The 223,692-nt window shown below is 49.0% G+C and overlaps 3 protein-coding genes and 1 pseudogene across 16 annotated transcripts; all 4 read left to right on the forward strand.

Annotated features, from left to right (window-relative positions):
- Nucleotides 1-1,965: 1,965 nt before the first annotated feature.
- LOC100988940 (leucine-rich repeat-containing protein 37A2-like) lies at nt 1,966-40,867 on the forward strand. The gene is given in 15 exon segments (XM_063598927.1): nt 1,966-4,984; nt 7,029-7,100; nt 9,872-9,943; nt 12,778-12,849; nt 13,500-13,580; nt 33,146-33,354; nt 35,300-36,439; nt 36,442-36,516; nt 36,519-36,811; nt 37,381-37,485; nt 38,978-39,075; nt 40,226-40,280; nt 40,359-40,410; nt 40,413-40,488; nt 40,594-40,867. Coding segments are annotated over 15 exon segments (5,013 nt in total). The 5' UTR covers nt 1,966-2,429; the 3' UTR covers nt 40,652-40,867.
- Nucleotides 40,868-56,685: 15,818 nt separating this feature from the next.
- Nucleotides 56,686-112,168, forward strand: PLEKHM1 (pleckstrin homology and RUN domain containing M1). 5 transcript variants are annotated; one of them, XM_008954908.4, is made up of 13 exons: nt 56,687-58,125; nt 59,444-59,543; nt 65,907-65,995; nt 69,754-70,001; nt 72,238-72,864; nt 79,371-79,770; nt 89,535-89,805; nt 93,725-94,642; nt 97,230-97,375; nt 102,340-102,533; nt 107,846-107,909; nt 108,438-108,595; nt 110,098-112,168. In XM_008954908.4, the coding sequence occupies exons 3-13, from the start codon at nt 65,948-65,950 to the stop codon at nt 110,207-110,209; spliced, it is 3,186 nt and encodes a 1,061-aa protein (XP_008953156.2). In that variant the 5' UTR covers nt 56,687-58,125; nt 59,444-59,543; nt 65,907-65,947; the 3' UTR covers nt 110,210-112,168. The 5 variants fall into 5 exon arrangements, with proteins under 5 accessions (XP_034797512.2, XP_008953156.2, XP_034797511.2 ...); XM_034941621.3 differs by lacking the exon at nt 69,754-70,001 and having other exon boundaries at nt 56,686-58,125; XM_003806538.4 differs by lacking the exon at nt 59,444-59,543 and having other exon boundaries at nt 56,689-58,125.
- Nucleotides 68,818-68,864, forward strand: LOC112437635 (U7 small nuclear RNA; annotated as a pseudogene).
- A 2,837-nt stretch (nt 112,169-115,005) lies between the features above and the next one.
- ARHGAP27 (Rho GTPase activating protein 27) lies at nt 115,006-154,161 on the forward strand. Of its 10 annotated transcripts, none has more exons than XM_055101448.2 (20): nt 115,006-115,214; nt 115,611-115,756; nt 116,222-116,353; nt 117,680-118,354; nt 141,982-142,218; nt 142,960-143,142; nt 143,385-143,465; nt 143,538-143,621; nt 143,732-143,797; nt 143,970-144,037; nt 144,357-144,447; nt 145,248-145,352; nt 150,026-150,124; nt 151,049-151,160; nt 151,286-151,408; nt 151,491-151,589; nt 151,792-151,869; nt 151,959-152,093; nt 152,227-152,332; nt 152,436-154,161. In XM_055101448.2, the coding sequence occupies exons 4-20, from the start codon at nt 117,698-117,700 to the stop codon at nt 152,611-152,613; spliced, it is 2,502 nt and encodes an 833-aa protein (XP_054957423.1). In that variant the 5' UTR covers nt 115,006-115,214; nt 115,611-115,756; nt 116,222-116,353; nt 117,680-117,697; the 3' UTR covers nt 152,614-154,161. The 10 variants fall into 10 exon arrangements, with proteins under 10 accessions (XP_054957423.1, XP_034797515.1, XP_054957422.1 ...); XM_034941624.3 differs by having other exon boundaries at nt 115,009-115,214; nt 141,982-142,389; XM_034941626.3 differs by lacking the exon at nt 115,006-115,214 and adding an exon at nt 115,304-115,411 and having other exon boundaries at nt 141,982-142,389.
- Nucleotides 154,162-223,692: the final 69,531 nt, after the last annotated feature.

The raw sequence follows: 223,692 nt of genomic DNA on the forward strand, positions 1-223,692 counted from the left end.
CAGTACTATATTTGAATAACACTTCATTGTATGGCTATACCACTTTTTTTTTTTTTAAATGGAGACAGGGTCTTGCAATGTTGCCCAGGCTGACCTGAAACTCCTGGGCTCAGGCTTCCTGCCTCAGCCTTCCAGCCTCCAGAGTAGCTAGAGTTACAGGCACACACCTCTGTGCCCAGAGACCATGTTTTGCTTATCCATTTCGTAAGTTCATGGACATTTGAACTGTTTCCACTTTTTGGCTATTATGAATAATGCTGCTGAGCACATTCGTGTACATGTTTTTATCTATACATATATTTTCATTTCTCTTAGGTATATAAATAGGATTATTTGCTGGATTATTGCAAATTCAATTTTAATTTCTTTTCTTTTCTTTTTTTTTGACACAGAGTCTCACTCTGTCACCCAGGCTGGAGTACAGTGGCATGACCTTGGCTCACTGCAACCTCTTCCTCGGTTCAAATGGCCAGGCTGGTCTTGAACTTCTGACCTCAAGTGATCCACCCGCCTTGGCCTCCCAAAGTGCTGGGATTACAGGCATGAGCCACTGCGCCCAGGCCCCATTTTTGTCTTTTACACAGTATTTTAACTATATATTTTCCATGTCTACATACACAAATACCTGCCATTGTGTGACGGTTGCCTTTAGTATTCAGTACAGTAACATACAGTACAGGTTTGTAGCCTAGGAGTCCTAAGCCATACCGTGTACCCTAGGTATGGTGGCTACACCACCTAGGTTTGTGTAAGTATATGCTATGATGTTAGCACAATGGTGAAATCACCTAGTGACACATTTCTGAAGCTCCTCACGTGGCAAGCAATGCATGACTGCATATGAAAGCTCTTTAATAGGGATTGTTTCTAAATTAATCTCAAAACAGTCATTATTTACTATTTATGGAATTTTTTTTAAAAAGAGCAAAAGTATCATTTCAGTGGGAACTTAACTTGGGGCTACAGTGTTTTATTTAACTTTTACCCCAAAGTTGCAAAGTGTTTTGAAATTTTTCCCTGTAAAATAATTATTTTAATTCAATTTAAATAAAACCCACCAAGGAGACTTCAAGCTTTAAGAAGTCTAGCTTCCTGTGAAATGTGAGAGGAAGTCAGCACTGATTTCAGAAATCTGATTATAACAATAGCTCCATCCCTAAATGAGGTGAATCTTGGAATCTCTTCCATTTTATTTTATTTTATTTTTTTGAGATGGAGTTTCTCTCTTGTTGCCCAGGCTGAAGTGCAATGTTGCGATCTCGGCTCGCTGCAACCTCTGCCTCCCAGGTTCAAGCGATTCTCCTGCTTTGGCCTCCTGCGTAGCTGGGATTGCAGGTATGCACCACCACACCTGGCTAATTTTGTATTTTTAGTAGAGACGGAGTTTCACCATGTTGGTCAGGCTGGTCTCGAACTTCTGACCTCAGTGATCCCCCCACCTTGGCCTCCCAAAGTTCTGGGATTATGGGTGTGAGCCACCACACCCGGCCCCCCTTCAATTTTAAAGCCATCGCTATGCACCCTATGCCTATGCCAGACACTGGAAGAAGATGAAGCACCTTCTTGGAGTTTACATGCTGGTAATTATGCCAGACAGTAATAAAATAGGTAAGAACGGCTGTGGGGGAAGTCAGCTGGGTTCTAGTTACAGTCGCATTTCAGGAAATTATTTAACATGCTGACTTTAACAACCTAAGCCTCTTCTCCATGTGTGCACACAGGGTAGATCTCTGAACACAGGTGACCCTAGAAGTGCTGTAACTTCTAGGGTAATGGCTGTGTTGAGTCAAGGCAGGATGACAGTTCAGCCTCCTCCCAGGCTAGTGCAAAGGGCTCTTCACTCGGATTAAAACCTTCTCTCCCAGACTGAATTGCCAACTCCCAACACCCCTCCTACAGAAAATTTGGAGTCCTCGCTTATTCCCTGGCAGCCCGTACCTAATAGGGTGGTGAATTAATTATCAAACATGCGACAGTTTAGCAAAAATGGCAACACTTTGGAATAAATGACTGTAATGTGCATCCTGGCGCCCATTTTGCAGGTCAGTTGCTCTCCCTGGAAGGAAGAGTGTTCTCGGATTTCACCTTAAAGGAGGAAGGCTGCCAGAACTGAACTAGCACTTCTGAATATCCTGAGGCGAGGTCCAGTGACTTCCTTGGGAAGCTCTGCCGCGCCCCCACCCCACCCTACCCCACCACAGCAGGCGCTGGAGTCCTGGGACCACCAGGGTCTGAGGCCCAAATCCTTCCTCACCAAGGGGAGGAGAGGGGGGTTCCGGCAGGGCAGGATGGGAAGGCGTGCTTGGGCGGGATTGTGACATAAGAGTGCCCTGGTGACATGGAGCAGATCTGTGGCATAAATAAAGGTGTCATAAAGACAGGGCGAGGCTCACGCTTATAAGGGGCACGAGCGTCTCGGAGCTGCCAGAATGTCTTCTGCTCAGTGCCCGGCACTAGCATGTGTCATGTCCCGGCTGCGTTTCTGGGGACCATGGCCCCTCCTTATGTGGCAACTATTGTGGCTACTAGTCAAGGAGGCTCAGCCTCTGGAGTGGGTCAGGGACCCGCTCCAGCTCACCTCTAACCCTCTGGGGCCACCTGAGCCCTGGTTTTCCCACTCCTCCCATTTCCCATGGGAATCTCCCCATGCGCCTACTCTCCCGGCAGACCCGTGGGACTTTGATCACCTGGGGCCCTCTGCTTCCTCAGAGATGCCAGCTCCACCCCAGGAATCGACTGAAAATTTGGTTCCATTCCTGGACACCTGGGATTCAGCTGGAGAGCTGCCCCTGGAGCCAGAGCAGTTCTTGGCTTCACAGCTGAAGAAAGATCCAGGTCAGCGTTGGAGCCTTGCTGGGATTATTGGAATTACACGCCAATTATCCACACCTCAGAGTCAGAAACAGACTTTGCAGGATGAATATTCCAGTATGGATACACCGTATCCCGGTAGCCTGCCTCCAGAACTCCGGGTGAAGTCAGATGAGCCTCCAGGGCCCTCTGAGCAAGTTGGACCTTCTCAATTCCATCTAGAGCCCGAAACTCAAAATCCAGAGACCCTTGAAGACATCCAGTCCTCTTCACTCCAGCAAGAAGCCCCAGCACAGCTTCCACAGCTCCCTGAGGAGGAAGAACCTTCTTCAATGCAGCAGGAGGCCCCAGCTCTGCCTCCAGAGTCCTCTATGGAGAGTCTAACTCTACCGAATCATGAGGTGACAGTTCAACCTCCAGGTGAGGATCGAGCTCATTATCACTCGCCCAACATTACAGTTAAACCTGCAGATGTGGAGGTTACCATAACTTCAGAGCCTACCAATGAGACAGAATCTTCCCAAGCCCAGCAGGAGGCCGCAATTCAGTTTCTAGAGGAGGTGGAACCTTCTGCAACCCAACAGGAGGCCCCAATTGAGCCTCCAGTTCCTCCTGTGGAGCATGAACTTTCCATCAGTGAGCAGCAGCAGCCAGTTCAGCCTTCTGAGTCTTCTGGGGAGGTCGAATCTTCTCCGACCCAGCAGGAGACCCCAGGTCAGCCTCCAGAACATCATGAAGTCACAGTTTCACCTCCAGGTCACCATCAAACTCGTCATTTAGATTCACCCAGTGTCTCTGTGAAGCCTCCAGACGTGCAGCTCACCATAGCAGCAGAGCCTAGTGCAGAGGTGGGAACTTCTCTAGTCCACCAGGAGGCTACAGCTCAGCTCTCAGGGTCAGGTAATGATGTAGAACCTCCCGCCATCCAGCACGGGGGCCCACCTCTGCTTCCAGAGTCATCGGAAGAAGCTGGACCTTTAGCAGTTCAAAAGGAGACTTCATTTCAATCTCCGGAACCTATTAATAATGAGAACCCCTCTCCAACCCAGCAGGAGGCTGCAGCTGAGCATCCATAGACCGCTGAGGAGGGTGAGTCTTCCCTAACCCATCAGGAGGCCCCAGCTCAGACTCCAGAGTTCCCTAATGTAGTTGTAGCTCAACCTCCAGAGCATTCACACCTGACTCAAGCCGCAGTTCAACCTTTGGATCTGGAGTTTACCATCACTCCAGAATCCATGACAGAGGTTGAACTTTCTCCAACCATGAAGGAGACCCCAACTCAGCCTCCTAAGAAAGTTGTACTCCAACTTCGAGTATATCAAGGGTTAACAAATCCAACACCAGGTCAGGATCAAGCTCAGCATCCAGTGTCACCCAGCGTTACAGTTCAACTTTTGGACCTGGAACTTACCATCACTCCAGAACCCACTACGGAGGTCGGACATTCTACATCCCCGAAGAGGACTATAGTTTCTCCAAAGCATCCTGAGGTGACACTTCCACATCCAGACCAGGTTCAGACTCAGCATTCACACCTGACTCGAGCCACAGTTCAACCTTTGGACCTGGGGTTTACCATCACTCCAAAATCCATGACAGAGGTTGAACCTTCTACAGCCCTGATGACTACAGCTCCTCCTCCAGAACACCCTGAGGTGACACTTCCACCTTCAGACAAGGGTCAGGCTCAGCATTCACACCTGACTCAAGCCACCGTTCAACCTCTGGACCTGGAGCTTACCATAACTACAAAACCTACTACAGAGATTAAATCGTCTCCAACCACGGAGGAGACCTCAACTCAGCCTCCAGACCTAGGGCTTGCCATAACTCCAGAGCCCACTACAGAGATTGGACATTCTACAGCCCTGGAGAAGACTACAGCTCCTCATCCAGATCAGCTTCAGACCCTGCATCGAAAACTGACTGAAGTTACAGGTCCACCTACTGAGCTAGAACCTAGTCAGGATTCATTGGTGCAGTCTGAAAGTTACATCCAAGATAAGGCTTTAACTGCACCAGAGGAACAGAAGGCCTCCACAAGCACCAACATATGTGAGCTCTGTACCTGCGGAGATGAGATGTTGTCATGTATTGATCTCAACCCAGAGCAGAGGCTCCGCCAAGTGCCTGTGCCAGAGCCCAACACCCACAATGGCACCTTCACCATCTTGTAAGAATCACCTTTCCTCAATTGTCCTCTGTGTCCTGCCTGACATGGCAGCCTTTTCCTGGAGGCCTTCCTGGGCCTTCTTTATCTCCCCAAGCCATATGGACAACTGACTTTCTGCTTTCACCTTTGCTTGTCAACTCTCCCTTCTCCTCATTCTCCTTTAATGTTAGGCCCCTTCTCCAGTCTTTTCCTTTTACTCTAGTCTTTTACTCGTTTTCGTATCCATTTTTATTTAGCCCCATCACATCATTGCTTAACCGCTGCTCTCCTCCCCTTTTTGCTTCACCCTCTTTACAGCAGCCTGTCCCTCTCCCGATCTCAGTGATGATGCTCTAAGTGGTTAAGAGTTGATTCCGGAGCCAGGCTGCCTGGGTTTGAACCCAGATCTATTTATTAGCTTGGTGACCCAGAGCAAGTGATTCTGCCTGTGACTCAATTTCCTCACCTTTAAACTGGGGATTATGCTAGTTAGCATTTCATAGGATTGTTGTGAAATTTAGGTGAGTGAATATATGAAACACTTCATCAGTGCCTAGCATATGTAGGAGAGTTGGCTGTTCACATGATTATTCAGTCCTTTAGTTTTGTCCAGAACTCATCTTTGTCCCTGGCTTTCTATATGTAGAACTAGTTTTATGTCAAACCCAGGGCCAAGTATGCTACTGTCTCCAGAACACAAAAATGATAGGAGGGAAGAGGCTGGGTGTGGTGGCTCACGCCTGTAATCCCAGCACTTTGGGAGGCCGAGGCGGGCGGATCACGAGGTCAGGAGATCAAGACCATCCTGGCTAACATGGTGAAACCCCATCTCTACTAAAAATACAGAAAAAAATTAGCCAGGCATGGTGGTGGGTTCCTGGAGTCCCAGCTACTCGGGAGGCTGAGGCAGGAGAATGGCATGAACCTGGGAGGCAGAGCTTGCAGTGAGCCGAGATTGCACCACTGCACTCCAGCCTGGGTGACAGAGCAAGACTCCATCTCAAAAAAAAAAAAAAAAAAAAGAAGAAAGAGAATAGGCATAAAAAGGGAGGTATATATAATTAAGTACTAAAAGATAATGCAGACCATTGGTGCTAGAATTTGCCAGAATCTGTGATCCTTGAGGTGTGGAGATGCTACATGGGTAAGCTAAAACTTTACTTGGGTCTTAAAGAGTAGCTATAATTTGTTATATAGAAAAAAAATGGGAGTACAGTCTAGGCAAACGCATGGCTACAGGTATGGTTGGAATTTAGTAGACCAACGTGGCTACAAAGAATTAGGTGAGGGAGCAATGAAGATACAATTCTGTAAAACCGTGATTATCAGCTATAGGAGTTTGAAAGTTACACAATGAGGTATGGAAAGCCATTGAAAGTTTCCAAGCAAGAGAGATTAAATGATTAAAACAGGAAGATTATTTTATTTTATTTTGTTTTTTGCATTATGTGCAAGTGTAGACATGCAGAGGATTGTTTTAGAATCCATATGTAAAGTGTCCAAAAGGAAAAGCTTAATTCAGGGAGACAAAATAGAAAGGTCTAGCAAAATCTAGGAGTGAAGTGTGAAGGGGCCAAATCAGATCAGTTGTAATAGGAGTGGAAAGAAAAAGCCTAGGATGTTTCAACAGAGGGCACTGGGCCAAAGCTTTGGTGTTACCTGGCATAGGGTTTCTTTCTTCTCATTTGTTGATAATGATAAGCTTTTGCCCATATTTCTGTGGAATTATTTACCATTTTGGTACTGATTTGTAGAAGTCTGTTTAGACACATAAGTGCTTTTAGATAAAATACTTACATTCAAAGTAATTAACTGGCATCATCTGTCCAAGAGATGGGATGGATAAGAAGTTAAGCTCCCAGGAGATGCCTCATCATTTGTGCCAGTGACCCCGCATAATTTCTTGATGAATTGTGCAAACTGGGAAGCTGATAGCTCTGGAAATGAGAAAGCAGGTGTTATTTTCTGTTTCTGAATATCCCCAACAAGGTTGCAATGATTCTTTTACTTATCGTGTTCATTGTTTTCCTACCTATTCAAGGATATAAACTGTGTTTTTTCACAGAAATTTCCAAGGAAACTATATTTCTTACATTGATGGAAATGTATGGAAAGCATACAGTTGGACCGAGAAACTGTGAGTATATTCTCTCCAAATATGACAAAAAGCTAACTGCATTGTAAGATCCTTCTTGGTCCAGAATTTTGAAGTCGGTACCTCTGAGGAAAGATATTTCTCCTCCATGCCCCAAATCAACCACTGTTGATTGCAATCGTATGGTTATTTTAAAATTAAATTTGGTAGGCTCTCTTTAAAATAAGAGGCAATTTAAATTTATTTTTTATCATACAAATAATACATGGTTATATTCCTTTTTGTTCTCTTTTTTTTTTTTTTTTTTTTTTTTTTTTTTCAGAGACAGGGTCTTACTTTGTCCTCTGGGCTGCAATGCAGTGGCACAATCACAGCTCACTGCAGCCTTCACCTCCCAGGCCCAAGTGATCCTCTCACCTCAGCCTCCCCAGTAGCTGGGACCACAGGTGCATGCCACCACACCCACCTAATTTCGTATTTTTTGTAGAGACAGGGTCTTCCTATGCGGCTTAGGCTGGTCTTGAACTCCTGGGCTCAAGTGATCCTCCCACCTTGGCCTCTTAGAGTGTTCATATTACAGGCATGAGCCACCACCCGCAGCCCATGATTCCATTTTTAATGTATAAAAATGCAATAACAGATATAACAAAAACTCTCCTTGTGCCCTACTCCCTCATCCCTGAAGTAATGCTACTCTGCATTTAGTATACATGCTTCCAGACTTTTCCTCATTTACCTACATACATATTTACATAAAGCAAAATAGATTTGTGGTTTTAAAATTTTTTCTTCACATAAAGGGTAACATCTTGCAACTTGATTCTTTCACTTCATGATATGCCTTAGATTTCTTTCCTTCCCAGTACTTAGAGGGTCACCCCATTCATTTAAACTCCTGCATAATCCATAGTATGGATGCATCATGGTTTATTTAATAATTCCCCCATTGATGAATGTTTAGATTCTGCTTAGTTTTCTTGTTACATGCATTGCTGCAATGAAATCCCTGTACATGCTTCTTTGTGAACATGTGCAAGTATTCCTGTAGCATAGATATCTGGAAATGGAATTGTTGGGGTGAAGACTATGTAGATATAAAATTTTAATTGCCTTCAAAAATTTTGTGCCAACTTACTCTATTGTCAGCAGAATATGACAGCATTCATTTCCCGACACCTTTTCACCGCTGGGTATTCTCCAACTTTTTGCTGAAGTTTTGGATGAATAAAAGGGATTCCATCTAAATGTGAATTTTTCTGATTACTCATGAATTTAATTAAATATCTTTATATGTTGATTGAACATTTGTGTTTCTTCTCTGAGTTTTCTGGCCTTTGTTCATTTTCCTGTTGAATTGTTTTATCATTTTCTTACTGATTTATAGAAGGAATTGGTTTAGACACATAAGTGATTTTGGAAAAAATGCTTACATTCAAAGTAACTGACATTTTTCACAACAGTTTGTGTGTCACATCATTATTTCAATGTATATAGACAAGCCATGATGAGTTCTAAATTAAAAATAAACATATGCTAGGCGCGGTGGCTCACGCCTTTAATCCCAGCACCTTGGGAGGTAGGCGGATCACCTGAGGTCAGGAGTTTGAGACCAGCCTGGCCGATACGGCGGAACCCCGTCTCTACTAAAAATACAAAAAGTAGCCAGGCATGGTGGTGGGTGCCTGTAATCCTATCTACTTGGGAAGCTGAGGCAGGAGAATTGCTTTATTTTTTCAGATGGAATTTTGTTCTTGTTGCCCAGGCTGGAGTGCAGTGGTGCAATCTTGGCTCACTGCAACCTCCACCTCCCGGGTTCAAGCGATTCTCCTGCCTCAGCCTCCTGGGTAGCTGGAATTACAGGTGCCCTCCATCACACCCAGCTAATTTATATATTTTTAGTAGAGACAGGGTTTCACCATGTTGGCCAGGCTGGTCTGAAACTCATGACCGTGGGTGATTCACCCACCTTGGCTTTCCGGAGTGCTGGGATTACAGGCATGAGCCACCACGCCAGGCCAGAACTACATTTTAAAAACAAGAAAATTATTACAAAGGTCAGGATAGTGGTTACCTATTAGGGTTAGAGAGAGGGATATGATTGGAAAGGGGCACACTGGGGCTTCTGGCATGCTAGCAAAGATCTTTTGTAATGATGTTTACATGGGTATCTGCTTTATAATTATTAAACTGAATATTTGGCCAGGTGAGGTGGCTCATGTCTGCAGTCACAGCACTTTGGGAAGCAGAGACAAGAGGATCACTCGAGCCAGGAGTTTGAGACCAGTCTGGGAACAGAGTGAGACCCTGTCTCAAAAATTAAATTAAATATAAACAACATTTATGTTATGTGCACTTTATGCACATTATAGTTCTCCAATTTTTTTGATGGGGGGGAAAAGGTTGAATGGCTTCACTTGCAGCCCTGACATGGTTCCATGTGGGGCTTTCATAATAAGGTTTGGGAAAAGAGAGGAGGAAATGGAGGTTCTGCTGATCTTGGTGCCACCCAGAGTTGGATTCTAAAAGGGATTTTGTGATCTAGAGAGGAGGCATGAAATAATACAATTTGGTGGGAAGAGTGGGTAGGGGTGTGCTTGAGTGTGTGTGTGTGTGTGTGTGTGTGTTTGTGGTGGTGGTGGAGAGAGATGGACAGAAAAAGGAAAATGTAAGAAAAGGTTTGAATGAAAGCAGAGCAGATCCTACCATCTTGAAGTGACCATGACCCAGCTTTCCTCCACATGCAGGAGACAGTCCTGTGTAGCAAATAGTTGTAGTTTGCATTTTAATCTAGAAATAACTTCTTCATTTTCCAGAATTCTCAGAGAAAATAACTTGACTGAATTACACAAGGATTCATTTGAAGGCCTGCTATCCCTCCAGTATTTGTAAGTTAGTTAATTATATTTATGAGTTTTTAGTCATATTATCTGTAAAATGAATAAGGGGTTCAAATTAGATAATCTCTCAGATTTCTTTGAGCAATAAAATTCTGCAATTCTGTAAGTTTGTATAGGGTCTCAGCCCATCTCTAGCACTAGCTACCTCCTGTGCATTTTCAGTTTTTAAGTTATATAGACAAAATACAGACAAAAACATTTCACATGGTAAGAAAATCTGAGCAGTGACTGACACCCATATGAACCTTGTTTTATAAGGGTTCACATATCATTCTTCTTCTATTCAGTCTACAACCAATAGATCCAATCTAATCTATGGTCTATTTTTAAATAGCCCATTAAGTTAAGAATGGTTTTTGCATTTTTAAAGGACTGTGAAAGAAAAAGAAAAGAAACAAAGAAAAATATGCGAGAGAGATCATATGTGGCCCACAAAGCCTAAAATATTTACTGTCTGACCTTCACAAAAAAAATTTCAAAAAGTTGGTTTAGTAGGATGAAAGGAACTAAAGTTAACTTCAGATTGTTGCCTAAAGGAGAAGAAAATGGAGACCACCTGCATTCATTTGAACATCATTATTCCAGAATTTTTGGTAATTTAATCGGAATTAAATTAACATTTAAATATTAAAAACCAGCTGAATTATATCAATAATATTATCGAGAATATTAAGCTACCAAGAGAATAGACTGGTATTAAGGATTTCATTTCAGGAATTGTTGTATTAAAACAGATGTTTAAAATGATGGTTAAGTGGTAGAGCTAGAAATGTTTACACTAAGAAGCATATCAGAAATGCCCCTAACTCTTCACTAATTACAAAATAACGATCGCCCCAGCCCTGTTACCAAGAAAGGGATCCCTGTATTTCTGTCTGTTTAGAGACAAGAAGATACTATGTTCATTGCTATGAATGCTTGATTCTTACCCTTTGTCCATAGAGGTGTGTATGTCATTAATCCTTATTAAGCTCATTAGTGATGCTCTTTTGCAAACAGATTCTCTCAAATATAGAAGGCTTAAGGAAAGTGGGTGTAAAGACCCTCAGGTGGATGCCAAAGTGCTACAGAGACCATGAAATAATAAAACTACATTTCCTTTAAAATAGTTATTTTCCTTCTACTCACTCCCCCAGCTATTCATTTATTTTACAAATATTTGAGTTTGCTTTATTTCCATGTGTCAGTTTTAAACATGGTGGGCAATGCAGATGAGCAAGACCTAGTCCATGCTTTCAGGGACCTGTTTATGCTGAGAAGAAATGGGATAAAAAATAACTACATTAAGAAGAAGAAATGGATGTGGGCACTAGGAGGGATAAATTGTTTCTGGAACATAGAAGAGGAAAAAATGCCTTCAATTTGGACCCAGGAGGATGTTACTAGAACAATGCCATTTGAATAGGACTTTGAAGGGCCATTGTGTAACATCAGACAGACATCTTGGGGAAAATACTCTAAACTTGCAAAAGGAAAATGGGAGGGCAAAACACAGGAAAGTATTCAAGGAATGCCATGAGTACCCGTAGAGTACAAGAAGGGAGAGTAGGAAAATGGAGCCAGATCTTCTAGGGCTTTGAATGCCAAGCTGAGGAGCCAACATGGCTCCTCATGGTAACCATGGTAACCATGTTACCACAGCAGTGCTGTAAGGTAGATCTGCATCACAGTCGTTGAGAGGGCACGTTAGAACTCAGTTCTGGACTCCACCCTCGTAGTTACTGATTCAGTTGGTCTAGAGTGGGACCAAGAATTTGCATCTTCAGTAACTTCCCAGGAGATGCTGGTCTTTGCAAGCCACTTCTGGAGAGTTTATATGATGACTGTGTGCAGGATAGTTTAGGAAGGGAGAGACTAGAGATGGAGACATCAGCCAGACAACGTTACACCATCCAGGTAAAGAGGGAGGGACAAACTCCATCACTGTATAACTGAAGAAATTTCTTTTATGAAATATTAAAGCAATATAAAACCAAAAATGAATTTCTATTAATATGATAGAAATTAATTCTATTAATATGATTTGAATTAGTTCAAAGTTATGTATTAGGTAAAGGGGTAGCTTCCTTTCAAATGATGTGAAAGGATGTCTTTTATTTCTTCTGATATTGAACTGGCTTAGGAAAACAGACCTAAACTAAGAAGGTGTAGAAATGTGAGACTTTGTTTGTTTGTTTGTTTGTTGGTTTGTTTGAGATGGAGTCTCGCTCTGTCGCCCAGGCTGGAGTGCAGTGGTGCAGTCTCGGCTCACTGCAAGGTCCGCTTCCTGGGTTCATGCCATTCTCCTGCCTCAGCCTCCTGAGCGGCTAGGACTACAGGCAGGTGCCACCAGGCCTGGCTAATTGTTCCTATTTTTTTTGTAGAGACGGGGTTTCACCGTGTTAGCCAGGATGGTCTCGATATCCTGACCTCAGGATCTGCCAGCCTCGGCCTCCGAAAGTGCTGGATTACAGGCCTGAGCCACCGCACCCGGCCCGACTATTTTTTTTAATATTAGAAATTGTATATATAGAGATAAAATCTTTGAGCTCATAATCTAAGATTTGATGACACTACAAAAGGGCATCTAATCAAGTCTACTGCTCTCAGGAGAAATTAATTCCAAAGTCTATTATGTTGTATATTTATTAAAACCATGAAGGTGAGACTCTAGGAGAGGTATGGGTAGGGTTAGGGGCTCTGGAAAGTTCAAATACAAGTCCAAACGTTTAGAGTTGAGATAAAAAATGTGTATTCAATATTATTCTAAACTCTTGCTATTATTCATACCAATCAACATTTAATAACTAATCAAGGCAATATTTTCCTTTTCCTTTTCCTAGAGATTTATCCTGCAATAAAATACAGTCTATTGAAAGACATACATTTGAACCACTACCATTTTTGAAGTTTATGTAAGTTACAAATATAACTTGATTACATTTGGAATTTTTATAAAACTTAATTATAAACCTCTTTGCTATTCTTGAAATATAATTAAAATTTTACCAGTAGAAAGCTACTAAAATTATACAGCAAATCCTTTTTGTCTCTAGCAAGGATTATTGTGAGAATTATTACACAAATCTTAGTGAATCATCAGAGAGCAGTGGTTCTCAGCTGTGTGATTTTGCACTCAGGTGGCATTTGGTAATGTCCGGAGACAGTTTTGGTTGACAAAACTGTGGGTGTTCTCCTGGCATCTGGTGGGCAAAGGCCAGAGATGCTGCTAAACATCCTTCAAGGTATAAGACAAACGCCCATGGCAAAGAGTTATATAGTCCAAAATGTTGATGGCACTGAAGTTGTGAAATCCTGTTCTAGAGAAATAAAGATCACTTAACACAGGTATTTACTGAGCATTCACTGTTTTGTATCTAATGCACCACGTGTGCAGTGTTAAAAGTATAAATCATAAGCCAGTGTCTTCCACAGTGAGATTTCCTTAGTGCATAGAGAAAGGATTGAGGTTATGTTCCATCCTATATAAATTAGAATCATGGCAAATGATAAATGTTCTGAAATAATTATTTTTTTCCTTTGGCTTGTGTCTTTTTTTGTTTAGAAATCTTAGTTGCAATGTAATTACAGAACTCAGCTTTGGAACATTTCAGGCCTGGCACGAAATGCAGTTTTTACATAAGTTGTAAGTGAAATAGAAGATGAATACATGTAAACAACTATTTATCTACAAAAACTCATACAATTATTGGGTAGCTGGGTATAAGCCCATTATCAACTCTGAAAAGCGTGTCTTAAGATCCATTCATTTTTCTCAAATGGGGAAGCTAAGGTACAAAGAGGCCAAGAGACTTACGCAGCTTATATATGACCTCTGCTTGTCCTAGTTCTGACCTATAGCATGGGCAAGAAAAGGCATCAAAGAAGTGACCCTCAAATTAGCCTTGTTGCTGGGCGGGGTGGCTCAGACCTGTAATCCCAGAACTTTGGGAGTCGAGGTGGGTGGATCACCCGAGGTCAGGAATTCAACACCAGCCTGGCCAACATAGTGAAACCCTGTCCCTACTATAAATACAAAAAAATTAGCTGGGCGTGGTGGTGCAGTTTTTTGCTCCCTGGAGGACTTTGTGTTAAGCTTCCTTCCTTGCAGCTAAATGTTGCAGACATTTAAGCAGTTAGAAACTCTGCATATGAGCAGGAATCAAATCCAAAGTTGTAGGGCCAGAGTGGTGGCTCATGCCTGTAATCCCAGCACCTTGGGAGGCCAAGGTGGGAGGATCACTGGAGGTCAGGAGTTTGAGACCAGCCTGGCCAACATGGCGAAACCTCATCTCTACTAAAAATACAAAAATTAGCAGGTCATGGTGGCGGGCGCCTGTGATCCTAGCTATCGGGAGGCTGAGGCACGAGAATGGCTTGAACCCGGGAGGTGGAAGTTGCAGTGAGCCGAGATTGTGCCACTACACTCCAACCTCCCCTCCAGGCTGGTCTCGAACTCCTGTGACCTCAGGTGATCCGCCCACCTCAGCCTCCCAAAGTGCTGGGGTTACAGGTGTGAGCCACCATGCCTGGCCAAGATGGTGTTTATGTTAAGCTATTGTGCAAAAAAAAACTTTTGTAAAGAAAATATATCGCTGTATCTTAATTCCATATACTTTCCTGACTACTCTTCTACCATAATTGCAAAAATTCTGTGATTTCTCTGTATAACATACCCATCAAATCAGAGTGGGTATATTCAATGGCCTGAAGAGGACTCAAGGTGAAGATTCTCCTCTACATCTGACTTTAGAAAAGACTTTCCACCTGCCTTGTGGTTCAGAAATCTAGTTTCACACAGTTCATTTCGAGATAGAGGGAGGCATTCAGGATGTGTCTGGACTAGAGCAGCAGTTTCTGCACATGCTCCCCTCTGTCCTCATTAATTTGCTGATGCATAACTTAGGAAAAGCACACTAAAGGTCTGTTTTTCTTTTGCCCTCACACCAGAGAACAGGCTCATTAGGTCCCTCCATGAAGAGGTTTAGGTAGCATCAATACAAATGTTTTAAACTCACCATCTTTACTAAGCACTTTATACCACTGGGAGTCCCTCATAAAAATCTGGTGGCCGGGAGTGGTGGCTCATGCCTGTAATTCCAGCACTTTGCTCAGGTGGGTGGATCACCTGAGGTCAGGAGTTCAAGACCAGCCTGACCAACATGGTGAAACCTGTCTCTACTAAAAATACAAAAATTAGCTGGGCATGGTGGCAGGCAACTGTAATCCTAAGTACTCAGGAGGCTGAGGCAGGAGAATCACTTGAAACCAGGAGGCGGAGGTTGCAGTGAGCCGAGATGGCACCATTGCACTCCAGCATGAGGGACAGAGTGAGACTCTGTCTCAAATAATAATAATAATCATCATCATCATCATCATCTAGCCAGCTTCACTACAATTATGTAGGCAACACCAGGAAAACACTGGAATCACAGTTGATAAAAATTAATGAATTCACTCAAAAACGTTCAGAGTGCCATGTCCATTTGTGCCAGGTACTGTACTAAGTGCTGGGGCTACAAAATCCATCTCAAAGACACACCAAGATGAGGACTTTGTCCCCAGGGGACTTTCATTCCTCAAGGAGGAAGCGGATGCTGGTGGGAAAACATGAGAGCCATGTGGGGATCTGTACGGCAGGGTGACAAGGAGAGGACAAAGCAGGAATGGGGGCTGGGTTAAGAAAGACTTGAGAGACACTAACTTTCTTATCTTGAGTTTCTGTGTTCATCTTAAACAGAAAAAGGCATTTGCTTCATGGTGATGAAAAAATCAGAGCTAGTTGATATTGGAAACTAGCACTCATTTCATATAAACAGAATAGAGCTGTACCCTTCAAAGTAAGTCACAGTTACTTTCAAAGATTGGCACAAGGGTCTCAACACACCAAGTGTATGTTAGGGGCTGGGCTCCGTTGGAGTCAAATCTTCCTGGTAAACAAAGCTACACTGCAGTCATATTTGGCATATGTGACATATAGGCCCACTGCATTTCCTTCCAAAGGCAAGATGCCAAGGGAAGGTGCCAGTAATTTTATGACCAATATGACACCATTTTGTGGTGGTTGTAAGTTGAAACAGTATATTTCCCTGCATTACACAAGTTTGTAAAAAACAAAAAAAGAGGCCCCAGCTGTGGTTGATCGATGATGAATTGAATAGAGCCTAACCTTCCAGGCTTCTCACTTGCACAGGCCCTTCCAAGGTCCTCGGAGGGCCCCTGGAACTTTTTGTAGTCATAATTTTTTTAATGTTTTTACTAGATAAGGCTCAGGCCCCACAAAATCCTGAAATCATCCCTGGGTTCCAATAGTTACAACCCAGTAAATCTCTTGAATGAAGCCTCTATGTTATTGACAAATACTGACTCGCCAAATTAGCAGGGTGATAGGGTCAGTCTATTTTGAATCTGAAATCCATCTCAAAGACAGGCCAAGAGCTTATTAGTGGACTTAACTGGATTCTGCTGGCCCAAGCGCAGTAAAGTCAAACAACCATATCGAGGTTTTGCATTGGGGAAAGGAGGACATTTATTTGCAGGGCATCCAAGCAAGAAGGACCAGGCGGCTAACTATCAAAGTCCCTCACTGAATGGGGGCAATAATCATATCTCTTACAGATGAAATCATGAATGAAATGGTTTATGGAAAAGCAGCAATGGTTGATAATCCTAAATGTTAAGTATGTTTATATTTTTTCCCTGACTTTAAAGTGCTTCTCCTTCATTCCTATACACAGGTCCAGACTGATGGCTTATGTTTTAAAATTCTCTTAGTCACTTCATTGGTTCTAACAATAATTTTAGAAACTGGATGACTTAGCAATGTAGAAAGGCTATACTTTATTCAGATAGAGTACACTCACATATTGGCTTGTCTGTGGCACATCGATATCATGCCAAGAATGTAAGCACTAAGAGAGAATAAGAGGAAAATCCAGGCTTTATCCCTATTGAATTATTTATCCCACTATTAGAATATTAGTGAGGTAGGTGTGGCCACACTGTGATGGCAAATTGAGCTTCGGTCACAAACATGCCTTACTGTTCCCCCCAGTCTACTGACATCAGCTTCCTTTACATAGCGGTAGATGCACAAAAGTTTGCACAGTTGAGGGTATTGTCATCATGTTTTGGTATGTACTGGAATCCTGGCAGCTTCTTCTCTGATTCGGAGAGGCGCAAACATTAAAGACAAAAAGAACAACTCGAGTCTGTCCTTTAGGGTGATTTAGGGTGGCTTTTTAAATTTGTAGTGGTTGAAAAGTCTTGAGATTGTCACACCTAGCAACTCTTATACTTCTCTCAGCTGCAGCTTGTTCTTTTCACCTGTGTAACAAGCTGTCTTCTCTTCTCACAGAAGCTTAGCATTTCTTCCTCTGCCCCATAGCATTTTTTCAATACTTAATTTACCAGGTGCTGTTTATGTTGTAGGCACCTAAGTACTTATACAAGTGAGATAACATGTCCGAAGTTCTTAGAACAGTGCTTGGCCTATGGTAAATGCTCCATACATGTTACCTCCTATGATACCTCATTTTCATTTTTCCAACAACTCTTGCGATGCGGTTATTATTATCATTTCTATTTTGCAGATGAGGAAGTTGAAACTCAGAGACGCTAGGTAATTTGCTAAGGTTCACACGGCTAATAAGTGGCAGAACCACTTACAAGCTTTGCAAGTAATTTTCAATGCAGCTCTTAGTTCCCCTGTAATAGGAGCTGAATGATGACAATTTGGCTTTGTGTGCATTGTATCTTACTTTCTAACTTGAACAGGACCTGTAGAGCAGTGAGCTCCACTTCCCTCTGAGAATCCCACGCTTCTGGAGCTCCTGGCTGCACCAGCTCTGGGCATCCCCAGGGTTTATGCTCACCGGTCAGTGCTGGTGTGACATGATGTCTGAGCACCGGCACTGTGTCCAGCGCATTGCTAGGCACTAGACACGTGCTCTTTCATTTATTCCTCAAATTGTTTTGTGCTGTAAACGCTACCCAGAAAGGCTCATGTTCATTACTCAAGTCACTTCACCAGAAAGTGACAGAGCCAGAATTCAAACCCAGGTCTGCCAGATTCCAGGTCCCTTGCTTCTTCTGTTGTTCCTCATTGCAAGGGAGTCTTCTTCAAGGTTATTCTCAGGACTTTGATTAAGATACAGGCTCACAGCTGGGCATGGTGGCTCATGCTGTAATCCCAGCACTTTGGGAGGCCAAGGTGGGTGGATCACTTGAGCTCAGAAGTTCGAGACCAGCCTGGCCAACATGGTGAAACCCTGTCTCTACTAAAAATACAAAAATTAACCAGGCATGGGGACGGGTACCTATGATCCCAGCTACTCTGAAGGCTGAGGCAGGAGAATCACTTGACTCCAGGAGGTGGAGTTTGCAGTGAGCCAAGATCACACCACTGCACTGCACTCCAGCCTGGGCAACAGAGTGAGACTTCATCTCAAAAAAAAAAAAAAAAAAGAAAGAAAAGAAAAAAGGCTCACCGTTTCAGATTCTCTAGATTTTGCCCCTGAAAAAGCATTTACGTGATGCATTCTGAGGTCTTGTATGGAGGAGCTTGGTGTGGGGAGATGTGTGGCTCACGAACCTATGTAGATGAATAAAGGAAAGAGGTTATTTTCTCCCCAAGTACATCGCGCATATTGGGTGAGGATCTAGGTCATCTGCTTATTTCTTTAACTACCTTCTTCCCTGGAACCAGTTTTCCCTGACAGCCTTGGGATTCTTGCATAGATCATTTTGGAGTTTGTCATTTAAATTTATTTTCATGGCCTGCTTTGGACATTTTTTCAGCTAGAGCTGTTAGAATTTCAGTACGTTTAAGACAGTGATGACATGCTCCAGTCCTTTCATCTCTGTCTCCTCAGTTAATAGAAAGGAAACATAGCCCATCTATCTGGACCTGTACAGAAGAATTTGGAGGGAAAAAAAAAAAACAGGCAAGAAATGTTCCCTTATTTTGTGAGCTACCTTTATTCTGTCCCATTGTTCTACAGCAAAAGGCTTGTATAAAAATATTTCAGTTTTCCTCATCTAATAAGGCATATTTAATAAAATGATTTAGAGCAGTACTTCTTAAACTTTTACTCTGAGACAGTCTTTGAGGCTGAAAAAAAGCTTGCCACATTTTACTCCCATAAAGATACCAAAAAGGCGATGGACTGGGAGTCAGTGCACCTTAGTTTAATGTATAAAATGAAGGACTTGAACCAGAAATGGAAATGATCATCCACTGTGAATCTAAAAACACTCGAGGGTGGGCGCGCTGGCTCATGCCTGTAATCCCAGCACTTTAGGAGGCCAAGACAGGCAGATCGCTTGAGCCCCTGGAGTTCAAGATCAGCCTGGGCAACAAAGTGAGACCCCAATCTCTACAAAAAGACTTTTAAAAAGTGGAAACATAAATATAAATAAATAAAAACATTCATATCATTTGGTTTGTGAAAAAGAGTTGCTGTAGAGTCCTCAAACTTGAGCCGTTGAGCCAGTTCCCACTCAGTCTCTCCATGGCCCAGGCACAACCTTAGTCAAGAAAAGAATGCCTTAGAACAGGAGGAAAATAGGATAATATCGAATGGCCCTATATTTTGATTTCATTAGGGACAAATGCAAAGATCCTAATGTCAGCTGGAGAAAAGCTTCCTAGTTCAGAGGTAATGCTGAGCTCAAGGCTATGGATGAGCTATCAGGAAAGAGGGAAGGTTGGAGAGTGAGAGAATTTTGGAGGAAAGATAACAAACTTTGCTAAGTTGTTTGGCTACATATTGCCTTACAGTCATTATTTTTGGTGTTTAAGAAAAATAGAAACAGGGTCTCACTTTGTTACCCAGGCTGGTCTCAAACTCCTGGGCTCAAGCTCTCCTTCTGCTTTGGCCTCCCAAAGTGCTGAGATTACAGGCTTGAGATGCTGTGCCCAGCCTACATTCATTTTTAATAGCTGGGAGGAAAGTGGGCAGAGGAAGATACACAACGAGGGGGTAGCCGACTTTGTACAGAGCCCACCAGTGGTCTTACAAGTTTTCATGCCAAAAAAAATCACGAAGGATATTTAAAGCCCTAGTTTGAGAATCCATACTTAACCAGTCATGTGGCACTCACATTCTTTCTCTTTGTAACATCATCTTATTGCATATTAGTGTTACAAAACAAGTTAATGGCACTGAAAAACCATCTGGAATAGGAAGAGGAGGGGGATCACAAGGCAGGACAAGCTGTGTGGCTCCCAGCCTCGCCACTGACTCACTCTGATCTTGGTCAAGGGAGAGTGAATCTTCACTCCTCTTTTTTCCATCTGCCAGCATGTTTGGTCTTCTGGCACCTGGTGTTCTATATAGTACAACATGCTTCTTTGTGTTAAATTGAGACTTGATCCACATACCATCAACGCAGTATTATAAAGTGTACAATTCAGTGGTGGTTAGTATATTCTCAAGGTTGTATAGCAAACAATCACCATTGTCTAACCCCAGAACATTTTCATCATCCCAAAAAGAAACCTGGTACCCATTAGCCATCACTCCCCAGTGCTGTCTTCCCTCAGGCCCAGGTAACTACTAATCTACTTTGAGTCCCTATGGATTTGCCTATTCTAGATCTTTCATATAAACGAATCATACAGTATGTGGCCTTTTGTGTCTAGTTTCTTTTCACGAAGCATGTTGTTTCTAAGGTCCTCCCATGCTGCAGCATGGATCATTCCTTTGCAAGGCTGAGTGATATTCCATTGTATGGAGCAATCACTATATCAGTTCATCCATTCATCACTTAGTGGACATGTGGTTGTTTCTACTTTATTTTGGCTTTTATGAATAATGCTGCTATGGACATGCATGTACTACTTTTTGTGTGGACATGTTTTTAATTCTAGGGTGCATCCCTAGCAGAATTGCTAGATCATATGGCAACTCTTACGTTTAACTTTTTGAGGACCTGTCAGGCTGATTTCCACAGTGGCTGCTCCATTTTACACTTCCATCTGCAATGTTTGAGGGTTTCAATTTCTCCAGGTCTTTGTCAACACTGTCGTTGTCTGTCTCTTCTCGTAGCCATCCCAGTGAGTGTAAAGTAGTATCTCGCTGCAGTTTTTGATGGACATTTCCCTAATGATTTAAGACATTCAACATTTTTATGTGTATATGAGCCATTTATATATCTTCTTTGAAGAAATATTTATTCAAATCCTCTGCCGATTTAAAAAATTGATTTGTCTTTTTATTGAATTATAGGAATTCTCTATATCTTCTGGATACTCTGGATATTAGACCTTAACAGATAATTTGCCAGTATTTTCTCTCATCCTGTGAGTTCTGTGACTTTCTTGCCAGTGTCCTTTGATGCACAAAAGTTTTTAATTTTGATAAAATCTAATGTATCTATTTTTCCTTTGGTGGTTTGTGCTTTTGGTGTCATGTGTGTGTATAAAATGTCTTATTCTTCTTTGAAAAGGTTCAGTGTTTGGTTTTAAATCAGGCTGTGTCCCTTTCATCTGTCTGACATTCTTTTCACCATGTCAGGCTGCCTTCAGCTAGTAATACTTCATTAAATTCAAAAGACAAAATTGTTTTAAAAGAAAAAAAATCCAGTTTGGAGAAGAAAAAACTGTTGTCTAATTTAAGGTCATGAGATTTACTCCCATGTGTTTGTCTAAGAGTCTTATCGTTTTGGCTCTTACATTTAGGTATTTGACATATTTTGCATCAATTCTTATAATCGTGTGAGATGTAGGGGGTCCACCTTCATTATTTTGCACATAGATGTTCAGTTGTTCCAGCACCATTTAAAAAAAAAAACATTATTTCCACGTAGAATTGTTTTAGCACCCTTGTCAAAAATAAATTTTCCATAAATGTGAGGGTTTATTTCTGGGTTGTCAATTCTATTCTATTGATATATTTGTCTGTCCACATTCCAGTATCACACTGTGATTGCTGTAGATTTGATTTGGGTTTTGAAATTGGGACATTTGAGTCTTCCCACTTTGTTATTTTACAAGATTATTTTGCTATTTAGGGTGCCTTAAATTGCATTATAATTTTAGAACTAGCTTGTCACTTTCTGGAAAGAAGCCAGCTGGGATTTTGATAAGAATCGTACTGATAATAGCACAGATATGTAATCAACCCAAATGCCCAACCTAACTGCTATGTTATTCCTATTCCAATACTTTGCAATATATGTAGCTTTTTAGAAAGAGGATATGTTAGCAGGGCGCAGTGGCTCACGCCTGTAATCCCAGCACTTTGGGAGGCTGAGGCAGGCGGATCGCCTGAGGTCAGGAGTTAGAGACCAGCCTGGACAACATGGTGAAACCCCGTGTCTACTAAAAGTACAAAAATTAGCAGGGCGTGGTGGCAGGCGCCTGTAATCCCAACTACTCAGGAGGCTGAGGTAGGAGAATCACTTGAACCCGGGAGGTGGAGGTTGCAGTAAGCCGAGGTCACGCCATTGCACTCAAGCCTGGGCAACAGAGTGAGACTCCAATGGAGACGGGGTTTCAGCACGTTTATCAGGCCGCTCTTGAACTCCTAACCTCAGATGATCCACCTGCTTTAGCCTCCCAAAATGCTGGGATTACAGGCATGAGCTACCGTGCCCGGCCAATAAATGAAAACTTTTTCACTCAAAAAAACAATTGTAGTGAAACCATAGATCAGTTTGGAGAATCGTGCTATTATTATCTGCTTCATGTTTACAGAATACTCTGTTGAATTTGGTTTGCCAGATTTTGTCAAGCATTTTTCCATCTACATTCATAAGAAATACTGGTCTGTAATTTTTTGTGTGTGATGTCTTTAGTTTGGATACCAGGTTAATATCAGCCTCATAGAATAAGTTAGGAAATGTTCTTTCCTCATCTGTATTTTGAAAGACTTTATGAAGGATTGGTGTTAATTCTTCTGTAAGTATTTGGTAGATTCATCAGTGGGGCTGCCTGCTGGTCTTCAGCTTTTCTTAGTGGAAAGTTTTTTGATTACTACCTCAATCTCTTTACTTGACATAGGTCTGTCTATTCAGATTTTCTGTTTTTTTCTCAAGTCAGATTCAGTAGTTCATATCTTTCTGGTAATGTGTCTTTCATCCAGCTTATCCAGTTATTAGCATATATTGTTTATATGTATAATCCTTTTTATTCATATTATAATCCTTTTTATGTCTCTAAGAACAATAGTAATGTCCCCTCTCATTTCGAATTTTAATAATTTGGTCTTCTGTATTTGTGCAGTGCAGTGGCTCACACCTGTCATCCTAGCACTTTGGGAGGCTGCGGTGGGAGGATTGCTTGACCCCAGGAGTTCAAGGCCAGCCAGGGCAACATACTGAGACCTTATCTCTACAAAAAAAAAATTTAAAATTTAGCTGAACGTGGCGGCACACGCCTGTAGTCATAGCTACTCAGGTGGCTAAGGCAGGAGGATCACTTGAGCCCGGGAGATCGGGGCTGCAGTGAGCCATGATTGTGCCACTGCACTCCAGCCTGGGAAACAGAGTGAAAACCTGTCTTGAAAAATGAACAGTAAAAAAACAAAATGTTTGTGGCCAGATGCAGTGGTGCATACCTATAATCCCTGTACTTTGGGAGGCCAAGGAAGGAGGATTGCTTGAGACCAGCCTGGGCAACATAGTGAGACCCTATCTCTAAAAATTTTTTTTAGTTAGCCGAGTGTGGTGGTGCGCACCTGTCCTCTCAGCTACATCTTAATTTTATAACGTTGTAGTTCAGATTAATTCCAACTTTGTTTCAATGGTATACAAAAACTTTGCTTCTCTAAAGCTCCACTCTCACCCCCTCCTTTATACTGTTATTGTCACACATTACATCTTTATATACTTTATGTTCATCAACTAGATTTATAATTATTGCATTAGGTAAGTATCTTTTTCTTATTTTTTTTTCTTTATTTTGGGACAGAGTCTCACTCTGTTGCCCAGGCTAGAGTGCAGTGGCACAATCTTTACTCGCCGCAACCTCTGCCTCCCAGGTTCAAGCGATTCTAGTGCCTCAGCCTCCTGAGTAGCTGGGATTGCAGGCACATAACACCACACCCAGCTAATTTTTGTATTTTTAGTAGAGACAGGGTTTCACCATGTTTGCCAGGCTGGTCTCAACCTCTTGACCTCAAGTGATCCTCCAGCCTCAGCCTCCCAAAGTGCTGGGATTACAGGCCTGAGCCACTGCGCCCAGCCAGTGCTTTTTATTTCTTTGTGCAGATTCACGTTAGTACTCCTTATAGGGCAGGTCTTGTAGCAACAAAGTCTCTCAGTTTTTATTTATCTAGAATATCTTAATTTCTCTTCAATTTCAAAGGTAGTTTTGCCAGGTATAGAATTATTGGCTGACAGTTTCTTTAGCACTTTGAATATGCCATTTCATTGCCTTTTATCCTCCACTGTTGTGTGTGGTTGCTTTGTTTTTAGATAGGGTCTTGCTCTGTTACCCAGGCTGGAGTGCAGTGGTGCAACCACTCACATCGTTGCAGCCTCCACCTCCCAGGCTTAAGCAATGCTGTCACCTCAGCCTCCTGGGTAGCTGAGACTACAGGCATGCACCACCATGCCCAGTTATTTTTTTTTTTAATTTTTTTTTTATTGATCATTCTTGGGTGTTTCTCGCAGAGAGGGATTTGGCAGGGTCATAGGACAATAGTGGAGGGAAGGTCAGCAGATAAACAAGTGAACAAAGGTCTCTGGTTTTCCTAGGCAGAGGACCCTGCGGCCTTCCGCAGTGTTTGTGTCCCTGGGTACTTGAGATTAGGGAGTGGTGATGACTCTTAACGAGCATGCTGCCTTCAAGCATCTGTTTAACAAAGCACATATTGCACCGCCCTTAATCCATTCAACCCTGAGTGGACACAGCACATGTTTCAGAGAGCACTGGGTTGGGGGTAAGGTCATAGATCAACAGCATCCCAAGGCAGAAGAATTTTTCTTAGTACAGAACAAAATGGAGTCTCCTATGTCTACTTCTTTCTACACAGACACAGCAACAATCTGATTTCTGTATCTTTTCCCCACATTTCCCCCTTTTCTATTCGACAAAACCGCCATCGTCATCATGGCCCGTTCTCAATGAGCTGTTGGGTACACCTCCCAGACGGGGTGGCGGCCGGGCAGAGGGGCTCCTCACTTCCCAGAAGGGGCGGCCGGGCAGAGGCGCCCCCCACCTCCCAGACGGGGCGGCTGGCCGGGCAGGGGCTGCCCCCCACCTCCCTCCCGGACGGGGCAGCTGCCGGGCGGAGACGCTCCTCACCTCCCAGACGGGGCGGCTGCTGGGCGGAGGGGCTCCTCACTTCTCAGACGGGGCGGCTGCCGGACGGAGAGGCTCCTCACCTCTCAGACGGGGCGGCTACCGGGCAGAGGGGCTCCTCACTTCTCAGACGGGGCGGCTGCCGGGCTGAGGGGCTCCTCACTTCTGAGACAGGGCAGCCAGGCAGAGACGCTCCTCACCTCCCAGACGGGGTCGCGGCCGGGCAGAGGCGTTCCTCACATCCCAGACGGGCATGCCCAGTTATGTTTAAATTTTTTGTAGAGACAGGGTTTTACTCTATTGCCAGTGCTGGTATCCAACTCCTGGCTTCAAGCAATTCTTGAGCCTCAAGCCTCCCAAGGTACTGGGAGTACAGGTGTGAGCAACCATGCCCAGCATCTCCATTGTTTTTGAAGAGAAATCAGCTATTAATCTTATTGAGGATCCCTTGTATGTGATGAGTTGCTTTTCTCTTGCTGCTTTCAAGATATTCTGTCTTTGGCTTCTGTCAGTTTGATTACAGTATGTTTAGATGTGGATCCCTCAGTTTTTCCTACTTGTAGTTCCTTGAGCTTCTTGAATATGCAGTTTGTTTTTCATCATGTTTGGGAAGTTTGGGGCCATTATTTCTTCAAATATTCTTTCTCCTTTTTTCTGTTTTTCTTCTCCTGGGACGCTCATTATGTGTATGTTAGTAAGCTTGATGATGTGTTCCACAAACAGGTCTCTGAGATTCCATTCACTTTCATTCATTTTTATTTCTGTTCCTCAGAGTCAACAATCTCAATTAACCTTTAAGTTCCCCATTCTTTCTTCGGCCTGCTGTAATGTGCCATTGAGAACCTCTAATAATTTTTCCATTTCAGTTACCATACTTTTCAACTCTGGAATTTCTATTTGGCTCCTTTTTATGGTTTCTATCTCTTTATTGATATTCTCTATTTGATGAGACATTGCTTTCATACTTTCCTTTAGTTCTCTAGTCTACAGAACTGAATCATTTCTCTTATCTCTTTGAACATATTTTAAATAGCTGAATTAAATCCTTCTCTAGGCCAGGCATGGTGGCTCGTGCCTATAATCCCAGCACTTTGGGAGGCTGAGGCTGAGGTTGAGGCTGAGGCCAGGAGTTCAAGACCACCCTGGGTAACTTCGCAAGACCCCAACTATAAAAAATAAAAAAATCTTTGTCTAGTAAGTCTAACATCTGGTCTTTCTCAGGGACAATTTCTGCTTATTTCTCCCCCCACCACGTGTTTGGGCCATACTTTGTTTCCTTGCATCTTTCATAAATGTTTGTTAAAAATTGAATATTTTAAATAATATAATGTAGCAATTCTGAAAATCAGATCCATGCTGCCAGGGTTTGGTGTTACTGCTGCTTGTGTTAGTAGTTGCTATTTATTTAGTGACTTTTCTGAACTTCTTCTGTAAAGTCTTGCATTATATGTCATGTGTTGCCACTAAAGTATCTCCTTGGTTAGCTTACCGATCAGCTAATGATTAAATGAAGATTTACTTAAATTCTTGGAACTGATAAGTCTCCTAGTTTTTGCCAAGGGGCTCTGTGTACATGTTGGGGCATACCTTCAGCACTCAGCTAGACAATTTACAGCCATGCCTTAGCTTTCACTTCTTGCTTGTGCAGAACCTCAAGATCAGCCAGGGGTGAGAGTTTATGAACTTAGTAGGTCTTTCCTGACCATGCTGGCAGCCTGCCCTATGCACGCGCATGACATTGCAAATTGCCAGGAATATGTCTTATGGACTTCTAGTTTCCCAAGCATATATCAGAGTGTTTCAAAATTCCTGTGGACATCTTATTACTCAGCTTTTCCTATTAAGCTTTTTGATTAGGCTTTTTTTCCCCAAACCGTTATTCATTGCCGAATACAGTTGCCATGTTAAAACACTTGTCTGTAATTGTTTTCCAAAAACACCCTCTTTGGAGAGGCTTTCGCACCAGACAGCTTTCATTCTGGTCAAATAAAGACAAACCTTTCAAATGAGGTCTTCCAGGGTACCACCAGACAGATGACATCATGACAGTTAACTGAGCATAAGGCTTTGAAGGAGCTCCAGCTCCATTCTGCTCCCTCTGCTTGGGGATGTGGGCTGTTTTTCAAGGTGACTACTGAGCTAGAGAGTGAGGAATGGTCTAAGGCAAGTTAACACAAATCTCACTGTTCTTACAGAAATTTTTCTTGAATAAATGCTCCTCGGGTTGCTGCAAGACTTTGGTTACATTTCTAGAGTTCTGAAAAAGTTTATTCTGGTCATTTTTTTTTTTTTGCACTTTTTTTGGTGTTTGTTGCTTTTATGAAGGGATGAATTTTTGGATGTCTCTTTTTTTTTTTTTTTTTTTTTTTTTGAGACAGAGTCTCACTCTGTTGCCCAGGCTGGAGTGTGCAGTGGCGCAATCTCGTCTCACTGCAAGCTCCACCTCCCGGGTTCACACAATTCTCCTGCCTCAGCCTCCCGAGTGGCTGGGACTACAGGCGCCTGCCACCACGCCCAGCTAATTTTTGTATATTTAGTACAGACGGGGTTTCGCCTTGTTAGCCAGGATGGTCTCGATCCCCTGACCTCGTGATCCACCTGCCTCGTCCTCCCAAAGTGCTAGGATTACAGGCGTGAGCCACTGCGCCCAGCCTCGATGTCTTTATTCCACCATTTTCACTGATGTCACTTACAACATGGTTTTAAATCTCTGAAGGCTCACTGGGCACATGCCTGTAGTCCCAGATACTCGGGAGGCAAAGGAAGAGGGATCCTTTGAGTCCAGGAATTCTGGGCTGTAGCATGCTATGCTGATTGGGTGTCCGCACTAAGTTCAGCATCAGTATGGTGACCTCCCAGGAAAAGGAGACCACCAGGTTGCCTAAAAAGGGGTGTACCAGCCCAGTTCAGGAGTAGAGCAGGTCAAAACTCCCATGCTGATCACTAGTGGGATCATGGCTGTGAATAGCCACTGCTCTCCAGCCTGGGCAACACAGTGAGTGAGAATGTGTCTCTTAAAAATAAAAAGTCTCATCGACCATAGACTAATTAACTATTTAATCCTGGGAAATGATTAGGGGAAAGACATAAAAAGAGAAACTGTAATCCACTTTTTTTTGCTCTATCGCCCAGGCTGGAGTACAGTGGCTTGATCTTGGCTCACTGCAACCTCCACCTCCCGGGTTCAAGCAATTCTCCTGCCTCAGCCTCTGAAACAGCTGGAATTACAGGCAAGCGCTGCCATGCCCTGCTAATGAGAAATTGTAATTCTCATAGAGGTCCTCCCAGAGGAGTAGAAGAAGGTTGAAAGGCACTTCTGTATTTAGTCTTCTCACAATTAAGGCTGGGCCCAGTGGCTCACACCAGCACTTTGGGAGGCCAAGGCAGGCGGATCACTTGAGATCAGGAGGTCAAGACCAGCCTGGCAAACATGGTGAAACTCCCATCTCTACTGAAAACACAAAAAATAGCCAGGCGTGGTGGTGCGTGCCTATAGTCCCAGCTATTTGGGAGACTGAGGAAGGAGGATTACCTGAGCTTGGGAAGAGGAGGTTGCAGTGAGCCAAGATCATGCCACTGCACTCCAGCCTGGTCAATGGAGCAAGACCCTGTTTGGGTGGGGAGGGGAGGGGAGTGGAGGGGAGAGGAGAAAGGAAAGAAAGGAAAGGAAAGAAAATAGAAGGAAGGGGGAGGGAAGGAAGGAAGGAAAAAGAGAGAGAAAAAGAATGAAGAACGAAAATAAAAATTTTTTTAAAACCTAAGGTTAAAATAAACCCTTTTTCTTCATACAGATTAAACACATGAGTTCAAATTACAGCTTTGCTGCTTAATAGCTTGGTGACCTAGGACAAGTTATATAACCTCTCTGTGTCTCAGTTTCCTCATTTAAAAATAGGGCAATAATAATATCTACCACATAAGGTATTTGCTGATCACAAATACCTGGCAACCCAGTAGATACTCACTGTAATAATTATTATTTTTATAATTTCTGCCTAAGTACAAAGATGATTCTTGGGTTAACCTAAAGGTAGATTTTCTTTTATTTATTCCTGTTTCTTTTATTTTTCTTGTTCACCTTAAAGAATTAAAAAGAAAATCGATTCCAGCATTTTGGAATAAAAATTTGCATCAAAATCAATTTATTCATTTTATTGACATATAAACAAAATGTCATTTGTTTATTCAATAAACATTTGTTAAATGCCTAATACATTTCAGACATCATGCCAGGCACGGGGATGACAGGGCATGGTGGCGGGCACCTGTAATCCCAGCTACTTGGGAGGCTAAGGCAGGAGAATTGCTTGAACCTGGGAGGCGGAGATTGCAGTGAGCCAAGATTGCGCCACTGCACTCCAGCCTGGGCGACAGAGTGAGACTCCGTCTCAGGAAAAAAAAAAAAAAATATATGGTCTCTGCCCTCAAAGCGCTCATAGTCCAGGAGCCTGACAAGCGGACAGGTGATTACATGCAATGTAAGAAAGGCTGTGATGTCATACAAGAAGACAAGTGGGAGTATGGTTTTGACTAGTTCCTCCTCTTAGATTTATTCCTTCTTCTTTGGCTATAAAGCAAAAGAATTGGTCCTATTTTTTTCTAACTATGCAAATTAAACCATAAAATTTAAAAACTTTATAAAGATAAAAGACAAGCAGCCAGCCGCAGTGGCTTATGCCAGTAATCCTATCAGTTTGGGAGGCTGAGGCAGGTAGATCACCTGAGGTCAGGAGTTCAAAACCAGCCTGGCCAACCTGGTAAAACCCCGTCTCTACTAAAAATACAAAAATTAGCTGGGCATGGTGGTGGGTGCCTGTAATCCCAGCTACTCGGAAGGCTGAGGCAGAACAGGAGAATCACTTGAACCTGGGAGGCGGAGGTTGCAGTGAGCCAAGATCGAGGCATTGCACTCCAGCCTGGGCAACAAGAGCGAGACTCCATCTCAAAAAAAAAAAAAAAAAAAAAAAAGATGAACAACTTGAATTATGAAGAGCAACTTGAATTATGGAGGATGCTAGAAATACTGTTTCCTCCGCAGTCAGGGCTTCCTACCAACATACTCACTTTTAGGGTTTTTGACCTGAAAAGTTCTGTGGCATATTTTTTCTTTGCTATCCACTTTTTTTTTCCTTGTAGTCTCAAAGGTTTGTCAGTATACTTTAAAACAATCCTGGTAACAGTTCTAGATTGAAGGAGACTAAAGAATCATGTACTAAGTGTAATGTCTGATGTTTGATTGGATTCTGAATTTTTTAACCCATGTTATGATTGGGACAATTGTGAAAATGTGTATATGGACCGCATAGTAGACAATGATAATATGAAGTTCCATTGGGTGATGATAGTCCTCTGGTTATGTCGGAGAATGCCTTGGTTCTTAGGGGCTGCAGGCTGAAGTCTTCAATGGTGAAGGGTCATTATGTCTGCAACTGACTCTCAAATGGTTTTGTCCAGAAAATGTATAGACATACATACACGGAAAGCAAATGTGGCAAAGTATTAGCAACTACTGATTCCAGATTAAAGTTATACAGGTGTTCATTATACCATTTGAAAATGTTTCCCAGCCATTCTAAGGCTTAAAGGAAAAAAAGAAAATGTTTAAAATAAAAAGTTGGGGGCAGAAAAAGAATACCAAAAATTTTGGGCTCATGCCTGTAATCCCAGCACTTTGGGAGGCCAAAGAGAGAGGGTGGCTTGAGCCCAGGAGTTCGAGACCAGCCTGGACAACATGGTGAAACCCCATTTCTACAAAATATACAAAAATTAGCCAGGCGTGGTGGCACACACCTGTAGTTCTAGCTACTCAGGAGGCTGAGGTGGGAGGATCACTTGAGCACAGGAGGCAGAGGCTGCCGTGAGCCAAGATTGCACCACTGCACTCAGCCTGTGTAACAGAGCGAGACCCGGCCTCAAAATAAACAAAAGAAACGCCTTTGTGGCAGAGGTAAGGTTGCTGTATAACAAAATGCTGGGTTACGGTTCCGGGTCCATTCCATATGAAGATCAGAGGCTTCCACTGGACCCAAAGGAATAATACTAGTCACTTGTGATTGTTCCTCTATAGGTTTGAAAGATGTGTCAGGCCAACTCATTGGATGCAGTTTTAATCTAAAACTCTATACATTATACCCCCAACTCATAGACTTCTTCTATCCATGAAACTCTCTTCTGTTTTCACAGTCTCAATGTGGCCCCAATAAAGCCATCCTTTTGGAGGACTCAGAAAAGGCCCCCCACAACCTCTGCAACATAATAATTATAGTTAACTCTTATTGAGCACTCACTGTGCACTAGGCATTTTTCAGGTATTGATTCATTTGATCCTCAAAATTCATTAGAGGTAGGTACTATTATAATGACAAGGCCAAGGAACAGAGATTTAACAATTTGCCCAAATTCACATTATTAGCAGACCTGAGATTGAAGCATAGTCTGGCTATGGAATCTGTATTCTTAATGGCCATGCTATACTGCCTAAGATTAACCTTTTACTTCAGTTACAGGGATTGTTTTTATCTCTCTGAAAGTGCCCCCAATAAGCCACAACAATAAATTAATCAATTGTCTCGGTTACCTCTTTTGCCCAAATTTACGTATTGAAAAAAATTCAAACAAGCCAGAAAGATGAAAGAATAGTACAGAATCTAATCAAAGATCAGGCACTGCATGTCATGTCTTCATTTCCTTTAATCTAAAACATGCTTCTACTTTCTTTGATCTTTCATGACATTGGCATTTTTTAAGAGTCAAAGATAGTTGTCTTGTAAATTGTCCCACAATCCGGATATGTCTGTTTCCTCATGATGAAATTCAAGTTAAGCATTTTTGGGAAAAATACTGCATAGGTGAAGTATCCTTCCTGCCTCGTAACTGCAGATGGCCTGTAATACTAAGTTTGATCACTTGACTAAGGTGATCTTCCAGATCTCTCCATTGTAATTATTTTGCTGGGTACAGGGGCTCCCACTTGTAATCCCAGCACTTTGGAAGGCTGAGGTGGGAGGATTGCTTGAGCCCAGGAGTTCTACACCAGCCTGAGCAACATGGGGAAACCCTGTCACTACTGAAAATACAAAAGTACAAAAAAAAAAAAAAAATTAGCTGGGCATGGTGGTGCAAGCCTATACTCCCAGCTACTCGGGGGACTGAATTTGGAGGATCCCTTGAGCCCAGGGGGGTTGAGGCTGCAATGAGGTATAATTTTGCCACTGTATTTCAGCCTGGGTGACAAAATAAAAATAAAAAATAATAATTTTCCGCTTGGTAATTAATAAATAATCTGTGGGTTGTTACTTTGAGTTCAGTGAAGATCCTGTTCTCAAATGTCTTTTCACCCAAATGTGCATCAATGATAATCCTTGTCTGAATGAATTTGTATTACACTGATGGTTGCAAAGTGACACTTTTTAAAATTCTGTCATTCCTTCTACATTTACTAGCTGGCATTATTTCATTGAAGAAGAACTCCCCCTCTTTCTTTTTCTATATCACTCTTCGTGGATTCTTCTTTATATTAAATATGTTGTAACTTATTGTTGTTATTCTTTTGAATGCTCAAATTGTCCAGATTTGACCAATGCAATCTTTATTATTTTTTAACTCCACAATCCAGGTTAAACTAAGCTATTTTTAATGCCCAGAGTAATTTATAATATTTCCCACTCCCAACAGGAATTGAGAAAGGGACTCCAGAAGTTGGGGGCTTATTCAGACTTCTTAAAAGTCTACCTTCTTCCTCTGTACTTTCAGCCCAAAGTGAGACTTTTGAGTTGGGAAGAGATACTTCTGAATTAAACTACTAATCACTGTCACCCAATTGTAATCCCAACCATCTTTATTCTAGGCATACCATACTCACTGCCATGCTTACCCTTCAGTTGGGCACCTTTGCCCTCCTTCCTATTGGCCTTCTGGTTCCTACCCAACTGTCCAGTCCATAGGCTTCAATGACACCTTTTTCCCACCCCTGTGGTAGCGTTGGCTGCCTCCTTTACCTACTCAAGTAACCGCTTTACCGCTAATTTATTGCTCTCTGTTTTCATCTATAGGATCTTACCTAGCCATATGGCCTGCTGCCTCTGCCAATTTAAAAACAGCATTGAGGCTGTCTGCAAGACAGTCAAGCTGCATTGCAACAGTGCATGTCTGACAAACACCATACATTGTCGTGAGTCCAAATTGCATGGTGATAAATTGTTACATTAAGTATTTGTTTTTAAACTTTTTATTTTTAATGATGATAAAATTTTAAGCTAATGACATAATTGCTTTATTTTTATTTACTCATTCAGAGTTAAACTCCCTCAATTTCTGAACTACTCCCTTGCTGAGAGTCAGGTTCTCAGTTACTATTACAAAATTTAATAATAGAACTGTTCCATATGCACAAAGGACCAAGACAAAGGAATGGGAAGGCTAGGGAATAACATTAACTTCCACACACTGTGTACTGTGCTCTCTGCTTGATGCTTTGCCCACAGTGATAATTTCTTCATATAGTGCAATGTAGTTTGTAAGGTGGTTTTAAATTCATGTGGTCTCAAGTATTCTCTGCCTTATAGGACAGATGTAGATACGGTTTTGGTTTTTCTGTTTTTACAGTTTTATAAGAGTACAAGTGATGCTGTTTTATTTGAAGCCTGAGAGCTTCTGGTTCCATAACCAGAAATTGCTACCTGGCTCTTCTAATGGAATGGAGGGCTTTTCCATTCTTAGACCATCCAACTCTGAACTTGCTCTGAATCTCAAACCTTTCTGTTCACAGAACAAACGCTCAAGGGCTTTCAAGAGTGTTTCTGTAGATTAGGTTTATTAGCATCAACTTCATGACTTCTAAAATGTGACTGCTTTCATGTCCAGATAGCTGGAATACAGGTATCTACCAGTGATATGGGGTGGATAATTAATAATGCTTGGTTACATAAAGTCAGTGTTGCTTATTTTTCAAAACTTTTTTTTTTTTTTTTTTTTTTTTTACCAATTATATTATTCCCTTCTCCCCAAGAAGTGGGCAGAAAAGCTTTGTTAACCTCCTTTTACAGATGAGGAAAAACAAGATCAGAGGTGCTAAGTGCTGTAGCCTAGTGCCAGGTCTTCTGGCCCCAATTCTGGGTTCTCCCCAAGCCCATGCTTCTTCCACTTTCTCACAATCTTTACTTCTTCCTCTGACCCTCACCACCACCCAAAATACTTTTAATTCTGGAAAAGAAACCCAGCTGCACACTGGCATGCTTGACCTTCATGCAGTCAGAAGCTTTGGCTGATTCCCCATCCAAAATATTAGAGATGAAATGAAAGCAAAGTAGGCATCTGACAAAAGTTGCTTTTTCCCTTCTGCATTTTAGGACCTCAAGTAATGTTTATCCAGAAACTGCTATCATACCAGAGATTCATTGTGTATTTAACAACATAGGCATACAATCTGGCAAATTTGAAAAACTCTTAACATACACACCAAATCCCTGCCCAAATTTAAGAACTAGGGTGGACACAGTGCTTTTTTCCATGTCGCATCTTCTGTGATGGGGCTACGATATGTGGGAGCAGAGAATGGGGAGGGTGGAGCGCATGCCAGATGAGGATCTATCAGCAATGGGAGGGGGCCTCCACTTTAGCATCTCCACCCTGCTCCTCTCAGAGGACCGCCTTTCATTGCATTCAGCTGTGATGGTAGCAAGAACACAGGCGAACCAAGGACGAGGAGAGCGGGAGCCTTGTGCTCTCTCTGCATCTGAGGCAGGACAGCACAGGGTATGGAGCAGTCTGCAGAGAGGCCAGCTCATCAGCTCATCAGGGAAGCACTTTTCTTCCACCTTGGGCTTTGACTGAGCACTGGGCAATTGGCCCCTGGGGATCAATGAAATAATCCTAAGCAGAGTTACTGTATGTCACACTATGAAATGTTCCAAGTAGATGGCCGTGTTTTCAAAAGATATATTTTCTCCTTTTGTTGTTGCCATTTCATAGGTTTAGGATTGGGTGTGTGTTTCTTCTCTCTGAATGGCACTCAAATGTTTGCTGACTCCTACTCTGTGTGACTGGGGTGTACAGCTATGGACTGATGCATCCCATCCCATCATCTTTCATGAGCAAAGCAGTCTCTTTTTTGACAGCTGAAGAAGAATCTGTAGGGAATCCAGAAGGAGCGTTCATGAAGGTGTTACAAGCCCGGAAGAATTACACAAGCACTGAGCTGACTGTTGAGCCGGAGGAGCCCTCAGACAGCAGTGGCATCAACTTGTCAGGCTTTGGGAGTGAGCAGCTAGACACCAATGACGAGAGTGATGTTATCAGTGCACTAAGTTACATCTTGCCGTATTTCTCAGCAGTAAACCTAGATGTGAAATCAATGTTACTACCGTTCATTTAACTGCCAACCACAGGAAACAGCCTGGCAAAGATTCAAACTATACGCAAAAACTGGTAGAGAGTGAGTAGAGTCCTCATGGGCCCAAGGAGCATCCCGAAAAGGCACTTCAAAGAGGTGGGAAGGCAGAGCATCAGGAGGGAACAGGGTGCCCAGGCATCTATGGAGAACGCTGCCGAAGAAAAAAGGCTCGGGAGTCCAGCCCTAAAGGAGCTGGAACAGCCTCACACACAGCAGGGGCCTGAGAAGTTAGCGGGAAACGCCATCTACACCAAGCCTTCATTCACCCAAGAGCATAAGGCAGCAGTCTCTGTGCTGACACCCTTCTCCAAGGGCGCGCCTTCTACCTCCAGCCCTGCAAAAGCCCTACCACAGGTGAGAGACAGATCAAAAGACTTAACCCACGCTATTTCCATTTTAGAAAGTGCAAAGGCTAAAGTTACAAATATGAAGGCTTCTAAACCAATTGTACATTCCAGAAAAAAATACCGCTTTCACAAAACTCGCTCCCGCATGACCCACAGAACACCCAAGGTCAAAAAGAGTCCAAAGTTCAGAAAGAAATGTTATCTGAATAGACTGATGCTCGCAAACAGGCCTCCGTTCTCTGCAGCGAAGAGCCTCATAAATTCCCCTTCACAAGGGGCTTTTTCATCCTTAGGAGACCTGAGTCCTCAAGAAAACCCTTTTCTGGAAGTATCTGCTCCTTCAGAACATTTTATAGAAACCACTAATATAAAAGACACAACTGCAAGAAATGCCTTGGAAGAAAATGTTTTTATGGAAAACACTAACATGCCAGAAGTCACTATCTCTGAAAACACAAACTACAATCATCCTCCTGAGGCAGATTCCGCTGGGACTGCATTCAACTTAGGGCCAACTGTTAAACTGAGACAAAATGGGAATACAACAACGTGGGCACTGACCTGTCCCCCGAGCCCAAAAGCTTCAATTACCCATTGCTCAGTTTGAAATTCAGCTAACCCAGCAGCTACAGTCCCTTATCCCCACCAACAATGTGAGAAGGCTCATTTCTCATGTTATCCGGACCTTGAAGATGGACTGCTCTGGGGCCCATGTGCAAGTGACCTGTGCCAAGCTGATCTCCAGGACAGGCCACCTGATGAAGCTTCTCAGTGGGCAGCAGGAAGTAAAGGCATCTGAGATAGAATGGGATACGGACCAATGGAAGACTGAGAACTACATTAATGAGAGCACGGAAGCCCAGAGTGAACAGAAAGAGAAGTCGCTTGAGGTGAGGACCACACAGAAACATGAGACCCAGAATTCCCATCATTTAGCATATCCCAGGAAAGTGCCCACACAGAAGAATCTGGGACTCCCAGGCCATAGCTTATCTTGGCCATGTAACTTTGGTCATGACAGTGATCTCCCACTTTGCTCATGTAGAGAGTGAAATATAAATTAGGACACAAGATGAACTGTAGGCCGGGGGTGGTAGCTCACGCCTGTAATCTCAGCACTTTGGGAGGCCAAGGTGGGTGGATTACTTGAAGTCAGGAGTTTGAGACCAGCTTGGCCAACATAGTGAAAGCCTGTCTCCACAAAAAATAAAAAAATTATCTGGGTTGGTGACACGTGCCTGTAGTCCCAGCTACTTGGGAGGCTGAGGTGGGAGGATCACCTGAGCCCAGGGAGGTCGAGTCTAGTGAACGGTGTTTGCACCACTGTACCCCAGCCTCGGTGACAGAGTGAGACCCTCTTTCAAAAAAATAAAAAAGAACCTGTAAGCTACTCACCTGGAATACTGGGATTTTGAATAATTAGCTCTCATTGTGGTGTTTTGTTTTGTTTTGTTTTTAGCTCACAAAAGAAGTTCCAGGATATGGCTATACTGAAAAACTCATCTTTGCATTAATTGTGACTGAAATAGTAATGATTTCGACTATACTTTTCTGCCTCATTGTGGTAAGGACAAAAATTAATTCAGGTTTTCAGAATGCAGTCCTGTCTTTGTGTGGATTCAGAGCTCACAAACTGAAAACCAAAGCCACTTTCCCACCTGCTGCTACTTGACATACTTCTTCAGTCATTTAAGGCTGAGGTGTATGCTTTGTTCTTTTACTGCAGTGTATATTTCAGGATTTTTAAAAGATCCTCGCGTCCAGATCTCTGTGAATTGACACCAAGTTAATCCCACTAGACTATTTTAAGAAGTCGATATAATAGCAAAATTTCTCCACCCAAAACTATGTCAACAATTGGATGTACTCATCAAGTCACCCTTACTCTGCCACTAATTTATTTCCTTGTTGCTGAAATGATGAGAGAGGTATAATCTCCACCCTCACGGAGTTGTCATCACCCTGGAGAGGAAGGAGAGAGCCAAAAGACAGAAGTATTGTCTTGTAGACTTATTAGATTTACACAGTATGGTCCTCCAGTGTGTAAGGCATTGTCTAAATAGGTCCAGTTAAAGCACTACAGAGTAGCCATCTTTTAAAAAAATTGTTGGCCACATTTTTAAGTTCACAGGCGAGGGGGAACGTCTCATACTCTAGCCCTCCTGAGCCTAGACCCTCTGTGAGTTGTGTCACCATTTCTTGGACACCATGTGAGACATTCCCCCTCAGATTAGAGATGCTCAGCCTGCATCAACTTATCTAAAGCCTACATCTGGCTACTCTGGGGCAAGTCCTGTTTACAGTGCCCATTCCTGGAGCTTGCCTCTGTTTGTCTTTTGTTCGATTACATGATGTATTACTTTTCCCAACAGGCCAGTGCTAGCATATTGGAAGAGTGATTTAATAAAGCTGGCAACCTGGACACTATGCCACCAGTCCAACCTTATTTGCCTCATTTACCATTTCCATTATTGTGGCAGCCCTCCATTCCAGCCACAGCAGCCCCTCACCATACCCCAGTCACACCACCTGCATTTCTGCTTTTGTCTGTGTGTTTGTCCATCTAAAATGCCCTTATTTCACTCTGCCTGTGGGAGTCCTATGCATCTCTCAAAAGCCAACTCAAGTTCATCTTTCTTCTTGACACCTTCCCTGAATATTCCAGCCCTGCTGAGCCTAGTCCCTTTGTGAGATTTGTCACCATTTCTTGGACACCATATGAGAGACTTCAGAGGCTGAAGTGGGAGGATCGCTTGAGCCTGGGAAGTCGAGGATGCAGTGAGCTGTGGTCGTACCACTGCACTCTAGCCTGGGCAACACAGCGAGGCCCTGTCTTAAAAACAGCCACCACCAAAAACTATCTTGGGATTTGAATAGGATTACGTTAAATTTGTAGATTAATTTGAGAATTTACATCTGTACGACATTCTAGGAATGTGCTATCTCATGATGGAACTAACAAGGATACACCTGCTGTCCCCAGCCCTTTCGGGAGGTGGGGAGGGATAGGAAGGAGAAAGGTTTTGGTGCTTATTGCTGCTGATGGTGGGCATCAGGCCAGGCCAGGGGCCTTCTTGGAGGCTCTGGGAAAGGGGAAGGGAAGGCCACCGGGTGTGAGAGAGAGGGCACTTGTCTCCTTCAAGGCTGATGGAAGGTAGGATATGTGAGTCCTTCCTCTTAAGTGGCAGGAAACAGTATTTTCTCTTTTATTTCTTTTTTTCCCCTGGATACTAGAACTGAGGAAACACTATTTTCTCATCTTACTGGTTTTTGCGCCCCCACTCTATTCCTTTTACGCAAACCTCACAGAATTTTAACCAGAAAGGCCAGGCAGGATGGCTCACGCCTGTAATCACAGCACTTTGGGATCACTTGAGGTTAGGAGCTCGTGACCAACCTGACCAACATGGTGAAACCCCATCTCTACTAAAAATACTAAATTAGCTGGTTGTGGTTGCGCAGGCGTGTAATCCCAGCTACTTGGGAGGCTGAGGCAGGAGAACTGCTTGAAGCCAGGAGGCGCAGGTTGCAGGGAGCCAAGATAGCACCATTGCACTCCAGCCTGGGGAACGAGCCAAACTGTCTCAAATTAAAAAAACAACAAAAAAGAATTTTAACTACGGAGAACTTAGTAGTTTGTCCTTTTATGACAGGAAAACTGAGAAGGAGAAAGGGAGAGTGTCTTACCCCATGGTCACACAATGCACTCTGCCTTTTCCTATTTTATTCAAATTCAAAAATAACATGTTGTGCTTTAAGCTGATTTCACAGCTCACTCACTCATCAGCGACAGCCAGCCGTATGAAGACTGTGAGATAGAGAACTTGGCTAGCTGCACTCAGGCATTTGCTTGAGGTGATCCAACTTATAGAATAAAGTATCTAGAAAAGGAAGAACCACTTCATCTCCCACCCCCCATCAAATGATGCCTGTGAGACTAAGTCTGAAGGGGACTGATATAAAATGCTTCTGCCCAGCATGGTTGTGCAGTTTGTTCACTGCACAAGGGCACTTGGCCAAGGGGATGAGTGGGAATGAACATCCTGCCCCTGCTCCATGCTGAGCCACATACAAAGTCCCCCCAGTATATTGTGGGGCCCTTCTGGACAGACATGGAGAGCTTCTGAAAGTCCCACATGCATGGAATTATTTTCAAGACCCCAGGTATGTGGTCTGTGGTGGTTCTTCTCCCTGTGATTATGGACTGAGATACTCATTTAGTCCTAGTAAGACCAGAGAAGTACATTGTGAGATACGTGGGAAATGGCTGCATCACTCACTGTCTTGTGCATGTGTCTCCCCAGGGGCATTTTCAGATTTCTGCCAGGGAGGAGATGCTCTTCACGAAGGGAGAGTCAGGTACATTGGAGGATTCATTGCTGTGGCCAGGGAAAGCAGAGGACATGCAAAATTAATATTTCCCTTTCTATCTTCTAGGATGGACTTTTTTCATTCAGACAGCCGCTCTGGCTTAAAGATATGTACAAACCACAAGAGTAAATAATCACGCATGGAAGCTGCACAAGAAGTCATCTAATGAGGACAAGATCCTCAACAGGGACCCCGGGTAAATGACGGACCCTCACATTTCCCATCTAAAATGAGGAGGGGGTGAGAAGCTTAATTGCTCCTTTCAAGAATGAAAACCTTGGCATTGTTATTCTTATCCCAGGGACAGCGAAGCCCCAACAGAGAAGGAGGAGGAGAGTGAAGCCGAAGCCCTGCCATAGGAGGAGAACCCAGCCCACCTCAGGCCTCCTGAAAAGAAAACATAGCATAAACAATACCCATCAGAAAGAAAAGCAGGACTGAAGCCAGCGGCCCACACATCCACAGAGGCAGTGGGCAGAGCAAGCACAGGGCCATCGTTCCTGCCCCTGTTTCCCAGTCTAATTAGTCACCCAGACCTGAAAACAATTAAATACCATTGTTTTTGGTGCCCTCTCCCTTGGTTCATCAAGCACCAGTCATATAATACCACATACTTGAACTCCTGCCCACAGGGGACCTCCCGTCTCCTGGCCCCTATCATAGGATCACTGGGCCTACCTGCACTGTGGGGCCAAGCCCTGTCTTTTTCCCAAGCCCTCAAGCACACGCATGAATGTTCATCCAGACTTGGTAAGGGGCTTTTCACCCTTACAAGGTGGCAAAAGATTCACATTGCTTTTTTTAAAATTTGTTTTTCTTTTTAAAAATCCCAACCCTTGGATAGCAGGGAGGTGCCGGAGGGGTAGGGTCAAGAAGAGTGTGTGAGAACAGTAATTTCCCAAGACTGCCCTCTGCGGGACTGTATTTCAGAAAACACACTGGTGGGGCTACCTCTCCATTCACATGTACTGCCCTAGCCTCTCCCCATCCCCGGCTGATGCACTTCCATATCTGCACTGTTCGATAACAGCAGTAGCATGTTGCAGAAAGCGCTAGGATTCCTCCACTCCATCTTCAAAGAAAAAGTCGCTAATCACATTTGGTAGGTTAGTGAACGTTAAACACATTAGTGAGCAAAAGAAAATAGGAATGAACAAGAATTGGTCATCTACCTAACTGAACACAAATGAACTCTGGCAGTTCGGTAATAGGAGGTAAAGAACCGCGCTAATTGCAGAACAGCAGCCCCCCTACCTTCCCAGGAGCAGTGTGACTGGGAAGCAGCCCCGTGTGTGTGCTGGTGTGGGTTCTAAGCAAAGTGAGCTGCCCATCAGTTCTGATGAGTTTGCTGATGCTAGACATATGACATCTGTTCTCTTGCTGCCTGCCCCAGTTATCTCCCAAAGTTCTTTACTGAGAATGAAAAGCATCTTTCTCTGTGTGGTGACTTCAGTAGGCCAACAAATATTTGAGTTTAAAGCACAAGACTAAATAGTCATAGGCAGAGCAGTGCTACCATTTACAATTTGCTTACTTGATGCTAAACCATGGGTTTGGCATTTTACAGTCATATCATCTAGCCCAGCAAGTCATGGAAGCATAGTTGTTAAAATCATCTGACACTTTGGGAGGCTGAGGCGGGCGGATCACGAGGTCAGGAGATTGAGACCATCCTGGCTAACATGGTGAAACCCTGTCTCCACTAAAAATACAAAAAAATTAGCCGGGCGTGGTGGCAGGAGCCTGTAGTCCCAGCTACTCGGGAAGCTGAGGCAGGAGAATGGTGTGAACCTGGAAGGTGGAGCTTACAGTGAGCTGAGATCATGCCACTGCACTCCAGCCTGGGCAAGAGAATGGGACTCCATCTCAAAAAAAAAAAAAAAAAAAAAAAAAGTCGTCATCTGACAGATAAGGATACAGGGCTCGAAGAACGTAGGTGACCTGCCCAAAGTGTCCAAAGCCACACATACAAAGCGACAAATTAGGGTTTTAAGCTAGCACTGTTAGACTTCAAAGCCTCTTAACCATTCTACTGCCCTGCTGTAGGGCATGGGGAGATGGGGGGATAAGCCATGGTTGCCATCAAAGAGTTAATATAACAATAACATGCAGATGGTGAGGATGATGGCAGCTGCTGTTTATTGGCACCAGCTGTGGTCCAGGTACAGCGCTAAGCACTTTAATTACACTGTTAAGTCATCAGGACAGAAGCTCCCCACACCAGCTCTAATAGGGGTGAGTGTTGGACATAAGCAGGGAGCTGACAAGAAGCCAAGACAAGGCCGGGTGCAGTGACTCATGCTTGTAATCCCAGCACTTTGGGAGGCTGAGGTAGGTGGACCTCCTGAGGCAGGAGTTCAAGACCACCCCGGCCAACATGGCAAAACCCTGTCTCTACTAAAAATTACAAAAATTAGCTGGGGGTGGTGATGCACGCCTGTAATCCCAGTTACTCAGGAAGCTGAGGGAGGGAGAATTGCTTGAACCTGGGAGGCGGAGCTTGCAGTGAGCTTATAATGGGCCACTGCACACTAGCCTGGGCAACAGAGCGAGATTCCATCTCAAAAAAAAAAAAAAAAAGCCAACACTAGAGATCCTTGCACTGCTGGGCTCTCAAAGTCTGGATTCCAAGCACCTCCAGGTTTCTATTTTGGCATATTTACATAATTTCACATTTCGATGCTTATAATTTTTTTATATAACAAAATTTTATGCATCTCAAATGTGTACATTTTTTTTTCAGACAGGGTCTTGATCTGTCACCCAGGCTGGAGTGCAGTGGTGCCTTCATAGCTCACTGCTGCCTCAAGCTCTTGGGCTCCAAAGATCCTCCTACCTCAGCCTCCAGAGCTGGGGGTCTACAGGCGCGTACCACCATGCCCAGCTACAATTCTTATTATTCCCAAATGCCACCCCACCATATTTCTAAAAACTCCCAAAGGAAGATTCTACTTTGCCCAGTTTGTCCTCAATTGAGCAGTTTTGTCTAAGCCCAGAGTTTCTGCTGGGCCAGAGTATGGATGAGCTGTCTCTCCCTGGCTGGTGCCCATACCTACCTGTAGCCTGGGAGGGGGAGTGGCGCCCAGGGTCAGGTGGAACAAAACATGACTGCCTAGGGCTGCCTCTGTCTCCATCTCACTGATCGCAAATCACAGCTCAGACAGCCAGCTCTTAAGTGAGACCTGAGTGCCAGAGAGAGGTGGATACAAGGCCAACAGTTACTAAATGAATGAAAATTGTGATTCCGATGAAGCCTGCCAGAGAAATAAAGCATTTTTTAAAAGATGGAAATAAGGCGATATCTGATTAGGGCAAACATGATGCAGACAAGAAATGCACCGGTTCAGAGGAGGGAAGGTCAGGCCGCCTGGGGAGAGTCCACGAAAAAGATGGAACGTGCCAGATGCTGTGCCTGGTGCTGGGAAAGAGTTGACTAGGCCAGCATCCCTTTCCTCAAAGGGGGGGCTCCTAGACTGGGGGGAGGGCTGGACATCTGAATACATCCTGAGGAGACAGTGTGGGACAGCATGGTGGCAGTGGAGCCAGCTGTGGTTCTGCTCTTGGTCGACTGGAAAGGAGTAGATGTAAGGGATGGTTTAGAAGAAGGGAAGGGGAAGAAAAGTTTTCTGAGCTGACAAGAGGAAGGAAAGGCCTTCTAGAAGGACACTAAAAAGGCAGAGAAGCCCTAAGCAGAGTGAGCACCAGACTCCACAGGTTAAGGGCTCAGTCACACAGGACCATCCCCATGTCAGACCCCAGGTGCAAGGCCAAGCATCACCTATGCATCTGACCAACTGGCTAAATTGGAGGTCCCCACAACTCCCTCCTCAGGTTTGAACATTTGCTAGAACAGCTCATGGAACCCAAGAAAACAGTTTTCTTACTAGTGCTGATTTATTACAAAGGATATTTTAAAGGACACAAATGATGAAGCCAGATGAAGAGATACACAGGGTGAGGTCTGGAAGGGTCCTTGTGGAGTTGGGGTGCACCACTCTCCTGGAACATGGATGTGTTCGCCAACCCGGAAGCTCTCCAAGTCCTGTCTTTTAAGGAGTTTTCTGGAGGCTTTATCACGTAGGCATGATTGAGCTCCAGCTCCACTCCCCACGCCAGAGGATGGGGAATGGAGCTGACAGCACAACGCTTCCAACCATAGGTCTTTTTGGTGACCAGTCCCCAAATAAGGAGCCCACCAAGAGTCACCTCATGAGAACAAAGGACGCTTCTATCACCCAGAAAATTCCAAGGGATTTAGGAGCTCTGTATCAGGAACCAAGTTTAAGGACCAAATGTTAGAACAAAAGATGTGCAACCATAAAAAACAGCGAGATCATGTCTTTTGCAGGAACACAGATGGAGCTAGAGGCCATTATCCTCAGCAAACTAAGACAGGAACAGAAAACCAAATACTGCATGTTCTTGTAAGTGGGAGCAAAATGATGAGAACTCATAAACAATAGACACTGGGCCCTACCTGAGGGTGGAGGGTGGGAGGAGGCAGAGGAGCAGAAAAAACTATTGGGTACTAGGCTTGGTACCTGGGTGATGAAATAATCTGTACAACAAACCCCCATGACACAAGTTTAGCTATATAACGAACGTGCATATGTACCCCCTAACCTAAAAGAAAAGTTTAAAAAGGAAAAAACACCTAGGAGAAAAGAAAAATGATAAACTAACAAAGGACAATGCTCTTAGCACCGCCATCATTCAGGAATTTCCAAGGGTTTTAGAAGCTTTGTGTTAGGAACTGGGGGCAGAGACCAAATATATATTTCTTCTTATGTTACACTACCCCAGATAGGAAAACAGAAATTAGATATTTCAAACAAAAAAGGGTTGTATATAGGCAATTAGTGCTTATCACTGGAGGGGCTAGAGGTGGTGAAGGTTGTGGGGATGGGGTTGCACCACTGGCTTTCAGGCTACTTTACCACAGCTGATTTCCAGAGGATGGAAGAAGTCAGGAAACTTGGGAAACCGCTGCTGAGGTCCTTGCAGCCCCACGGTCTCCAGGCTGGTGACTGGTGGGGGAGTATGGAGTCCAGCTGACCACCAGAGCCTGCACACCTGCTGCTATGGGGGAGGAAAGGATGACTTCTACCTCCTTTCCACATTCCAAATTCCACGTGACTACATTTTATTGGCAGCACCCCGCTGGCAAGCGAGCCTTGATGTGTGCTTCCTGGGCTTCTGGCACCTGCACAGAAAGGGGTGAAATGAGTGTCACGAGCAGCCACCACTCTGCATCACACCTCCACATCCAGGTGTGCTGGAGAGCCCCACTTACACTTGGAGGTGTCCTGGCACCCTACCCACTTTTGGTAGGTGTTTGGGTGTCCGAGGCTTTGCAAAAGAAGAAGGCGGGGAGTCTACGGTGGAGTGACATGGTGGAGACCTAGCTAAGTCAGAGGCCTGGAGAGGTGTCACTAGCTGGGCAGCAGCAGGTAACACACAATCATCCTGAGCTGATTGGAGAAACACCTGGGATTGATTCAGAGTTTTTTCTGGAATGTTTTCACTGGAATGAAAGCTGAGCGGTCTGCAGGCCATATAGTATTGGAGAAAACTTAGCCCTCATTGAAAAAGGCTACCAGAGAAAAGATATCCACAGGGAAATTCAGGAGTTTTGTTTGTTTTTTCTTTTTTTTTTCTTTTAAGGTGGAGTTTTGCTCTTGTTGCTCAGTCTGGAATGCAATGGCACGATCTCAGCTCACTGCATCCTCTGCCTCCTGGGTTCAAGCAAGTCTCCTGCCTCAGCCTCCCTAGTAGCTGGGGTTACAGGCATGCACCACCATGCCCGGCTAATTTTTGTATTTTTAGTAGAGACGGGGTTTCACCATGTTGGTCAGGCTGGTCTCGAACTCCTGACCTCAGGTAATCCACCCGCCCTGGCCTCCCAAACGGCTGAGATTACAGGTGCGAGCTACCACGCCTGGCTTGTTTTGGGTTTTGGGGTTTTTTTGTGTTTTGTTTGTTTGTTTGTTTTTGGAGACAGTCTCTGTCACCCAGGCTGGAGTGCAGTAGCGTGATCTCGGTTGACTGCAACCTCTGCCTTCCGGGTTCCAGTGATTCTCCTGCCTCAGCCTCCCAAATAGCTGGGATTACAGGCGCCCACCACCATGCCCGGCCAATTTTTTTTTTTTCTCTAAAAACAGTTTCACCATGTTGGCCAGGCTAGTCTTGAACTCCTGACCTCAAGCGATCCGCTCACCTTGGCCTCCCAAAGTGCTGGGATTACAGGCATGAGTCACTGTGCCCCGCCAGGAAATTCAGTTTCTGAAAATACACCTGTGGATCTCTAGCCTTGAACATCCTTGGATGCTGCTTTAAATGACTGATCCTCAATGCCTCCCTTCTAACTCACACTCCCCTATATCAATCTCCCAGAAAAAGGGACCTCTTTTATTCTTTTTTTTTTTTTTTTTTTTTTCACAGACAGGCCTCACTTTGTTGCCCAGGCTGGTTTTGAACTCCTGGCCTCAAGTGATCCTCCCGCCTTGGTCTCTCAAGGTACTGGGATTACAGGTGGGAGTCCCCGCACCCGGCAAAGCCTACATTAAACCCTTTTATGCACACTCGGCGGTACTGCAGAGAGGGCAGGGAGGAAGCAGAGGTGCCCTGGCATCTTCAGTTGGAGGTGAGCAGGGCGCTGAGGGTGGGAGAGGCCCGGCGCCTGGGGATGGGAGGCAGGACCGCACCTTCACAGGGACACTTCCACCCTACCCCGGAGGTCAGGGCCTCTCGCCCAGCTCTGGCTCTGAGGTCCTGGAGGGAGGGAGATGCTTTTGCGACTCAGAAGATTGGGGGAGGGCCACCCCCATTCGAGAAGAGTGAAAATCCTGAGCCTGAAGAAGTGGAACCGGTTGGAGCCGAGGCTTTAGAGGATGGCGTTCGAAAGAGGGTCTGGCGCCGCCCTGTGGACCGTTCGGGCTCGCAGGGCCGAAGGCTCCGAAGACTGAGACCTGTGAACCATGGGGAGGCTCCATGCGGATGGGGGCCACAGCCCCCGCCAGAGCCCCCACACTAGCCCTGGACTTCTCCACTGGCTTACGACATGAGAGCTCAATAAGCTCCTTATTTAACGCACTGTTGTATCAGGTCCCTGTGGGAGCCACTGGTTCTTTAGCCTAATAAAGGAGCAGGTGCACGCACTGGATTGGTGAGCTACCGCCACTGCAACGCGTCCTAATCAACCATCCTAAACGGCGGCTGGAACAAGGTTCTCGCAGGCCTGTGCTTGGGCTTGAACGCTGGTCCAGCCGCTGCGCTCTGTGGCTCCCTGTAGGCCTGCGGATCGGCCAGGGGGCTCCGTTCCTTTTGGGCGGAGGCTGAAGAAGCAGCGGCTGCACCAGAGAAGGCCCTCTGGGTGAAGGTGGGAGCGCACGGGGGCCCGCGGAACCACCTAAGGCGACTTCAGACGTGGGCTCGGAACTGGCAGCCTTTCGTTTCTGCTTCATTCCAAGGTCAGAGCAAGCCACGTGGGCAAACCCAAAGCCAGGGGGCAGGAAAGTATCCTCCACCCACAACGAAACCATGGCAAGCGGTGGATGCAGGTACGGCCAATAGTCTATCTATCCCGGTGAGTGAGGAGACCTGCTTTGAGGGTTGCACAACCTGGATCTGATTTTACACTGGTGTCTGTCACTATGAAGACTCCACCATGGGTCGCCATCAGGTCAGGGACCCTGACAAGGCAAGAACTGCATCTTCCTCTGCACACAGCTCTGCTCCCTCCCCCGCCATGCCTAACACCAAGCCCAGCCCTGAGGGATGACTCAGGAATATTACTGAGAGCATTTTAGGCCATTCCTTCATTATCCCCATGTGACTTGTTATGAAATATAGACTGACTTCCTGAAGATCAGCACATAGTGCTAAGTATCTGGCTTGTAATCTGTAGAGACTCTGCCATTTGGAGCTGGGATCTGTCCCCAGAGCTGTCAGACACCAAATCCCGTATCTACTGCCACCCAAAGGGACCTCAAGAAGAAAGGGGTTATACAGGGTCAAACACCAAGGCAGGTTAGTGAAATTTCTGTGGAGGCCATTTAAAGCTGGAGTCTCACCACCTGAACTGCCCTCAGAGGAAGGCTGTCTAGGGCACAAACCTAGTCAGGGGTCCACATGGACTTAAGGACATTTTTTTTTTTTTTTTTTTTTGAGACAGTCTCATTCTGTCATCAAGGCTCGAGTGCAGTGGTGTGAACTCAGCTCACTGCAAATCTCAACCTCCTGGGCTCAGGTGATCCTCCCACCTCAGCCTCCCGAGCAGCGGGAACCACAGGCTCGTGCCACGATGCCCAATTAATTTTCTTTTAAATTTTTTGTAGAGATGAGGTCTCCCCGTGTTGCTCAGTCTAATCTTGAACTCCTGGACTCAAACGATCCTCCTGCCTCTGCTCCTCAAAGTCCTGGGACTACAGGTGTGAGCCAACGCACCTGGCCTCTTAAGAATAATTTTAAAAACAATGAGGTTCACCGTCAGAGCCCCTGCTGCTCTACCAAGTCCCTTGGCCCCTCTCAACAGGGCAAAAGCAAGATGAGCCCCAGATGTTCTGCTTAATGACCACCTTTCCCAGGAGACTTTGCTCTTTAAAGGAGAACCACTTAGAGATATGAGCAACCTTAAAGAATGCCACCAGCACTAGTGAATGCCAGGCACGGGCCACGTGGGTGGAGAGTATATTTTAGGGCAGTCACTCATGGTAAATTATTTCCACCAGCCCCCAGAAGTGACTATTCAATGTCCAACTATGTCAGGCCCAGGCTAATAAAAGTAGAGGCATGAGAAACCTAGGGTTGTTCTGAAGTGCCTTGATTATGGTATATGTGGAAGATTTTAGAGCTTGTTGTAAAAAGTGATGACCCATGGCCCCCCAGGCTGGGTCTGGGATTGCCTTTGTGGATTACAAGAGGATATTATGCAGCAGTTTTTAAAAATGAGGCAGATTGGGACAATCTATCTCCAAGATGCATAGGTGCTGTTAAGGGAACAAAGCAAGATTTAATAGGGCGTGTATAGTATGCTACTGTGCGCTGTGCATTATCTGTACAGAACTGTGAGGTCTGATACAGTAGCCACTAGCCACATATGGCTATTTACATATAAATTTAGGTTGGCCACAGTGGCTCATGCCTGTAATCCTAGCACTTTGGGAGGCCAAGTGGGAGGATAGCTTGAGGCCAATAGTTCAAGAACACCCTGGGCAACATAGTGAAGCCCCTTTTCTACAAAAAATTTATTTTTTTATTTTTATTTTTTTTGAGACGGGTCTCACTCTGTCACCCAGGCTGGAGTGCAGTGGCGCAGTCTCAGCTTATTACAACATCTGCCTCCTGGGTTCAAGCGATTATCGTGCCTCAGCCTCCAAGTAGCTGGGACTACAGGCACGCACCACCATACCCAGCAAATTTTTGTATTTTTGGTAGAGACAAGGTTTCACCATGTTGGCCAGGCTGGTCTCGAACTCCTGACCTCAGGTGATCTGCCCGCCTCAGCCTCCCAAAGTGCTGAGATTACAGGCATGAGCCACTGCGCCCAGGCAAAAAATTTAAAATTGTAAAAATCAGCCAAACATGGTGGCATTCATCTGTAGTCCCAGCAACTTAGGAGGCTGAGGTGGGAGGATTTCTTGAGCCCAGGAGGTCAAGGGTGCAGTGACCTATGACTGCACCACTGCACTCCAGCCTGGACAACAGAGTGAGGCCCTGTCTCAAAAAATAAATAAATAGGAGTTTGAGGCCATGTTCACACATCACTGCAGTCCAGTCTGGTAAACAGAGCAAGACGCTGAGTCTTTAAAAAAAAAAAATTTTTTTTTTTAAGTCAGCTCCTAAGACACACTAGCCACATATCAAGTGCTCAACTGCCCCGTGTGGCTAATGGCTTCCAAACTGGCAGCACAGGCAACTGTTTTCATCACTGAAGTTCTGTTGGACAAGAATACCTCTGGAAGCACACACGAGAAACTGGTAATGGTGGTTGCCTTCGGGGAGGGAAACTGGGAGAGTGCAGGACTGTATGCCCTTTTGTACCTCTTGAATTTCATATCATGCGTTTGTACTAGGTGTTTACAAATTATTTTAAAAACATACTGGGAATTAGGAATCCCCATATGGAATCACTGCAGTGGGACACTGATTCCCAAAAAATTACTTTGCAATTTGCCTAAAACAAATTAAGCTAATAGCTGTCATGATTTCATATTAATATTTTTTCACAGCTTAGAGTTTTTTTAGCTCCTGTTGCTATCTCTCTGCTCTTATGAGCTCACAGGGTGACAAAGTGAATTAGTAAGTAGCAGGAGAACATTAAAGGAAAAACTCCTGGGCAACAGGGCAAAACGCCGGCTCTACAGAAAATACAAAACATTAGCCAGGCATGGTGGCATGCACCTGTGGTCTTAGCGACTTGGGAGGCTGAGGTGGGAGGATCGCTTGAGCCCGGAAGGCGGTAACTCAATCCCAGCAGAATCCCAGGGAGCGAAGGTGGCTCATCCCGAAGGAAAAACAAGAAGGAAATTCTATTACCAGAAGACAAGGGGATGAAATGAGGGATGGAGAATCAAAGACTGAAGCTACTAGGGTTTGTTTTTATTAATATTTAATTTTTTCAGAGGCAAGGGTCTCACTATGTTGCCCAGGCTGGTCTTGAACTCCTGGCCTCAAGCAATCCTCCTGCCTGAGCCTTCCGAGTTGTTGGGATTACAGATATGAGCCACTGCATCCAACTTTGGTTCTTGTTTGTTTGGTTGGTTTTGTTTTGTTTTTTTGACAGAGTTTTGCTGTGCCACCCAGGCTGGAGTGCAGTGACTCAGCCTCGGCTCACTGCAGCCTTGACCTTCTGGCCTCAAGTGATCCTCCCGCCTCAGCGCCACCCCCCACTGCCCTCCAATATCTGGGACTACAGGTGCGCGTGACTGCGCACAGCTAATTCTTAAATTTTTTGTAGAGATAGGGTTTCGCTATGTGGCTCAGGCTGGTCTCCAACTCCTGGACTAAGCGATCTGCCTGCCTTGGCCACCTCCCAAAGTGTGAGCCACCGCGCCCACCCATTGAACATTGAAGCTAGACTGGGCAAACCCTTAAGCCTAAACCAGTAACAGTTTTTCACAAGTTCATAGATGTTACTGTGGTGAATAACACACAAATTCATTTAAAAGCATGTGTGTCCGCATAGTAATTTTTGGTCCTTATTTTTATTTTTATTTTTCAGTTAATGGATATTAAAGATACAACTTTATTTTCTTTTTTTTTGAGACAGGGTCTCACTCTGTCGCCCAGGCTGGAGTGCAGTGGCATGATCAGAGCTCACTGCAACCTCCACCTCCTGGGTTCAAGAGATTCTCCTCCCTCAGCTTCCTGAGTAGCTGGGATTGCAGGTACATGCAACCATACCTGGCTAATTTTTGTACTTTTTGTAGAGATAGGGTTTTACCATGTTGCTCAGGCTGGTTTTGAACTCCTGAGCTCAAGTGATCCACCTGCCTCGGCCTCCCAAACTGCTGGGATTACACACGTGAGCCACCACACCCGGCCTAAAGATATAATTTCTATCATGAGGAGGTCCAAGAACTATTCTCTTTTTCTTTTTTTAATGTTAGAAAGGGATTCTTAACTGAGTATGTGCTGCAGCAGAGGGAGGGGAAATTAAGCAAGAAGAGAAGGGAGCCAGGAAATAAAGGCCCCAACCCAGGAAGCAGTTAAGCAAAGTTCCAGGATGACCCATGTGACAAGTTTAGGGGATAACTTGAGCACATGGAGGACAGAACTTGGAGAGGGCACTGTGGGCCTGGGCGCCACCTGCTCCGCCAGAGCACTGGAAGAGAATGAGGGCACGATAATGGCAGATGGCACTGAAAGAAAAGGAGAGAGCTTGAGGCACCCTTGGGGGAAGCAGCCATCATCAGAGTGTATTTTATTTTTATTTTATTATATTTTGAGATAGAGTCTCACTCTGTTGCCCAGGCTGGAGTGCAGTGGCATGATCTCGGCTCACTGCAACCTCCACCTCCCAGGTTCAAGTGATTCTCTGCCTCAGCCTCCCAAGTAGCTGAGACTACAGGGGGCACCACCACACCTGGCTAATTTTTGTATTTTTAGTAGAGATGGGGTTTCTCCATGTTGGCCAGGTTGGTCTTGAACTCCCGACCTCAGGTGATCCGCCCACCTTGGCCTCCCGAAGTGCTGGGATTACAGGCGTGAGCCACCATGCCTGACCTCACAGCACATTATTAAGCTCTGTGGTGAATAATATTTATATAGTCACAATTCTGTAAACACTGTTAATTTTCTACAAATTGTGGCATACCCAAACCTCAAGAATGGACAGGGCTGGGGTGTAAAAGAGCTAAGTCCTTGCCAGGTTTACCAGGAAGGCAACAGACAGTGTCTAAAACTATGAGACAGCTGGGCGCGGTGGCTCACGCCTGTAATCCCAGCACTTTGGGAGGCCAAGGCGTGTGGATCACGTGAGGTCAGGAGTTTGAGATCAGCCTTGACAACATGGTGAAACCCCGCGTCTACTAAAAATATCAAATTAGCTGGGCATGGTGGCAGGTGCCTGTAATCCCAGCTGGTAGGGAGGCTGAGGCAGGAGCATTGCTTGAACCCAGGAGGCGGAGGTTGCAGTGAGCCAAGATGGCACCACTGCACTCCAGCCTGGGTGACAGAGTGAGACTGTGTCTCAAAAAAATAATAAAATACAAACAATGAGACGTGCAGGAGATGTGGGGAGAAGCACCAGAAGATTCTGCTGAAAGCCTGCTCCCCAGAAGGGTGGGAACAATGGGGACAATGAACTGCTGTTGTTCGTTATGTTTCATCCCCATTCCGTTTCATTTTATTGAATTGTAAACCGTGTGTATAACAACACTTTTTAATCAATTTTTTAAAAAAGAGAGAGTGGAAAGAAACCGCTTCCTACAACAGAACTGAAGAGCACACCAGTGATTCCAGTGTCCAGAGAGGAGGGTGCATTAACACTAGTTTTATTATTTCAATCAGATGCCAAGCAAGAATATATCTGGGGTTCAGACAAGAAAGGCTCTCATTCAAGTGCTTACAAGAGCAATGGAAGGCAAGGACCTGCCTAATTGGCAGGGTGAAAATTAGCCACAACTAGAATAGTAACAACTGTTCATCTTTGAGCACTTACTACAGCCCAGAACTTGCATTAAGGATATCATCTTTTTCTTTTCTTTTTTTCTTTTCCTTTTTTTTTTTTTGTTGTTGTTGTTTTGGAACAGAGTCTCACTCTGTCATGTAGGCTGCAGTGCAGTGGCGCAATCTCAGCTCACTGCAACCTCAGCCTCCCAGGTTCAAGCGATTCTTGTGCCTCAGCCTCACAAGTACCTGGGACTACAGGCATGAACCACCATGCCTGGCTAATTTTTGTATCTTTGGTAGAGATGGGGTTTCACCACGTTGGCCAGGCTGGTTTCGAACTCCTGGCCTCAAGTAATCCACCCACCTCAGCCTCCCAAAGTTATGGGATTACAGGCGTGAGCCACTGTGCCCAGCCAGGATATCATGATATTTACTCCTCACATCAACTGACATTAGCCCTTATTTACAATGAGGAACTGAGGCTCAGAGAGGTTTTGGCACTTGCCTGAGGTCACACACTCTGGGCTCTCTGCTTGGGGCTGAGGGCCAAGGGGCATTGTGACTTACTTCTCTTTCCTGAACATCAATAAAATTCAATTTAGAAATTTCTGTCTTCAGTGCTATCTCAACGGGCCTGTGAAAAATGCTGACTCGGTGGCAGCTGTCAGCTATCTTAGCCCCATACTCATTGGGTTGCCCTGGGCCCCACACTGTTTTAAGGAAGTCCCAGCAAACAATATGGGATAGAGATGAGATTCAAACCTAAACAGCCCTGGCTCTAAAATCCACTGAACAAAGCTGAAACTAGAATCAGAAAGAACTAGGTAAGAATCCTACTTCTAGCACTTACTACTTCTGTGGCTGTGGCCCCCCCACAAGTTACTTAACCTCTTTTTTTTTTTTTTTTTTAAGAGATGAAGTCTCGCTCTGTCACCAGGCTGGAGTGCAGTGGCGTGATCTCGGTTCACTGCAACCTCTGCCTCCTGGGTTCAAGCGATTCTCCTGCTTCAGCCTCCCAAGTAGCTGGGACTACAGATGCGTGCTACCACGCCCAGCTAATTCTTTGTATTTTAGTAGAGACAGGGTTTCACCATGTTGGCCAGGATGGTCTGGATCTCTTGATCTCATGATCCACCCACCTCGACCTCCCAAAGTGCTGAGATTACAGGCGTGAGCCACGGCACCTGGCCACTTAACCTCTTTTAAGCCTATTTTCTCATCCATACAATAGAGATAATGGCAGCACCCACCTTTCAGGTGGCTGGTAAGGAATATTAGGTGAACACAGGTGCCTATGTATGTTCTTCCATTTTCCATAAATGTTAATTCCCTTATCCCTCATCTCCTAGGTTAGTCCCGGAGGACAGACTTGAACTTTGAAAACAGAAAGTAACTGCCAAAAGGGATTATTTAGAGCACAGATTTCCCCCTTTCATTATCCTTTAGGTCCTCAGTGGTGAGGGCAGGGGACAGGAGAGGTGGGGTCAAGCCCAAATTCTTGGACCTCATCCTAGAGTGACTCTTTAGGGTTAGTGTGGGGCTTAGGAATCTGCATTTTGGACCTGTCCCCAGGGCATTCTGATGCCTACAATTCTCCTGTGTGGCTTTGAATAACGCTGGGTAGTGCTTTAAATCCAAGCTGACAGATCAGTGGGATGTGAACCATCCTTGCAAATGGTTTGAGCCCTTTCTGCACTGGCCTTCCAACTTTGCCTTGCTCAGTCTTCAGCTCCCCTTCCATTCTGGCCCTCTCCCCTTACCCTTTCCTTTTTCACTTCCTTTTATTTTTATTTATTTTTATTATTATTAAAAAAAATTTTTTTTGAGACAGGATCTCACTCTGTCGCCCAGGCTGTAGTGCAGTGGCATTATCTTGGCTCACTGCAATCTCCACCTCCCGGGTTCAAGCAATTCTCATACCTCAGCCTCCTTAGTAGTTGGGACTACAGACGCACACCACCACACCTGGCTAATTTTTGTATTTTTAGTAGAGATGGGCTTTCACCATGTTGGCCAGGCAGGTCTCGAACTCCTGACCTCAAGTGATCCACCAGCTTCGGCCACCCAAAGTGCTGGGATTACAGGCATGACCCACCGTGCCCAGCCTCCTTTTTCACTTCCCACCTTCCTCCCCACCTCTGGGTGCACCCTTCCCTGAGCTCAGCCTGTATTCCTATGTGCTGGCCACTTACCAGCCAGTCCCTTCAGCTGCAATACCCTTTACTCACCTAGAAAGCTCATATCAAAAGTCGCCTCCTCCAGAATACCTCTCAAGTTCTCCTCTCTGGTCCCTTGGCCCTTTGCAGGTACCTTTTTTCTTGCGCAAGTCACATGATAATGGAAGGGTTTTTTTCTCCCCCCATCTGGAGCCTGCCTGGTGGGCTCAGGGTCCATTTGTGCAAACATGCATTTCCCTCTCCTCCGCGCCCCCTCCTTCATGATCCATGATTTATGCAGCTTCCCCAAGACATGCAGAGCAAGCTGAGAAAAGGTAGACAAGCCTGCAGACTTTTCAAAGAAGCAGGGTAGCTTGGGAAGTAAGAGAAGACCAGGAGATAGGGACTCCTAAAAAGCAGACAAGAGATTACCGAGGGGTTCCGCACAGCTCCAGCACACAGCCGCTGCACAAAAATGCAGTGGAATTACTGAGGGACATTATGTGCTTGATGGGGGACAGGGAATGCTTGTGCCAAGCCACCAAGGATTATGCTGTGCCAGTTGTATACTATTGTTTTGCCAAGGTGAAAGGATTTCCCTACTAAATCCCTTACTTTCCACTTTGTTTAAAATGAGTTTAACACTGAGAGAATAGTTTGTCTCTATGTCCTTATTTCTAATCTTCCTGCTCAACCATTAACTGCACTAAACACACTCAGACCCATCTAGTCTAAAATTGAGAAGGGGAGGTTCTCACTCCTGGAGAGAGAATTACTGAAAGGGCGGCCCTCATACAGTCCAGGGTCATACCCCCAAGTGCTGGTTTTATACTTGAAAGCAGACAGTGAGACTCTGACCTTTGCAGAGATAAGAGGGACACCTTCCTACCCAGAGAAGCCAAAAGAGCACAGGACGCCCAGGCCGAGGGCAGTGAAGCTTGCTTCCAAGAACTGGCCCGTTCCCCAGCCAACCCCTGTGCCCACTTAGGACTGGCATGTAGCAGTACCTCTCCTCATCCACACTCAGGCCCTAGGCTCCCAATTGACCAAAGCCTGCAAGTATAAAGTGTCCAGAGCATGGGTCCCTGCCAACACTCCCTGCCCTGCTCTTCACTACCTGTGGCCACCACTTATGACATTTTGTTCCGAGTTCATCTGAAAGAGAAATGTCACTTTTGCGTTAGAAAGAAGATATACAGGCCAGGTGTGGTGGTTCATGCCTGTAATCCCAGCACTTTGGCAGGCCGAGTCAGGAGGATCGCCTGAGGCCAGGAGTTGGAGACCAGGTTAGGTAACACAGTGAGACCCCTGTCTCTACAAAATAAATAAATTTTTTTAAAAATGAAAAGATTGGCCGGGTGCGGTGGCTCACGCCTGTAATCCCAGCACTTCGGGAGGCAGAGGCGGGTGGATCACCAGGTCAGGAGATCGAGACCATCCTGGCTAACACGGTGAAACCCCATCTCTACTAAAAACATAAAAAAATTAGCCGGGCGTGGTGGCGGGCTCCTGTAGTCCCAGCTACTCGGGAGGCTGAGGCAGGAGAATGGCGTCAACCCAGGAGGCGGAGCTTGCAGTGAGCCGAGATCGCGCCATTGCACTCCAGCCTGGGCGACAGAGCCAGACTCCGTCGCAAAAAAAAAAAAAAAAAAAAAAGAAAAAAGAAAAAATTAGCTGGGCGTGGTGGTGCACGCCTGTAGTCCCAGCTACTTGGAGGCTGAGGTGGGAGAACCACTTAGTCCGTGAGGTCAAAGCTGTGGTGAGCCGTGATCGTGCCACAGCACTCCAGTCTGGGCCACAGAGTGAGACCCTGTCTCAAAAAAAAAGCAGAAAGGAAGAAAGAAATCCTCTACACGGGCTAGAAGAGAATAACCAGACCCCTAAGCTTCAAGCCAGGCGGTGCTAATGGGCGAGTTACACACGGGAGAGTGCCCAAGGGGACCTCAAGGCGTTCCCTTGGGATAAAGTGTGGTCAAAACAGCTATGTTTATCCTGAAAGCGCAAGGCGGAGGCTCCAATTTGGGCCCGGGCTCCGCCCCACGGGCTGCACTGCTGCCCTCGGAGAGGCAAAGATAGGGCAGGCGTTATTAGTCCCACTCACAAGTGGGAACTCTTCAGCTGAGGGAGGCGAAGTGACAGCCCCAATGTTGCACAGATGGTTCTGAGGCCAGACGAGGTCAGGAACCCAGAAGCCAGGATCTAGTTTGACGCAGACCTGCGGGAGGCGGGCGGTAACGGATGCGTTCTCCCTGACACCGGTGCCTTCGCCTCTCTGCGCCCTGCAGGCGCCCCCAGTTCCCCAGCCTCCCAGACCTCGCGTCTGCCCCGGGGCTCAGCTCCCAGGGACTTCCGGGAGCAGCTGGCCCCGCCCCAAGGCTCCTTCGGGCTGCGCGATTGGCACCGCGGGCCGGGGGCAGGGCCGGAGCGCCGAGCCAACGTGATGGCGTCAGGGGCCGGGGCGCCGCTTCCTGTTGTCAGTGGCCGAGGGGACCGCATCGTCGGCTCGGAGGCTGAGGGGCTGCCGCGGCCGGGAGCGCCCCTCGCCTCGCTCCTCGCTCCGCTTGGTGAGTTAGGAGGGGGTCAAGATGCGAGGAGGGCGGCAGAGGGGTGGGAGGGCCGAGGCGCGAACGGGCGGTGGGCCTCCCGCTCCCTCCGCGATTCCCAGCCCCTGGTTACCCTGAGACTGCCCGGCTTCAGAGCCCTCAGCCCTGTCCAGCCCGCGCCCGCCCCGCTCCGACCCAGCCTTCCCCCTGCACCGCCGCTGTGGCCCCGTCCCCTCCATCTGTCCAGCCCCCAGCCTGCGGCCGCATCCCCTCACCAGCGGTCTTGCTTAAATGCAGCTTCACTCGTGACCCCACTTTACCCCAGTTCCAACCCCGATCTCGGCCACGTCCCTTCGCCCCGCCCTGACACACCTCATCCTCTCTCCCCACCCCTCTGGTAATCCCGATGCTCCGCGCTCACCTCCCCGAGACCCACCATTCAGGTTTCCCCTTTTCTGGCTCAGCTTTCTTATCCCAGTCACCCCCATCCCCTGTCCAGCTCCCCAAGATCTGCTCATCCCTAACATTCTACCTCCGCCCTCTCATCTAAGACCCACCCCCAAAGTAGGTGCCCTGTTGAGCTCACCGCTTTCTTCTGGATAACTCCGATCTCAGCCTTATTCCAAGTCTTAACTGTGTCTTCTCGTCCTTAGTCTCCTAGCCCACTGTATACCTTCCTTTGCGTCTCCTGCCGTACTGAGGACACCCCATGCCTAAGTCTTTGCCAAACTGTCCCGAACTCTTGCTGCCTCCTTTCCTACCACCCTCACCCAATCTCGTTAAAAATGACATCTCCATGTCCTTTCACCCCCGCTGACCCACCGCAACTCTTCACCCCAACTCTGCGTCCATTCCTTCCCTCGACCCAACTCCCATTCAACCTGAGAACTTAGTGCAGAGTAGCCTGCCAACTCCACCAGCTGCCCCTCGACAGCCAAATGTAGGTGCTCACTCAGACCCGCAGTTAGAGACTGAGCAGCATGATTGGCAGGTGCAGGGGCTCAGGTGGTAAATAAGGGTGGAGGAGCAGTGGGCTCTCCCCAACTCTTGGGTCAGCCGGGGTTTTTCCTGGCATCTGGTCTCCTGCACCTGTCCTCAGGGATTGTGTTTCTGGCATTCATATTAAATGACTTGTGCTGGCTGCTGGAATGGTAGGTATCATTCAAATATCTGGAAGGTGAGAGATGGCCACTCACTCAGCTCACTTAGCACAGAATGATGGAAGCTGTCACTTCCTTCTGGTTGGTGTTCTTGCCCTGGAGAGCCTCTGGGAAGTTCTGTGTGGTGTTGGCTGTGGTCACAGAATATTGTTCATGTTTCTTTTCTTGGCACTTGTAAGGGCTTCTCCCTGCCAGAGCTGATGGCAGATCAGTCCTGATGCTGAATTCAGGGGATATGATGGGTGCCAGAGGCAACGTTACCTGTTGTGAAGAGTATAGGTGAGTAGGTCCTGGGGAGGCTGAGGCCTAGGTGGGTACAGAGGCTCTTGAATCGCTTTCTTTTCTTATAAGTGCTGGATCATTGACTTTTGGCCATCTGGGTTCCATGAACACAGGGAACCATGTTATCTCAGAGTAGCTGAGGCAGAAGGACATTCCAGAGGCACCCAAGTCCCATGCTCAGCATTTATAGTTTCCTGGGGGCTTTTTGGTACATATTTTCTCTGAATCCTGAGGACCCGGCATCAGATGGGTGGGCCATTTGATTGCAGCTTTTTTCTTTCTTTCTTTCTTTTTTTCGATGGAGTTTACTCTTGTTCCCCAGGCTGGAGTGCAGTGGCATGATTTCGGCTCACCGCAACCTCTGCCTCCCAGGTTCAAGCGATTCTCCTGCCTCAGCCTCCCGAGTAGCTGGGATTACAGGCATACACCACCATGCCCGGCTAGTTTTGTATTTTTAGTAGAAATGGGGGTTTCTCTGTGTTGATCAGGCTGGTCTCCAACTCCTGACCTCAGGTGATCCACCCACCTCGGCCTCCCAAAGTGCTGGGATTACAGGCGTGAGCCACCGCGCCCGGCTGATTGCAGTTTTAAAGGGCCCCAAAGAACATTGTCTCTGCTTGCCACTTATAGTCGTATTCCTTTGAAAAGTGAATGCTGTTTACCTTCAATGTCCTCCCATTAATATGCAGTATATTTAAGTTGTTTTCAGCCTTATTGGCAGCTTGGCTTAATGACAGGAGCTCCACAGTTGCCCCAGCACTTAAGAGTTATATACCCCAACTTCCCACAGTGTGTGAAGTGGAGGTACTTGCCCCGTGCCTTGTTTTTATTTTATTAATCAATTCATTCAACAGCTTATTTTTTGAGCACCAGTGTGTGCCAAACACTGTTCCAGGTACTAGAAATACAATGGTGAATGGGTCAGGCAACGGTCCTGTTTTCATTCATTCAGAGTTTGGTCCTTGTTAGAATCCTCTGGGATATGGGACAAGAATACAGGGAAGCTGGGTGATACTGGATGGAAGGAAGGAGGGAAGAAAGAAAGATAGCTAGTGTTCACTGACTCCACAGTTCTGCCCTCATCCACTAGCCCTGAGTCTGGGAATCACAAGCTAAAAGTTTCTCACCCTTCATCTGGTATTTAATTGCTTCAAAGCTCCAACCCCCACCACTCCACCCATCACAGAAATCCAGCTTTCCTCAGGTGGACAGAGGTGCGGTTTCCTCAGTCAGCACTCACATGCCTGAAAGATCAGCTGCCTTTCTGAATCAGAGGGTAACTTTGTCATTCTTTTCCAATTGAAAAAACGTGACTCATCAATTGGTACAGCAGTTGGATGGCTTAAAGCCAGGCTGTGGCTCTGAACAGCCAGGTACACAATTCGGGCAGTGGAGAGAAGGCCGTGGGGAGTGGCTGAGGAGTCCCTCAAGAGGAGAGGTTGCTGTTCACTGATGGTGGAGTGTTTTGAGAGTGGTGAAACCAGGTTATCCCTTTCTTCTTTTAACATAAGTCTCATCCAAGTCATTCTCTTTTTTTGCTTCCTTGATCTCTGGAGGAAGTGAAATTGGACATATAGAGAAGGCCAGGCAGTATAATGCAGGAAACCAACCGGAACTGTTCCTTCCTAACTATGTTGGAACATTTAAGAAAGTATAGCTCTGAGACTTCAGGAGCATTGGTAGGACCTGGGCTCAGCTGGTTGGGGCTATAAACCTGATTGGCAGAACTGTTTCTTGTTGGTTTCAGACCTTCTGTGATGAAATGGAGCTTCCGAGTACCTCTAAAGAAGAAGTAATAGTTTGTCTGAATTTGAGCCAAAGACCTGAGGCCTTTTGGTCCAGGGAAAGATGCAGGAGTTGGGATGAAGAAACCAGAGAGTTCTGTCCCTTACCCGAGACCCATTGCTACTGAGCCTCAGTTTTGTCCTCTGTAAAACAGGAATAATCACTCTCTCACGGGATTGCTGTGAGAATTAAATGAGGTTAGAGAGGGACATCAGAGAAGCTTGCTTTCTGCACTCTGGAGAGCTATGTGAAGGTGAATGAATACATAGGGTGGCAGTAGACTTGGTGTGGTTTGGGGCTTCCTAAATGGCACCAGTCACCTTTCCGCTGCTAAGCTTTCACCCGTCATGTTCAAGAGCCCTTTGGTACTGTTGCCCAGCTTTGCCTCACTCCCTTCAGGTAGGTCTCCTTGAAGCCACACCTCTCTTCACTTTGGTTCTTTGTGTCAATGAAGAGCGTTTTGAGGACAGAAAGTGGAACCAGTTCCATAGGATGGTAGATTCAGAATCTGGGCCACCAGGGTGGGTGACGCAGTGCTGTCCCCACAGTCAAGAGACACAAAGCCTCCTTCCGATTCCCACCGTGAGTTCTTATGTCACTGACCATCTGAGCCCTGCCTCCCTGAGCATGATGGAACAGATACAGATAGGTGGGGTGCTATGGCTGCCTACAAACAGAGGTGTCCTGCATTGTGGCTGGAACCCCAGAGGCTCAGTCCTGTCTTGTGAATTTTCAAGTGGCTCTTCTGCTGGATTTCTCTGAGCTCTTGTCAGTCATTTTGTGGCATTTCTGACTCCGTTTTAGGCCAAGTGACCCTTCTCTTGTCTGGCCCTGTCTCTCTTAGCTTCAGTTTATTATTATTAATTTTTTTTTTTTTTTGAGATGGAGCCTTGCTCTGTTGCCCAAGCTGGGGTGCAGTGGCACAATCTTGGCTCACTGCAAGCTCCACCTCCTGGGTCCACGCCATTCTCCTGCCTCAGCCTCCTGAGTAGCTGGGACTACAGGCGCCCGCCCGGCTAATTTTTTGTATTTTTAGTAGAGATGGGGTTTCACCGTGTTAGCCAGGATGGTCTCGATCTCCTGACCTCGTGATCCACCCACCTCGGCCTCCCAAAGTGCTGGGATTACAGGCGTGAGCCACTGCGCCCAGCCAGCTTCAGTTTATTATTTATTTATTTATTTGAGACATAAATTATTTATTTATTTATTCTTGCTTTGCTGCCCCGGCTGGAGTGCAGTGGCACGATCTCGACTCACTGCAACCTCCGCCTCCTGGGTTCAAGTGGTTCTCCTGCCTCAGCCGGTATGGTAGCTGGTAATACCAGTAGCTGGTATTACAGGCATGGGCCACCATGCCTGGCTAATTTTTGTTTTTTTTAAATTAGAGACAGGGTTTCACCATGTTGGCCAGGCTGGTCTCAAACTCCTGACCTCAAGTGATCCTCCTGCCTCGGCCTCCCAAAGTGCTGGGATTACAGGTGTGGGCCACGGCACCTGGCCTATTTTGTTTTCTTAGCATACTGTTACTTGGCCAGAGCACTCACTTACCAATGGCCTGCTCCTCCCAGTGAATACTCTGTGAATACTCTATCACTCTCAGCTAATTAGTTAATGAGGTCTTAATGGGCCTGGGCTATAATTCAAATTATTGGGTCTAAGTCCTTAGGGTCCCGGCCCTGTAGCTGGTTAAGGGAAGGGCAACTTTGGGGCTTCGGGCTCTCTCTAGAAGGGTGGGCCTGAGGGCCTCAGGCCACTGGAAATTGTGGATTGGGATTGGAGCCCAGGGTTTCGGAGCCAGAGAAGCTGGACGTGGCCTGCTGAGCTGCAAAAGGGTAGCCTTGATGGAGCCTGACCTCAAGACCAGGCCTGTTTCTGGAAGTGACCCTAGATGCAGAGTCACTGCAGCATACAACCCCCTTTTCCTGTCACCCCGTGGCCAGAATGTGGAACTGGTCTCCAGAGGAGGGCTCTGAGAATCCCTGGGTAGCTGGGAGCAGACTAAGGTGAAGGGTGAGGCAGTCAGATGGGGCTGTAGTCAGGACTGAGGGATATTCTGGCCATCTGCAGCACCCGGCCTGTTAATGGGTCTGCAGGAACCATCCTCCATACATGCCTGCTTCCTCCTGAGGGACCTAACTTAGGGAGGTTGGCTCTGGGTCCTGACTCCCTGTGTCCTGTTTGCCCTCTGCTATCCCCAGAAGCCAGAGATCCAATCAGAGCACCTTCCACCATTTAGGGCCAGCCTGCCTGTCTGCTTTCCAAACCTCATGCTGCTCCAGGGCTGTCCAGGAAACCTTTCCTGCCACACTGGCCTTAATGTTCCCCTGCACCCCCTGTTCCCGGCCCCCAGCGAAAGGGTCTTCCCAGACCACCCCTGGAATCCTAGCTCTGAGGTGATGGCACTGTTGATGAAAAAGCCAAACTCTGTTAAATATTCGAAGAGGTTTATTCTGAGCCAAATGTGAGGGCCATGACCTGTGACATAGTCCTGGGAGGTCCTGAGAACATGTGCCCAAGGTGATTGGGGTACAGCTTGATTTTTATCCAAGTTACAGGCAGAAGTTACAGGCAAAGACATAAATTAATATATGTAAGGTATACATTGGTGGGGACAGGGTAAGGTGGATTAAAAGATTTCCTGATTGGCAATTGGCTGAAAAAGTTAAACTTTGCCTAAAGAGTTAAAAGTCAGCAGAAGAAAAGCTTGGGGTTAAGATAAGGTGGGTTGTGAAAGCCAAGGTTCATGTTACGTAGATGAAGCCTTCAAGAGAATAGATGGTAAATGTCTCTAAGGTGTCAGACTCTTAGTTAAATCTCCTCTAAATCAGGAAAAGGCCTAGAAAGGGAAGGGAATCTCTGCAGGACATAAATTTTCCCAACAAGAGATGGCTTTGCAGGGCCATTCCAAACTATGTCAAAAATATACTTGGGGGTAAGATACTTTGATTTCCTTAGGGCCTGTTATCTCCCATGTGATATTAGACCAGTCAGGTTGGAGTTGGTATCTTAATTGCTGAGAGTCTGTTCTGTCAGTCTTAGGAGTCTGTTTTAATGTTAATGCTGGTCAGTTGTGTCTAAGCTCCAAAAGGGAGAGGCTAGGATGAGGCATGGCCCACGCCCCACTTCCTGTCATGGCCTGAACTCAGTTTTCAGTTTTTTTGAAATCCCTTTGGCCAAGGGGGGCCCATTCGGGCAGTTGGGGAGCTTAGAATTTTATTTTTGGTTTACAGCACTCACTCAGGAATCGGGTTTTCCTAGGGCTGGGGTTGGCTTCCTCCTGGGGGCTGATGGTGGAGTCAGGCCGCTTATCAGCCCTGGGACCTCAGGAACTTCCTTGACCTGGGTCAGCTGCCATTTCCTTATCTGTCAGGTGGAGACAATAAAACAGCACTCCTAGGGTCCTTAGGAGGAACATAAATTAGGCAATATATGTAAAGAGAACTGAGCCCATTTAACTTTTCTTGGTTTTGTTAACTTCTTTGTGCGGTGATTGTTTGAGAGCTGAGACAGACATCACCTTTCCCGGCGTTCCCCTGATGCTCAGCCAGGAGTTGGCTAGAGATTTGTTTACATGTGAATGTGCCTGCCTGGCCCAGGTCTGTCCAAGTTGCTGTGGTGGGGCCAAGCCAGTCAGCAGCCCCCTCAGGCTCAGGCTAAAGTCCCCACCCCACCCACCCCACCCCACCCACTCCCAGGAGGAAGCTGGCAGCCCTGAGGGATTTAACCACTCACTGACTTCAACTCTTCCTGCATACTCATTTAGGCGATGACATTCTTGGTCTGTAGGTTTAGGTGGCCACATCCACTGGGATGACAGATGCCAGGTACAACATATCAGGTACAGGTACATATCAGGCCCCGTGACAGGCATTTTACACATTCTCCATCTGAGAGGTCTGTGCATGCCTCCCTGGTTAGTGGCAAACTGCGATGAGACCTCATGGTCATCCCGGTTAGACACGTCCCTGTCTGCTGCTCAAGCCAGACCCTCGAAGCCCAAATGAGAAGCAGAAGTGTAGCAAGGGAGCCCTCCCCTTTTGAAGCCGTTCCAGTGGTACTTTTTACTGCTGAGCTGGCAGATGTTGGACTGGGACAGTAGTGAGGGGTGGGGGCAGGGTGTTGCAGGACCCAGCCCCTGAATGTGATGTGTGAGCCTGTGAGCCCCTGCTTCCTGGTCCCAGTGGGTTCCTGCCACCTTCAGCTGCAGCCTCCCCCCTCGAACCTGCAGCTCCGTATCTGAATCAGCCTGTCATTCCCTGCCTACAGGTTTCGATCCTACAGGGCCTTGGCTTTCTGGGCAGCATTTGATGTGAAGCGCACTTACCACCTACTCCTTGGGGTGGACCCACCCATGGCACCCAGGACTCCTTGCCTCCCAACGACTGAGCCCCCTGGGCTTTCCTTCCTTGTTTCTTTCCTTCAAATCTATTATCAGTTTTTACTTTTGTGTTCTTCAAAGGCCTTTTTGGTTGCAGTTTGAGTAAGAGAGGCTGACCTCCTGCTGCTTGCTGGGAATGGACTCTGGCTGGGGGGAAGTTCCCTGCCCATTCATCTGGCTGCCATCTGTCTCTTCAGGTGTCATGTGATTCTCTGAGGGAGCAGCTGCGTGAGTGGAGATGCTTTCAGTGGTGGAGAATGGACTGGACCCCCAGGCTGCCATCCCGGTAGGTGGGTGAGGGAGGATCAAGGGCGGGGAAGGGCTGCAGGGGACAGTTGTATCATCAGCTTGGCTCACTTCGAAATGAATGGGCACTGTCCTGCAAGAGAGACCAGGTTGAGAAAAAGTTACAGCACAAGCAGGCTCTGAGGAGACCCTGTCCTTTCTAGATCACCTTATTGGTGATAAGAAGGAGATTTATGAAAAGCAGTGGGAATTTAAGATCAGTAACCTGAAGACCAAGGATTTCCATTCAGCCCTTCAGCCCTCTGCCCTTAGGCCATGATTTGGTCACAGTTTGGCCAAAGCACTGAATGGGTGGGAAACAGATATTCCCAGGCACTGGTTTGTTGTTTCAGTAATGGGGGTAAACTGGTAACTTACATGTATCTGAACACTTACCATTTTCTAGGATATTCTAAATGTAATTATTTGTGAGCAGTTCACTGGAGCCCCCTAGGACCTTTTCTTGGACAGCCCTTTGCACCCTCCTGGGCTATCTTGGGTACTCCGGATAGAGTTCTCTGTTCTCTTGGAGAGGCAGGAAGTCAGGTAGCTTTGGGGCTGGTCCCTTAGCAGCATCCTGAGACGGCTTTCGGGGAGAAGCCAGGATTTCCTTTCCTCCCCACTGCTGCTTCCCAGCTCAGAGAACTCTCTGCTTGAAAGAAACTGTAGCTCTCAGAGACGTGCCTTTCCCCGTCCTGGCCACAGGAGAGTCCAGCTCCACCTGTTTCCCAGCTGGCTTTCATGCAGAGGCTCTTCCCTCCCCTCTGCACCCCCACTCTCCCACCCCCAGTGCCTGCCGAATCCCACCCCAGGACCCTCCAGAGCTAGGGCAGAAGCCTGGCCAACCCAGCCTTCTAACAACAGCTGCACAAACTGACTCCATGAGGGTATGCCTTTCTTGAGTGTATGCCTTATTTCTCCCTGTATACCCTAACCCAACACCTAGTAGGTGCTCAATTGAATGAAGTATGTATGTACTTTTTAAATATAATATACAAATAACATCTTGCTTTTAAAAGAACATTTAAAATTAGACTATTTCAAGATTAAAAACTTTTGAGCTTCAAAGGATACTATCAAGAAAACGAAAAGACAACCCACAGAATGGGAGAAAATATTTGCAAATCAAATATCTGATAAGGGTCTAGTATCCAGAATGTATAAAGAACACTTATAACTCAACAATAAAAAGACAAATAATCCATTTATAAAATGGGTAAAGGATTTGAATAGACCCTTCTCCAAAGAAGATACACACATGGCCAATAAAGATGCTCATTATCATTAGACATCAGGAAAATGCACATCGAAACCACAGTGAGATACTACTTCACACCCCCTAGGATGGCTGTAATAAAAAAGGCAATAACTAGTGCTGGCAAAAATGTGGAGAGATTGGAACTCATATATTGCTGGTGGGAATGTGAAATAGTGCAGCCACTTTGGCACACAGTTTGGCAGTTCCTTGATAAGTTAAACATAGGGTTATGTGTACAATTCCACTCCTAGATATATACCGAAGAGAACTAGAAATATGAGTCCACTCAAAAACTTGTACATGGATGTTCATAGCAGCATTATTGATAATAGCAAAAGAGTAGAAACAACCCAAATGTCTATTAACTGATGAATGGATGAATAAAATGTGGTATATCTAGGCAGCGGAATATTTTCTGGCAATAAAAAGGGATGAAGTCCTGATACATGCTACAACATGATGGAAAATATGCTAAGTAAAATAAGTCAGATTCAAAGGGTCATATGCTGTATTGATATCTATTCATGTGAGATGTACAAAATATGCAAAGCCACAGAAACAGAAAATAGATTAGTGACTGCATTCACTTCGTATTCCCCTTTCTCCCAGCCCCTGGCAATCACTAATATACAGTATTTCTTTTTGGGGTGATGAAAATCGTTTTTTTTGTTTGTTTGTTTTTTTGTTTTTTTTTTTTTTGAGATGGAGTCTCCCTCTGCTGCCCAGGCTGGAGTGCAGTGGCACGATCTTGACTCACTACAAACTCCACCTCCCAGGTTCAAGTGATTCTCATGCCTCTGCCTCCCAAGTAGCTGGGATTATGGGTGTGCACCACCATGCCCGGCTAATTTTTGTATTTTTAGTAGAGATGGGGGTTTCACCATGTTGGCCAGGCTGGTCTCGAACTCCTGACCTCAGGTGATCCACTCGTCTTGGCCTCCCGAAGTGCTGGGATTATAGGCGTGAGCCACCGTGCCCGGCCAGAAAATCTTCTAAAATTAGGTAGTGGTGATGGTTGCACAATTGTGTGAATATACTAGAAACAATTGAACTGTATACTTTAAATGGGTGTATTTTATGGTATATGAATTATATCTCATTAAAACCGTTATTTTTTTATTTTTATTTTTTTTTTTGAGACGGAGTCTCGCTCTGTCGCCCAGGCTGGAGTGCAGTGGTGCGATCTTGGCTCACTGGAAACTCCGCCTCCTGGGTTCACGCCATTCTGCTGCCTCAGCCTCCTGAGTAGCTGGGACTACAGGCGCTGCCACCACGCCCAGCTATTTTTTTGCATTTTTAGTAGAGATGGAGTTTCAGCCTGTTATCCAGGATGGTCTCGATCTTCTGACCTCGTGATCTGCCCACCTCGGCCTCCCAAAGTGCTGGGGTTACAGGCGTGAGCCACCGTGCCCGGCCCACACCTGGCTAATTTTTGCATTTTTAGTAGAGACAGGGTTTCATCATGTTTGCCAGGCTGATCTCAAACTCCTGACCTCAAGTGATCCGCCTGCCTTGGCCTCCCAAAGTGTTGGGATTACAGGTGTGAGCCACCACACCCAGCCTCTTTTTAGAATTTATCTAGTAGGTTTTCTGGTTTTCACCAGAAACCACTTCCCAAAAAAAAAAGAAAAAAAAAGGTAGTCCTGTCTTCAGGAGAATCCTCATAGTACTATAAATCAGAAAGTATTATTTCCACTTTAACAGATAAGGAAATTGAGGCTCAAAGCGGTTAAGTGGAATGTCTGAGGAGGCCCATCTGGTTACTGACAGCTAGGACTGAGCCTAGTCCTCTGGCTTCCAGGCCTAGGATCTTTCTTTTTTTGAGACAAGGTCTTGCTATGTTGCCCAGGCTGGAGTACAGTGGTGTGATCACAGCTCACTGCAGCCTTGAACTCCTGGACTCAAGCAGTCCTCCTGCCTCTGACCTCCCAAAGTTCTGGGATTACAGGTTTGAGCCACCATGCCCAGCCTAGGATCTTTCTTAAAGTAAACCATGCTCCTGTTCTCCTCATGTTTTTATTGTTCTAAAGCAGTGTGGGTGTTTATTGTTTGTTTTTGCCTCTTGGCTTATTGATTCTCTACAGAAGCTTGTCCATGTAAAAAAGGTGGGAAGCCCCACCCTTGTCCTAGATGGATTTACCCAAGCTCCCATCACTGCAGCTATGATGGGGCCAATATTTAAACACAAGATTATATGGCTCTAAGTTCACTTAAGTTTCGTCTAAAAAACGAAAAGTATCTACACTAAAGGACATATGAAACAAACAATAACAGTAATTATCTCTGGGTAGTGTGTGTGATTTTCCTTTTCTTCTCTATGCTTTATCTTTCTTTGCTGTAGTTAACAATGTGCTAATTTTGCAGAAGGAATCTACAGACACACACACAGATGTGTGTGCATGTGGTTGCACATGTATTTGGCACCAGCTAAAGGATTACACTCTAGGGACTCTCCATAGGATTTTCCGCTAAAGGCCTGTGTTCTGTGTGGTGCTGCCTAGGTCATCAAGAAGAAGCTGGTGGGATCCGTGAAGGCCTTGCAGAAGCAGTACGTGTCCCTGGACACGGTGGTCACTAGTGAAGACGGAGATGCCAACACCATGTGCAGCGCCCTGGAGGCCGTATTTATCCATGGCCTGCATGCCAAGCACATCCGAGCTGAGGCCGGAGGAAAAAGGAAGAAAAGTGCCCACCAGAAGCCTCTGCCCCAGCCTGTCTTCTGGCCCCTCCTGAAAGCTGTCACCCACAAGTGAGATTTAGCTGGAGAGGTTTTGCTTTGCGGAGGAGCAGCAGACTATGGGACACTTGGCTTTTCCTCCCCAGCTGTTTAGGAAGCCAACAGAGGTGCCCTGTGTTCTAGCATAGAGAGAGGGTGAGGTAGGGGTTGAAAGTGTCTTCTAGAAAGGCTTATCTCTAGACCAAGCTTCCCAGCCAGTGTGCCAGCAGATCTTGAGACCCTCAGCACTCAGGCAAGAGCCTGTGGCTGCTTTGAGACTGGTCACAAAAAGCAGGTGAGACTGGCCACCTTTAGCAGGAACAGCCTTTTTTGCCACACTGGGGCAGAGTTACATAGTTACAACAGAGGTTGTGTGGCCTGCAAAGCCTGAAGAATTTACTATCTGGCCCTTTACAGAAGGGCTGACCCTGCCTTAGATTTGCTGACCCTGCCTTAGATTATTCAAACATCCGAATTGTAAATCTTTTTTTTTTTTTTGGGGGACGGAGTTTCGCTCTGTCACCCAGGCTGGAGTGCAATGGCGCGATCTCGGTTCACTGGCACCTCTGCCTCCCAGGTTCAAGCAATTCTCCTGCCTCAGCCTCCTGAGTAACTGGGACAACAGGCGCGCACCATCACGCCCAGCTAATTTTTGTATTTTTAGTAGAGAGGGGTTTTGCTATGTTGGTCAGGCTGCTCTCAAACTTCTGACCTTGTGATCCGCCTACCTCCGCCTCCCAAAGTGCTGGGATTATAGGCATGAGCCACCGCGCCCAGCCATTAATGTTATCTCTTAAGGAGGTATGGGGTTATTTTTATTAAAGAGTGGAATCAGGAAAAGCATATGAATATTCACCCTGAGACACTTATCTCTTTGGCCCCTAACTGTCTGGGCTTTTGAGCAAGTAGCTGGCACTGTGCCTCTGAGGACTACTAAATGCCACCTTCAGCCCAAAAGAAGCCTTGTCAGTCTCTAATCTTCCTTTCCATGCAGATTGCCACTGCCTTGTCTCACGTTCTTCTTTCCTGGGTGACACTGGCTTTCTATTTGTCCCCCTTATCTCACTCTGTCTTTCCTTGAGTCCATCATCTGGTCAACATTTACTGAGCTGAAGCTCCCTGGAGCTTACTCACTGAGCCTAGTAGAGTGCGGTCTACATTCCCATGGAGGAGATAAACCTGCGCTAGGGACTGTGGTAGCTCAGAGGGGCATGTACATCAGATGGAGGCATTCTGGGACTGAGTTTGGTACACCTGGGGTCTGATCTCCTTATGCAGAACATCTACCCTGCAGTCTGCATGACTGTGGTCAAGTCACTTTTCTAAACAAAAATCTGTAGCCTACAGGCTCCCAGATGCTAGCCTGGAGACTGATTCACTAGGTTGGGGTCCCAGAACTTGTATCCTGCTCAAGTTCCCCAGGGGATTCTGGTGCACAGCTGGGTGGTGTGGGGCCATTACCCCGTGTTGCCTTGTTGATTTGATATTTAAGACCCTCTCTTTCCTGGCCTTGCAACCAAACCACCCACTTTTCCGCCACATGCTGTAATTGGAGCGCTCCCTAATCCTCTTACAGGGTTGTTGATTTTCTACCCTTTATGCCTTTTTTCATCAGTCCCTTGTGCCTGAGGGCAGGGACCATGTCTTTACCCTGCATCTTCATTGCTCCAAGGACTTTGCACTTAAGGAGCTCTGACAGCATGCCTTGGATGAGCAGATGTGTCAGGGGCCCCGTGGTAGTTGGAATGAACATGGAAATTATCTTTCACAATTCCAATCTCAAAAAATATATATATAATGTATAAATATATATAATTTATATTTATATATTTATTATATATAAATATAAATATATATATATATATTGCCTAGGCTGGAGTGCAGTGGTCCAATCTCCGCTCACTGTGACCTTTGCTTCCCAGGCTCAAGCTATCCTTCCACCTCAACCTCCCGAGTAGCTGGGTAGCTGGGACTACATGTGCAAGCCACCACATCTGGCTATGTTGTTGTTGTAGAGACAGAGTTTCGTCCTGTTGCCCAGGCTGGTCACGAATTCCTGAGCTCAAGTGATCCACCTGCCTTGGCCTCCCAAAGTGCTGGGATTACAGGTGTGAGCCACCACATCTGGCCTAAAACACTATTACCCAATATTTTTTCATGCCTGTATCTATTTGCAGTAGTTATTCCTGGTTCCTGCTAACTAGTGGATAAAAGCACATCTCTGTGATTTGGGGTAGTTTCTTGAAACACGTCTGTTCTCCCTTCCCAGACACATCATCTCAGAGTTGGAGCACCTGACGTTTGTCAACACGGATGTGGGCCGCTGCCGGGCATGGCTGCGGCTGGCCCTGAACGATGGCCTGATGGAGTGCTACCTGAAGCTGCTGCTGCAGGAGCAGGCCCGCTTGCATGAGTACTACCAGCCCACCGCCCTGCTCCGGGATGCTGAGGAGGGCGAGTTCCTCCTTAGCTTCCTGCAGGGCCTCACGTCCTTGTCCTTCGAACTCTCCTACAAGTCTGCCATCTTAAATGAGTGGACGCTCACCCCACTGGCCCTGTCTGGGCTTTGCCCGCTTTCTGAGCTGGACCCTCTCTCTACCTCTGGTGCAGAACTACAGCGGAAGGAATCTCTGGATTCCATTTCCCATTCTTCAGGCTCTGAAGACATTGAAGTCCATCACTCGGGCCATAAGATACGGAGGAACCAGAAGCTGACTGCCTCCTCCCTCAGCCTGGACACGGCCAGTTCATCCCAGCTGTCCTGCAGCCTAAACTCTGATAGCTGCTTACTCCAAGAGAATGGCTCCAAGAGTCCAGACCATTGTGAGGAGCCCATGTCCTGTGACTCAGACCTGGGCACAGCAAATGCTGAGGACTCAGACCGGTCTCTGCAAGAGTGAGTACGCTGCCCCCACTCCTTCCCATCTTCTCTCTTCCCTCCTTTCTTTCCTCTCCTCCTCCCTTTCTTCCCATAGCATGTGATTGTCTGTTACTGAACTCTATTAGTAATTAAAGAAAGCCAAGGGAGTCATCGACTTCTCCAGGGACTGGAGTAGCTGGGAACTGTAGCAGGCAATACAGGCATAGTGGAGAAAGTGGACTTAGAACAGCTTAGAGCTGGTTTGGGCTCCAGCTCTACCCCGGTGACTTTTAGCAAGTTACTTGGCCGGGTGCGGTGGCTCATGCCTGAAATCCCAGCACTTGGGAGGCTGATACAGGAGGATTGCTTGAGCCCAGCAGTTCGAGGCCAGCCTGGGCAATGTAGCAAGATCCTGCCTCTAAATTAAAAATAAATAAATAAATAAAACAAAAACTGAAAACAAACAATAACAACAAAAAAACAAGATACTTAGTCTCTACAAGGCACAGTGTAAAATATTGTTGTCTTCATCTAGAAGGAAGGAAGCTAATAGGTCAGAGTACATTTAAAACTTCCAACAAATAGATGAAACATAACGCATAAGAGTGTGACTTCACAGAATACCTCCTGGGGGACACAGGACCTGAGTGCTGCATGCAGGAGGTGGTGGACAGGTGGGGACAGACAGATGTGTAGAAGAGTATGTGGGGCAGATGAACTAGGCTGAAGAGAGAACTGGGCAGAGCCTTCTTCACACAGCCTTTTAAACATTTTTTTGCAGCTGGGCACGGTGGCTCACGCCTGTAATCCCAGCATCTTGGGAGGCCAAGGCAGGTGGATCATGAGGTCAGGAGATTGAGACCATCCTGACTAACATGGTGAAACCCCGTCTCTACTAAAAATACAAAAAATTAGCTGGGCATGGTGGCGGGCGCCTGTAGTCCCAGCTACATGGGCAGCTGAGGCAGGAGAATGGCGTGAACCCGGGAGGTGGAGCTTGCAGTGAGCTGAGACCGCACCACTGCACTCCAGCCTGGGTGACAGAGTAAGACTCTGTCTCAAAAAATAAATAAATAAATAAATAAAATAAAAAATTTGCATAGATAATCTTTTTATGGTTAAAAAAAATCTAAAACATATACAGTGAAAGCCTTTCCCATTCCTGTTCTCCCTCTACCCTGTTCTTTCCTCCCACCCCTAAAACCATAATAATCAATTTCCTGTATATTCTTCCAAATTTCTAAATGCATCTACAACAAATACCAGTATAAAGATTTTCAGCTGGGTGCAGTGGCTCACGCCTGTAATCCCAGCACTTTGGGAGGCCGAGGCGGGCGGATCACAAAGTCAAGAGATCGAGACCTTTCTGGCTAACACGGTGAAACCCCATCTCTACTAAAAATACAAAAAATTAGCCAGGCGTGGTGGCGGGCGCCTGAAGTCCCAGCTACTCAGGAGGCTGAGGCAGGAGAATGGTGTGGACCCGGGAGGCGGAGCTTGCAGTGAGCCGAGATCGTGCCACTGCACTCCAGCCTGGGTGACAGAGTGAGACTCTGTCCCAAAAAAAAAAAATAAAAGATTTTTTAAATTTCTTCCTTATTTATTACTTTCTCTCCTACAAAGGCAGTATATACACACTGTTCTATATCTTGTTTTGGAGAAGATCTTTTCATATCAGAGCTTCTTCATTCTTTTATTTTTATTTTTTATAGAGACGGGGGTCTCACTGTGTTGCCCAGGCTGGTCTTGAACTCCTGGGCTCAAGAGATCTTCCTGCCTCAGGCTCCCAAATTGCTGGGGATTACAGGCGTGAGCCACTGCGCCCAGCCTCATTCTTTTTTTTTCTATTGCATATTGTTCTAATGTATGAATGTACCTTAGTTTACTTAATCAGCCCAGTATTTAATGGGTGCTGGGGCCTGTGTTTTCATAAATAACCTTGTGTATGTGGTCTTTTAGTTCTGCATAGCTATCTCTGTTCCATAAACTCCCAGAAGCAAAATTGCCGAGCAAAAGGATAGATTAATATGGAATGTTCACAGATTATTGCCCATTTACACTCCACCAGGAATGTCCTTGTTTCTTAGCCTTGCCAACTGATGGTATTAGTGAACTTTTGGATATTTGCTCATCTGATAGGTGGAAGATGGGAACTTCTTATTAAACGCCTCCTTCAGCTGGATCCATGTTACATCAGCGGAAAAGAAGGTCCCACGTGTTTGGGACCTTCTTTCCACTCGCCCTGTGCCCTCGCCTTGGTTCAGGTCCCTCCAGGGTTCTCACCCAGCATGGAAAGAGCACCAGCATTGGGTGGTGTTATGGACTGGGCTTGGAGCAGACCTAGTTTCGAGTCCTGTTCCACCACTTACAAGCCCAGGAAGGTCAGGCACATTGCTTGTTAGTCAAACAATATAGGAGATTGTCTCGTAGGCCCAGAAATGGCTTCTGAGCACATTAGGTGGAGTTTTCAAATGTTAAATGGAGGAATTTAGATAGAATACATTGGGGAGGAACAGTCTCTGCCTCCTGTGACCACTGGGACCATGGCATGACAGGCCTGCAGTGTGACCCGGGCACAGGGCATGACCTAGGTTCACTCACCTGTCTTAGCCCTTCCTGTGTGTCTGCCTCCTCTGCAGACCAGCCAGTCATCCCCTTGTCATATGTCTCGCCTTTATCTCATGTGTCTTGTGATGGAAAATTCCAGCTTAAGGTCACTGAATCAGTGACCATCCTCTCTGTGCAGGAAGTGTTGTCCCGGCTATTATGGGGAAACTGGAGGGGCAAGGGTCAGGATGTATAGGCAAATGCCGGACAGTGGTGTGAGTAACTGGCAAATGTAAGACATACAGATGCACAAACACACAGCCAGCACCAGCATTCGTAGAGCTGGGCCTTGAAGTTAGTCCTTGAGCATCCACAGAGACCAGCATTTCTTGAAGTGTATATTTCAAGGGTAAAATGTTCTCACCGACACTTAGAGTTCATCAAAGTTATTACATTATTTAAATATTTGTAACTTTAAATTAGACATAAATTCCTTGTGCTTATCATTACACATATAAAATCAAAACATCCACAAATCAAACATAAAGAAAAGCATAAAAGACACAACATTCAAAATGAAATTTATTAATATAAAGCGGTTCTGTTTGGCAGAAACCAAATTGCAGTTGGCCTAGTGAATTGACTGTCCTAAATAGCTTCTTCCGTGTAGATTGGATCTGTATTATAATCATCACTGAGTGGCATAGGTATAGTCTGGAGGGTTTAAGTACTTAGATTTAAGTACTTAGAATGGTCCCTGGCACAGAGGCATCAATAGTGCTCAATTGATGGTATTGTTGTATTTTATTTTATTCAATATCTTATTTATTTTTTGAAACGGAGTCTCGCTCTGTCCCCCAGGCTGGAGTGCAGTGGCACGATCTCGGCTCACTGCAACCTCCGCCTCCTGGGTTCAAGCGATTCTCCTGCCTCAGCCTCCCGAGTAGCTGGGATTATAGGGGCCTGCCACCACACCCAGCTAATTTTTGTACTTGTTGTAGAGAAAGGGTTTCACTATGTTGGCCAGGTGAACTCCTGACCTCAGGTGATCCGCCTGGCTCAGCCTCTCAAAGTGCTGGGATTACAGGCATGAGCCACCATGCCCAGCCTGGGTAGACATGTTTTTAATTCTCTTAGTTACATACCTAGGGGTGGAATTGCTGGGTCATATGTAACTCTATGTTTAACTTCTTGAGGAACTACCAAATTGTTTTCTGCAGTAGTTGCATCATTTTACATCCCCACCACTAATATATACAAGCTTTAATTTCTCTACATCTTTGCCCACCCTTATTATTTTCTGTCTTTTTTATTACAATCAACCCAGTGGGTATAAAGTGGTATTTCATTGTAGTTTTGATTTGCATTTCTCTGATGACTGATGCTGTTGAGTGTCTTTTCATGTGCTTATCAAACATTTGGATATCTTCTTTGGAGAAATGTCTGTTCAGATCGTTTGCCCATTTAAACATTTAGTTATTTGTCTTTTTATTGTTGATTTGTAAGTGTTCTGTATATATTCTGGATAATAGGCCCTTCTGTATAATTTAAAAATATTTCCCCCCATTCTTTGAATTGTCTTTTTACTGTCTTGATATTATCCTTTAAAACACAAACGTTTTGGCCAGGCACGGTGGCTCACTCCTGTAATCCCATCACTTTGTGAGGCCAAAGCAGGCGGATCACGAGGTCAGATCGAGACCATCCTGGTTAATACGGTGAAACTCCATCTCTACTAAAAAAAAAAAAATACAAAAAATTAGCTGGGCGTTGTGGCGGGCGTCTGTAGTCCTAGCTAATCGGGAGTCTGAGGCAGGAGAATGGCATGAACCCGGGAGGCGGAGCTTGCAGTGAGCCGAGATGGCGCCACTGCACTCCAGCCTGGGCGACAGAGTGAGACTCAGTCTCAAAAAAAAAAAAAAAAAAAAAACACACAAACGTTTTTTATTTTTGTTTTTTGAAACAGAGTTTCACTTTGTTGCCCAGGCTGGAGTGCAGTGGTGTGATCTCGGCTCACTGCAGCCTCCCCCTCCCGGGTTCAAGTGATTCTCCTGCCTTAGCCCCCCAAGTAGCTGGGATTACAGGTGCGCACCACCATGCCCAACTAATTTTTGTATTTTTATTAGAAACAGGGTTTCACTATGTTGGCCAGGCTGATCTCGAACTCCTGGCCTCAGGTGATCCACCCGCCTTGGCCTCCAAAGTGCTGGGATTACAATTTATTTTTTATTGCTTTCTTATGCTGTAGATCTCACATCTAAGAAACCATTGCCTAATCCAAAGACATGAAGTTTATACCTCTCTTTCCTTCTAAGAGTTTTACAGTTTTAGCTCTTACCTTTAGGTCTTTAATCCACTTTGAGTTAATTTTTGTATACAATGTGAGATAGCAGTCCAGCTTTTTTCTTTTGCTTGTGATTATCCACTTATCTCAGCACAATTGTTGAAAAGACTATTCCCTCCCCATTAAAATGTGTTGGTGTCTATGTTGAAAATCAGTTACTTTTTTTTTTTTGAGATGGAGTCTCGCTCTTTCACCCAGGCTGGATTGCAGTGGCACAATCTCGGCTCACTGCAACCTCCACCTTCCGGGTTCAAGCAATTCTCTGCCTCAGCCTCCCGAGTAGCTGGGATTACAGGCGCCTGCCACCAAGCCTGGCTAATTTTTGTATTTTTAGTAGAGACGGGGTTTTACCATCTTGGCCATGCTAGTCTTGAACTCCTGATCTTGTGGTTCTACCCACCTCAGCCTCCCAAAGTGCTGGGATTGCAGATGTGAGCCACCACACCCGGCCAAAATCAGTTACTTATACATGTATGGATTGGCCACCTATTCTTGACAATAATGTCTTGAAATGTTGTTTGGGGTTAAGATGGTGCAGAGCTCACTGGAAAGACAATCAGGTAAGCAACTTGAATTCTAAAATCCTCATTTCCATAAGCCCAAATTAAGCAGAGCTTCATGTATCTTCTGGACCCAGTCCAAGCCATCAGGGCAGATGCAGAGAGGCTTTGGGGCCTTAGACAGCCTGTGGCCACCTGAACCAGGCTTTGCCCATGACATGCTCCACTGGTTTTATAAGCAGAAGAGATAGCAAACGGGTTTATTTTCAAAATGGAGCTTGAATCCTCAGAAGAAGCCTCAGGAGAGGGAGGAGCAGTTGCTAGTCAGTGCACATTCCAGAGGGCTCAGGGCATGTTTCTGTGCAGTGTGTATGTGTGAGTGCGGTGTGCATGCACGTGTACCAAGGCAGTAACATTTGCTCCCTGTGGCCCCAGGAAGCAGCACGGAGGAGACAGGGAGTGGCAGTCCCACCATGGAGAGTGAGCAGGGGCACATCTCGTGTGTACTCATATCCACCCTCACACACCTGGTATACATTGAGCTCCAGCAGCAGTTTCTGGGGATGTGAAGCTTCTCTGTCTCCACATCCAGTCCAGCTCTGAGGGGACCAGCCCTTGCACCTCCCCTTGCTGTCCCAGTGCCTGCACAGGAACAAAGTATGACCTCGCTTAGGAAACCTGCCTAGCCCTCGCTTCTCCTAGTCCCTGCCCCAGGGCACAGAGTCCTGGCATCTCTACTCCCTGTGCTGTGGAGGAGGAGGCTCTGCTGCATACCATGTTTGGGGAAACGATTGCCCACACAACCATGTGTTTGGCTGAGCAAGCTCTCCAGGCCCACAGCTAGCCTGCTCAGAATGCCAGTAAGTCCTCATTCATACCAAGTCCTCTTCCTCTGCTGGGGAGCTTTTTCGCCTGAGATCCCAGGCTCCGCAAATCACCTGTCCACGCAGTCTGCCTAAATCCTGGCCAGGAAAAACGTGGTGGGAGTGTCAGAGGAGGACTGTGTGAGGGGGAGTGCAGTGGATCATTTAGAGGGTGTGGGTTGTTTTAAATCATAAAACAGCAGTTTTGCATTCTTCCCTCTGCCCCAGTTGCCTTGGGCATTATCGCAGACAACCTGTCACACAGGTTTCTTTGTTTAAAACTTCTAGGGTATTGTTGGAATTCAGCAAAGCCCAGGTAAACTCTGTGCCAACCAACGGACTGAGCCAAGAAACGGAGATCCCCACACCACAGGCCTCGCTCTCCCTCCATGGCCTCAACACCAGCACACACCTGCACTGTGAGGCACCTGCAGAGCCCCTTCCTGCCCAGGCAGCCTCTGGAACTCAAGATGGTGTCCACGTGCAGGAGCCGTGTCCCCAGGCACCGCGTCCCCAGGCGCCCAGCCCCCTGGACTTACAGCAGCCTGTAGAGAGCACCTCAGGCCAGCAGCCTTCTAGTACTGTCAGCGAGACAGCCAGAGAAGTGGGCCAACGGAATGGCCTGCAGAAGGCCCAGGCTCATGACGAAGCTGGTCTGAAGCTGGTAGTTTCCTCACCCACCAGTCCGGTGAGTGGTGCAAGCCGTTCAGGGGGCAGTCTTGGGAAATGTCAGCTGACACAGGGTTTCCCCAGCTAGTGACCCTGAGTGGTCTCTGCCTTCTCCCTGTTAGCCTTCCTCTCCCTGCATAGTGATAGTGTTAATAGCATCATGATGATAGGGCTCATGTTTCTTGGCATGTGAGCTGTAGATATAAGCCCGGCTGTTTCTTGGCATGTGAGCTGTAGATATAAGCCCGGCACTGTGCTGATCACTTCCCGTGTGTATCTCCTGTCATTTTCACGTCACTTTGTGAAGGTTGTTCTCGTCTGACCGCAGTCTCAGCTCTTTAACCACTACCACTCACCAGCATAAGGCCTTGGGCAAGTCACTTCAGCTCTCTGAACCTTCATTTCCTCCTTAGTACTTGTTATTATTAAATTAATATTTTTTGATTTTTGGTTTTTGGTATTTTTTTCAGATGGAGTCTTGCTCTGTTGCCCAGGCTGGAGTGCAGTGGCACAATCTCTGCTCACTGCCACCTTCGCCTCCTGGGTTCAAGCAATTCTCCTGCCTCAGCCTCCTGAGTAGCTGGGATTACAGGTGCCCACCTCCATGTCTGGCTAAGTTTTGTATTTTTAGTAGAGATGGGGTTTCATCATGTTGGCCAGGCTGGTCTCGATCTTCTTGCCTGGGCCTCCTGAAGTGCTGGGATTACAGGCATGAGCCGGTGCACTCAGCCTATTAAATTAATATTTTTAGAAAACACTAGGCCTTGAGCATACTCACTTTGCAACATGACCCAGGTTTTAGAGCCGTGCTGTCCAATATGGCAGCTACAAGCCACGTGTGGCTGTTGAACACTTAAAATGTGGCAAGTCCAAATGGAGATGTGCCATGTGAAATAAGCGCTGGATTTCAATAACTTAGTATGATAAAAGAATAGAAAATCTCATTTTTATGGATTACAAGTTAAAATGAAAATATTTGGGGGCTGGGCATGGTGGCTCACACCTGTAACCCCAGCGCTTTGGGAGACCAAGAGGGAGGACTGCTTGAGCCCAGGAGTTGGAGACCAACCTGGGTAACAAAGTGAGACCCCATCTGTACAAAAAATACAAAAATTAGCTGGGCATGGTGGTGTGTGGCTGTACATATAGCATGAGGCTGTAGTTAATTCTTTTCCATTGTTCTGCAGTATTCCATTGTAAAAATATATCGCAACCTATTACCCATTCTCCTGTTAATGGACATTTGGGTTGTTTCCAGGTTTTGACTATTATGAAGAAAGCTGTAGTGAACATTCTCATACATGCTTTTGGAGAACCTCGGTGCTTATTTCTGTGGGTATATATACCTGGGAATGGAATTGCTAGGTCCTTGGGTGGCTTATGTTTAGCTTTAATAGATACCACCACCAAACAGTTTTCTAAAGTGTTTGTGCTAATTTATACTCATATTGGCAACAAATGAGCATTCTAGTTGCTCTTTATCCTGGCCAATGGTGTTACCAATCTTTTTAATTTTAGCCACTCTGGTAGATGTGTAGTGGTTTTAATTTTCATATCCTTGATGACTAAATGATGATACCTTTTCATTTGCTTATTGGCCAGTCAATCCTCTTTTATAGAATGTCTGTCCAAGTTGTCATTCCGGTCTTAAATTGAGTTGTATGTGTATGTGTTGATTTGTAGGAACTCTTTATATATTACAGATATAAGTCTTTTATTGGACAAAAATAGTATATTTATCAAGTATCTTTTTCTAGTCTATAGGGCTTGACTTTTAAACCTCCTAATGGTATTTTTATTGAACAGAGGTTCTTTTAATGATGTGCAGTTTATCAGTCTTTTTGTTTATGGTTTGCTTGGTTTTTGTCCCATTTAAGAGATATTCATCTCCCCCAAGGATCTGAAGGTATTTGCCTATATTATCTTCTAGAAGCTTTAGTGATTTATCTTTCGCAATTAGGTTTATGATCTTTCTGGGATTAATTTTTGTGTGTGGTGTTAGAAGTCAAACTTCATATTTTTCCATATGGATATCTGATTGGCCTCACTCTGTTTGAATATGACCATGTAAATCACAAAACTGTCAGTGTGGGTCAGAGTCTTCGAATTTGCTATCCTGAAGATGCTTCAGTACATCCTGAAGATTTACTTCCTGAAAATGAATGCTCTAGGACCCTGAAGGTTGTGACTGTGCACCTGCCAACTCAAGCTGAAGGCTGAAGAGGAAAGCTCTGCAGCCCCTTCCTCAAGCTGGAGGCAGACTGACGTCTGCTGGGGATGCAGGCTGTGCGCCCCACAGGACTCCAGAGTGGCACTAAGCATGTTGAGTTCACTCCTGCCCATGGTCTAGCTTCTGCTTTGCAGGCTCAGGCATCTTATCTTGCCAGGGCCTCAAAGCTGGTGGGACAGAATAGCATCTTTGCTCACTAAGCTCTGACCCACCGGCCTCCTTGCAGCTCTGTAGTCCAAGTGAACTCCTTCCAACATCAGGCTTCTTTAAAAAAAAATTTTTTTTTTGAGGCAGAGTCTCACTCTGTCACCCAGGCTGAAGTACAGTGGTGCAATCTCAGCTCACTGAAACCTCCGCCTCCTAAGTTCAACTGATTCTCATGCCTCAGCCTCCCAAGTAGCTGGGATTGCAGATGCCTACCACCATGCCCAGCTAATTTTTGTATTTTTACAAAATTATGGGGTTTCACCATGTTGACCAGGCTGGTCTCAAACTCCTGGCCTCAAGTGATCTGCCCACTTTGGCCTCCCAAAGTGCTGGGATTACAGGCATGAGCCACCGTGCCCGGCCCAGCCTCAGGGTTTTACATTTGCTGTTCCTTCTTTCCCGACTCACTTCATTGTTGTCTCAGCCTTCCCTGACCGGACCCCCGTAGCTCAAAAGCACCATCCCCAGTGACTCTCTGTCCCATTCATCTGCTTGACTTCGCTTATAACACTCATCACTATGTGCAATTACAGTATATTATCTCTTTGTCTCCTTGTTTATTTTTCTGTCTTCCTTACTAGAATATTAGCTCTATGATACAGAGCACCAGGCCTGTTCACTTCTGTATTATCAGCACCAAGCACTGTACCTGGGAGAAAGTAGGCATCGATGAATAGTTCTTGAACTCCCAAGAGACTCTTGAGATGCCAATTCCTAAGTTTATTTTGTTCCCCCATCCTAGCTATAAGGCTGTTTGGAATGGTTCTTTTTCTTGGTATCTCCAGCAAGTACCTGGCCCAGAATCATACAAGATGTGTGAATAAATCATGACCATCCCAATGTCTTTAATATAAAATAACAAAGATAAGTCAAGGGGACTGGAAGGAAGGAGACAAATGTGAAACTTAAGATTATGGACGTTCAGGCGAGGCGTGATAGCTCACGCCTCTAATCCTAGCAATTTGGGAGGCCAAAGTGGGTCATCGAAGTGTACCATCGAGTGGACAGGGTGGTCAGGTTGGTGTGATCATGGCAGGCTCTGCCTCTGTGCCAGCTACAGGGGACTCTGATTGCTGTAAGGTTGCTTAGGGAATGTGACATCTAAGCGCTTGGTGCTGAGTCCGATGTGAGAATCTCGGATCCTGCCCCCGTCCTGTGTCTGTCTCACAGGGAAGTTGTGGATTCATTCACTGCTTATTCAGTAGGTAGTCACCAGGTGCCACTGAATAGCCTGCCAGCTCATGTGGGCCTGCTGGGCTCCTGGCCTGTGGACAGTGCCAGGCTGTGCCCTGCATGTCTGCCCCTGTGGTCCTCATCTTTCTATACTTCTATCAGTTAGCCACGTGTTTTTTATTTGATGTTATTTTGGGGGAGATATTGGGGTCACTGTGAAGTTTTATAGTGTAGAAACCCATTCAGTCTTTCTTTTAAAAACATTTATTTTTAATTCATTGAACCCAAAGCACCTACTATAAGCCAAGCACCATGTTAGGTCCTAGGGGTAGAGTGATACAACAGGACAGACAAAGGCCCTTTGGGGACAGACATTAAATTAGACAAATGATTATCCACATCATAATTACACTTGTGCTAAGCACTGGGAAGGAGAGGTGCAGGGAGTAGGGGCCTCTCAAGGGTGACGCATGTCTGGGATCTGGGGGTTGTGAGTTGGTTTCAGTTTAACTCCCAAAAGGCAGTGTGAGTTCTAGGACTTGCTCTTAATCACTGCCCCCATGGACCACCTGCCCATGGTATGTGGTTCCCCTTCCACAGTTATGAGTACAGGCAGTTCCTTTGCCTGGCATATGAGGACTGGCTGGACAAAGTCTCATCCTTCTGAAAGTGTCCCAGAGACCTTCGTCTCACTCCTCAGCCACACTCCTCTTGGGGATTCAGCTGTTGTATATGGTGTCATGAGCCCTTTAGTAACGCAAGGTGGCATTTCTCTGTCTTGGGTCGCTGGTGGCAGTTGCAGCTCTGGTATAGATCCTTCATCGATGATGGTTTCTCTCCACTGTTAAAGGGCAGGGTGCTGGCCAGACATGGACCCTGAGTGAGCAGGTTGTCGGAAGGTGGTGGGAAAAAAGGAGAGAAGGGGGCCGGGTGCAGTGGCTCACGCCTGTAATCCCAGCACTTTGGGAGGCTGAGGCAGGTGGATCACCTGAAGTCGGGAGTTTGAGACCAGCCTGACCAATATGGTGAAACCCCGTCTGTACTAAAAATACAAAAATTAGCCGGGCATGATGGCGTGAGCCTGTTATCCCAGCTACTCAGGAGGCTGAGGTAGGAGAATCACTTGAAACTGGGAGGCAAATGTTGCAGTGAGCCGAGATCACACCACTGTGATCCAGCCTGGGCAACAGAGTAAGACTCCATCTCTAAAAGAAAAAAAGGAGAGAAGAGAGAAACAGTGGTGTTCATGCGTGCACTCTCTCTCACACCCTCTCTCTGCTCCCCACCTGCCTGGGGCCAGGGGCACACAGCCTCAGAGCTCTGTCCAGGCCCATGTGCAGAAGCTCCGAGGAACCTGCATTTCCACTGTTTTTTCCCTGTTGCTTAAGAGAGTAAAAGATGTTCCCTAGTTTCATTTCCTGGCAGCTGTGCTCAATGGACTGTGTCTGAACATTTCCTAGTAGTCTTTTTCCTCAAAGGAGAGAGAAGTCCTCCCCAGTGAATATCCATAAACTTTTTTTTTTTTTTTTTGAGACAGACTCTTGCGCTGTTGCCCAGGTGGGAGTGCAATAGCTCCATCCATCTCGGCTCACTGCAACCTCTGCCTCCAAGGCTCAAGCAATTCTTATGCCTCAGCCTCCCGAGTAGCTGAGATTACAGGCATGCACCACCATGCCCAGCTAATTTTTGTACTTTTAGTAGAGATGGGGTTTCTCCATGTTGGCCAGGCTGGTCTCAAACTTCTGGCCTCAAGCAATTTTCCTGCCTCGGCCTCCCAAAGTGCTGGGATTACAGGCATGATCCATCACGCCCATTCTGAATGTCCATAATCTTAAAATTTACATTTGTCTCCTTCCTTCCAGTCCACTTGACCCACCTTTGTTATTTTATGTTAAAGACATTGGGATGGTCATGATTTATTCCCTCATCTTGTATGACTCGGGCAGGCACTTGCTGGAGATATCAAGAAAACCATTCCAAACAGCCTTATAGATGCTAGAATGAGGGTAAGCACAGAATATTGTGGGATCCCAGTAGGGGCCCTAACCCAGCTAGGGGGTGGGAAGGGGTGGAGGCTGGGGAAGGGTGAGAGAAGCTTCCAGGCAGAGGCAATGGATGTCTCCTGAGCTGAGTCTTCAGGGACAGTGCCCTCTCCCACCAGGTGCTGGAGATCACACAACTTCCCAGGTATATGTGAGGCTGCCAGGACAGCCACATGGTTGCCAGGGAGCTGTTTCTCCCACCCATTTTCCTCAGGGAGGTCCCCCAGTTCTTGATGACCTAGGCAGGCTTTGCTCAGAATCTAGTGTTGTGGATGGTCCCCAGTGGCTGCCCTGACTGACACATCATCTGTCACTGGCAGGGGGGAAGGACCTGCCAATTCTGAAGGCCCCGTGGAGGAGTCTCTGGGGACCTAGTTCTGTGAGCTACCCCTCAAGTTGCCTGAGTCAGAACTTGCCACCCTTGGCTTGAGGAGTCGTGTAGCATCTGAATGGATCCAACTGTCCAAACCAACCCTTCCCTGTTTACAAAGCAGGGAGTGCAGTCTTGATTCAGGGACTGGAAATAGTGATGTCAGGGTGAGGTTAGTGGCACTTAACAAAACAGTGGGGCTGGTCCCACTGCTTGTGTGACTCATTTCCTCTGTGTACACAGCCACTTAGAGTGGCCCAGCCAGCTTCCTTGCCTCTGCCCTTCCATGTTGAGGCACAGAATGCCAGGGAGGACTTGAAATACTGGAGAAAAGGAACCAGAATCCACTCCCACAAGCCCACTCACCCCAGATGCTCCCCGCAACCCCATCTTCCCCAGCCAGTGAGCAGCTTCAGATTCAAAAGAGAACAACGAAGGGAAGGGGCAGGGCCTGGCTGCCTGGGGTTGCAGGGGCCTGCACAGAAGTGGGCGGCAGAGACAGAGGCGGCCAATGAGGACCCTGAGGCCTGCTCGCCAGGACTCCCTCATCTCAAACCCAAAAGCAGGACTGAGAAACCCTACATGCTGGGACAGCTGAATACCCACATGCAAAATAATAACACCCCTTCCTTACACCTTACACAAAAACTAACTCAAAATGGACCAGAAACCTAAATGTAAGAGCTAAAACTATACAGCTCTTGGCAGAAAACACAGAAGTAAATCTTTGTGATACTGACTTAGGCAATGGTTTTTTAAGATGCAACACCAGAAGCACAAAAACAACAACAAAAATAGATAAACTAGACTTTATCAAAACTAACAACTTATGTGCTCCAGAGGGCACACCATCCGGAAAATGAAAAGACACCTCACAGAATGGGAGAAATTATTTGCAAATCGTAAATCTGATAAGGGTCTCGTATTCAGAATATATAAAGCACCTTACAACTTGAATTAGTCCCTAGGGCCACCATAACAAAGTACCATACACAGGGTGGTTTAAAACAACAGACATTGGCTGGGCACGGTCGCTCATGCCTGCAATCCCAGCACTTTGGGAGGCCGAGGCGGGCGGATCATGAGGTCAGGAGATCGAGACCATCTTGGCTAACATGGTGAAACACCGTCTCTACTAAAAATACAAAACAAAATTAGCCGGGCGTGGTGGCAGGCACCTGTAGTCCCAGCTACTCAGGAGGCTGAGGCAGGAGAATGGCGTGAACCCGGGAAGCGGAGCTTGCAGTGAGCCAGGATTGTGCCACTGCACTCCAGCCTGGGCGACAGAGCAAGACTCTGTCTCAACAACAATAACAACAACAACAAAACAAAAAACAAAAACAGACATTGCTGGGCAGGTGGCTCATGCCTGTGACCTCAGCACTTTGGGAGGCAAGGGTGGGCGGATCACTTGAGTCCAGGAGTTCAAGACCAGCCTGGCCAACATGGTGAAACCCCATCTCTACTAAAAATATAAAAAATTTGCTGGGCATGCTGGTGCATGCCTGTAGTCTCAGCTATTCAGTGGGGCTAAAGCAGGAGGATTGCTTGAGCCTGGGCAGTCAAGGCTGCAATGAGCCCTGATTGCGCCACTGTACTCCAGTCTGGGCAAAGAGCGAGACCCTGCCTCAAAACAAAACAAAATAGGCCAGGCACAGTGGCTCACGCCTGTAATCCCAGCACTTTGGAAGGCTGAGGCAAGTGGGTCACCTGAGGTCAGGAGTTCAAGAACAGCCTGGCCGACAAGGTTTTGTCTCTACTAGAAATACAAAAATTAGCCGGGCATGGTGGCAAGCATCTGTAACCCCAGCTACTCGGGAGGCCGAGGCAGCAGAATTGCTTGAACCTGGGAGGCGGGGGTTGCAGTGAGCTGAGATTGCACCATTGCACTCCAGCCTGGGTGACAGAGTGAGGTTCTGTCTCAAAAACAAAACAAAACTGGTATTTATTCTCTGATCGTTCTGGAGGCTCCTTCTGGAGAATCTAAGGAAGAATCTGTTCCCGCCTTTCTCCTGGGTGTTGGCGTTGCAGGTGCTCGTTTGCATTCCTTGGCTTGTAGACATGTCACTCCGGTCTCCCCTCTGCTGTCACACATGTTCTGCTGTCATACAAGTTCTTCCTCTGTATCTCTGTCTTCACTTGGTGTTCTCCTCTCTTTGTGTATCTTTTCTCCTACTCTTATAAGGACATCAGTCATACTGGATGAACAGCCCATTCTACTCCAACATGACCTCATCTTAACTAATTACTTCTGCAAAGACTCTTTCCAAAAAAGGTCACATTCTGAGGTACTGGGGGGTAGGGTTTCAACATGTCCTTTTGTGGGGGGGTCACAATTCAACCCACAACACAACTCAGCAACAAAAAGACAGCCCCATTTTAAGACAGACAATGGATTTGAGTAGATTCCAATGGATTTGGATAGATTTCCCAAGGAGAGAAATTGGAACCCTCGTACATTGCTGGTGGGAATATAAAATGGTGCGGCCACTTTGGAAAACAGCTTGGTAGTTCCTCAAGAAGGGAAACATAGAGTTACACATGACCCAGCAAGTCTACTCCTAAGTATATACCCAAGACAATGAAACATGTCTACACAAAAACTTGTGTATAAGTGATCATAGCAGCACTATTCATAATTGACAAAAAGTAGAAACAACCCAAATGTCCATCAGCCGAGGAGTGGATAAGCCAAATGTGGTGGATCGAGACAATGGAATATTATTTGGCAATAAAAAGGAATGAACACTTAAACATGCTTATATAACATGGATGCACCTGGAAAACCTTCCACTAAGAGAAAGCAGCAGGCACAAAAGGTCACGTGTCGTATGGTTCCATCTATATGAGATGTCCAGAACAGGCAGGTGTGTAGGGACTGAAAGTAGGTAAGTAGGTGCCTAGAGCTGAGAGTGGCCAGGGGAAATGGGGATGACGGCTAATGGGTACGGGGTTTCCTTTTTGGGTGAGGAAAATTTGCTAAACTTAGATGGTGGTGACGATTGCCCAACTCTGACTAAGCCAAAATGTTTGAATTGGACACTTTATTTATTTATTTTTTTAGAGATGGGGTCTCATTCTGTTGCCTAGGCTGCAACCAGGCTGGAGGGCAGTGGCGTGATCATGGCTCACTGCAGCCTTGACCTCCCTGGCTCAAGCGATTCTCCCGCTTCAGCCTCCTCAGTAGCTGAGACTACAGGTGTGTGCCATCACACCCAGCTAGTTATTTTTTGTAGAGATGGGTTCTCACTGTGTTGCCCAGGTTGGTCTCAAACTCCTGGGCTCAGGTGATCCTCTCACCTCAGCCTCCCAAAGTGCTGGGATTACAGGTGTGAGCCACCATGGCTGGCCGAATTACATACTTTAAGTGGGTTAATTTTATGATATAAGAGCCATATCTAGATAAAGACTTAAAAAAAAAAAAACTTCAGGCTGGGCACAGTGACTCACACCTGTAATCCCAACACTTTGGGAGGCCGAGGTGGGTGGCTCACCTGAAGTCAGGAGTTCTAGACCAGCCTGGCCTACATGGTGAAACCCCGCCTCTACTAAAAATACAAAAATTAGCTGGGCATGGTGGTGGGCGCCTGTAATCCCAGCTACTCAGGAGACCGAGGCAGGAGAATCACTTGAACCCAGGAGTCAGAGGTTGCAGTGAGCCGAGGTTGCGCGATTGCACTCCAGCCTGGGCAACAGAGCGAGACTCCATCTCAAAACAAAAAAACTTTAAAACAAACAACTGTTGTCTTCTTTCCCAACAGAAAAACAAGAGCTGGATCTCAGAGGATGACTTCTACCGGCCTTCCCGGGAGCAACCCCTGGAGAGTGCTTCAGACCACCCAATAGCTTCTTACAGGGGGACTCCAGAGTCAAGGCCTGGTCTCCACAGGCATTTTTCTCAAGAACCAAGAAAAAACTGCTCCCTGGGGGTGTTAGACCAAGCGTGTGTACCTTCCCCAGGAAGAAGGCAAGCCCAGGCAGCCCCATCCCAGGGGCATAAGAGCTTCCGGGTGGTACACCGGAGGCAGATGGGTAGGTGACCAGGAGGGTCCCGGGTGGGTCCCATCTGCAGGGACCAGGCCTTTCAGAAGGCAGCTGTGAAGTTCTGTTTTCCATTGCTAAAGGGGTAGTGTGTTCCCACAAGTGTTATAAAACCTCATTCCAGAATGCCATCATAATCATGTTCATTCAGGGAAGCATTTCAGGAAAAGTAGTATATTGTCTCAAAACTCCCTACAGAGGACAAAAATACTGTTTCACCAGTCAAATAGGAAAATATTTTCCCTGAAAACTATGCAATTTATGATTATAGAAAACTCTTGATTCCACCTGTAGCTCAGAGCACATCCGGCCCCATGAAGCCCCAGGTGTTTTAAATGGTCCTTCCAAACGTGTTTACCCTCAGTAGTTGGTTTATGTAACAGCTCTGGGTGGCTTGATCAAATCTGCTATTTGTTTTGTTTGTTTGTTTGTTTGTTTGTTTTGAGATGGAGTCTCCCTTTGTTGCCCAGGCTGGAGTGCAGTGGCATGATCTCTGCTCACTGCAACCTCAGCCTCCTGGGTTCAAGCAATTCTCCTGTCTCAGCCTCCCAAATAGCTGGGATTACAGGTACCTGCCACCACACCTGGCTAATTTTTTTTGTTGTTGTTTTTTGTTTTTTTTTTTTGAGGTGGAGTTTCCCTTTTGTTGCCCAGGCTGGAGTGAAATCATGTGATCTCAGCTCACCACAACATCCGCCTCCCATGTTCAAGCAATTCTTCTGCTTTAGCCACCCGAGTAGTTGGGATTACAGGCATGAGCCACCATGCCTGGCTCATTTTGTATTTTTAGTAGAGACGGGGTTTCTCGAAATTGGTTAGGCTGGTCTCCAACTCCCGACCTCCGGTGATCCACCCGCCTCGGCCTCCTAAAGTGCTGGGATTACAGGCATGAGCCACTGCGCCCGGCCAATTTTTGCATTTTTAATAAAGATGGTGTTTTGCTATGTTGGCCAGGCTGGAGGATCTGCTATTTGTTTAATGTCCTCCAGTGCTTCTTTTTTTTTTTTTTCTGAGGCAGAGTCTTGCTCTGTCACCCAGGCTGGAGTACAGTGGTATAATCTCAGCTCACTGCAGCCTTTGCCTCCCAGCTCAAGTGCCTCAGTCTCCCCAGGAGCTGGGATTACAGACATGCACTGCCACACCCAGGTGATTCTTGTATTTCCAGTGGACATAGGATTTTGCCATGTTGGCCACGCTGGTCTGAACTCTTGGCCTCATGTGATCCACCCACCTTGGCCTCCTAAAGTGCTGGGATTAGAGGTGTGAGCCACCATGCCCGACCTCCCCAGTGCTTTTTACAGCAAGGTCAGCTTGATCTCCACACACTGAAATTCCAGAAAGCCTTAAATAACCATAACCAAATTTTTCAGTAACCCTCATGATGGGTTTCCTCTTCAAAACAAACAAAAAAAGTACGCTCTAGAATTGGTCTCTTTCTCTCCTCATTTTCTGTTTGCAGTGACCCAGCAGAGAATCCTGCCCAGCTCAGGGGGCCTTGCTGTGGGTAGCCCTGGCATGGGTTGTGTGGGTAGAGCCCGGTCTCCGGGCTGGCTTCTGTTAGGTTTGTCTGTCGGCCCGTGTGATGGCTGTGGTCTCTAACCTGCCAGCGAAGCTGTGCTTGAGGTCTAGGCCATCAGGTTTCTTGAGGGGCAGGGAACCCCTATAGAATAGTGTGAAATCTCCAAGGCTATTCCAGGCTGGCGGAGAGAGAATTGTGTGTCCTTTGGACACCCTGGTTGTTGTCACACCCCAGGCAGCAGGGAGCTTTGGGCAACATGTGATACATAGGCACTCACCTGCTCATTCATTCAGCAAATATTATTGAGGCTCTGTGATGTGCCAGGCACTGTTCTAAGTGCTGGGGACATAGCAGGCAGCAAAGCAGTGTCCCTGTCTTCATGGGATTTAGATTCTAGTAGAGGAGACGGGAAATAAAATTAACAAGTAGGCATAGTGTGTGGTCAGGTGGTCATAAGTGCTATGGAGGACAGTAAATCTCTACCTGTCTACAGAGGTAGAGAGTGGACCACTGCATATAGGATGGCCAGAAAAGCCCTCACCAATAAGGGGATGTTTGAGGAGATGCGAGGGGAGAGAGGGAAGGAGTCATGAGGCAATGTACATGTTTCAAGCAAGGAGAACAAATGCAAAGACCCTGCGCTGGGGCTGCGCTTGACACATCCAGGGACAGTGGAGACCAGAGTGGCAGGAGAGAGGAGATGGGGGCGTGGCAGTGAGCGATGAGGTCAATCTGACGAGGCCTGTGGGCCACTGGAAGCACTTTGGCTTCAGCTAAGGGAGATGGCAGCCACTGTGGAGTTTTGGGGCAGAGGGACATGCTCTGACTTCCCTTTAAATGGGTCATCATGGCTCCTACGCTGAGGGACTACAGGGGAGAAGGGGAGAAAGACCAGTTAGGAGGTTGTCATCACAAGCCAGGCCAGAGATGACAGTGGGTGGGGTGCAGCTGGGGAGAGGCGGGGATTCCGGATGTGTGGAAAGCAGAGCCAATGGGATTTGCTGATGTAGGCTGCGAAAGAAAGAAAACCTGGGGTAACACCAAAATTTTTAGCCCAGGCATCTGGAAGGATGAATTTTGCTATTTGGTGAGATGAGGACCATTCAGGAGGAAGCAGGCTGGCAGCAGGAATTCATCCTGGACATGTCAGCTGAGATCCTAGTGGACATGTATGGCACAGGTGGATATATGAATGTGGATTTCAAGAACAAGGTCCAGGCTGGCGATAAAAATTGGGAGCTAAAGCCTGAGAGCAGGTAGAGTGGTGAGAAAGTGGCATCTACAGAGAGGAGACAAGGACCCAGGACTGACATCTGGGCACTCTAACGTGAGAGGCCACAGGGAGGACCGAGCCAGAGAGATAGAAGGGTGGGGGCGAGGGCTGAGGAGTGGCCTTGGGGGTTGGCAACGAGGAGGGCATTGACCATCTCAGAAGCAGTGTCAGTAGAATGAGGGGAGAGAAGCCTACTTGGAGCAGGTTCGAGAAGGAATGGGAGCAGGGAAACTAGAGACCAAGAGGTTTTTTGTTTTGTTTGAGACGGAGTCTCACTCCTCTGTCACCCAGGCTGAAGTGCAGTGGAGTGACCTCAGCTCACTGCAATCCCCTGCCTCCCCGGTTCAAGCCATTCTCCTGCCTCAGCCTCCCTAGTAGCTGGGATTACAGGTGCTCACCACACCTGGCTAATTTTTGTATTTTTAGTAGAGACGGGGTTTCACCGTGTTCACCAAGCTGGTCTCAAACTCCTGACCTCAAGTGATCCACCCACCTCAGCCTCCCGAAGTGCTGGGATTACAGGCGTGAGCCACCGCTTCCGGCCAAGATGAACAGTTTTGATGCCTCTTCAAACAGGTTTTCTGTAAAGGGGCCTGAGAAACATGGTGGTCATTAGGGAAGTGCATGGAGACGAGAGGTGTTTCTAAAGATGGGAGAAATGACAGCGTGCATGTGTGCCGATGGGAGTCACCCCATAGAGAAGGAAGAAAGCAGTGACAGAGGAGAGGACTGCTCCTTGTCCTTGAGTAGTTGGCCAAGGGAGAGACCTCCTGCACAAATGGAGGGTTTGGCCTCACGCAGAAAGAAGCACACTTGGTTCATCCCTGGCAACAGGAGGGAAGGCGTGGGTGTAGGGAACAGGGCGTGTGGAGGGGATCTTTTGGGCGCTCTTATTTTCTCAGTGAAATACAGGACGCAAGAGCAGCAGTGGACGGTGAGAATGGGGATGTTCCCATCCAGCTTTCAGGGTCCCATGTGATAGTGCCCCGTGGCTGGCCTGTGTTATGGGGACAGTCACTGGCCACACGCACTGCAGGGCATCAGGCAGCAGAGGCTGCCTTGGGCAGGACAGAGACAGGCCCGCCAACTAATGTGCCCCTTTTTGCCTCTGCCTCCAGGACTGTCCAACCCATTCCGGGGTCTCATGAAGCTGGGCACCGTGGAGCGGCGGGGGGCAATGGGCATCTGGAAGGAGCTCTTCTGCGAGCTTTCCCCGCTGGAGTTCCGCCTCTACCTGAGCAACGAGGAGCACACCTGTGTGGAGAACTGCTCCCTGCTTCGCTGTGAGTCTGTGGGGCCAGCCCATAGTGACGGGCGCTTTGAGCTGGTCTTCTCTGGCAAGAAGCTGGCCCTGCGCGCCTCCTCCCAGGACGAAGCTGAGGACTGGCTGGACCGGGTGCGGGAGGCCCTGCAGAAGGTCCGGCCTCAGCAGGAGGATGAGTGGGTGAACGTGCAGTACCCAGACCAGCCTGAGGAACCCCCAGAGGCGCCCCAGGGCTGCCTCTCTCCCTCAGACCTGGTCTCGGAGCCCGCGGCCCTCCAGGGCACACAGTTTGACTGGTCGTCCGCCCAGGTTCCAGAGCCAGATGCCATCAAGGAGTCCCTGCTGTACTTGTACATGGACAGGACCTGGATGCCCTATATATTTTCTCTGTCCTTGGAGGCTCTGAAATGTTTCCGCATCAGGAACAATGAGAAGATGCTGAGTGACAGCCACGGCGTGGAGACCATCCGGGACATCCTGCCAGACACCAGCCTTGGGGGCCCATCCTTCTTCAAAATCATCACTGCCAAGGCTGTCCTGAAGCTGCAGGCCGGAAATGCCGAGGAAGCCGCCCTGTGGAGGGATCTGGTCCGCAAAGTCCTGGCATCCTACTTGGAGACAGCCGAGGAGGCGGTGACCCTGGGCGGGAGCCTGGATGAAAACTGTCAGGAGGTGCTGAAATTTGCCACCCGGGAGAATGGCTTCCTGCTGCAGTACCTGGTGGCTATCCCCATGGAGAAAGGCCTTGACTCCCAAGGCTGCTTCTGCGCAGGTGCCGACTTGCTCTGCTGCCACCCGCAGCCTGCCAGCCTCACTCCGCCTCCTGCTGGTTCCTGATTTAGGCTCCCCACCCTTCTGCCTCCCGGCAAATGCCCCCATCCTTCCCCTAGGGATGAGGCCACAGATCAGGCTTGCCCTACAGCTTCTGCTCCTCCCCAGCCCCGGCTGGGGCCAGTGCCCTGCTCATAGGCAGTGGGCCCTGCTCACCCGTCCCTCTCCTGCCACCTCCCACTGATGGGCGGCAGGCTGGCTACTCACTGCGCTGCTCAGGGAGTCCCAGCCTGCTTCATTTTCTTCTTGCTCTACTGTCCTGTTCTTTCAGAGCAGGGGCATGGTTTCCTTCCAAATATTTCTGCTGCTTTTATAAGTGTACAACCTTTTTTTTAATTACAAAAATGGGCTCGTGCTATTCAGTGCTGTCCAATAGAACTTTCTGTGATGATGAAAATGTCCTAGATCTGTGTGTCCAGTGCCACAGCTGCGAGCCATGTAGTGCTACCAGGTGCTTAAAGTATGGCTAGTGTGGTTAAGCAACTGAATTTTCCATTTAAATTCATTTACATTTAAAGGGGACACACGGGGCTCTTGGCTGCTGTGTTGAATGCTGGATATATTGTTCCACAACTTGGTTTTTTCCTACACTGTGGATGTTATTCCAAGTCAGTACATCTGCTATGTCTTCCTCATCATCAAATCTAATACTTCTGTGCTGGGCACTGGGCCAGCTGCTTTATTTGGATTATCTCATTTAAGTCTCATAACAACCCTGTAGAGATAGGCACTACTATTATCATCTCTGTTGATAGGGGAGGAAACTGAAGCACAGAGCTGGTGAGTACCTGGTTGGTGTCTGCTACTGAGCTCACACAGCTAGTAAGTGGCAGAGGCAGAATTTTCCTTTTTTGTTTGTTTGTTTGTTTTAGTAGAGATGGGGTCTCCCCCTGTTGCTCAAGCTAGTCTTGAACTCCTAGGCTCAAGTGATCCTCCTGCTTCAGCCTCCCAAAGTGCTGGGATTACAGATATCAGCAACCATGCCTGGCCAGAGGCAGAAATGGGACCCTGACGGTCAGGCCCCAGAGCCTTTGCTCATAGGCAGGACCCTAGAGGGCATCCCTCTAGGGTCTTATTCAAGGTTGAGTGACATCCCCCTGCCCATGTTCCATTGTTAGCTCCTCCCACTCCCCCCACCATCCAGGGGCAGATGGCATCCCATCACCATGGGACCCTTAGGTGACCTGTGAGGGGGTTGTCCTGCTGCAGAAGGCCAGAGCAAGAAGCTGAGCCTTGGTTTGGGAGCTGTCCTGTTGGCACAGACTGGAGGGAAGCCTGTTTCAAGCGTCTGAAAGGAAGCGGTCTGCGGTTGGCCCCGCGAGGATGGGAGAAGCTAGGCAGAACAGAGCTTCCTGCAGAAAACACCTGCAAGCCTCGCTTGACCTCTCCCCCGCCTGCCCCAGCACTCACACTTTGCTCTTCAGCCTGTGAAGGCCAGGCTCTGAGGGGGCCAGGACTCCAGGGCTTGCAAGAAAGGGTTCCTCGCCTGTGGGTGTGAATGCTGCGGGGGCATCTCTCACCATGGCTGCCACCCACCAGCGGGTGGGACTGTGCCACCGGGGAGTTTGGGTTTCCTTTCTACCCAGCAGGCATGGCTCAGTGGCAGACACCAACCACTGGCATCTGGGTTGTATTTCATAATTTGCAGGGTACTTGCAGAACCTTGTCTCATTTAAGCTTTGTAATAACCCCACAAAATAGCTGGTAGTAGCTGAATTTTACAGTCACTGAAATGGAACCTTGAAGAAATCAGGTGAAGGTCAGGGTGAGGCAGCTGGTGAGGAGCAGAGCCCGCCCTCTGGTCCCAAGGCCTGGGGACCCTTCTGCCTGCCCTTGGAGGAGTTAGGGCACATGTTCAGGGTTTGAGTCAGGGCCTCTGCTTTTTGCCCAGGGCACATCCCACTCCCATTCCCACTGGCTCCGGCTGTGGAGACACCTCCAACCAAGGGGGCTGAAGCCAGCCCTGCCCCACAGTCCCGAGGCATCAGACACTGTGCACACTCCCCTGCCCCCTGCTGGCTGCCCATCCGCTCCCTGTTGCCAGCCCCGACCCTGGTCCCTGTCCCCCAGCTACTTCGCTGCTTGCCACAGCCCCTACTCTGCTGCTTCCATTCTGGGGCCCGAGTGGAGGTGTGGACCTAGAGGAGGCTGGCATTGCCAAGCCAGCAGTGGGGACACCGGACACAGGCAGCAAGGGGTGGTGGAGCAGAACTCAGGCTCTGGAACCAGCCAAACCCAGATCTGAATGCCAGCCATGCCACTTCATCACTTTGTGACCAGACAGATTTCCTAACCTCTCTGAGCATCCGTTTCTTCAGCTGTAAAATAATGATAGTTCTTACAGTGTGTTGTTGTAAAGATTAATTAGTAGGGGAGTTCTGAGTGGTGGAAATACGAGTGGTGGTTATTCTTGTGTTTGTGCCTACCTTAAAAAAAAATCAACCAGCAGATCCTTTCCACCACAGCAGCTCCCAAGTTACTAGGAGCTGACTCTGGCCACACCACTCACTCTCCACCCATCTCCCCAGGCTGCTCCCGGCAGATCGGCTTCTCCTTTGTACGACCCAAGCTCTGTGCCTTCTCTGGCCTCTATTACTGTGACATCTGCCACCAAGACGATGCCTCAGTGATTCCGGCCAGGATCATCCACAACTGGGACCTCACCAAGCGCCCGGTAAGTCTCGAGCCCAGCAGCCCAGCTGCTGAGGGACAGAGGGGTGTTCACTCCTCTTTGCTGCTGCTGTTCATCTGTTTAGAGGAGTTTGGCTCCTCTAAACAAGGGAAGCCAGGGTCACTGGTTCAGGCACTGTGACGTTGGGGAGCTAACCAAGAGAAAAGCTTGGTGCCTGTCCACAGACCTGGGCAGAGCTCTATCGGTGGCTGTCTTGGTCCCCAGGAGGAAAGAGTTTGAGGGTGGTTTCCTGCAGCTACAAACATAACTGCTTAAGGCACCAGCAGATAAATGATAGATAGATAGATAAAATAGATTTGATAGATTAGATAGATAGATGGATGGTGGATGGTCAGGTAGGTAGGTGGATGAGCAGGTGGCTAGGTGGATGGTTAGGGGGCTGTGCAGGTAGGTAGGTGGATGAGCAGGTGGCTAGGTGGATGGTTAGGTGGATGGATAGGTAGGTAGGTGAATGAGCAGGTGGCTAGGTGGATGGTTAGGTGGATGAACAGGCGGCTAGGTGGATGGTTAGGTGGATGGGTAGGTAGGTAGGTGAATGAGCAGGTGGTGGCTAGGTGGATGGTTAGGTGGATGGATAGGTAGGTAGGTGAATGAGCAGGTGGCTAGGTGGATGGTTAGGTGGATGAGCAGATGGTTAGGTGGATGGGTAGGTAGGTAGGTGGATGAGCAGATGGTTAGGTGGATGGGTAGGTAGGTAGGTGAATGAGCAGGTGGTGGCTAGGTGGATGGGTGGATGGGTAGGTGGATGGGTGGATGGGCAGGTAGTTAGGTGGATGAACAGGTGGCTAGGTGGATGGTTAGGTGGATGGATAGGTAGGTAGGTGAATGAGCAGGTGGCTAGATGGATGGGCAGGTAGGTAGGTGGCTGAGCAGGTGGCTAGGTGGATGGTTAGGTGGATGGGTAGGTAGGTAGGTGAATGAGCAGGTGGCTAGGTGGATGGGCAGGTAGGTAGGTGGATGGGTAGGTAGGTAGGTGAATGAGCAGGTGGCTAGGTGGATGGGTTGGTGGATGGATGGATGGGTAGGTGGTTGGGTAGATTGGTGAATGGGTGGATAGGTAGGTAGATGGGTGGCTAGATAGGCAGATGGGTAAATGGTTAGGTGGATGAGTGGATGGCTTGGTGGGTAGGTGGATGGGTAGGTAGATGGGTAGATGAGTGGGTGAATGGGCAGATGGCTAGATGGGTAGATGGTTAGGTGAATGGGTAGATGGGTAGGTAGATGGGTAGATGGGTGGGTGAATGGGCAGATGGCTAGATGGGTAGATGGTTAGGTGAATGGGTAGATGGGTAGGTAGATGGGTAGATGGGTGGACGGTGGGTAGATGGCTGGGTGGATGGGTGAATAGGTAGGTGGATGGGTAGATGGGCTGGCCAGCAAGCTGGCTATACCTTGGAGCAGTCATCCTTGCCTTTGCCAACCCTATGAGGCCCAGGTGACTGCACTCCCCTGTAGGCCCTACATGGGCTTATTTATTTCATGTTTTTGAAAAGCACTTTTTCTGTGACTTTCCCCATTATTAAGATAATACACGGTTATTGTTTAACATTTTAAAGTTACAGAAAAACCCAAAGACCAATCAAAATTCTGTGTCATAACCAAGAGATCACCATTATTAACATTTCGGGGTATACCCTTTTCTGTGCATTTATTGACATATGCATCTATTTTTTATAAAGTTGGGATCACACAGGACTCATACTGCTTTATAAGAAGCTTGGTTCACTTAATATTATGCCTTGGGTACTTTTTTATGTTCACCAAATGCTTTTGAATAAGATGTATCTTAAAGTCTTTCAGAATTTTCCTTCTCCAGCTGAACTTAGCCACTTTCCTACCTGTGTTACCATGAGCAAATTAGCTTCAGTTTCCTCATCTGTAAAAGGAGGGTTAACAACAGTGTCTGTGTCGGGGTTGTTGGGAGGGCAGGTGTGGCAGTGTGTGCCTGTCAGTAAGAACAGTGTCCTTTCCCTCCCTGGGGCCTGTCACACCTCCTGCCTATATTCACCCACCCATCCACCCATCTACCTAATTCACTTGGTTAGTGTCTGCCTCAAGGGGTGCAAATTTGGTTTTCTTCCAAGAGCACAGATTTCTACTAAGACAGACACAGAAACACAAGGAAGAAGCTGTTTGCTCCTCTGGAGAGCCAGGGCCTGACAGCTATGTAGTCCTGCTGTGTGGATGTGTCTTCATCATAGTGCAGGGTGATTCTCTCAGTCAGTTCTACCTCAACCTCCACCTCCCTGGGGCGGGGAAACCCCGTAGAAGTTGGCTTCATTTTGATTTTTTTGTTGTTTGCCTTGTCCCCGCCCTCGCTCTCAGTGTTAAATATTTAACTAACTACATAGAGGAAATTAAGCCTCAAAATCACCAAAAATGAATAGAACCCTTTGATCATAAAACACGTTAACTATTTACAGGACCCTGATACTTCCGTTGAGCCATCTCCTTATTCACTGCCCTCATCCTTGTGCCACTTCCTTTTCTAACTAGAAAAGTACAATCCTAGCTGGGCACAGCGGCTCATGCCTGTAATCCCAGCACTTTGGGAGGCTGAGGTGGGCGGATCACCTGAGGTCGGGAGTTGAGACCAGCCTGACCAACGTGGAGAAACCCTGTCTCTACTAAAAAATACAAAAATTAGCTGGGCGTGGTGGCGCATGTTTGTAATCCAGCTAATCCGGAGGCTGAGGTAGGAGGATCTCTTGAACCTGGGAGGCGGATGTTGTGGTGAGCTGAGATTGCGCCATTGCACTCCAGCCTGGGCAACAAGAGCGAAACCCCACCTCAAAAAAAAAAAAAGAAAGAAAAGTACAATCGTTTTCTAGGCATATCTGAGATCAGGAAATCCTCAGCTCGCTCTCCCTCTCAAAGATTGCTGGCCTAGGAAAGACAGGGAAACTCAAGATAGAAAGTAGGGGGCCCACGGGTTTGGGGCCTTACTGTTCGCCGTTGCTGTTCTGGCTGACCCACTGGTGCTGAGGCCTGGCTGACCCACTGGTGCTGAGGCCTGGCTGGCACTGGCAGGATGTCAGCCCAGGAGTGGGGCTTCTTTCTGTCTCCTCCATTCCCGCAGGATAGGAACAGTCGCTGGGGAGCACAAAGCCCCTGCCCATCTGCAGTGGTTGGCAGTGTTCAGCGCACATTCCTGTGTGTTATTTCACTGGAGCCTCACCCGAGGCCTGGGGCCAAGTCATGGGAAGAGCTGAGTTAGGACTGGAGAACTGCAGCTTGACCCAAGTCACGAGGAGTTTGCCATTGGGCTGTCCCTGGGCTGGGGGGCTGGTACCTCAGGGCCCCAGGCTCTGGGAAAAGAAGAGGTTGTCCATTGCTGGGGGAGGTGAGAGATGCTGGTGGAGCTGGGAGACAAGAGGTCAGAGGCCCCCTCAGCCCCCAAATACAGGGGCAGGTCTCCTGAGGGCCAGTTTAGTCCCCCAACCCTCAAGGGGACAACAGGGCCACACCAGGCACTCACACAGCAGCTGATAGCAGCTCACATTTACTGGGGATGTGCCACCTGCCAGGCCCTATGCCAGGAGCTCTCCTGGAATACCTCTTTTAATCTGAATTCAAAATAATCCCATGAAAAAGAAGCTCCAGTCCTGGGCTGACATCCTACCGAGTGCCGGGCCTCAGCACTAAAGCAGCAGCAGCGAATGAAAAGGCCCCAAACCCGTGAGCCTTAATTGCTCTCATTTTCCCCATTTTACAGATGAGGAAACTGAGTCACAGAGAGGGATAAGTTTCACCAATTCATACAGGTATAAAGTGGTGGAGGCAGGATTCAATTCCATTCTGACTCCGAAGCCAGACTTTTTTTCCCCTACACAATTTATCAGAATTTGAAAAGGTTGCTGGATACGACAGTCAAATAAATCAATTTCATTTCTATATATCAGCAAACAAATTACTATTTTAAAAGATAATCACTTATAATAGTATCAAAAACAAAGCCACCAGAAATAAAATATGTAACGAGAGGACTAGTTAAGATGTTAAAGATCTGAGCCAGGCCAAAGCCAGACTTCTAATCACTGTGCACTTGTCGGCTGTGGAGACAACAGCTCCTCCGTCCTTACGATGCAGCGAGGCCACTGCAGGGGAGGGGGCTTCTGATTAGTGCAGCAGCCTGGTGTTCAGAGATGACACCTCAGCTCAAACCTGGCAGGTTCTGCAGGCAGGTTGTATAAGCTACGTTAGCCCCTCTAAGCCTCCGTTTCCTCATCTAGAAAACGGGGACAGGGACACCCTCCCTAACGTGTTGTTCTGAGAATGACGGGAGGATGTGGTCAAGTTCCTGACCCAGTGTTTTGCAAATAGCAGGCGCTTGATTATTGGCATTGGTATTAGGATCAGGGCCAAGGGTAGAACCTTCAACACCCTGTCAGCCAGGAGAGACTGAGATGGATCACTCAGCTGCACACGGAGTCCCGGTGTTGCTACTGGTGTGAGCCGAGGGAGCTCAGGGAAGCCTGTTGGTGAGCTGTGTCTGATCTGTAGCTTCCTGTGGCTGGAGCCTGACTCAGCCCGTCACCTGGTTCCTGAGTCAGGGCACAGAAGGGAGTGCCTGTTTCCTTTAGTGGGGGGAAATAGGGGCTGGGAGGACAGGAAAGAGTGGGAAGGATCTGTGAGGCCCAGAGGGAGGGGGCGTTATCAGAGCAGTCCCTCCCTCATCTCAGCATGATTGGGGAGGGGGCAGTGACCCTTGCCATTAGAGGGAGAGCGGGTTTGGGAGTCAGATAAACTGGGTTCAGAGCTTGACTGTACCATTTACAAGCTGGGTGACCCTAGCCAAATCTCTTCATCTCCTTGAGCCTCAGTTTCCCCATCTGTAAAATGAAGATAGCCCCTCAGGTAAGTGAGCAGGTCATGTGGCACCTGGCCAGGCAGTGCTCACTGAACAGCCATTCCTTCCCATCCCCAATGCCTGGTGGTACCCCCAGATCTGCAGGCAGGCCCTGAAGTTTCTGACACAGATCCGGGCCCAGCCCCTCATCAACCTGCAGATGGTGAACGCGTCTCTGTACGAGCATGTGGAGCGGATGCACCTCATTGGGAGGAGCCGGGAGCAGCTGAAGCTCCTGGGGGATTACCTGGGCCTGTGCCGGAGTGGCGCCCTGAAGGAGCTCAGCAAGAGGTGAGCAACCTCTACGTGTATGCGTGTGAGTGCACGTACACATGCACATGCATGCACACAAACACATACTTATATGCACATGTACACACAGACACACATACACATGTGCACACATACCCACACACATAAATTTATACACAAATGCATAGACATCCACACCCATGCACATGTGCACAAATGTACACACATGCAGGCACTCGTGCACACGCACACACACACAGGGGCAGTGCCCAGGGCAAGGCGTCCACCTGGAGGAAACCTGGGCAGAGATCTTCCCACTGGGCCTGGGAAATGATCACATCTTTTGGGGGTGATTTTGGGGTTTTGTTCATGTATCTATTTGTTCACTCAAAAACATGGACTGAGAACATACTAAGCACTGCACACCTGGCGAGGCATGTGGGCTCCAACAATGAGCAGGACAGAGCCAGGGCCGACCCACCGGAAGTCTCTGGCCTGGCAGGGAAGACAAGTGGGAAAGCCAGCAACTCCATCCGGGGGTGAGGGTGAGAGGGAGACAGGTGGGAAAGCCAGCAACTCCATCCGGGGCTGAGGGTGAGAGGGAGACAGGTGGGAAAGCCAGCAACTCCATCCGGGGCTGAGGGTGAGAGGGAGACAGGTGGGAAAGCCAGCAACTCCATCCGGGGCTGAGGGTGAGAGGGAGACAGGTGGGAAAGCCAGCAACTCCATCCGGGGCTGAGGGTGAGAGGCAGGACGTCCTGGAAGCACAGAGGCTTGACATCCAGCCCAGATCAGAGGAGGACAAAGCAGGAAGGACTTCCTGGAGGAAGTGACTTCTAAGGTGAGACCTGAAAAATTAGGAAGAATCAGAAAGGAGAAGCACAGGGGGAAAGAGCATTCTAGACAGAAGGAATGGCACGCACAGGCCATGAACGAAGGCACCGTTGGTGGAAAGCCCAGGGAGAACTTTGGCTACAGTGAGGAGGGAAGTGGGGAGTGTGGCGAGAGGCAGGCGAGGGCCAGATGTTCCCGTCTCTTCCCTGTCTGGCCCATGCCAGCCTCCCTCCTGAAATTCTCCAAAGAAGATGTGATCCGGGCGGGGCCCTCAGGATGCCCTTCAGGAAGCTTCTCTTACCCAGGGCCTGGGGCCTTTGGTGCTCAGGAATGGGATGTGATGCTGGGCTTCAGCAGGGACTTAGGCCTCTCCATGCCTGTCATAAACGCTTCCTAGTCCTCAGGTCACGCCCAGGCTGCAGTCTTCCCAGGGCTGTACTCTCCCAGCACCCTCAGGAGGGCAGACCTCAGGCGGAGAAGCCTGCCGGTGCCTACTGCCCAGAATGGGCTTCAAATCCACCTCTGCTGGGTTTCTGGGGGCAGGGACCAGTTCACAAGCCCCTCCAGGTTCCCCCGTCTGGCCTTCCCTCCCCACAGGGCTGGCCCAGAGAGCGCCTCTCTGAAGACTGCCTCCTCCATCCTGGCTGCAGTGCTCCCAGAGCCGGGCCTCCTCAGGGCCAGGGTGTGCCTCGAGCAGGTCCCCAGGGGCTCTCAAGGGGTACTGCAGGGGGCTCTCCCCTAGGCAGAGAGGAGAATTTGGCCCCACAGCTGCCAGCTGAGCCTTGGTCTCCTCTGTAGGGCCTGGAAGAACAGAAAGCCTTCCAGGGACCACCATGTGGGACCCTAGACCCTAGAAGACTTCACCCCAGGAGGCTCTGCCCATCCCAAGCATCATGGGTGACTGGGTCTCCACCTCTTGGCAAGCGCTGACTCACTCCCTACCTCTGAGAGTCCATGACCCAGGGCTCCAGAGAGACTATCCTCCTGCCCACCTAACCAGGTGGCGAAATCTCTGGGGTCAGGTGGGGCCTTATCACCCTCCTTGGTCAAGGAGCCAGGTACCTGCACAGGCATGCAGACCTGTGTAGACCAGATGCCTGTGGGGTGGGTTGTGGACCCCAGCCCCATTCACCCATCCCCGCCCTGCTGAGAGTTTGTTCATCGGCTTTACAGACCTGTCTCTGTGGGCACCAGGGGCAGCCCTGTCTCTCTCTCCCTGACCCTCCTGCTCCATCCCTGGGCAGCAGCGCTGTACTCCTGCTATGCGCTCAGCCTGCTTCCCATGCCTGTGGAAGTCCCATGGAAACAGCATGGGGCAGGGGAAAGAGTGTGGGAGGCCCTCACCCACTGTGAGTCAGGAAAGTTGCTTCACTTCTCCGGGTCCAGCTTTCCCGTCTATAAAATGGGCCAGTGATTCCTCTGTTCCTGTGGCCTCCTGAGCAGTGGTGAGGGCTGCATGAGGGACCCAGAGTCTGGGCCACAGATGGCCCTGGGTCAGCATCGTGTGTGCCCTGAGGGCACCTGATCCAGCCTTGGCAGGGGCCAGAGGAGCTCCCAGAGGAGATGGCATCTGAGCTGAGAGCGTGCAGAGATATTTTCCTTTTTCCTTCTAAAATGTTTTTCTTCTTTACAAAGGTCAATCTTCCAAGCGAGGAAAATTTATGAAAGGGAATAAAGCAGACCATTCAATCAGCCCTTCTCAGAGCCCACCACCACCTGCTTCTGCACCTCACTCCATCCACACACACATGTTGCCACACCAGTGGCATTGTGTGTCTGTTGAACTGGGGCTTAGAAAAATGAGAAAAGAGTAGAAAGGGCAGGGGAGAACCTGGCTTTCCTGGCTAAGAGACCGGTAGCAAGAGGCTGGCAGGAGCACAGCTCACTGACACCCTTGAGGGGCTCTGGGCAGCTGGGCTTCAGGTGCAGGGCCCTCGAGGCCTTTGGATTTGATCTGCCACCTGTGGGGAACCATTGAAGGGTTTTGAGCACAGGGCTGTCACTTCCGGTCAGCGGCTTAGAAAAGACCACTCTGAAAAGACCAGGTGCGGTGGCTCATGCCCGTAATCCCAGCACTTTGGGAGGCCAAGGCGGTTGGATCACCTACGGTCAGGATTTTGAGACCAGCCTGGCCAACATAGTGAAACCCCGTCTCTACTAAAAGTACAAAATTAGCCGGGCGTGGTGGCAGGCACCTGTAATCCCAGCTACTAGGGAGGCTGAGGCAGGAGAATCACTTGAACCCAGGAGGCAGAGGTTGCAGTGAGCCAAGATCACGCCACTGCACTCCAGGCTGGGAGACAGAGTGAGACTCTGTCTCAAAAACACAAAACAAACACACAAAAAGACCATTCTGGCCCCAGTGGAGTGCAGTTGGTGAAGGGGAGAGCCCTGGGTGGCAGCTGGTGTTAGTAATTAGCCCAGGGAGCTGGGCCTGGACCGAGTCAGCCAGAGGGAAGGTTGAGAGGAGAGGGCTGAGACATGGGAAGGTCTTGGATGTCAGGGAGTCAGGGAGGAGCTGTCCTGCACTAGTGGCAGCTGCCTGGCCGGGTTCTCTCCGGCAGACCTGGGACATGTCTCCAAGGGCCAGAGAAGCCCCTGACAGTGTCCTCTCCAGCCCTTGGGAGGAAGCCATCACAGAAATGCCCCACACCCTGTCCACCCACCAGACCTCATTGTCCCTCCCGACAGCCGGGAAGGGGTGGGCAGAGGAGGAGCCAGGGCTCAGGAGACAGGTGGCACCCAGGCCCCCCACCCATGTCCCCTGGATCTTCCAGCCCTTGCCTGGCCCTTTCCTTCCCCATCACTTCATCGGTTCCAGGAGCTAAGATTCGACCTTTCCCCTCATCTTCTTCTCTCCCGGAGAGCTGTCCAGATTCCTCTGGTCTCTTTCCCAGGTAGCCAGCCTCACACCAGAGGACAAAGAGGGTTCTCCTCATTATGTGGGTGGAGAAACTGAGGCCCCAAGTAGGCCTGACTGTGCCCCAGTGCATGAGAGTTTCTCTCCTGGAGGCCAGGAGGAGAAGTGGCCTCTCACCCCTGGGTCAGCGCCCTCTCCCCTCTGGCCTTGACTGAGCACTGCGGAGAAGCCACTTCCAAGTCCTTGCTGAGAGGGTGACAGGCCCAGGGCACAGGGGCTCCCAGGGCTTCCACGACTGTGGTCAGAGGACAGATGGCAAAGCTAATTCTCCATCCAGATCAGCCCACCCTCCTGCCAGCTGAAGGCCAACCTGTGTCCCCCCAGCCCGCTGTGTCCCATGTTTTCTTGGTGACAAATGGCAGCTTCCCTTCCTAGAGTGCAGGAAGTTTACTGGGGACACCAGCATGGTAAACTGAGGGGCCAGTTGGCATCTTGGCCTGTGTGGCTGCTTGGTGAGACTCACCCTCTCCACCCCGGATTGGGCTCCCCTGGACCACAGCTGAGCCACCAGCTGGGACAAGGCCAAGCCCCCATTCCAGATGCTCCACAGTTTGCACCCCGGAGGCCCAGACCCTGGGCTGGCACCATCCTGTCCCCAGATGTCTGGGGCATCCTGGAGCAGGTTCCCAAGCATCCTCTGACTTGGAGTAACCTCCCACCCCCAGTACCCATGTAAACACACACAGCCAGGCCAGGCAGGTTTTGCACTAAGGGACTTTCTGCAGGTGTTTCCTCCCCATCAGGATGGGGCCCGCTGGATCCCTCCCATTGGTGTGGTAGAAACTAGAGCTGCGTTGGCGGCTGAGCCATTGTTCTCTGCTCCCCCGGCCACCTCCGAAATGGGATCTGCTGTGCTTAGGACACGTCTCAGTTGCTTTCGTGTAGCACTGAAACCAGACACTTGAATGTCTGTCCCTCGGCCAAACCAGGGGCCACAGGAGGGCAGAGGCCATATCCTGTGCATTGCTGTCCCCAGCACTGTCCCTGGTATGTAATGGTGGCAATAATGACAACAGCCTGCATCTCTAGGCATTTGCCAGGTAGACAGGGGTGCAGGCTCTGGAGCCAGGCCCCTGTGTTCAAACTCCAGCTCTCCCACCTATTAGCTGTGTGACCTCAGGCAAGTGATTTAACCTCTCTGTTTCCTCTTCTCAGAGTTGGGATTGTGATAGTACCAGCCTCACAGAATTATTGTGAGGATCAAATGAATGAATGTGTATGAAGCTCTTAGCCCAGTTCCTGGTCCCAGGTGTCTGCACCCATCCTCCTTCTCATGATTAATTACGTGTTTACTGTGAGCTTGGCACCAAGCCAAATGCTTTAAATAAGTTACTTAATCCAGACAACTCCATTTCCCAGAGAGGGAAACCCAGGGTTCAGAGAGGTTAAGTAACATGCCCAAGGTCCCACCAGCTAGTTAGTTACGTTGAAGACCAGGCCCCAAGCCCAGGCAGGCCGAATTACACTCCTAGCCCCTGCCCCGCCCAGGCGGGGGGTGTCTGCCTGGTGAGCAGCGCCAGGGGAGTGTAAACAAACAACACAGGCTAGCCTGGGTTCTGGAAACCTTTCTAAAGAATCGCTTGTGTTTTGTTTGAAGGCTCAACCACAGGAATTATCTCTTGGAATCTCCGCATAGGTTCAGTGTTGCTGACCTCCAGCAGGTGAGAGTGTCATGCTTCCCCTGCCCAGACCTCTAGAGAGACTTCATTCCCAGAGAAGTCAGCAAGGAAGATGGGACAGGGGGTGTCTGTAGTTTACTGAAGAAGACAGCAGTCTGTAGCTTTTCTGCAGCTCAGGGTGGGTTGCCCTGCTTCCCCAGCTTCCTGGGCAGGGACGGATACCCCCAGCACCCCTGGAATAAACAAGCACTCCAGCAACCCCAGGATCACAGGGAAGAGAGTTTGGAATACTCCTTTCCCCAAGGGGAGGGTACAGTGAATTTGGGTCTCATCTATAAATCCCATTAGCCCCCAGTGACCTCAGTGCCCACGGGCTGGACGCTGGCATTGCTCAGCCTGATTCAGGGAGGTTTTCTTTTCTTGCCCGTGTGGAAACGGGGGGTAGAAGTTCTCCAGGCAGGGTGCTATGGCACCTCAGTGCAGCTGCTTGAAAGGCCTGGGGCCTCAGTTTACCAGCCCTCCGCAGATCGCAGACGGGGTGTATGAAGGATTCCTACTTGCCCTCCGCAGATCGCAGACGGGGTGTATGAAGGATTCCTCAAGGCCCTGATTGAATTTGCCTCCCAGCATGTCTACCACTGCGACCTGTGCACCCAGCGCGGCTTCATCTGCCAGATCTGCCAGCACCACGACATCATCTTCCCCTTTGAGTTTGACACCACAGTCAGGTATGCGGGACACCCAGCCAGCCGCCTTCCAGCCCCACCCTTCCCCACACCCACAGCCTGGCCCAAGCACGCAGGGCAGCAGGCTTCGCTCTGTGGGCAGGAACGTATTGAACATCCACTTTGTGCTGTGCCAAGGGGTGGTGCAGTTGTTGGGGCAGCCCATGCTCTGGGCAGTCATGGCCAGCTCCAGTCCAGCTCAGGGGATAAGACAAGCTTTCCCAGGACTCGTCTGCCTCTACAGAACCATCTGTCTTCCTAAAGAAGAGGTGGCTGCCGGCTCTCTGAGTGGAGCCTCCTGGCGCCTCAGTGTGTGCATGGGTTGAGGAGGGTTGTATGAGTTACCACCCTGCACTGTTGGCATGAGACCAGGCACAAAGTGGCACCTGGTGGGTGGTACCTGCCACTGCCACTGTGTCTGTTGCTGAAATGATCACTCTTGTTCCCAGTTATTGCTCATTATCTGCAACCTCTCAATGGAAAAATTTGTCCAGACCTTCCTGCAACCCATGTGGGTGCAGAAAACTGAACTGGGAACATTAGTTCTTTTTCTGTCGGTGTCCACTGGCCGGGATTCAGCCCTGAATGGGCCTGGGGCTGAGTTTTTAAAATTATACCATCTTGGCCGGGAGTGGTGGCTCACGCCTGTAATCCCAGAACTTTGGGAGGCCAAGGCAGGTGGATCACTTGAGGTCAGGAGTTCAAGACCAGCCTGGCCAACATGGTGAAACCCCGTCTCCACTAAAAACACAAAAGTAAGCCAGGTGTGGTGGTGGGCACCTGTAATCCCAGCTACTTGGGAGGCTGAGGCAGGGGAATCACTTGAATTCGGGAGGCAGAGGTTGCAGTGAGCCGAGATCGTGCCACTGCACTCCAGCCTGGGCAACAGAGCAAGACTCTGAAAAATAAATAAATAAAATAAGTAAAAAAAATTTTTTTTTTTCTTTTTGAGATGGAGTCTCGCTCTGTCGCCCAGGCTGGAGTGCAATGGCGCAGTCTCGGCTCACTGCAAGCTCTGCCTCCCGGGTTCATGCCATTCTCCTGCCTCAGCCTCCCCAGCAGCTGGGGCTACAGGCGCACACCGCCACGCCCGGCTAATTTTTGTATTTTTAGTAGAGACGGGGTTTCACTGTGTTAGCCAGGATGGTCTCGATCTCCTGACCTTGTGACCCGCCCACCTCGGCCTCCCAAAGTGCTGGGATTAAAGGCGTGAGCCACTGCACCTGGCCGTAAATATTTTTTAAATATAGGCAAGAGATCTTTAATGAATCTCAAGCAGCATTTATAAAAAATGTAATAGGACAGAGAATATCAGTGTGCATTGTGTGACGTATGGGTAAGCACTGTTTCGAGACTCTCCTGTTCCAGAACGGAGAGTGTGCGTGCATGGGTTACACAGTACATCACAGCCGTATCGTGGGTTCTGGTCAAAAGGGCTGGCCAGCGTGGCCACAGGGCAACCTCCAGCCCAGCCGGCACCAGCAGGCCTACTGCTCTCTCCCCAGGTGTGCCGAGTGCAAGACCGTCTTCCACCAGAGCTGCCAGGCTGTGGTGAAGAAGGGCTGCCCCCGCTGTGCCCGCCGGCGCAAGTACCAGGAACAGAACATTTTCGCCTGATGCCCATCTGCTGACCCCGCTCTGAAAGCCGGGGGTGAGTGTGGCTCAGCCATCCCGGCTGGGTTTGCCATCAGCCCAGGATACTCACCGTGTCACAGCTGTGTCCCCTTGTCAGGAAGACCCTCAGATGTGACCAGAGCACCGGCCTCCCAGAGAAAGCCCAGGAAGTCCCCGTGGTGTCCCCTGGCCCTCCCCCCACCCCTCTGCTGCAGGAGGCGTGGCCACCACCAGATGCTCCCTGTCTTGGGGTAGACAGGGCCTTTTACTCACCAGGCCCTGGCTCACCAGCGTCCCGGCACCTCCGTTAGGGCTGCCCAAACACTGTGGAAAGGGTACTTGGGGAGCATTTTCAATTCCACATTCCTGATTAAAAGGTCTAGTTTTTTAAGGTGGGTTTTTCCCATTCATATTTCAACAGAAAGTATTTTTTTATTCTTGACCCTACGTGAGTCACCCATGAAATCCAGACATTCTCACCCCCAGCGGATGCACAGGAGCCACTCAGGCCTGGCTTAGAGGCAGCGGGTGGCTGGTGGGCAGGCCACTGCTGGGACAGGGTCTATGGGCCCACCCAGTGCCTTTCCTTGGCCCTCACTGCCAGTGCCAAACCGCCCCTCAGCAGGGCAGGGCCAGTCCTGGCGACCCCGGTTCCTCTGCGTCCTCTTTACTCCCCACCCCAGTGCGTCTCGCCTGCTGAGCCCACCGCTTTCTCAGCGTCAGAGCCCCTAGCTCTTCTCTAGCCTGGGGCCTTGGCCCCATTAGGAGAAGGAGAAATGACTGGAAACCAGCACTGTCAGCACTTTGAGCCCTCCTCGGTTTATGGAGGGTCGCCGTCTTGCCCACCCCCGATCCCCGTGCGCTCCTCACCCCTCTACAGACAGGGGCGCTGCTGCAGATGCTCCAGGCCCACCTTGGTGGGTGCCCAGGGTCACACTCTCTGCCTGACTGACCCCTGCCAGGGCACAGATAGGCAGGACCCCAGAGAGGGCAGGCAGCCACGCCCTGCACTGTGGAGAAGTGACCTGGTCCTAAGCTGTGCAGGGCGTGCGGGGGAACTGCCCTGTGGATGCAGCCACCACCTCACAAAGCCATGAATTCCCAAAGCATCACTGAACTTGCCCAGCTGGGACACTGGAGACTGAAGAACTTCCCCGGAGCAGGACTGCCTTTGAAGGGGCCTTGGGGCTGGGGTGGGAGCCTGGAATTGTTTTCAAAGTGGTGGTCAGACCCTCCAGGCTTCCGGGAAATGTGGGTTTGCTGGTCTCTCTGTCGCCTTCCCCCACCTCTCCTGGACCTAGCAGGCCCTCAGTCCTAGCTGTCTTACCTGCGCTCAGCTTGGAGTCAGGCCTCAGGTGGAGAGCCGCATGTCACTGTCAGAGATGAGCCCACCCCCACCCTTCCCTGGGGGCGATTAGCTGCTGAGTCACCCACCCAGCCTTGGAGCTGGATGCCTGTGCAGCAGAACAGAGGCAACGGTGGCAGGCAGGTGGAGGCTGCGCACAGCTTCTCCCGGTCATGGCACACACCTGTGCCCAGACGCCATTGCCTCCTAAGCCAGGAGCTGGATTATGCACCACCATGGCCCACATTAACGGTCCACCACAAGCCCAGCCTAGTCAGAGCCCTCATTGCCCCATCCCTGAGTGGGCAGGAGCCTGGCCTGGGGAGGGCTTGGGCCTGTAAGGATTCTCCCCGAAGGTGCCCTCGGAGGCAGCAGGTTTGAGGCCCTGGGGGGCCCGTTCCCCAGAAGCTGCCAGTGCTTTCAGATGCATTGACTCTTCCCGCCTCCCCTCCCTCAGAAAGGTAGTGCCCACACTATTTTTAAAATGTTATTTTATGCAATACACTGTTCCTAGTGAGCAGGGCTCTGGCCCTGAGGAGTCTTTGCAATGTATTGAAGGAATTGCTGCCGTGTGAGTTTTGAATGATTTTGCAGTAAAGACTTGATCTTTCTCATCACTGGTCTGGCTTCTGAATTCTAACACTGCCACTGCCAGGGGGGAGACCACCAGCCATCCGTTACCATCTGTCAGGGTCCCCTACCCTCATGTTAGTCCCTGGCAGGGGGGAAGGCTTGGGAGGTCCGTGGCAAACACTTGTAGGCAGAGGGCATGCATGCCAGGAGTGGGCAGGGAGAAGAGAGTAAGAAAACCACCTTGCCAAGCCCAGCAGTCAGGCTCTTCCTGGGGTAGGATCTCAGGGTCTCTGGGGAGGTGTACCCACACTTGTATAACAACTCAAGCTGATCCCACGCCGGTAGCTTCTTTTCCTGTGACTTAAATGTCAAAACACAGACCCTTGACACTGGATCATGTGAAACCTCAGGATACAGGGGACATTTCTCAGAGGAGAAATAAAGGAGAGATGGGGCTCAGGAAAGAAGGGTTATTTAAGTGGATCCCCCGATTCAGGGCTCATGGTTTTAGGGTTCAAAATGACTTTTACTTGGCTGCTGACCTTCCTCAGAAGTTCCAGGAGAAGCCCAGGGGACCCCTCCAAGGGGAGGCCCACACCACTGTCTATTTTAAGAACAGGAGCAGGAAACAGACTTAATTCTCAGGGAAATCAGGTTGCAGTAAAATGGGATGGAAACAGACAACATTCAGGTCTGAGATTTCCTGTCCTTAAAGGCCCCTTTCAGATTACAAGGTGGCACCCTCTGCCAATCTAGGTGCCCCAGCTTCCCCCAAGGGCTTCACCTCCCTCCAGGACAGTAGATGGTAGGCCCGGAGAAGAGAAGAGAAACTGGGAGAGGGAGGCCCAGAGGAGGGCCACAGCACGTGACCTGGTGCTGCCCTGCCGGTGGGTTCAGGCCCTCTCCAGCCTCAGCAAAGCGCCCCTGAGGCCACTTGTTTCCCCTTCTCCCCTCCTTTTTTTTTTTTTTTTTTTTTTTTTTTGGATACAGTCTCACTCCAATGCCCAGGCTGGAGTGCAGTGGCGTGATCTTGGCTCACTGCAACCTCCACTTCCCGGGTTCAAGCAATTCTCCTGCCTCAGCCTCCTGAGTAGCTGAGACTTCCCCTTCTCCTCTTCTCTCTGAAGGAGGACAGGTGGTTTGGAGATTCCAATCCAACCCCCAAGAGCTTATCATATAATATAAGTAGTCATAATAGCTGATGTAGCCCGGCATGGTGGCTCACACCTGTAATCCCAGCATTTTGGGAGGCCGAGGAGGTTGGATCATCTGAGGTCAGAAGTTCAAGACCAGCCTGGCCAACATGGTGAAACCCTGTCTCTACAAAAATACAAAAATTAACTGGGCATGATGGCGGGTGCCTGTAATCCCAGCTACTCAGGAAGCTGAGGCAGGAGAACCACTTGAACCCGGAGGCGGAGGTTGCAGTGAGCCAAGATCGTGCCGCTGCACTTCGGCCTGGGAGACAGAGTGAGACTCTGTCTTAAAAAAAATAGCTGATATATTGTGTGCGCTGGGCATGTGGTAAGCACTGCTTAGTGGACCTCATTTAATCTTCCCAATAATCCAGTGAAGTGGGTGTTACTATCCCATTGACAGGAAAGAAATCTGAGCTGCAGAGATAAGGCAGAACTCCCAAGGCCTACCAGCCACCAAGCAGCAGAGTGGGGCATCATACCTGCCTGACCCCACGCAAAGACCATCACCACTGCCAGCCGCTGCCTGGCTGTGCTGCAGGTGGAGAGGGACCTAAAAGGTAGGGAGGGAGAGAAGATTCCTCCAGCCACGATTTTTTTTTTCTTTTTTGGTTGTTGTTTTTCGAGACGGAGTCTTGCTCTGTCACCCAGGCTGAAGTGCAGTGGCACGATCATGGCTCACTGCAGTCTCCGCCTCCCGGGTTCACACCATTCTCCTGCCTCAGCCTCCGGAGTAGCTGGGACTACAGGCTCCCGCCACCACGCCCAGCTAATGTTTTATATTTTTAGTAGAGACAGGGTTTCACCCTGTTAGCCAGGGTTTCTCGATCTCCTGACCTCATGATCCGCCCGCCTCGGCCTCCCAAAGTGCTGGGATTATAGGCATGAGCCACCGTGCCCGGCACCAGCCACTATTTTCTAAGCATGTCGGGCACCAAAGACCAATGCTGAGTTCTGCTGTGTGCCCACCCTGGAGGGTCCCAAGGTGCCACCAAGGCTCAGACACACAGATTCTCAGAGGAAGTGTGGACTCACAGGTGGGCAATGCCTAGCAGAGGCAAAGATATAGAGGTAAGGGAGTTCCTCTGAATCTGGGTGGCCAGATTCAGCTTCCCACCCAACCCTGGGTCCCCAGGAGGTGGTGTCAAGAGAGGCCATGGCCTGGGATGTGGGCCCTTCTTCCTCCCAGAACACTGGCCTGAATCAGCCAGCTCTTGGCACACACAGCCAGGTCCACAGGCACAACTGTTCCTTGGGGCCCCTGAGGGCAGGGGGTGTGCTGGGGCTGTGGCTTGTAATGTCTGGAGTGAGTGCAGGCTCAGATCAGGGCGAGGCTGCTTGTCCAGAGAGGCAGAAAAGTCCCAAACAGAAGACCCCCAAGGCGGAGGGCCCTGGGGCTGGACTCCTGGAGGTTGTTCTGAGCTTACCCTGTGGACGGATTGGAGGGTGGCCCTCCTTCCCCACAAGGATCAAGAGGGGGTGGGGGATGGTGGGAGGGCAATCTGGCCAGGCGAAGCTGCGGGGGAGGCTCCCGCCCTCCCCAGTCCCACCATCTCAGCCCCGCAGCCTCTTTCTCCCTGGAGACAGCCAGGTGTGGCCCAGGATCCCGGGAAGTGCAGGGGAGGGGGTGGCGTCTTCGCTCCTCAGGCGCTGGCCCGGCCCAGAGGGGACAGGAAGCCAGGACACCGGGGATTGTCTCTCGCAACCGCAGCCCAGCCCCAGTCCGGGAGGAAGTTCTGCCCGGCGCTCTCCGCCGGTGCCTCCCTGGTTATATTGTTGAACAGGAAACCCGGCAGCGCGGGAGCCGCACAGTCGAGGAGGGAGCGCGGGACGCTGAGCCCACGCGCGCCTGCCGGGGCAAGTGGAGGCGAAGCCGGCGAGCGGACGCCCCGAGGTGCCCGGGCAGGCAGGGTCGGGAGTGGGGCGCCGAGCGGGGGTTGGGGGTGGGAAGTGGGGTGGGGAAAGGGCAGGGTTGGGGAGGGAAGGGTGCGGCAGGTGGCGGGTCCGCACCCGGGAGCTCCGCGCGCCTGCTCCCCTTGTCTCCGCGCTGGGGCGGGAGCTGCGCGGGCCGCATCCCACGGGGAGGAGAAGGTAGGCGAAGGGCTGCCCTCCATCTGGGGGCTGGAGGGGAGCAGGCCCAGGCCCCCAGCGCCGACCCAGGCGTTGACGCCGCTGTAGCTTGAGTCGCCTGGGCAGTGGACGCAGGGGACCTCCTGGCGACTGGTGCGCTGTCGCGCTCCAGGGATCCTCCCGGCTTCCCCAATCCCTCCCCTTCTCTGCGTTTCCCCAGGGTCGGGGAAGGAACCGAGGCCCGGTCCCCTTCTTATCCAGCCCGAGACATCGAGCTCCGGTGGGCGTCCCTGCGCTGGGAATCCCGCTCGGAGTTTTTCCAGGCCCGGCCGGGCTGCTCCAGGAAAGGCCCTGGTGGGGGAAGAGGTGGGCCCGGAGCGGGTGGATTTGCAATCCGGTTGGAAGGGCTCGCAGTGGGTGATTCAGGGTGCAAATGACCTCCCCGGGAACAGGAACGCCCGCACGAGACAACCAGCCCCAGCCCGGCATTCCCAGAGCCGCGCACAGGAGGGACGCAGGGACTCCCGGACAGCAAATCCCGGGGGGTGGGGGGTGAAGGGTGGGGGGTGGGAGGGCGGGGAATAGAGGGGGAAGGCGGAGCGGGGGCGGTCCCATCCTCCTTGGGCTCTGCTCGCGACCCGCCAGTGCCCCTTCAGACGCAGCAGTCCCGGCTCCAGGTGCCGGCCTTCTGCTCTGGACCTCGTCCCAATGCCCCCCAAGGTCCCCAGCCGAGGCATTCAGGCTCCTCCTCGCCCCACCCAGACACGGCTGCTTTGGGTATCGGTGACAGCACTCCTGAGCGTCCCTGTCCCTCTTCGCTCTGCTTGCCAGCTCCTGTTCCGCGCAGCCTCTCCGGCCTCGCCCCTGGAAACCCCGCCCAGGGCGATGGTAGGGGCCTAACCTGCAGCCACCGCCGGCTCCGCCCACCCAGCCCATGGGCTCCCTGAGGCCCGCCCAGCCGACGTGAGTGCGCTGCGGGGTCCAAGGGGAGGGGGCGCCGGGGGAGTGTCCTGCTTGGGGTTTGTTGGTTCAGCACCGGGCAGCTCGATGACCCCGCCTCCGGGGCCCAACGTGCTTAGTGACTCAGTTTACACCCTCTCCTCGTCAAGGAACGCTTGACAAAGTGGCTGAGGAGCCCTGCTGGGGCCCCCGTTGGAACCTGCTCCTCTGCCTCGGCAAGCGGCGGTCTCCTGGCCCCGGGTCCGGGCCACCTTAGGGGGCAGGAAGAGGTGTGGTCAGTGTGGGAGTTTGGAGGGGCCATGCACTTCCGGAGAAAACCACCGACTCATGGCTTTGGTGGAGGGGCGCAGACAGATTTAGTAAGGCTCTCCCCCATCCCTGACACCCCGAAGCCCGGGCGGGAGCGGGGCTTATGACCACCACTCCGGAGAGCTTTGGGTGGCCCTGCTCTGGGACTCCGCACTTATAGTCACTGTCTCAGAGTGCATTCTCCAGGAGCCACTCGTGGGGACACTGTAGGGGTCACAGGGCAGGTGGGCAGGCCACAGGGGCAGGGCCTTTCTCGGGGGGCGGCGTGAGAGCTGGAGAGCAGGGGGCGGTGCGGGCCGGGCTGGGCGGGCCGGGCTCGGGCTCACGTCTGCGGTGATGCAGCTGGGGAAGGAAAGAGAAACCGAGAGAACCGGTTCCCCCGCATTGGCAGCGGAGGCCTCTACATCAAGGCCCTCGGACTAAGGGGGGCAGGGACAGCCCCCAGGTAGAGCTGTTAGCTGGGCCCCCTACAGAGCCCACATTCCAACTCTGACCAGGGGGTCGGGGCGCAAGCTCCTGGAGGGAGGCAGTGCTACGAGACCCTCTGCGGATTCTCTGCGGGCGGGAGGCTTCCAGGCGGGACAGAGCCGGGGAGCGGCAGTAAATGGGGTGTTCTTCCTACTTGACTGACGGAAAACTAAGGCGCAGTCAACTATTAAGCAAGCGTGGTGTCGACCTTAGAGCGGGCAATCACCCCTCGTTTTAAAGCCAAGGCTTCCCTCGCAGTCGATTTGGACCAAGACTACCCACAATCTCCCCACCGCAGGACTGAAGCAAGGGTCAAATCTTAGAATCAACCCCACAGAACGAAGGGCTGTCCTAATTCCAGCACTGAGTGTAAGAATGGAAGCCTTACATGTGATTTTATGCAAGTTCCCATTTTAGAGATGGGAAAACTGAGGCCCGAAGGCGAACGGCGAGTGCAGGATCGGGACTCGAACCCAAGTCTGTCCCCGAGTGCGGGGCTATTCCAGGCTCGGTGGTCTTGACCTCCGCGGCCCTCCTTCTTGTTGCCCGCAGGAAAACGCCGCGGCCGCGATGGCGGCGGACGTGGTGGGGGACGTGTACGTGCTGGTGGAGCACCCCTTCGAGTACACCGGCAAGGACGGGCGCCGCGTGGCCATCCGGCCGAATGAGCGCTACCGGCTGCTGCGGCGCAGCACCGAGCACTGGTGGCACGTGCGGCGTGAGCCCGGCGGCCGCCCCTTCTACCTGCCTGCGCAGTACGTGCGCGAGCTGCCCGCGCTGGGCAACCCTGCCGCCGCCGCGCCGCCAGGTCCCCACCCGAGCCCCGCGGCCCCTGAGCCGCTCGCCTACGACTACCGGTTTGTGAGCGCGTCTGCGACCGCGGGCCCCGACGGCGCCCCCGAGGAGTCCGGAGGCCGAGCCAGCTCCCTGTGCGGCCCTGCGCAACGCGGCGCCGCGACCCAGCGCAGCAGCCTGGCGCCCGGCCTGCCAGCCTGCCTGTACCTGCGGCCCGCGGCGCCCGTGCGGCCCGCGCAGTCCCTGAACGACCTGGCCTGCGCCGCCGTCTCGCCTCCCGCCGGCCTCCTAGGAAGCAGCGGCAGCTTCAAGGCCTGCAGCGTGGCGGGCTCCTGGGTGTGCCCGCGGCCTCTGGCGCGCAGCGACTCAGAGAACGTCTACGAGGTCATCCAGGACTTGCACGTCCCGCCGCGGGAGGAGAGCGCAGAGCAGGTACCTCCCCGGGCGCTGGGGCGCGGAGGCGGGTGGCGCGCTAGGGACCGCGCCCGCACGGAGCCGGGGCGCAAGGAGACCCGCTCCGCTCAGCGTCGGGCACGACGCCCACCTCTGTCCGAAGACTTCGGATGAGCTCCCTCTCCCCAACCGCGAAACGTGAGGGGTGCACGCCCGCAGTCCCTCATCAGCAATTCCCAAGCTCCAAAGCTCCCTGGAAGCCCAGAGGCTTTTCGTAATCCAATTGGTGGCAAAATTGCGCTTGAACTGATGTGAGGCTGCTGATGGTCTTTATTTATCGCACTTGTGTGAATATTCATGTTTCGCTGCAGAAATGCAAATGAGCTCGATGGTCGGCTGCTGCCCCAAGCCCTGCTGGGAGGTTATATAACCTACTGCAGGTGTGTGCCCCATATTATCTTTCCAAGTCCCAGCTGTTCTGTATTCCGAAGCGCATCTGGGCACGGAACGGGGGATTGCGGGCCTGCCCCGGCCCAACCGACTTGCCCGTCTCCCAGGAGTCTGGGGTCAGATGAGAGGGTGGATGTGAAAGTCAGGCGTCTGCTTCCCTTTGAGGGTGCTTCCAGCATTTCAGTTCCTTTTTTTAAAGAACTCTTGATGGGTTTGTTTCAGAAAGACGTCCGGTTAAGTGAGGTTGTTTTTCCCCCCTCTTCAGAGTCCAGTTGTGTTCATCTGGGAAATCGAAAATAGAGCACGTTTTAAAAACAGGTCTTACATCCTCAGAACACTCTGGGCGACCCTGACATTTTGAACTTTAGGAACTTTTCAGAGAGGGGCAGCCCGAGGGGAAAAAAAGATGCTCAGAACCGTTCTGCCATCTGCCACCGGCCGTGTGATGATCTAGGGGCAGTTCTTTTCCTCTCTTAGGGTCTCGGTTTGTTCTTTAGCCCAAAGGGAGGGGTTGGACAGATGACCTCTGATCCTCGGGAGCCTCTGATTTCTTTCGCTGTACCTGATGTCATTACCATGAACACTGATGCCCACTATGTGCCAGGACTGAGTCCGGGATGCCCAGACGAAGGAGACACGCCTCCGTAGGCCCGCTGCTGGGTGTTCCCTCCGCCCGACTCGTTACAATGCAGAGCTCAGGTTTTGAGACTAGGGAAAGGGGAACTGGATTCTGCTGGGTCACCTGCCAGCTGCTGACAGCCACTTAACTTACACGCGAGGACGCTCCCCCAGGCCCAGCGTCCTCTGGTGTAAGCACAATACTTAAGGATTAGGGTTGTGAGCCTTAAACGAGGTAAGGCTTCGAAGCGCTTGACAGCAGCAGGGGGTCCACCCAGGCTGTCTGGGTAGTCCTGGTTTGGCTTCCCTGGGTCTCCGCCGCCTTCACTCAGGCTTCTGCAGCGGTAGCCCGCCGCCTTGTGGCCAGGGTGGGGAACGGCACCCGGCGGGCGGGGCTGGGCACTGCCACTCTGTCCTAGTGACGGTGGGAGGGTGCCTGCCCATCTGAGCGGAGCCCCTGGAGGTGGGGGAATGGCCTTGCTCTTTGAACCTCGCATCTGGCCCAGGGTCTGGCTCAAACAGAGTGCACAGAGAGTGTGTGTTGAGAAGCGCAGAGGTGCGGCAGCCCTTTACCTATGAGCCAGGGCTCTGTAGGTCTGCAAGGGCCAACACCCCAGGCCCCAGGACCAAAGAGGAAGGAGACTGCCCAGGTCCTGACATCTCCTGAGAAGACAGATCACCCCGGCTGCCAGGGCGCCTGCCAGGTGGCCCCTCTGCCCATCCTTCCTCCAGCTCCCAGCAGGTTCCCAGTTGCAGTGGCATATGGAGGGAGGGGCACCGATGATAGGGGTAGGGGACTTACCCAGGGGGGGGAATCTAGGACATTGGCCAGAGACAGGCAGCTCCCTGGCCCCACTTGTGGCCCTAATTCACTATGTGACCTCCACAAGTCGCTTTGCATCTCTGGTCCTGTTTCCTCCCCTGTGCGATGTGTGCAATAATACCACGTTCCCTGCCACAGAGCTTTATTCAAGAGGCAGCTGTGGGTCTCCCTGGTGCTCCACCGCCAACAAAGTCCAGGGTAGGGAGTTGGCCCTGCCCCTGCAAGGGAACCCCATCCCTGCTCTTAGTTGTCCCAGGCAGAGTTTCCCCACCATGATCCTCCAGGCCCATTCACTCCTTCATTAGGCATCAACTAGCTGAATACCTGCCAAGCCCTGGTGAGCCTTCGGATCTGGAGAGGACTGAGGCACAGCCACGATCCTGGGGGACTCACCCTCTTGGATAGGAGGCCAGCAAGAGAAGACATGGGGCCGGGGCTCAGAGTGGAGCATAGGGTTGAGAGTGGGTGCCCACCCGGGCAGGGCCTCGTGGGCCCTTGCCAGGAATGTGCACATTATCCTGCAGCCGCTGTGAGGCTTTTAGCAGAGAAAGGAATGGGATTGAGAAAAAAATCCCTGTGGCCAGGGCTTCAAGAATGGCTGAAGCTCTTGGTGGTCTCGTGGGCATGTGGTGGAAACAGAGGTTTGGGAGATGGATGGGCAGGGTCTGGGGGCCGAGGGAGGTGGGAGGGAAATCAGGTTGAGTTCTAGATTCCCAGCTGGCACTCGTGGGCAGACAGTGGTGCTGCTTCCTGAGGGGGGGATGACTTGGGGAGGAGCAGGGTGGAAAAAAGATGGGGCCCACCTGGATTTAGGTGCCAAAGGGAAGAGAAGCATGAGAGTGCTGGCTCAGAGGCCAAGAAGTGTCCAGAAGAAGGACGCACAGGAAGGTCATGTGAGAGAAAGGCCGTATAACACTTACCCTAAGTGACCACTAGACGCTCAGCTGGTCAGGGGGCTGCTGAAGGCAGAGGGCGGTGGTCAGTAGTGAAGTGAGGGTGCGAATTGAGCGTGTGGACAATGGGCAGAAGGAGAGAGACACAGTGTGGCCAGAGAGGGTGTAGGGTCATGGATGGAACCGTCCCCAGGCTCAGGTGGGTGGGCAGGAGATGGGGAGGCTAAAGATGGGGAGAAGGTTGTTGCTGAGAAGGGATCTCAGAAGAAAGTGGGTGCAGAACAGAGGGGCAGGATGTGGGGATGGCATGGCACGGGGGCACTGGGGAGTGTGTGGGGATGCCCTTCTGTCAGGCAGTAGCTCAGGGCTTAGGGCAGGCTACCAGGCAGGGCCAGGGACCCCCAGAACAGAGGAGCTCCTGCCATGGATGGTGTTTTACAGCCTTGTCACTCCCCATGCACTCTAATCGCGCATATTGAGCACTTGGGGTGGGCTGGTCACTGTGCTGGACACTGGGGACAAAGTGTGGTAAGATGCAGTCCCAAAGGGGCTAACAGTCCTGTGGGCTCTTGCTCAAAGGCTTGTAACCCAGGGTTAAGCTCCCAGCAGCTTGGAAGGCAGGCGTAGGCACCTCCATTTGCCCTGAGTACAAACAGAGGTTCAGAGAGGTTTAGTGACAGGACGAAGCTCACACGGCCAGGAAGTGGCTGTGTTCAGGACAGTTCCAGGCCCCCTGACCCCAAGCCCCACCCTGGCCAGCAGGTTCAGTTTCAGCCTGGTGGCCTTTAGAGTTGGCCACCCTGTTCCCTTCAACAAGAACAGTACAAGCTGAAGGCAGGCACGTGCTCCTTCTTCTGAGCGTCCTGCGTGCCCAGCCCTGTTGTGGAAGAGTTGATGTCCCAGGAGAGGGACATCTCCTGTTCCTTTGCTGCCCAGGAGAGGGCAGAAGCAAACCCTTCTGAGAGGGGAGAGAGGGAGACACGGGCGGTAAGCAGGGATGACTCCTCCTCTCCCACAAAGAGGCCACTCATGGAGCTCTGGGAAGCCAGGTCAAAGCCAGTGCAATAAAGGGGCCTCTGAGACTCTTCCCTTGGTCCTGACTCTGGGATTTCAGGGTGCGGTCACCATCCCCGCCCAGAGGTGGGAAGGCCCAGGCAGGTGGAGCTGGCCTGGAGCCCGCCCCTGCTGCTGGGGCATTGGCCACTGGGAGGGAAGTTCCAGCCGGGCTGCTGCACCTTCTTATACAAGCAGCCCCGGAGGCGCCGCACCTGAGCAGGCAGCCCCGACTGGAAGGAGCCCAGGGCCCTCATTCCTTCTCCTCCACTGGGAACTGAGTGAGTCCTCGCCCCTGGGGGACTAGGGGGTGGCCACAGCAGTTTCCCCAATCTCTCCCCTCCCTTTCCCGAATCCTAAAACCCATCTGGGGGCCCCTCCCCTCTGGATCCAGGCCCAGCACCCACTTCCTAGGACAAACTCCAAGGGCAGCCCGAGGCCACTGTGACTGAGAGAAAGGAACTGGCCTTGGGACAGACCCTCCTGTCCCCCTTCGGGGCCAGCTAGGGGGACTTTGGCAAGGGGTGTTGGTAACAGCAGGAAGCTGAGGCCAAGTTGAAGGGACTCTAGCTAGCCCCTTGCTCGTACTCCCTCCTCCGGCACCCCCCACCCCCAACCCCCAGGTGGGGCAGCCACCCTGGGGTGGCCCTGCTGGTTTCTTTACACCTGACCCAGTTCCCTCCCGGTGACTCACCTGCAGCCCCAGGCTGTCCCAGGAGCCCCTCTGCCTGCCTAGGACCTGACTTAGGAGAGAGCAGCTTCTTGGATCTCCCTCCCACCCTCACCCCACATTGCTGTCCACCCAGAGATCTCCCTGCCCACCCCCCGCACCCCCTGGCTCTCCTGCAGGCCCCATGATCTCTTCAGGTCTCGCTGGAGCCTGTGCCTGGCTCTCACCTCTTAGTCCTTGGCTCCCTTCAGCGCCCAGGGGCCTGCGATGGGCCCCAGGACAAGCCCACCTGCCCCCTCACTTTCTTCCCAGGCCTCAGCAGTTGACCTCACTCTAGACCTGTTTTTTGTAATGTTTATTTCAATGGTTTTGCGGAGCAGGTGGTGTTTGGTTACGTGAATAAGTTCTTTAGTGGCTATTTCTGAGATTTTGGTGCACCCGTCACCTGACTGGTGTGCACTGTACCCAATGTGTAGTCTTTTATCCGTCACCCCCCTCCCACCCTTCCCCCACTCCCAAGTCCCCAAAGTCCATTATATCATTCTTAGGCCTTTGCATCCTCATAGCTTAGCTCCCATAGACCTGTTTTCTCTGCCCTTCTTAGAGCTGACTGCGTCCAGTACAGGGAGGGGTGGGCATCAGTACTGAATGCCAGCCTGGATGGGTGGTCAGTGCCAGGCCCTGGGGAATGGGAAAGTCCATGATCGTGACCAGGGCGTAGCTGATGATCAGGGATGTGGTCGAGTCTCCATGCCTGAATGTTAAGGAGATTGGGAGCTGGATCTGTGCTGGGGAGTGAGAGGTCAGTGGCTGTTGGTTCATATTGAAGGGGAAACAGGGCTGCCAGGACTAGGGCTCTGGGGCACAGGGGCAGAGGTGCTCTTGCTAAAATTTGGGAAGCTCTGTTTCCAGATTGCAGAAGGATTCTGGTGTTGAGGGAACTTCCAGAGCTGTTGCCTGAGCAGGGTGAGGCCTGCAGGACCCTTCTGTCCAGCTGAGGCTGCTGTGGGTGCCCACCCTGCCTCCTTGCCCTCTCCTGGCTGGGGGTCCCCTGTGAGGCATGAAAGGAGGGGGGCAGGGGCCCCTGCCCGGGCCTCCGTGTCTGTCTAGGGACTAGGCCAGAGAGAGGAAGCAGAGGTAGCAGAAGGGCCTGCCTGCAGAATCATCCCAGCCTCCCCCTTCCTTTCTCCTCCTTGGCCCAGTTAAATGTGTAAATTACTATTCCCTCCCTATAAAAATAGCTTAACTCCATTACAAATATTTGAATAATAGGAGGAAATCTCAATCGAATGACTGTGAGCATGTTGGTTTCTTCCCATTTATTCTGCCTTCTTATGCGTATGTCTTGGGCAGTTCCCGTAGAGACATCACAGTGTAATGACGATTGTGCCTTCTGCTTTTTCATTTACCATATTCACCTAGTCAGTGAATGTCAGCCGCTGTACTGGGGGCTAGGGAGCAATGAAAAATAAAGGATGGTTCCTGCCCTCAGGTAGCTTACTGTCCAGGAGAAATTGAACAGCAGATCCAGTTATGATATTGTATGGCATGGCAGTTATGGTATGGAAGATATGATATGATATGATATGTCTGCAGAGAGCTGTGGGGGGCATGTTGGAGGAGCTGCCCTCCCAGAATCTTGTTGGCAAGAGGGAAATCCAGGAGTGCTTCCTGGAGGAGGAAGGTGTTGGCAGAGTTGAATTCGAAAGGTTTCTACAGTTCCCGCTCATGAAACCCTCTGGACCGGGTGCCTTTTTCAGTGGCAGATTTTTTTTCTCATCAATGGTAATTAGTTTATTTAAGTTTCTACTCACCTTCTAGTTAATTTTGGCCATTTTATATTTTACTAGGAAAGCATTCATTTTCTCCAGATGTGTAAACTCTCCACTTTTAAAATTTATTATGAATTTCTTTGTGACCAAGTAAATGATTTTGCTAAGTTTTTCACAGACATATAAGAAAAATGCGTATTTTCTTTTTTTATTTTAATTTTAATTTTATTTTTTTGAGATGTCGCCCAGGCTGGAGTGCAGTGGTGTGGTCTCGGTTCACCGCAACCTCCACCTCCTGGGTTCAAGTGATTCTCCTGCCTCAGCCTCCTGAGTAGCTGGGATTACAGGTGTGCGCCACCACACCGGGCTAATTTTTGTATTTTTAGTACAGAGGTGATTTTGCCATGTTGGCCAGGCTGGTCTGGAACTCCTGACCTCAAGTGATCCACCCACCTCAGCCTCCCAAAGTGCTGGGATTACAGGTGTGAGCCACCATGCCTGGCCAGAAAAATGCATATTTTCTATTTAAGGGATATAAGGTACTATCTGCATCAAATCATGTTTATTGATTGTATTATTCAAACTTTCATTTCCTTTGTACCCTTTGCTTGGGGGCAGGGGTCTTTTACTCTAATTCTGATAGAGATGTGTTATGTTAAACCTTCCTCTCACATTTTCTCTATAAAGCTCTTCTGGGGCTTTTCCTAGTTTTTGCTTTTTATATTTAACTACGATGCTGTCAGGAGGATGCAGATTTCGAGTGTTCTTTCGTTACAAATTATGCTTTTCTATCATTACGTGGTGTCCCTCTTTATCCTATTCTAGTGCTTAACCTTAAATTTCACCCTTCTATTGTTTATATGACCACTCCTTATTTTACTTTATCTTTTTTTGTACTTGCTTAGCATTCTTTTATTTCCTACTATTATCATTTTTTGAAACTACTAATTTCTTGTATATGTCACATCACTGTTTTGTTTTGTTTGAGATAGCGTCTCCCTCTGTTGCCCAGGTTGGAGTGCAGTGGTGTGATCATGGCTCTCTGCAGCCTCAGCCTCCCTGGCTGAGGCAATTCTCCTGCCTCAGCACCTTGAGAACCTGGGACCACAGGCCCGCGTGCCACCATGCGCAGCTAATTTTTTTTTTTTTTTTTTTTTTTGCTATTTTTTGTAGTGATGGGGTTTCTTTGTGTTGCCCGCCACCACTGTATTTTTATTATTTTCATGGATTTTTGTTTGTTTTTTGAGATGGAGTCTTGCTGTGTCACTCAGGCTGGTGTGCAGTGGTGCGATCTTGGCTCACTGCAACCTCCGCCTGCCAGGTTCAACTGATTCTCCTGCCCCAACCTCCTGATTAACTGGGATTACAGGCACATGCCACCACATCCAACTAATTTTTGTATTTTTAGTAGAGACAGGGTTTCACCACATTGGTCAGGCTGGTCTCAAACTCCTGACCTCAAGTGATCCACCTGCCTCACCCTCCCAAAGTGCTGGGATTACAGGTATGAGGCACTGCACCCAGCCTATCACTGTATTTTTAAACCCAAGCTGACTCTTTGTCTTTTAGTGGGAGAATTCAATCTGTTCACATTTCATTTAACAATTGATCTACTGTACTTGATTTGATTACCTTTGGCTTATTTTACATTTATTGGTTTATCTTGCAGTTTTTTTCCCTCTGATCTGGTTATCGATTTCCTTTTTCTTCCCCTGTTGCACTTTCCATTTCATTATTGGCAGCTGTCCCTTCTCTGGGGTTCCTAATCAAACACATATTCTGTAGCACATGCCTCGATGGGGATTCTTTTCTCAGCACCCTCATCTGGAGCTTACAGAACCTGTCACTCTGTAGACTCCGGTCTTTTCTCAGCTTAGGAACATCTATTTGTTGCTTGATTTGATTATTGTTTCTTTATTTTTTATTTTTTTGAGACAGGGTCTACTGTGCCACCCAGGCTGGAGTGCTATGGCACGATCACGGCTCACTGCAGCCTCGACCTCCTGGGTTCAAGTGATCCTCCCACCTCAGTCTCCTGAGAAGCTGGGAATACAGGCGCACGCCACCATGCCCAGCTAATTTTGTTTATATTTTATGGAGAGACAAGGTTTCACCTTGTTGCCCAGGCTGGTCTTAAATTTCTGGGCTCAAGCAATCTGCCTGCCTTGGCCTCCCAAAGTTCTGGGATTACAGGCATGAGCCACTGCGCCCGGACTGTTGCTCGATTATTGTTTCTTTTACCTTTTCTTTCCTTTGCATGTGAGCGCTCCCAACTGGGTCCCCCACAGTTTATCTTTGGTCTCTTTATTTCATTCTTGTTGTACTTTTGCTCTGAGGTTTGATGTTTCTTCTTGACCTTCCAGGCTGCAAATTTGAATCTCAAGAGTGAATTTCTTCTCCTTCAACTAGTACAATGACATATTTTAAGTTCTAAAAATCAGTCTTTTTTCTTTTTTTTTTTTTTGAGATGGAGTCTCCCTCTGTCGCCCAGGCTGGAGTGCAGTGGCATGATCTCGGCTCACTGCAAGCTCCGCTTCCCGGGTTCACGCCATTCTGCCTCAGCCTCCTGAGTAGCTGGGACTACAGGCGCCCCCCAACACGCCCGGCTAATTTTTTGTATTTTTAGTAGAGACGGGGTTTCACCGTGTTAGCCAGGATGGTCTCAATCTCCTGACCTCATGATCCGCCCGCCTCGTCCTCCCAAAGTGCTGGGATTACAGGCGTGAGCCACCGCGCCCTGCCAAAATCAGTCCTTTTTTAAAACTCTGCTTGATTTGAGTCTCCTTAAGAGTTTGTATTCAAGTTGTAATTACATTCTCCAGCCCCTCTATTTTGCCAATAGCCTTGAATTTATTTTACTAGATAGTATTTTTACAGGTTTTTTTTTAAATCAAAGCAATATTTTAAAGTCTATAGTAAAAATGTCACATGTACACTGTTTCCCTGCTCTGTTCTCCATCAACTCAAAAGTCACCACTTTCATTCATTCTTTCTTCATTCTTCCAAAGTTTCTGAGTACAAACTAGTATAATTATGTATCTGATTACTTAATTTTCTCTCTCAAGCAACACCGTCCTATGTGTAAAACAAGGTAAAAAACAAAACAAAACAAAACAAAAACCTTGTTTACTTTTTATTTCTTTGACAATGTATCTTGGAGATTGTACCTAGAGAGGTTCTGTCTCCTTCCCTACAACTACAAATAATCCATTTTACCAGTCTCCTGTTGACAGGCATTTGGAATATTTCCCATTTTTTGCTGTTACAACAATGTCATAATGAATACTCTTATATATGTACAGGTAGAAGTAGGAAAAATTCCAGAAGTGGGATTTTGGGGTCAAAAGATAAATATTAGATATTTGATGAGTATGTCCCATGAGGCGTATACCAATGTGCCCTCACCAACACAAATTAGTGTCTGGTCCCCAAAGCCTTGCCAACTGACTGTTGTCAAACTTTTGTTTTCTGCCAACCTGACCATAAAATGTATTATCTTAAGGTACTTTAAATTTGCATTTCTCTTTCCAGTAAGATTATCTTTTCATATATTTAAGGGCTGTTTGTTCCCCCCCTTTTTTTTCTGTGAATGGTCTATTTATATCCTTTGCCTGTTTCTGTATTGGGTTGTTGGGCTTTTTTCTTATTGAGTTCTAGTAGCTTTTTCTATACTAGGGAAAATAATCCTTTGTCTATTATTACATGAATTGTAATTCCCTCCCCCACCCTGAGTTGTCTTTTGACTCTGCTAATAGCATTATTTTGCCACACAAGTTTTCTTAAAATATACTTATGTAGTCCAATGTATCACTCATTTATTTTATGGCTTTTATATTTTGCATCTTTGTTACAAAGTCATATATATATATATACACACACATACAGCATAAGTCTTTTATATATATACACACACAGCATAGTATATATTGTATATATTTATATGTACATACAGCATATTAAAGTCTTTTATCTATATAAAGAGACACATATATAAAATATATAGGCTTATATATATGTATATACATACAGCATATTAGATTTTGTTTTCTTCTTTGATTGTATTTATGGCTTCGTTTTTAAAAACTTAAATCTTTAATCCTTTGAGGGTTATTGTGCATGGACAGAGTTAGACGTGGACCCTCCCTTACTTATATACTTGTTTATTTATGTTTATCTCTGGATGGGCAGCCAGTTGTCCTGTGACCTTTCACTGACAAGTTTGTCTTTCCCCATGACCTGTGATGGCATCTTTAGTGCGTCCTGGGTCCCGGCTGTGCTGGGGTCTGGTAGCGGCAGCTGGTTTAGTGTGTCCTGGGTCCCAGCTGTGCTGGGGTCTGGTAACGGCGGCTGGTTTAGTGTGTCCTGGGTCCCAGCTGTGCTGAGGTCTGGTGGCGGCAGCTGGTTTGGTGGTTCTCTCTGTTCCCCCTGCTGAGCTGTCACAGAGTGAGTTTATATGACTTTGCTCCCCAGAGCTGGGGTCGAGCTGCAGGAGTACCCACTTGGTGGGGGGGCCCTAGAGTGGAGAAGAGATGGTGGTCTCTGCCAGTGGGCCTGTGGGCATGGGGCATCTGTGATGTCAAAACACCAGCAGGAATTCTCCCTGTCTCCTTGGTGCCCTGGCCTTACGGGTAGAGACTACCTGGCCCACCTGTTTGGCCCTCCTCAGCTCCTGGGCGCAAGGGTACAAAAGCCACCCTGCCTTCTCCCCAGGGTCCCATGATGGGCCAGCCTGCCCCAAGGTTCCCCTGGGAGCCTCTACCTCAGACACAGCCTCTCACCTGTGCCAGCCAGGTCCCACCCGCTGTCCCAGCCTCTGCTTGACTCAGGCAGTAGCAGGTCGCAGTTGGCAGCAGAGGGGAAACAGGGCGTGTTTAAGTGGCCTTATTCCCAGAATCCTGGCTCCAGAGCTGTGTCTGAAAGGGAGAGGAACTACTTTGTAACACTTCAGGGGTGGGGGGAGCTGGAAGGGCAAGTCTGTTTCCAGGTGAGAAATAATGAACAACTTTTTTTTCTTTTCTTTTTTGAGACAGGGTCTCGCTCTGTCACCCAGGCTGGAGTGCAGTGGTGCGATCACGGCTCACTGCAGCCTCAACCTCCTGGGCTCAAGCAGTCCTCCCGCTTGGTCCTCCCAAATAGCTGAGACCACACGCTTATATGGTAGTGACAGTGAGGATGGAGAATAGTAAAAAAGTTTAAGGGATTTTTTTTTTTTTTTTTTTTACTTTTTATTATGAAAATGTCCAAATAGGCTGGGCCTGGTGGCTCACACCTATAATCTTAGCACTTCGGGAGGCCGAAGCGGGAGGACTGCTTGAACTCAGGAGTTCAAGACCAGCCTGAAAAACGCAGTGAGACCTCGCCTCTATATTAAAAATAAGTAAATAAATTTAAAACTGAAAAAAAAAAGAAAATGTCCAACTTGAAGAAAAGTAAAAAAAAATTTTTTTTTTTTTTTTTTGAGACAGAGTCTCGCTTTGTCGCCCAGGCTGGAGTGCAGTGGCACGATCTCCGCTCCCGAGTTCACGCCATTCTCCTGCCTCAGCTTCCCAAGTAGCTGGGACTATAGGCGCCTGCCACTGTGCCCGGCTAATTTTTTATATTTTTAGTAGAGACGGGGTTTCACCATGTTAGCCATGATGGTCTCGATCTCCTGACCTTGTGATCCACCCGCCTCGGCCTCCCAAAGTGCTGGGATTACAGGCGTGAGCCACCGCACCCGGCCAAAATTTTTTTTTTTTTTTGAGACAGAATCTTGCTCTGTCACCCAGGCTGGAGGGCTGTGGCACAATCTCAGCTCACTGCAATCTCTACCTTCCAGGTTCAAGCGATTCTCATGTCTCAGCCTCCCGAGTAGCAAGTGCCACCACACCTGGCTAATTTTTGTATTTTTAGTAGAGACGGAGTTTCACCATGTTGGCCAGGCTGGTCTCAAACTCCTGATCTCAAATGATCCACCTACCTCTGCCTCCCAAGGTGCTGGGATTACAGGTGTGAGCCACCATGCCCAGACAAAAAGAATTTTTTTTTTTTTTTTTGATACTGAGTCTTGCTCTGTCGCCCAGCCTGGAGTGCAATGGCACAATCTTGTCTTATTGCAACCTCTGCCTCCCGGGTTCAAGTGATACTCCTGCCTTACCCTCCCAAGTAGCTGGGATTACAGGCATATGCCACCATGCCCCACTAATTTTTGTATTTTTAGTAGAGGAGGGGTTTCGCCATGTTGGTCAGGCTGGTCTTGAAAGTCTGACCTCAGGTGATCTGCCTGCCTCGGCCTCCCAAAGTGCTGGGATTACAGGCATAAGCCACCACGCCCAGCCAAAAATAATTTTTGTTTGTTTTTTTTGAGACAGAGTTTAGCTTTTGTTGCCCAGGCTGGAGTGCAATGGCTCGATCTCGGCTCACCACAACCTCCGCCTCCTGGGTTCAAGTGATTCTCTGCCTCAGCCTCCCAAGTAGCTGGGATTACAAGCATGGGCCACCATGCCCAGCTAATTTTCTTGTATTTTTAGTAGAGATGGGGTTTCTCCATGTTGGTCAGGCTGGTCTCAAACTCTCGACCTCAGGTGATCCGCCTGCCCCAGCCTCCCAAAATACTGGGATTACAGGCATGAGCCACCGCGCCCGGCCAGTAATATTTTTAAGAAATGAATACAGGCCGGGCGCAGTGGCTCACGCCTGTAATCCCAGGACTTTGAGAGGCTGAGGCAGGTGAATCACAAGGTCAGGAGTTTGAGACCAGCCTGGCCAAGATTGTGAAACCCTGTCTCTACTAAAAATACAAAAAATTAGCTGAGTGTGGTGGTGGGCGCCTGTAATCCCAGCTACTCAGGAGGCAGAGGCAGAGAATTGCTTGAACCTGGGAGGCAGAGGTTGCAGTGAGTCAAGATTGTGCCACTGTACTCCAGCCTGGGCGACAGAGCTAGACTCCATCTCAAAAAAAAATTTAAAAAAGAATACAGTTACTTATTGCCTAGATTTAACAATAGCAAGGAGCCAACTCCTTGCTGGCTGCTCTACCAGAAAAAAAAAAAGAGAGAAAAGAGAAAAAACAATATTTGCCATGTTTATTTTTATTTATTTATTGCTGATGAATTATAAATTCTAGACATCATATTTCACCCCTAAAAACTTCAGCATGAGGCTGGGCGCGGTGGCTCACGCCTGTAATCCCAGCACTTTGGGAGGCTGAGGTGGGCAGATCACGAGGTCAGGAGATTGAGACCATCCTGGCTAACACGGTGAAACCCCGTCTCTACTAAAAAAAAAAAAAATACAAAAAAATTAGCTGGGCGTGGTGGCTTGCGCCTGTAGTCCCCGCTACTCGGGAAGCTGAGGCAGGAGAATGGCGTGAACCCGGGAAGCGGAGCCTGCAGTGAGCCGAGATCATGCCACTGCACTCCAGCCTGGGCGACAGAGCCAGACTCCGTCTCAAAAAAAACAAAAAACAAAAAAAACAAAAACTTCAGCATGCATCTCTGAAAAGTAAACACCCTACCATTATTATATCTGAGAAAATTAACAATAATTCCTTAGTGTCATCTATGACCTAAGCCATCGTCAGATTTCTGCCTTATCCTAAAACATCTCTCTCACAGCTGGTTTGTTTGGTTCAGGATCCCGTCCAAGTCCATGCCTTGTATCTGGCTGTCTCTTCAATCTCCCTTGAAGAGCCCTACCCTTTCTTTCTGCCTGGACATTGACTCATTGCCCTGCCTGCAAGGTGTCTGTTTGCTTCCTTGCAGCAGTGTTTCCGTCTTCCTCTAACCTTGGTGTTACCTGAGAACTGGTAGGCAGGTCTGCAAGGCTTAGGCTGGTCGGATCAACGGGGCTCAGCGTCAGATGAGGCAAAGCCAGCAGGAGGCAAGGATGATTCTACCTTGAGTGACAGAGGTAGATGTCACTCAGATGCTAAGATCGGGGAAGGAGGAGGGAGAGGACAAATTTGATTTGGGGCACACGGTTTTCGACATGTACAAAGGACATCCAGATGGCAATGGGCTACGTGAGCCTGGAGACTGTGCTGCGAGTTGTTGATCTACAGCCGGTGGGGCTGGGCTCTCCCAAGGCGGTGGAGTGAGAAGCCAGGTGAGACACCAAGCATGAGGCCATGGCAGAGGAGGTGGAGCCTGGGGCCCAATTGCTGAGCAGTAGCAAAGAAAAAGAAGGAAAACTAGGAGGCCTGGCCTGAGGAAGCCCAAGAAGGAGAGGATTTTAAAGAGCAAACACTGGAGAGAAGTCAGGCCAGAGGAGGACCAGATCTATCATCAAGGAAGTGGTAGAAGGCCTCTAAGCAGTGGGCTGATTGTCTAAGTGAGGGAACAGAGAAGTTGGCTCAAAAAGGAGGAAGGGAAAAAGGAATTAGTTGTTAAAAGGAGATGCAGAGCTGGGTCCAGGGAACAAAACTTTTTTTTTTTTTTTTTTTTGAGATGGACTCTCTCTCTGTCACCCAGGCTAGAGAGCAATGGTGTGATCTCTACTCACTGCAACCTCTGGGGTTCAAGTGGTTCTCCTGCTTCAGCCTTCCAAGCAGCTGGGACTACAGGCAACCGCCACCACGCCTGACTATTTTTTTTTTTTTTTGGTATTTTTAGTAGAGATGGGGTTTCACCATGTTGGCCAGGCTGGTCTTGAACTCCTGACCTCAAGCGATCCACCTGCCTCAGCCTCCTAAAGTGCTGGGATTTCAGGCGTGAGCCACTGTGCCCAGTCAACATTTTCTTTTTAAGATGGAGAGACCAACTGGGTGCAGTGGCTCAGGCCTGTAATCCCAGCACTTTGGGAGGCTGAGGTGGGAGGATTTCTTGAGCTCAGGAGATCAAGACCAGCCTGGGCAACATAGTCAGACCCTGTCTCTAAAAAAAAAAAAAAAAAAAAAAAAAAAATTAGCCGGGCGTGGTGGTGTGGGCCTGTACTACCAGCTAGCCAGCTACCTGGGAGGCTGAGGCAGAAGGATTGCTTGAGTCCAAGAAGTCAAAGCTGCAGTGAACCATGATCATGCCACTGCCCTCCAGCCTGGGTGACAGAGCAAGACGCTGTCTAAAAAAAAAAAAAAAAAAAACCAACATGGAGAGGCCTTGAGTTTGTTGAAATGAGAAAGGGACAAAGGTAGTCAGAAGGGAAGGATTGGAAATTTGAGGTGAGGCCACTTCCGAGCAAGCGGGAGGCTATGGGGTCCTTCAGGACCGGGCTGAGGAGGTTGCCTTGGACGGCAGGCCCCTGTGCCTTCCACTGGGGGAGGGGGAAGGAATGGTGGGTGCAAACACAGATACGTTTGAGGGGGAGGGCAGAAGGTGATCATTCCTTGGTCTCATTTTCCCACCTCCCTAGTCTGGCTCATCCCTACAGCCTTCGCTGGCTGGGGGGTTCCCTCATGGACCATTTCTTTTTTTTTTTTGAGATGGAGTCTCGCTCTGTCACCCAGGCTGGAGTGCAGTGGTGCGATCTTGGTTCACTGTAACCTCTGCCTCCCAGGTTCAAGCAATTCTCTTGCCTCAGCCTCCCGAGTAGCTGGAATTACAGGCGCACGCCACCACGCCCAGCTAATTTTTGTATTTTTAGTAGAGACAAGGTTTCGCTATGTTGGCCAGGCTGGTCTGAAACTCCTGACCTCAAGTAATCCTCCTGCCTCGGCCTTCCAAAGTGCTGGGATTACAGGCCTGAGCCACCGCACCCAGCCCCTCATGGACCATTTCTGATCCCTCCTGGCCCCAGCAGCCCTGCTGGGTGTCTGCCAGCCTTACTTAGAGCACAAGCGTTGTGAGCCCTGAGGATGCCCCACCCCAGCTCCCACCCCGCCCTGGAGGAGCAGGCCAGGCAAGCAGCCCCATGAGGTCACCCAGAGGCTGGGGACAGAGTCCAGAGCCGAGGGCACCCAATCGAAACCCGAAGTCAGAAAAGCAGAAGTGCAGGCCTGCTTTCCCCCAATCCCCATGGGTGTGGGAACCCAAGGCCCGCTTGGTTCTTTCATAGAGCCAGCCCTGTGACGGGGTAGGGTTGACAGCTCTGTTCTACACATGAAGAAACTGAGGCCCAGAAATTCAAGCAGCTGCTCAGCGAGAAGCTGAAGTAGAGTCTAGACAAGAGTCCAAGTCTCTGGTCTCCGGCTCCACTCTTTTTCCCTCTGAATCAATGGAAGCTTCTGCCCCAAACCCAAGAAAAGGGTCTCACCTGAAACCGTTACATTTGGAATCTCACCCCACATCCATGCAATAAGATTACACTGAGTCAGCCGGGCTGCTCATGCCTGTAATCCCAGCATTTTGGGAGACCAAGGCGGCGGATCACTTGAGGTCAGGAGTTTGAGACCAGCCTGGCCAACACGATGAAACCCCATCTCTACTAAAAGTACAAAAATTAGCTGGGCATGGTGGCAGGCACCTGTAATCCTAGCTACTCAGGAAGCTGAGGCAGGAGAATCACTTGAGCCTGGGAGGCAGAGGTTGCAGAGAGCTGAGATCGAGCCACTGCACCCCAGCCTGGGTGACAGAGTGAGACTCCATTAAAAAAAAAAAAAAAAAAAAAAGATTATACTGAGCTGTGGTGCCACACCTGGGAGGCACAGTCAAATCACCCAAGGAGGCTTAAAATTAAACACTTTCCCCAGGTCCCGGCCCAAACCACTTCCATCAGAATCTCAGAGGGCTGAGCTAGGCACAGTTCCCCAAAGCCTTTTGAGGCCTGAGGCCCAGGATCCTGTGGGGTCACCCCCAGCTCCTCCGATCCTGCCCCTGGACATGTAGCTCTGGGCCAGGCCGGGATGGTTAAAGGGAAACCCAGTTTCTGTCCTGGAGAACATGTGTTTGGGGGAGGGACCTGTCGTGTGGACATGACTGAGCTCCTTGAGGCAAAGATCACCATTCCTTCTGGCTCTCCCTCCACCTGGCTTGGATGGCACAGAGCAGACTCACTGAGTCAACAAAGGACACCATGTCCCCTCGCCAGCCCCTGAGCCAGTTCCTGGGCCAAGTCCTGGTTTGGAGGCGTTCATTTTGCCTCTAGCCCCAGAGGACTGGGTCTTCCTAGTGCACCTGCTCCTGCCCCAGCACTTCCTATGAGGGTTTGGGAGGGAACAGTGAGGTCAGAGTGGGGAAAGGAGGGGTGTTGTGCAGCTGGTTTGTTCTAGAACCTCTCCTGACCCTCCCCCTTGTGCCTCTCAGAGGCATGAGGGTGTGGTGGAGGGAGGTAGACCCCTCTGGGGAGCCACTGTGGTCATCACCTCCTCTCACTGGGGGGAGGGAATCCGAGACAGGGCCTGAGAGCCAACTTCTGTGGCCAAGAGCAGGCAGGAACTGTGTGAGTTTGTTCACTCCCTATAGTTTGGGGCTGGAGCCCCCTGGGAGACCCCCATCATGGGGGCCCAGCTTCCTACTGGGGAAGAGAAGCAGGTGAGATGCCAGGTGAGTTGCTGGCTGCCCATTCTGCAGTCCCAGCCCTGACACTGACACTCCTGGCTCTGCCATAGGGAGTCCCTGCCCCCCATTCTACCTGCAGGGCAATGCTGAGGGCCTGAGTTCCACACCTGTCCTCTTCTCTCCCCTCTCCACCCAGCTCCTCCCTGGTGGCTCAGAGTTTCTGGCCTCTCTGGAATTTACAGAGGCTATTCCTGTCTCTGAGGCCTGGTTGCATATCCCTTGGTGACCTGTCATATGCACGCACACGTGTGTAGTGTGTGTGTGTGTGTGTGTGTGTGTGTGTGAGTCCTCATCCCTGGCCTCAGGGTGGGGACAGAGAGATGCGTCAGGTGTGTGATAAGCATGAGGCCTCCAGCCTTCTGTGATTCCTGCTGTCCTCCACCCTGATAGCGAGGAGGGGATTAGTCTACCCCTGGGGTCTGGGCTTCTGAGTCGGGTACAGGGGATGGGACACTGGTATGAGAGCTTTTGTGGGCAGAGCAGGGCATGGGGCCCAGTCTTGCTCCTAGTGTGATCTCTACAAGTGTCTCGTGCCCCACATTCACACTGTGCCTGGCTCTGCTTGGGGTCCTTGTCCCCAGCCCACAGTGGGTACAGGAGAAGAGGGGCTGAGAGACATGGCAGGGGAGAAAAAGAGATCCAGGGTGGGGGCCGGAGGAGGAAGAATGGGCCTAGAGTGGAAGGGTGGGGGTCAGAGCCTGACCAGGAAAGGAGGTGGCTTTCAGCAGGGGTGGGCTGGTGGGCTTAGTGCTGCCTGGCCCTTAAGCCTGGGGAGGAAGCACTTCTAAGGCAGGAGGGAAGACAAGATGGACCCATGGGCTCAGAGGAGGGGCTGTAACTTCTTACTCAGGGCATGTGTCCACTGTGCGTGGCTGGGGTCTGTCACCCCCACATGAGGGGGTGAAGGGAAGAGAGGCCAGGAAGAAGATTTAACCTTCCTCCTGGAAGAAGCTGGTGCCTGGCCCTCTTCTCTGGGTCCTTAGAGAGGAGGGGACAGGCACGGGCATACTTGTACACGCATGTGGACACGCAAGTGGGAGTGGGCGCATGTGGGCATGCAGGCGTGGGAGGGCATATGCATCTTGGTGACCGAGTCTGGAGGAGACAGACCCAGGTGGTCAGGCGGGCAGATAGTGATGTGGTCAGAATCCTTCCTGTCCTCCTCGGGGCTGGCACAGTCCAGATGCCAGCTCCCTGTGATGTCACATCTGCCCAGACCCCTTCCTCTTTGGGAACTCTTCCCCTCCCCCCCACAAGCTTCCTCTTTCCCATCACACCCTCCCTGGGCCTAGAGGGAGTGGACAACCACTCATTGTCCTGTTTCCGCCCCAGGAGCCACTCCAGGCCAGCCCAGGCCCCCAGCACTCAGCGCCCCCTCTGCCCGCCCTGTCTGTGCAAGCGCGCCCCTCCCCCACAGGCTCAGCCGTGATTCTCTCTGTGCAGTTCATGCTGTGGCTGGGTCTGGCCGTGATCTTCCCCTGCGCAGCCCACACCATGGCTATGTCTGGGCCTCGGATGCGGCTCACTGGTCATTAGAGCACTGAGTGGGGCAGCCAGCAGTGTTTCTAGAAGCATAAAAATACCCTCAACCTGAGGCCCCTCCACCCCACCCGCCCCAACTTAGGCAGCACTTCCGCAGCCCTGACAGGAAATGGGCTGGAGTCTCAGCCTCCCGCCATCTCGGCAACTTCTTGTTTCCCTGTTGCCCTGTGCCAGCACTGGGGTAGTGCCCCTGGGCTCCACCCCCAAAACCTTCCCAGGGCTCTGTCCCGGCAGTTCAGAGGGGCCAGGATGGTGGACATAATCGCCAAAGTGACCAGGAGGCAGAGTCGAGCCTTGCCGGCACAGGTAGGGGATGCTGGGGTCAAGGGGTGCCCGGTGGGCCTCTACCACAAGCCCTGTTAGGAGCTGGGTGAGCTGGGGCTTAGAGCAGGGAGCCTCTTGGAAGTTGGGGCTCATACTTCCTTTTCTCTTTCCTTCTCGGAGGCCCTGCCCATCCAAGAGGTGGTCAGCTTGGGGCAAGAGTGGCAGGGCTGCCACCTGCTTGTGGACAGGGGAGGGAACTGGAGATAAGGGGTGAACCACTGTAAGGCAGTACCAGGGGACTGGGCAGCCTGGAGCCTGAGAGCCAGGTCCCTCTTGGCTCCTCCTCTGGCCTGAGGTGGGAAGGCCACTTCTTGTCTCTAGGATGCGACCCAAGAGCCATTGATCCCGTAGTCAGGCCCCTGCTTATGAGCTGCATCTGGGTCTTGTCTGGGCCTCCATGAACAGGAGCAAGGAGGAGGGTAGGGGTGGCAGGCGCTGCTGTAACTCTTTGAAGGCCAGAGGATGTGGAGGGCGTGACTGCACCTGGCCCCAGGAGCTGGTTAGAACCCAGCTGAGGCTCTGCCAGGAGAGGAGAGCATCTCTATCTCAGCACTGTGCAGGGTCTGCCGAGAGTTCTAGAGTTTGAAGGGGCCTGAAGGACACTGCAGTTCAACACCCACCACAGGGCTATGGCTTCCCTAACAGGGAGTAGACTCTGCTCAGTCACCTCCAGTGAGGGCCCCTCACTACCTCCAGAAGCAGCCTGTGTCTCTGGCAGCCCTAGTCCTCAGAATGCTTCCTTCAGAGGAATGCTGCTGTGCCCCTGCAGCATGATACCCCATCTTCTCTTCCTTGTGACAGCCCTGTCATGCTGGGGACCTAAACTTCTACCTCCGAAATCTCCTCTGTACCTGCTGGGGACATTCCTTCGTGTAAGGACCCCATCAGCCTCACTGGCCTAGGACTCCTCGTGGACCCAGAGCCATGGCCCACAGCCTGCCAAGTAGAAATTCCTGCTCCAAAGAGCCTGCTCCTTATCAGCTCATCCACCCCTGGTGGAGCCTTTCAACTCCTGCCCCAGTGCGTTCAGCTGGGAGGATGGGAGGTGTGTCTGGTTCCTCTGCCTTCCTCTCCCCGCTGCTTCCATCCTGCCCTCCCCAGGAATCTCCTGGTTTCTGTGGCTCCAACCCTCCTCCTCAGAAAGCTCAAGCTCATTCCAGGCTCTTCTGTCATGTCAGGCATGTTTGTTGCTGAAACTGGGCATGGGTTAGACTTGTGTACACAAGCAGTTTGTGGCAGACCTGCTATGTGCTTCAGGGCATTGGCCCAGCTGCTGGGGGGCAAATGGAATCAGCTACATTATCCTTAGTCTTGCTCTCAAGAAAATCCTGCCTTTTGGGGCAGAGGAGGTGGGCAGATGGTTAGACAACTGGCTGCCCACCAAGGCAGAACGCCATTGGGCCTCAACAGAGCAGTGAGCAGAGTGCCAGCAGGTTTGACCTCTCCCTGGAGAGGCTTGTCAGCTGAGCACCGTGAGAGAGCAGGATTTGGGTAGGCAGAGAACCAGAGAAGGGAATTCCAGGCTGAGGGAATGGCTGGAGCAAATGCATCGAGGTGGGAGGATGCCTTTTCTGTTGGGGGCCAGTGAGAGGCCTGTTGTGGTTGGACTACAGGATGCCACATCAGAGCTATGGTGGGGGTAGAGAAAGGACAAGTGGGGTGGAGGGTCCCCTCTCAGCCATACAGCAGCCTGGAGGAAGGGGAGAGGAGAGAAGAACTGATGGGCTGGGATCCCCAGCTCTCCCTGTCCCCCAGGCGCCTGGGGACTGGCACCCTGTCTAAAACTGTAACATCCTCTTCTTTGACAGTGTTTTCATTTCTTGCTTAGCAGTGATCAGCACTGACATGCTGTCCATTTACTCATCACCCCCACCATTTACACACAGGTGCACTTGAGTGCCAGCTCTGCCAGGGAGGGATTTGTTTCCCTTTCTTCCCTGCTGTATTCCCCGTGCCTCAAACAGTGCCTGGCACAGAGCAGGTGAATCTTTGTTGGGTAAACAAATGTTCTTCTTTTCCTTCTTCTTTTCATTGTTTTGGTTTGGTTTGCTTTTTTGGCATCAGTTTGGTGAAAAATGAATTTTTTTTTTTTTTGGCATCTGCCTAAGGCTCAGGGAGAGACCACCCTGAACAGGTGCTTCCTCTTTCGAGGAGTTTACAGCTTAGTGACGGTGTCACAGTCACCAGAGGAACTTCTGTGAATTTTTAAAAGTTTTGTAGTACAAAATTTTGAGGCTGCAGGAAAGTTCAAAGAAAACAAAACAAAAACAAACCCCTATAATCACAGTGCTCAGAAGGGACCTCTGTTAGCATTTTGGAAAGTTTCCGAAAACACAAAATTGAAATGTGGAAATCTGCTTTCCCCTGAAGTATTGTGTATGCTTAGAAAATAGTAGTAATTGGCCAGGTGCGGTGGCTCACGCCTGTAATCCCAGCACTTTGGGAGGCCCTGGTGGGCGGATCACCTGAGGTCAGGAGTTCAAGACCAGCCTGGCCAACAGGGCAAAACCCCATCTCTACTAAAATACAAAAATTAGCCAGGCGTGGTGGTGCGTGCCTGCAGTGCCAGCTACTTGGGAGGCTGAGGCATGAGAATCGCTTGAACCCAGGAGGCGGAGGTTGCAGTAAGCCGAGATCACACCATTCCACTCCAGTCTGGACGACAGAGCGAGACTCCGTCTCAAAAAAAAAAGAAAAAAGAAAAAGAAAATAGTAGTAATCTCCGTATGCCATGCTGCTGCCTGGGGTTTGAGAATGTAGTCATCTGTCCCTCTGTGGGGCCGAGGGTGCTGGGCTGAATGTGGGGGCACGGGGATGGGGGGAATCTCAGGAAAAGGCTGGAACCTGGCACCTCAGCTGAATCCTGAAGAAGGAATTGGAGTCAGCCAGGCAAAAAAAGGGGTGGAGATGGGCCTGGGCAGGCTGCAGATGAGCCTAGGCCTGGAGGAAACACAGCAGGGAAGGTGGGGACCTCTAGCAACTGGTGCTACTGGAGCTTAAAGTTCAAGGCAAGGGGCAAGGAGTGGCAGGAAATAATAGTGGAAGCACAGGCCGGTGAGGGACGGTCTCTTGTGCCTGGTTAAGGGCTTAGACTTTGCCCTGCAGCCAGCAGGGAGCTCTGAGGTGTGAATCAGGAGAGCCTCTGTTCCGGGAGGCTTACGCATGGCTAGGTTTATGTTCTATGTGATTGAACCCCCAGCTGCCCTCACTCTCCTTTGGGGTGGAGTAAAACAATTCACCTCTCTTTGCCCCTCCATTCTCCAGCCCATCTGGCTGTCCTGTCTCCCTCTCTTGTCTGGAATTGGTTCTGACACCTGCAAACTTCACCTTGGAAAGTTCAGTCCCCAAATCCAGACAGGGTACTGATTCCAATCCCACAGCTTTCTGGGCTGGGAGTGGGGTGGGGTGGGAGCTCTCAGTGGAGCTGTAAGAATGCAGCTTGAATCCAGGAGGTGGTGGTTGCAGTGAGCCAAGATTGCGCCACTGCACTCCAGCCTGGGTGACAGAGCTAGACCCCATCTCAAAAAAAAGAATGCAGCAGGGCCCTGAATGGGCACCATAAACAGGGGCACGCCCCAGACCACTTCTCAGTTCCTGCCCAACCTCTGACTTGCCTCTGTGAGTGCACAGTTGTGAGAACTGGGTTATCGATGTTTTATTATTATTGATAAATATAATTAATGTAAGTGACCCACCCGTCTGGGGCACTAAATACTTTACAAAGTACTTTCAAGAGCATTTCCTCATTCACTCTTCACTACAATTTCCGGAATGGACAGAGCAGACATTTTACACCCAGGAAACTGAGGCAGAGAGGTAGTGTGACTTTCTGAAGGTCGCCCAAGGGGCTAAAGCTCAAGAAGAGGCCACTTCTAACAGGCACTTCCCCTTTCAAGGAGTTTACGGCTTAGTGATGGTGTCACAGTGAGCAGAAGAACTTACGTGATTTTTAAAATGCTTTGTTGTACAAAATTTTGAGGCTGCAGAAAAGTTTAAAGAAAATAAAGCAAAAACAAATAAACCCCTATAATCGCACTGCCCAGAGGGGACCTCTGTTACCATTTTGGAAGGTTTCTGAAAACACAAAATTCCTCCTTTCTCCTCCCGCAGGTGGACGACCCACCGGAGCCCGTGTACGCGAACATAGAGAGGCAGCCCCGGGCCACTTCACCAGGCGCCGCTGCAGCCCCCCTTCCCAGCCCGGTGTGGGAGACGCACACGGACGCGGGCACCGGGCGCCCCTACTACTACAACCCAGACACGGGAGTTACCACCTGGGAGTCGCCCTTTGAGGCTGCCGAGGGTGCCGCCAGCCCAGCCACCTCCCCTGCCTCGGTGGACAGCCACGTGAGCCTTGAGACCGAGTGGGGCCAGTACTGGGATGAGGAGAGCCGCAGGGTGTTCTTCTACAACCCGCTGACGGGCGAGACGGCCTGGGAGGACGAGGCCGAGAACGAGCCCGAGGAGGAGTTGGAGATGCAGCCGGGCCTGAGCCCTGGCAGCCCAGGGGACCCGCGGGTGAGGGGCAGGGCCAGAGTGGGCGGTTCTACCTCTGAGCGCCTCTGATCCCGCCTCCTGCTCCCAGAGGCCCAGGGACACACGGGTGAGGGGGGTGGTGATAGGTGGGCGGGGCTACCTCTGAGAGCCTTTGACCCCTTCTCCTGCTCCCACAGACCCAGGGACCCCAGGGTGAAGGGCGGGGCTGGAGTGGGCGGGACTACCTCTGAGCGCCTTTGACCCCACCTCCTGCTCCCACAGACCTAAGGACCAGAGGGTGAGGGGTGGGGCAGGATGGGTGGGGCTACCTCTAAGCGCTTCTGACACCGCCTCCTGTTTCTGCAGACCCAGGGACCAGAAGGTGAGGGGCAGGGCTGGAGTGGGCGGGGCTACCTCTGACGCCTTCTGCTCCCACAGCCCCAGGGACCAGAGGGTGAGGTGCGGAGCTACCTCTGAGCGCTTCTGACCCCGCCTCCTGCTCCCACAGCCTCAGGGACCAGAAGGCAAGGGGGTGGGCCTGGTCCAAAACGGCAGGGCCAGCAGGCAGTACTGGCACTCAGAGCCTCTGACTCCACCTTCTGTTCCCCGCAGCCCCCCACTCCCGAGACGGACTACCCCGAGTCGCTGACCAGTTACCCCGAGGAGGACTATTCTCCCGTGGGCTCTTTCGGTGAGCCCGGCCCTACCTCTCCCTTGACCACACCCCCCGGCTGGTCTTGTCATGTCAGCCAGGACAAGCAGATGCTCTACACCAACCACTTCACCCAGGAGCAGGTAGGGGCAGGGGGCAGATGGACCCGGACAGCCTCAGAGTCCTCCCCACAACCTTCCTCACTAATAGGTCGCCTCAGTGCTCTAAACCGCAGCTCCCACACAGAGCCTAAACCAGCCAAACACAGTCACCTGCACCTGCCCCTCCAGACTCCCTGGTGCTGTCTTGGAACCTGGTTAGAGGGAAACTTTTCCTCCCCTCTCATAAGCTGGGCTGGAGGCCCTGACCATTCCTCTCCCCACAGTGGGTGAGGCTGGAGGACCCCCACGGGAAGCCATACTTCTACAATCCAGAGGACTCCTCTGTTCGATGGGAGCTGCCCCAGGTAACAACCTGGGGAAAGAGGGGTGTTGGGGAGAGAGGAAGAGATCACATACGACTGTGTCTTTCTCCCCAGGTCCCTATCCCTGCCCCTCGAAGCATCCATAAATCCAGCCAGGATGGTGACACCCCAGCCCAGGCCAGCCCTCCAGAGGAGAAGGTAGGGGAGGAGCAATTGAGGTCCTGGCAGGACCACCACAGAAGCAGTGGGGGGCTTCTGGAGTTCCTGGGAGGAGGGACTTGGTGGGATCTATCTGTCTTCCCCCATAGGTCCCAGCAGAGCTGGATGAGGTTGGGAGCTGGGAGGAAGTCTCTCCTGCCACAGCTGCTGTGAGGGTAGGCATCACCCCCTACCCCCAGCCAGGTGGTGGCGCTGGCGAGGAGGGTTCAGTGGAGACATGGGCCCAGACCATAGAGAGTGGCAGCTGAGCAGGTGACCAGCCTCTACTCCCCATAGCTCACCCCTTAACTACACACTCTTGCGCCTGCTCTCTCTTCTCTCTCTTAGACCAAGACCTTGGACAAGGCAGGGGTGCTCCATCGCACCAAGACGGCAGACAAGGGAAAGCGGCTCCGGTGAGAGCCCATCTACACTCAGGCCGGGGCAGGGTGGGCCTTGGTGACGATGTTCACTGAGCACGTCCTGTATGCCAGGCTCTTATTAATCCTCACAACAACTTCGTGAGTGGTCCTCTGTGGACCCTGAGACACTGTGAGATAAAGTGACTTGCTCAAGGTCCCTCGGCTGCTAGGTGTTAGAGTCGGGATTCCAGCCCTCATAATGGGGTGCCCTAGCCTGTGTTCCTAAGCTCTGACTTGTTCCTGGGGTAGGAGGGGCCCTCAGCCCAGGACCAAATCTAAGTCCTGCCACCCCCACTTCCCCACCCCCACCTAGGAAGAAGCACTGGAGTGCCTCCTGGACTGTGCTGGAGGGTGGCGTCCTGACATTCTTCAAGGACTCAAAGACCTCGGCTGCAGGCGGCCTGGTAAGGCCAGGCCCTCAGGGCAGGGACCATCCCATCTGCTTTTTTTTATTTTTATTTTTATTTTTTTTGAGACGGAGTCTCGCTCCGTCACCCAGGCTGGAGTGTAGTGGTGTAATCTCGGCTCACTGCAACCTCTGCCTCCTGAGTGCTCCTGCCTCAGCCTCTCGAGTAGCTAGGACTACAGGCATGTGCCACCATGTGCGGCTAATTTTTGTGTTTTTAGTAGAGATAGGGTTTTACTATGTTGGCCAGACCGGTCTTGGACTCTTGACCTCAGGTGATCTGCCCACCTCGACCTCCTCAAGTGCTGAGATTACAGGCGTGAGCCACTGTGCCCAGCCCCCATCTGCTCTATCTAATCTGGCTTGGAGATGACCAGGTCTGAGAGAGTGGTCCATGAGTGTCAGAGGAGCTGGGCCTTGGCAGGAAGGGGGTGATACTGGCAGATTCACTCCAAGACAAGTAGTTTTAGCCCACTGGAGATGGGGAACAGTCTTGAGGGTGGCCAGCTCCAGCCTGGAGGGCAGGGAGGCTGGGGGTGGGCACACCTGCTTGCAGGGATGCAGACTGCACTCCTTTCCTGTCCTCCCCTGGGTGGGTGGGCAGCAGTGGACATGCCAGCCAGCAGGCTCCATGGTTAAGAAGCATCAGGGTCTCTGGGTTCAGGAACACTTGGGGCTCTTTTCCCCAGAGTTGTTTCCTGGCCATGCCAGTGACCCCATCCTATTCCTAGGGTCAGAGTGCCACAGCAGACACGTCTGAACTGAGGGCTCCCTGTGACCTTCCTCCCTCTCCCACAGAGGCAGCCTTCCAAGTTTTCCACCCCTGAGTACACAGTGGAGCTGAGGGGGGCCACTCTCTCCTGGGCCCCCAAAGACAAATCCAGTAGGAAGAATGTGCTGGAGGTGAGTGGCGGGGTCGGGGAGAAGGAGGGAAGGGGCTTAGTGATGCCTGCCAGCCCTCTGACAACTATTGACCTGGAAATGACCTGGGGGTTTTTGACCCTTAATTCCCTATGAGCCAACACTGAGTGCAGCTTTTGGCTGTATTAATAGAGGTAGGAACCCAGAGCCAGAGAGGTGATATTGGTGCAGTTGTTGGCAGTGCTGTGGGACCCTTACTGTAGGCAAGCCCCAAGAAGGAGGACCTGGGAAGAATTGGGGCTACCATTCTCAGGTCTCAAGGCCAACGCTGCACCCCCGCCCCAGGGGACCTGTCCTTTGTTTCTAACATCACATATTCTGCAGTTCCCTCTCCAGGAGCTGAGTTAATAATAATCCTTGCCCTGGAGGGTGGTGAGGAGTAGGGCCTCCGGGAGAGGAAATTCTCATGACTAGAATGGCAGCCCTCGTCCCAGCCTGAGAGAGACAGGAGGCTCCCTGTCCCTGGCTGCTCACTGTGACAGGCCTGGTTGGGAAACCTCTTTCTCCCCAGGTCCCTTTCCCTGCCCCTGAGCCAGAGCCCCATTTCTGACTGGACCGCATCCCCAGTGAATAAACTGGGGCAGTGGAGAAGACTACCATGCTACCCCCGCAGGAAGGGAGAGAAGACCCAGAAAGGGTACTCCCAATGCCACACCCTTCACTGTCCATGTGTTGTCTTGTTTTTAAACTACTCTTACCCTGACCTCAGTCCCTAGAAGGTTTGAGGCAGATCACAACAGAAACACACGTGGTGAACTGTCAAATTAACTGAAAAGCCAGGACCATGAAAAACAAGTAAGAGATGGGACTCAAGATGGAGAGGAATTAGGGGGCAGATGATGTATGGGTGCTAAGGTGGTGGTTACTGAAGAAAATTTAGCTCCAACTTTCCTGCTAGGTGAGGTGAAAAGAGAAGGGCTATCAGGTGCATGTCTCTTTGTTGTTGAACAAATAATAAAACCCACCCAGATGTTGAGGGAATCAAAGCTTTTTCCTAACCCTTCACTCTTAAATTTCTTGTATGTAGCTCCATGAACATGGGATCTAGAAGCACATGCCAGGTACCCTGCAAAACAGCTCCAGGAAGGTTTAATTCAGGATCCGGGACTGCTTCAGGTAGCATCATTATGATGAAGGCCAAGAGCATGACCTCATGTCTAAGCTCAGAAAAAACAGTTCTGCAAGGAACCTGAGAGTGTAGTTTCCTGATTATTCACCAAGCTCCATTCAGTTCTAGAGCCAGGATATCTACAAAGCAAAGTTGGAAAACTGGTTTCATCTCATGAGCTACTCTGATGAGTAGGTCTGGAGTCTTGTGGGGTTTTGTTTTTGTTTTTATTTTTTTGTTTTTGTTTTTAGAGACAAGGTCTTGCTCTGTTGCCCAGGCTGAAGTGCAGTGGCACGGTCAGAGCTCACTGAAACCACAAGCCCCTGGGCTCAAGCGATCTTCCCACCTAAGGCTTCCGAGTAGCTAGGACTACAGGCGCGTTCCATCACATCTGGCTAATTTTAGTTTTTATAGAGATGGGGGCTCACTATGTTGCCCAGGCAGGTCCCAAACTCATGGCCTCAAGTGATCCTCCAGCCTTGGCCTCCCAAAGGGTTGAGATTACAGGTGTGAGCCACTGTGCCTAGCCTGGAGCCTTCTTGAGAAGAATTCTGAAGGCTTCTCTGGGCTTGGCAGGATAGAGTTCTGTGATCAACTAACAATATCTGCTATGGTGTTAAATTGAGGAGAGACATCACTATTATTATTATTATTATTATTATTATTATTATCCAGAGTCTCACTCTGTTGCCCAGGCTGAAGTGCAGTGGTGCAATCTTGGCTCACTGCAACCTCTGCCTCTCGGATTCAAGTGATTCTCCTGCCTCAGCGTCCCGAGTAGCTGGGACTACAGGCGCCTGCCACCATACTCGGCTAATTTTTTTGTATTTAGTAAAGACAGGGTTTTACCATGTTGGCCAGGATGGTCTCAATCTACTGGCCTCAGGTGATTTACCTGCCTTGGCCTCCCAAAGTGCTGGGATTACAGGTGTGAGCCACCATGCCCGGTCTGAGACATCACCTGTGCTAGTCATGTTTCTCCCCTGACTTTGAGGGATAGGTATGTCCTTCAAACAGTTCTCAATGAAGATCATCACTGATGGACTTTTGATGAAAGTTTCAGAATAGGGCTTTTTGAGTTGTCTTTGCTGGCAAGGACTGGAAGGCAGGTGCTGCTCAGGCCAGTGGGAAGGTGGGCAGGCCTGAATGGAAATCACAAGCCCCTGCCTCCTGGTTGACTGCTGGCCATCCTCCCTCCATGCAGGGCGGCCTGTAGGCAGCTCCAGGGTTTTCCTCAAGAGACAGCCCCAAATTTTATATCATTGAGGATGGATGGCTTTGTTGGGCCCAGGAAATTTTCACAGCAGGTCTTTCTAGTCACCCCGAGTTACAGAAAACTTCAGCAACAGTCCGCCAAAAGCTGCTAGCATTTGCCTGTGCAGTCAGCAGGATAAATGTTTTGTTTATTTGTTTGTTCTTAGAGATAGGGTCTTACTGTGTTGCCCAGGCTGGAGTGCAGTGGCTTGATCGTAGCTCACTGCAGCTTCCAACTCCTGGACTGAAGTGATGCTGTCACTTCAGCCTCCCGAGTAGCTGGAAGTACAGGTGCACACTAGCATGTCTGGCTAATTTTTAAAAATTTTTCTAGATATAGGGTCTCACTATATTGCCCAGGATTGAACTCCTGGTCTCAAGGACTCCTCCCACCTTGCCCTTCCAAAGCACTAGGATTATGGGCATGAGCCGTTGTGCCTGGCTGGGGGTGAATATTTTGTGAAATACATTGCTATGTAATGATACAGCTTTGCCCTCTATATGAAACTTGCAAATATGAACTGATTATGTTTTGAGAGAGCTGCCAAAAATCATGGCTGTTGTTTTAGAAGTGTTGTCAAGCCATTCTCTGGGATAATCTTGAGCAGGGCTCTTGTCTGCTTTGATTAGAGTGAGGCTGTGTTATCTGCCTCTTGAAGGTTCTCTGTCCTTTGCAGGGGAGGGCTAGGGGATGGGATATGCCATTTTCTTTTCTTTTCTTTTCTTTTCTTTTCTTTTCTTTTCTTTGAGACAGAGTGTTGCTCTGTTGCCCTGGCTGGAGTGCAGTGGCGCGATCTCGGCTCACTGCAATCTCTGCCTCCCGGGTTCAAGCGATTCTCCTGCCTCAGCCTCCCAAGTAGCTGGGACTACAGGTGCGTGCCACCAGGCCCAGCTAATTTTTTGCATTTTTAGTAGTGGCAGGGTTTCACTGTGTTAGCCAGAATGGTCTCCATCTCCTGACCTCATGATCCACCCGCCTCAGCCTCCCAAAGTGCTGGGATTACAGGCATGAGCCACTGCGCCCAGCCTCATTTCATTTTAAAAAGCGGTTTAAATAGTCTTCAAGTATAAGTTTAAAAGGACAGCAAAGATAGTCCATTCCAATTCTAGAAGTTGTGTCCTGGGGTCTGAGACAGTTTCTGTTGTCTCTGACTCTCGCTGAACCAAAAGGGCAGGGTTGGTGTGAGCTGTTGCCGCCAAACATTCACATTAACCTGGAACACTGGGTCCTCAGAGCCAGAGGCTGATAAGGAATCCAACTAAGATGCCATCCAACTCAGAAAGGGCTTTGAGCGTCAGTCCTATGGTGGCAAGTTTCCCTCTGGTGTTCTGTTTAATTTATGCTTCATGATGAAGCGGGCTAACGGAAGATGTGTTGCCCAGGCTGGAGTGTGGGAGGTGGTGGGGACTCCTGGCTGCAGAAGGTGGGACAACGTTTCTGAGTCCTCAGTGTGTGTATGGGGAGGGGCAAGGGGAGACCTTTCTTTCCCTGGGATCAGCCATGATCAGCTTTCAAATCCTCTCTCCCTATATTCACTGTTGCTTCTAGTAGACAGGGGTCTCAACACAGGAAGTTTCTGGGTTTTTGTTTTGTTTTGTTTTGTTTTGAGACGGAGTCTTGCTCTGTCGCCCAGGCTAAAGTGCAGTGGCATGATCTCGGCTCACGGTAACCTCCGCCTCCTGGGTTCAAGCAATTCTTCTGCCTCAGCCTCCCAAGTAGCTGGGATTACAGGAGCCCGCCACCATGCCTGGCTAATTTTTGTATTTTTAGTAGAGACGGGGTTTCACCATGTTGGCCAGGCTGGTCTCGAACTCCTGACCTCATGATCTGCCCGCCTCAGCCTCCCAAAGTGCTGGGATTACAGGTATGAGCCATCGTGCCTGGCCTCACATAGGAAGTTTCTTTCACTTAGTTTGCAGGCCAGTGCTCTGCATGAGGCCTGCCGTGTTCTGTGGCTTGCAGGGAGGCAGGATGGGGGAGGGAAAGTGTACCAGACAATTGAGCCATGCAGCTCTGTGCTCATCACTCACTAGCTGTGTGCCCATGAGGAAGCAGCTAAAACTTGCTGAGCCTCAGTTTGCTCATCTGTAACACAGAGATGCTGTCAGCCACTGCTTTACGTGAGGCAGAGATCCAAGACTTGACCTGGGGTGAGACCCTTGCTCCATTAAGCTCTGAGTGCCTGGGGTCAGGGACAGGTCACCTCTATCTCTGTACCTACCCCCAACTAGGGCCAACCCCCAGGGCAGACCCAGGGTACCAGAGATGACCCACTGACTTGTGTCCCTCCAGCTACGGAGCCGAGATGGCTCCGAGTACCTGATCCAGCACGACTCGGAGGCCATCATCAGCACCTGGCATAAGGCCATTGCTCAGGGCATCCAGGAGCTGGTAAGCAGAGCCCAGGGCCTCTAGGGGCAGTGGGGAGGGGGTGGCCATTATGAGTGGGGCCCTCTGCTCAGGCTCAGGGAGCTCTAAGGTACCAGTGGGTAATGCAAATGCAGTCCCCACTAATGGCTAGGATGGCAGGGTAGGCGGCTGAAGAAACTGCCTTCTGTAAGTCTGTGAATCCAGCCCTGGGGTTGGCCCTGCAGGAAGACTCTCCAGGTGAGGGTAGGGCACATTCTAAAGGAAGTTCCCATTTCACGGGAGGCAGAAGGCCAAATAAATACTCTGCAAGCCAACCAATGGCAGGCTGAAACTAGCAGATAAAATTTTAAAGGATTGATTTCAATAGTCGACTATTTTTTTAAGGCTCAAAACACCAATTGCATAAGTAGAGCTAGGACAGGGGCCCTCTGACAACTACTGACCTGGAAATGACCTGGGGCTTTTTGACCCTTAATTCCCTATGAGCCAACATTGAGTGAAGCTTTTGGCTGTATTAATAGAGGTAGGAATCCAGAGCCAGAGAGGTGATATTGGTGCAGTTGTTGGCAGTGCTCCGGCCACAGCTGGAGGTGCAGGCTCAGAACTGGGAGCCACGTATTGAGGAATGCTGACCCAGTTAGAGGAGCTGAGGAAAATAGAGAAAGAAGGCACCAGGTGGGTAGGAGTCCCCAGGATAGGAAGGGGTGTGGGAGAACAGGATGACTGTCTCTGCACCTTAAGGGCTCCATGCAGCTAAGGGAGGTGAATGTTCTCAGGCTCACTGGTGGAGCTAAGGAGAGTTAACCTGGTTAAGGGAAGAGAGGACTCTTCGCTGAGGGTCTCCAGGCCATGCCTGTTGGGAGTGCATTTCGGGTCCCTTGCCCCATCCTGGAAGGACCCGCAGCTGGCTCAAGGCCCCGCCTCTCTGAGGCTATGGGAATCCAGTCCGCAGAGCTGCCCCCAGAGGAGGAGAGCGAGAGCAGCAGAGTGGACTTCGGGTCGAGTGAGCGCTTGGGAAGCTGGCAGGAGAAAGAGGAGGACGCGCGACCGAATGCAGGTGTGCGCAAGGCAGGATGGGGTGGGGGCTCCAGGAGGCCTCTCCTGGAGAGTGACGGTTGCTGGGGCCTGCCTGGCCTGCCCTGGCGCTGCCTCCTGACTCAGTCCTGCCTTTCCCCGCGGCAGCCGCGCCCGCCCTGGGCCCCGTGGGCCTGGAGAGCGACTTGAGCAAGGTCCGGCACAAGCTCCGCAAGTTCCTCCAGAGGCGGCCCACACTGCAGTCGCTGCGGGAGAAGGGCTACATCAAAGGTACCCGAGGCCTGCGGGGGGCGGGGACCCGGGACCGGGACGGGGCGCAGGCTGGGCAGGAGCTGATGAGCCTCTGCCCTAGACCAGGTGTTCGGCTGCGCGCTGGCCGCGCTGTGTGAGCGCGAGAGGAGCCGGGTGCCACGCTTCGTGCAGCAGTGCATCCGCGCCGTCGAGGCCCGCGGTACGTGCGCTGCGGGGGTGAGGGCGGCAGGCATTGGGGTGCCCGCAGGCCTCCTGCCAGGACCGCAGGCTGGAGACCCCTGGATGGACGCAGGGTCCAGGGGGAAAGTACGGGAGGCCCCGAGTGGGAGTCATAGCAGGGACCCGTAGCCCCACCCTATCCCCATCCCTGAACCCGGGATCAGCGCCTCCCTCTGGCCCAGGGCTGGACATCGACGGGCTGTACCGCATCAGTGGAAACCTGGCCACCATCCAGAAGCTACGCTATAAGGTGGACCACGGTGAGGCCCGTCCCCAACCCCTGCCCCAGGGCCTGAAGGCGCAAGGGGTACTGATTTCCCTTCCGTCCTCCTCCCTTCCTCCGCCACAGATGAGCGCCTTGACCTGGATGACGGGCGCTGGGAGGACGTCCACGTTATCACCGGAGCCCTGAAGCTCTTCTTTCGGGAGCTGCCCGAGCCCCTCTTCCCCTTCTCGCACTTCCGCCAGTTCATTGCGGCCATCAGTGAGCACCTGGGGCAGGTGGGGCGGATGGGGTAGGGGCGTGGCGGGGCACCCCTTTAGCAGGCTCCCCTCGCCCAGCCGATACCCCCTACCTCCCGTTCCGACTCCCTCCCTCTAAACCTTCCCTCACCCAGAGTTGCAGGACCAGGCCCGGCGCAGCCGCTGTGTGCGTGACTTGGTGCGCTCGCTGCCCGCCCCCAACCACGACACTCTGCGGATGCTCTTCCAGCACCTCTGCCGGTGAGCCGGGCGGCCCGCGCGGGAAGGGGGAGGCAGGTCCCGGCTGAAGCCCCCAGCGCCTCCCCGCAGTTCGGAGCCCTGAACCCACCCACCCCTGCCACAGGGTGATCGAGCACGGCGAGCAGAACCGCATGTCGGTGCAGAGCGTGGCCATTGTGTTCGGGCCCACGCTGCTGCGGCCCGAGGTGGAAGAGACCAGCATGCCCATGACCATGGTGTTCCAGAACCAGGTGGTGGAGCTCATCCTGCAGCAGTGCGCGGACATCTTCCCGCCGCACTGACTGCTGGCCTGTGATTGGGGCGGCGGCCGCGGTCCTGCCACACAAGCTGGGCGGCGGAGGCCACGCAGCCGGGCCTTCTTCTCTCTGGGACCCTCCGCCAGCGCATAGCTGCAGGCCGGTGTGACTTCTGCACCCTCGGTTCTGAGGGTACGGTGACCCCTAGTGGGCAGTTTGCAAAATGTGATTCCTTCCTCCCAACTCCCCATCCCCCGTTCCCTTCCCGTCACGTCCTGTTTGGGGGTTAATTAGGTTTTTTCTCTGTTGCATCGCGCCTACTGTGCGTGTGCGATAGCGTGTGTGGGGGTGAGAGTTTGTTTTCTGGAATGGTAGGTGCTGGGAGGAGGAGTTTGATGGAGGGCTTCCTGGCTGCTTCTGGCCCTCACCTCGTGGAGGCCTTCACAGAGACCCTGTGGGCCCTGGCCCTGTGCTGGCACTGTGCCAGTCATGAAGCAGCTGTGATCACTTCCCCACTGTGGAAACAGGACTGACCCAGCCTTCAGCGTGGGCTGCTGAAGCTATCCTCCTCAGGCCTCAGGGATGACCTCCTGCCTGAGCCTCTCACAGGCTGGCTGTGGGCCAGTTTCATCTGCTTTCCTGTTGGGGGTCCCGGGCCTCTGCTGTCCCTGACCCACTGGTGTTCTGTGCAAGGCTTCTTCCCATTCACCAAGTGCACACCTTGCATCTGCCGCTCGGCATGCACCAGTTCCACACACCATCCCATTTTACAGACAAGGACGCTGAGGCCTGCAGCAGCAGTGTGACTTGCTCAAGGTCCAGTGAGTGACCTCATTCCCCAGAAAAGGCTCCTCCCACACCAGAGTACAGCCTGGGTAGGGGGAAAATCAGTTCTTTCAGCTACCACCCATCCAACCTTTGGGCCTATGCGAAAAGAAAGGAACTAAGCTGGGTGTGTTCTGTCTGGACCTGGGGAGGCCCCTGAAGGCAAAGAGGGAAACTGTCCCAGCTGTTCTGTCCTAGGGGAGGGGGACATAGCCCTAGCAGGAGCTCCCAGCCCCTCTTGGCACTCTGACACACAAGTACGCCCATCTGGGGCCCGCTTTGCCATGAAGAGCTGGGCAGGCCTGCAGGGTGTGGGGAAGGAGGACACAACCTCAAGAAAGGAAGCGTGAACCCCAGGGAACAGCGGGTCCCTTCCCTCCTCAGACACAAGCCACCTCAGCCTGTGGCTCTTGGCCCCCAGCCCCACCAACCCACCTGTTCATTTATTCAACAGACAATGACAGCTGATATTTATTGGACATTTGCACCATGCCAAGCATTCGGCTTGGATTATCCCATTTGTTTCTCACAGCCGGTATTTATTGTCTGCTCTTCTGTGCCAGGTGCTGTGCTCTGGGCAGGGGCACTGCATGGGCTGCCTGCCCTGGTGGAGCTTGTGGTCTGATGGGTGAGGCTGACCCAAGCCCACCCCATTGCCAACAGGGCCAGGGCAAGAGTACACACAGGGGCCTCATACCATATGTCTAAATATTTAAAAGTTATCAATCAAGCTAACAACTGTTAAATAAAATATGTTCTATTCTCCTACTTTGACAAATGTGTCTTGATAATGATCTGGAAGGCCAGGTTCTAATTTAAACTTCTTTGACTTTTCCAAGTTCCATGCTCAAATGTGGTGGCCGGAGAAGGGCAGGCCCTGGGCTCAGCCTTCCCTCTCATCTTCCCTCCCCACAGAGCCCTCCTCCCCCAAGCAGAGGCTCACGGGCACATATGTGGACATCGTAGTCCATGTGTGCAAACTGCCCATACCCCCTGCAGCCAGCTGCCACTTGGCTACCCCACTGGTGACGTAGTCCACCCTTGAGGGAATGGGCTTGGAGCTATTTGGGCAGGGCATGCTGGGGCCCCATGTATCAGAAGCATGTTCTAAAGGGCAGGTCCAGGCTTCAAGAGGGCTCCCCAGATTCCTCATCCTGTGGGGAGAGCCACAGACACAGGAGCCTTCTCCTGCAAGAGGACCCATGGCAGGGACCCCTCTCATTTGAGTCCAAGGGTGAAACTAGATAGACAGTAAGCAGATAATTACTTGGTTATCACATTTGTACAAGAGCTAGCAGAAGTGTAGAGTGCTCGGAAGGTGTGTCATGGGGTGTGAATGTTGCCCAGGGACCTGAGATGCTTCTGCAGAAGCCACATTTGAGAAGCAGTAAAGAATGAAGAGGAGTCGAGCAGGGGAGGGGTTAAGGGAAGGGTGCTAGTCAGTGGGAGTGGCATGTGTAAAGGCTCTGGGGCAGGAACGCTTGTGGGGAGACCAAAATCTGAGAGAAGACCATTGTAACTGGAGCCCAGAAAACCAGGGAGCATGGGTATGAGGTGAGGCTGGAGAGCTGTAAGGGACAGAGCATGTGGGGCCTTAAGGCCAAGGACATTGGGTCCCCAAGACAAGGAGCTGAAAGGCAGGGAGATCTTGGAAAGGTGTCTGCTCACCATCTCCTTCACCACCCCAGGCTTCTGACCCTGCCAAGGCCTCAGTGGGCAAATAATACAGCAGCAGGCAGAGAGGTCCTAGAATTATCACATTTTTGTCATGAAGGGGAGCTTCAGAAATCACCTACCACCAATGAGGAAACCTCTAGAGAGAACATCGTAAGTCACCTGCAGCCACATGGCAGGTTGGTGGCAGAACCTGGCCCAGAGCTTCATTTGCACAGTCTAGGGACCTACCGTGCCCCTCACCAGAAGTCCGAGGCTCAGTCATACGTCCCCAGCCCTGAGCACATGCATGGTGAGCACTGTAGGTGTGCGTCGAATAGGTTTGGAACGAATTGGATTGTTCTGAAACACAAAGAATGTAGAAGTGGTGTCTTCCCTCTTGAAGCTCCGTCTGGATGGGGAGAGCTATAAAAAGGAGCGACAGTGGCACAGCTGATAAGGGCTGCCACGGGGATCTCTCCCCAAGCCCACTGCCTCTCAGCAGATGCCCTTAAGTCCTCCTGCAGCCTATAGTCTGCCCCTGAAGCTACTCTCAGAAAGGCCATGGTGCCCACTTGGTTGCTAAGTCTGGGGACGTGCCCAATCCTGTGCAAGTAAACACATGGACTGTCTTGTCCTTCTTGAGACATGGACTGTCTGTTCCTTTGCCTGCAGCAACATGGGGTTTCCTTTTTCTTTTTCTTTTTTTTTTTTGTTTGAGACAAGGTCTCACTCTGTTGCCCAGGCTGGAGTGCAGTGGTGCGATCATAGCTCACTGCAGCCTCAACCTCCCAGGCTCAAACCATCCTCTTGCCTCAGCCTCTCAAGCAGCTGAAACCACAGGCACACACCACCATGCCTGACTTTTTGTAGAGATGGGATCTCACTGTGTTACTCAGGCTGGTCTCAAACTCCTGGCCTCCAGTGATCCTCCTGCCTCAGCCTCCCAAAGCACTGAGATTACAGTATGAGTCACTGTGCCTGGCTTACATGAGTCTTCTCTACCACTCCACCCCTCCCTTCTCAGCTCCCTGTGTGCTCTGCTTGCCCTATACATGGTGATGCCCCCACTCCCAGATTGTGCCCTTGGCCCGCTGCTCTCTCCCTTCCACCATCCGTCATCCATTCCACCCTGCAGACTCAGCCACCAAGCCTGCACTGGTGTCACCCAAATCTCTAGCACCAGCTTGGAGTGCTCTCTCGCGAGTCATGTGCAGAATCTACCTGCTCAGGAGACACTTCCATGTGGATAGCTGCCAGACACCCAAAGTGCAACCCATCTGCAACAAAGCTCAAACCACCCCTGCTCCCTGTCTCTGAGCATGGCAGCCGCAGTCCCCAGAGTCCCAATCTTCTACTCCTAAATATGTCCCATCCTCCATCAGTCTCCCTCATCTGGGTGATCACAGCAGCCTCTGAATGGGTGCTCTCCTCCCCATTTAATCCTCCACCCAGCAGCCACCCCTCCCACCTATGCATACCAGCTGTGCCCACGCTGCCCCGGGACACTCCAGGCTGCTTCTTGCCTCGATACTTTTGGGCCAACAGTCTTCCTGCCTCCTTCCCTTTCCCCTGGCCAGTTCCTCCTCCTCCTCCACCAAGCCTCAGCTCACACCTGCCCCCTACACCCTCCTCAGATCTCACGCGTGTGTCTCTCTCATCACACTTAGCTCACTGGATATGACTGTGCTTCCGTGGCCAGGCCTTCCCACTGGGCTGTGGGCTCACAGAAGTTTGCAAGTTTCATCCAGGTCATAGCCTGCATCATTACCTCATTCCTTTTTATTGTATTTATTGTATTTATTTATTTATTTATTTTTGAGACAGAGTCTCACTCTGTCACCCAGGCTGGAGTGCAGTGGTGCAATCTTAGTTCACTGCAACCTCCACCTCCCAAGCTCAAGCAATCTTTCCATCTCAGCCTCCCAAGTAGCTGGGACTATAGGCGTGTACCACCACACTTAACTTTTGTATTGTTTGTAGAGACAAGGTCTTACCATGTTGCCCAGGCTGGTCCCGTACTGCTGAGCGCAAACAATCCTCCGGCCTCTGCCTCTCAAAGTGCTGAGATTAGAGGCGTGAGCCACCACACCTGGCCCTCATTCTTTTTTATTGTCAAATAACGTTCCATTGTATGGATATATCACATTTTGTTTATCCATGTGTCAATTGATGGACATTTGGGTTGTTTCCACTTTTTTTTTTTTTTTTTCCTGAGACAGAGTCTCACTCTGTCTCCCAGGCTGAAGTGCAGTGGCATGATCTTGGCTCACTGCAACCTCCACCTACCAGGTTCAAGCAATTATCTGCCTCAGCCTCCCGAGTAGCTGGGATTACAGGTGCCCACCACCACGCCCGACTAATTTTTTTTTTTTTTTTTTTGTATTTTTAGTATTGACGGGGTTTCACCATCTTGGCCAGGCTGGTCTTGAACTCCTGACTCCGTGATCCACCTGCCTTGGCCTTCCAAAGTGCTGGGATTACAGATGTGAGCCACTGCACCCAGCTGGGTTTTTTCCACTTTTTGGCTAATATGAATAATGCTGCCATGAACACTCACGTACAAGTTTTTCTGTGGACATATCATTTCGGTCAGCTAGGGCTACCATAACAAAATACCATAGACTGGGTGGCTAAAACAACAGAAGATTTATTTCTCACATTTTTGGAGGCTGGAAGTTCGAGTAAGGGGCCGGTACAGTCAGGTTCTGATAAGGGCTCTCTTCCCGGCTTGCAGACAGCCACCTTCTCACTATGTCCTTATGTGGCACAAAGAGAGCGAGCTCCAGTCACTTCCATTTATTACAAGGACACTAATCTCACCTTTATGGTCTCACATGAACCTAATCACCTGCCAAAGGCCCCACCTCGATACTATCACATTGAGGGTTAGGGCTTCAACATATTAATGGGGTGGGAGGCACAAACACTCAGTCTATGACTCATGTTTTATTAATTATTTTCCAGGAGTTTGCTGGATTAAATTGCTGGAATAAAAGGTAACTCTACCTTTAACCTTTTGAAGAACCATCAAATTGTTTTCTATAGCTGCACAATCTCCCACCAGCTGTGTTTGAGGGTTTCTGTTCCTTCTCGCCTTCTGCAACAATTGTTTTGGGTCTTCATTCCCTCCAACCCCTGGCCCTCCCGGCCTTCCCTCTCTCAACAGGTGACCCACCTCCACCTCCCGGAATGGTGGACACACTTAACATCCCACCACAAAGCTCAGCCCTCCCTCACCACGGCCTCGCTGGCCTCCTTTCCTCGGTACCTCAGAGCAGACATTTCTCCCGGGTACAGCTCATCTGTTTTTTCAGGAAATATCCATGATCACTGGCCCCTCTTCTTGCTATTTAGCTGCTGTCTCAGGTTGAATGTCCCAGGAAACAGAGACGTTGGCAGGGGGCTTGCTCGGCGTGATCTCGGGACCAATGCCTGAGGGGTGGAGCCAGCAGGAGTGGCTGAGGGAGAAGCTGAGCTGGGGCGCAGCCCCATCTAAGGCCTCAGCCACCCCATGGGAAGCCCTGGAGCTGGGACAGCCTCAGTCTTGTGTCCCATTATGGCCAGGGGGCCAGGCCACTGGATATGGGCTGCCTTGTAAGGTGGGAGAAGGGAGGGCATGGATTTGGGCAGAGCAGCTCTCTTCAGTCCAGGACACATCCTGGAGAGAGGCTCAGATGAGTGCTATTGGCTGCTGACCCTCCCTGTCCTTTGGGAAATCCTCGCTCAGTCCTGGAGGAGGGCATCTGAGCAGCACCCATGGTATCCACTGCATCTACTGGCCACTTCCCCTTGCCACGGGAACATGCTGAAGTGCCTCTCTCTGAAACCCCCCACAACCCCACGTCTCTCTGCAGCTGCCACCATCCTCCTCCTCCTCCTCCCCTTTGCAGCCAAACTTCTCAGAAGTCATCTACACTCACGGTATCCATCCGCTTCTCTTGTTCGCTTCTCAACCCCACCCCCCGCCCACATCGCACCACTGAGTTTCTTCCCCTAAACTCACTGATGATTTCCCATTGATAGCTGCTGGATATTTGGGGATCTGTGTATTAATTGCCTTTTTAGTGGCACCCTATCCTCTGCTGACCACCCCATTCTTGGAAATGTTCCCTTTCTCTTGGCTTGCACATTCCCCTCATTTTCCTCCCACCTTGGGCCATGTGTCTCATTCTCGGCTGCACAGCCAGTACAAGCAGAGTCCTTGGGGTCCACCCCTCCTCTACTGTCCTCCCTCCCTGGATGAGACTGTCTACACCCACAGCATCAGCGACTCACTGATCCATAGTACCTGGCCTGACTGCTCTCTAAGCTCCCAATCCTGGTGTCCTCTGACAACCTGACATCTGCTCTGGGACGGTCCTCAGCCCAAGACTGGATTTGTGATTTTCCCCAGACCTTGTACTCCTCCAGGGTTTTACCTGTCCCAGGCAAAGGCTCCATCATCCCCCGAGTCAGGTGAGCCAGAAACCTGGGAATGTGGCCTGCTCCCTCCATCTCATCTGTCTCTCCTCCCTCCATGCCCAATCTGTGTCTGTTAGTCCTTCCTGTCTGATCCACCCCTCTCCATCACTAGGGCACCTTCCTGGTCTAAGGGGTTAATATCTCCGGCCTGGACCCTGCAGCAGCTCCCAGCCCCCTTCCCCATCCCGCGTCCTCATTGCCCCCACTGCATCCAGCCTCATTTCAAAATACATGTCTGATTAAATTATCACCCTGCCTAAAAACCTTTCCTCTCATCTAAGGAAAAGACCAAGCTTCAGCATGGCCTGCCTTCTCTCGTGAACCAGTGTGAGGCAGTGGCTCAGAGCATGGGCTCTGGAGTCAGGCTCCCTGGATTCAAATGTGAGCTCCACATTGCCCTTGCCAGATGGTTCTGGATAACTGACTCATTCCTTTGTGCCCCAGTTTTTTCACCTGGAGAATGGGGATGCAATAGCAGCAGGTGGTTGTGAAGATGCCATGAGACGATACTCACAAGGCTCTGAGAACACAGTCTGGCTGCAGTGAACACTTGCTGGGTCCTGTGCCTTACATGCTCTTTGGTTTCTGGACTGCAGCTACACTGGCCTCCCATCGATTTCACAAATGTTTCACACTCCCTTCTGCCCCAGGACCTTTGCATGTGCTGTGTTCTCTTTGTAGTTCTCTTCTCCCTTTACTTAGTCATCTTTTAGCACTGTGCTCAGGTAACTTCCTTGGGCAGCTCCTTCCAATGCCCAGCTAGGTCAGCGTTGTTTGTTACACACCATCAAAGACCCATATGCTTCTCTTATCTAAATTTGTCATTTTACACTCATATATCATGATTGTTTATTGCTGTCTGGATCTCCCCACCATGATACTATAAGCCCAGAATGGTGGGGACTCTGTCGTTGCTCACCATCGTATGCACAGTGCCTGGCACATAAAAGGTGTTTAAGAGGCCAGGTGCAGTGGCTCAGGCCTATAATCCCAGCACTTTGGGAGGCCGAGGCAGGCGGATCACGAGGTCAGGAGATCGAGACCATCCTGGCTAACACGGTGAAACCCTGTCTCTACTAAAAATACAAAAAATTAGCTGGGCATGGTGGCAGGCGCCTGTAGTTCTAGCTACTCGGGAGGCTGAGGCAGGAGAATGGCGTGAACCCAGGAGGTGGAGCTTGCAGTGAGCCGAGATCGCACCACTGCACTCCAGCCTGGGTGGCAGAGCAAGACTCCGTCAAAAAAAAAAAAAAAAGGTGTTTAAAAGATACCCATTAATGAGCTGATACATGAAAAGGAAGACAGCTGGAGTTCAATCCCTAGCTCTGCCATTTCCTATAAAGTGATCTTGGGCAAGTGGTTCACTTCAGTGTGCTCATCTGTAAAGTTAGGAATTCACGCCTACCTCAGAAACTTCTCACCATTATAAAATGACATGTGCAACACGTACGGCCCAGCACCTGGTGGTGGAACATTTGCACCTAAGTCTTGATAGTCTTTGTTCCTCAGGCCCAAGGATAGTCCTGGGTCCTGGGGTGAGACAGCCTCTGTGGTGGGACAAGACGTGGAAGGGCTGTAGAGGAGCCCCTGGGGTGCAGCCAGATCGCCTGGTGGACAGTAGAGCACATTGAGCCGGTGACTCTTTGGTTTTCAGAGCACTGGAGCCGTCCTTTTTCAAGTCTTCAGTCCAGCAGTGTTGTAGGGAAAGGTACTTTTGTCTGGCTTGGGCAAGAGCATCAGAAGCAGATGACTGTCTCCTCAGGCCAGTACAGGAGGGGACCCACTGGTATCAACAAGAGAGGCCCTGCCGGGTAGAACTGGAGCTGTGAGTGAGGTACAGCCCCCTGTGTCCTCCAAGAGTGGATATTCTTGTTTCATTGCCAGTCTCAGAGCAGGGCTTGGTATATTAAGAGAGATGGCAAATGTCATTCCAGAAGAAAGGGCCAGCCCATGAAGGGCTCTGTGCCCTGCTGGGAGAATGGACTTCATCCTTTATGGCCCAATGGGTGCCACTAGGTGATGACCAGGTGGACAATATGGCCAGGGATGCTTTTCCCTTTTTATAAACTTTTTATTTTGAAAGAATTATTGACTTACAAGAAGTTACATAAATAGTACAGACAGGCCTGGTGCAGCCAGCACCTGGCTTCCCCTGGTGGTGCCGTCTTACGTAACCATTGTGCCTTATCAAAACCAGGAAAGCGATGTAACTAACTATAGACCTTGCTTGATTTCACCATTCTTTGCATGCACTCATTTTTGTTTGTCTTTGTGTATAATTCCATGACATCTTATCACATGCATAGATTCATGTATAGCCAGCACTGCAGCAACCAAGATACAGAATGTTCCATCATCTCAAAAGAAACTCCTTATGCTTCCCTTTCCACTGACATCCTCCCGCTCCTTCCCTAATCCCTGGCAACCTTGTCTTTATCCATCTCTATAATTTGCTTCTTTTGAGAATGTTAATGGATGGAAATATACAGTATGCAACCTTGCAAGGCTGGCTTTTTGCACTCTGCATAATGCCCTTAGGATCCATTCAAGTCATTGTTGGGTATCAATAGTTCATTACTTGTTACTCCTGAGTGGTATCCTACAAATATGCTTTTAAAGAGATTTTCCCAGCTGTGGCTGAAGGAGGGAGGGAGGGGACCAATTAGGAAGCTGCTGGTGTTCAAGGAAATATGACAAGACTTCCATCCTGGCCCAGGCCCCACACCACCTCTCTGCAGCCTGAAATTGGCCCTAGAAGTGTTCAGGCTGGACCTCACTTCAGACAGGGTTGAAGCATGAGGGCTTGGAAGTCTTGAAGCTGAACTGCCAGTAGGGGGCGCCAGAGGCCTTTTGCCCAAGGGGCGATTCCGAGGCGGGAACAGCAGGGAGTGTTAGAGGGAGTTTTGGGCTGCTATGCGTGGGGCCAAGAGAATCCTGAAGGCTTCGCCCTCTCTTGACCCCAGCCCCCATGTTTCCGGCCAATCCTGAGCTTCGAGGCTGGGGGATGAGGCTGATGACATGTAGTCGAGGAGAAGGTGAGGCGAGGCTTGGACCAGGAAGAGGCGGTCTGGGGTCAGGCAGAGGGAGGTCCCTGTGGGCCTGGGGTTCCCCATCAGGGGGCGGATCTGGGCTCAGGCCACCGGGCCGGGCATTGGCACCTCTGCCTCGCCCATCCTTCCCATCCTCAGCAACCAAGGATTCTCCCAAGAGAATCCCTCTCCTAAGAGAAGTCTCCCCAGACCCTGGAGCGTGTGCTAGCCCCTCTTTGCTCCCACGCTCTATACCTGGCTCTTGCCTCCCTGCAAGATGCCTTTCCAGATGCCCCACCGCCCCCCACTCAGTGCCTTACCCAGCATGCTGTGGGCTGCGTGGATCCTGCACTTGTGCAGGGCGCAGAGTGGGTGCTTACTGAGCTCTGGCACCTGCTAAGTGCTGAGGAGCCAGGAAGAGGTGCCCTGTCCCCAGTATCCCAGGGGCCTTGGCATTCAGCCGCCTCTGACTCGTGTCTGCTTGGTGGAACATTCCTGAGCAGCAGGTACTCTCCTCAAAACCCGCACGGGTCCTCCATGCCCTTCAGAGCTCAGCTCGCTCTCCCTGTGCGATCTTTGCCCCATCCTCGGCTCCTTGTCCTCTGGCTGACTCTCTCCGCTCTCACGCCAATGCCCAGCCTCCCGGGATGTCTCTGCTGTCCGTGCAAGCCCTGTGGGTCTCGCCGCCACGCCCTCGCCCCCATTCTCTGCCTCCGGCCCCACCACCACGAAGCCTTCCCCAGGGCCTTGCACATATCAGGCTTAAAAAATGTGAGCCCCCATCCTCTGTGCCCCCACAATGCATGGGCATGTGGACTTCATAATAGAATCTCCTTCATGTGGCCTGGTCTCGTCACTGGCACACAACACACCTGTCACCTCCAGAGGCTTCTCATTCATTTCTGATCACCCAGAGCCTGGCACACAGAAGGGGTCAAGTGAAGTTAGATTGAATAAATGCATGAATGTGCCAGTTGTCATATCTTTGAAGCCTCCTCCTGTGACTGATTGCCCCTCTGATTGCTCCTTGGTGGTTTTCCTTGTGGGCACTCGTTCCCCTGTGGCCTGTAGATGCTGGCAGGCCGCCCTCTCCTCTGCTCAGCTCACTCTGCCCTAGGCAAGCTCACCCATCCAGCCAGCTGTAACTGCTGCCCTTCTGCTGCCAGGCCCCAAATCCATTCCACAGCCTGGAGCCCTGAGCCCCAGGCATATCTCCCACCACGTCCTCTTTATTTGCTTGTCTTTATCTGTCCTTCCCCCTGTCTGTCTTTCCCACAAACGTTAAGCTCCATTACAGCAGGAATTTTGTCTGTCTGATGGACAGCTGCATGCCTGGTGCCAGCACATGTTCGGTAAATATGAATGAATGAATGAACGAATGAATGAATGAATGAATCTCCCTCTGAGGTCCTGTAAACACTTCCAATTCAACGTATCCCAGATTGATTTTGTCATCTCCTCTCTCCCCATAATTTCCTTCTCCTGTCTTTGCTACCTCTCTCCTCCCAGTCCCCCAGTTTAGAAATCCCAGTGTTGGCTGGGCACGGTGGCTCACGCCTGTAATCCCAGCACTTTGGGAGGCCGAGGCAGGTGGATCATGAGGTCAGGAGATCGAGACCATCCTGGCTAACACGATGAAACCCCGTCTCTACTAAAAATACAAAAAATTAGCCGGGAGTGGTGGCGGGCGCCTGTAGTCCCAGCTACTCAGGAGGTTGAGGCAGGAGAATGGTGTGAACCTGGGAGGTGGAGCTTGCAGTGAGCGGAGATCGTGCCACTGCACTCCAGCCTGGGTGACAGAGTGAGACTCCAACTCAAAAAAAAAAAAAAAAAAGAAATCCCAGTGTCACTTAACACATCAACCCATCAACCAGTCACTGCTTTCCCAGATTCTACCTCCAATCTTTCCCACCCCACCCCACCCCAGCCCCTGGCTCACTCCTGGCTTAGACCCTCCCCGTTTGCCACCTGGATCTCCTCAACTGCTCCTCCCTCGGGCTCCCCTCCTCCGCCTTTGCTTCTGTGCTCATTGCCACTTGATTTCTCTAAAACACCACTCTTATTATGTCAACCCCTGCTTAACAACCTCATTGCATCCATGTCCCATACAGTTGTGTTTCCCTAAGTGGAAGACTCACAAAGTGAGTGGCATATGGCATGATTCTAGGAGGTTCAAGGACCCCCATACCATGTACCAAAGGTGCACTGCAGTGATCTTTAGTAGTTGCAAAATGAGGAACTTGTTTCTTCTCTAACTCTGTCCAGCCTTTTGAGTACACCAAGGAGAGTCTCCCTGTTATCCTTCACATCTGTTTTTCTCTTGCTAATCTCTCGTTTTTGCAGGGAACAGGATCCCAGCCACAGCCACCAGCAGCAAGATATCAAGCTAGAATGGAAAGATAACATGGTCTTTATTTATTTTACAGTTACCTACTATATGTGACATGTGATATTGGGTCTTTAGTTATGGTAGTAATGTTCCATAAAATAAATTTATTTGGGAGACAATATTGCAAATTGCATATCTATCAAAGAAATAACATCCCAAATATATCAAGAACTCTTGGCGGGGTGCGGTGGCTCAGCACTTTGGGAGGCTGAGGCTGATGGATCACTTGAGGCCAGGAGTTCGAGACTAGGCTGGCCAACATGGCAAAACCTGTCTCTACTAAAAATGCAAAAATTAGCTGGGCATGGTGGTGTATGCCTGTAATTCCAGCTACTCAGGAAGCTGAGGCACGAGAATCACTTGAGCCCAGGAGGCGAAGGTTGCAGTGAGCCAAGATTGCACCACCGTACTCCAGCCTGGGTGACAGAGTGAAACCCTGTCTCAAAAAAAAAAAAAAAAAAAAAACTCTTACTTATCAATTTAAAAAATCAATAGAAATAAAAATGGGCAAAGGCCTTAAAACTTAACAAAAGAGGATATGTGAGTGGCCAATAAACATGAAAAGTGATCAATTTCATTAGTCTCAGAGATATGCAAAACCACAGCATAATATCACTATACACCCACAGGGCTAAAGCGAAAGAGACAGTATCAAATGTTGGCAGGGGTGTGGAACAATTGGAAGTCTGATTTACTTCTAGTGAAGATATAAACTGTAACAACTACTTTGGAAACTGGCCATATCTACTGAAGCTAAACATATCTACACTACCCTATGACCCAGGAATTCAATGCCTAGGTATAATTCCAGCAGAAATGAGTACATGGCATTTACCAAAGTCATGCACAAGCATGTTCATAGCAGCTTTATTCATCACAGCCAAAAATGAAAAATAACCTGTATGTTCATCAGTAGAATGGGTAACGTGGTATATTCACATAATAGAATTCTGTATCAAGTGAAAATGAATTAAGCCACACAAATGCTGAGCAAAATAAGCCAGGCACAAAAAAGAGCAGTTGTTATGGTTCCATTTATATAAAACTCAAAAGCAGGCAAAATTAATCTATGCTGTTAAAGCTTGGAGAGTGGTTACCCTGTGGAGTTGTTCATTGGAGGGGGCTGCTGAAGACTCATAATATTTTGTTTTTGACCTGGGTGAAAAATTATTGTGTTCTTACACAAATGAAAAGTGATTGATTTGTGTACTCTTTCATGTGTACATTATGCATCAATAAAAAATTATTTAAAATTTTTTTTGAGACAGAGTCTTTCTCTGTGGCCCAGGCTGGAGTGCAGTGGTGCTATCACAGCTCACTGCAGCCTTGACCTCCTGAGCTCAGGTGATCCTCCTGGCTCAGCCTCCTATGTAGCTGGGACCAGAGGTGCACATCACCACACCCGGCAAATTATTTGATTCTGTGTAGAGACAGGAGTCTCACTTTGTTGTCCAGGCTGGTCTTGAACTCCTGGCCTCAAGTGATCCTCCCGCCTCGGCCTCCCAAATTTCTGGGTTTGCCACGGTGGTAAGCCACTGTGATCAACCAAAATTACTTAAATTTTGGGTTTTTGTTTGTTTGCTTTTTGTTTTTTAACTTGAAACATTTAAAGACAAACGTTAAGAAAATGATGCCGGGTGCGGTGGCTCACGCCTGTAATCTCAGCACTCTGGAAGGCCAAGGCAGGCGGATCATCCGAGGTCAGGAGTTCAAGACCAGGCTGCCCAACATGGAGAAACCCTGTCTCTATTAAAAATACAAAAAAAATAGCCAGGCGTGGTGGCAGGTGCCTATAATCCCAGCTACTTGGGAGGTTGAGGCAGGAGAATCGCTTGAAACAGCAAGGCGGAGGTTGCAGTGAGCCGAGATTGCGTCACTGCACTCCAGCCTGGAGCAACAAGAATGAAACTCCGTCTCAAAACAAAAAAAAAGAAAGAAAGAAAAAAATGAAAGTTCTAGGCTCTGACAGCTTTAACTTGAAGGTACAGTGCAAATAGCAGGTATTTGGAGGAACTCTGCCTTGGATCAAGTCCAAATTGCCATGCCTGGCTTAGAGGTCCTGCATCATATTATAAAGGCAGTTCCGCATGGTAGTTCAGAGCACAGATTTGGGAAAGGGGAGCTTAAAAAAAAAGAACACAGATTTGTGAAGTTGACAAACTTGACTTTGAATCTGAGCTGTGCCACTGGCTGTGGCACTCTAAGCAAGTTACCCAGCCTCTCTGAGCATCAGCTTCCTTACCTATAAATCACCTTAGAGAATGATGGACTTGCTAAGTAGGGGGATGAAGAGACCCAGCACTAAACACACTGGGTGAGTGGGATAGCTGCCTGCTGCTCCCTGAACCAGCCCTGCTGTTTCACACACACCTCCTTGCACCCCCAGGTGTTTGCACATGCCGTTCCTCTGTAATGCCTTTCCACCTGGCGATCACACTGCTCATCCTTCCATGTCTAGCTCAAGCGCCTCGTCCCATGTGATGCCAGCCCCAGATGGGGGCTGCATCACTCTTTCTGCATCATTCCACCCATGACATGTGCACGTCCGATGCTAATTATATCCTATTTGGGCTATTTATATGGTTTGCTATTCCTGTAGCTGTTGGCACCATACTCGGCTCCTAGGAGGAGGCTTTCAGTACCTCCTTACTAGACAAATGAAAGAATGGACAACTCGTCAAATGATTCTAATTTCCCTGCAGCTTCCTGGCAGGGAGGGCCTGGTTCCTTTTGCGTGCTCATAAGAACATCAGACGTGCAGCCCTGTGTTAGGGACCTTATCCATCTTATGGAGAACTGGCACCACAAGATGTGTTGTGGGTGAGTGGTTATCACCATGACGTCAGCCTCAAAGGTTAGGGATGTCCCCAAGTCATTCCAGTTCCCTTTAGCACCCTATATGGATAGGTCACCCATAAGAGCACCTCCAACTTCTACTTCATTGCAGAAGGGTAACAGGTTCCCTAAGCCAGGCACTTGCTGCATGAGAAAGGGATGCTTTTATTTTTTTTGAGATGGAGTCTTGTTCTGTCACCATGGCTGGAGTGTAGTTGTGCCATCTCGGCTCACTGAAACCTCCAGTTTCCAGGTTCAAGCCGTTCTCCTGCCTCAGCCTCCCGAACAGTTGGGAACCACAGGTGCGCACCACCACACCCAGCAATTTTTGTATTTTTAGTAGAGATGGGGTTTCATCATATTGGCCAGGCTGGTCTTGAACTCCTGACCTCAAGTGATTCGCCCGCCTTGGCCTCCCAAAGTGCTGGGATTACAGGCTTGAGCCACCACACTCAGCTCTTTATTTTAAACTTTTATAAGTAATCAGCAGGTGCAGGGGGAAGAAAGGGGCATCTTGTTTTGATATGACTTTGCGTGTGACTGAGTTCACAGTTCCCTTTGTGGTTTGATAAATTGGGCCATATTCCTTTAACAAGAAAATTGCCATAGAACCCCTTTGAAACCTGTGCTGCCCTCCAAGATCTGGCGAGACAATGAGCATCTCACTTCACCCCACTCCCCTGCACTCTTTGCTCTCCCCACATATGCAGGCACTTACACAGCCCCTGGCTGTGGCCCTGCCCGTCCCTCAGCCCCACCTTTTCCACCGGTGGAAGTCAACCCACAGGTACAGTTACCACCAAGTGCTGGCCTTGTGCTGGTCAGAATAAGATGGAAACGGCAAGAACCCTGTCTTCTTATCTCCCACGCGGAGTCAGATAGAGAGAAATTCACAGTACAGGATGGTGCGTGTCGTGGGGGAGGGGCATGGGGCCTGAGGGAGACCAGAGATTTGGGGACAGGGGTAGGGAAGGCTTCCTGGAGGAGGTTGACGTTTTGATTTCTGGTGAGTTTGCTCTGTCCCACTAGAATGTGAGCTGCATGAGGGCAGGGCCCTCCATCTTGTCCTCAGCTGTTTCCCCAATTATGAATGCTCAGGACCATGGTGAACATACAGTAGCTGTTTAATCAACAACTGCAAAGGAATCGGGCAATTGCTGAGCTAGCTTGGGAGGGCTCCGTGAAAGCTGGCCCTTCTGAAGGCATTCTAGGATGGAGGTCCTTGGTGAGCAGAGGCCTGGCACGGGGAACCAGCAGGATGTGTGAGGGGGATGGGATGCAGTTGGAGTAGACAGGCAGAGGATGGAGTGCCCAGCAGGCAGGGCAGGGCCGGGCAGTGGGAGCCCTCACCCTCCCTCACCCCCTTCCTATTCTGAGACCCCACTGCCCCTGGCTCTTTGTGTACACTTCCTACACACCCTAAATCCCGCCTCGTGTGACACAAGTTCATTTATCAGCACTTATTTATCACTTACTGTGTGTCAGGTGTGGTGTCAGGGCAAAACACCTACCATGTGCAGCATGAGGCAGTTTCCAGAGTGATTTTCCATCCAGTACCAGCATCCCTAGAGAAAAGGATCCATCCATCCACACATCCCTTTATTCGTGCAATCATTGACAGGCAGGGAACACAGCAGGTACAAAGGTCCTGGGTGGGACAGTGCTCAGGCACTGGAGGAGGAGAGGAAGGTGGTCGGTGTCTACGGAGAATGGGAATGTTTGATGGGGGTGAAGTGGGAAAGTGGAAGGTTTGAGGTAGGAGCCAGCAGCCAGACTGGGAAAGGCTTGTAGACATCTGGATTAATTCTGCAGTGAGATGCAAATCCACAGAAAGCCTCTGCAAAGGTGAGGGATGCATTCTGGTTGACATTTTAACAAGATCATGGGGCCAAGCTAGAGTTAGAGGATGCAGAAAGACTGGCATTAGCTTAGGGTCTATGTAGGAGGTAAAACTGTGGAACCAACTGCGGAAGCCATTGTTTCTCTTCCAAACCGCTTTCTCCCCATCATTTCAGAAAATGGTACTACTAGAACCCTATTGCCCCAGCCGGAAATTTCTAATTTCTGCATCCCTTCTCTCTTTCACCTCTTACATTCGATCAGCTCTGACAGTGTCCGGCAAGAAAGTGGAACAGCTTCCAGGCAGTGCCATGCGTGCATTTCAGGTTAATGTGCACCATCAAGCAGCCTGGCTATGAGATCGGCTCAGCAACTTCGGCTTCCCTGGTGCAGCCGGGGGAAAAGTGCACAGTTGGCTTTGCCACAGTGAGGTTCTGCCAGCTGAAGACGACAAGGGGAGCAAGAAACAAGAGCTGGGGCTGTTGCAAGACAATAATCAACATGGTAGACCAGGGACCCCAAGGTGGAAAAGGAGGGAAAGAAGGCGGAGGGGATGGCCAGAGAGAAAGTAGAACTTTAGAAGGAACCTGCCCCAGAGAAAGAGAACTGGAAGGATAAGAGGTGTGGTCAGGGTAAAAATTCAGGGATGGTGCTGTGAGAAAAGAGGACAAGGTATAAGATGTGACGGTGGGAGTGGACAGCTGGGTGCAGTGGAGAAAGTAATGTCTGGAGGCGAGGAGGTCAGGATGCAGACGAGGCACCGTGTGGATGTTAGAGTCATTTTGAATGAGGCTGGGTGGACCACAGGCAGTGAGCCAGGAGCTAAAGGTGCCCCAGTGAGGGGGAGTGGCTGGGAGGTGGTGGGCACCAGCACTGGCAGGGGCATGGGTGGTTGGTGTGTTCAGAGGAACCGAGGGGCTGGGCGAGGTGGCTTACACCTGTAATCCAGGCACTTTGAGAGGCGGAGGTGGAAAGATCACTTGAGGCAGAAGTTCAAGACCAGCCTTAGCAACATAGTAAGACCCCCGTCTCTACACATAGTTTAAAAATTAGCTGTAGGCCGGGCGTGGTGGCTCCCACCTGTAATCCCAGCACTTTGGGAGGCTGAGGCGGGCGGATCACGAGATTAGGAGATCGGGACCATCCTGGCTAACACGGTGAAACCCTGTCTCTACTAAGAATACAAAAATTAGCCAGGCATAGTGACACACGCCTGTAGTCCCAGCTACTCGGGAGGCTGAGGCAGGAGAATCGCTTGAACCCGGGAGGTGGAGGTTGCAGTGAGCCAAGATTGTACCATTGCACGCCAGCCTGGGCGACACGGCGAGACTCCACCTCAAGAAAAAAATTAGGTGAGTCTGGTGGCATGTGCCTGTAGTCCTAGCTATGCAGGAGGCTGAGGTAGGAGGATTGCTTGAGCCCAGGAGTTCAAGGCTGCAGTGAGCTTTGATCACCCCACTGCACTCCAGCCTGGGTGACAGAACAAGACCCTGCCTCTAAAAAAAAAAAAAAAAAAAAGCCGCAGCAGCCAAGGGTTGAAGGAAGAAGGGTTTGGAATTGGCCTACCTCCACGTCCTGGCAACGAGGTGCTTCCTCTGAACAGGGCTGCTGGGACGCTTCCCCCCAGGGCCAGGAGTGAGAGGTGGGGGTAAGATAAGGATGTGGGGATGGTGGGAGGATAACACTGGAGGGAGGGAGGGTCCCAAGGAGGGTGCAAAGTTAACTAGCTGTTAGCAGAGGCTAGCTTTTCTAGGACGGCCTTTAACCCCTAAACTGCTCAAATTGAGTTTTGCCTAGGTCTTTCCAGGCCAACACTAGTCTCCCCCAGTTCACTCCCTTCCTCTACACTCTGGGGCAGAGCCAGGTGTAAACAGCTGAAAGGCACAGGGGGCAGGCCCCATCCCTTCAGCCCTGCTCCTTTGTAGATAATCTCTGCAGGCACCAGAGAGGTGCCACCTAACAGCACAGAAACTGCTCTTCGACCGTCAGGAGGGTTGGGGGAGCCTGGGGCTCTGTATTAGCCACCAGGACCCCCTCATTCTCTGCTCTGTTTGAAGAGAAAGCAGGTGCCTCCCAGAGGGCCACCGCTACCTTGTCTGTGTGTGCAGGTGGGGCCTGTTTAACGTCAGCATTTCCTTTGCCCTGATAGGCTCAGCATGAGATTCCTACCTTCTGGGCAGGAAATGGGAAGACATTGGCCGTGTGATCCATCGTCTTGGCTTTTTCTTTTTTTCTTTTCCTTTCCTGTCCTTTCTTTCCTTCCTTCCTTTCTTTCTTTCATCAGGTGATCTCAATGGACGCTCTGAACAACTCATTGTCCATTCTCCAGCGCTGGGCAGGAGTGGGGATAGACCCTGGGATAAAGGGGATGAGGCCTGGTCCTGAAACTCCAGGATTTCAACAAGTGATCAGTCGGCCAGAGCTGGAATTGGAGTACAAACAGGGAGGGAGTATGGGATCTCTAAGGAAGCTCACAGGTTTGGTGTCTTCATGGAGTCTGGGCCAGGGGCAACAGGAAGCCTGGATTTGTCTTTCCAGATGGAGGGACTCGCCTAGTGGCCCTGTGACAACTGAGAAAGGCAACACTCCCAGCAATCCCCATCTGAGCATTAGCAACGTATTAGGTCACCCTTTCCAGTGACCTCACCACACCCCTGATGGGTAGGCAGTGCCACAGCTTCCATTTCACAGAGGAGAGAGCAGTGCCCAGTCTACAGCTGGTTTTGGCCCCACAGTAGTGGGCACGTTATGCATCCATTTGCCTATGCATTCAGGGAATGTTTATTAAGCACCTATTATGTGCTAGGCACTGTTGTAGGCATTGAGGATGCAGCAGATTACAATGCAAAGAAAACTCCCTGCCTTCATGGAGCTCACACTCTAATGGGGGGGGATGGGGGAGAGAGCTAAATAGTAAAAAGAGCTGACGTGGTTTAACATCACAGACCACCAGGCGCAGTGGCTCTCGCCTGTAATCCCAGCACTTTGGGAGGCTGAGGCAAGAGGATCACTTGAGCTCAGAAGTTCAAGACCAGCCTGGGTAACATAGTGAGACACCCCCCAATCTCTACAATAAAAATTTAAAAAATTAGCTGGATATGGTTACATACACCTGTAGTCCCAGCAACTCCAGAGGCTGAGATGGGAGGATCGCTTGAGCCCAGGAGTTCCAGGCTGCAGTGAGCTGTGATCCTGCTACTGCACTCTAGCCTGGGTAACAGAACAAGACCCTGTCTCAAAATAAATATAAATAGGCCAGGCACAGTGGCTCACCCCTATAACCCCAGCACTTTGGGAGGCCAAGGTGGGCAGATCACTTGAAGTCAGGAGTTCAAGACCAGCCTGGCCAACGTAGCAAAACCCCATCTCTCAAAAGTACAAAAATTAGCCAGTCGTGGTGGTGCACACCTGTAATCCCAGCTACTCAGGAGGCTGAGGCAGGAGAATTGCTTGAACCCAGGAGGCAGGGGTTGCAGTGAGCCGAGATCGTACCACTGCACTCCAGCCTGGGCAACAGAGCGAGACTGTCTCAAAAAACAAAAACGAAAACAACAACAAAAAGAAAAATCAATCAATAAATAATATAAATAAATAAATGTCTTCCTAAAATGAAATATCTAAAGATACTGACTAAAATAGAAATACAACTCCCATGTAACTGCCAAACCCACAAAATAAATAAATAAGATGACTCCACAAATGCTGACCGCCCTGAGGGAGTCTGAGGGCTTATAAAAAGCAAAGGGTTTGGGATTGAAGAGCCAGAGAGACCCAGGAGAAAAGGTCTTGTGCCGGCTTTGAGGAGAAAAGACACAGACTTCAGTTTCTTTTTTTTTTTTTTTTTTGAGACGAAGTCTCACTGTTACCCAGGCTGGAGTAGAATGGCGTGATCTTGGCTCACTGCAATCTCCGCCTCCCAGGTTCAAGTGATTCTCCTACCTCAGCCTCCCAAGTAGCTGGGATTACAGGCACACGCTACCACACCCAGCTGGTTTTTGTATTTTTAGTTGAGATGGGGTTTCGACATGTTGGCCAGGCTGGTCTCAAACTCCTGACCTCAAGTGATCTGCCCGCCTCGGCCTCCCAAAGTGCTGGGATTACAGGAGTGAGCACTGTGCCTGGCCAGACTTCAGTTCTTGATGGGAGGAGTGCCAGATAATTTGCAGACATTTAGAACTGCCAAACAGCTAGGAGTGGTGGCATCAGAAGGTGAACGTGGGGTGTCTGATGACAAAGTCTACACACTAGGACTCCACACGCTGCCAGGCTGCAGGGAAAGAGAGGAGAGGGTCTCTGCTAAGGCGATGGATGTGTGGATGGGGATGGAACAGAGAGGAGACATGCTAGGAAGGTCAAAGTGTTGTCCTATCTGGCGTGGACACCCCAGCTTGCGCAGGCAGAGGCTGGGGAACTGCTGGGTTGGAAGGGGGGCTCTGTGGGCTGGAGAGGTACATGCTCAGGAGGCCCCTTCTCCCCTGCTGGGGGCCTGGATCAGTCCCTGGGGCCGGGGAGAAGGGAGAAGGAGGGTCCTGCATTCAGTGAGCCGGGCGGGGTTTTGCAAGGAGCTGGCAAGAGAGCACTGGGGATGCCGCTGCCCAGATTGTAGCCACCACAGCCCTTGGGAAGTGAAACTTGTTCAAGGCCAGCTTTCTCATTTGTTTGAGGTTGACGTTCAGTGGCTCTCCTGTTCAGGGAGGCAGACAGAGGCCTGGTGGCCCCAGCCCAGGGCCTGAAACACACTGAAACTTGCGTGGGGGATGTGGGAGAAAGGAGGCCTCCCAGATGACCCCCGCTCCCAGTGGGGATTCCCAGTTGGGTAAGGGGGAGGGCTGTGAACTCCCAGGGCCTGAATTCACTGGGTCCTTCTCCTTTAACACCATACCCAGGGGGTAGGGGTGGGGGTGGGGCAGGGACTCTGGACTGGCTTTTGGTAGCCGCTCCACCAGGAAAGATTTTTGTGACTTTCATAGGTCACTTCCCTCCTGAGTACTCAGTTTTCTCATCCACCAAACGTCAGGTCAGGCGATCTTGAAGGTCCTCTGCTCTCCCAGCATCACCAGAAAGATTATTCACCTCAAGCTCTTTCTCTTAGCTCCCAAAAACGGTCGGCTGGCTGGACGAATGCCCAGGAGATGTTCTTAAAGATGAGGGTAGGGTCAGCCCGGATCCACCATGACCTCAGTCTGGGCCTCACCGCAGCTAGACCTACCACCTCCCAACTTGCTCCATTCACTAGAGAAATGGGGAGAGAATGTGGGTGGCTTGGGGTGGGCTGGGGCCGCCTTCATTTTTTTTTTTTTTTTGAGACGGAGTCTCACTCTGTCGCCCAGGCTGGAGTGCAATGTCACAATCTTGGCTCACTGGAACCTCTGCCTCCCAGGTTCAAGTGATTCTCCTGTCTCAGCCTCCAGAGTAGCTGGGATTACAGGCACGCGCCACCATACCCGGCTAATTTTTGTATTTTTAGTAGAGACGGAGTTTCACCATGTTGGCCAGGCTGGTCTCAAACTCCTGACCTCAAGTGATCCTCCCGCCTTGGCCTCCCAAAATGTTGGGATTACAAGCGTGAGCCACCACGCCTGGCTGGGGGTATCATTATTATGCCCCTTTATGGATGCGGGAACTGAGGCACAGAAAGGCTAGGTAACCTACCCAAGGTCACACAGCTGAAAAGTGGCCAAACCAAGGCTAGGGCCTGGGGAGCTGGAGCCCTGAGTCTGGGCTTAGTCACTTGAGATTTCTTGTCTCCCAACAACTGCCTGTAAGTGGTAGGCATTGGTTCTGTGACCCAGGAGCGGAAAGGTCGTTTGCCAAGAATGATGATGTCTTTGGCTGTAGTGGACAAGGAGAGCTTCCCAGAGGAAGGACAGGAGAGGGAGTGGGACAGACAGGGTAGGCAGAGCCTTGTGTGCAGCCCCGTGAGGAAGACAGGAACTCGGGCTTAGACCCACTGGCTTGTTTCCGGCTGTGACTTGACCTCTCTGAGCCCGGGCTGCTCTGTAAAATGGGTATAACACAGACCCGCAGTTTCTTACTTAAAACCTTGGGGCCAGATGTGCTTTGGAATTCAGAATTCTTCAATTTTAGAAACAATTTGGTGCGTGTATAGAATGGCACCCTCAGGGTACCTGGGACCGCATTCTTGTAATCAAACATGTACTTTCTTTTTCTTTTTCTTTTTTTTTTCCATCAGCAAACATGTAAGTATTCACGTGCAGCCGGATAAGTGAAACTGCAACTTAATCTCAGGTTGGTTCAGGTCAGATTTCGCCATCCCGTAAGCTCGGTTTTCAGGCATTTGGGGATTCTGGAATTGAGGAGAGGAGAACGTGGTTCCTTAGGAGATCGGGCCTGAGAATCCCCGCACAGAGAGAGAGGGCGCTTCCTCCGCAGGCTTCCCTGCCTGCTGGGGGCCAGGGAGGAGACCAGCTTGTTGGAAGCGGAGACGTCTAAGGAGTTTCCAAATAGGAAAACCAGCGGCTGCAGGCCTCAGGACGTGGCCGGGCGAGCCGCAGCCTCATCCCGCGAGCGGGCGTTCCTGAGCTGCCTGCACCGTGAGTCACCCGGACGGCCGCGGGCAGCGCGCAGGAATGCGGCCTGGCCAATCGGCGGGGAGCGGGTGGGCGGCGGGCAGGCGAGGGCACCTCCGGGCTGAGCCGCTGCGCGTGACTCAGCAGGGACCCCCTGCGCGGGCGAGCCGGCTGCTGCCCTGCGGGGGACCCACCCGCTGGGACCTTGGTAGGGGATATGGGAAGAAACTGTACACCTTCCATTTGTATTTATTTGTATTTCTTCCTTTTAGGTTTAAATTTATTTTCAAATAGGTAGTACCTTCATATGCTTTAAAAATGTAAAGCGGCCGGGAGCGGTGCCTCACACGCCTGTAACCCCGGCACGCTGGGAGGCTGAGGCAGGAGGATTGCCTGAGACCAGGAGTTGGAGGGCAGTCTGGGCAACAGAGGGAGACCCCCCGTCTCGACAAATAAAATAAAATAAAGATATAAAGATCTGGAAGAGATATTTGTACACCCATGTTCATAGCAGCATTATTCACATTGGCCAAAAGGTGGAAGCAACCCAAATATCTATGGAGAGATGAATGGATAAACAAAATGTGGCCCACACATATATTATTCAGCCTTAAAAGGGAAGGCGCTTCTGTCACATGCTACAACATGGGTGAACCTTGAGGACATTGTGCTCCGTGAAATCAGCTTGTCACAGAAATACGAATACTGTGTGATTCCACTATATGAGGTGTCTGGAGCAGGCTTCTTCACAGAGAAACCGGGGTGCCAGGAACCTAGGGAGAGGGGAAGTGGAGTTCTTTTACGGGTACAGAGTTTCAGTTTCGCAAGATGAAAAGAGCTCTGGAAATGGATGGTGGTGATGGTTGTACCAAAAGGCGAATGTACTTAGCACCACTCAACTGTACACTTAAAAAATAGCTAAGATGGTAAACTTTGTTATGTGTGTTTTACCAAAATTAAAAAGAAAAAATTTAAAGGTACAAAAGTCACTCTCCCAGTCCTGGCCTGCAAGCCATCCACTTCCTTCACCCAAAACACCTAGTCTCACCAGTTTTCGTGTATCCTTCCAGAGCGTCTGTGCAAATCCATATAGGCATGTGTAAGTATAAACATATAAATATAAATCTGCATAATAGTCTATATATACACACCTGTTCCTCTTTAAAAAAAAACAGTGGGGCTGGGCACGGTGGCTCACACCTGTAATCCCAGCACTTTGGGAGGCCGAGGCAGGCGGATCACTTGAGGTCAGGAGTTCGAGACCAGCCTGGCCAACATGGCGAAACCCTGTCTCTACTAAAAAATACAAAAAAATTAGCCGGGCATGGTGGCAGGTGCCTGTAGTCCCAGCTATTCAGGAGGCTGAGGCAGGAGAATGGCATGAACCCGGGAGGCGGAGCTTGCAGTGAGCAGATCCCGCCACTGCACTCCAGCATGGGTGACAGAGTAAGACTTTGTCTCACAAAAAAAAAAAAAAGAAAAGAAAAATTAGCCGGGCGTGGTGGCAGGCACCGATAATCCCAGCTACTCCGGAGGCTGAGGCAGGACAATCGCTTGAACTGGGAGGTGGAGGTTGCAGTGAGCCGAGATTGTGCCACTTCACTCCAGCCTGGGCAGAAGAGCGAAACTCCATCACAAAAAAAACAAAAACAAACAAACGAAAAAAAACACCAAAAAAAAAAAAAAAAAAAAAAAACCAATGGTAGCGTATTCGGTGCTTTGTTTTTCCATTTAAAAATACACCTTGGAGGCCAGGCGTGGTGGCTCACACCTGTAATCCTAACACTTTGGAAGGCCGAAACAGGTGGATCACCTGAGGTCAGGAGTTCGAGACCAGCCTGACAAACATGTTGAAACCCCGTCTCTACTAAAAATACAAAAGTTAGCTGGGCATAGTGGCAGATGCCTGTAATCCCAGCTACTGGGGAGGCTAAGGCAGGATAATCGCTGCTTGAACCTGGGAGGCAGAGGTTGCAGTAAGCAGAGTTCATGCCACTGCACTCCAGCCTGGGTGACAGAGCAACACTCTGTCTCAAAAAAAAAAAAAAAAAAAAATCTTGGAGACCTTTCTAAACCAGTACCTAACAAGCTTCCTCATTTTTTTTTTAACAACTTCATTGAGATATGATATAATTTACATAAAACACATCCATTGTAAATGTACTATTCAACAGTTTTTTTTTTAAATGTATAGAGTTGGGCAGCTATCACCACAAGCCAGTTTTATAACATTGCCATCATCCCCCAAAGTCCTGTTGGATCCATCTGCAGTGAATCCTCACAGCCATCCCAGCTCCAGCAATGACAGATTTGCTTTCTCTACAGATTTGTGTTTTCTGGAAATTTCATATAAATGGAAGCACACAATATGTGGTCTTCTGTGTCTAGCTTCTTTCACTGAGCATAATATTTCTGAAGTTCATCTATGTCATAGCTCATTTAAGAAGTTTGTTCCTTTTTTGCTTTTTGTTTTTTGTTTTTTTGATACCGAGTCTCTCTCTGTCGCCAAGGCTGGAGTGCAGTGGTGCGATCTCGGCTCACTGTAACCTCCACCTCCCAGGTTCAATTGATTCTTGTGCCTCAGCCTCCTGAGTAGTTGGGACGACAGGCGTGCGCCACCACTCCCGGCTAATTTTTGTATTTTTAGTAGAGATGGTGTTTCACCATGTTGGCCAGGCTAGTCTCAAACTCCTGGCCTCAGGTGATTCACCTGCCTCGACCTCCCGAAGTGCTGAGATTACGAATGTGAGCCACTGCGCTTGGCCAGTTTGTTCCTTTTTATTGCTGAGTAGTATTACACTGAATGGATATTTCACATTTTGTTTATCCAGTTACCAGCTTTTGCATATTTGGATGATTTACAGGGTTTTTAAAATGTACAATGCTGCTATGAGCATTCAGGTCTTTGTGTGGCCACATTTTTACTTCTCTTGGGTAGTTTCTGTTTAACTTTTTAAGCAACTGCCAAGCTGTTTTCCAAAGTGGCTGCATCATGTTACATTCCCAACAGCAATGTATGAGGCTTCCACTTTCTCCACATTCTCCACCACACTTATTATTATCTGTCTTTTTGATTATAGCCATCCTGGTGGGTTTGAAATGGTATCTCATTGTGGTTTTAATTTGCATTTTTCAAATAGCAAATTGAAATTGAACATTTTTGTGTGCTTATTAACCATTCTTTTTTATTTTTATTATTGTTAGGAGAGAGAGGGTTTTCCTCTGTCACCCAGGCTGGAGTGCAGTGGCACAATCATAGCTCACTGCAGCCTTGAGCTCCTGAGCCCAAAAGATCCTCCTGCCTCAGCCTCCTGAGTAGCTGGGACTATAGATACACACCACTATATCGGCTAATTTTTTTTTTTTTTGTAGAGATGGGGTTTTGCTATGTTGACCAGGCTGGTCTCGAACTCCTGGCCTCAAGCAATCCTCCTGCCTCGGCTCCTGAAGTGCTGGGATTACAGGCATGTGCCACAATATCCTGAGCCATGCCAGCCCATATATTTTCTTTGAAAAAAATGTCTATTAGAGTCTTTCATCTTTTTTTTTTTTTTTTTTTGCAGCGGGAGTTTTGTGGTGACGGCGGGGGGAATCTTGCTCTGTTGCCCAGGCTGGAGGGTAGTGGCACAACCTTGACTCACCGCAACCTCTGCCACCTGGGTTCAAGCGATTCTCCTGCATCAGCCTCCTAAGTAGCTGGGATTACAGGCGCCTGCCAGCACACCTGGCTAGTTTTTGTAATTTTAGTAGAGACGGGGTTTCACCATGTTGCCCAGGCTGGTCTCGAACTCCTAGCCTCAAGCAATCCACTTGTCTCGGCCTCCCAAAGTGCTGGGATTACAGACATGAGCCACCACGCCTGGCTTGTTTTGTCCATCTTTACATTTAGTTGTTTGTCTTCTTATTATCGAGTTATAAGACATCATTTTAAAAAATAGGTCAGTCATAGTTGATTGTATGCATGGGACGTCATTTGTTTAACTTGTTTCCTATTGATATCTCTTAAAATTTTCGTTTTATACATATTTTTATAATGGGCATAATATATTAATGCAATAGTTTATGTTCCTGACATAAATAAGCAAATACATTTGGAATACATCCTCAAGTTAGTTTGCTGAGAGGGGATCATTAAGGCCTGGTGACCCCTGACCTGAGCCTTCCTCCCCCTCCCCCCTCTCCCTGCCTGCCCCACCCCGTCCATCAGGCCCTTTCTAGCAATCTCAAGGTTTGTAGAAACCTTGTTAAAAGCCCTCTTCCTGGCAGCCTCTGACCTCCAAAAAGTCTGATTGGGATCCCCTAACTGATGAGGGAGGCTGAGGCTGAGGGAGTCCACCCAGGGTAACATCGGCACGGTCTGAATCACAGGGCTTTCTGGAATGACCCAGAGGCCACCCCTTCCTTAATTTAGGAAGCTCCAGGCTAGAGGACATGATGAGTGTTCATGCTGAGGTTCTCCAGAGTCCAGCAGCGTGAGGCGAGCTCAGAGCCCAGGAGTGTGGTTCGGGATGGTGCTGCCCTCAGCCCCCGTGCTGCGTCCTGACCCCCCGCCCATCCATCTGCCCAGCCTGTCAATGTGGACTCACACACACCTGGTGTCACCTCAGAGCAATCCAAAGTAAAAGACCCTGCTGGTCCATGTCTCCCCTCCTGGTGGTTCCTTCATCTCCATTATCTTCTTCATCATCCTCATTGTCACCACGTACTGCAGACATGTCCCATGCCTGTAAGTGACATCTGGGATACTGTTTAATCCTCCAACAAATCCTACGAGCTGGAGCTTATTAGTTCTCTATTGCAGAAGAGAAAACTGAGGCTCCGGGAGGCTATGGGACTTCTCTGTCCCATCTTAGCAACAGAGGTGGAATCCACAGTCCACACCTTTGACTGGGACATGGCCCTACCCACCCTTCAGGGGCTGAGAACTGGCGCAGACTCAGCCTTCAGCTGATTTTCACCTGATTCTTAGCAGACGTCTTGGAAAAACCTCCTGGTGACATAATAAGAGCAGTGTGGCTCCAGGGTCGGGGAGGAATTTAGGGGGTGAGAATTGGGGGTGCCCCCCCTTGCCCTGAGCCAGGGCAGCTGCAGAGAAAGTACTATTCAGGGCAGGGCAGGAATGGACCCTGGAGAGCCTGAGGGTCCCACAGGGAGAGCACGCTGTCTACCCCCAGCACAGCCCCCGCCTCTCCTGGGGCTCAGCAGGCAGAGGGGAGAGGGCAGGTTCAGCCCAGAGAAGAGGGACTGTTACAGGTACCAAGCTTGTCTACTTTGGCAGGAGAAAGCTAAGGTCTGTAATCACACTTTCTGTTTTCACTTTTCTTCCATTTCTGAGTAAGCATTTCTATTGGAAAACTCCAGACTTGTCTGAGCTCAACGAAAGGAAAAGGGATCTGTGGGCACCCAGAGCAGGCCAGGGGTGGGGGTAGGGAGCCAGGCCCCTGAGTGGGTAGTATGCGTTTCCAGGGGCTCAGATCTGATGATCCCATCCTTGGCTCCACAAATTCAATCCATGCCCCTTAGCTTGGCATTCGAGGCCTTTCCTTCATCTGGCTTCAGCCCCTGCTTCTCTCTGGCTTACATCCAGGTTTCTGCTCACATTGTTCCCTATGCCCACAATGCCCTTTCCTCCCATCCTAAGAGATCCAATGCCCAGACTCTGGTCATCCTTCAAGGCCCAGCCCAGATGCCTCCTCCTCCATGAAGCCTTCCTTGACCCCTCAGCTGGACATGACATCTCCCTCTTCTGAATTCCCACAGCCCTTGGTTCATACTTCTCTGAGGGCGGATTCCATTCTCCCACCAGCAGCAGGCCTTGGTTGTGACCCTACCCAGCATCCTTCCTCCTTCTGATCAAAACACTCCAATATTCCATGAGAAATATCTGTCGCCCACCTTCAGACATGTGGTCCAGAAGAAGCTGATTCCACTCCCAGGATCCAGAGAGGCTCATGAGGCCCAGGCCTCGAAGTCGGAGTAGCCCATCTTTTCTCCCACCCCCTCCACTCCTGAACCCTGTGCTTGCTATGGGATCAGTTCAGGTATGGGGCTGTGACTCAGTCACAGCCAGAGCTATATCAGGGCTTTTTTTCTCTTTCTTTCTTTCTCTTTTCTCTTTCTTTCTTTCTTTCTTTCTTTCTTTCTTTCTTTCTTTCTTTCTTTCTTTCTTTTTCTTTCTCTTTCTTTCTTCTTTCTTTCTCTTTCTTTCTTTCTTTCTGTCTTTCTTTCTTTCTTTTTTAAATTTATTTATTATTATTATACTTTAAGTTTTAGGGTACATGTGCACAATGTGCAGGTTAGTTACATATGTATACATGTGCCATGCTGGTTCATTCGTTCTTTCTTTCTTTCCTTCTTTCTTTCCCTTTTTTTTTTTTTTTTTGTTTTGTTGTTGTTTTTTGAGACAGAGTCACCCTCTGTCGCCTGGGCTGGAGTACAGTGGTGTGATCCACTGCAACCTCCACCTCCCAGGTTCAGGTGATTTTCCTGCCTCAGCGTCCTGGGTAGCTGGGATTACAGGCGCATGCCACCACACCCAGCTAATTTTTGTATTTTTAATAGAGACAGGGTTTCACCATGTTGGCCAGGCTGGTCTCAAACTCCTGACCTCAAGTGATCTGCCCACCTCAGCCTCTCAAAGTGCTGGGATTACAGACGTGAGCCACCGCGCCCAGACTCTCTATAGATCTTACTTACTCTGGCCCTGGGTTCACGTCACTTGCAAGTGAAAAATCCCTGACTGCTATTTGTTCCTTTGCTCTGTTTCTCTGCAGCTAATGTCCTACTTGGGCCTGCAGGATGGAGGCTCCTGGAAGTCAGGTGCCATGATCTCTTGCCTTTGTGCTCCCACAGCACCAAGCACAGGGCCAGCCGCACAGAAAGTTTCCACGAGGGTTTGCAGAACCGTCTGTGGGAGGAGTGAACATGCTGGCTGTCCTGGCCCTCCCCACCCCAACCAGGAGCCCATCTCGGGCCTGGGACTCTCCACCTTCTCCCCAGACCTGACCTGGCAGTGGACAGCCCAGACTGGAGCTTCCTGCCTGCCACACTGGCTCTGCAGTCAGCAGAGGCCAGAAAGTGGTGATTTCCTGTATTGCAGGATCAGATGGCAGAATCGCAAGAGCTCCGCATCCCCAGGGACTCATCTGAAAGACAATGTGAAGCAAAGACAATGTGAGGCGTGGGGAGACTTCCAGGCACTTGGTTGCATCTGGGGAGGGGCCAGTGGTGTCTGAGCTTTAGCTTCTGGAAGCCGGCTGCTGGGGGGTGGAGACAGAGGGGCTGTGCCAGAGAGGGAACAGCTCTAGAAACCAGCAACAGGGAGAAGTTTGATGCAGGGCAGAGGGGAACCTGGGATGGGAGGCTGGGCAAGGGGCTCCTGCTCCCCAGGGGGCTGATGAAGACCCTTGGTGTTCTCCCACCTGCCTCTGGGAGCTTGTGGCGTTTTTGTTGTTGTGTTTTGGTGTTTTGTTTTGTTTTGAGACTGGACTGAGTCTCACTTTGTCGCCCAGGCTGGAATGCAGTGGTGCAATCTTGGCTCACTAAAACCTCCACCTCCCAGGTTCAAGTGATTCTCCTGCCTCAGCCTCCTGAGTAGCTGGGATTATAGCGCCCGCCACCACACCCAGCTAATTTTTATATTTTTAGTAGAGATGGGGTTTCACCATATTGGCCAGGCTGGTCTTGAACTCCTGACCTCAAGTGATCCGCCCACCTTGGCCTCCCAAAGTGCTGGGATTACAGACGTGAGCCACTGCGCCCAGCTGGGAACTTGTGTTTTAGAACGTCCTTCAGTTCCATCCTTACTCTAGAGCACTGTAAAGTTTATAAAACAAAATGTCTGAGAGCACCACCTTGTCAGTAACCAACTGAGTGGAACCCTACTCTATCTAGTGTCCTGTTCTGGTGTATTGGTCAGGAGAGGCTATAGTGTGCTGAGGTAAACATTGACCTCCAAATCTTAGCGGCTTCTTGATGCAACAAAGGTGTATTTTTCTCGTTCACACAAAACTGCTGCAGGTTGGGTAACTGTCCAGGTTAGCTGTCCCTTGTACAGGCTACTTCCTTCTAGTGGCTCTACCATTTCAAACCATGGCCTCTGTGGTTGCCACTAAAGGCCAAGAGAGAACAGGAGGGTTGGACAGCAGCACTTCAGTGTTTCGGTCCAGAAATGACACCTGTCACTTCCATTCACAGCCTGTTGGTCAGAGTTTGTCTCATGACCCCACCCTGACTGCACGGAAGGCTGGGAAGTGTGGAGGAGGACATGAGTAGTCAATGAGCATTGAGTGCCTCTGCCATGCTGGGTATCCCAGGGGAAGAGGAGACAGAGGCACAGAGGACTGGAGGACTTTGAGGCTGGATATCTAGGTTCAAACCCAAGCTCTTCTAGAATGACTAGAAGCTATGTGACCTTGGGAAAATTACTAAATGTCTCTGAGTCTTGCTTTTCTCCTGTGCCAAATGGGGATAAAATAAGAGTTCCTACCTCACGAGGTTGTTGGGAAGATAAATCAGACCATGCTTATAAAAAGAGCTAGTGGTGCCCAGCACAAGGTTGGCATTTGTATTAGTCTGCTTTCACGCTGCTAATAAAGACATATCCAAGACTGGGTAATTTATAAAGAAAAAGAGGTTTAATGGACTCACAATTCTACGTGGCTGGGGAGGCCTCACAATCATGATGGAAGGCAAAAGGCATGTCTTACATGGTGGCAGGCAAAAAGAGAATGAGGGAAGCAAGTGAAAGGGGTTTCCCCTTGTACAACCATCAGATCTCATGAGACTTATTCACTGTCATTTGAACAGTATGGGAGAAACCGTCCCCGTGATTCAATGATCTCCCACCGGGTCCCTCCCGAAACACGTGGGAATTATGGAAGCTACAAATCAAAATGAGATTTGGTTGGGGACACAGCCAAACCATATCAGCATTTAATAAGTGGACACTATTTGATTAGTCTGTTTAGAAAAAGTTGAAGATGCTCAACATATGACTGAAAAATAGAGCTAATTGAAAAATATAGCCAAAGCCTCCCTTTCAATAGCTGGCTCCCTTGTCTGCCCCTGCCCAGGGTCCCCTTGCTCTCCTTCCCTCCCCTCTGCAAGGACTTATAAGGATCCCCCAGTCAACCACTCCCCTGTGTGCGAGAAGATCTGCCCTCTCCCCCAGGGTGCATGTATCTGAAGTCTTAGTGTTGGGTACACGCATCTGAAGTCTTGGTGTTGATCGTGGGGAGAAAACCTTGGTGCTCTGTTGAAGAATACCAAACATTAGCAAGCAGATGAGAGAGGGGCACATATGTTCTCCAAACAGTGCTCCTACTTGTGTTTATGGCAAACAGGGTGCCCAGAGAATGGAAGATGCTGAGATCCTTGAAAAGTGTCTTGGAGGAGGTCAGGTTTAGGCAAGCGACTAGAAGGAGGGGGACCCCGGGTGGCTGAGGGACGAGGGAGGGGCTGGAAAAGAGCCTGTAACAACCTCAGCAATGGAGGAGACAGTAAGAAACCATGCTGGTGATGGAGTGGGAGATAACTCTTCACATCCAGAGAGCTCTGCACAGTTTAAAAGTAAGGCCACCTGACTGGTGAAAACTCAACAGAGCTCAGTGGCAGGGACAGCAACATCTGAACTCTCCTTTCCAGTGTTGCTGTCACTGGGAAGCAGTTGCCGAGCCAGGGATCACATTTCCCAGGCCCCCTTGGCCCCATGCCACGTTCTTGCCAATGGAATGGGAGCAGAAGTAACGTGTGTCACTTCCAGGCCAAGGCTTTTGAGGAGTGGTTATGCCTTTCATGGGGTCTCTTTCCCCTCCTATTAAATGAGTGTAGAAGATGATAGTTAGACCAGGCGGTGGTAGGGCCTCAAAATGGAAAAGCCTGGTCTCTAAATCACTGCATGGGGGAAGGTCACCTGCAAACCAAGAACATCTGCAATGAACTGGTAAATAAGTGGGAAATAAACAAAATATATTTGGGGGTTTATTTGTTGTAGCAACTAGCATTGTCTTGAAGCATGGTGAGTACGTCTTTCTTTGAAGGGGCTTCTGGGGCACTGTGAGGGGTACGGAGGGATGAAAGCCCCCTTTGGCACTGCCATGCTCCTCCCCCAATGGTCCTCTTGCTTCACAAGGGGGAAGCTCTCTTGCTCTCCTTCCTTCCTTCTCCACCCACATTCTTCCCAACAAGACAGGGACAGGACCCAGCATGGGTGGAGTTTTGGACATCCAGTTTTCTATTTCTTAAGAATCCTTCCTCAGAGCATGAGTTGGAAGTTTTGGCACTTTTGAGAGATGTGACCAGCTGACTCTATAACTGGGTGGGGCAACATGGGAAAACGGGATGGAGAGACCACCAATGGAGGCAGTCAATGGAAGGGAGCGGAAAGGAAAGCCAGGCCAGGAGCTTGGATGTGATTTTTTTTTTTTTTTTTTTTTTTGAGACGGAGTCTCGCACTGTTGCCCAGGCGGGAATCCAGTGGTACAATCTCCACTCACTGCAATATCCGCCTCCCCAGTTTAAGCGATTCTCCTGCCTCAGCCTCCCAAGTAGCTGGGATTACAGGCACCTGCCACCACGACCAGCTAATTTTTGTATTTTTAGTAGAGACAGGGTTTCGCCAGGGTTGGCCAGGCTGGTCTCGAACTACCGACCTCAAGTGATCCACCCATCTTGGCCTTCCAAATTGCTGGGATTACAGGTGTGAGCTACTGCGTCTGTCCTGGCTATGATATTTTGAGTAAAGGGAAGTCCAGGTGTTTCAGACCCCATCTCCTCCCTGCAGGCTGAGCCAGCTAAGCAAGGATCAGGGGCCATTGTGGCTTCTCCTGGAGAGGGGAGAGTATACCACCTGTACCACTGAGGCCAGCTCATCTGTCCCCAGAGGACCATGCTCATCTCAGGCCATGGTGGCAACAGCCCCCACAGAGGGGTGGCTGCATGATGCAGCTCAGAAGGCTTGGGGGAACAGGAACACCTTCCCAAGGCTCCTTGGCATTGTCCTGCCTTCATCTCCCAGGACAGTGTTGAGGAAGAACATTCCTTCTTAGTAACAGGGCAGAGAAAGGAAGACAGTCTTCCCCAAAGTGCTATGCATCCGACTTCCCCCCATCACATGGCCACCTTTCTTTTCCACCCTCCCAGATCTTGCACAGCCATCTGCAAATAAGTGGTGTTCCTCCACCCCACTTCCCCACACCTAGGATAACCTGATGGACTGTCTTTTCTGGTGCTCACCTCTGCTGCTGTCAACAGAAAATGAAATTTTAAAAATTTCCTGGCCGGGCGCGGTGGCTCATGCCTGCAATCACAGCACTTTGGAAGGCAGAGACAGGGGGATCACCTGAGGTCCAACCTGCCCAACATGGCGAAACCCTGTCTCTAATAAAAATTAAAAAAATTAGCCGGGTGTGGTGGTGGGCACCTGTAATCCTAGCTACTCGGGAGGCTGAGGCAGGAGAATCGCTTGAACCTGGGAGGTGGAGATTGCAGTGAGCCGTGAGCCGAGATCGTGCCACTGCACTCCAACCCGGGCGACGAGCAAAACTCCATATCAAAAAAAAAAAACAAAATTCCTGCTGGGCACAGTGGCTCATGCCTATAATCCCAGCACTTTGGGAGGTGGAGGCAGGAGGATCGCTTGGACCCAGGAGTTTGAGACCAGCCTAGGCAACATAGCAAGACCTCATCTTTACAAATAATTTAATTTTTTTTTTTTTTTTTTTTTTTCTGAGACGGAGTCTCGCTCTTTCGCCCAGGCTCTTTCGCCCAGGCCGGAGTGCAGTGGCGCTATCTCGGCTCACTGCAAGCTCTGCCTCCCGGGTTCACGCCATTCGCCTGCCTCAGCCTCCAGAGTAGCTGGGACTACAGGCGTCCGCCACCACGCCCGGCTAATTTTTTGTATTTTTAGAAGAGACGGGGTTTCACCATGTTAGCCAGGATGGTCTCGATCTTCTGACCTCATGATCCGCCCACCTTGGCCTCCCAAAGTGCTGGGATTACAGGCGTGAGCCACTGCACCCGGCCAAAAATAATGTTTTTAAAATTCCATCTTTAATAGCTCTTTTTAAAACCATGAAATACTTAGGAATACATTTCACAAAAGATATGTAAGACCTCTACATTGAAGATTACAAAATATTATTGAGAGAAATTCAAGACCTAAATAAATGTTCATGGATTGGAAGACTCAATATTACTGGGATGACTATTCTTTCCAAAATGATCTCTAGATTCAACTCAATTTCAGTCATAATTGTAGTAGACTCTTGTCAAAATTGAATGTGTTAATTCTGTGGACACATGAAGGGGAACACCACATTTTGGGGACTGTTGTGGGGAGGGGGGAGGGGGGAGGGATAGCATTAGGAGATATACCTAATGCTAAATGACGAGTTAATGGGTGCAGCACACCAGCATGGCACATGTATACATATGTAACTAACCTGCACATTATGCACATGTACCCTAAAACTTTAATAATAATAAAATTTAAAAAACATTGAATGTGTTGATTCTAAAATTTTTATGGAAATGCAAAGGACCTAGAATATCCAAACCGCCTTGAAAACAAACAAAATTAGAGGATTTATCCCGTCTGACTTCATGACTTTTATGACTTTTTTTTTTTTTGAGATAGGGTCTTGCTCTGTCACCCAAACAGGAGTGCAGTGGTGCAACGATAGCTCACGGCAGCCTGGACCTCCCAGACTCAAGCAATCCTCCTGCCTGAGCCTCCTGAGTAGCTAGGATTACAGGTTCACACGACACCTAGCTAATTGTTAAAATTTTTGTAGAGATGGGATCTCCCTATGTTGCATAGGCTGGTCTTGAACTCTTAGCCTCAAGCCATCCTCCCACCTCAGTCTCCCAAAACACTAGGATTACAGGTGTGAGCCACTGTGCCCAGCCTTCATGACTTATTAATTATAAAGCTATAGTAATCAGAACATCGTGGTAGTAACATACGGTTAAACAAATAGATAAATGGAATGAAGACCTCAGAAACAGACCCACAATTAAACAGTCATTTGATTATTGTATAAAGTCATCGAAGCAGTCCAATGTAAAGTCTATTTCACAAATGGTGCCAGAACAATTGAATATCCATATGGAAAAAAAAAAACTTTTTTTTTTTTTTGAGACAGGGTCTCACTCTGTCACCCAGGTTGGAGTGCAGTGGCGTGATCTCAGCTCACTGCAGCCTCTACCTCCCAGACTCAAGCAATTCTCCCACCTAAGACTTTTGAGTAGATGGGACCACAGGTGCTCACCAGCACACCTGGCTAATTTTTGTATTTTTTGAAGAGACAGGGTTTTGCCATGTTGCTCAGGCTTGTCTCGAACTCCTGGGATCAAGCTGCTGCAGCCTCCCAAAGTGCTAGGATTACAGGTGTGAGCCACTGTGCCCAGCCTAGAAAAAAATAAACTTCAACCCCTCCTCCCTCACACTATTCATAAAAATTGATTTTAAATAGATCATAGAAATCAATCAAAAGCTAAAATTATTTTTTGGGTTAAAATGTTAAAATTTCTAGAAGCAAACAGGAGAATATCTTTGGGACTGGGGAATAGGTAAGGTATCTTAAAATAGATCACAGAAAGCAATTTTTTTAAGATTGATAAATTGACTTAATCAAAATTAAAAATTTCTGTTCATCAAAAGACACTATTAACAAAATTATATGCAAGCCTCAGGGAGAAAATATTTGCAAAACATATCTGACAATGGATTTATATGCAGAATATATAAAGGATACCTACAACTCAATAATAGAAAGATAAATACCTCAATTTTTAAAATAGGCAAAATATTTGAATAGACACTTCACAAAAGAAGACACAGATGGCCAAGAAACACATGAAAAAGTGCTCAACATCATTAGTCATCAAGACAATATAAAATAAAACCATAATGAGACACCAACATACACCTACCAGGAAAGCTAAAATTAAAGATTGACAACATCAAATGTTGGCAAGGATGTAGAACAACTGGAACTCTCATACGTTATTAGTGAGAATGTAAAATGATGCAACCACCTTGGGTAAAAAGCTGGTAGTTTCTTATAAAATGAAACCTATCTATGACCCAGCAATTTCATGTTTAGGTATTTACCTAAGAGAACTGAAAGCATATGTCACAGAAAGACTCATAAAAGAATTTTCACAGCCGCTTTATTCATAATTGCTAAAAACTAGAAACAGCTCCAGTGACTATCAACAGACGAACAAATAATTCTTCTGTTATAATCGCCTAATACAATATCACTGAGCAACAAAGGATATTAACTACCGATATGTGCAATAACAACATGGATGAATCTCCCACTGCTAGCTGTGAAACTAGCTAGATCCAAAAGAGTATTTACAACTGGGATTCATATTGTAAATCCTAAAATAGGTGAAAACTAATCTATGGTGACAAAAATAAGAATGACTGAGAAGTTGCATGCAGGGACTTCCTCAGCTGATGATAATGTTCTTGATATCTTTTTTTTTTTTTTTTGAGACAGAGTTTCGTTCTTGTTGCCCAGGCTGGAGTGCAATGGCGCGATCTCGGCTCACTGCAACCTCTGCCTCCCAGGTTCAAGCAATTATCCTACCTCAGCCTCCCGAGTAGCTGGGATTACAGGCATGTGCCACCACACCCGGCTAATTTTGTATTTTTAGTAGAGAAGGGGTTTCTCCATGTTGGTCAGGCTGGTCTTGAACTTCCGACCTCAAGTGATCCACCCACCTCGGGTGGCTCATGCCTGTAATCCCTGCTGTTGATATCTTGATAGGGGTTTGAGTGACACAGGTACAGGCATTTGTCAAAACTCACCTTAAACTCACTCATATTTAAGATCTGTGCATTTCCTGTATGTAAATTTTACCTAAAAAAGGCAAACAAATATTGAACTCTAGTTAATTATATTCATCCTGAAGTGTTTAGGGGTAAAATATACTGATGTCTGCAACTTTCTTTGAAATGATTCAAAAAATAAATAAAAAGGCGGAAGGATGGGTGGATGGGTGGATAGACGGATGGGTGGATGGAATGATGGACGGACAGATGGACAGATGGACGGATGGACAGATGGAGAGAGAGATGTACAGATATGTGATTAAGCAAATAGAGTAAAACGTTAATTGTAGAATCTATGTGGTAGTTATATGAATGCCCACTGTATAATTCTTTCCAGTTTTCTGTCTGTTTGAAATTTTTCATAATAAAATGTTTTGGAAAAAAGGCAAATCAATTCTTGGGCAGCACAGTCTGGACCATTTTTTCTCCTCTTAAGAGACCACTGGGTTGGGCGCAGTGGCTCACGCCTGTAATCCCAGCACTTTGGGAGTCCAAGGCGGGCAGATCATGAGGTCAGGAGTTTGAGACAAGCCTGACCAATATGGTGAAACCCCGTCTCTACTAAAAATACAAAAAAAAAAAAAAAAAAAATTAGCTGGGCAAGGTGGCGCGCACCTGTAATCCCAGCTACTCGGGAGGCTGAGGCAGGAGAATCACTTGAACCTGGGAGGCAGAGGTTGCAGTGAGCCAAGATCGTGCCACTGCACTCCAGCCTGGGCAACACAGCGAGACTCTGTCTCACACACACACACAAAAACAGCAAAACAAAACAAAAAAACAACAAACGAACAACAACAAAAAAAACAAAACACTGAAACTACCCCATCAGGCCTGCATCCTTGTTCACCGGAAGAAGCCACCATTGATCCACCATTACCAGACACTCATCCCAGGCTGCCCAAGCCTTCTTCTCATCTTCCCAAGCCCTCCCGCTGAGCTCTCTGGAACTCCCACTCTACCCTACTCTCAGCCTCTTCTGGAACTCCCACTCTACCCTACTCTCAACCTCTTCTGGAAGTTTCCCCCTACTTCCTGGCCCTAATGGAAACCAAGCAAGTCCCTGAGATATACTTCCTCCTGGCTCAGAGGAAGCTATTGTTTCTCTCCTATTCCAAGATCCTCAGAGCCAGGAGGTGAGAGGGACACGTGTTTTTCTTACTCCCCACTACTCTTTCCAAGTCCTTTCTCTTCCTTCCTCCTTCAAAAACCCTAGTTCTGGCCAGGCGCAGTGACTCACACCTGTAATCCCAACACTTTGGGAGGCACAGGCGGGTGGATCACTTGAGGTCAGGAGTTTGAGACTGCCGGCCAACATGGTGAAACCCCCATCTCTGCTAAAAATACAAAAATTAGCCGGGCAGGGTGGCGCACACCTGTAATCTTAGCTACTCGGGAGGTTGAGGCACAAGAATTGCTTGAACCCGGGAGTCGGAGGTTTCAGTGAGCCGAGATCATGCCACAGCTCACCAGGCAGCCTGGGTGACAGAGCGGGACTCTGTCTCAAAAAAACAAAAACAAAAACAAAAAAACCCTAGTTCCTTTGAAGTGCACACTAACTGGCTAAACCACTCTGTACCTCTCCCCAGTGCATCCATCTGTCTCCTGCCCAACCTCCTTGTTCATTGTGGACTTTAGCTCCAGGCACTGTCTCCACTCCAGCCCTGTCAACATTCTTGTGACCTCACCATCCACATGTGTGAACTTCAATACCCTGGCTTCTCAGTCACTTGAACTCCTCACCTCCAAAGACCTTTTGCTCCACTCCAACTCTGCCACCCGTTTGCATAGCGCACTCTAGACCTTGTCCCACCTCCAACATCCTGATTTCAGGATCCCACACTTAGACACCATCACCCACCCCTCTGGCCCTCCGGCTCTCATTCCCCACTGCACCAGTGTTCTGAGTGTGAGGAGAGCTGCAATCCCGCCACCCCATCACTTTCCCTCCACAATCCTTCTCTTGTTCTCTTCTTCCCATCAAAATGCCCTACCTTCTTGCTTGCTTTACTTTTCTCTGTAGCGTTGGCCACCTTCTAACATCGATAAAACTGACTTATTCATTTTATTAGTTGACACTCTCCACCCAATAGAATGTGTGCTCCAGGAAGACAGCAGATTTTGTCTGTTTATTTGCTGCTATAGTCTCAGTGTCTAGAGCAGTGCCGTGGCATGCAGTAGGTGCTTAATAAATGCTTGTTGAAGGAAAGAGTGAGAGAGGGAAGGCAGGAAGGCAGGCAGGCAGGAAAGCAGGAAGGCAGGCAGGAAGGAAGGCAGGAAGGCAGGAAGGCAGGTAGGCAGGAGGGAAAGCAGGAAGGCCACCTTTATTTAAAAAACAGAACCTGTCCCTCCTCAGGAATGTCCTTTCCTTCCCACCTCTCCATCAGTGCCATGCTCTCCTCCTTGTGACAATTGGAAGCGTATCCCTGCTCCTCTCCAAGGCCATTTGCTCCACAAGTGCAGTAGACGCTGTCTCCTCTCACCTCCTTAAGAACTGATTGGACTCGTAAGACATTCTCCCTCCTCTGCCATCACCAGCCTCTGTCTCTGAATTAGATCCTTTCAGCTGGGCGTGGTGGATCATGCCTGTAATCCCAGCACTTTGGGAGGCCGAGGCAGGTGGATTATTTCAGCTCAGGAGTTCCAGACCAGCTTGGCCAACATGGTGAAACCTTGTCTCTACTAAACAATACAAAAAAATAAAAAATAAAAATAAAATAAAAATGAGCCGGGCATGGCGAAGCACGCCTGTAATCCCAGTTACCTGGGAAGCTGAGGCAGGAGAATTGCTTGAGCCTGGGAGGCAGAGGTTTCAGTGAGCTGAGATTGCACCACTGCACTCCAGCCTGGGTGATTGAGTGAAACCCCGTCAAAAAAAAAAAAGAGATTTCATTTGCCTCTACTATCTTCCATCTTTTAAAATTCCTCTCCTGACGCATGTGCACATGCAACTACTGTGCCATTGCTTTGCTCCCTCTGCCTCAATTTCCATTCATTATTATCATTATTTATTTATTTATTTATTACTCTGTCTCCCAGGCTGCAGTGCAGTGGCATGATCTCAGTTCACTGCAACCTCTGCCTCCCAGGTTCAAGCAGTTCTCCTGCCTCAGCCTCCTGAGTAGCTGGGACTACAGGTGCGCGCCACCACCCCTGGCTAATTTTTGTTTGTTTGTTTGTTTTGTTTTGTTTTTTTAGTAGAGATGGGGTTTCACCATGTTGGCCAGGCTGGTGTCAAACTCCTGACCTCGTGATCTGCCCACCTTGGCCTCCCAAAGTGCTGGGATTACAGGCGTGAGCCACCATGCCCAGCCCCCATTCATTCTTCGACCCACTTCAACAGCCAACTCAGCCCAGGAAAATCACGTGCTAGGACGACACAGAGAGACATAAAGAGCCTGAATACCCAGTGATGCCAAGGAAATACAGAACCAGCCCAGGACTACCTACTTCCAGGCTTCTATTTTGTGTAAGTGAAGTAAGTTCTATCTCATTTAAGCCATTGCTATATGGGGTTTGCTCTTACGTCAACTGAATCTTCAGTGGTAGATCTTATCGCTCCTACTAGGCTGAAAGCAATTGAGGGCAATGGCTGTACTTATTTTCTTCAAGTGCTTTTAAGAACATAGGTTCTAAGTAAATGCTTGTTGGGGTGAATGAGATCTTGAAAATTAGCCAGACGCATCACCCTAGAAGACGGAGGACCCACGCTGAGCACCAGCCTAAGGTTAGTGGCCAGGATTCCTTTGTTCTGTGGATAAGTGTGGTCACGTGTGGGATGGGGAAGCCAAGGGGAAACACACTGAGGAGGGAAGAGGAAGCAAGAGGTGGAGGTAATGAGTCATGCTTGGTCTCCTCCTGGGTGTGAGGAGGCTGATGAGCCTTATTGGTCAGGGGGTGCAACTGGAGTTCCATCCCTAGGTTTCTTTTCATACAGTTTTATTGAGATTATAATTCACATACCATACAATTCACCCATCTACAGTGTACAATTCGGCTGGGCATGGTGGCTCATGCCTGTAATCACAGCACTTTGGGAGGCCGAGGTGGGTGGATCACTTGAGCTCAGGAGTTCAAGACCAGCCTGGCCAATATGGTGAAACCCCATCTCTACTAAAAATACAAAAATTAGCTGGGCGTGGTGGGGGGCACCTGTAGTCCCAGCTACTCGGGAAGGTGAGGCAGGAGAATCGCTTGAACCCAGGAGGCGGAGGTTGCAGTGAGCCGAGATTGTGCCACTGCACTCCAGCCTGGGTGACAGAGCGAGACTCTATCTCAAAAAAAAAAACCATTTAAAACATTAGCCTGCTGTGGTGGCACATGCCTGTAGTCCCAGCTACTTGGGAGACTGAGGTGGGAGAATTGCTTGAGCCTAGGAGGTTGAAGCTGCAGTGAGTCATGATCACCCCACTGCACTCCAACCTGGGCAATAGAACAAGATCTCCCCCACAAAAAATTAAAATTAAATCAAAAATAAAATAATAAGGTGTACAATTTAATGATTTTTAGTATATTCACAGAGTTGGGCAACCATTGCTACAATCAGTTTTAGAACATTTTTATCACCTGAAAATGAAACCCCATGCCGGTTAGCAGTCATCCCCCACTTCCCCAACCCTCATTTTAATCCTAAGCTATCATTAATCTACTTTACATCTCTATGGATTTTTACTCCTTCTGAACATTTCAAATAAATGGGATTATACAGTACATGGCCTTTTGTGCCTGACTTCTTTCACTCAGCATGCTGTTTTCAAGGTTAACCCAGGTCATAGCATGCATCAAAACTTCATTCCTTTGCAAGACTAAAATAATAGCCTTGTATAGATATATCACATTATTCATCCATTCATCAGTTGATGGGCATTTGGGTTGTTTCCACCTTCTTTGGCTATTATGAATAATACTGCTATGAACATTCACATGCAAGCGTTCTTGTGTCTGTATATTTGTAGTTATCTTGGGTAGGTACATAACTTGGAGCGGAATTGCTGGATCATACAACTCTGTGCTTAACCTTTTGAGGAGCTGCCAGTCTGTTTCCCAAAGCAGTTGCACTGTTCTATATTCCTATCATCATGTTTTCTCCTCCACATCCTTGCCAACAATTGTTATTGCCTGTTTTGGTCTTTTTAATCTCAGCCATCCTAGTAGGTGTGAAATGATATTTCATTATGGTTTTAATTTACATTTCCTTGATGGCTAATAATAGTGAGCATCTTTTCACGTGTTTATTGGCCCTTTGCACGTCTTCTTTGGGGAAATGTCTATTTAGATCCTTTACTCATTTTTAAATCAGGTTATTTTTTATTTAGTTGTAAGAGTTCTTTATATATCAGACCCTTATCAGATACATGATTTGTAAATATTTTCTCCTATTCTGTGGATTGCCTTTCACTTTCTTGATGGTGTCCTTTGAAGCACTTAAGTTTTCAATTTTGATGAAGTCTGTCTTATCTATTTGTTGTCACTGTTGCTTGTGCTTTTATTATCATATCTAACAAACCATTGCCTAATCCAAGGTCATAAAGTTTAACCCCATGTTTTCTTCTAAAGAGTTTTATAGTTTTAGGTCTTTCATCCACTTGTAACTTTTTTTAATATAATGTGAGGTAGAGAGGCAACTTAATTTTTTTGTGTTTATGGCTATTCAGTTATCCCAACACCATTTCTTGAAATTCTTTCCCCATTGAATTGTTTTGGCATCCATGCCAAAAATTAGCTGATCATAAAGTGAGAGTATTTCCGAATTCTTGATTCTATTTCACTGATCAATATGTCTATCCTTATGCCAGTACCATACTGTCTCGATTACTGTAGCTTTGTAGTAAGTTTTGAAATTGGCAAGTGTGAGTTCTTCAATTTTGTTCTTCTTTTTCAAAATTGTTTTGCCTATTCTGGATCCCTTGAATCTTCATATGAATTTCATAATCAGTTTATTGATTCCTGGAAAGAGGCGAGCTGAGATTTTGATATGGACTACATTGAATGTATAGATACATTTTGGAAGTATTGTCATCTTAACAACATTAAGTCTTCCAATCCACAAATACGGGATGTCTTTGCATTTATTTAGATCTTCTTTAACTTCTATCAACAACATTTTGTATTTTTCAAAAGTATAAGGTTTGTACCTTTCTATTAAATTTATTCCTAAGTACTTTATTATTTTTGATGTTCCTACAAATAGGATCATTTTTAAATTTCATTTTCAGATTATTCAATGCAAGCGTATAGATATACAACTGATTTTTTTATCCTACAACTTTGCTGAACTTGCTTATTAGTTCTAATAGTTTTTTTAAAATGGATTTTCTACATAAAAGACCATGTCATTTGAGAATATTGACAGTTTTACTTATTCCTTTCCAATCTGGATGCCTTTTATTGCATTTTCTTCCCTAATTGCCCTGGCTAGAACCTTCAGTACAATGGTGAATAGAAGCAGCAAGAGCGAATATCCTTGTTTTGTTCCTGATCTTAGGGGAAAAGCATCCAGTCTTTCACTATTAAATATGATGCTAACTGTGAGTTTTTTGTCTATGCCCTTTATCAAACTGAGTTCTTTACTAGTCTTAGTTTGTTGATTATTTTTATCATAAAGGGGTGTTGGATTTTGTTAAATGCTTTTTCTGTGTGGATTGATATATGATGTTTGTCTTTTATTCTATTGACACAATGTATTACATTCATTTTTTTTATTCAACCAACTTTGCATTCCTAAAATAAATCCCACTCTGTCATGGCGTATAATCCTTTGATATGCTGTTGGAATTGGTGGTTGGCATTTTGTTTTTATTTTTATATTTTAAGTTTTTCTTATTTTTAAAAAAATTTCAATAGCTTTTACAGTACAAGTGTTTCAATAGCTTTTATGGTACAAGTGGTTACATGGATGACTTCTATAGTAGTGAATTCTGAGATTTTAGTGTACCCATCACTAAGTGTACACTAGTGTACAGCCAGGTAGTGTACGCTAGTGTACAGCCAGGTAGTGTACGCTAGTGTACAGCCAGGTAGTGTATGCTAGTGTACAGCCAGGTAGTGTACACTGTACCCAATATGTAGTCTTTTATCCCTCACCCTCCTCCCAATCTCTGCCTCCCGAGTTCCCAAGGTCCATTATATCATTTTGTACGTCTTTGCATCCTCATAGCTTAGCTCCCACTTATAAATGAGAACCTGAATTACTGAATTACTTCCTGAATTACTTCACTTAGAATAATGGCCTCCAGCTCCATCCAAATTACTGCAAAACATATTATTTTGTTCCTTTTTATGGAGCAAAAAATATTAGTACTTTTTAGTAGTAGTATTCCATTGTGTATATATACCACATTTTCTTTATGCACTCATTGGTCGATAAGCACTTAGGCTGGTTCCATATGTTTGCAACTGTGAATCGTGCTGCTATAAACAGGCATATGTATGTGTCTTTTTCATACAATGATTTCTTTTCCTTTGGGTAGATAACCAGTAGTGGGATTGCTGGATCAAAAGGTAGATCTACTTTTAGTTCTTTAAGGAATCTCCATACTGTTCTCTATAGAAGTTGTACTAATTACATTCCCACCAGCAATGTAAAAGTGTTTCCTTTTCATCACATCCACACCAATATCTTTTGTTTTGTTTTTTGATTTTTTAATTATGACCATTCTTGCTGGAGTAAAGTGGTACCTTATTGTGGTTTTAATTTGCATTTCCCACTGATGTTGAGCATTTTTTCACATGTTCGTTGGCCGTTTGTATATCTTCTTTTGAGAAATGTCTATTCATGTCCATTGCCCAATTTTTGATGGAATTATTTGATTTTTTTTCTTGCTGATTTGAGTTCCTTGTTGATTCTGGATATTAGTCTTTTGTTGGATGCACAGTTTGCAAATATTTCCCCCATTCTGTGGGTTGTCTGTTCACTCTGCTGATTATTTCCTTTGCTGTGTAGAAGCTTTTTAGTTTAATTAGGTTCCATTTATTTATTTTTGTTTTTGTTGCATTTGCTTTTGGAGTCTTAGTCACGAATTCTTTGCCTAGTCCAACGTCTAGCAGAGTTTTTCCAATGTTATCTTCTAAAATTTTTATAATTTTAGGTCTCAGATTTAAGTCTTTGATCCATCTTGAGTTGATTTTTGTATAAGGTGAGAGATGAGGATCCAGTTTCATTATTCTACATGTGGCTTGCCAGTTTTCCCAGCACTATTTATTGAATAGGGTGTCCTTTCCCCAGTTTATGTTTTTGTATGCTTTGTTGAAGATCAGTTGGCTGTATTTAGTTTTATGTCTGGGTTCTCTATCTGTTCCATTGGTCTAAGTGCCTATTTTTATACCAGTACTATGCTGTTTTGGTAACTATAACCTTGTAGTATAATTTGAAGTCCAGTAATGTGATGCTTCCAGATTGTTTTTGCTTAGCATTGCTTTAGCTATTTGGGCTCTTTTTTTGGTTCCATATAAATTTTAGGATTGTTTTTTCTAGTTCTGTGAAAAATGATGATGATGTTTTGATGGGAATTACATTGAATCTGTAGATTGCTTTGGGTAGTATGGACATTTTCACAATACTGATTCTTCCCATCCATGAGCATAAGATGTGTTTCCATTTGTTTGTGTCATCTGTGATTTCTTTCAGCAATGTTCTGTAGTTTTCCTTGTAGAGATCTTTCACCTCCTTGGTTAAGTCTGTTCCTAGGTATTGTATTTTATTTATTTATTTATTTATTTATTGCAGCTGTTGAAAAACGGATTGATTTCTTGATTTGATTCTCAGCTTGGTCGTTGTTAGTGTATAGCAGTGCTACTAATTTGTGCACATTGATTCTGTAACCTGAGACTTTACTGAATTCATTTATCAGATCTAAGAGCCTTTTCGATGAGTCTTTAGGGTTTTCTAGGTATACGATCATATCACCAGAAAACAGGGATAGTTTGACTTTCTCTTTTCCAGTTTGGACGCCCTTTGTTTCTCTTGCCTGATCGCTCTGGCTAGGACTTCCAGTATAAATTTTTCTTATTTTTAATTTGACAAAGCCTCATTCTGTACCAGAGAATGCATCTATATTCATAATATGTATTGGTCTGTAGTTTTCTCTTTTTTGTGTTATCTTTGCCTGGTTTTGGTATCAGGCCTCAAAGAATGAGTTGGGAAGTGCCTAAGTTTCTTTTTGACTAAACTGTTGGTCAAACTTATATCTTGATATTTACAACACTCAGGAAAAGCCAAGGCCCTGCAAAGTTTATCTGGTATTCTCAAGTGGAACATACATCACCATCAACTGGGCACTGTTCAAAGCAAATTCCTGGTTCCTGGGCTCCGGAGACTCTGATTTGGAAAGTCTGCAGCAGGGCTGGGTACTCTCTATTTCCCTTTTTTTTTTTTTTTTTTTTTTTTGAGACGGAGCCTCACTCTGTCGTCCAGGCTGGAGTGCAATGGCACAATCTTGGCTCACCGCAATCTCCGCCTCCCAGGTTCAAGCAATTCTCTTGCCTCAGCCTCCTGAGTATCACCATGCCCAGCTAATTTTTGTATTTTTAATAGAGATGGGGTTTTGCTGTGTTGGCTGGGCTGGTCTCAAACTCCTGACCTCAGATGATCCACCCACCTCAGCCTCCCAAAGTGCTGGGATTATAGGCGTGAGCCACCATGACCGGCCAGTACTCTCTAACAAGCACCCCTAAGAGATTCTCAGATGAGCACCCTCTCATTTCCCTTTAAGAAACATTGATAGAGCTGCCCAAGCTGACCCAGCTAAGCAGCCAAAGAGGATGGGCTAGAAAAGTGATGTTTCTTCACCCAGGAGTCTGAGCTTTTAGCGTGTTCATGTCCATAATGAATATCTAAGGCGGAAGTTAGAGTATGCATTATTTCCCAAAATTATTTGTCCACAAAAATCTCTTATCTTTTGGATAAGCACCTCATAGGATTGATGTTTCACAGCATATACTTTGGGAAGCACTGACCCAGAATTATGCAAATGTCCCTTTGGAATCTCATGGGGCTTTTTTTCTAAGCACTAACGCACTGTGGCTTGAAGCTGCTTTTGTATGTGTCGCCATCAGTCAGATGTTTGCCGGGGCCTCCATTAGGATTAGCTGATTTAGGCACTTGCCTCGAGAGCAAAATTTCAGGAGGTGCCAAAACTCCATAATCAAGAAAAATTATTATTTGGAGGCTGGGTCAACAAGACAGCGCATTGGCAGCCAGTGGAATAAGGAAGGGATACAATGGTGTAGTGTAGGGGGTGCTTAATACTCACCATGAGTGGAACCGAGAGCCGGGGTCTATCTCGGTGGGGCAGCAGGGCAGTCAGGCCAGGCATCTGGTCTGTCTCTCCTGTAGAAACTGCTCCAAAGGAGGGGCAGCCCTCTCTCACCTCTTGACTCCCATCCCAGGCACAATACATGGAACACAGGATTATTCAACTCCCTTAGAGCCAGAGATGATGCCAAGTTGACTTACCTCCCAGCTCCTGCTCAAGTATCTAACCCACTGAGCACAAGGAGACTCAGTCAATGCCTGTGGGCAGACAAGGGGCTGGATCTCATCTGGAAAGCGTCCCTGGTCTTTGTGTGGGTGCCTTGCTTTGGATGTGCTCCCAAATCTGACTCGGGGGGAGGGAGGCTGGGTGCCAAAGAGTTTCTGGAAAAAGTCTGTCCTTTTCCGAATACCCTTCCTCTCTGTGCCCAACAAAACTTGACCTCAAATGTGCAAGTTCTAACATTCAAAAGAGTTGGGTTTGGGCCTGATTGGGCTAGTGCTAGATGTTTGTGATTTATGCAATCACTGGGGTCTGATTAAGCTCCACAGCTGGGAGGCCTTCAGCCATGACTTTGGGGAAAAAAAAAGAAAAGAAAAAAACATAAAACTCTGAAAGCCAAGAGTAGGAACAGCTTCCTGGGCCCACCCTTCAGGCTGGTTCCAGGACACTCCCTTACTCCACCACTACCCACTCATGTATCTCATTAAAAGGGCTTTATATGTCTGTCTCTTCTTTGGAATTTCCATTTCTTCTTTATTCCAAGAACTATAAAAGCCTCGTCAATTAATTGCTAACCACAGGAATCAGAACAGGGTTCCCTTTAACTAAGTGTGCAAAAGAGTTATTACAGAGGCTCCACGCTGATCTGCTCAAAAGAGGAAATGTTTTCTCTTAGACGACATCTAACTGAAGATAAGCCTCCAGCTGACTATAGAAGATTACTCTCTATGCAACAAAAAGCTGGTTCCCCACGGCCTCTACTTGTCAACACCTCATAAATTTACTTTGAGTTGCTTCATAAGCTCAAAAGTACAGTGATATCTTCTGGGAATTAAGCTTTGTAATAATTTGATTGTGTTAAACAAATAAACTTCAGAAGGCAGGGCAAGCTAGACCCCAGGGAAGCTACCCGGATGTGTGGCCTTGAGGGTTGCTGGAAGGCAGGTTCTTAGGGACTGTGTCCCTAGCTCTAGGATGCTGGCCCTCAAACAAATGTCATTTCACAGAGCAGGACCTGAGACCTAGGGTGAGAGAGGGGGTGATTGGTCCATGTTCACACAGTGGCAAAGCTGGGGTTAGGATCTGGGTGTTGTTGCCAGATCCTCTCTCTTTCCCTACCGACCCCCAGGATCCAGCACCTCCACTCTGCTCCCCACCCTCCTAGGAGGGCAGGAAAGAATCTGACAAGACTGGGCGCAGTGGCTCACACCTATAATCCCAGCACTTTGAGGGGCCAAGATGGGAGGATCACTTGAGGCCAGGAGTTCAAGACCAGCCTTGTCAACATAGCGAGACCCCATCTCTATTAAAAAAAAATAGAAAAAAAAGGAAAGACTCTTACAGCTGCCCAATGGAACATGTGTAGGAATAAGAGTCAGCCATTTTCTCTCCTCAATCAGTTTCTGCATTTTAAGTCATTTATCTTTATTGTGCTATGAAAGTCTTTGGGTTGTGTCTAATGGATTTCAGGCAGGGAGGGAGCAACTGGTGAGAAGTTAGGAGGCTGCTGAAGTCATACCTGGAGTAAAACAGAAGTTCTCACCCCAGACTGCACAGTAGAATCACTGGGGGTCATTTTTTCCCGTGTGTGTGTGTGTGTGTGTGTGTGTGTGTGTGTGTGTGTGTGTGTGAAGCACCTGTCTGCTTTTGAAAGGGGGGTCTTTTTTTTTTTTTTTTTTGAGATGGAGTCTCACTCTGTCGCCCAGGCTGGAGTGCAGTGGCACGATCTCGGCTGACTGCAAGCTCCGCTTCCTGGGTTCACGCCATTCTCCCGCCTCAGCCTCCCGAGTAGCTGGGACTACAGGCGCCCGCCACCACACCTGGCTAATTTTTTTGTATTTTTAGTAGAGATGGGATTTCACCGTGTTCGCCAGGATGGTCTCAATCTCCTGACCTCGTGATCCACCCACTTCGGCCTCCCAAAGTGCTGAGATTACAGGCATGAGCCACCACGCCCGGCCGAAAGGGGGGTCATTTTTAAAATCCCAAATGTGCAGACCACATCCCAGACCAATTACATATAAATCTCTGAGGGGGAGTCCCAGACTTCAGGCTGGAGGGCAGTGGCACTATCATAGCTCACTGCAGCCTTGACTTCCTGGGCTTAAGAGATCCTCCCATCTTAGCCTCCCGAGTAGCTAGGACTACAGGCACAAGCCACCACACCTGGCTAATTTGTTGTTGCCTTTTTTTTTTTTTTGAGATGGGGTCTCACTATCTTGCCCAGTCTCAGGATTTCTTAAAGCTCCCTAGTGATTCCAACAAGCAGCCAAGTTCCAGAACCATGGAGTAAAACCATTCTAGATCAGGCACGGTGGCTCTTGCCTGTAATTCCAGCACTTTGGGAGGCCAAGGTGGGCAGATCAGGAGGTCAGGAGATCAAGACCAGCCTAGCCAACATGCTGAAACCCCCTTCTCTACTAAAAACACAAAAATTAGCCGGGTGTGGTGGCGTGTGCCTGTAGTCCTAGCTACTTGGGAGGCTGAGGCAGGAGAATCGCTTGAACCCGGGAGGCAGAGGTTGCAGTGAGCCAAGATCACTCCACTGCACTCCAGCCTGGGCAACAGAGTGAGACTCTGTCTCAAACAAACAAACAAACAAACAAAAAATTTCTAAACCAGATGAAGCCAAAAAGGGGTGGGACAGTTGCGGTTGTGGTGATGAATGCCCAACATTTATGTGGACAAAGCTGTGTGATCTTGGGCAAATCACTTAATGTCTTGGGGTCTCTGTTTCCTTATCTGTAAAGTGAAGATGATTCTATAACCTTCCTCATAGGGTTATTATAGGGTTGAATGGGACAATGCTTGTAAGTCCTTGGCACAGTGCCTGGCACACAGAAAACACCCAGGAACTTTAGGTTTTGCCTATTATTTTAGAGTTTACAGTGATGTTTTCTATGCAGTATCTCGAAATTATACCTTACCTCCTCAATTATAGGGGTGCACATTTTTGCATTTTAACATCTTTAAAAGTGTAATGCATAGACAGTGTCTTATATTCAGCGACATGACCCTCACCTGCGCTAAGCACTGTTCTAAGGGTTTTATGTTAATTACCTCCTTTAACTCTCACAATATCCCTAGAGAAGGGGATGATTATATCCATCCCCATTTAAGAGATTGGTAAACTGAGGCCCAGAGTGAAGTGCCTTGTCTGTGTTCCCATAGTCAGTGGCAGAACAGGGATTAACCTTGGGTCGGGCTCTAGAGTCTGTGCTCCTGACCACTCTGCTATATAGCAGCTCATGGAAACTGAAAGGCAGGTGAGGTGAGCAGAGTCATCCAGCTGGGATTTGAATCCATGACACCAAAACCACCATGCTTGTTCCCTGTCCTGCTTCTGACTGGAGGCCGATTCCCAGCTGCAGCTGGGGGAGAAGTCCACATGTGGCTGTCAGTGTGTCTGCACAGAGGGGCAGCTGAGACCTAGGGTGAGAAAGAGGGTGATTTGTCCATATTCACACAGTGGCAAAGCTGGGGTTAGGATCTGGGTGTAGATGCCAGAGCCTGTCTCTCTTTCCCTACCCACCCCCAGGGCCTAGCCCCTCTGCTCTGCTCCCCACCCTCCTAGGAAGGCAGGAAAGAATCTGAGAAGGCTGGGCACAGTGGCTTACAACTATAATCCCAGCACTTTGAGAGACCAAGATGGGAGGATTGCTTGATTTACCTACCCTGCCTGGTCTGCCTGGCTGGTGCCCCCTTTCCTTCTCTCCCCTCTTCCTGTGCTAGCCGCGTCTCCTCTCTCGCCGACCTCCATAGGCAACCACTAGGGTATATTCTCTGGCCCATCTGACACGACATTAGCCAGTGTCAACAGCAGGGATGAATTCTTTCCTACCATCCCAAGGCACATCGGGCCCCCAGCCTTACACGTGTTCTGCTCACCATGCATCCGCCTGTACGATGGATCCTGGGCCCTCGCCCTCACCATCCCAGCACAAGAGGGAGTCTCATCATAGCGGCTCCTATCCCTTCAGTGTGTACTCTGCCCCACCCGGCATTCTGCTAATTGTTGCATGTGCACGCCTCAGTTTCCCCACAGCTGCCCCATGAGCCCGGTGGAATGATTACCCCCACTTTGAAGGTAACAAGCCTGAGGGACTCAGGCTGAGCAGCTTGCTGAGATGGAACATGAACCCAGGTCCGTGTGACTTCCACACCCGTCTTCCAGGAAATATTTGTGGAATCCATCATTTTATTACATTACGATATTAATCCATACAATAATGGGTTCAACAAATATTTCCTGGGTTCCTCTCGTGGGCTGGCTGAGCTGGGCATAGCATGGTGAGCAGAGCAGGGTGAGTCTCAGCCTTCAGGGAACTTAGAACCCACTGGGCCAATGGACTCGATTTGAAGACTCACACCCGGATGCGGTGCATCTTCAGATGCAGAGGGCCGTGGAAGAGGCCAGCGGGAGGCTGGAGCCAGCAGGAACCGTGGAGCCTGTTTCAGCAGAGTGGCAGGAAGTGAGGAAGGGAGGCCTGGAGAAGGAGCCAGCCTACCTTCAGGAGTCAAGGGGGCAGGACTTTGCTGGTATGGGGAGGGCCTCGAGCAAGCGTCCAGCCACGCCCCCTCCACCCCTACTGGGAGAGCCACAGGATGCCCCAAGAGCAAGAGAGCAGGCAGAGCCCTGACAGGATCCAAGTCGAGTCATTAAGAGACTCTCCGCCTGGGTGGATCCACTGTCAGTCTCAGCACCCACCAGCTCCTATCCTCCTCTGGCAAAGGAGAGGTCATCCCCCAGGTCCATGGCTGACGGGGCAGAGGACCGTATTTGTCATCCAGCTCCAGCTCAGATTCTTAGGAAATAACAAAGTAACAAGAGATCAGAGAGGTCTAACTCAGTCAGAAGCGCTGGAAGATTTTAATCAAAAACAGCACAGAAGTTAAAACCTTAACCCAAACCCTCCCTGCCAGATAAATTCAGTCTCTCCTGGAAGTTCTTTATAAAGGGTTCTCCGTGCACTGCACAGTACACAGTCATCAGTTTCTGTGCTTAAATAATACTCATGGGCTGCGAATCCTTCTTCACCCTAAGCCTAAATCTTCTTTACTGGAATCTAACATGAATACCAGCTTCTCACTATATTTCTATTTGTGAGATAATATATATTTGAAGATGGTAAATTGTTTTCCAATACAAACTTAAAAATTACACCAGTCGCAGTGGCTCACGTCTGTAATCCCAGCACTTTGGGAGGCTGAGGCAGGAGGATGGCTTGAGGCCAGGAGTTTGAGACCAGCCTGGGCAACATGGCAAAACCCCTTCTCTACTAAAAGTTTTAAAAATTAAAAAATCCGGGCATGGTGGCACACACCTGTAGTCCCATCTACTTAGGAGACTGAGGTGGGAGGATCGCTTGAGCCCAAGAGGTCAAGGCTGCAGTGAGCTATGATCGGGCCATTACACTCCAGCCTGGAAAACAGAAGGAGACCCTGTCTCAAACAAACAAACAAACAACTTAACAATTTTGTGGCTCACACCTACAATCCAGCACTTTGGGGGGCCAAGGCAGGTGGATCATTTGAGGTCAGGAGTTCCAGACCAGCCTGGCCAACATGGTAAAACCCTGTCTCTACTAAAAATACAAAAAAATTACCTGGGCATGGTGGTGTGCGCCTGTAATCACAGCTAATGGGTAGACTGAGGCAGAAGAATCGCTTGAACCCAGGAGGCCGAGGTTACAGTGAGCCGAGATCACACTACTCCACTCCAGCCGGGGTGACAGAGTGAGACTCTTGTCTCAAAAAAAAAAAAAAAAAAGTAAAAATTAAAGATGACCCTAGAGCTTTGATGTAAAATGGCAGGGTTATCTTAAGCCACTTTGCTCCTTTGGTTCTGTTGGCACTGAGACAGCCAGTGAGGAGGAGCAGGGGCACAGGAAGGAGGGTGCAACTGCAGCAGAGCCAAGGAGACAGGGACCAGGTCCCACCCCAGCCTTAAGCAGGGCAAAGACAGGAGCCCAGATGCCCAGGGACCCCTGTGAACCACCCATCAGCACATCCCAGAAAGGTCCTGAGGACTCCAGAGTCACTCCAGTCCTTCTCACCTACCTTGTCACAAGAACCATCACACACACACACACATACATACTGACTGGCATGAACATTTTGGGGTGTCAGATGTAACAGTGCCAACTGAGGGTAGGCTTGACAGATCTAAATGCTTGTCCCAACTTTGCCCTTTCTAGCTGTGTGACCTTGGACAGGTACCTAACCTCTCTGATGGTTGGTATCCTCTCTGGGAGAATGGGGTGAAGAATCACACAAGACAACCCTCATGGGGCAGTTGTGAGGACCGATGGAGTCATGGAGCCAAAGTGGCTTGTGAACTGGACTAACACGATGTATTAGATTCATGGTTGCCTTAGGTCTGACCCTGAGCAGGAGTCCAAGAGGGACAGGCAGGAGAGGAGAAAGAAGTGAAAGGTGTGGCAGCCCTGGAAATGTCCCTAAGCCCCAAAGCTAGGCACCTTGCTGCTGTTGGGGTCTCTGCCAGGGTCTGAGGTGAACATACATGGTGAAAACAGTAGGGGGTTATCTGGGTCAGGTCCTGGACCTGACACTTTTCATGGGATCATCTCAAAAGAGCACGAGGGCTGGACATGGTGGCTCATGTCTGTAATCCCAGCACTTCGGGAGGCCAAGCAGCAGGAGCCTCACTTGGGGTCAGGAGTTCAAGACCAGCCTGGCCAACATGGTAAAACCCCATCTCTACTAAAAATACAAAATTTAGCCGGGCATGGTGGCATGTCCCTGTAGTCTCAGCTACTCGGGAGCCTGAGGCAGGGGAATCGCTTAAACTTGGGAGGTGGAGGTTGCAGTGAGCCAAGATCATGCCATGCACTCCAGCCTGGAGCGACAGAGGGAGACTACGTCTCAAAACAAAACAAAAAAAAGCACCAGGAGGCAAGCATTTTGGTTTTCCCATTCTACAGAAGAGGAAACTGGGGCTTGGGGAGGTTCAGTTTTTAGGCTGGGCTGGCATTCCCCTGGGTGCTAATGGCTATGCTGTATGGCTGTGTAGGGGGTACATGGCTTCTGCAGGACAGGAAAGCGTTAGAAGCTTCCCCCACGGGGCCAAATTCTCCATTAGACACAGGAGGCACACTGACACTTTTGGGGCCCCGTGAAAATGGTGGTGGTGGTGGTTTTTTTTGAGACAGGATCTCATTTTGTCACCCAGGCTGGAGTGGAGCAGTGCAACTGCATCTCGGTGCACCCTCCAACACCCCGGGCTCCGGTGATCCTCCCACCTCAGGCTCCCGAGTCTGGGACTACAGGAGTGTGCCACCACACCTGGCTAAGTTTTGCATTTTCTTATAGAGATGGGGTTTTGCCATGTTGCCCAGGCTGGTCTTGAATTCCTGGGCTCAAGCAATCCACCCGCCTCGGCCTCCCAAAGTGCTGGAATTACAGGCCTGGCTGAAAATGTTTTAATTTTATTTTATAATCAGAAGAAATGTTGAACAAAATAATAATCAATAGATAATCATGAATCCAGCTTGGGTTATATTCATCTTTATACTAACACAGTTGTATAATATACTTTGTAATATTTTTCTGTGGAGGAAGGGACCCATGAACGCAAAAGGCAGATGTGGCCCGGTGCCCCAGGGCTCTGTCTCGACATGGGAGAGAAAAGTCAGGAGCTCCTTCTCCCTCTCCCCACCTCACTGCTTCCTCCCAGCCCCTGGTCTGGCTCAGCAATGCCAGGCCAGACCAAGTCCGGCTGACTGAGCCAAAGCCAAAGCCCCAAGGGCAGCCCAGGTCACCCCGGCTTAGCCTGTGGAGCCCCCACCCCACACTCTGTCCCAGGTTCTTCTCCCAGAGCCCCCTGCCATCCCAGCATCCTTGCAGCCCAGAGCTGAGGAAGCGAGTGTTCCGATTCCTGGCAATGCCCAGCTTCCTGTTTTTCTCCAAGTGGATGAGGTCAGGCTGCTGGAAAGGGACATGGGGGCCATTTGTGGGTCAATAGATCCCAGCCGTGTGGATGGACTCAGTGGCTGGGGGAGGAGTGGGGGAGCTGCACTGGGCCCCTGGGCCCCCTACTATCCACCCAAAGGGCCCTATCTTCCTGATACCCCCGCAGACTCTGGCAGATCCCCACACACCTCTGCAAGGTCTCCTTGTTCTCTCTGACCTCCTGAGCTTCAATTTGCTCATCTGTGACACAGTGAGGGGGCTTCTGCAAGTGCCTGCCTACCTGCTCCGGGGACCTAGGCCAGACTGAGAGTGGGGTGGGAAGGGCTCTGCCAGCCACCGAGCAGTGAGGCTGGTGACGGGAGCTGCAGGAATCACAACTGCGCCCGTTTACCGCACCCCCGCCCTGTGCCAGGCCCTCCCCCTGTGCAGTTTCAGCTTCACATGGCCTTATGAGGATGGACTTCTTATTTCTATTTTGTGACTGAGGAAAATGAGGCTAAATGCCTCACCTATGATCACAGGGATAGGAAATGACCGATATCAGGCCTGTGCCCACACCACAGCCACCTCCCTCCTCACACTGCTGCTGTGGACAGTGCTGTCTCAGAACCTGGTGAATATACGTTTCCCTCTGGTGGGAGGATCATAGGATCCTGACCCGAGTACACGAGATGTTACTACATGGGGAAGATAAGACGCTTCACCAGACAGGGCCAAAAGACACCAGGGATTACATCTGTAATCCCAGCGACTGGGGAGGCTGAGGTGGGAGGATCACTTGAGGCCAGGAGTTCAAGGCTGCAGTGAGCTATGATCACACCACTACACTCCCGCCTGGGTGACAGAGCGAGACCCTGACTCTTTTTTATTTTATTTTATTTTATTTTATTTTTTTTAAACAGAGTCTCACTCTGTCGCCCAGGCTGCTGGAGTGCAGTGGTACAATCTCGGCTCACTGCAACCTCTGCCTCCCAGGTTCAAGTGATTCTCCTGCCTCAGCCTCCCGAGTAGCTGGGACTACAGGCCTGCGCTACCACACCCGGCTAATTTTTTTATTTTAGTAGAGACGGGGTTTCACCATGTTGGCCAGGCTGGTTTCAAACTCCTGACCTGAAGTGATCTGCCCGCCTTGGCTTCTCAAAGTGCTGGGATTACAGGCGTGAGCCACCATGCCCAGCCATGACACTGACTCTTAAGAAAAAAAAAGAGCCAACTCACAGCCTTCAGCCTCCCCCCGCCCCCCTGCAACACACACACACACACACACACACACACACAACCCACCATCCATTCAACACGATTCATTGCACACCTTGGGATGTCTTTTGAGAATTCTGCACCCTTCTGGGGTGGCGGAGTCAAACTATTCAAGTTCAAATTCTAGCTCTGCCAGTTACCAGCTCCAAGGCTTTGGGCAAGTTTCATAACCCACTTTGCCTCAGCCTCCACCGTAGAGTGGGGATAATAACAGCTCTGACCTCCTAGGAATTAAGGCATGCATTAATCAATCATGTCAGATGTCATCATCAGCATCCTCTCCTCCTCCTCCCTCTCAACCTCTCTTGCCTGACTTGGCCTCTCTCTTTTCTTCCACTTGCCTCTGCCCTCTTCTCTCTCCTGTGAACTCCTCCCTCATCCCTTCCAGGCCCTCTCCTGAGATGGAGAGCGGCCACCCAGAAAAAGGAGACTCAGGCCAGGAGTACACGAGGCCATGGCCAAGGGAGGATCCATGTGGAGGAGGCACCCACGAGAGGGGGCAGGGCCCCACCCTGCAAAGGGCCCAAGTAAACCGCTCAGCCTCCTTTCCCGCTGAGCCCTCTGGGGTCTGAAAGCAGGGCCTAAGGGTCATTCTCATGCTCACTCTAAGCCCAAGGACTCAGACCCAGCAGACAGAGATCCAAAGGGGAGAACAATAGGCAGCTGAGCCACACAGAAGCTGGCTTTTCATCTGGATGACCTTGAGCATGAACAAGAAATGATGGGGAATGGAGCCTCCCCTGTGCAGCAGAAAGCAAGCCTAGGTCAGCCTGCCCTTAAGCTCAGTGACTTTTGGGATATAGGAAAATAACACAAGAGTTCAATGCCTGATACGTGAGTAGGCGCTCAAGAAATACTTGTTGAATGAATAAATGACTCCACATGGGGGTAAGGTGTTGGAGATGGGAGCAGACAAGGAGTGCTAACAGCCACATTGGCCACACTGAATGTGGACCAAGATGGTAGCTCCCAGGGTAATACCTGCAGCTAACCCTGGCAGAGCACTGCTCTAAATACCTTACCCATGGTGACTGATTACTTCACCTAAAACCCCTTATGATGGTTCTATTATCATCACCCCTGTTTTACAGACAAGGAAACTGAGGCATAGAGACATCAAGAAGCTGGTCCAAGGTTACAGAAACCCAGGTGCTCTGGCCCAGAAGCCATGCTGTTAACCCCTGTGCTCCCCTGCTCTCAATTTTGTTCTGAAGAGGAAATATCCTGAACTTTCAGCTCATGTGCTTATCTCTCGGTTCAGATACCATGCTTTTGGCTTTCCTGGAGTTTTCTCAGTGTACGTGCTCTACCTGGGCCTCTGTCCGTGGTCTGTTTCTGCTGTTGTTTTACTGCTGTCATCTGCCTTCTCAGCAGATCCATGCTGTTGGCTACCTGGGCTCAAAATCAAAACAATGTCAGCAGTTAGGGGAGAGATGGTGGTGGTTTGCACCAAGATGGAGGTGTTGAAGACAGAGAAAGGGAATGGTTGGGCTCTGTTTTGGAAGTAACAGGGAAAGGACTGCCTGATAGTTTGGATCCATGGGGTGAGAATAATAATGACACCCACCTCACCACAAATTAAAGAATAGAATGCATGGAAAATGGGTGATAGAATGATACGAAGTAGGTGATGTAGCATGTGACAGCCATGACTGGTTCTATAAAGCAAAGAAGCCAGGCATGGTGGTGCACACCTATAATCCCAGCACTTTGGGAAGCTGAGGCAGGAAGATCACTTGAGCCCAGGAGTTTGAGACCAGCCTGGGCAACATAGTGAGACCCCGCCTCTACAAAAAAATCAAAAAACTAGCTGGGCATGGTGATGCACACCTGTAGTCCCAGCTACTCGGGAGGCTGAGGTGGGAGGATCCCTTGAACTCAGGAGTTTGAGGCTGCAGTGAGCCATGATGGCACCACTGCACTCCAGCCTGGGCAACAGAGCGAGAACCTGTCTAAAAAAAAAAAAAAAAAAAAAAGCAAAGGAAACAGGTGAGAGAAAGGAGAGATAGCCATGAAGAGAATGCAGGTTGAGCAAGCCCTGGGCTTGTTCCTATTGCTGGGAGCTTTCTGCCACACCACATTTGTGCAGGATCCCAGCTGAAACTCCCAGCCAGGTGCTCTTGCTGTGGGTACTTGGGCCAGCCCTGCAAACGCCTATTATCTGGACATAATTATCAACAGTGCTTCTGTGGCAGATGCTGGGAAGTGCCACCCAAATCCTTGGCTATTGGCAATGGGAAGACGCCTTCAGCTGTCAGCCTTCTTTGAAGACTGTCTCAATTGAGAACAGCCTCGCCCAAGGTCATACCTCCTTCCAGAGGTAGCCAGTATCCAGTGACTTATCAACATAATGGTATGAAGGCCAGGCCTCCTCACTCCAACTGGAGATGAAGCTGAAGGGCCATCTCAGCCGAAGGTGCCCTGTGGGATTGGCTGAGGCCTTTGTTGAGACTCCATCACATCCCAACATCTCCCTCTGCTCAATCTTGCTTTGGTCCCTTCCTTTTCACAGGTGTTGATCCTCACGGACTCCTAATCAACTTTCTGCACACTAATCTCCATTTCAGAATCTGCTTCCTGGGGAACTCAACTGGCAACCATCACTTTTACTCCCAAAAGGTGTCCCAGTTAGGATAACAAGTTATACCATCACCCTAGCTCTATGAGACCTACCAAGTCACAGTGTTTGTTACTACTCACTGTAATTACTTATTTAATGACACTAGACTAGGAGCTGGAGGAGGCAGGAAATGTGTAGGTTTCATTCCCAATCATGCAGAACCCAGGGCCTGTCACAGCAGGTGCTCAGTAAACATTTGTTGAATGGATGAATAAACCACCTTATCTAAGCATTTAGAGACCAGGGCAGCTCCAGGGAGAGGAGGAGGAGGAGGAAACTATGAGCAGTGAAAACAAAGCAAGCAGCTGCCAGACAGGTGCGTCCACACCTCCGTCCCAATCAACTGCCCTTGCTTGTAGCTCCCCCTTGGTGGGCCTGGCATATGGGGAGGGCTCAGTCAGGCTCCTTCACTCGTTCATGTAATATCTATTGAGCCCTTTCCATGTGCCAAGCCCAGTGCAGGAGGCTGGTGTCCAGAGGTGAATCCAACCCAGGCCTCCATCCTCCAGGACCTCACAGATTAGAAGGGGAGGCACGTGTGCGAACAACAATTATGACATAGTATGAGAAGTCGACAGTATGCCAAGGCTACCCTTGATTTTTATTTTAGCAAGATTTCACCTGCACTAACAGTGGGTGGAGGGAGGAAATGGGATCCCTGGATTTGTCTGCAACCTCAGGAGTGGTTCCAACCCCAAGTCGGTAAGAATCCCACCCCTGCTGGTGTTCCCTGGCTCCCGCCTCCTGCTCCTGATTCCTTCTTCTCCTCCCTTCTACTGAAATTCATCAGTCCTGCAGCCCAGGCCAGGCTCACAGTGCCTTCCAAGGTGGCAACCACCTAATCATATTAATAAAAATGGCTGTGGGGCCAGTTGTTCCCTCCTATGTAAAGTTCATGTTTTAGAGATGGCTTTCTAGAGATCATGGCCTTGGTTTTGTTGCCTACTCCAGACCAAGTGGGCAGACAGCTTGATGCTGGGTGGGAAGAGAACCTGACTTGTAGACTTGCCCAACCTCTGCTCAGCAGGCAGGCAGCCAGTCACCCAAGTGGGTGAGATTCCCAGGAATCTCAGCTCAGTTCCTGGAGGAAATCTGGAGCCAGTTTGGGGAGCTGGCAGTGCCCAGGAGAGCTGGCTGGCCCAGCCACCTCTCTACCCACCCTCCTCACCTCCCATTCTCATCTCCTGTTAGTCAGAAGGGGCCTTGGCTGCCACGGGAAGCTCACCCACAAAGCAGAATTCCAGGAACTCCAGGCTCCTGGCTGCTTTCTCAGTTCCTTTTTGCTTCTTAAAGGTCTCTGGTGCCAGAGCTCAGCCCCCTGACCTTCCAGGCAGAACCCTGGCTGGTTGTCTCTGCACTGCTCCCTCCCTCCCCCACAATTACACTTCTCCCTTCTTGGGGCTTCTGAGACTCCTAGAAGGTCACCGCTGGAAAGGACCGTATAGATAGCAAAAGAGGAAGCTGCGAGGCCCTAAGGAGAGCCTCTATCTAACCGCTCCCACCTGCCAGAGTCCCCAGCCTCCACAAGTGTAGTCATTAATTGGGCCCCAAGTGGTGTGGGCCACTCTTTTGTCCCTGGACCCTTTCTGTAGGTGACGACATAAAAAGATTTAACTGCCTTACAAAAGTGTAGTGGGGGTGGATGCCAGTAACTCATCACATAGCCCAGGATATGAAGGGAAAAAGCAGAGCCCGCCATCTGCAAATTATATGCCAATTATACAATGGGGTAGTATGCAGTCTTTGCAAGGAATAAGGCAGCTCTATATGTACTACGTGGACCTCTAGTGCACAGAGGATACAGAAGTTTCTAGAAGAATGAAGGTATACCTGGAGGGGCTGCTAACTCAAGCGTCTGAGTGCCAAGTAATGGGAACATTGAGTGGAGGAGACTCCAGGCAAGAATTTGTCCTGTAATTAGGATGACTCAGCAGGCTTGGGCAAGTGTATATAAGTGCCATTTGGGAGCAGGATCACTTTATCCCCTTTCCACTCCCCCACTGCCACTCCTCTCCCTCGAGCCACAGAGAAGAGCTCTAGGTAGGATGGACTGTGTCTTGCCTTCTTGCAAAATGTCTATCCATTTATTTCTTCACTTATTTCTTCAGCAAAGACGTTTGAAGACCTGCTGCAGACACTGATGGCACAAATGTAATCAAGATAGATGTGGTGTCTGTCCTCATGGGGTGCACACAGTCTGATGGAGACAATTAATACCATGTAGTGTGGGATAAAGTGTCAGGTGAGCAGAGGAAAAAAGAAGGTTCTAAGGGAGCACAGATGATGCCCCATCAGTGAGAGCTGGGTACAAGGGAGAAAGTCGAGTCCTGCCTAACCTAGGGGATGACAATGGGTTGGTCAAATGACAGTACCTCAGGCTCAGAGAGGTTAATTATCACCAAGATCACATATCTAATAAGTGATAGTCACCAACTCAACTGCCCATCTTTATAGACTGACTGGGTTGGAATCTTGACTTTGCCATTTTCTTTTCTTTTTATTTTTTTTTGAGACAGAGTCACCCAGGCTGGAGTGCAATGGTGTCATCTTGGTTCACTGCAACCTCCCCCTCCCAGGTTCAAGAGATTCTCCCACCTCAGCCTCCCAAGTAGCTGTGATTACAGGCACGCACCACCGAGCCTGGCTAATTTTTGTATTATTAGTAGAGACAGGGTTTCACCATGTTGCCCAGGCTGGTATTGAACTCCTGGCCTCAAGTGATCCACCCATCTCGGCCTTCCAAAGTGCTGGGATTACAGGCGTGAGCCACCATGCCCAGCCACCATTTTCTTTTTTATTTTATTTTAAATTTTTTGTAGAGACGAGGTCTCACTCTATTGCCCAGGCTGGTCTTGAACTCCTGGGCTCAAGCAATCCTCTCGCCTTGGCCTCCCAAAGTGTTGGGATAACAGGTGCGAGGCACCATGTCTGGCTGACTTTGCCACTTTCTAGCTTAGTGCCCTTGGGTAAGTACTCTGTACCTCAATTTCCTCATTTGCAAAATGGGGATATAAGAAAACCTGCCTCACTGGGCTCCTTGGAAAAAGTAAATGCATTAGTACAGCTATTCTCAAAGTGTGGTCCTGGGACCCCCTGGAAGTCCCCAGGACTCTTTCAGGGGGTCCATGAGGTCAAAACTATTTCCATAGTAATGCTAAGACATTATTTACCTTTAGTGCTCTTTTGTGGAGTTTTCCAAAGACCACGTGATATAGGACATCACAACTGATTGAATGGAGATCTATGAATGCCACTGTCTTCCATTAAGCTAGATTAAAGGGATTTGCAAAATATAAAACAATGCCACTGTCTTCAGTAATTATTTCTTATTTTTCTAAATAGTTATTTTCAAAAAGAATGTTTATATTCATATGTAATGGGTTATTAGTATTTTTAGTGAAGGCATTTTTTTAAATTTATGAGTTTTAATTTCCAGTACTGTAAATATCAATAAAAATTCCAGCGGTGCACTGGAGTCTGCTTGCACTGGCTTGGGAAAGTTGACTGTACATATCTCTTCCCATTTCACATTCAGTGATGTTAGGTTGGTATCTTGAAATCGGCCATGGTGGGCCAGGCACGGTGGCTCACACCTGTAATCCCAGCACTTTGGGAGGCCGAGGCGGGTGGATCACCTGAGGTCTGGGGTTCAAGATGCCTGTAGTTCCAGCTACTCAGAAGCCTGAGGCAGGAGAATCTCTTGAACACGGGAGGCAGAGGTTGCAGTGAGCCAAGATTGCACCACTGCACTCCAGCCTGGGCAACAGAACAAGATTCCGTCTCAAACAAAAACAAAAACAAAAACAAAAAAGAAAAAAAGAAAAAGAAATTGGCCATGGTGGAAGTATTTACACTATGGAAATTGGTAAGTGCTACAAATTAGGACTTTTCAGCAGAGAACCAATTGTTAAACATATACCATCACACCATCGGATATCATCTATAAAAACAAAAGCTCTTTGGAGTCCTCAAAAAAATTTATGAACAAGCCAAAAAGCTTGAGAACCGCTGAGCTGGTACTTATAAAAATGTTTAAGTCAGGCCGGGCAAGGTGGCTCATGCCTGTAATCCCAGCCCTTTGGGAGGCTGAGGCAGGCAGATCACGAGGTCAGGAGTTCAAGACCAGCCTGGCCAACATGGTGAAACCCCACCTCTACTAAAAATACAAAAAATTAGCTGGGCATGGTGGCAGGTGCCTGTAATCCCAGCTACTCGGAAGCCTGAGGCAGGAGAATCGCTTGAACCCAAGAGGCGGAGGTTGCAGTGAGCCAAGACTGTGCCACAGCACTCCAGGCTGGGCAACGGAGCGAGATTCCATCTCAAAAAAAAAAAAAAAAAAAGTTTAAGTCAGGGCCTGGTACATGGTAGGTCCTCAGTCATTAATTGAGAGCTCTGGTACATGGTAGGTCCTCAGTCATTAATTGAGAGCTCCACTAGATTTCAAACCTCAAGGACTTGCCCTCTAATGGATGGCCTTACTTTTTGTTGTCTCTTATTTCTCAGGCTCCCAGGTGCTCCTTCAGTTGCCTTGGAGCCCTGCGTGCTCCCACCTACTCCCTCTCCATTCAGCTGTGGTCCCTCTTACTGCCCACCTCAAAGGTACTCTGCCCAGGGCCCAGAGGTATCACCCACTCTCCGACCTGTGCCGCAGAGAAAGCCAACAACCACAGCTAGAGACTTACTACCACCTACTTGACCTAAAGAACACATTTGTGAAATGCCCCTTGTTTACCTTTCCAACCACCAAGCTAATTGTTTGTGTCTTTAGCTAACAAGTTGTGGGTGATTACAGCTCCACTTGTGGTTGTGGGCACTGTTCAGAAGCTTCTGGCTTTGAGATCTCCTCGAAGGCTTACTTGGGCTTGGTTGTTTCATCATATTATATTTTTAGAGAATTACAGGGCAAGCCTCAGCCAGATTACGAAAATCTGACTAAGGGTGTTGCATCAAGGTCCCCAGCAGGAGCATCTCCAACCCCCTCCAGAGCCAGCAATGACAAAGAGAGCGGGGCCTTTGGGGGATTCAAAGTGAAAGAGATCTTCTAAGAGAATGCAAATTGGTGACAGTTCATGAAAGCAAAACAAAGCGCCCGGCGCGGTGGCTCACGCCTGTAATCCCAACACTTTGGGAGCCCAAGGCAGACGGATCACAAGGTTAGGAGTTCGAGACTAGCCTGGTCAACATGGCGAAACCCCATCTCTACTAAAAATACAAAAATTAGCAAGGCTTGGTGGCATGCACCTGTAATCCCAGCTACTCGGGAGTCTCAGGCAGGAGAATCACTTGAACCTGGGAGACAGAGGTTGTGGTGAGCCAAGATCACGGCACTGCACTCCAGCCTGGTGGCAGAGCGAGACTCCATCTCAAAAAAAAAAAAAAAAAAACCCACAAAGCAAAATTTTCACGACCAGGAACTCCAGGAAATCTAAGTATAAGAATCACCAAATAAGTAGTAAACAATAATAAATGATAAGCAAATCAGCTGCCTAGGAAGAATTATGGAGGTGAGAATGTTTCAACATGAAAGATGAGTGAAGATACAAAAATAAACATAAAATACAATATAACAAGCCTAGCCTTTTCTCCTTGCTTTGTTTAATTTGATGATTTCCTAACCTCACTCATTTGACTATCACCTTTGTGGGTTTTTTCCACATCTGAATTCCACCTATGTTATTAATTTACTTAACATTCTTCTCTATATTGACTCATTTTTTTTTTTACTTAAATTATTTTGAGGCTGGGCACGGTGGTTCATGCCTGTAATCCCAGCACTTTGGGAGGCTGAGGTGGGAGGATTGCTTGAATCCAGTTGTTGGAGACCAGCCTGGGCAACATAGTGAGACCCTGTCTCTACAAAAAATAAACAAAATTAGCCAGGCATGGTGGTGCATGCCTGTAGTCCCAGCTACTCGGGAGGCTGAGATGGGAGGATTGTTTGAGCCCAGGAAGTTGAGGCTGCAGTGAGGCATGATGGTGCCACTGCACTCCAGCTTGGGTGACAGAGAGAGACCTTGCCTCAAAAAAAAATAAAATAAAAAATAAGTTTAAAAAATTATTTTGAAAGGAACCTGCGTATTTTAAAGGGAATCTTCATAATTTGACTATAGATGGAAAATCAATAACATTTGCTATATAGAAATAAATCCAGTAACAACCAAACATTGTTATTCAACTCTAGCTAGGCTCTGTGGCCTGTCATACACTCTAAACCTAAGGCCAGCACTTTCTGCCTTAAAGAAATTTACAAGTGTCAGAGAGAGATATATTAAAGACATATCGGCACTCAGCGAGGTGCAGTGGCTCATGCCTGTAATCCCAGTACTTTGGGAGGCCGAGGCCGGTGGATCACTTGAGGTCAGGAGTTCGAGACCAGCCTGTCCAAAATGGTGAAACCCCATCCCTACCAAAAATACAAAAATTAGCTGGGCTTGGTGGCACACATACCTGTAATCCCAGCTACTCAGGAGGCAGAGGCAGGAAAATCACTTGAACCCGGGAAGGTGGAGATTGTAGTGAGCTGAGATTGCACCACTGCACTCCAGCCTGGACAACAGAGCGAGACTCAGTCTCAAAAAAAAAAAAAAAAAAAAAAAAAAGACACATTGGCACCAAAGTGAGACTTTCTACTTGACTTAATTAGAAGGATTGAAAGTGTGACCCACTTCTAGTAGTTAATCCTATGGCTATTCTCCACTACAGAATGGCAGCTCCGTGATGCAGGGACTCCATCTATTGTGTTCACTGCTCTGCCTCTGCCTCTGGTGCCTAGACCTGACTTGGTGCATAGTAGGTGTTCGGAAAATATTTGTGGAACGCATGGATTAACTAATATGCAAAATGAAAAACGTATAAGGATATTTATTGCAACAATTCTTATAATGGTTGGAAATGGTTGGAAACAAGTCTATCAACAGTGAACTGGGTAAATTATATACCAGTCATACAGTTGAATAGCATAAGTCTTTATAAAAGAAGGAGGCAGTTCTAGATGTATAATGTGGAACCCACTGATAAGTGAGATAGGCAAGGTACAGGGCAGTTGTGGATAGTATGCTTCCATTAACTTTTTAGAAAGAGGCTATAGGAATGTATCGTTTGCACAGCTGAAGTACATCTGGAAAAATACACAAGGAACTGGTAAGAATGATTGCTTCGTCTACTGCCATACCACCCTGAACACGCCCGATCTCATCTGATCTTGGAAGCTAAGCAGGGTCAGGCCTGGTTGGTACCTGGATGGGAGAATGGTTGCTTCAAAAGAGCCTGGGGGCCAAGCACAGTGGCTCATGCCTGTAATCCCAGCACTCTGGGAGGCCGAGATGGGCGGATCACCAGAAGTCAGGAGTTCAAGACCAGCATGGCCAACACGGTGAAACCCCATCTCTACTAAAAATACAAAAATTAGCTGGGCCTGGTGGTGGATGCCTGTAATCTCAGCTACTTGGGAGGCTGAGGCAGGAGAAGCACTTGAACCCGGGAGGCAGAGGTTGCAGTGAGCCAAGATTGAGCCACTGCACTCCAGCCTGGGCAACAGAGCAAGACTCCATCTCAAAAAAAAAAAAGAAAAGAAAAGAAAAGAAAAAGAAAAAAAGAGCCTGGGGCCAGAGGTGGGAGAAGCATGCTCTTTTGGAATTTGTACAAACCGCATGCGTCAATTATTCAAGAAATAGACAAATCTAAAAAAGAATTAGAGGATAACTAGCTCAGCATGAGATCCAATGTTTCTTAGAGCTGTGGGCCACCACACATCATCTAGTGCACCCCTCGGGAACCACATGCCTCCCTTTGGGGAACTGTGATTTATAGTAAAGCTCTGTCCAGATGGCACGGATTGCGTGAAAGCATTCTTGTCTCTACAGACAGACATCTGCTCTAATCTCTGCATCTTAACACCTGGGTTTTCCCTCTACCTAATTTGAGCATCCTTTATCTGAATCGGGTGAAATATATCTTGGTCCTGATCAAGACTTCTTGTGATTAGCACAAGGAGTCACGTAATCCTTGACTGACATTTCCGGCATCCTCTCTAGCCCATGAAGTCACTCATCTCCTTCCACAGCTTTCCCAGGTGAGATTCCCTTTCTCAGAAAACAGGAGTAGCTCTCTCTACTCATGTAGGCTACAGACCTTCTTTACTGTTTCCATGTGTTACACAATCCCTAATGAGCATAAGCTTATTACATTTTTTTTTTTTTGAGATGGAGTCTCACTCTGTCGCCCAGGCTGGAGTGTAGTAGCGTGTGATCTCGGCTCACTGCAACCTCCGTCTCCCGGGTTCAAGCGATTCTCCTGCCTCAGCCTCCCGAGTAGCTGGGATTACAGGCATGCACCACCATACCCAGCTAATTTTTGTATTTTTAGTAGAGACGGTGTTTCAACATGTTGGCCAGGATGGTCTCGATCTCTTGACCTCGTGATCCGCCCGCCTCGGCCTCCCAAAGTGCTGGGATTACAGGTGTGAGCCACTGCACCTGGCCAGCTTATTACATTTAAGGCTTTTGCTGCAGTGTAATTTCATCCTGGGGCTACTTTTCGCTGTTGGGAATTCTCAAGCTGGCTAAATTTTACAACTCTTAACTGTACCAGTCAGTATTGCATGTCACAGAAACCCAGCTGCAGTGGCTTCATCACATGCCAGAAGCTGAAGGTCAGCAGTCCCCAGGAGGTGGGCAGTCCCTGGCTGCATGACGGTTCCATGAGTCTATTGGGGACTCAGAGCCTAGCTTTCTGCTCTGCCATCGTAGAATTCTTATGCTCAAACTCTGGCTGCTACACCTCCAAGCACTGGGTGTGCATTCCAGACTAAAGAAAGGGGATAAGGCCAAGGGCAACAGACAAAAGGGCTTGTGCCAGCTAGGTCTGCCCCCCAGCTTTCCCAGAAGCTCCATCCAGAGACTTCCATGTACATCTCACTGGCCAGAATTACATCAAATAACCACCCTAGCTGTAAGAGAGTCGGGGAAGCATTTCACACTGGGCAGGTCACCACTATGAATAAAATCCGGGTTCCAATCATAAAAAAGGAGAGATTGGATATCCCCCTCTGAGCAAAAGATATTATTTTATTTTATTGTTTTATTTTATTTTTTTTGAGATGGAGTCTTTCTCTGTCGCCCGAGCTGGAGTGCAATGGCACGATCTTGGCTCACTGCAACCTCCGCCTCCTGGGTTCAAGCGATTCTCCTGCCTCAGCCTCCCAAGCAGCTGGGATTACAGGTGCATGCCACCACGCCCAGCTAATTTTGTATTTTTAGTAGAGACGGGGTTTCACCATGTTGGCCAGGCTGGTCTCCAACTCCGGACCTCAAGTGATCCACCTGCCTCGGCCGCCCAAAGTGCTGGGATTACAGGCATAAGCCACTGCACCCAGCTAAGATATTATTTTAAACCAATTCTATTAGCTGTTAGTATGCATGGCTAATCCACCCTAGGAGAATGCATACTTCTGGAGGGCAGTAATGCCTTTTTTCATGTTTATATCTTTCACGCTTCTACTGAAGGGTTGAAACTGAACATGAGACATATTTGGAGGCAACAGTGGGGGAGTAAGGTTAGATACTAAGATGGAACAGGCTTCTGAAGTGGTCAACAAGGAGCCACAGAAGGTTCTATTTGTATTTTTTATTTTTTGAGACAGAGTCTTGCTCTGTCACCCAGGCTGGAGTGCAGTGGCACGATCTTGGCTCACTGCAACCTCTGCCTCCCAGGTTCAAGCAATTCTCCCGCCTCAGCCTCCCAGGTAGCTAGGATTACAGGCACCCACCACCACGCCTGGCTAATTTTTGTATTTTTAGCAGAGATGGGGTTTCACCATGTTGGCCAGACTGGTCTCGAACTCCTGACCTCAAGTGATCTGCCCGCCTCAGCCTCCCAAAGTGCTGGGATTACAGGGGTGAACCACTGTGCCCAGCCCACAGGAGGTTCTTGATCTGAAGAATGGTTTTGGAGCCACTTCAGGTCAACATACATTTACCAAATACCAACTCACCATTTGGTGATTACAAGCTGCCATCAAGGTGCATACTGTCTGTTAAGAGAGATAAGGTAGGAAGATACATAGCTGGGCTAAGTGGTGCTTGCAGAGGAGGTGTTTCATCAGAAACTTGATGGATGGGTATGATTTGACAGGCAGAGGCAGAGGGGTGCATTTCAGTCCACAGGGCAGCCTTGGGTCAGGATGTACAGACAGGTGGTTTGGGTCAATGGTAAGTAGTACAGAGGGTGCCCACAGGGAAGCTGTGAAAAGTAAGACCAAAAGAGGTGAGTTGGGGCTAGACTGTGAGGCCCTTGTGAGCCAGATAACAAGCTTGTACTTCATCAGTAGGCAATGGGGAGCCATTGAAAGTTTTGGGCAAGGGAGTGACAGACAGTGTAGGAGGGATTGGAATATAAATGACAGGAAGCAAGAGGAAAGGCTGACATACTACAAGG

This window comes from Pan paniscus, chromosome 19, assembly GCF_029289425.2.
Source record: "Pan paniscus chromosome 19, NHGRI_mPanPan1-v2.0_pri, whole genome shotgun sequence".
Taxonomy (NCBI): domain Eukaryota; kingdom Metazoa; phylum Chordata; class Mammalia; order Primates; family Hominidae; genus Pan; species Pan paniscus.

Bases quoted from the DNA above. Each gene is read 5' to 3' on its own strand.
- ARHGAP27 (XM_034941624.3), top strand. From the start codon at position 117,698: ATGGCGGCGGACGTGGTGGGGGACGTGTACGTGCTGGTGGAGCACCCC. The intron at 142,390-142,959 runs GTGAGGGGCAGG...TGTTCCCCGCAG, and splicing joins GCAGCCCAGGGGACCCGCGG to CCCCCCACTCCCGAGACGGA. The intron at 143,622-143,731 runs GTAGGGGAGGAG...CTTCCCCCATAG, and splicing joins CCAGCCCTCCAGAGGAGAAG to GTCCCAGCAGAGCTGGATGA.
- PLEKHM1 (XM_008954908.4), top strand. From the start codon at position 65,948: ATGCTTTCAGTGGTGGAGAATGGACTGGACCCCCAGGCTGCCATCCCG. The intron at 72,865-79,370 runs GTGAGTACGCTG...TAAAACTTCTAG, and splicing joins TCAGACCGGTCTCTGCAAGA to GGTATTGTTGGAATTCAGCA. The intron at 107,910-108,437 runs GTGAGAGTGTCA...TGCCCTCCGCAG, and splicing joins GTGTTGCTGACCTCCAGCAG to ATCGCAGACGGGGTGTATGA.